Here is a 234472-nt window from a genome sequence, read left to right as displayed (position 1 = left end):
ATAGTTACAAACATTTGAAAATAGTTTCAGTGACACTTTCCTGTGCCCGTTATCCTTTTCTCTCACTGTGGACCTCAGAGTTAGGAGAAATTCCAGTTAGGTGCAAGATTGCACTGTGACAAAACCATTGTGCGCTATAAGTTAAATTAAGAACTGGATGACAATGACGCAGAGGGAAGTGGTGGAAACTAATAGCGTTGACTATTTTTGAGCTTGGATGAGTCATTTAGACTACTTATCTCCCTGTCTCCAATACCTTGCTCCCTAGACCAAGGTGAAAGTTCTGCTAGAAATGTGTTTTCCTGTCCAGCTCCTCCTATTGGCTAGTGCATCCTTCTGTCCCTCCGCAAATGCCATCTTGATCCGAATCCCAATCCAGGAATCTCAGAGCGACTCCGCATATTGAGGAGCATGGTGGAACCAAAGAGGATTTTGCATTACACATCAGCTGTTTGCATATTGTTACTGAGCCATGGTGTAAGGATCGGATATAGATTTGTGGTTTATGGCTGAGAATTCCACCAGATTGTATCACACAGCCCTCTAGTGCCGGGAAGTGACAATTCTACATCGTGACTCAAACACACAGGACAGTCACACACCTCTGAATAACGTCACAGGGTGGGACAGCCACAGATAATTTTGTTTTGTATTTGCATGGTAGTATTGTTTATGTGTATTTTATGCAGTACAGGGGGATGGTCTGAAAGTTACAAATGCTGAATACAAATATTTATTGCATTTGAAGGAAAAGCTTAGAGAAAGAGCGATTACAGCCCGAATACACACACGGCCTCTCTCCCATTGTAGCCGACAGAGAATCATCTTGGAGTCGGGTTTCCCCTTTGTTTTGAGTTTTCCATTGATGTGACCAGTACCTGTGTATCTCCCTGTGGGGACCAGGCCTCTCTGAGTTTATGGCTCATCGCTGCCCCCTGTCTGTGCATGTTTCATTTTTTTATAACAGCAGCCTACAATTAAATGCAGGTCTTTTCAAACAAGATATACAAAATATGTGAAAGTTATACAAGTATAATAATCAATAAATCAACTGAAGTTAAAATAAAGAGGTGAAAAAAAAGAGGGGGGTGAATCTGTGAATTATATTAAGGGGCAGCATTTGTGTTTTCTATCTGCATACCAGTATATATCATATCTGGGGGGTGCTGTTATTTTGGAGATAAAGTCCCGATTTTATTGAACTGTAAAAGGCTGGTGATGTGGAGGCTGCGGGACAGATACTGTTGACGACAGCATTCATGGATGGTTGGGAAGCAGCATCTTGGAGCTTGGCTTCGTTACATACAAGATGAACCAGTTTGTTAGCGGACTTATCAACTAATCTGATTGGATAGCAGAGAAGTATAATCAAAGGATCTTTGGCAGGTTTTATGTTAGTTGTCTAAATGATTAAATTTAATACGTTGTCCCAGAACTTGGATATTTTTGGACATTTCCACCATATATGCAAGAAGGTACCTTGTTCCCTGCAATTCCTCCAGCGTAAGGGTATATAGCTTGTAGCTTGGTGGGAACCATGTACCATGGGGGATACATCTTGTAAGCATTTTCTTGGAGAGTCGAGTTAATTGATGATTTTGCTAGCCTTGAACAAATAAGTGACCATCCTTCCTGGTCCAACAAGGCCACCAAGTCCTCTTCTCATGATTGTTCATGTGGTTCTGCAGACTGAGAGGGTAGAGTTATATAGTATAGAGATATTGACACATCTTGCAGGGTTGCACATGCAGTTGTGTTCAAATGGTGTTGGGAGGCTTAGCTTTGAGGATTGTATCTGGGCTCTGGGCTTATATGAAGCTTTTCATTTGGATATAATAGAACTGGAGAGTGTGGTCAGCAGCCCGGGCATCCAACTATGGAGTGATCTTCCACGACTACTCTGCAAAGCTTCCAGCGTGCCCTTAAGACTCATTTCTTTATTCAAGCCTATCAGCCTTCCTAACTAATTGGGAGGAGAAGAGCAAGTGCTTCAGACTCAGAGTTATTTACTTTATATCCTGATAGTGTGTCGTACTTTTCAAGTTCCACTAATAAATGGGGAAGATAAGTTTGAGGTGAGGACAAGGTTAAGAGGACATCGTCCGCAAATGACGAGAGTTTGTATTGAGTTTGAATCCCGTTTTAATCTGGAATTTGTCTGACCCTAGTGGGCAAAGAATTCAATACGTAGGGCGTATATTAAAGGGGATCGGGGACAGCCTTGCCGTGTCCTATTACTGAGTCTAAACATGGAAGAATTCAAGTCATTCAAAGAAACTGAAGATGATGGATTGTGGTAGAATGCCTGGATAGCTCAGAGAAAATTACCAAAAATCTAAAATGTCTCAGGGTCTAGAACATGAATAGCCATGAAAGCATGTCAAAGGTCTTCTCAGTGTACGAGGACAAAACCAATGAAGGGATCTTAGATTAGTTTAGGTAGGAGATCAATTTCACAGTTGTTCTGGTGTTGTCCACGGCATGTCTAGCAGGGACAAAATCACTTGATCTGGGCGAATAAACTGGGTCAAACCAGAGTTTAGTCTGATTGATGGGACTTTCGCAAATAGGTTGATATCCGTGTTTAGCAGAGAAATGGGGCAGTGATGGTGCATAAAGTAGCGTCCATGTTAGGGTTTGGGATGACAATTATATTGGAGCGTGTGGTGACTGGGTGGAATTTTCCACCACTTAGAATGTAGTTAAAAGTTGAGACTAAGTGTGGAATTTGGATATGTGAAGAGCATTTATAATAAGCCATGAGAAAGCCATCAGGGCCAGGGGCCTTAGGGGGTTTGGGGGCATTGAGAGCTTCCTTCACTTCCTCCTTTGTTATATCTGAATTTAATTTATTGGCTAGGACTCTGTAATTTGGGTAAATTGTAACTATTTAGTTACTGCTTCATAACAGAAGGAGTTTGAGGAGAGGAGGAGATCCTTTTATATAGGTTATAAAGGGCTTTATAGAGTTGGTGAAAAGATTTATTTATTACGACAGGGTTGTAGCTAATTTTCCCTTTTTTTTGTCCCTAACGGCCATGATGGCTTGTGCTGCTCTCTTAGCTCTTAATTTGTTGCCAAGCAGAGTGTCTGACTTGTTGCCTCTCTCATAGAATTTCTGGTATTTCCAGCGGAGGGCTTTTCAGTTTTTTATGCTAAACGCGTTGGAAGTTCTATCCTCTCACTCAAAATCTGTTTGTAAACAAATCTCGAATGGGTTTGTTTATGAGTTTGCTCAAGCTGTTGAGTCTAGTTTATGTGACTGGGCTTTTTACGGAATTAAGCATATTTAATTATGCTGCCTCTAAAAAAAATGTTGTGTGGGCTTCCCAGATCGGAGAACGTTGGGATCCCAAAGTAAATTCAGATCAAATGATTCTTGTAATTGAACAGATAGTTGTTTTTTTAAAAAATTCTGGGGTTTTGTATAACTTGAATCAGGTGAGTCCAGTGCCAGTATTTCTGTGAAGATATCAAAAACCTGAGTTGGGGGCGTTTAGATTATGGTACAGAATTGTGGATCATTATGGCTAGTCCACTCCTCTTGACAGACAAAGAGGCTCACTTAATTGAAACTAGCTTGAGAGACACATTACACTTTGGTTTAATGGGCTGGTGAGGTAACTAAACGAAAGGATTACAGGGGAATGGATAAAGAAGGGAAGGATAAAAGTAGGGAGAAAGGGAAAAGGAGTGATCAGACGGTCACAGGAATAGTGAAGAGCGACCACAGAGGTGAAGAAGATCCTATGTTGTTGGGGCTGGACTGGACAAGCGGACAAACTTTCTGCCCACCTGGAACTAAAAAATATTGGAAAAGCAATGAATGAAGGCAAGAGCGACAGAGGTGTCCGCAGCGACATCGGGCGCTATCTTAGGAGAAGGCGGGGAAGAGAGATGGTAATTGTCAGCTACTCTTGGAGTGACATATATTGTAGAGACCCAGGTTGGGTTCCTTTTTTGCTTCTCGAACTGGATTTTTTGCATGATGATCAAGATTTCTGTCACTGGGTGATGCGTTAACCCTTCTTTTGAGATAATATAGTACAGCTATAATAGGCCATCTGCAGCTATGTATTCCAAGCTCATCAATTGTAATGTGGAACAATTGTGGAGATAGAGTCCAGGAGCTGCCACCAGACATCCAAAGAAGGGACACCCACAATCCAGGAAGGGAGGGAAGCCACCTGTTGAGTGCCAGACGGTGATTCATCCGCAACGGGACCCTCCAGGCTGTCCCTAGATGTTAGGCAGATAGTCCTCCTGGCACTGGTAGCTCAGACGTTGACTGGTGCAAGGTTCTAAGGCACCAAGGAGCAGTCTAGGATGTTTAAAAGCTGGTAGATTCTTGTTTCAGGAGCAATCAAGGTGGAAATAAAACTGATATAAGGCTATAATATAGCGGGTTCAGAGTAACTCGTATGAGATGCGTCCTCCCAAAATTGCTGCCAGGCCACACCCTCTGCTATATAATTTTTTATAATGGTGGCTCTTACATTTCATACTAAATTAATACAATGAGACTTTCTCAATTGGTCCAGTCTTGGTGACGAAGGTGCTGACACCATTTCCCTGTGGGTATTTAAATCTCCCGTTCATCATTACAGGTCAGGTGATACGTGTATGACATGGTTATATATTATTCAGTCTTCAGTAATCCACGCAAAACCAGGTTGTTTTGTCCTTCTTGGGGACCAACATAGCACAGGCTGTCCATGGACTATGAGATGTGATCAACATAGCACAGGCGGTCCATGAACTATGAGATGTGATCAACATAGCACAGGCTGTCCATGGACTATGAGATGTGATGAACCATGTACAGTTCAGCCCAGGCTGTTTCTTTTTCTGATGTTTTGGCATCAGAAACAGCACTTTCTGCCCTACCTTAGTAGCTTTAGCATACCCCAGGTCATAGGTATGCTTGGCATGCTCTCTTACAAATTTTGCCTATACAAGCCCCATTACCCTCTAGTCAATCTCTGAGTCTTACCCCATATTCCACCACAGATGTATCCTGGGTGGCAAGCTCTCCTTCCCAAAATTCCAGGAACGTAGCAGATGTGCTGCTGGGTACACAGAGTAATTCCTATTCTGTGTTCTTAGCAGTGCAACCGGTACCTGTTCTGCAGTGATCGCGGATAGAGCTACAACCTTAGGATATTGTGAGACGTATTCCATGACAGTGTGGATGGCAAGCTGCATAGGACTCATAGAAAGTGCGGATGTCGTTGGACATCTGTGTCAGATACTTTAGTGTACATTCCCTTCCCTGCTGTTTGGCCAGAGGGATTGAGTGGGATAGTGAAGTTAGCAACTTGTACAACATATGGGAAATACAGTTGAATGTGCTCCATTACTAATCTATTCAATTATAGCTTTCTGAACAGTAGATACATTAGGACAGGTATGCCAGGTCACACTCCCCCGCCATCTTTACTCCTAATGCCTTGCAAAAAAGGATCTGAGAGCTGAGCTTCCCTGGACTCTCTCCTCACTCCCAATTACTTGGGGACATTCTATAGAGGATGACAGTCACAAGGTTGAGTCAGGGTGGGCCCAGAATCTGGCTTGCTACTAGTAATGAAACATTACCAGGCAATCCCACCAGATCCGTCTGGTTGTAAACAACATCTTCTGCACTGCTATGGGACGGTGCTGGATAATTTGGATCATCTGGCAGCTTGGATCCAGGCTGGGTAATGCTGTTGGAGCTCCTCCTGCAAACTCTAGTCTTGATTCTAAATGACGAGGGTGACAAAGTACATCAGCAAACCTTGGCCAAGATCGTTCCCCAGGACCACATCTGTTGTGAGGACTGACACATCTGTTGTCCATGACTGTCATCCCCATGACATAATTGACTAAGTTGAGTCATACCATAGCCGAGGGCACTTCTCATTAGACTCTATTTGCACTATAACTTTGGCAATACAACACTGCAATGCAGCAGCAAGATCAAGGAACTCCAGGGGGCAAAAGTGTGAGTTTCTGGTGGGTTTGAAAAGTGGAGATGTTGCCTATAGTATCCAATCAGATGCTAGCTATTGTTTTGTGGAATGTGCTAAATAAATGATAACTACAATCTGATTGGTTGCTATAGGCAACATCTCCACTTTTCAAACCCACAAGAAACTCTCCGCTTGATACATTTACCCCCAGATCTCTTAGTGCTCTACCCTGCAAAGATCTCATGTGAACCGGCTGGAGGTGGCCACATGTTTTGTGGCAGCCTATTTCCCACACAAGTGAATCTCTCCACTAAGCTATGTGGTAAACAAACCTCATGTCCCTTTACCCAGTTCAGGCTGGTCCTCCCATCATGTGCATCAGTCCACACAACGCTTTTTCTTTCCCATCCACATACAGCCAGAGCTGGGTGTAGCTCAGCTCCATTCCCAATCTTGATCCAGGGTTGTTGTCCCTGGGGTCCAAACTGCAATTGGCCCAAGTAGACACCGTTGTGCCAGTCCACTTGCTGCTGCTGCCAGAGCTCTCATAGCTTTGTTGTGGCACTCCAAGGTGGCAGAGTGACTCCCAGATTCATTATAATATGACTTGTGCTATTATAAGAAGCTCCAACACTGCTACTCTCCGATCAATGCAGAGTGCGGCACCCAAACACCATTAGACCCTTTTCCCATCACCCCCAGAGATCCCGCACTTGGGACAAAGGTCAGCAGCATCATACCACCCCTTCCTCTCTCGCTACTAAGCCACTGTGTAAGTGTAATTTTACTTAACATATCTTTAGACACATAGAAGACATAGCACATGTGATATGTACATTTATATAGTGGGGTAAGAGGGGGACCTGGCCACAGCTCCCATCCACTGGATGACAATCAATGGTCCTGTTCAACTGCACAGTAACTGGTCAGGATCTAGACAGACTTCCTTGGAAGATGTCCGTGGTCCCCCCACTATGAGCCTCTAAGCTCTGTGCTCAGTAACTTATTTATTAGCGTTTTCACAGTGGTTAGGAGCTGCCTAGAATAATAATGTAAAAGGAGAAACCTTATTTCAGTGGAAATGTGAAAACTGGTCTGGTGAGAAAGAGGCTGCAGCTCTCCGGTCAATAATGCTTAAACCAAAGACATTCTGCTGTTATGGAGGAAAAGTACTGATTAATGACATTATAGGTAAATCCAACTGGTTACTATAAATGTTTATATCCAGTATTGTACTATAATAAGGATTTAATGTGTATAAAAGAAAGTCATGGGCAACCTGATATACACTTCTAACCTTCAAAACTGCTGCACATCTCAGGAATGCATTAAAGAATACATCTAATGAGAGAGACATGTGCCCTCAGAAGAGATCCCACATGGGCTTCAAAACTCATGCCACATGCCAATCAAACCCTTCACTTGCCCCACAATACCTCTCACAATTCCCCCATATGCCCATTAGAACCCTATTTACCACCCCCCCCAAATGCCTCTCATTCCTCCAACTGGCCCTAAAACACCCCCTGAGCCTCTCCACTCACCCCAAGCCCCTTAGACTCCACGTAAAACTCTCCAGAAACCTACTAATCTTATAACTAATACAAGCCTACATAAAATGATTTCCCTTGCACTAATGAAGCAGGAGTCGCGCAGGAGGGAGGGAGTTCACGTGACATAGACCGCACATGCCTCTCATCCCAAATGTGATGCGCAGAGGAGGTCATGTGATGAGCAGAAGTCATGTGATGCTGAAGTTGGCTCCTTCAGACAAAGAACAATGTCAGGGTACCCTCTGATTTATGTCCAGCTGAGCTGGGGCTGTGGATGGAGCTCGGTGCAGTATAAAGCAGAAGACCAGAGCTGGGTCCGACCTGGCATAAAGTAGGAAGGAACTGGGGGGGGGCAGGTGAAGCCTCTGTGGGCCACAAATGGTCCCCGGGCCGTCTGTAGCCTATTACTGGTATATGTCTGTATTTTTATTTCAAAGAAAATAGACATTTGTATAGTCTTTCATGTAAGCATATTGTCCCGAGGGCCACAACCTATTAACAGGGGTCCCACCTCCATAATATGAGAGGTGTGGCCTACTGAAAAGGGGGCATGACATTTCCTGAAATGGGAGCAAACAGAGACTACAAAGTGACTATTTTCTTGAGAAGCATGGGGGATAGGGGGGGGGGGGGTGAGGAATAACAAAATGTTCTACATCCTAAGTGAAGAGTGTAACTAAATATGTTGTAGAATTGTACAGTCATTGTAAGAACTCTTTCACATTCTTCCACTTTCCTCTCGAGATTTCATGAGAACTGTTATTATAATTATTTCCAGCGTTTATAGTGACTCACATGAATATAAACGAGTCAAATGTTGGCGGCTCTGTACCTGAGTTACTGACTCTGCTCTGTGAGATGAAATTCATTCTACGACACCACTTATGTTTATTATTGTGGCCTTGACATCTGCACTACGTTTGTGTGAGGAGTTTACCACTGCCTTGATCACGATTGTGTCCTAGAAGCTGAGAAGTCAGCAATCATGACGATGTTGGACAGAGGTACAGTGCACCGATTCATGGCCTCAAACAACACAAAGCAGCATAAAACCCAACTTGCTGTAGCAGAAACTTAGATAGAGGTGTTTGTCAAATCCCATAGTGATCGATCAGCACATGGCCGGTTAGTATGAATAGTCTGCTCTCATTGCCCTCAGAGACGGATCTGACGATCAGCACAATGTCCTGCCCGCCATGTCATGAACACTTCTGCCAAGTGTCCTCTAGCAGAGATGTGCCAATGGGCATTTTCCTCTTAAAAAACAGATCCTGAAAGTGCCACATCTTCCAAGATGTATGCGGGCCAATGCAAACCATCCAAATGATCCCAGAGACCCATCAGCAGGCCACTCAAGCTGGTGTCACATATTGCTGGGTCTTCCTTGTCAATATAACAGTAGATAAGAAGCACGTTGGCTCAGTGGTTAGCACTTCTGCTTCATAGCACTGGGGTCATGAGTTCAATCCCCAACCATCAGATTATCTGTGTGGGTTTCATCGGGTGCTCTGGTTTCCCACTCCAAAAACATACTAGTAGGTTAATTGTCTGCTATTAAACTGCCCTTAGTCTCGCTCAGTTTGTGTGTGTGTATATTAGGGAATTTAGACTGTAAGCTCCAATGGGACAGGGACTGATATGAGTTCTCTGTACAGCTCCGTGGAATTAGTGGTGCTAAAAAAATAAATAGGAATGGGAAGACAATCCCACCAGTCTCCCAGAAACAGGATTAAAGACCCTCACCCAATAGACCATCTCACCAAGCCTCCAGGCCACCTGTCCTACCGATACAGAACATCAATATCCTGAAGTCAGGTGCTATGTTAGTAGTACTGTGTTTAAGATCTTATAAGTACATTACAGAAGTCCACAACCTCTTTTCCCATCCTCCTTCCTTCTAGCACCAGTAGAATCTGTCACCTATTGAGCTGAATCTCACCCTTCCTTCTACCATATCATTTCCTTGTCTCCCAGTATCACCCCAGTTCCAGATGCACCCTGGCTCTCTTGTCTTCCCTATCAGACTTGCTACCCCATTTTTAAGCATATGCTACCAGTTTTTACCTGAACCCAAATGTATTTCTTTATCCTGTCTGTTGGAGGTTTGTCTGTATACAAGTGTATTATTACCCTTCTAGTATAATGTGGGACTCTGGTCAGGTGACACTTTATGGTAACTTCCTTTATTACTCTGCCCCCAATGCAGAACAGGAGGCCCCCCAACCAAGACACCAAATAACCTGCCCACTTGTGAGAATGGCATTTTATAATTTGCCAAGGAAAGGGGGCTTTAGAGGTATGCACACTGTTGGCATTTGCCATCTATGGCTACAACCGAGATATTCCCCCTCACACAGGGCTGCACACTGTCCCTACGAGTCTGTCTCAGCAAAGGGCTTCCATAGCTAACAATTAGAATGTTCTCTGCCTTTAAAAAGAACCAAATCCAGATTGTGCTCTGTGGACAATGTTCTATATTCCGGAGGTTTCACTGACCGCCTTGCATGCTGTACTAGCAAAGACCAAAGCTCTGCCAATACCCTACAGAGCAAACACCCCTAAACCTGACAATCTAAAAGGATTTGATATTTGGGAATTGAAATATCCAATATCTATTCATTACATTTTGCCCCTCATAGAAACCAAATCAGTACTGAATTGATGGTGGGCTCACTGGGTCTCCCGGCAGTGAGAACATTAATTCTTCTACGACGAACACGTGTTTAGAACCATCCTTCATCTAAATGACTTTATTCAGAAGGTACAAGCCACTGTTTCTGAATGGGAGGGAATCCCTAAGAATGGTGGTCTATTTATATGTCTTACCAAGATAGATGGAGCCTAATGCCACCTTGCTATGTATTATGCAGATTTCATGCAAGATAAAGTCATAGCTGGCCTCTCACATCCAGTTTGGGTATTTTTGGCACAAATGGGTCAGCAGACCCCCATCCCTGACTGATTTACTGTTCTCTCCATAAGAACTTCTCTTCCTCCCTAATAAATGCCCATATATACCATTAAAGTCTGGGACAACCACCACCTGTACCATTCTACCAATACACCAGCCCAGCGTGTACTGATTGCAGATGATCAACCTCAACTCTTGGGTGTAAGAGCATTGCTGCACTAGGAGCCATGTTTAAGGTCAATATACCTTTGGTGTGGTGCAATTACTAGAGATTTAACCTCCCTAAATAGGTCCAGCATTGACTCTGAACCCTACCCCCAGTTAGTGTGTACAGCCCCCATCCAGCTAACCACTGACTCTGGTGTAAGGCCCCTAAATCAAAAAGAGTGTTATTACCATCCCGTAACAGCTTCCATTACCAAACCTCCGACAGTTAAGAGCTGGCATTTGATAAGCCAGACTTATTTTTGGGGGAGTACCCTATCAAGGCATAAATGCTTTATAAACCAATACATCTTATACCTAGTGCCTGATACCCATCACCAAATGGGTCCATATACCTCAAATGCCATGCTGGCACCAGTGTAGTGGGGAAGGAGACCACCAACTGCTGATAACATCTGTAGGTAAAAACAATGTTCATAAAGCAACTGTAATATGAGATTTTGTATTGCCTGTACCACTGCAACATCAAAACTGTACTGTGACCTGGTTGCCAGAGAAGACAGGTTAGTGTTGGGCTATAACCAACCCTGCAGGCTTGCCCATGTAAAGACAGTCACTTTGTTGGGGGTTATATGGGGATCCCACCCTTGAGCAAAATTTCCTTTCTCATCCTCTATCCACAATACAGCCTCACATCTTCAGTTCTACATTTTCTGCCTAAAGACTGATAGAAGGATGCTGAGATGCACTGGGGCCAAGTGACAGCTTTTTGGCAATTTCTTGATCACTATTTGAGATAATCCTTCAAGCAAATTGGCTACCTCCACAATGTTATTGTGTTGTGTTTAGAGCCACACTACCTCATCTAGCAGTTCCCACAGCCTAAACCTGCACCATTGCAGTCTTTCCCCAGTAACAAATCAACCACACACCATAAGGGAAACTAGAACACATTACCCAGAAGCCTCTAGCACTGAGGGCAACAGGTCACATGTACAGCTGATCTCCAGGAGACCCCTTCACCTACCAGGTCTTCTGAGATGTATGCAGCAGGCCTCACAGATCTCCATCACTGCCAGTCTCAGACAATGAATTACCCAGATATTTAATGGTCTTAGTATTGACCTGCAGTTAAGCCACGACAACATTAACCCATTTCCCACCAAAAACAGCACTAAAGGCAGGGAGAGGGGCAGCTAGTCGGGAAGGGCGGACATGGGGAAGGGCAGGGAAAGCAAGAGACAAACTATGTTGCAAAAAAAAAGTTTTTATTTAATAAATACTATACAGAAAGCAAATAAAAATTTAACAATTAAGCTTTTTTGGGGTGTTTTTTGTAAATAAAAAAAGTCAAAAAAATCCAAATTGATCTGTCTGATTTAGGGGAATTCTAGGAATTCTGTTTGGTCCACTGATTTGGTGGGAAAAGACGAAGGGAGAGGGATTAGTGTTCACTTTGTAGAAGAAAACACAAAACAAAACGAGTATTTACGGCCACAATACCTCAAAATAACATTTATTTGAAACAGAAAAAAACAAAAATCATTTATGTCATACAGGGAGTAGGGGGGCAAGCCCAAATGTTATGGGGCTTTATAAACAAAGCTGTGCAGGCCCTTTCTGCCCCCGCTGCACGGGGCGAGGGGGCAGAGAGGGTGTTTTTTGTATTTTCAGTTATACTGTTTTTTTCTGTTTTTCCATTTAAATATTTCCCCTTGTTGGGAAGCTTAGATTAGATCTGCCACATTCATTGGCATCTCCTCAATGGTTGTATTGTAAAAAGTCTCAATATCCTTGAGCGTACGCTTGTCTTCCTCAGTCACCATGTTGATCGCCACTCCTTTCCTACCGAAACGTCCGCCTCGGCCAATCCTGCAACAGAAGGGGAATGTTATGGGGGCCCATTCGTAGACAGGAAACGGCAATGTACCAGAACGGATCACCATAAACATGTAATAAAGGGAATACGAGGCTTCATGTGGGCCATGTTTAAGTTGCGGAACGCGACAGTACAGCATTAACCGCGGTGGAGCATGGTCACAATCACTCTTCCAAAAGCCTACGTTCTGCGATCAGCATGGAGGCTGTGCAGAGAGGGAATGCTCTTGGTAGGAATCTACGCTGTGCCACGACACTCACCTGTGAATGTAGTTCTCTCTGTTGGTTGGCAAGTCATAGTTAATGACCAGGGAGACCTGTTGCACATCAATACCTCGGGCCTGGGAGGAAATAGAGTATTAATACTGCACACAAGAGGCCGCTACTTGTGGGGTGAAGCAATGAATGGACAACAGAATACCAACAACTCACCAGAAGATCTGTGGTGATCAGGACACGACTGGAACCAGATCGGAACTCCCTCATAATGACATCTCTCTCCTTCTGGTCCATATCACCGTGCTGAGGAAGAAATTATATTATAGCAATATACAACACATGATGGTTGCATGTCCCCATAGCATGAACCAGTCGACAGTCACATGACAGCTGCGCTGGGATGAATATGGGGTGATTTTATATGCCCCTGTCAGATATAAGAATACACGCCACATGACGCGTCCTTGCCCAGTGACAGGGGGGACAAACAGAACAGGGAAACAAAACTTACCAGTGCAGACACGGTGAAGTCTCGTGCGTGCATTTTTTCCGTCAGCCAGTCGACCTTCCGACGGGTGTTTATAAAGATTACGGCTTGTGTGATTGTAAGGGTTTCATACAAGTCACAAAGTGTGTCCAGCTTCCACTCCTGAAAGACAGATATTGGTCGGTTGGAGGATAATCACACCACCCAGAACTACAACAGCACTCCATCCAGAAGGGACAAGGAGGGGTAGTATACAAGATTGTCTCCATAGCATGAACCAGATGACAGTCACATGACAGCTGCTCTGGGATGAATATGGGGTTTCCTCTGCCCCTGTCAGATATAAGAATACACGCCACGTGACGCGTCCTTGCCCAGTGACAGGGGGGACATGAACCAGACACTCACCTCGCGCTCTACATTGACGTAGAACTGCCGAATACCCTCCAGGGTCAGCTCCTCCTTCTTGACCAAGATGCGGATGGGCTCCCTCATGAACTTTTTGGTTACCTCGAGCACATCTGCCGGCATGGTGGCCGAGAGAAGCACCACCTAGCATGAACGGACAACCAGGAATTAAGACATTTTACTACAAACATGGTGCAGAAAGAAGCTTGAGAGAAAAGCTCACATGCAGCAGATAAAGCGTGAAAGTCACTCCATTATATACCAAGTACAGAGAGAAGCTGTTTTCAGATAATGTGGTGTGATCATTCCCCACAATCCTCTGCAACAGACTGTTCTAGCCAGCAAGACGCAGACTAGAGATCCGATGCAGAGAGATATGAGGGCGTCAGATGACACGCATGGGTTATCATCATTAAACAATGGCGAAGTGACTATATCCATGAGTCCCATTTATGTATTCTGTATGTAGAAACTGGATGTTACAAGAGTGCCACCTAGTGGCTGTAATAAAGATCAGAAGCAGACTGAACAACATTTCCGTGTATACAGAACATTCCTCTTACCTGAGCGTTGCTGCTCAGCTTCTGGAAAATATCATAGATTTGATCTTTGAATCCTCTACTCAACATTTCGTCAGCCTCATCCAGCACAAACATCTTTATGTATTTGGGTGCTGCAAAGAGAAAGCCCACCAGGTTAGTTGTTGAACAGCGCAGTCAGCCAGAAGGGCCATCAGTGTCCCCACAGCATGAACCAGCTGACAGTCACATGACAGCTGCGCTGGGATGAATATGGGGTTGTTTCCTCTGCCCCTGTCAGATATAAGAATAAACGCCACAGGACGCATCCTTGCCCAGTGACAGGGGTTGGGGGATATCCATGCGGCAGAGATACTTACAGAGATAGCGCCTGTTCAACATGTCGAAGACTCTGCCTGGCGTGCCCACGATTATGTGTGGAGCTTCTGACTGGAGTTTCTGTACTTCTGCCCGTACATTGGTGCCACCAATGCAAGCGTGGCAAGAGGCACCCATATAGTCTCCCAAGGCCATCACCACCTTCTGGATCTAGAAGAAGAAGTCCACACATCAGTATGGGGTGAAAGGAAACATGTGCTTCACATCCCCCTCACTGAAGGTCACTCACCTGCTGGGCCAACTCTCGGGTTGGGGCCAGTACCAGGGCCTGTGTGGCCTTCATGTCCAGCTCTACTTGCTGGAGGATGGAAATAGCAAAAGTGGCAGTTTTCCCAGTTCCAGACTGAGCCTGTGCAATCACATCGTAACCTGAAATAGAGATGTTAATGTTCAGAGAACAGACCAACATAAACCGGGGCAAGACTGAGACTGATTAGATGTCTTTAACATCTACTAAGTCTACATAGGGTCAAGCAAATCCAACTGGGAAAAAAGCACTATATAAATGTACATTATTCACCTGTTGGTATCTAGCACTAGAAATGACAGCACTCAGGTAGACAGATTCCGCCTACCCAGGGTGCAATGGGGGATCCACAACATACAGCCATCTATCCCAGGGCTCTGCTTCATCTTACAGCCCCAGCTGAACACTATGGCAGTACAAAGGCTAGTCAGAAGTCTTGCAGCTACCGCCCCCTGCTGCTTTAGTGGTGACCTTAAAAAGGATTGGTGGATTAGCATTAAAGTACCCTGAAACACTGTTAGAATGTATACATAACTACATGTCAATGATGTGAATAAAATGAATGATACAACTTCCACTGAACCCTGACACCATCTCCCTCTGATGGAAGAGGTCACAGACCACACGCACGCTTGATACAAGGTAGAAATTAAGTAATGTTACCACCAACATGGTGCAGAAGCACAAGAGAAATGCTCAGATCTGACAGAAAAGGGTGAAATAGCCTCTATGGGCTATATAATTTTGGCAGTCAGTTTTCAGATAATGTGACGTGATCATTCCCCACAATCCTCTGCAAAAAACTATTCTGGCCTGCAAAACGCAGACTAGAGAGCCAATGCAGACGATATGAGGGAGTCAGATGACACGCATGGGATATAATCATTAAACTGACTAGTGTCATACCCAAGGAGACAAACCCCCAATTATATAACTTCTGCTGAGCCCGACCCACACCACCAATCTATGTCCCACTGAAGCAGTCACAGACCACACTTACCCTTGATACAAGGTAGAATAGCGCGCTGCTGGATGGCAGACGGTTTCTCAAAACCATAGGCGTAAATTCCTCTCAGGAGAGACTCCGACAGATTCATATCATCGAAGCTATCCACAATTTCATTCCAGTTGCTCTCAATGATACCATCAGGCTCCATGCCTTCGGGTCCATTGTCTCTGGATCTAAAGACAAAAACCAAACCTGTTAAACACTGCTGTACATGTGATCCACAACACATAACGAACACAAGGTACAAGAATGAGGGTCAGCTATTACAATGGAAATACATTTATACGTCACATTGTTGGGAAACATGTCACCTTACAGGCTCCATGCAGTATGCAAATTGTGATGCAATAAAATGGTGGTAGAAAATAGTGACATTGAGGAAAAACTGGGCAAGTGACAGCCGTCGGCAAACCCACTGTGCCACCATCTTATGGCTACTGCTGAACCACACCAATGTGAGCTTGTCCTGGCAGAGTAACTGCACAGTAGTATGTTTATTATACAAGGAACCATGGGAGGTTCAGGCCTATGTCTACTGTAACAGTACATAGAGCCACCCCCCTCACGCGGAACTGCTGATCTCAGGGGTTAGTTTATCAATGAGTATAAAGCTGCTTAGTCAGTTACTGTGTAACCAGCCCCCACTACAGAACACCCAGTATGGGGATCTACTGATACTACAACACAAAGTACATTCACTAATAGGCAGAACATAACTTGTATATACAATGCATCTCAGATGGAGGCTGGGGATGGATTATACAGTGTATAATAGTGTATCAGAAATAGACGTGGTGATATCAGATGGTGAGTGATATAACAGTATATCCTACATGTATGTAGGACAGAGGGGGGTATTATGCAATGTATCTCAGATAGAGGGGCTTAGGATGTGGATATATCAGATGAGTGATATACATTGCATATTACACTACATTATGCAGAGGGGCTTGTGTAGGGATACAATACATTATAATATACAATGCATCACAAATATAGGGGCCTAGGCTGGGTATATGATACATGGGATCACTGGTATAATATACAATACATCATAGATACATGGGCCTAGACTGGGGATGATACACTGGATCACTAATATAACAGTATAATATAGTATCACAGATAAAGGGGTCTAAGCTGGGGATCAGCGATATAACAGTATATTATACAATGCATCATAGATACATGGGCCTAGACTGGGGATAAGTGTTTATAATACAGCATATTATACAATGTATTAAGAGAGATGGGATCAGTGTGTATAATACAGTATATTATACAGTGTATCACAGATAAAGGGGTCTACACTGGGGATCAGTGTGATATAATACGGTATAATATAGTGATATAATACAGGGACATAGGATGGGATCAGTGATATAATACAGTATAATATAGGGATATAATACAGGGACATAGGATGGGATCAGTGATATAATACAGTATAATATAGGGATATAATACAGGGACATAGGATGTGATCAGTGATATAACACGGTATATATATATATATTATAGAATGATAGAGGGTCTAGGCTGGGGATATGATAGATGGGATCAGTGATATAATACAGTATAATATAGGGATATAACACAGGGACAGAGGATGGGATCAGTGATATAATACAGTATAATATAGGGATATAATACAGGGACATAGGATGTGATCAGTGATATAACACGGTATATATATATATTATAGAATGATAGAGGGTCTAGGCTGGGGATATGATAGATGGGATCAGTGATATAATACAGTATAATATAGGGATATAACACAGGGACATAGGATGGGATCAGTGATATAATACAGTATAATATAGGGATATAACACAGGGACATAGGATGGGATCAGTGATATAATACAGTATAATATAGGGATATAACACAGGGACATAGGATGGGATCAGTGATATAATACAGTATAATATAGGGATATAACACAGGGACATAGGATGGGATCAGTGATATAACACGGTATATATATATAATATATAATGATAGAGGGTCTAGGCTGGGGATATGATAGATGGGATCAGTGGGATATAACACAGGGACAGAGGATGGGATCAGTGATATAACACGGTATATATATATAATATATAATGATAGAGGGTCTAGGCTGGGGATATGATAGATGGGATCAGTGATATAATACAGTATAATATAGGGATATAACACAGGGACACAGGATGGGATCAGTGATATAACACGATATATATAATATATAATGATAGAGGGTCTAGGCTGGGGATATGATAGATGGGATCAGTGATATAACACGGTATATAACATAATATAACCCGGTATCGGGGTCTCTCCTCCTCCCCCTCCCCCCGGGGCCACGTGCAGCACCGGAAGTGGCCGCCATCTTAGAGGGAAGCTCGGAGTCGCAGCTCTCAGCGCGGCCGCCATCTTGTCCTCTCCCCGCACCCTGAGCGGGGCCACGTGCTGCCGGGCGGGGGCCGGGAGGAGGGCGCAGCGGGTGTGAGGTGACCCGGGGAGGCCGGGTGAGGGGGCAGCGGGCGGTGAGGGAGCAGGATGGGGCGGCCGGGTGAGATCACCCCCCTCAGGTACACGTCATCAGGTGACCCAGCCCGGGTGTGAGGAGGAGGAGGACAGGTCCCCGGTCACACACACAGGACCAGGCCTCAGGCCGGGGCACTAGGCCGCACCAGGCCGCGGACACTTACCGGTTGTCGTAACTCGCAGACATTCTTCAGAGCGGAAGCTTTCTGGGAGCCGGTGAGCGCCTCTTATATAGTCCTCCCGTAGCTCCGCCCAGGCGCCTTCTCATTGGCCGACGTGGCGGGGCTGCAGTGACGTAGGGACGGCTGTGTAGAGCCAGTGGGCCGGACACGTGTTCATTGGATGAGGCCGATGTCAGTCCCGCGAGCTCGGAAAGCCATTGGACGCTGGAGCTGATAAGCCCCGCCCCAATCTATGTGGCTCACGTTTCTTCTTATCCTCCTCTAATCAGCCCCTTTGCTCTTACGCCGTCTGCTATTGGCCAACCGTAACACGTGATTTATTACCACATCGCAGAGCCCGCCAAATAGGTCGTCCTCCGTCATTGGTTCTCCCTGTCAGTCAGACTTTCTGAGTATCTGATTGGCTGACGTTGCCGTCTGTCCTATATTCCCAGCAGCTCATTGGCTGCGGCGCACGGCTCGAGCTCGCCCCGTCCAGGAAGTCATTTTGCTATCGCCGTCCTCACAGAAAACGTTACGTGATGAGGAGAATGTGTGAGGCGGTGACCGGGGCCCGGTGCCCCGTCCTACCCCCCGGGTGCTGGCCCATATATGTACCCATCCTCACCCAGTTATATAGATATACGTAGGTATAGGCCTCTGGCCGACTAATGGCGGCCATCCGTAAAGTGCTGCGGGGATGGGGGATTAATGTGATGGACGCCTCATGTAGAAAGTCATTATTTAATCTGTATTTGATGAGTGAAAATGAATGTATTCTAAGTGTGCTGCGACATTGAACATGGTAAACCAGGCCTGGGAGTGTAAACATGTATGTGTGATATGATGAACTGTATGTACATGTATGTGATATTATGTACATGTATGTGTGATATCATGAACTGTATGTACATGTATGGGCGCTGGGAGTGTGAATATATACAATATATGTGTAATCAGTACAATGATATATGTTCTTGCCCCCCATGGTGGTCCACTGGTGGCCCCAGGAGCCCCTCACCAGCAGCCTTCATACAGTGGCTGTCAGAGGGGCTTTCGATGGCACCTCCTGGGTCTACATGAAGCCATGAGATGCTGGAGAGCCCATCATGGTAAGTGTCATGGATCCCTGAGAGCCCCAGGAGCGTCAGCCTGGGGCCCGCTGCCCCGGGATCTGGCAGCGTACTCGCTGGAGCCAATTTTGGCTACAGGGTAACGCAAGACCCCAACAAAAGGACCCTGGAAGTATCTTTAGACATAGGGCAGCACAGTGGCCTAGTGGTTAGCACGTCTGCCTCACAGCACTGGGGTCATGAGTTCGATTCCCAACCATGGCCTTATCTGTGTGGAGTTTGTATGTTCTCCCTGTGTTTGCGTGGGTTTCCTCCGGGTGCTCCGGTTTCCTCCCACACTCCAAAAACATACTGGTAGGTTAATTGGCTGCAATCAAAAAAAAAAAAATTGACCCTAGTCTCTCCCTCTCTGTCTGTCTGTCTGTCTGTGTGTGAGTGTGTGTCTATAGTAGGGAATTTAGACTGTAAGCTCCAATGGGGCAGGGACTGATGTGAATGAGTTCTCTGTACAGCGCTGCGGAATTAGTGGCGCTATATAAATAAATGATGATGATGATGATAGTACCACCTGGATAGGGGGGGGGGAATTACACACCCCCTGCCACTAGCACAATGTTAAAGGTGTTGGAGTAAATAAGAAACAGGGTGGTACCCAATGTGTGGATGTGTGTGTGTGTAATATAAGGACTATGAGAGTGTGGTATTGAAATATCTAAAACTATTAAACATAAATTAGTATTATCATTTAGTTCTGAGGCGCCGTACATAGAGCTAGGGACAACAGTACAGGTTAACAGTACCTGGCTTACAGGCATTACAATGTGCAAAAAGTACTGCAATTACAAACTCCGCAGACAAGAGGTTTAAAGAGGTAAGAGTGACTACCGTTGCACAGAAAGAGTGGGAGAGGAGGCTGAGTCCATAAGTGTGGGTACCAGAAGAAGGATTGGGCAATGGTGAAGAGGCGGAGGCCAGGTAGAAGAGGAGAGACAGCGTCAGAAGACGAGCGACGACCAGAAAAGAGGGGGGTGAGCCGGGGCAGAGGTAAACAGGAGAAAGAGAACCTGAGGATGGAAGGCCCTGAGCAAGGGAGCTTACAATCTAAGGGGTGGGGGGAAGATAGGGTGAGGAGATGAGAACTATAGGGGAAGAGATGAACTTGAGATGTTACATGTTACAACCTCGATATCTAGGCTGACTGACTTCATGAGCCAGATACAGTGATGTTTCTAAAGTGAGCCCTTCACTGTATTGTAAGGTCCTTCGGTATGATTGATATAACTTTAATATTAATCCGTGTTGCAGCTGTTAAGTGGCTGTCTAAATTAATGTGCTGTGTCCATTGAAGTCCTTTGATGTAGTGCTGGTAGCTGTAGTTCCAGGACTTCTTTTACCTTCGAGATCGGGAGGTGGTGTCTATAGGCCCCACGGTCTGGTACAATATGTGCTGTAATAACTTGTTACACTTGAATTTATCTGCAACTACTCCAGCAGTAGGCAATCTTGGTGTTTTATTGACACGGTGTATCTGTGCACCTATTGAATATAGGAGCATTATTACCGCCATACATCAATATCAATACACCTATTTTCTACCCGTGCTATGAGTCCCTACTTAGGTCTTCATATTACAACATGGATAAATATTAAAGGACTATCTGTTATACCAAAGTAACCCTTAAATACAGTGAAGGGTTCACCATGGAAACCGCAGTATCTGGCCCACAGAGTCAGCACAGATATCAAAATTGTAAAACTGTATAAAAAAGCCCTGAAGTCCATGTAATGTATAATGTAGTACCATCATCATTTATTTATATAGCACCAACATATTCCGTAGCGCTTTACAATTGGGGACAAACACTAAACTAATAAACAAACCAGGTAAAACAGACAAAGAGGTGAGAAGGCTGCTCGCAAGCTTACAATCTATTGGACAATGGGAGTTTGATACATGAGGCTAAGGCTACATTTTGCATTTCGGCCCAGCCAGACTGCAAATGTAAAAGTGATTTATAAGCTAAATGTTACTGTCGCACAACAATGTTGGTCAGGGGGTAGTTGTCTTGTGTGAAATTGTGTAACGGATGGTAATAGGGTAATGTAGTGAGGGTAAGAGGGTGATTGAAGAATATTATAAGCTTATCTGAATAGGTGGGTTTTCAGAGAACGCTTGAAAGTTTGTAGACCAGAGGAGAGCCTTATTGTGCGAGGGAGAGAATTCCATAGAGTGGGTGCAGCCCGAAAAAAGTTCTGTAACTGGGAATGGGAGAATGTAATGAGGGTGGAAGAGAGAGACAGATCTTGTGCAGAACAGAGTTGCCGAGTTGGGAGATATTTTGAGACAAGAGAGGAGATGTATGTTGGTGCAGCTTTGTTGATGGCCTTGTAGGTTAGTAAAAGTATTTTATATTGGATTCGGTAGAAAACAGGCAACCAGTGTAGAGACATACAGAGTGATTCAGCAGAGGAATAACGATTTGCAAGGAAAATCAATTTTACCGCTGTGTGCAAAATAGATTGTAGGGGTTTGAGTCTGTTTTGGGGAAAACCAGTAAGGAGGGAATTGCAATAGTCAATGCGGAGGATTTTTGCACTGTCTTGTGTGAGATATGTGCAAATTCTGGAAATGTTCTTTAGATTTATATAACATGTTTTAGTTATAGAGTCAATGTGGGGAACAAAGGATATGTGTAATTCGAGGATTACACCTAGGCAGCGAGCTTGTGGGGTGGGATTTATGGTCATGTTATCAACAGAGCTAGTAATGTCAGGTATGCTCTTGTTGGTGGGTGTAAATATTATTAACTCCGTTTTATAAAGATTAAGTTTGAGTTGGCGAGAAGACATCCAAGATGAAATGGCAGAAAGACAGTCAGTTACACGGGACAACACAGATGTCGAGAGATCAGGAGAGGATAGATAAATTTGGGTATCATCCGCATAAAGATGATACTGAAATCCAAAAGGAACTTATTAGATTTCCAAGAGAAGCAGTATAGATAGAGAATAGTAGAGGACCTAGGACTGAGCCTTGTGGTCTCCAACTGATAAAGGAAGAAGAGCAGAGGTGTCCCCAGAGAAATTAACAGTGAAAAAGTGATTAGAAAGGTAGGATGAGAACCAGGATAGAACAGTGTCTTGAAGCCCTAGGGATTGTAGTGTTTGTATGAGAAGAGAGTGGTCAACAGTGTCAAATGCAGCCGAGAGATCCAGGAGCATTAGGAGAGAGTAATGGCGTTCAGTTTTAGCAGTGATCGGATCATTGACAACCGTAGTCAACGCAGTTTCCATGGATTGTTGAGGACAAAAGCCAGACTGAAGAGGATCCAACAGGTTGTTTGCGGAAAGGAAGCGTGTGAGGCGAGTATAGGAAAGTCTCTAGAAGCTTGGAGGGGCACGGTAGCTGAGAGATGGGACGGTAATTTGAGAGAGAGTTTGGGTCAGAAACTTGTTTTTTTTAGAATAGGAGTAATCGCTGCATGCTTGTATAGTGATGGAAAGATGCCAGTAGAGAGCGAGAGATTACAGATTTTAGTTAGAGGTGAAATGAGCACAGAAGACAGGGATCTACCAATTTGCAAGGGAATAGGATCACAAGGACAGGAGGTAGAGTAGGAAGATAAGAAGAGAGCTGTACTGCTGGATTATCACTTCTACCTCCAACTAGTGTGCAACGGTCCTTATACAGACCCTTGAGCAATAAACATCACAGCTTCAATTTTGCCTGCCACCTATTGCCTGCTTTATCCTATGACCAACAGATAAGAGCTTACACTCTAATCAGATCCCCAGCTGTCCTGCATTGAATCCAGCGTCTCTGTGTCAACACTCTGCCTGCTACCCAGTCCTAATCCATAGTAAGTGGTCAAGAGGTAGCAGCCAGTCCACAGCAAAGAGATGCTGCAGCAGCTATATCAGATACCCAGAAGTAAGCGGTTCTAGGTGCCGGTGAAGGATGCTAGAGATGGCAGCCCTATCATCCTACAACTATTACAGTTTGTATTCGCAAGTGTCTGGTGGCAGGTGACACCACTAGGCGTGATCAGTAACAGTTGGTTACTGACAGTGAGAAAGTAACCCTGATAAATTGTGAAAGATTCCTCCCAGAACAGGTAGCAAAGTAAGTCCACATAGTCACAGTTTATATCTGGTGGGATAATCCCAGGTGGTTTTCTGGAGACCAGTTTGGGAGAGTCGAGTTATTCAAGTGAAAAGTACCTACAGCACAGGGGCACAGGATGGCTAAATACAGCATAAAGTCCAAGGTGAACCTCACAATTCCGTCCCAAGCAAGGAACATTGAAATTCCGTATTCTGTGACAAAGAGCAAAACGAAAGGGGTGTTGATGGCCTGGAACGAGCAGCACAGGTTAATGGATGAGGAAGCTAGTTGCAACATTGACCAAGAGGAGAGGCCAACACCAAATATAGAGATATTTTCATTAATTTCCCAGAATCTAGTATCTCTTCCCAGCAACAGCCCTCTCCCACTGAATGAACCAGTGGCACAAGTTCAACGTCCTCATGGCAACTCTTCTTTACTAATGTGCCAGCTAGAGTCCATAAAAGACAGCCTCTGGGATGAAGCGCCTGCTCATTATCAAGTTGTGGGCAACCACCTCCTACAGTGTTCATCCATCTGTTGTGCCCAGTTTAGGATCCCTCCACTTTACCAAATTTGATAACATTGGAGATATTGATGGACATTTGCAGGTGTTGGAAAATGTTCTGTGGACTCCATGATTTGCTCAAAAGGGAGTGGGTCAAGAATTTGGTCCCTAGTCTAGAAGGCCATGCAATGAAGGTCTATAATGGACTGGCCCCATGATGGTAGTCAGTTTAACGATACTGACCATCCTGAGTACAATGACATGGCAATTCCGAAGACTACTACCCCGACCTAAAAAAAAACGACTTACCATGACACAGATGAAGTTATGCGACATCCCAATGTGTTCTGACTGGGGAAAATTATGTCGCGTCAAAACGTGACTCTTCTTAATACAGTATTCCCAGACAGACTGTGTGAGCAGTTGAATGGGACTCTAAAGCAGCTAACTTGGGCGGAGACTGAGAACGCTAACTGCCACACATCCATTTTGCTTATTAAGAGATACTGCAGAAGTTTACCGGTTTCTCACCCTTTGAGTTGCTATGTGGCCACAAAGTACCCCTCGACCTGTTTTTTATGTGAGATTTCTCCGCGCCACAGTAAGTGTGAAAGCTCAGAGATCAGTCAGAGCTTTTCATGGGGCTTGTACAAACTAACCTAGCAGAAGACCAAGTAGTAGACTTGGTATGAACAGGGCATGAGTGCCAGAGTTTTTGAGGCTGGGCAGAAGGTATTTGTTTTTGTGCTCATGCGTCAGAACAAGCTCCAGGCTGCCTGGGGTGGACCATACACAGTCTCAAAATGCCTAAGTGAAATCATCTACGTGGTGTCGTTTGATATGGATGGTAGGTGGCAGCCTAACCATCCATAACAATATGTAGAAGACATAACATGAGTGTGTGGAGTCGGTAGCTGCGGTTTGCTGCTTGCCAACTAAGGAATCAGGAAGTGATCCACAACCTACATCCTCGCAGATGCCTGAGGTGAAGGTGGCATAGAGGAAGTAGGATGATTTATTCTGCAGAACAGGATTAAATACCATACAGTAGCCTTAACAATAGCCGGTCCAACAAGTGAGGGCGCCAGGAGCGTGCATATACAAAATATATATTTAAACAAATGTGTAATTAATAAAATTAAACATGTTCCTACCTTCCATGGTGGTCCAGCGGGCAGCCCTGTCATTTTCTCTGCCAGCAGCCTCATTGCTGTGGCTTTCCAGGGACTTTCAGTGGCGCATCTTGGATTTGAATGAATGGGTAATCCAGCATGCCAAGAGTCATACTGTAGCTCAGAGAACTCCAGGAGCCGTACCCTGGAGACTGCTTCCCTGGGATCTGGCTGCCTACTTGCTGAAGCTAATTTCGACTACAGGGGGAGCCAGATCCGAGGTAAGGTCCCTGCAAGTATTTTTAGATGGGAGATTTAAAGATAAATCTTCTGCTCTAGACATAGTGGCACCAGGGGTGGAGAGGAGATTCCCACTATTAACAATGTTTAAGGTGTTAATTCACATGCAGGCTGCATGAATCAGCATGGATTGCTTAAAGGAACATGAGGATGGACTACCTACTGCAGGGGTGGGCAAACCTGTCCTCAAGGGCCATATCCAGTTCATGTTTTTAGGATTTCTTTAATCATGTACAGCTGAGTTAATCTATTTGGCTGGGTCAGTAATTATCCCACCTGTTTCTACAGACAGAAATCCTAAAAACATGAACTGGATATGGCCCTTGAGGACAGGTTTGCCCACCCCTGACCTACTGCCAGGTTATGTATGCAAAACTATAAAAAGAGCCCTGTTGTCCATGTAATGTATATACCATCTGTACTTCTAGATCATCTCTAGTACCTCTACCTAACGAGTAACGGTCCTTTATAAGAACCCTTGAGCAATATACATCACTGCCTCAAGACTCTGCCTATGGCCAGATGTGTCCTGTGACCAACAAATAAGATCTTACACTCTAATCCATTGCCCGGCTGTCCTGCATTGAACCCAGCATCTCTGTGTAAACGCCTGCTAATTACTCAGCAGTCCTGATCCATAGTAAACAGTCGGTAGGTACCAGTCAGCACACCGTAAAGAGGCACTGCAGGAGCTAGATCCGGAACCCAGAAGTAAGCAGTTGCAGGTGCTGTGAAGGAGCCTGGTGGTGGCAGTCCTGTCCTACAGCTATTGCGCAGTTGGCATTCGCAAGTCGGTCTGGTGGCAGATGACACCATTAGCAGTGGTCAGTAACAGTCTTACTGATGGTGAGAAAGCAACCCAAAAAAAGGTGTCCAGTTCTGGAACTCATGTGCCCATTGTAGGCGCTTTCGGTGGACAAGGGTCAAGATGGGCAATCTGACCGGTCTGCAGCTACACAGAAAGCTGCTATGCACTGTGAGTTCTGACACCTTTCTAGCATAGCCAGCATAAACTTTTTCAGAAATTTGTTCTTCAGTACCACTGCTGGGGAATTGGACCAGACGGGCTAGCCTTCGTTCCCCACATGCATCAATGCATTTTGTGAACTCATGGCCCTGTCGACAGTTCACCGGTTGTCTTTCCTTGGACAACTTCTGCTGGTACTAACAACTACATACTGGGAACACCCCACAAGAATCGGCCCTTTTGAAATTGTTCTAACCCAGTAATCTCACCATTACAATTTGGCCCTTGTCAAAGTCTCTCAGATCCTTATGCTTGCCCATTTTCCTGCTTCCAACAAATCAGCTTCAAAAACTGAGTGTTCACTTGCTGCCAAATGTATCCCATCCCTTGAAAGGTCCAATTGAAACAAAACAATCAATGTTACTGTGCTCCCTAAAACCATATTCCACCTGGTCACCCTGCTCTATGCAATCACATTACACCCAGTGACCCTGCCCTATATAAAGATATTATACCTGCCCCCTTGACCCTAATCCCTCCCAACGTCACCACTGCCTCTCCCCCACTGCATGCTGGTTCCAGCTCACCTCTTCACTGGCACTATCATCCTCTAAATACACATTCACCAATAAAAAAAAAATATTTTGACCCACCCTCTTTCTCTCCAAACTACTTGATAACCCTCTTCTCCTGCACACCCTTCACCTTTGTGACTTAAATTTCCTGCTCACTTCCTACCTAACCAACTGCTCCTTCAGTGTCTCAGTCTATGGCACATCTTCACCATTTTTTGGGGCTCCACAACGCTTTTCTGAGCCTCCCTGTACACCTCACCTCTTTGTGAACCTATTTTGCTGATTCCAGTAACCACTCTCTAGTATCTAGTAATGCCACAAGGCTCCCTAAAAGTTCAACATATCCCATCCATTTCCCTAGTCTCAGTCCTCACCTCCCTTGAAATCTCCCTCACCATCAACACAATAATTACCTCAATCTTCAAAGCCCACTGCTTTGGTGTCACACTTTATTCCACTAAATGGTTTATACCTCACATCTAATCTCTTTCCCCGTTCTGATGCCTTCACCTTTAAAATATTGCTAGAGTACTTCCTTTTCTTACCCAAGATGTACCCGCAACTGACCCCATATATTGTTAGCTTGCAAGCAGGGTCCTCTTACCTCTGTCTTTATTACCCAGTATTGTTTTATTACTGCATTTGTTCCCAATTGTAAAACACTACGGAATTTGCAGTTGCTATATAAATAAATGTTGATGATGATCCGTTCTTTTGCCTCCTATCTGGTATTCCCCTCACCCATCCCCACTACAATCCATCCTAAATGTCACAGTAAAACTGATCTTCCTCTCACTGCTCCACCACTCAAATCCCTACCCTGGCTCTCCCAATTCCTCCAGAATCCAAATCCAAAAGCTCAACAATACCACTTCATCTATCTCAAACCTCATTTAAAAAACCGTCCCTCATGCACTTCATCTCCTCTAACCACCTCTCACTTTCACCTACAAATTATGCCGTGGTGTTACACACCTATCGTCCCTATCACTCTCCCCCAGCCTACAAATCTTTAAACACTCTTTAAAAGCCACTGGTACAGCCTCACTGTCCCCTTCTCCATTCTTACCTGTGCCCCTTTCCCATGACATTGTAAGCTCTCTCACACGCAGGACCCTCTACCCTTTGTTTTCACATTGGCATTGAAGTTGTCTAATTTGTATGTCCCTGTTTTCCCCTAATAGAATTACATTACTACGTTCACCATATTCAATAAAATATCAACACTACTATCTATCATAACTATATAGACAACTAGCTAACACCTTATACTAAATGTATATAATCAATTACTGTAAAAACCTGTAAAATTATTAAATTTAAGGGTATCTACACATTTATTTTTGTGTGGGTAAAGGGGCTTTCTAAATATTTTATTTACCTTCCATGGCAGTCCTCTTCACTGGTTATTCCCTTTAATGCAGTATATTCCATATATGAATGCAATGAGGGAGTAATCATCTACCTTCTAAGACATAGTCCCAACAAATATTTTCACAAACAAGGAAATATTGTCAGTGTGAGCAGCAGTATGAACACATTATCTATAGAACTTTTTATTTGTTTTTCAATTTTCTTGTTTTTCTGCCAAAAAAACAAAACAAAACTACAATTTTCCCCCAGAAACCGTTTAAATAAACAAAAAATACAATTAAAATAATAAAAAAAAAAAAAAAAAATACAAGGCATGGGGGTTTTTTTTTTTTTTTTTATACGGGTGAGGAGGGCGTATTACAGAAACTCTGAAAAAGTCTAGCAAGACATCGACGTGTCTGCTGGAAAAAAAAGGGTGGAGACGGGGGTCCCTGGCTGGGTGTTTAAAAAACTCAAAGACTCCACAAATCAATTTACAAGTGAATGCTCCACACAAAGCCTTCTGGGGTGGGTCAGGGAGGACGTTCCTCAGTACAGACAAAGAGTGGGGCAGTAAAGCCATCACATAGAGCCCCTCTATGATGCGATAGAACCCTGGCTCAGTCCGGATGCTCCCTCCGCATCGCAGGTGGTTTCACACAGTCAGCTTGCAATGACACAGCTCTTTATACATCTGGCGCCTAAGTTTAGGCATGTCCTGCTGACCAAAGGTAAATGGGAGCTCCAAAGCAAGGAACTTGCAGTACTAAAAGAGAAAGAAAAACCAGGAAGATATTAAATGGTCTTTTCTCTTCGGTCTCATTGATATGCAGCCCGTAAAAGAGGGTGAGCGATCTCACCTGCAACACAAATGCTCCACAGTCACTGTCATTGTTCTGTCTTGCAACATTCTGAAAAGGACGAAATAAATGAGCAACAATGCACAGTTGATAAGAGCCCGAATACAGGGGAGCAGGAATATCCAGCACTCACCATTTTGAATAATCCTTTCCAGCCATTGACATACTCCAGTCGCTCTTTCTTTACTGCTTCAGCCTGGAGATATTTGGCTATATGCTAAGAGAGTAGAAATGTCCTGTTATTGGGAGCTGTAAAATAAGCTACTTCCAACGGATTCTTCCTAGAACACGCTTGAACATGATTGTTATTGTAGAGCTTTCCCAGTATGGATTCAGTTTTGGACAACAAACTTTTGAAAGGATATCGATAAATGTGAAGACCCAAACAAAGGCTACAAAATGGTTTACCTCATGAAAAGAAAAGGGCGACAGAATTAAAACATACAAGTACTTTTAATGGCTCAAAACAGCTCAGGATAATGTGTATCCCAGATGAAAAGAATGTCCTATGAAAGTGTGTCTGGATATTCCCTGAGCTCTATTCCCTAATAAGTATCACAGGAGCGCTTACAGTCCTTCTTTTGATAACCGTGCGGACCTCTTTATCACGCTGGTATATGCCACACATCTTCAGTAAATTAATATTTTCTATTACCTGAGCAGATATATTTAACTACTCCTGGAATTCCCCAAGGATGCACTCAATGCATTTCCTGTACCATAAACATCTACCCCATTTCCAGACCTCTACATTTAAGTCATACAGAAGTCGATAGAGAGCTCAAGCCAGACGTGCTTAGTGATCAGTTGGCTGTTCGTACACGTAGAGGACCTGAAGGAAGTAATATATAACAAGTTCTGCTAAGCGCAGACATTGTAGGTTTCTCAATAGGACATTGTTTGGTCCACTGCATCACATTCATTTCAAGGCTCTTCACAGAGATATTGTTACCTTTCAAGAGTTTTACTCCAATACAACCGCATCAGATAAGCCTCTCAGATTGAGGTAGAAAACATTAATTTGGAAAAATATTCCTACCACATGCGAGAGGAAATATTTATGGTAAAATACATTCGTACAGGAAGACTGGGTGAAATGTGTGGTCAGTTCCCATCCACAAATCATCTTACGCTCTAAAACATCATTATTCACCAACTTCCGTACATTCTCGTGTCTTCTAGCATTTATTGTAGCATGGTACTATAAAATCAGTAGTGCTATAATATATCCAATAAAACTAAACTCCTTAAATATGACATATATAGCAGTCATTGATAATATTTATCCAGGTAAAGGGAATTACTTATTTCATAAAGGCTTTACCTTGGGGCAGCGCCTGTTCAAAGTACGCTGGGAATCAAAGTAAGTAATGGTCCGTTTAAGAACGTCCACACAGATGAGAGACCAATGGACTTCCAGGTGTATTGGAATCAAGAGGAACTGCTTATTAAATATATCAACCTGAAACCGAGGAAATAGGGATCGTCAGTTTGAGAAGTTGTATAGACAGGTAATAACGTATATTGTAAGCGACATATCCTAATTTATGCTGGCCACACACAAAACGATCTTGCCTCAAGTTACAGTATCAACAGTGTAATTTGGCCACACACCTAAGTGGACAAGATTCAACTGAATGGGCCGAGAAGCTGGATATCTTCTTCCGTCATTCATGCCTACTAGGGAGGTTGGAGCATGTCACTATGGTCAATAGAGGTCATCTGCAATCATGCTCCCACCGCATCTAATTAGAAACATCTTCGATAATCATCCGATCATTGGACGTTGGAGCACAAGCTGTGATTTTGAGCCAAGAACTTGCTGCAGATATTGTAAAGTGTGTGGCCAGTATTAGCTGGAAAGTGGGAGTGGAATAAAACCCACGAAGTAAGAAGACCCTGTGCAGAAACGGACTATATCAAGGGATGAAACTGAGGCAGCACCATGAGAAGATGATGAAAGCTATATGAAGATAAATTGACCATTCACACGACAAGGTGTTAGGTGGAAACCCGGGCAACAAATTACATGATGTAACAGGCATTAGACCTTTGGAATAAAAGGCTACAAAGTATTAGGAGATAAGGGGGTTCACAAGACACATGGAAAGGAAAAAGCCACTTACATTTTTCGTCCACCGTTTCACTCCTTCATATCCTTTTGTTCTTAATTTGTCATAAAAAAAACTGTTGAAAAAATGCACCTGAGAAAAATAAAAGAATGAATATCACACTTGGTGAACATCAGTCAGGGTACGTGCATTTCAGACCCCAAGCCTTCAGGGCGCCACAACTTTTTAACTTTTTTACTATTTGGTGTGTGGAAGGTATCTCTTTGGGTTGGGTTACTCCTTAAAGGAAGGGGACTAAAGATACCAAATTAATTAACTCATAAAAATCCAGACTGGAAGATACTGACCTTTTCTGGCACGGCATCCATTACTAAATCTCCATACATGTTCATTATCTGGAAAAGGACACATACACCTGTGATGCCCATCACATAAATACTGCCGTTACCATACCTGTATTCTACACTGCCACTCATTCCATATACCTGTACTGACCTCACAGACACACAGCTCCGTCACTACACCTCCATCCTGTCCTGTATCTCTCTACTATTCCTGTACTGACCTCACACACACACAGCTCTGTCACTACACCTCCATCCTGTCCTGTATCTCTCTACTATTCTTGTACTGACCTCACACACACAGCTCCGTCACTACACCTCCATCCTGTCCTGTATCTCTCTACTATTCCTGTACTGACCTCACAGACACACAGCTCCGTCACTACACCTCCATCCTGTCCTGTATCTCTCTACTATTCCTGTACTGACCTCACAGACACACACAGCTCCGTCACTACACCTCCATCCTGTCCTGTATCTCTCTACTATTCCTGTACTGACCTCGCACACACACAGTTCTGTCACTACACCTCCATCCTGTCCTGTATCTCTCTACTATTCCTGTACTGATCCGCCACACACAGCTGTCACTACACCTCCATCCTGTATCTCTCTACTATTCCTGTTCAGACCCCACACACAGCTCTGTCACTATACCTCCTACAAACACACAATTTGTATTGTTTTGTACCTGGTCATTGAGCCAGTTCTGTCCATAGAGGGTGCCCAGGTCATCCATGCTTAGCACATGCCTCTTATAAGTAACACGGAAGGAGCGCAGCAGATTGTTGCCAGATAGACGCTGATACGACTGGATAACGTGCTGCACAACGGCTCTCCTGCAGAGTATTGCAATTATTACCCAATCTGGAACGTAAAGCTTCACTCATATTGTACAGTCTCCTCTCTGCAGACGCCTGCAGGCCAACATCTCCCTCCACCCATCTCACAGAAAGCGTACACCCAATGCTCTTACTACCAGGCCAAGCCATACCTTGCCGGGGTAGAAAACGGCTGCTGAAATACATCCTCCAGCTTGTCCAATACCTCTTCTGTTCCCAGCGGTATCAGGCTCCCATAAGACTGGAGAAACTGGTCCAGAATACCTAGGAGAAGAGCAGCGACACTGTCAGTCTGTCATAGTCCTGAAGGAATGCCGCCGGAGTACCAATAACACACTTGTATACAGAGACCGTCACTCTTTTCAGATAGAGTATAAAAATATTGTGGGAATTTATTTTAGTGCAATTTGACAGTATGGGGAGAGGGAGGGGAGATTGTGATTGACTCACTCTGTACACACGCCACATGCTCCTCCGTCAACGCAGGGGGCGAGACCTCCTTTTCTGGAGGCGGAGTAAAGCCATCTTGGCTGTGGGGTCCGTTTGGGGCAGGGCTTTCTTGGGTCCCAATGCTGCAGACATTGCTGATGAGAATGGTGTCTGATTCTGCAGGGAGAGGAGAGAATCCATTGGGAAGTCCGAGTGAGGGACCTGATGAGAAAACAAAGAGTTGGTAAGGATGGGAAATGGGGCATCAACAAGAGGAGGAGTGGGGGACTTCCTCACCTGTCTCCTCTTCAGCTAAATAATTGTCCAACGATGTTTCCTCGACAGATCCTCTGCGCTTTCCCAACTCTATGCCCACAGAGCCACCTCCTCCTTCCCTTCTCCTGCCCCCCAATTGTCTCCGCCTCCCCCCCAGGCTCCCCCATATTTTCCAGTAGAAGGGCAGCGTAATTGTCCGCTTGCAAAGACCCAGGTAAAGCGTGCGCATAATGCGCAGCCTCTGTCTCCTCCCTCTCCTCTGTCTGGGTGGTTGTCTACACGACTTCCTCAGCTGTGACTCCTCTTCCTCATCTCGCCCCCAGTATCCGTCTTCCTGGATCTGGAAGAGCTTCCCATGCTTTCCGGGGGGCAGTAGGTGGCTGGAGAAGGGAGGAAGATGACGCTGAACTGGGGTGTGCCTCATCGTGGGGATCTGAAAGGAAAAGGAAATGTGTTCCTAGACACCAACCTCGACCAACACATAGTTGTACAGAGCAGTCGCTGGTTTAGTCTAAAATATATACATACACACACAGATGGGTCACAACAAAACCACTAACAAGTGAATAACATTGATTATCTCATTACAATGGCCCCTGTCAAGGGGTGAGATATATTAGGCAACAAGTGAACAGTCAGTTCTTGAAATTGATGTGTTGGAAGCAAGAAAAGGGGAAAGAGGAAGCATCTAAGCAACTTTAACGTTGGCCAAATTATGATGGCTAGACTAGGTCAGAGCATCTATAAAACAGGAAGTCTTGTGGAGTGTTTCCGGTGTGCAGTGGTTCAAAGAAAGATAATCGGTGACAGAGTCATGGATGCTTAAGGCTCCTTGATGCGTGTGGGGAGCAAAGGCTAGCCCGCCTGATCCAATCCCACGAAAGAGCTACTGTAGCACAAATTGCTGAAAAAGTGAATGCTGCTTATGGGGCTGCGTAGCCGCAGAACGGTCAGAGTGCCCATGCTGACCCCTGTCCACCGCGGAAGTCATCTATAATGGGCATGTGATTGCCAGAACCAAACCATGGAACAATGGAAAAAGGTGGCCTGGTCTGATTTATTGGTTTTTTTTACATCACACGGACGTCTGGGTGCACGTGCGTCGTTTACCTGGGGAAGAGATGGTACCAGGATGCAGTATGGGAAGGAGGCAAGCCGTAGGGTTCAGTGTGATGCTCTGGGCAATGTTCTGCTGGGAAGCCTTGGGTCCTGGCATTCCTATGGATGTTACTTTGGCAGGTACAACCTACCTAAACATTGTTGCAGACCAAGTACACCGCTTCATGATAGCGGTATTACCTGATGCAGTGGCCTCTTTCAGCAGGATAATGCGCCCTGCAACATTACAGGAATTGTTCAGGAATGGTTTGAGGAACATGACAAAGACCTCAAGGTGTTGACTTGGCCTCCAAATTCCCCACATCTCAATCTGATCGAGCATCTGTGGGATGTGCTGGAAAAACAAGTCCAGGCCATGGAGGCCCCACCTCACAGCTTACAGGACTTAAGGATCTGCTGCTAACGTCTTGGTGCCAGATACCACAGGACACCTTCAGAGGTCTTGTAGAGTCCAGGCCTCGACGGGTCAGAGCTGTTTTGGTGGCACAAGGGGGACCTACACAATATTATGCAGGTGGTTTTAATGTTGTGGCTGATCACACACACATATATATATATATATATATATATATATATATATATATATATATATATATATATATATATATATATATATACATATATACACACACACAAACATACACAGAAGAAAGGGCCATTTCAGTGCTTCTTCGTCTACCTGAAGGATGTAAGGCAGAATAGAATATAATTGAAGGTGCAGTGATATAAAGCGCTACGGAATATGTTGGCGCTATATAAATAAATGATGATACAGACATGTTAAGAACGCATAGCACAACAGTTCCTGGCTCTATAAATGCTGAGTGTTGTCGCAGACATAAGGAGATTTGGGGTACTGATATGTAGCGAAGTATAATTGGTGCAATAAAATTGGCATTAACTGTGTAAATTGGGGTTTACTGATAAGATGGATCATCATCATCATCAACATTTATTTATATAGCGCCAGCAAATTCCGTAGCGCTTTACAATTGGGAACAAACATCAATAAGACAATACTGGGTAATACATACAGACAGAGAGGTAAGAGAACCCTGCTCCCACCTTACAATCTATAGGACAATGGGAGTTAGAAACACAAGGGCATGTGCTACATCATATTGCACAATGCACCAGCTAGAACGCAAAGGTAAAAGTATTGAGTGGGCTGTGTGTGTTGCAATGTTGGTCAGAGGGTTGTTGTCTTGTGTCAGCTGTGTAGAGGATGGCAATAGGGTAATCTAGGGAAATTAAGATGATGGTTGAGGAATATCATAACCTTGTCTGAAGAGGTGGGTTTTCAGTGAACGCTTGAAGGTTTGAAGACTAGAGGAAAGTTTTACTGTGCGAGGGAGGGAATTCCACAAAGTAGGTGCAGCCCGGAAAAAATCCTGTAACCGAGAATGGGAGGATGTGATGAGAGTGGAGGAGAGACGTAGATCTTGTGCAGAACGGAGGTGTCGAGTAGGGAGATATTTCGAGACAAGTGAGGAAATGTATGTCGGTGCAATTTTGTTGATTGCCTTGTATGTTAGTAGAAGAATTTTATATTGGATTCGTTGAAATACAGGCAGCCAATGTAGAGACTGACAGAGTGTCTCAGCAGAGGAATAACGGTTAGTAAGGAAAATCAGTCTTGCCGCTGCGTGCAAAATAGATTGTAGGGGTTCAAGTCTGCCTTTGGGAAGACCAGTAAGGAGGGAATTGCAATAGTCGATGCGGGAGATGATGAGTGCATGAATTAATGTTCTTACGGTGTCTTGTGTCAGATATGTGCGTATTCTGGAAATGTTCTTTAGGTGTATGTAACATGATTTAGATATAGAGTTGATGTGGGGAATAAATGACAGTTGTGAATCAAGGATTACACCTAGGCAACGAGCTTGCGGGGTGGGATTTATGGTCATGTTATCGACAGAAATAGAAATGTCAGGCAGGAAGCTTCTGTTCTTGGGTGGGAATATTATTAATTCAGTTTTTGAAAGATTGAGTTTGAGTTGGCGAGAGGACATCCAAGATGAAATGGCAGAAAGACAGTCAGTAACGCGAGACAACACAGATGGTGAGAGATCAGGAGAGGATAGATAAATTTGTGTATCATCCTCATAGAGATGATACTGAAATCCAAAGGAGCTTATTAGTTTTCCAAGAGAAGTGGTGTCGATAGAGAACAGCAGAGGACCTAGGACTGAGCCTTGTGGAACTCCAACTGATAAAGGAAGCGGAGCAGAGGTGGATCCAGAGAAATTAACACTGAAAGAGCGATTAGATAGGTAGGATGAGAACCAGGATAGGACAGTGCCTTCAAGACCTAGGGATTGCAGCGTTTGTATGAGGAGAGAGTGGTCAACAGTGTCAAATGCAGCAGAAAGATCCAGGAGAATTAGAAGAGAGTATTGGTTATTATTTTTTGCTGTGATCAAATCATTGACAACTTTGGTCAGCGCCGTCTCTGTGGAGTGTTGAGAGCGAAAGCCTGACTGAAGAGGATCCAATAGGTTGTTTGCTGTAAGAAAGTGTGTGAGGCGTGTGTAGGCAATTCTCTCGAGAAGCTTGGAGGGGCACGGGAGCTGGGAGATGGGGCGGTAATTTATGAGAGAGTTAGGGTCAGAATTCTGTTTTTTTAAAATGGGAGTAATCACTGCATGCTTGAATAGTGATGGAAAAATACCTGTAGAAAGAGATAGATTATAGATTTTAGTTAGAGGGGGAATGAGCACAGGAGACAGGGACATACCCATTTGTGAGGGAATTGGATCAAGAGGACAGGAGGTAGAGTAGGAAGATGAGAAGAGAGTAGAAACTTCCCCTTCATTTGTGGGATCAAATGAAGAGAGAGTGTCAGAGGGTGCTACAAAGGAATTGAGCAGATTGCTTGTCAAGGGAGATACCATTTCAAGCCTGATCTTATCTATTTTGTCCTTGAAATAGGAAGCAAGATCCTGTGCACTGATGGTAGTTGGAGGATTTGGGGCGGGAGGATTCAGAAGAGAGTTAAATGTGTTAAAGAGGCGTTTGGGGTTAGAAGCCTGAGCATAGATGAGAGATCGGTAGTATATTTGTTTAGCAGTGTCCAGAGCATTTCTGTAGGAGTGGTAGATATCAGTATATGTGATGAAATCATTAGAGGCACAAGATTTACGCCAGTGACGTTCTGCTTTACGAGAAAGTTTTTGTAGAGTTCGTGTTACTGTAGTGTGCCACGGTTGGCAACGAATTGTACGCGAAGTATGTAGTGTCGCTGGAGCCACTTGATCCAGAGCAGTTGCTAGGGTTTCATGAAAATGGGGTACTGCCCGATCAGGGGAGGAGAATGTAAAAATTGGGGAGAGAAGGTGTTGGAGAGAGGTGGAAAACTGTTGAAAATCAATAGCGTTGATATTCCTGCGGGTACGAGGAGGCTTGGAAGAGTTTGACACCAGGGAGGGTAAAGAACTGGGGGTGAGTGGATCATAATTGAGAGTGTAGTTGTACGCACAGATGTAAATGGCATAATTAAGAGAATACAAATGGACATGAAGAGTAGCATTGGGGTGCACTACTAAAAAATTAGGTTGCACAGACAGACATGCAGTGTATAATTGAGAGATTGCAGGGTATAATTGGGGGGTGCAATATATCATCAGGGGTTCCGGGGTATAACTGGTAAGGGATGCAGAGTATAATTGGGGGTAAACAGATGTAATGCAGGGTATAATTGGGGGAGTGCAAGATATAATCAGGGGGGCAGGGCATAATTGAGGGTGAACAGATGTAATACAGGGAATTGGGGGGTGTAGGATATAATCCGGGTATGATCTGGGGGATGGGGGATGCAGAGTATGACTGGAGTGCACATATGTCATGCAGAATTTAATCAGAGGGTGTAGGATATAATCAGAATATAATTGGGGGGTGCACAGATGTAATGCAGGGTATAATTGGGGCGTGCAGGGTATAACTGCTGGGGGGTACAGCCGGGGAAGGGGGTGCAGGGTTTATTTAAGGGGTGCAGCAGATGATTGTCGGTATAATGGGGGTGTAGGATATAAGTGGTGAGGGGTGCAGGGTATATATCAGGGGTGCAGCAGATGATTGTTGATATAATAGGGAGTGTAGGATATAAGTGGTGGGGGGTGCAGAGTATAATGGGGGGTGCAGGGTATATATCAGGGGTGCAGCAGATGATTGTCGGTATAATGGGGGTGTAGGATATAATTGGTGGGGGGGTGCAGGGTAAATATCAGGGGTGCAGCAGATGATTAGCGGTGTAATGGGGGTGCACAGATGTCATGCAGGATATAATTGGGGCGTGCAGGATATAACTGCTGGGGGGGTACAGCCGGGGAGGGGGGTGCAGAGTATAATGGGAGGTGCAGCAGATGATTGTCGGTATAATGGGAGTGTAGGATATAAGTGGGGGGGGTGCAGAGTATAATGGGGGGTGCAGGGTATATATCAGGGGTGCAGCAGATGATTGTCGGTATAATGGGGGTGTAGGATATAAGTGGTGGGGGGTGCAGGGTATAATGGGGGGTGCAGGGTATATATCAGGGGTGCAGCAGATGATTGTCGGTATAATGGGAGTGTAGGATATAAGTGGTGGGGGGTGCAGGGTATAATGGGGGGTGCGGGGTATATATCAGGGGTGCAGCAGATGATTGTCGGTATAATGGGAGTGTAGGATATAAGTGGTGGGGGGTGCAGAGTATAATGGGGGGTGCAGGGTATATATCAGGGGTGCAGCAGATGATTGTCGGTATAATGGGGGTGTAGGATATAAGTGGTGGGGGGTGCAGGGTATAATGGGGGGTGCAGGGTATATATCAGGGGTGCACAGATGTCATGCAGGATATAATCAGAATATAATTGGGGGTGCACAGATGTAATGCAGGGTATAATTGGGGCGTGCAGGATATAACTGCTGGGGGGTACAGCCGGGGAGGGGGGTGCAGCAGATGATTGTTGATATAATAGGGAGTGTAGGATATAAGTGGTGGGGGGTGCAGAGTATAATGGGGGGTGCAGGGTATATATCAGGGGTGCAGCAGATGATTAGCGGTGTAATGGGGGTGCACAGATGTCATGCAGGATATAGATCAGGGGTGCAGGATATAACTGTCGGTATAATGGGGGGTGCAGGATATAGATCGGGGTGCAGGGTATGACTGTCGGTATAATGGGGGGTGCAGGATATAGATCAGGGGTGCAGGGTATGACTGTCGGTATAATGGGGGGTGCAGGGTATGACTGTCGGTATAATGGGGGGTGCAGGATATAGATCAGGGGTGCAGGGTATGACTGTCGGTATAATGGGGGGTGCAGGGTATGACTGTCGGTATAACGGGGGTACAGCCGGGGAGAGGGGGGGGGGGATCTCCCAGCTCCCCCGGTCACACACACAGCCTCGGGGTCACGCACATGTCCGCAGATCCTCCGCACAGTCCCCCGGGTCCTCTCATCCCCTTCCCGGTCTCCGGGCCGCGCTCTTTTCTCTCTGGCGACGTCGGTGATGGCGGTCGCGGGAGAGTGACGTCACGGCGGGCGCACTGACGGGCTCCTACAGGGAGAGGGACCGGATCGCTATGGTAACACCTCCTCCGTCCCGGAAGCGCCGCCATCTTGGGACTCCCACAGCACCGCTCTGCTGCGACTCTCTGGACTCCGCCATCTTGGTACTCCGCCAGCGCCGCCATGTTGTTACACCCCCTTTGTAAACCTCAGATACGGGGGATTAGGGGTCAGAGGGTCAGTGGCTCCCCTCAGGCCGCCATCATAGTCCACCTGAACAGTGTTGGCGTCATCTTGGTACACCCAGAGTGCCCTGGCACGTGGTCATTGTTCCTCTCCTGGGGGGCTATGGGCACATACAGAGATAATCCCCAAGTTCTCCAGGGCAGACCCTGAGTAACTCCCCAGAGGGGCCTCCATGAGATACTGGTTTGGACCCTGTTCTCAGTTTGTCCAATAATCCCCCCATAAAACTTCCCAGGGACACAGGGCCCCAGGCAGGAGCCTGTACTGATTAATGGACGCTCTGGCTCTGCCCCAGTATCGCCTGCCCTGGTGCTGCCTCACATCGCTCAGCAACGCCCAACCTGCGCCAGTTCATAAATCACACAACGCTCACGTTTCATGCGTCGAAACGTAGCGACTAATATTTACTGCCGACCAAGTGACCAATAATCCCCTCTCCCTGCACCTCAGATGTCACACTTATCACCCAGTCCTATCGTCTAAGCTTCAGAGCTTATCTGTTATTTACAATTATTTACATAAATGCAGAATATTGAGGGAGATATGTTCATACATGGATATATATATATATATATATATGTGTCATAAAATGTATTATCCATGATCGGAGGCCACAGAAAGTTGAGATTTGGGACAATGGCAGCTTCTAGGTCACCACTAATAGGAACATTCGGAAACACCTTGACTGCAGCCTTGGTTCAGGTCTACGGAGCGGCCATTGTTCCCCTGTAAAGAAACCAATGATCCCTTACCCACAGTGGTAACATTCTGGCAGGCTGAGGTGCATCTGCTGACTTGGGTGATCATGTGACTGGCTGACATCACAACCAGCCTCTGTGATGTCACTCAGCTCTGGTATAAAAGTCACTGCTGGGTATAGAACACTTATCAGTTGAGTGTGAGCTGTATATTATACATATACACAAATTGTGCATTGCAGTGACCGCGTGTCTGGTGATCAGACATCTCACCGTGTAAGGTAAGATTATTTTAACCTAAATGTTCAATTAGAAATAACGTTGAAATAAATCTAGTATCGGCCACACATTTGCAAAATGTATGAAAATATAGTTTAAGACCTTTATCCTAAAGGGAAAATTCCCAACTTATTAGACTTTAACAATTCCATTAAATAAATTGCCACGGTCATCAGTGAGTATGCTAAAACCCTGACGAGATGACATTCAACTCAGTGGACAGTGCTATCAATGATGAATATTGAGTGCCACAACCTGGCACTGAAGATTGTACCCTTATTATCGTAGTAACCCTTAGTAATCACCACCTGCCCAGAGCCAGGAACTAGCACAGAGTCTGTAATCACCACCTGCCCAGAGCCAGGAACTAGCACAGAGTCTGTAATCACCACCTGCCCAGAGCCAGGAACTAGCACAGAGTCTGTAATCACCACCTGCCCAGAGCCAGGAACTAGCACAGTGCCTGTAATCACCACCTGCCCAGAGCCAGGAACTAGCACAGTGTCTGTAATCACCAACTGCCCAGATCCAGGAACTAGCACAGTCTCTGTAATCACCAACTGCCCAGAGCCAGGAACTAGCACATTGCCTGTAATCACCACCTGCCCAGAGCCAGGAACTAGTACAGTGTCTGTAATCACCACCTGCCCATAGCCAGGAACTAGCACAGTGTCTGTAATCACCACCTGCCCAGAGCCAGGAACTAGCACAGTGTCTGTAATCACCACCTGCCCAGAGCCAGGAACTGGCACAGTGTCTGTAATCACCACCTGCCCAGAGCCAGGAACTAGCACAGTGTCTGTAATAGCCACCTGCCCATAGCCAGGAACTAGCACAGTGCCTGTAATCACCAACTGCCCAGAGCCAGGAACTGGCACAGTGTCTGTAATCACCACCTGCCCAGAGCCAGGAACTAGCACAGTGTCTGTAATAGCCACCTGCCCATAGCCAGGAACTAGCACAGTGCCTGTAATCACCACCTGCCCAGAGCCAGGAACTAGCACAGAGTCTGTAATCACCACCTGCCCAGAGCCAGGAACTAGCACAGTGTCTGTAATCACCACCTGCCCATAGCCAGGAACTAGCACAGTGTCTGTAATCACCACCTGCCCATAGCCAGGAACTAGCACAGTGCCTGTAATCACCAACTGCCCAGAGCCAGGAACTAGCACAGTGTCTGTAATCACCACCTGCCCATAGCCAGGAACTAGCACAGTGTCTGTAATCACCACCTGCCCAGAGCCAGGAACTAGCACAGTGTCTGTAATAGCCACCTGCCCATAGCCAGGAACTAGCACAGTGCCTGTAATCACCAACTGCCCAGAGCCAGGAACTAGCACAGTGTCTGTAATCACCACCTGCCCATAGCCAGGAACTAGCACAGTGCCTGTAATCACCAACTGCCCAGAGCCAGGAACTAGCACAGTGCCTGTAATCACCAACTGCCCAGAGCCAGGAACTAGCACAGTGTCTGTAATCACCAACTGCCCAGAGCCAGGAACTAGCACAGTGTCTGTAATCGCCACCTGCCCATAGCCAGGAACTAGCACAGTGCCTGTAATCACCACCTGCCCAGAGCCAGGAACTAGCACAGTGTCTGTAATCACCACCTGCCCATAGCCAGGAACTAGCACAGTGCCTGTAATCACCAACTGCCCAGAGCCAGGAACTAGCACAGTGCCTGTAATCACCACCTGCCCAGAGCCAGGAACTAGCACATTGCCTGTAATCACCAACTGCCCAGAGCCAGGAACTAGCACAGTGTATGTAATCACCAACTGCCCAGAGCCAGGAACTGGCACAGTGTCTGTAATCACCAACTGCCCAGAGCCAGGAACTAGCACAGTGTCTGTAATCGCCACCTGCCCATAGCCAGGAACTAGCACAGTGCCTGTAATCACCACCTGCCCAGAGCTAGGAACTAGCACAGTGTCTGTAATCACCACCTGCCCATAGCCAGGAACTAGCACAGTGCCTGTAATCACCAACTGCCCAGAGCCAGGAACTAGCACAGTGTCTGTAATCGCCACCCGCCCAGAGCCAGGAACTAGCACAGTACCTGTAATCACCACCTGCCCAGAGCCAGGAACTAGCACAGTGTCTGTAATCACCACCTGCCCATAGACAGGAACTAGCACAGTGTCTGTAATAGCCACCTGCCCATAGCCAGGAACTAGCACAGTGCCTGTAATCACCACCTGCCCAGAGCCAGGAACTAGCACAGTGTCTGTAATCACCAACTGCCCAGAGCCAGGAACTAGCACAGTGTCTGTAATCACCACCTGCCCATAGACAGGAACTAGCACAGTGCCTGTAATCACCACCTGCCCAGAGCCAGGAACTAGCACATTGTCTGTAATCACCAACTGCCCAGAGCCAGGAACTAGCACAGTGTCTGTAATCACCAACTGCCCAGAGCCAGGAACTAGCACAGTGTCTGTAATCACCAACTGCCCAGAGCCAGGAACTAGCACAGTGTCTGTAATCACCACCTGCCCAGAGCCAGGAACTAGCACAGTGTCTGTAATCACCAACTGCCCAGAGCCAGGAACTAGCACAGTGTCTGTAATCACCACCTGCCCATAGCCAGGAACTAGCACAGTGCCTGTAATCACCAACTGCCCAGAGCCAGGAACTAGCACAGTGTCTGTAATCACCACCTGCCCATAGCCAGGAACTAGCACAGTGTCTGTAATCACCACCTGCCCATAGCCAGGAACTAGCACAGTGTCTGTAATCACCAACTGCCCATAGCCAGGAACTAGCACAGTGCCTGTAATCACCACCTGCCCAGAGCCAGGAACTAGCACAGTGTCTGTAATCACCACCTGCCCATAGCCAGGAACTAGCACAGTGCCTGTAATCACCACCTGCCCATAGCCAGGAACTAGCACAGTGTCTGTAATCACCAACTGCCCAGAGCCAGGAACTGGCACAGAGTCTGTAATCACCACCTGCCCAGAGCCAGGAACTAGCACAGTGTCTGTAATCACCACCTGCCCAGAGCCAGGAACTAGCACAGTGTCTGTAATCACCAACTGCCCAGAGCCAGGAACTAGCACAGTGTCTGTAATCACCAACTGCCCAGAGCCAGGAACTAGCACAGTGTCTGTAATCACCACCTGCCCAGAGCCAGGAACTAGCACATTGCCTGTAATCACCAACTGCCCAGAGCCAGGAACTAGCACAGTGTCTGTAATCACCACCTGCCCAGAGCCAGGAACTAGCACAGTGTCTGTAATCACCAACTGCCCAGAGCCAGGAACTAGCACAGTGTCTGTAATCACCACCTGCCCAGAGCCAGGAACTAGCACAGTGTCTGTAATCACCAACTGCCCAGAGCCAGGAACTAGCACAGTGTCTGTAATCACCAACTGCCCAGAGCCAGGAACTAGCACAGTGTCTGTAATCACCACCTGCCCAGAGCCAGGAACTAGCACAGTGTCTGTAATCACCAACTGCCCATGGCCAGGAACTAGCACAGTGTCTGTAATCACCACCTGCCCAGAGCCAGGAACTAGCACAGTGCCTGTAATCACCAACTGCCCAGAGCCAGGAACTAGCACAGTGTCTGTAATCACCACCTGCCCATAGCCAGGAACTAGCACAGTGTCTGTAATCACCAACTGCCCATAGCCAGGAACTAGCACAGTGCCTGTAATCACCACCTGCCCAGAGCCAGGAACTAGCACAGTGTCTGTAATCACCACCTGCCCATAGCCAGGAACTAGCACAGTGCCTGTAATCACCACCTGCCCATAGCCAGGAACTAGCACAGTGTCTGTAATCACCACCTGCCCAGAGCCAGGAACTAGCACAGTGTCTGTAATCACCAACTGCCCAGAGCCAGGAACTAGCACAGTGTCTGTAATCACCAACTGCCCAGAGCCAGGAACTAGCACAGTGTCTGTAATCACCACCTGCCCAGAGCCAGGAACTAGCACATTGCCTGTAATCACCAACTGCCCAGAGCCAGGAACTAGCACAGTGTCTGTAATCACCACCTGCCCAGAGCCAGGAACTAGCACAGTGTCTGTAATCACCAACTGCCCAGAGCCAGGAACTAGCACAGTGTCTGTAATCACCACCTGCCCAGAGCCAGGAACTAGCACAGTGTCTGTAATCACCAACTGCCCAGAGCCAGGAACTAGCACAGTATCTGTAATCACCAACTGCCCAGAGCCAGGAACTAGCACAGTGTCTGTAATCACCACCTGCCCAGAGCCAGGAACTAGCACAGAGTCTGTAATCACCAACTGCCCAGAGCCAGGAACTAGCACAGTGTTTGTAATCACCAACTGCCCAGAGCCAGGAACTAGCACAGTGTCTGTAATCACCACCTGCCCAGAGCCAGGAACTAGCACAGAGTCTGTAATCACCAACTGCCCAGAGCCAGGAACTAGCACAGTGTCTGTAATCACCAACTGCCCAGAGCCAGGAACTAGCACAGTGTCTGTAATCACCACCTGCCCAGAGCCAGGAACTAGCACAGAGTCTGTAATCACCAACTGCCCAGAGTCAGGAACTAGCACAGTGTCTGTAATCACCACCTGCCCAGAGCCAGGAACTAGCACAGTGTCTGTAATCACCAACTGCCCAGAGCCAGGAACTAGCACAGTGCCTGTAATCACCAACTGCCCATAGCCAGGAACTAGCACAGTGTCTGTAATCACCAACTGCCCAGAGCCAGGAACTAGCACAGTGTCTGTAATCACCAACTGCCCAGAGCCAGGAACTAGCACAGTGTCTGTAATCACCAACTGCCCAGAGCCAGGAACTAGCACATGGCTAGTTTAAAACAGGTTAAAACAACACATTTAATCTAGGAAAGAGACACCTATCTGTAATAACATGTCAGCAGGCATTTTGCAGTGTTACACGCAATAACAAACAAACCTGACAATACAGGAGGATGTATCTGTATGACCTAGGTGAAAGACCTGGAGGGCTGCATGCGGTACTAGGCCCGCTGGTTACCCATTACTCTCTTAGATTGTAAGCTCATTTGGGCAGTGCCATCTTTACCTTCTGTTTCATGTCATTCTATGTTACTTGTTACTGATGCCTAGTGCTGAGAACTCTGACTACCTCTCTCAGTGATAGGACCACATCCAGGTGTAAGTTGTACAAGCCATGTCCGGAGATATACACCTTCTATCTGGGTTTATTCCTGATTTTGCTGTCTCTGAACCATTCTCCCTAATCCTGCCCCTTTTATTTGTCACTTTTTCCTTTCTCTTATATACGTGTACTGATTGATTACTTCAATCCAAAAACTTTCTTCATCCTTCTCAAAACTTCTTACAACCCCTTCACTTTTACTATAAAATGTTAATAAGGAAAAAAAAACTTCTTGAACATCTGGTCTAGAAATAATTATTATTCCTTATAGTTTTTTTTATATACCACCATCATATTACCAGAACTGTCCAGAGATTGTGAAATCATTCGCATCAGCCCTGCCCCGATGGAGCTTACAGCCTAAATCCCCTAACACACAAACACTCTAGAGTGCATTTATTGTGAGAAGCCAATCAGCCTACCAGTAATTATTTTTTTTTTGGGAGTATGGAAGGAAGCCGGAATGCCCAGAGGAAGCCTATGCAGGAAAATACAAACAAACAAAAAATATTACTGGTAGGGTAATTGGCTGCTATCAAATTGACCCTAATTTGTATATGTGTGTGTGTGTTAGGGAATTTAGACTGTAAGCTTTCAGGCTAAAAAGAAGTGTTGGACACTCACACTTGAAAAGACCTAATTAACTTAGATGAGGATTTAATCTCGAAGTTACACAACAGATGTCCACAAACTTATTCTCCGAGAATGGAGCAACAAGGGGTGACCACAGTCTGTAGAACCCAAGGATCAGGTAGATAGATACCTGCCACTGTACCCAGTTTGGGGTTCTTGCACTTTCCTAAGAATTAGAGAATTGATGGTCACTTGTGTTTGAGAGTACCTGCAGACTCCATGACCTACCAAACACTGACTGGGGATGATGTACATGCAATGATGTGCAATAAAGGCCTATCCTACAGTGGCCCCAGAGGACTGTGCGGATTATGAACTTGTAGGGCAGGACCTGTTAAAACATTATGCATTCACCATAGAGCTACTGCAAAAGTTTTGGCATCTACCTGAGGGCAACCACATCACTTAAGTAGTTTGCGGACAAGCTGTGGCAGTTTATGGTGAGATGCATGGATGGAGTTGTCATCGACACCCAGAAAGAGGTTCTTGACCTGTTTTTCTGTTTCACCACTTGTGTGCATATGTTTAGGTCACTTCCAGTCAGTCCAAGTGAGACCTGTGCAGGTAGGATTAAGACTGCAATGGCTTTTAAAGGCAAGTCTTGCCTTTAAAAGCCATTGCCGCTTTAAATTTCCCCTGCAAAGTTTCATATATTTACCCCTTGGACTTCAATTAGTGTGATAAGAACCCAACTTGTTGATCCTGCTGTAATGCTGCAAGGTTGTGTAACCAAAATCACCACGTCAGACAGAGCCCAAAGAGAAGTGCTCATGGCTTTATTATCTCCCTATTATGAAGGCGACATAGATGTTGTAGTCAAGGATATCCTACCAAATGATGTGAAAAGATTTTGACCACAGGACACGGATTGGATTTGTTGCAGCCATCGACCAGTAGTTAAAATTAAGCTAAAGAACGTACCCATTGGGATTGTATTAGTTTTGAAATTTAACATACCCTGGAGACACTACATTAGGCATAAAATAACCAACAGCCCCATATTTGCGCTTTGTACCGATGACCTTAAGAGCACTAACTTGGCCTGCGGTAGACTGTATTCCATGTTTATGGAATCAATCTCTGTCCCCAAAAACTTTGTACATGAATTTTCTGTGTTCTGGCCTATCTGGCTCTAAAGGCGCCCCAAACCTCCCCTTCACGCTGGCTGGCCACCCAGGGGTGCCTTACTATGCCAGGGAAGCATGCCCAGTGCCTTCTAGGGTTCTTATAGTTACTTAGACAACTACAACAGTACACTTATTGTAATAAAAACAGTCACTAGAATTCTATATACAAACATAAAATAAATGCCAGGCAGATTCACCACATTCTCTGTCCCTTACCCCCAGGAGCTTCAGTCACCTGGATGTCCCAGCAGTATATTCTGTCCAGCAGAAGTCTAGACTTCAATGTTGGAGGTATTCCCAGGATGAATGGAAAAAGACAGGACAACCTCCTCTGATTCCCACTGTATCCTCCATACCCTGAAGATTTCCCACGCTCCAGGGGCTGGGTCAGAGGTGCCCTTAGATAATGGGATCCTCTCAGAATGGCTGATCAGGACTTCCTGTACAGAAAGGAGGGGGAAGGAATGCATCTACAGCCCCCTCGCCTGTATCCTGGAACTGGACCCACCTGATCCCTACCCATAGCCCACCTGGATTCAATGGCATAACAGCATCACTGCAATAACAAAACACATTTTAGAGCTATATTGGGGCATAAATTTGAGGTAATACCCGGTTGTACCTAAGAAGTCCCATACCTGCCTCCGATTGGTGGGCCTGGGCCACTGCAAGATAGCTTCCGCCTTGTCCTTCTCAGGGTAAATCTTGCCCCTTTCCACCCTGTGCCCCAAATACTGCACCTCCCCCATTCCCATCTGACACTTATCAGTCCTAATAGTCAACCCTGCCTGCTGGACGCATCTTAGAACTTGAGCAATATGGTCCAGATGTTCCTGATGATGGCTATGTCATCTACGTAGGCCCATAAACAACAAATAATCCAGGTAGGATATGAATGACTGCTTCCCAGTTTCCTCCCTTAGCACTCACTCTACGAAGGAGCTAAAGGCCACAGAAGGCACATGATGTAATAGGCAGACAGTTGTCCACATATTTTTCTCTTTCCACACACATCCCAACCGGATATACTCTATATCCATCGTCAGTAACAGAGCCAGCCTCCTGAACCACTGAATGGCCACATAAAATGAGGTGTGTGACATTTCATTGCTAACCCCATTATACACTGAAGCCCTTTTTGGATAGGACAAATGATGGACCAGCTAAAACTTCCATAGTATCTTCTTTTTGAGATTTGTATTATTATTTTAAAAACTTACAACATACACGTTATTTAATAACTTGTCAATTTTTGGAAAACTTAATTTTGAAAGGAGTCCGTGTATCATAAAAAGGTCATAAATGTTCTTAAAACAGAACCAAAAAATATAGGCACAAATAACAGGAAGCCCATCTCGCCAATTTAAAGACATAAATACAACTTTATTCAATATTTGTACAATAATATACCTACAGCGGACGAACAGACACTAAAGCTGTATGCAAAGCCTTTTTTTCAAAAGGAAAGATTCTGAGCAAAATCTGCAGAAAGTGTAAAGGGTAGAAAGACATAGAAGGAAAAGGTCTGAGTTGCAACATACCCCAACTCAAAAGGGATCTCTGAAGCTTCTCCACCACAAATGCCAAATTGATGCATCCACCTGAGACCTCTCCAAACCCTTAACCTTCCTTACCGCATGTAGGATGTCTAAAACCTGAAACCATACCATCCACGTCAAGTGCCCATCCCCTCACTAAGTTAAAGGTGCTCAACTCAAAGTTTCCACACCTTTTGAGTGCCTCGTATGCCCTCTCAGGGTACAGTGACCGGAGAGACAATGCGTACCCAATGGTGGCAGCATAAAGGGGCACCTCACCCTACCCATGCATCCTTTAGATTTTCCCCCGCAAAACTTTTTTTCAACAATAATGCCACCTCCCTGTCTTGCTATCTACTATGCCAGGGAGGCATTGCATCTATCTTCATTGCCTTCTTCTTTCTTCCTCTATTAAAACACCTGGTAAGTGGTTGGTCGCCTCCACCCTCTGAACATTCATGCCTCGATCTGAACAATGGGCATCATTAAACTGCCAGCAGTAAGCCGTCTTTGTTGACGTCAGTACTCCACTTGTCCCTCTAGCACCATAAGATCCTAGAAAGGCCCATTTCTGAGCCTGAATTGTTTATCATAGCGCAGCCAATCTTGTACCATATACCTGACAAGAGCCAAACAATTCTCTGGCTTCCTCTTCCTGCTCACACTTGCTGATATAGCAAATGATTGGTATCAATTCCTAAATTTTCTAGGGATTAATCAATAGCGTCTCTTCTCACCCCCTACCTTCTACTCTTGTTCCTTCTCAGTAGATCCAGGTTAAAACATTACAAAGGGAGAAATAAGACTATCTCCATTTATTCATCCGTCCAGATTTTTGTCTCAGCTAGGCTGTCTTTGCCAATCCCCGGTTCTCTAGACCTCCTCTTCTACAACCTCACAGGCCTAAAGGAGCTTCTTCCTCCTCACTTGCTCTCCCTGGGCGCCTGTATTCTAAGCACAACCTGCGTTCAGTATTATATGTATGTATTTAGGCTTTGCGTACTCCAGAACTCATCAAGGAACGGATCTGAAGATATGTGTGCTGATGAGTTCGGGTGTAGGTCTGCTGTGCTCTACTACACCAGACGCTGCAGGATACGTCCAATACCTATGTGGATCTCGGTGACTGATCACAACCCAGTAATGTGGTGGCTGCATGGGGGAGATTGACAGACTGTTTTGGTGGAGCTTTGAGCGAAATAAGTTTTATATTATCCACAAGGAGCTTTGTGGTATCTCCCAATAACCCCGGAGACAAACCATGCCATGGTGTCCTGCATGGACAACGGGGGGAGTGGGGGCGACAATGGCTGGGTACCCCTGTTCTGACTTACCACTCACAGTGCACATGCCAGGGAAAATGTTTTACGGTATAATGCACATGTAACATATGTGAAATGTAACTGCACAGGGGCCATCGGGTCTCGGAGAGTTTCCAGGTGCTCCAGGGTAGTAGCAGTATATGGGGAAAGAGCACATTGGTGTTTTGTCTATCGCACACCAGTTCCCCAGGTGCGGTTCAGAGGGCAGGAGGCAAGTCGCCAGCCTGGTACTTAGAGACTGCATCCTGGGATCTGGCTTCCAGCCTCCTGAAGCCTAATTTGGGTTGGAGTTGGTGTTAGGTGCCTGGGATCAAGTCTTGGAAGTAGGTCTGTGTGGTGACAGGCCAGAGAGGGCTGGATATACATGGGGGTATAGATGGGTGTTTGTGTGGGGGCTGGATATACATGGGGGGTATAGATGGGTGTTTGTGTGGGGGCTGGATATACATGGGGGTATAGATGGGTGTTTGTGTGGGGGCTGGATATACATGGGGGTATAGATGGGGGGGCTGAAGGCTGGATATACATGGGGGGTATAGATAGGTGTTTGTGTGGGGGCTGGATATACATGGGGTATAGATGGGTGTTTGTGTGGGGGCTGGATATACATGGGGGTATATATGGGTGTTTGTGTGGGGGCTGGATATACATGGGGGGTATAGATAGGTGTTTGTGTGGGGGCTGGATATACATGGGGGTATAGATTGGTGTTTGTGTGAGGGCTGGATATACATGGGGTATAGATGGTGTTTGTGTGGGGGTTGGATATACATGGGGGGTATAGATGGGTGTTTGTGTGGGGGTTGGATATACATGGGGGGTATAGATGGGTGTTTGTGTGGGAACTGGATATACATGGGGGGTATAGATTGGTGTTTGTGTGGGGGCTGAATATACATGGGGGTATAGATGGGGGGGCTGAGGGCTGTATATACATGGGGGGTATAGATTGGTGTTTGTGTGGGGGCTGGATATACATGGGGTATAGATGGGTTTTTATGTGGGGGCTGGATATACATGGGGTATAGATGGGTGTTTGTGTGAGGGCTGGATATACATGGGGGGTATAGATGGGTGTTTGTGTGGGGGCTGGGTATACATGGGGGGTATAGATGGTGTTTGTGTGGGGGCTGGATATACATGGGGGGTAGATGGGTGTTTGTGAGGGCTGGATATACATGGGGGGTATAGATGGGTGTTTGTGTGAGGGCTGGATATACATGGAGGTATAGATGGGTGTTTGTGTGAGGGCTGGATATACATGGGGGTATAGATGGTGTTTGTGTGAGGGCTGGATATATATGGGGGTATAGATGGTGTTTGTGTGGGGGCTGGATATACATGGGGGTATAGATGGGTGTTTGTGTGGGGGCTGGATATAAATGGGGGGTATAGATGGTGTTTGTGTGGGGGCTGGATATACATGGGGGGTATAGATGGGTGTTTGTGTGGGGGCTGGATATACATGGGGTATAGATGGTGTTTGTGTGGGGGCTGGATATACATGGGGTATAGATGGTGTTTGTGTGAGGGCTGGATATACATGGGGAGTATAGATGGTGTTTGTGTGAGGGCTGGATATACATGGGGGGTATAGATGGATGTTTGTGTGAGGGCTGACTATACATGGGGTATAGATGGGTATTTGTGTGGGGGTTGGATATACATGGGGGTGTAGATGGGTGTTTGTGTTGGGACTGGATATACATGGGGGTATAGATGGGTGTTTGTGTGAGGGCTGGATATACATGGGGTATAGATGGGTGTTTGTGTGGGGGCTGGATATACATGGGGGGTATAGATGGGTGTTTGTGTGAGGGCTGGATATACATGGGGGTATAGATGGGTGTTTGTGTGGGTGCTGGATATACATGGGGGTATAGATGGGTGTTTGTGTGGGGGCTGGATATACATGGTGGTATAGATGGGTGTTTGTGTGAGGGCTGGATATACATGGTGGTATAGATGGATGTTTGTGTGGGGGGTATAGATGGTGTTTGTGTGGGGGCTGGATATACATGGGGGGTATAGATGGTGTTTGTGTGAGGGCTGGATATACATGAGGGGTATAGATAGGTGTTTGTTTGGGGGCTGGATATATATATATGGGGGTATATATGGGTGTTTGTGTGAGGGCTGGATATACATGGGGTATAGATGGGTGTTTGTGTGAGGGCTGGATATACATGGTGGTATAGATGGATGTTTGTGTGGGGGGTATAGATGGTGTTTGTGTGGGGGCTGGATATACATGGGGGTATAGATGGTGTTTGTGTGAGGGCTGGATATACATGAGGGGTATAGATAGGTGTTTGTGTGGGGGCTGGATATATATATGGGGGTATATATGGGTGTTTGTGTGAGGGCTGGATATACATGGGGTTATAGATGGGTGTTTGTGTGAGGGCTGGATATACATTGGGTATATATGGGTGTTTGTGTGGGGGCTGGATAAACATGGGGTATAGATGGGTGTTTGTGTGAGGGCTGGATATACATGGTGGTATAGATGGATGTTTGTGTGGGGGCTGGATATACATGGGGGTATAGATGGGTGTTTGTGTGGGGGGTATAGATGGTGTTTGTGTGAGGGCTGGATATACATGGGGTATATATGGGTGTTTGTATGGGGGCTGGATATACATGGGGGGTATAGATGGGTGTTTGTGTGGGGGTATAGATGGTGTTTGTGTGGGGGCTGGATATACATGGGGAGTATAGATGGTGTTTGTGTGAGGGCTGGATATACATGGGGGGTATAGATGGATGTTTGTGTGAGGGCTGACTATACATGGGGTATAGATGGGTATTTGTGTTGGGGTTGGATATACATGGGGGTGTAGATGGGTGTTTGTGTTGGGACTGGATATACATGGGGGTATAGATGGGTGTTTGTGTGGGTGCTGGATATACATGGGGGTATAGATGGGTGTTTGTGTGGGGGCTGGATATACATGGTGGTATAGATGGGTGTTTGTGTGAGGGCTGGATATACATGGTGGTATAGATGGATGTTTGTGTGGGGGGTATAGATGGTGTTTGTGTGGGGGCTGGATATACATGGGGGGTATAGATGGTGTTTGTGTGAGGGCTGGATATACATGAGGGGTATAGATAGGTGTTTGTTTGGGGGCTGGATATATATATATGGGGGTATATATGGGTGTTTGTGTGAGGGCTGGATATACATGGGTTATAGATGGGTGTTTGTGTGAGGGCTGGATATACATGGTGGTATAGATGGATGTTTGTGTGGGGGGTATAGATGGTGTTTGTGTGGGGGCTGGATATACATTGGGTATATATGGGTGTTTGTGTGGGGGCTGGATATACATGGGGTTATAGATGGGTGTTTGTGTGAGGGCTGGATATACATTGGGTATATATGGGTGTTTGTGTGGGGGCTGGATAAACATGGGGTATAGATGGGTGTTTGTGTGAGGGCTGGATATACATGGTGGTATAGATGGATGTTTGTGTGGGGGCTGGATATACATGGGGGTATAGATGGGTGTTTGTGTGGGGGGTATAGATGGTGTTTGTGTGAGGGCTGGATATACATGGGGTATATATGGGTGTTTGTATGGGGGCTGGATATACATGGGGGGTATAGATGGGTGTTTGTGTGGGGGTATAGATGGTGTTTGTGTGGGGGCTGGATATACCTGGGGGGTATAGATGGTGTTTGTGTGAGGGCTGGATATACATGAGGGGTATAGATAGGTGTTTGTGTGGGGGCTGGATATACATGGGCGTATATATGGGTGTTTGTGTGAGGGCTGGATATATATGGTTGTATAGATGGGTGTTTGTGTGAGGGCTGGATATACATGGGGTATATATGGGTGTTTGGGTGGGGGCTGGATATACATGGGGGTATAGATGGATGTTTGTGTGGGGGCTGGATATAGATGGGTGTTTGTGTGGGGGCTGGATATACACAGGGGTATAGATGGATGTTTGTGTGGGGGCTGGATATACATGGAGGGGATAGATGGTGTTTGTGTGGGGGCTGGATATACATGGGGGGTATAGATGGGTGTTTGTGTGAGGGCTGGATATACATGGGGGTATAGATGGGTGTTTGTGTAAGGGCTGGATATACATGGGGGGTATAGATGGGTGTTTGTGTGGGGGCTGGGTATACATGGGGGTATAGATGGGTGTTTGTGTGGGGGCTGGATATACATGGGGTATAGATGGGTGTTTGTGTGAGGGCTGGATATACATGGGGGGTATAGATGGGTGTTTGTGTGAGGGCTGGATATACATGGGGGGTATAGATTGGTTTTTGTGTGAGGGCTGGATATACATGGGGGGTGTAGATGGGTGTTTGTGTGGGGGCTGGATATACATGGGGGGTATAGATGGGTGTTTGTGTGGGGGCTGGATATACATGGGGTATAGATGGGTGTTTGTGTGAGGGCTGGATATACATGGGGGTATAGATGGGTGTTTGTGTGAGGGCTGGATATACATGGGGGGTATAGATTGGTTTTTGTGTGAGGGCTGGATATACATGGGGGGTGTAGATGGGTGTTTGTGTGGGGGCTGGATATACATGGGGGGTATAGATGTGTGTATGTGTGTTGGCTGGATATACATCGAGGTATGGATGGTGTTTGTGTGAGGGCTGGATATACATGGGGTATAGATGGATGTTTGTGTGAGGGCTGGATATACATGGGGGGTATAGATGGGTGTTTGTGTGGGGGTTGGATATACATGGGGGGTATAGATGGGTGTTTGTGTGGGGTTTGGATATACATGGGGGGTATAGATGGGTGTTTGTGTGGGGTTTAGATATACATGGGGGTATAGATGGGTGTTTGTGTGAGGGCTGGATATACATGGGGGGTATATATGGGTGTTTGTGTGGGGGTGGATATACATGGAGGTATAGATGGGTGTTTGTGTGAGGGCTGGATATACATGGGGTATAGATGGGTGTTTGTGTGGGGCCTGGATATACATGGGGGGTATAGATGGGTGTTTGTTTGAGGGCTGGATATACATGAGGGGTATAGATGGGTGTTTGTGAGGGGGCTGGATATACATGGGGGGTATGGATGGGTGTTTGTGTGATGGCTGGATATACATGGGGGTATAGATGGGGGAGCTGGGAGCTGGATATACATGGGGGGTATAGATGGATGTTTGTGTGGGGGCTGGATATACATGGGGGGTATATATGGGTGTTTGTGAGGGGGCTGGATATACATGGGGGTATAGATGGGTGTTTGTGTGATGGCTGGATATACATGGGGGGTATAGATGGGGGGGCTGGGAGCTGGATATACATGGGGGGTATAGATGGGGGGGCTGGGAGCTGGATATACATGGGGTATAAATGGGTGTTTGTGAGGGGACTGCATATACCTGGGTGATATAGATGCTTTATGACATGTGAGTGTGTGTGGATATATACCACTAGTAAAATGGTGCTATCGTTGTGCCAGGTGATCAGTGTGTATTGTACACTCTTCCTGTGCCTATGAGGTGTGGGAATCTCTGGATGAGGAAGATGCTGTCCTTCTTTTTTTCCATGACAACAGAATATCTCATAGCAACCACATCTGTTCCCATGACAACCAGGAACTGCAGAGTGACACATATTGGTAGTATGCAGAAAAGCACACAGTTACACATGACACACTGTGACACACGTATGTAAAGAAAGACGCACATCGTGTATGCATAATTCATATCAGTCTGGTGTGTACACACAACACAAAGATGCCTGCTACGTCATTCACACTCTGTGGCCCCCCCACCTCTCTCCTGACCTTTGCCCCACCACTAATTAATATTCCCCCCAATTAATATCTTTTCTGCCTAATGAATGGGGGGTGTAGACAGGAAATTAGATGTATGCAAATCAACCTCATCAGCATTCATCCCACAATCCCTTAGGATGAGAGGAGAGAATGCCTTTTTCAGATCTGCATAGTGTTTCATTTTATCCCTAACCTTTCCCGAGCCTCATACAGTTCCCCAGATATCCCTCCTGTGTATCCCACAAATCATACCCCTGATCCCCTCCTGCACCTTATACTGTTCCCCAGGTATCCCTCCTTCTGTGTCTCTCCCCAATCATCCCACTGATTCCCTCCCGAGCCTCATATAGTTCCCCAGATATCCCTGTTTCATTGTCTCCCCTAAATCATCAACCTGATCCCCTTCTGAACCTCATACCATTCCCCAGGTATCCCTCCTTCTGTGTCTCCCCCCAGTCATCCCTCTGATTCCCTCTTGAGCCTCATATAGTTCCCCAGATATCCCTCCTTCTGTGTCTCTCCCCAATCATCCCACTGATTCCCTCCCGAGTCTCATATAGTTACCCAGATATCCCTGTTTCATTATCTCCCCTAAATCTTCAACCTGATCCCCTCCTGAACATCATACCGTTCCCCAGGTATCCCTCCTTCTGTGTCTCCCCCCAGTCATCCCTCTGATTGCCTCTTGAGCCTCATATAGTTCCCCAGATATCCCTCCTTCTGTGTATCCCACAAATCATACCCCTGATCCCTTCCTGAACCTCGTACAGCTCACCAGATATCCCTCCTTCTGTGTCTCCCTCCAATCATCCCTATGATCCCCTCCTGAGCCTCATACAATTCACAAGTTATCCCTCCTTCTGTGTTTCCCCAATATCCTCCCTCTGAACCCCTTCCGAGCCTCATACAGTTTCACAGATATCCCTCCTTTTGTGTCTCCCCAAATCATCCCTCTGATCTCCTTCTGGGCCTCATACAGCTCATCACATATTCCTTATCCAGGGTCTCTTCAAACTCATCCTCCTGATCTCACTCCTGAGAATCATATAGCTCTCCAGATATCTCTTGTTCAGTGTCTCCTCCATATTACCCCTCTGATCCCTCCTCCAAGCCTCATACAGGTCCCCTGATATACCTCTTAAAGTGTCAACCCCAAATCAACACTCTGATCCTTCCACAAGCCTCATACTATTCCCCTGAGATCCCTCCTTCAGTGTCTCCCTCATATCATCCCCCTGATCTTCCTCCCAAGCTTTATACAGCTCACAACATATGCCTTCTTCAGTATCTCCCCAAAATTATCCTCCTGGTCAACCTCCAAGCCTTTTACAGGTCCCCAGATATACCTCTTAAAGTGTAACCCCTAAATCATCACTCTGATTATCCCAAGCCTCATACAGTTTGCAAGATATGCCTCCTTCTGTGTTTTCCCCAAATCATCCCTTTGATCCCCTCCTGAACCTCATACTGTGTTCCAGATGTCCCTCTGTAATGAAACAAGCATGGGGTATGGAACCAGAGTGACAACTCCTTATTCTTATCTGTACCCAGGCTACACTTTTTAACCCTGTTGTTCTCAGGAAGTACCAGTGATGGAAATGTAACATTTCCTTGGAAAAGCACTTCAGGGGTTAAATTCAACCTCCACAGGGAACACTTAGTAGTGGAGTATATCATTGTTCCTTCTGTTTGCTACCTATTGTCCACTAGTGAGCTCTATAGACAGCCAGGAGCTGGACCCAGTGGGGTTCACCTGGGGAAAGATACCTGGGGGAGATTGGGGAGGGGGCTGGATAGTGTAAGCAGCCCACCAATCCAGACATTTTGCAACTCCCCTGGTCAGGCAGTTCCCAAGGTGGGATTAGGAGGTGATAACAGAGGCTACCCTGGGAGCTGGACATGTGTGTGACTGATTTGGGCAAAGAGGTGATGCTCTGTTAGAGATGCACTGTGGAACATATCTCACTAGATTTATTTGAACTAATTTCCTTACTTGTTGGACCTGGTATTGTTAAGGGTGCCATGTGGTAGTTAATCCTGTTCTACAGAATAAAGCATCATTCTATTTTTCCTCTAATACCGTGTCTGACTGATTTGGAAACCACGTATCTTCACACTCTCCTTCAGTGTCTCCCTCAAATCATCCCCCTGATCTTTCTCCAAAGCCTAATACAGTTCCCCAGATATCCCTCCTTCTGTCTTTCCCCCAAATCATCCCTCTGATCCCCTCCTCGAGCCTCATACAGTTCCCCAGATATCCCTCCTACAGTATCACCACCAAATCAATCCTCTGTTCCTCTCCTGAGATTCATACTGTTCCCCAGATATCACTTCTTCATTGTCTCCCACAAATCATGCCTCTGATCCTCTCCTGACCCTAACCCTAACCCCAGATATTCCTCCTACAGTGTCAACCCCAAATCATTCCTCTGATCCACTCCTAAGATAACCCTCCTGTGTCTCCCCATATCATCCTTCTGATACCCTCCTGAGCCTCATACAGTAAACCAAATATCCCTTTTTCTGTGTTTCCCCCAAATCATACCTCTGATACTCTCCCGATCCCCATACAGCTCCCCAAATATCCCTCCTTCTATGTCTCCCAAAAATCACAAATCTCCCACAAATCATCCCTCGGATGCTCCTTTTCTGTCTCACCCATATCATCCCTCTGATATCCTTCTGGGTCTCACACAGCTCCCCAAATATCCCTCCATCTGTGTCTCTCCCAAATGATCCCTGAGATGCTCTCCCGATCCTCATACAGCTCCCCAAATATTCCTCCTTCTGTGTCTCCCACAAATCATCCCTCGGATGCTCCTTTTGTGTCTCACCCATATCATCCTTCTGATCTCCTTCTGAGCCTCATACAGCTCACCACATATTCCTTCTCCAGGGTCTCCTCCAAATCATTCCTCTGTTCCTCTCCTGAGATTCATACAGTTCCCCAGATATCACTTCTTCTTCATTGTCTCTCACAAATCATGCCTCTGATCCCCCCTGACCCTTAAATAGTTCTCCAGATATTTCTCTTACAGTGTCATCCCCAAATTATTCCTCTGATCCTCTCCCAAGACACATACAGATCCCCAGATAACCCTCCTGTGTCTTCCCATATCATCCTTTTGATCCTCTGCTGAGTCTCAAACTGTTCCCAAGATATCCCTCCTTCAGTGTCTCCCCCAAATTATCCCTCTGATCCCCTCCTGAGCTCATACAGTTCCCCAGCTATCCCTCCTACAGTGTCACAATCAAATTTTCACTCTGATCCCCTCCTGTGCCTCAAACAGTTCCCTAGATATCCCTCCTTCAGTGCCTCCCCCAAATCAACCCTCAGATCCTCTCCCGATCCTCATACAGGTCTCCAAATATCCCCTCCTTCTGTGTCTCCTCCAAATCACCCTCTGATCCCCTCCCAAACCTCATACAGCTCCCCCATTTTCGCTTCTTCTTTGTCTCCCCTAAATCATCCCTTTTACCCCTTCCCAAGCCTCATACAGTTCCCCACAAAACCACCCTACAGTGTCACCCCAAATCATTCATTTGATCCTGATCCTCCTCAGGTATCCCTCCTTCTGTGTTTCCCCCAAATCATCCCTCTGATCCTCAGACAGTACCCCATAATATCCCTTCTCCAGTCTCTTACCCCCTCTATTATTTACCCCTCTTTCATACCCGCTCTATTGTTTACACCTCTCATTGCAGCTCTCTATTATTCTCCTCTCTTTCTTCCTCCCTCTATTATTTACCCTTCTCTCTTAAGGATGAGCTAATGTACTGTGTTAATCATTTCAGAATACAATAGCTTGGTTGTCTGCTCTTAAGGAATATGGGTAACATCATTGGGGTGCAGCATGATGTCACTGGGGTCATGACCTGGTCTAGACATGGCAGGAAAAGACGAAACAGACAAAGCCCCCTGAATGTGCTTATGATTTTCACAGGGTGATAACTATTGCTCACTCTAATTATTAACAAGTGTCAGTCAACAAAGCTCATTAAGACCATCAAAACCATAGTGTGTGATAAGGACAACACATATCGCTATGCTTGGCAGCTTCCCATGAAGTGGCTCTTCACTGGGCATGCTTCAGCGCACACCTGCACCTCTGTCCTACGTCAGGTTCAACAGTTCGTTCAGTACACAGCATTGTGCCCAAACAACGGGTCATCTCTGTCTGCTTGTGATCCTAACCTTTGGCTCCTGAGTCTGTGCTGCCTGCCCTAAGTTTAGGCTCCTTTCCTGACATTAAGTCTGTGCTGCCTGGACTGACATTTGGTCTGTCTTTGACAACTTGTGGGTCCCTCTTCTGGTCCTTCTTCTATCATCTGTTCCTTTGCAAGGAGAACCTGTCAGGCGCCGTCCGCACGGCCGCCTGACTGCCTGACCGCGCGTCTGGTTGCTATGCAACCAGACGCATCACTTCCGGATCCCCCCTGCCATCTGACCCCTTGCTGTATGACGCGCCCCGTTGCTAGGTAACGGGACGCTATGTAGGATTCCCGGCGGCAGGTATGACAGCGCTGCAGCGCTGATGCTGATTGGATCACCACACTATTTAAACCTCTTCCTGCCCTCTAATCAGTGCCAGAGTATCAGGTCTTCCTGTCTCCAGCGTTGTGTGTACCAGTTGCTGTATTTGTTCCTGACATTCCTCGTGCTGCTTGTGACCCTTTTGACCCGGACCGTTTGACCACCCCTATCTGGATTCTGCCTTGTACTGCACTCCCTGAAAGTTACCGACCCGGCTTGCCTCACCATTCTTCTGGATTTCCCTTTGTACCTCCTCTACCTGAACGTTGCTGAACCGGCCTGTCTGACACCCCCTTGTATCTCGCTGTGGACTCTAGGAAGGACCGCGACCTGCGTGTCCCTGCAGCGGAGTCCATACTTCCTTGCGGGGGTTCCTGGTGAATACCAGGGGCATGTTAGACTCCGCGCCTTCCTCTGAGTTGCGCCAACAACAGCAGGTACCCACTTCCAGTCATACACCCACTATCAGTCGTGACAGTATACTCTGGCCATGACAACGGAGGGGTCTGGTGAACCGTCTGCTCGTGACCTACTCCTGCATTTGGCTCAACGAGTGGAGCAACAAGAAGCAGCCCAAGCGCATCTTCTACAATGTGTCCAAGGGATTGCTTCCCGCTTCGATACATTTCAGAATGCTGCACCCGCTACACCAGCCATAACCTCTGCGGCATCCACAGCATCCAGTGTGGTTACGGTCTCTACAGCGGCCTCCGGTGTACGCATCCCGACACCCGAAAAGTTTGACGGTGATCCCAAGAAGTGCAGGGGCTTTCTGAACCAATGTGCCATTCAATTTGAGTGCAACCCAGGGGCCTTTTCTTCAGAACGCACCAAAGTAGCCTTTCTCATCTCCCTCCTCAGTGGTCAAGCCCTTGCCTGGGCCTCACCTTTATGGGAACAAGGGGGTCCACTTCTTAATAACTCCAACTCTTTCATTGAAGCTTTCAGGAAAGTCTTCGATGATCCCGGAAGAGTTGCTTCTGCAGCTACCAGCTTGTTAAACCTCCGCCAAGGTGACCTGTCCGTGGGGCAATACGCAGTTCAATTTCGAACCCTGGCTTCCGAGTTAAAATGGAATAACGAAGCACTGATGGCAACCTTTTGGCAAGGTCTGGTGGACCGGATTAAGGATGAGCTAATTTCCAGAGAACTCCCGGCTGAGTTAGATTCTCTCATCTCCATGTGCATCAAGGTGGATTTGCGCTACCAAGAGCGCACGCAAGAACGCTCTCCTGGCAAACGGTTCATACCACGGCTAGCACCCCAGTTCCAAAATCCCATCCTGCCAGTGGACGAGCCAATGCAAGTAGGACGCTCTAAATTATCCCTTGAAGAGAGGGAGAGACGCTTCAAACAACGCCTGTGTCTGTATTGTGGAGATCCGGGACACCTGCTAAGAGTTTGTCCCAAGAAACCGGGAAACTCTTCCTCCTAAACGGTGGCGGGGAGGCCGTTTTAGGAGAATCCACAGTTGCTCCCTATTCTAAAGAAAATTCCCCAGAATTTCAGATGGCTGTCATCCTGAGCACCCCCAAGGGTACCTTTTCCACCACGGCCTTTGTGGACTCCGGCTCCTCCGGGAACTTCATTTCGGCAGATCTAGCTTCGCAGCTCCAAATACCTCTAAACCCATTGCCCCAACCGTTATCTCTGACGGCAGTCGACGGAAGTCGTGTCACTCACGGCTCCATCTCCTCCGTGACGTCTCCTGTTCGGTTGATGGTAGGAGTACTTCATAGCGAAATGATCCAACTTTTGGTGTTGCCGAGGTCCATTAATCCCCTCATCTTGGGGCTACCGTGGCTGAGAAAACATTCTCCTCAGATGGATTGGGACCACGCTCAAGTTATGTCGTGGGGTTCAGGATGTCGCTTTGAATGTCTGTCTAGAGTCTTGCCTCCAAAATGTCAAGTAATGGCTCATTCCGAGCTAACCCACCTTCCTGAGGCCTATATAGAATTCCAAGATGTATTCAGTAAAGTGGAAGCGGAGATCTTGCCTCCTCATCGTCCCTGGGATTGTGCTATTGTTTTATCTCCTGACCAACCCATCCCCAAAGGGAGGACCTACCCTTTATCTCGTCCAGAGACGTCAGCCATGTCTCAATATATTTCAGAAAACCTGAAACGGGGATTTATCCGCAAATCCACTTCCCCAGCGGGTGCAGGGTTTTTTTTTTGTTAAGAAGAAGGATGGGTCTCTTCGGCCTTGTATTGATTATCGTCCTCTCAACCGCATCACTGTCAAAAATCGATATCCACTACCCCTCATCTCCGACCTCTTTGACAAACTCAGTGGATCTCAAATCTTTTCCAAACTAGATCTCCGTGGGGCCTATAATTTGATTCGCATCAAAGAAGGAGACGAATGGAAAACGGCCTTTAACACCAGAGATGGACATTTCGAGTACCTGGTGATGCCCTTCGGCCTCTGCAACGCCCCAGCCATCTTCCAAACCTTTGTTAACGATATCTTCCATGACCTGTTGTACACTTCTGTGGTAGTGTATTTAGACGATATATTAATATTTTCTAAAGATCTGAAGACTCATCGGGAACAAGTAAAGGAGGTCTTACGTAGACTCCGGAAACATCACCTCTACTGCAAGCTGGAGAAATGTGTGTTTGAGATTAGCCAGGTACCTTTTCTTGGTTTCATTGTGTCGGGTCAAGGTCTTTGTATGGATCCCACCAAGGTGTCAGCTATTCTGGACTGGCCTCAGCCACAAGGCCTTAAAGCTATTCAAAGGTTCATCGGCTTTGCAAACTATTATCGCCAATTTATTCAGGGATTCTCCACCATTATAGCCCCCATTACAGCTTTAACCAGGAAGACTGCCAACCCCAGGGTTTGGTCCTCGGAAGCCATGTCTGCCTTCATAACGTTAAAGAAAGCATTTTCTTCAGCCCCAGTTCTGTCCCAGCCAGATCAAGAACGACCTTTCTTCTTAGAGGTAGATGCATCCTCTGTAGGCATTGGGGCGGTGCTTTTTCAAGAGTCTCCGGCTGGCTCACACAACCCGTGTGGGTTTTTCTCCAGACGATTTCTTCCAAGTGAATGTAATTATGGAATAGGGGACAAGGAGTTACTGGCCATCAAGGCGGCTCTGGAGGAATGGCGACATCTGTTGGAGGGGGCTATATTTCCTGTTACTGTGTTTACCGACCATCGGAACCTAGTGTTCATTCAAGAGGCTCGTTGCCTTAATCCTCGGCAAGCCCGCTGGGCATCCTTCTTCGCTCGATTTAACATGAAGCTCACATTCTGCCCGGGAGCCAAGAACGGACGTGCCGATGCATTATCTCGCTCATTTGACGATTCCGATCGTTTAAGACCGTTGGTTCCTCAGCATATTATTGATCCTTCTAATATCGTAGCCCTTACTAGGACCAAAACGTCCTCTCCTCCTCCAGGCCGGTCATTCGTGGAACCCCATCTCCGGCTCAAGACCCTGCAGTGGGCTCATTCATCCCGCATTGCCGGCCATGCTGGAATAAAGAAGACAACATCGCTGCTTTGCCGACGCTTCTGGTGGCCTAATGTACGTGCCGATGTTGGTAAATGTATTGCTTCCTGTACCACTTGTGCTCAACACAAAACTTGTAGAAGAGTTCCGGCAGGCCTTCTTCGTCCACTCCCTATCCCCGATGCTCCTTGGGAAAGTGTGGCCATGGATTTTATCACGGACCTACCCCTCAGTGCAGGGTTTACCACTATCTGGGTGGTTATTGATCGATTTTCGAAGATGGCACATTTTATTCCTCTAACTGGACTGCCCACGGCCAGTCGTCTGGCAGATATCTTCATCAAAGAGATATTCAGACTACATGGTTGCCCGAAGGAGATCATTTCGGACCGTGGAGTCCAATTCACATCCCATTTCTGGAGAACCTTTTGTAAGAGATTGAACATAGAATTGAACTTCTCTTCGGGATACCATCCGCAAACCAACGGACAGACGGAGCGAATCAATCAAGATCTCGAGACATTCCTCCGCTGTTTTACCTCCGACAACCAGAATAAATGGTCTCAATTCCTTCCTTGGGCGGAGTTCTCCCATAATCAACACATTCATGAGTCTACCGGATTCTCCCCTTTCTTTATTGTATATGGAAGTCATCCTGTGTTTCCGGATCCTTTTCCAGTGTCCTCTTCACCGGTTCCAGCCGTAGATACTCTTTATCGGGAGTTTTCTCTCATTTGGGCTAAGACTAAGATGGCTTTACTCAAGGCTACTCAGCATCACAAAATCTTTGCAGATCGTCATCGGAGGGCCACTCCTCTCTTAAAGGTGGGAGACAAAGTATGGCTATCCACCCGGGACCTAAGACTAAAGGTTCCTTCTATGAAGATGGCTCCTCGATTTATTGGCCCGTACACCATCATGCAAGTCATTAATCCTGTATGCTTTAAATTGAAACTTCCTCCTTCTCTGAGATGTCATAATACTTTTCATGTCTCATTACTACGACCAGTGGTACTCAATAAATTCTATCGACCTCCCTGTCGTCCCCCACCAATACAAACCTCTTCTGGAACTGAATTCGAAGTCAATCGGATCTTGGCCTCTCGCATTCTTCGTGGCAAACAGCAATTTCTTGTCCATTGGAAAGGATTTGGCCCAGAGGAGAGATCATGGGTGGACAAGCAGGACCTTCACGCTCCTAGAATTCTCAAAAAGTTCCTTCAAACAGGAGGAAGAAGAGGAGGGTATACTGTCAGGCGCCGTCCGCACGGCCGCCTGACTGCCTGACCGCGCGTCTGGTTGCTATGCAACCAGACGCATCACTTCCGGATTCCCCCTGCCATCTGACCCCTTGCTGTATGACGCGCCCCGTTGCTAGGCAACGGGACGCTATGTAGGATTCCCGGCGGCAGGTATGACAGCGCTGCAGCGCTGATGCTGATTGGATCACCACACTATTTTAACCACTTCCTGCCCTCTAATCAGTGCCAGAGTATCAGGTCTTCCTGTCTCCAGCGTTTGTGTGTACCAGTTGCTGTATTTGTTCCTGACATTCCTCGTGCTGCTTGTGACCCTTTTGACCCGGACCGTTTGACCACCCCTATCTGGATTCTGCCTTTGTACTGCACTCCCTGAAAGTTACCGACCCGGCTTGCCTCACCATTCTTCTGGATTTCCCTTTGTACCTCCTCTACCTGAACGTTGCTGAACCGGCCTGTCTGACACCCCCTTGTATCTCGCTGTGGACTCTAGGAAGGACCGCGACCTGCGTGTCCCTGCAGCGGAGTCCATACTTCCTTGCGGGGGTTCCTGGTGAATACCAGGGGCACGTTAGACTCCGCGCCTTCCTCTGAGTTGCGCCAACAACAGCAGGTACCCACTACCAGTCATACACCCACTATCAGTCGTGACAGAACCTAGGTGCCACCAACTCTAGGTGTGCCACAGTGATGTCCATCAGCTCCTTCCAGTAGTCCCTACTACAGAATGGACAGTCTGTGTCTCAGGTGAGAAGCACAATAGAATTCTTGCAGCTCATAAAAGTTGTTGCCTACTCTCACAATTCTTATCTGAATGAGCAAGTTGGGTAGCAGTAGGCCAAAGTGAGACCACATTATCCATTTTCTTCAAGGTCTGTCTACCAACGTGGATCACAAGTCACTATCCTACACATTCCCTCATCACCTTGCTACAATAGGGTTCCTCAAGACAACAGTGTGCAATACAATTAGTGCTGCATCCTGGGAAGTCCACATTGTCGTATTTCTCTTTCTCTTTCATCTGGAGAAGCTCCATTCTAGGCATCACCTGTTTGGAATAAGAATGGTACTATTCTGCACAATGTAGCTGCTTTTATTCCAATGTTTTACAGAATTTTCATTGAGACATATTTCTTCTGCATGTCTTCTGTAACTTATGGTACTAGAGTATCATGCTATCTCATGCACCTCAGACTATGAATTCAAGTTGAATAATGAAGCTCTAGTAGCCATCTTCTGGCAAGGACTTTGTGACAAAATCAAGAATGAATTGGTAGGCCAGGATATTCCTGCGTACCTCAGCTCTGTTGTTTGTTGTGTTGCATTTTTGTCTATTTGAGATCTCATTGATCTCTTCTGCTGCAGATACTGTTCTACACTGGGTCTCTATTTTTGTATCATCTCTCCTTGCGCCAGGTCTTTGTTGTTGCTTTTTCATTGTTGATTAGTGTTCCAGGCAGCAGGAGACATGATTTTTAAAAACTATGATGAAAGATTACATAGGAGACAAAAATATTTGGAAAATGATATTGTCAATACTCACACTGATACGTTAGATGATGATACTAATGTATACCATTGTTTTTCAAAACTCAAACAATTATTGAAGGCAGAGACTAGACACTGGTGGGACAGTGTTTATCTTCAAAAATATATTGATGCCAAAATAGTACCTAGAGGTCTGAGACTGTTCAAAACTTTTGTATTTTCAGAAGATACGGGGCTTCTGGAAGAATGGAGTCAATCTCTAGAGAACTGTTCTTTAGAACTCATGAGAATTTTAATGAAATATAGAGAGAAAAAGATTAAGAATAAAGAACAAGAAATTGATTCCCTCAAATCAGAACTAGAAACATATAAGGATGAGGAGATATTTGAAGAGAAAGATAGGATCATCAATAAGAGACTAGAGGATTATGAACAAGATATCATTATGGTTAAGACTAAGAAACTGAATAGAGATAAAGAGGACTACAGATTGGATCGGGTAAGGAATTTCCGGAGATCACAGCAAATTCGTGATCCTGGTGTTTCCAATAAGAATAAATCTAGATCACGAAGTGGGTTCAGGAAACCAAACTCTTTTAGGAATTATCCCTACCAAAATAGGCGGGATTTTAGCCAAAGAAGAGAAGAGAGATTAGGTAGAGGTGATAGGAGATCTCCTCCTCATTCACCTTGGAGGGACAGGCCTCAGGAATTTCCTGTGGGCGCTAGACCTAAAAGAACTAGAAACAGTCCCCCTAACCAATATCAAGATTCAGATGTCTCCTCTTTTTTAGAGAAGAATCCAGATGTAAGAATCAGGAGTTTCACGCACCCAAATCCGTATCAACCATTGAGGGAAAGAACTCCAAAACGCACAAGGGAGTGGTCAGAGGTAAGAGAGGAGGAAAGAGATATAGGCAGAAGACCGAGACTGAGATAAACACTGAGGGGGTGTTTAATCTTTCCTCCAAAACATTGAGTAAGTCTGAACTATCCCTCTTAAGCAAGGGCCTTAATTTTGCTCCCTCAAAAGAACCCAATATGTTTGAACTTTTTGTTGAGTTAAATCGGTTTGTACGGACCTTATGCAGGAAAAAATATTTTGCTAATAAGAGCATAAAGAAAATTGATCCGGACCTGAGTCCCATTGTACTAGATAGTAGTGATCGTGAATGTCTCCATATACTAGAAGAGATTAGCTGTGAGGGTAGGGGACGTATGGGGGAAGAAACTTCTGATTTGATTTATGATATTACAAATCTCAACGGGAGGGATTTACCTTTGAAGAGATTCAAATTGAAGTCAGAATTCTTTCCCACTTCATGTAAAGGGCCGCAGATTGAATGTTTTTACCAGATAACTCTAAGAAATTTTAAGGAGTTGTGTAAAAAAACTTGTTATAGTCATCCTAACTTAACCCAACTTGAAAGAACAGCATTGCAGGAACTAAGAAAGGATTCCACAATTGTCATCAGGGCAGCGGATAAGGGAGGAGGGGTAGTTGTCCAGGACACTACAGACTATATTAGTGAAGGATATGAACAGCATTGCAGGAACTAAGAAAGGATTCCACAATTGTCATCAGGGCAGCGGATAAGGGAGGAGGGGTAGTTGTCCAGGACACTACAGACTATATTAGTGAAGGATATAGACAAGTGACTGATTTAGCTTTTTATAAGAAATTACATTCCAACCACACTTTGGATTTCCAAAGAAGTTTGAGGATGTTATTAGATGAAGCCCTAGAATCTGGGGTGATCGATCGAGATGAATTTAGATTTTTGTATCCGCTGTATCCTGTTACAGTGATCTACTATCATCTACCTAAGCTCCACAAAAATGCGGTCTCTCCTCCAGGGAGACCGATAATATCGGGGATAGGATCCCTTACCTCCTCTCTTTCTTTCTATGTAGACACAGTTCTACAACCCAGGGTGGTTCAACTCAAATCACATATCCGAGATTCCCTCCACTTATTGAACCATCTAAGAAATTTGGAATGGGAAGATAATTATGCGTTCCTCACTTTGGATGTAGAGGCCCTTTATAGTAACATACCGCATGATAAGGGTATTCAAGTGATTAAACAGCTGCTGGCAGAAGATTCTCTTGTAGATGACGCACATGGGAAGTTTATTGTTGATTCCATTGCATTTATTTTAACTCACAATTATTTTTTGTTTGATCACCATTATTATTTGCAAATCATGGGTACTGCCATGGGGACCAGGTTCGTGCCGAGCTATGCCAACCTGTACATGGGTTCCCTCGAGGAGGCCCATGTGTGGGGAGGCGGGTTCGGCGCGGACTTGGTCTTCTATGGACGGTACATCGATGACCTGTTCATCATATGGAGAGGGGGTGAATCACGTGCACTTTCATTTATTTCGGCTCTGAATAATAACGAATATAATTTAAAGTTTGTTGGTCGTTTTCATACATCTAGTATGGATTTTTTGGATATACAGATGAATATTGAGAATGGGAAGCTGGTGACTTCCACTTATAAGAAGAAAGTTGATGTTGTGAGTTATTTACATTACAAAAGCTCACACTATAAGAAATGGAGAGACAATATACCAAAAGGTCAGCTAATGCGACTTAAAAGAAATTGTTCTTCACTAGAAACATTTAATCTACAAGCAGAGTCAATGTTGGGGGACTTTAGAAAGAAAGGTTACCCCGGCTATATTCTGAATAAAGCTTTGAAAGAGGTGTCCGCACTAGATAGAAACACTTTGCTTCAGAAAGGTGAGACCCATAGGCCCAAGAATCAAAATGGGGAACAAGTCGATACAAAAGGGCTGGTTGCCTTTATATCCAAATATAACAATAAGTCGGGGGAAATTAGGAAGATTTTTACAAGGAATTATCCTATCCTCCAACAAGACGAGTCACTTCGACAAATATTACCACAAGATCCTAAGTGTTAGGAACTCCCAAGTCAGTACAGTGAAACTCGGGAACTACTCTGAAGGCCAGGTGTTCGCTGGAGCCCCTAGTGGTGGGGGACAGACTGGGCTGCGGGCCGACCGAGGGTCGAGTAACGTATACTGACTTAAAGGAGTTCCCAGAAGTGGAGTGATTGGTGGACTGTAGTATAAGGAGAATCCTAGGTCAAAAGGTCACAAGCACAGATGCAATATCCAAGGGCAAGCGAAGGGTCAAACTCACAGGCAGAGAAGCAAAATCCGAATTCCAGGTCAAGGTCAGAAGAGAAGGGTCACAGGTCCAATAACAAGCAGGGGTCAAAACACGGGTAGTCAAATCCAAGGTAGCAGGAACCAAAATGGATAGCACAAGCAGGCAGCAGGACTGAGGACAGAACGCTATAACCGGCAGTGAGGCTGCAGACCTCACTGCCTTAAATACCAGTAGTGGCCAATCAGAGCCTAGCTCTGACATCACATGGGCAGGCTCAATCCTGCCATATTAATCAGCCCACAGGCTTGTGGGCGCTTCTGCGCATGCGCCCGGCTGTTCCCAGCTGCCGGGACGCAGCGCCCCTGTAAATAGCGTCCGACCGTTGCCCTTGGCAACGGTCGGGTAAAAGCAGGAAGTGACGTCCCAGTTGCCATAGCGACGACCGGGACGCCTGCAGGAAATAGGTGAGAGTCGCGGCAGTGCCCGCGGCCGCCGCGACTGCTAACACTAAGATTATTTTTAAGAGGAACAACAATCTTAAAAACATATTAGCGCCCAGTTTGGTCCAGGATCCACTGACTAAGGTGGATTTGACATTCGCAAGAGGTAGTTGGCTTTCCAAACAAACAGAAGGCTGTTTCAAATGTGGTTCAAATAGATGTTTAACTTGTTCTTTTATCAGCAATAGGGTGACTGAGATCATCCATGCAGATAAAAACTTTAGAGTGAGGGGATTTATCAACTGTAGCACGTGTTATGTCATTTATTTATTAAAATGTAGTTGTGACCTCATCTATGTTGGAAGAACGACCAGATCCCTGAAATTGAGGTTTCTGGAACATAGGAGGAACATCCTAAACAGGAAGACCAATCATAGTGTTCCCCGTCACTTTAATGCGGTTCATAATGGGAGATTAGAAGGTTTATCCATATGTGGTCTAGAGCATGTTAAACAAACCACGAGAGGAGGGGATCGTTTCAAAAGACTATGTAAACAAGAGGTCTTTTGGATCCATCAATTGGATGCCTTGAGCCCTAGAGGATTGAATGAAGCACTTGAACTCAATGAGGTGTTGTCTTAATCCTGACTCTTCAAGCTATATTGTCCATCTATGAGTATTTATGAATTTATCTTGGGTGTACATATGTTATCTAAATCCTAGTGATGGGGTTAATGTGATTGTATAGATCTTTTTCTGTATATTTATGATCTCTACATATGATATTCATAGGGCTTACCAGTTTTCTTGATTGATATTTATACCTATACTCCTTTATGTGTATCCTGAGTACCCTGTATAGGTACTTGGGCGGTTACCTAAATTTAAAAAAAAAAAAAATATATTTTTTTTATATATTTGTATTTATTATTTTTGCCAGTTTTGACTAGGTCAATAGTGTTCTAGTATGTAGATTGACTTAGGTGTGTGTTTGTACATTATTGCATTCGCACCTATGTTTTTAGTTGAGGTATCAGTGTGAGAATTTAGGACTCTAAGGGGGGTATTCAATTGTTTCTTTTAACGCGCTAAAACAAAAAAAAACGAGCGCTCTAAAAATATTAGCGTTAATACAGTAATATGCGCGTAAATACCGTTAATACGGTAGTTTACTCGCTGAATTTCATCTCGCAGCTGAGCTGCGAGATGAAATTTAGCGAGTAATTACCGTATTAACGGTAATATTTTTAGAGCGCTCGTTTTTTTTTTGTTTTAGAGCGTTAAAAGAAACAATTGAATACCCCCCTAAGGTTTTTTCTATGAGTCCTGAATTAACCTATTATGTTCCGTGTTGGGAGGTCGGTACGATCATTATGACCACTATATATGTAATGTTTTTTATGTGTTACGTTTTTATAATAGTGTTCTGTTTTTGCTCAATATGAATTATAATTAATCGGTATTCCCTTGTATATAAGGAAATTTCAATATCTGCAATTGAGCCAACCGAATCTTTGTATCCCACTACAAGTATGATATAGGTATAAAGTGCCCGTTGTGAATCAGCTGTAGACTGATTAATTATATCAAGGATATTTAAAGAGGCACTGGAGTACAACAGAGCACTTCCTCTGAAGAAATCACCAGGCAGGTGATGAAACGCGTCAGGTGATTTGGATTCTCACTGAGCCGCTGGATATCACTGTTCCATGACCCAGTACACATCCCTAGTGGAGTTTTGGAGGTTGCCACTTCTGCAAGCCACATCATTGCTATTCATCTGGTGCCAAGATCGTGTCAGCCGCTACTCTATTCCCCACTTGGATTGCTATTTTCAGCTGCAGATTCAATACGGATGTCACGGAGTTTTCTCCTGGGTATGAGGTGCGTGCGCATACAGACTGTATTACGGGACTGAGTATCGGACCAGGTCTGTATTGCGCTTTCTGCTCAAGCAGTTAGCGACTTTGATTCCCATCCAAGAGTGGCTGTTTTTCATTGAGGCATTTATGGCATAATTACCTCCGCACTATATGTGTAAGAATTATTGAAGTGGTGTTCATCACCATCACGGTGCCAATCATCCTTCATCGATCGTGTGGCCACACTCATCTTACTACTCCACTTCATGTCCTTATACTGGGTCACTGGACGTTAGAATTGATTCCATGTGAGATTCACAGCTGGTTACCTCTCCAGGAGTGACCGATCAATTGGTTCATTTCTTTCGCTGTTGGTCTATGTAGTCGGTTTATCTGACCTTTTATATGATCAGCTGTATTTCACTGGCCAGTGTTTCATATTTTATGATTTATTTTAATAAATTGTTTTAAAAAATTGTTTGCGAACATCTGTACCACACGGACTGGTTATGTATTGATTGTGTATATCCGTTATCAGCGCTGTTGTTTGTTGTGGTACCTTGAAAACTGTTAGTGTGTAGGCACATGCTTGGTGGGGAAGAGGGTGGTGAGCAGTAGATGGTTGTTCTCTTCCTCGCACAGTCCTTTGGGGCTGGCTGATGGATTGGCACCTGCATCTGCTTACAATGTACCCGGTTCCTGATCCCATACCCATTTCTTCACTTCTGGTGTGCACCAGCCATGAAAACGAGTGTCCGTTCCTCAATAAGGACTACTGCAAGGAGTTGATGAACTTCACTGTGGGACACCTACAGTTGGTGGCACCTAGGTTCTCCTCGATAAGGAGCAGATGACTGTAGTTGCGAAATAGCTGCCTGTAGGCCTGGGGTACTACCATATCTTTTTAGGAAGGCCCCTTTTACTACATAGCTGCACTGTCCTCTGGGGCCATTCAATGACAGGCCTCCAGTGCAGGACCTTGCAGCTTGGTGACCAATAGTTTTACCCATTCCCTCATGGCCAAATCACAGAGTTTACAGGTCATTTCAAACCCCTACAAATGTCCAACAACATTGAAGCTAGATAGGTAAACATGTTCCCCAGCTGTTACTGTGCAGTGGGTCCCTCTTCTCATGAGAGGTCTTTCCAAGATCTCCCAATCCAATCACAGCAATAGAACTGAAATTAGCTTAGGCTCTAGTACGTTGGTGGAGTCAAATCAGCCAAAATGTCTACGAGCATTCCTTCATGAAATATTCATAATAGTGTATACCTGTATCTGGCATCAGTTTGAATAACCAGGAATAATGGGCGTTTTACTTGGACTCACCTTAAGACATCCTGCTAGTTTATCATGGACAGGTCAAAGCCACCTGGTGAAGAGAGAAGACCTCTTATTTCAACCAGGAAAAGCTGTTCTATAAAATTAACTGGTTGATGATATCCTATGATCTCCTGTATTAAATAAAAATCTAATGTCAACCTTCCCCTGATGGTAGTAGTAGGCTTAACTTTATGCTGGTCTCATGGTGAGATTACAGGTTAGTAGGTCTCTTCATCGGTGGTTTAGTGCTGGGATAAATTCCTGGACTCTGGAGGTTCAATGACTGATGGATGCTCTTTGTGTCCCATATATTGAGGAGGAAATATATCCTAAGTAATTAATATACTGACTTTATAGTCGATGAATGCAGATTATTATCTCCAGCTTCACACTCCGAGTGGTTTTAAAGCTCATCTGAGAGGAATTCATATAGCTAGAGCCATTGTCAGCTGGCTCATATGTGGCAGTTGCATTCTCTCGCTTCGGATCGTCAATCTTTGTGCTCTCGGAGGACTCTTCAGTTGGGTAATGAGACCCTTGATGGATTCCTTGACGGTAGAGCTACGGGGGGAGGGGGAGGTTGGCACTGTTTATTATTTATTGTTTACAAAGATTCCTAGAGCAGATTCCTTATAGATGAAATCTGACCAGTATAATATTACTTCAGATGGATTCTTCTCTTGTATAAACTTCATGTGATATTTTTGTTCTTCCCTCTATGACGGCAGTAATGCAGCTGATTCTGATCCAGCGCTTATCACTTCCGCTCACACAATGCCAGGAATCTGCTTCATTAAACCCTTTCTTGATGAAGAAATTCTGTGGCCTCCAAGTCTCCAGGCAAAGTTTTTACAACTGGTTTAAGGACTTGTCGTTTTTTACCTCCACAGAGGATTTAATGCAATATTGAAGGATAAAATTGTGCGAAATTCTGTATTTTGAGTTAATAAAAATTAATGAATTAAAATAACTGTAGAAACTATAGTTCCATATCCTTGGCTAATACCAAACGATATACCCCAGAATACAACTCTGCCTAACTCAGCTTCATGTATAGTTTTGGAAATTGAAAGAATCCGCATGTGGCCTTTAGCTGGGTGAGGAAATAGCCCTTATCTCCTGGATGTAGAGCTGTGGTAAATCTATGGTACATATGGCAACTTCATGTTTGGACATTTAGTCCCTGCGGGTGGTTTGCTTGAAAATGTTCTATCTGGGGCGAGATTGTTTTTGTCCTTCAGCTATTTTGTTGATACCTGACTGTAAATGTATGGAAACCTGAATTGTTTACATACAAGTCGCTTTTTTGTTTTACCTTTTCTTGTGTTGTAGTATCTGTCTCTTGGGCTTTATTTTACACAGGCAAAATACTCAATACCTTTGCAAATAAAAAAAAACCAAAACACAGCCAGTGCCAGGTCCATTAACAACACAATGTCCCACTCCTATTCTCTGACTTACTCCCAATACTTCAACTCACCTTAGATAAAGACCAGCTGAGACATCAACAATAGACAACTCCCAGGGGGATATTTACTAAACAGTTTGTTGGAATAGGCAACATCTCCACTTGTTCAAACCCTCAGTTTAGTAAATATACCCCCTGGACTCCATTTCTTATTCTCTGGGCCCTATTTATAATACAAGCAAAAAATGATTAACTTAACATCATGGGAATTGTGGTGCATCAGTGTTCACAGAGACTGAACCACAGGTGACCTATCCTGTATCATAATATAATATGCCGTGCAGTGGAAATATAATAATGGGTGGAGGATAGTATGGATAAAAGTTACATCCAAGCTCCCCCGCCGTGGCAGATACTGTCCTAGTTACAGCCCCCTAGGCTGCTTGTACAGGGTAGGGAAAAACGGATGCTGCACAATCTCACTAGTGGGTATATTTACTAAACGGCGGGTTTGAAAAAGTGGAGATGTTGCCTATAGCAACCAGTCAGGTTCTAGCTATCATTTTGCAGAATGCACTAAATAAATGATAACTACAATCTGATTGGTAGCTGTAGGCAACATCTCCACTTTATCAAACCCGCAGTTTAGTACATATATCCCCAGGAGTGGTGTGTCTGTGTGGACTAATAGAAAGCCCTTGGTCCACACACCCAACCTTTAATGTGGCTGAGCTGGAGTTGCAGGTGTTGTGAGAGCTGCAACCATCAGGTTTTGTACCCACCCCAGTTCTGTCTTGGCAGCCCTTGGTTTGTGGTCTCTGCAGACTGATTTCTGTGGTACCCTACAAATACTGGAGTTACTGACTCCCAGAACTCTCAGAAGATAAAATTAGTCCTACAGACCAACACCACTCATTGGATTATTGGATTATTCAAAATTTGACGTTGAAGAGTAGACCCACTAATGGCTGCAATGTACAGGAAGATGACTCTGGCCAGTAAAAGAGAATAACATGTTTGCATAAGAAACAAAATTGCTGACATTTAAATAAATAAGAAAAATAGAGATAAAGCATCGACATCCTTCAAGATCTGCCGTTAAAATCAGTCTGAAGTATCTGGACCGTGGCCTTTCCGTTTATTATATCTGTCTTTTTTCATACCCCCTCAAAATACCATAGTCCTCAGAGACGACAAGACCAAGGTAATCAGTGGCCTGGGAGAACCTCCGTTAGAATGGAGTAGGATGTGTTCTTAAGGCCTCCCCATCATCTTCTAAATCCAAGTTCAATATTTCAACACAATCTTTGCAAACTGGGCCTAGATCTTGGAAATATAATAATGTAGACCAGAGACCTCTTCCTGACTGCTCAGACCACGGATCTGGCATGATTTACATCAAATACCTATTACCCAGATTGTCCAAACTTTTATTTCTGGTCAAGGGCAGAACGTGTCATCTCTGGGCCAACCCTCCCAAGGCCCTTACCGGTCCCCAATCATGTTTAGATGAACACTGCAGAGTTCTTGGCATTACTGGTGACTCCCACCTCCAGACCACATGGCATCTGCACCCCTGCATTGGCGGTAATTCCGCCACTGGCTGAAACTGATTTCCTCCAAATAGGGCTAGAAAAATGTCTAAACTCAAGTACCCGGTGACCGTCCTTTCTGCTGTTTCAAACTGGGCTTAGACCAAATCCTCTCTGGTAAATTGTTTTCTACAAGTGCTGAAAAGTTTAAAGACACCACTTGATAAAGAATTCATCCTTGGGCTTTCGCTTTGGTTTTACAGACTGTTGCTAAACTTCTGCTGGTGGATGCGGGTCAGGAAAGATTTTCAGCAGCTCTTGACCAAATGGCAAACTGGAGGAATGGTTGGGGAGTAGCCAAAGAGTCAAAATTAAAGCAGGCACTTGTACACACCAAGGAGATAGCGACGGCACATGTCGATTGAGTCAGAAAGGCAGGAATGTAAAGGCACATAAGCAAAATAATCAGTTTATGCCCCAGAATTTAGGGAATTGGCTATGAACAAGAAGTGGATGGATGCCTGAACTGTGCATGCTCCAACAATATTTATGATGTCCAAGTTCTAAAAAATAAGAGCTACATTAAACAGCCACCATTAGACACATTGTTGTCTAAATTGTCCCGAGGAGTCCATATGCATTTTTCTTTCTTCTGTATCCGAAGAGTATTCACCGGTGTCCATACAAGTTTTGTAAATGTCAAAGATTCATATTTCCTGGCCGGACAGTGGTATTAATTTCTTTAATACAGTAGACAATTAGAAGGGGATTAACCATAGATCCAGAAGTCACAGTAGCAGCAGACCATGACGGTAACTAGAGATTTTGTAAATCCGAGCCCACCCGAACCTTTCCGATCCGAGTCGGATCCGAGACAGAACCGGGTATTGGCGCCAAATGAAAACTTGAAACCGAGGCTCTGAGTCATAATCCCGCTGTCGGATCTCGCGATACTCGGATCCTATAAATTCCCCGCTAGTCGCCGCCATCTTCACTCGGGCATTGATCAGGGTAGAGGGAGGGTGTGTTAGGTGGTCCTCTGTCCTGGTAGATCTCGTGCCGTGCTGTTTTGTTCTGTGCTGTGCTGTTTTAGTTCTGTGTTGTGCTGTGCTGTGCTGTGTTCTGCAGTATCAGTCCAGTGGTGCTGTGTGCTGTGCTCTGTCAATTTTGAGTTCAGTGGTGCTGCTGGGTCCTTTGCTGTGTCCTGTTCGGTCCAGTGGTCCAGTGGTCCTGTGTCCTGTGCTTCTAAGGGCATAGTTATTTTTCCCCATTATTCCCAAGTGTTTAAAAAATTAAAAAAAAGTTATAAAAAAAAATACAAAAAAATAATTAAAAAAAAAATTAATTACAACAAAATTTGCAAAACCAATCCTGCAGTATAAGTCCATTGGTACTGTCTGCAATATTACCAGGTTCACACATTCTGCAGTATCTTGTGCTACATATAATGGAGACCAAAATTTTGGAGGATAAAGTAGGGAAAGATCCAGACCCACTTCCTCCTAATGCTGAAGCTGCTGCCACTAGTCATGACATAGACGATGAAATGCCATCAACGTCGTCTTTTAAGCCCGATGCCCAATCTCCTAGTACAGGGCATTTAAAATCCAAAAAGCCCAAGTTCTCAAAAAAAAGCAAAAAGAGAAACTTAAAATCATCTGAGGAGAAACGTAAAGTTGGCAATATGCCATTTACGACACGTAGTGGCAAGGAACGGCTTAGGCCCTGGCCCGTGTTCATGACTAGTGGTCCATCTTCACCCAAGGATCTTAGCTCTCCTCCTCCTCCCCCCCCCTACAAAAAATTGAAGAGAGTTATGCTGTCAGCAACAAAACAGCAAACAACTCTGCCTTCTAAAGAGAAATTATCACAAATCCCCAAGGCGAGTCCAAGGGTGTTGGTGGTTGTCAAGCCTGACCTTCCCATCACTGTACGGGAAGAGGTGGCTCGGGAGGAGGCTATTGATGATGTAGCTGGCGCTGTGGAGGAACTTGATGATGAGGATGGTGATGTGGTTATTGTAAATGAGGCACCAGGGGGGGGAAACAGCTGATGTCCATGGGATGAAAAAGCCCATCGTCATGCCTGGTCAGAAGACCAAAAAATGCACCTCTTCGGTCTGGAGTTATTTTTATCCAAATCCGGACAACCAATGTATGGCCATATGTAGCTTATGTAAAGCTCAAATAAGCAGGGGTAAGGATCTTGCCCACCTAGGGACATCCTCCCTTATACGTCACCTGAATAACCTTCATAGTTCAGTGGTTAGTTCAGGAACTGGGGCTAGGACCGTCATCGGTACAGGGACACCTAAATCCCGTGGTCCAGTTGGATACACACCAGCAAGACCCTCCTCGTCAACTTCCTCCACGATCTCCATCAGATTGAGTCCTGCAGCCCAAGTCAGCAGCCAGACTGAGTCCTCTCCAATATGGGATTCATCCGAGGAATCCTGCAGCGGTACGCCTACTACTGCCACTGCTGCTGTTAGTCGGTCATCTTCCCAGAGGGGAAGTCCTAAGACCGCTAAGTCTTTCACAAAACAATTGACCGTCCAACAGTCATTTGCCATGACCACAAAATACGATAGTAGTCACCCTATTGCAAAGCGTATAACTGCGGCTGTAACTGCAATGTTGGTGTTAGACGTGCGCCCGGTGTCCGCCATCAGTGGAGTGGGATTTAGAGGGTTGATGGAGGTATTGTGTCCCCGGTACCAAATCCCATCGAGATTCCACTTCACTAGGCAGGCGATACCAAAAATGTACAGAGAAGTACGATCAAGTGTCCTCAGTGCTCTGAAAAATGCGGTTGTACCCACTGTCCACTTAATCACGGACATGTGGACAAGTGGTTCTGGGCAAACGAAGGACTATATGACTGTGACAGCCCACTTGGTAGATGCATCGCGTTCCGCAGCAACAGCAACAGCTGCATCAGTAGCAGCATCTACAAAATGGCTGCTCGTGCAAAGGCAGGCAACATTGTGTATTACAGGCTTTAATAAGAGGCACAATGCTGACAACATATTAGAGAAACTGAGGGAAATTATCTCCCAGTGGCTTACCCCACTTAGACTCTCATGGGGATTTGTGGTGTCAGACAATGCCAGTAACATTGTGCGGGCATTAAATATGGGCAATTTCCAGCACGTCCCATGTTTTGCACACACCATTATTTTGGTGGTGCAGCATTACCTCAAGAGTGACGGGTGTGCAGGAGATGCTTGCGGTTTTGCGCAAAATTGCTGGACACTTTCGGCATTCAGCCAGTGCCTACCGCAGACTAGAGGCACATCAAAAAAGCATGAACCTGCCCTGCCATCACCTCAAACAAGAGGTTGTGACGCGCTGGAACTCCACCCTCTATATGCTGCAGAGGATGGAGGAGCAGCAAAAGGCCATTCAGGCCTACACAGCCACCTACGACATAGGCAAAGGAGTGGGGATGCGCCTGAGTCAAGCGCACTGGAGAATGATTTCCGTGTTGTGCAAGGTTCTCCAGCCGTTTGAACTTGCCACACGAGAAGTCAGTTCCGACACTGCCAGCTTGAGTCAGGTCATTCCCCTGATCAGGCTGTTGCAGAAGCAGCTGGAGAAAGTGAGGGAGGAGCTGGTAAAGCATTGCGATCCAACAAAGCATGTAGCTCTTGTGGATGAAGCCCTCCGTACGCTTTGCCAGGATCCGAGGGTGGTCACTCTTTTAAAGTCAGAGGAATACATTCTGCCCACCGTGCTCGATCCTCGGTTTAAAGCGTATGTTGTTGTGTCTCTGTTTCCGGCGGACACAAGTCTACAGCGGTGCAAAGACCTTCTGGTCAGGAGATTGTCCTCTGAAGAGGACCGTGACATGCCAACAGCTCCACCCTCATTTTCTTCCACATCTATGGCTGCGAGGAAAAAGCTCAGTTTTCCTATAAGAGCCGCTGGCGGGGATGCTGATAACATCTGGTCCGGACTGAAGGACCTGCCAACCATTGCAGACATGTCTACTGTCGCTGCATTGGATGCTGTCACAATTGAAAAAATGGTGGAGGATTATTTTGCTGACACCATCCAAATAGACATGTCAGACAGTCCATATTGTTACTGGCAGGAAAGAAAGGCAGTTTGGAAGCCCCTGTACAAACTGGCTCTATTTTACCTGAGTTGTCCCCCCTCCAGTGTGTACTCGGAAAGAGTTTTTAGTGCAGCGGGGAACCTGGTCAGTGAGCGGCGAAGGAGGTTGCTTCCTCACAACGTTGAAAAAATGATGTTTATAAAAATGAATAATCAATTCCTCAATGAAGTACAGCACTGCTCTCCAGATAGTACAGAGGGACCTGTGGTTGTGGAGTCCAGCGGGGACGAATTGATAATGTGTGAGGAGGAGGAAGTACACACTGTAGGGGGAGAGGAATCAGAGGATGAGGATTAGGACGACATCTTGCCTCAGTAGAGCCTGTTTAGTTTGTACAGGGAGAGATGAATTGTTATTTTGGTGTGGGGGCCCAAACAAACCAATCATTTCAGCCACAGTTGTTTGGTAGGCCCTGTCGCTGAAATGATTGGTTTGTTAAAGTGTGCATGTCCTATTTCAACAACATAAGGGTGGGTGGGAGGGCCCAAGGACAATTCCATCTTGCAACTATTTTTTTGGCATTATGTGACCATTCAACAGTCGTTTTCCATGTTCAAAAAGTAAAAGAAAATGTCAACAAATTCAAAATATTTAATCAAAAGTTAAATGCCCTGTCATTATTTAAAACAAGAGGGTTTGACGTGCTAGAATTAGTGTAGTGTTAATATGTTATAAACACTACACTTGGAACTTGGAGGAGGTATTGTGGGCCAGGTATCAAATTTAGTACCGGGGCCACCCCACTACACAGCCCAGAATTTCTTTTTTTGGAAATTCAGACCCGTGGAGGGTTTTTTATTAATTATAGTGTGTGACCCACTCCTCTACGCAGTCCAGATACATTTATTGGTGCGATTCATACAAGTTCAGGGTTTTTAAATTATATTGTGGTGACCCACTCCTCTACGCAGTCCAGGTACATTTTTTGGTGCGATTAAGACCAGTTGATGGTTTTCTTATTATATTGTGGTGACCCACTCCTCTACGCAGTCCAGATACATTTATTGGTGCGATTCATACAAGTTCAGGGTTTTTAAATTATATTGTGGTGACCACTCCTCTACGCAGTCCAGGTACATTTTTTGGTGCGATTAAGACCAGTTGATGGTTTTCTTATTATATTGGGGGGACCACTCCACTACGCAGTCCAGAAAGATACCTCGTTGCAACGTTTTGGACTAATAACTATATTGTGAGGTGTTCAGAATACACAGTAAATTAGTGGAAATGATTGTTATTGAATGTTTTTGAGGTTAATAATAGCGTAGGAGTGAAAATAAGCCCAAAAACTTGATTTTTGAACTTTTTATGCTTTTTTCAAAAAAAATCCGAATCCAAAACCTTAAATCCGAACCAAAACCTTTCGGCAGGTGTTTTGCGAAACAAATCCGAACCCAAAACATCGCGGAAATCCGAATCCAAAACACAAAACACGAGACACCAAAAGTCGCCGGTGCACATCCCTAACAGTAACCCCCCTCATCGCAAGACGATTTACAGACGCTCCGGTTTAGGAGAATGCAAAAGCATGAAGGGCATCGATCAAGCTTGGATATTGGCAGTGGGATCCCATGAACCTGGGAACCCATAGCTTTTACACTTGACAAGGTACTGAAGGTGCCCATGAAGTATTATTATTATTATTATCATTTATTTGTTAGGCGCCACAAGGTATCCGCAGCGCCGCACACAGTACTAACAGTAGACTATACGGGGTGAAACCATACAGAACAATGAACAAAAAGTACCAATACTTCAGAAACTCCGGACAGTCATATGCAGTAAAGATGGAGCGGAAGAACAGGTATGGAGACAGGAGGGGAGGGGGCCCTGCTCATACGAGCTTACGCAAGTAAGCGTCAGTCTAATATTCTCTACAATGTATTCTTCATGTCTCCAAGCATTAATGGGTAGTGAAGCTGGGTTGCAAGAAGTGGGGTGTAGAGCTTGGAAACATTTAACATAGGATGTTAACATAATGAAGGAACCTGGCCGGGGAAGACTTGGTTTTCTCTTTTAGTTAGAATGGAGTGGGACGTCCTCTTCAGGGCCCTGCCACCCTTCAAGTCCAAGTTCAAAATTTCACTACAATTCTTGCAAGCAGGCTTTGATAGCCCTGATCTTGGAAATAAAACAATGTATTTTCTATGCATAATTGTAATACTATATACTGAGATGGTCTGGTGGTTATGTGGAATGGTCCATTGAACCAGTGTGACAATTTGCTAGATGGAAGCCCCTGACTAAGATTCTTAGTGGTCAGTCGGACTTGTATCCTGCTGTGTATGATTTAGCAAGCTGTCAATGTGTATCCACCTGAAACTTCTATTTCTCTTGGAGAGTTCAGATCTGCCCATATTTCTTGGCGTTTTCTGTGAAGCTCCGTTACATCGGTAGCTGGCAACTAGGAGTGGAGCACGGTATGGGTTAGGCTGGTAGCCGCAATCGTCATAAAATGGGCTTTTCTTTGTATGCAAAGTCCGCTTTGGTTAACAGGCCAGTTCAGTCATGTTGTTGAAAATTGACAAATTTCTTGAGATAACGCCTCAAACATTGGTTATTAGCACAGTCCTCCCATAGGACGGCAGATGATAGGGCAGAGATAGAGGCGGATGTGCAGATGTCCAGAAGCGGGCAGTAAAATGAGTATTAATGCTTATTATGGTAGTCTCTAGGGAACCATGAAGTGGATATGAGGTGCAAGGTCTCTAAAATAAGATATCATATTCTACTGTGCATCACCAGATGGCACTACTGTGCATCACCAGATGGGACTACTGCGCATCACCAGATGGGACTACTGTGCATCACCAGATGGCACTACACTCTCCAAACCTACAAGTCCAGGGATGGAGTCCACTTGCATTTATCTTTCTTCCGGATCCTAAGACCACCTCTTTCTATACGCTGGTGTTAATACCAGTTTAGCGAATATCAGAGAAGCATATTTGTGGTAAGCTAGTGGTATTTACTTGCTTTAACAACAGGCAGTTAGAAAGGGGTTTAAACATAGACCCAGAGGTCACTGTAGCAGCAGACCATGAAACTGACAGTGTGCCTTCGCATGTAGTCAGATGCATCACAGGCTTATTTCTCCGTTACAGACAGCTATAGATCTTTAGGACATACCCTGGTGGGATTTGATACAGATCATAAAGAAATTGAATTGCTCTGACATCAATGGGTCTTCCCCTGTGTAGGAATTAGCCTATGCTGTGCTTAGTCCTCCTCCTCCATGCTCCTATCACTCCTGCTGCTGCAGAGCAAAAGAGAGCAAGAGGACATGTGTATTTAAGTAAAAAAGCAAACACTACTACGTTATTTTCTGTATATTAATCACCTCATTAATTCCCCTTTTCTTCCAAATTACTTTAGAGGCTTCTGTACAACTTCCGGACTGACTTTCTCTCCTCTCACTGTCTTCTCAACCCTTTGCAATCAGCCTTCCACCCTCTACGTGCCACTGAGCCTGCCCTCACTAAAGTGATTGATCTTCTACCCATGACTAAGTCAAAGGGCTAGATTTACTAAGCTGCGGGTTTGAAAAAGTGGGGATGTTGCCTATAGCAACCAATCAGATTCTAGCTATCATTTATTTAGTACCTTCTACAAAATGACAGCTAGAATCTGATTGGTTGCTATAGACAACATCCCCACTTTTTCAAACCCGCAGCTTAGTAAATCTAGCCCAAAGAGTCACTTCTCATCCTCTTTGACCTTTCTGCCGCTTTTGATATAGTCGACCATCTTCTTCGCCCAAACACCTTTCACTGCCTTGGCCTTTGCAGCACTGTCCTGTCCTGGTTCACCTCCGACCTTTCTCTTTCAGTGTCTGTTCTGCTAACACTACAATACAAGTAGTGGTTCCTCAAGGCTCTGTTTTCAGACAGTTTTTATCCTTTTATACTGCTTTTATCAATAAATTTATATCTCTTTCAGCCTCAATTACTACTTCTGTGTCGACAACATACAAATCTACTCCTCTTCCCCTGACCTCTTCTTCTCTTCTATCACACGTCCAATGACATCTCTGCCATCTTCACCTGGCTGTCTCACTCTTACCTAAAGCGTAACATGTCCATGATGGAGCTGGAGCTGATCATCTGCTAGTGCCACTACCCCTCCTTTAATATCCGTTACTGTTGACAACATCACACTCTCCCCCCACTAATCTGCTGACTTGGTATCATTCTCATTTCCACCCTCTGCTTCACTCCACAGATCAAGACACCTGCGCTGTCTTTCGCCTCCTCCTTTTACACATTGGCAAAATTCACCCCTAACTCGACATTACCAAAATACTTATGTATTCTCTCATTATCTCCTGCCTTGACTACTACAACCTCCTGCTATCTGGTCCACCCCTCACCTGTCTTTTCTCTCTAAAATCCGTCCTAAATGCCATAGATTAAATACATCTCCTGTGGCTCAACATCACTACACCTCTCTGAAAATCCCTACACTGTCTCAGCATTGACTCCAGAATTCAATTCAAGCTACTGACCCTCAACTTCAAAGCCCTCACCAACTCCTCCGCTTGGTACATCTCTGACGTCATCATGAGATAGTCTCGCCCTCTTTGATCTACGCCTCTTCACACTGATAATCACTTCTTACTCGCCTCCAAAATTTCTCCTGTGCTGCTCCTCATTTATGTAACTTTTTCCTCCACCTGACCAGACTCTCCCCCAACCTTCTATTTTTCAATTTCTCTCGAAACCCATCTTTTTGCTATAACTTGTCCTATCCCCAACTGATACTATTCCCTCTGTGTTTGACATCTTCAGCCCCATGCCTGTGATGAAGGTTGTCTCTCAACAACTTGGCATACGGACTAAGCCAATGGAACCTCACCCCCGTCTATAACAATCCCAGGTGCCCCTGTGTTCCCCTCAGATGTTGCCCTGGTATATAACTTGGACTATCTGTGTGAACTTGATGAACACTGTGCTATTTAATCCTCTGTAATGTTTAGAATAACTGCATCCTTGTTGTAAGGGCATGCTGGAAGCAGTGCTGCACCACCCACGACCCACTCCCAATTGTTGACATATTCCAGGGCGGAGAACAGCAGCTTTTATTTTGTACAGAGATTGTAAACATGAGGCTAGGTACACACTATAGTAAAAATAAATAATTAGCGTTTTACAAACGGAAACAAAACTCCCTGTCAGCGTGCCGATTCATGTGTACACACTGAAGACAATTACTTTCAGATCTGTGTTCTTCATCTGTCATAACCATCGGCTGGTTGTTAGACCATCACTCAACAGGGATCCGCTCCCATGCTCTCAGCCTAAATTCCAAGGTATGTGTGCCTGTCTCCACCCTCATCTGTCGTTCCAGTTCTGTAGAGTGCATACACACTGCAGAATTGTAACAACATCGTTCCATCGCTGAACTAGATTTTCAAGTCGGTTTGAAAATCTCGATCAACGATTTCAGTGGCTTTAGGAACAACCATTGGTCATCGTTTCACTGTACACACTAAGGCGATATCGGGCAGAACGGTCGTTTATCGTCCAATTGACCCAATTATCAGCTGAAGGCACTGTATTGTGTACCTAGCATAACAGCATAAGTTATTACCTCTACAGAAACTATCAAATGAAGAGACTAGGAGGTGCCACCATAATGCATCAGGAATAGACTGTTGGAGGAAATTGCCGCATTCATCCTTCCTATAAATATATGGTAAGGCTCCCTCGTCTGTGTGGTAAGAGAGCCTGAGATGTTGAATTTTTATGTGATGTAGATTCTATGTGTGACCTTATTCAGAATAATCCAACATCTTAGTAGTAATAGGGGTGCATAAGAGCTTGTAACGTGGCAGTCTTGTGCTGGGGTGACTGGGGGTACTCTCTAGGGTCCTCCTAGTTTCTGCATGGTTGGTGAGACGAACTCTGCCCCATAGCTGTGACAATGCCCACTAGCTCCTATTGTCTCAACATTTCCCCCTCCCCCTACACTGCTCTCCTGAGCATGGCCCTCTTATTTTTAGTCTCACGTCTGCATCCCCTTTTGTCAGCCTTTTATGTACTTGTTCTGTTTTTATATAAGAACTCTAACTCTGAATGTCCGGAGCACCTTACAAATTAACAATGATGATGACAGCATGAAACTCAGAGGGATAAGATCATCAGCAAAGGGTAACAGTGGGTGGAATGAAGAGCGTACTCCAGGACCAAGATAGCTGTGCATTAATTCAAACCTCAAATCAGATCGGCAACTGCAGACCAGATGATGACAAATTTCTGCCTGTGGTGTGAGCAGCCAGTTTAATAAAAACCATCCAGCGAGGACGCCACAGTGTAGGATATTATAGTCAAAAAGTCACACATTTGTGAATTCAATTGTACAAAAAGCAATGGACTACTGAGCAACGGTGGAAAGTGATGTGGTCAGATGATTAATCCTTCAACATTATGGGAATGGTTGGAAGTTGGATCTCCTTCATTGGCCATCGTTGCATAAGCCCCAATGTAAATCCTACATTGCTGGAAGTAATAGCGGTAACCCTTTAACTGGACAACAGAGGTTTGTTATTCCACATTCTAAACCCAGCTTTGATGGCTATGATCAGTTTCAGTCTCACCGAAATAACTAGTAGAGTACCAGCTATGGCTGTGGCGGGAATGGAAGCCAGAGAGGATCATTTGGTTGAGATTTACCACTATTAAAAGGCACTTTCTGGAAAGCTTACTGCCTCCTCATATTGGATAATAACATTTGATATCTATGTATGTCTAACATATTGGTTCTCCATGTTCCTCACCATATTGGTTCTCCATGTTCCTCACCATATTGGTTCTCCATGTTCCTCACCATATTGGTTCTCCATGTTCCTCACCATATTGGTTATCCATGTTTCTCATCATATTGGTTCTCCATGTTCCTCACCATATTGGTTCTCCATGCTTTCCCCGTTAGATTGGCTAAACAGCCCTTGTTACATAATTAATCAGCTGTATCGCCCTTTAGTCAGAAACCGTATTACACTCTGGGAGGACAGAGGTGAGCAATGTAAGTCCTGATAGGGTGTCCCTGGTGAGTATGTTTTTTTTCCAAGGATAGTTGCCTACTGTCATGAAATGTCCAGATTACTCCCATATAAGGATGACACCTACGGGAATTTCAGGGGAGCAGGCAAGATGGGTGGGAACATGCAAATTATGCCATCAAGCCCCGCCCACTTCAGCTAACACCAAATGGGCATGACTGTGATAATAGGACTTTAACAGCTGTGCCATTCTTTGAGGCCCCTTAGGTTACATGTTGATTAGTCAATCCTAATCATTCAGTCCTGTTTCTCTATATTCCCAATTTCACCAAATGAATTGCAATGATTGTCCTAGTTGTCCTATGTCTCTGATATGTGTCTGGTCTCAGCTTTTCCAAATTTACATTTTATCCCAGATTCCCCAAATCTATGTCACTCTTATTATGCATTAACATATTTTCTTCAAATTGCTCCTGTCGGTTACGTTTCATGAGAATCCCCTTCATAGTCAGCAGCCGTAGAATTATATCCCAATAAAGAGTAACATGCACATATCTCAATCCTTGTCTTTAACACTTCATGTAGGGTCATGTCTTGTCCCTTCAAGAAACCCCAAATTATATATCACCGAATAAACAATCAACCAACCATTTTGTCACCAAAATTTGTCATTTTATTTCAGTCCAAGATCCCAAAAACAGAAGAAAATGAAAAAAAAAAGTGCCAGTATTTAACCAAATTTGCGCCAGAACCCGAAAAGGCAATAAGGCATCTCCCGTGCCTTCACTTAATGTATATTTACACACATATATTTATATATGTTGAACCGTGTCATTATACTGTTTGGTGATATTGGACTGCCAGCAGTTCTCTTGCTGAGATTTCCAATCTGACCAAAATAACTGGAATTAAACCAGAGGAAAACATAATGTTGCTTTCTAGTACAATGTCACGGACCACATCCTCATGTATATATATATTTATGTGTGTGTTTATATACACATATCTGTGTATGCACCATTCAGTGCATAAATATATATTTATATATTCCTTATTTCCCTTTAATTATAGAACAATCTATATCATATAAATCTTGTTAAGGTCAGTGGGAGGGGGGGAGGGGGAGGAGTTTCTGGTAAAACGTTCACATTAAACTGGACAGCAGCCAACAAATTTCTAGAAAAATGTTATTGTAAAACGCGTTGTTTCCACCCTGTTACACATGGTACACTAAGGATGTTTTACAAAATATAGGGTTAGTTTAAATCCCTTTCTGATGGGATAAGAGAGTATTTTCTTATATCCACTGACCCTATAACTTATAGGTATCCTGTGTGTGAGAAACTATTATCCCATCAAAGTAGGAGTCACTGAACCAATGGTGGAACTACCTTCACTGCAGGGGTGCGGCCTATATGGGGCTGGAGGCCCAGATGGGTCCTGGCAATGCTATGTTGCTCCACCCTCTAAGGCCCCCACTCTGCTTCCAAAAGAGCAGATTGGATGCCTCTTCTGAGCATGGGGTCCAACACATTCACAGCCAACCCCGCATGTTGAACCCACGCGTGCTCAGAAGAGGCCTCAACTCTGCTCTCTCGGAGGCTTGGAAAGCTAGAGCGCCATTGCCTGGTCCTTTCCGTAAGTTCTGCTATGGTGGAATCCACACTGATCCGTCCCTGCTCTGACCCAATAACATAGCGGTTCTGTTTGTTAGACACTCCGGGAACCCTTCAGGATGGATGTTGCTGATGACGTAATGTATGGACTTTTGTGTTTGGTTGAGGCCTTACCCTATAAATGTTAGGCTTTGCCAGGTTTAGTCCACTCGTTCCCATTTAATCTTCTTGTAAACAACCAAGACTGGCAATATGTGCCGGATTTTCCCTGTCTTTGCTTTGTAATTAATCAGCCCCATGTCCACAGCAGGATAGCGGGATCTCTATGTGCTTCTGATTGCTAACCCCTGTGGGAGGGGTGGGGCACAGCCAGCCTCTGAGAAGGAGGAATTGGTAAAAAGGGGGAAGGGAGGCGAACAGACAGAGAGACAGATGTTGGAACAGGGTCCAGGAAAGGATGATATTGAGGGGAAGCAATGACATGAAGAGGACTTTAAGGATCAGAAAGAAATAGGAGCACATACGTTTTGAGGGAAAATGATAAACCTAATATAGGAAAAATAAAGATTAAAGATCTGATGCATTAGAAACTCCCTCACTATTATTTTGGCACATTTACAGTTCCCATCCCCTCTTGTTCCACCCAGAGGGTTCGTGGGGACTATGGCAGTGGAGAGGCAAGACATTTTTAACCATTCGAACACCCCCTGTTACGTATGAGTCAGCCACCTTGTCAGAGAGGTGGTGGGGGATAATTGGCACTGTGTGTATGTGTTTAAGGGGGAGGGGCTTAGTTTGGCCTCTCATGCATTCACCCCCTCCCCTATACATTCACCCCCTGCCCCCTTCTCCATTTAAGGGGACAGCTCTTATGTCCCTTCTTACTGGGATGGTAATTTCAGCTGTTGGGGAGCAGTTTAGTCCTTGATGATTCAGTGCATTTAACACACCAGACTAAGGGTATCTGTGACGCCTCCACCCAGTGTAAAGTCCCCATCAAATGAACATTGTCCATGAATAAAAATAAAGCAGGTGTAGAAGTGAGTCGTTGGAGGCTTTGGCCTAATCAATTAGACCTCTCTTCCTCCTTTATCCACTCTCCCCCATCCCTTTCTAAAAAGAGAAACAGGGGGTATAATTTATTTGTTCAAAACACTTTAACTTCCCCTACATCCCATTAAATAACTGCCCTTCTTCCTTTTTTTTTGACCCTGTTTCCCCCATGACGTAGGCAGAAATTCCAGTTCAGGTTTCACGCACCTGAAAGTCGATCACTGGGAGCAGTTAAGAAGCCTGAGGAGGAGAAGGAGGGGCATGGGGAGCGTGGGTAGTTGTTTTCTGGCCCCCTCATTATAAACAAGTCATTTTATCTACCCCCATCCCCTGCCATAAGGCAAAATCCAGCTCAGGCTTTGTAGACCCAGAAAGCCAATGTTGCTGTCCATAAGAGGAAGGGGGAGATGGGGGCAATGTGTGTAGAGGGACAGATGGCTAGTACCACTATACCCTTGTGGTGGAGTGCGGGTGGGGAAGGGTATTGTTGTGGGCTGTGGTGGGGAATGTATTGAAAGGATGTAATGAGGGCAGGCCCGAAATGGTACTTGGAGCCATAACAGAGGCAGGAGGTGGAGGTGGTGGCGGAAGTGGAGCGTCCTCAGGGGCCCTTCTCAATGCCAATGTATAATCGGGAGGGCAAGCTGGTCGCAGTATATCATGTGGTCTCAGCGGTTCAAGATCCGGGGCCCCCCCACCTCTTTTGATCTGAAGGGACATAAGTTCTTCTTCTGGTCCATGATGTGCCAGGTCATTGCCGGGGGCACCTCCCCGCCCAGGACTGTGACGCCTCTGCCGCAGTTCATGACGTCTATCTCTTTTGTAGTAAAGAGCAGCAAAAGCCAAGATGTTGAGAAAGAGGAGTGAAGCCCCCACTGCTACTGTCACGCTTAGCTCAGTCGAGTAGTCACGGGAGTCCCCAGGAAAGGGAGAGAATCGAGGCCGATCCCCCATGTCATCTCCATCTTCCCCATCAGGAGGAAGGGTGGAATGCGGGCGGCGTGTGGTGCTCCCACTGTTTATCCTGGGACCACTTGGCCATCGGGTGCTGTAGGGGGGTAATCTGGTGGTGGTGGATGGGTGTTGGATAGTATTGAGGTTGTGAAGATGAGGGACTAATTCCAGCCAGAACGCAACCTTGTTTGCTCGATAGTTGTCCCTGACCCGAGGCTTTAGGCCAATATGTAGATACTGTTTCTCTTTAGGGTTAAACTTTGTCCATACCACCTCCTCAAAACGGTTGGGCTTAGTATGGATGAACTTGGTATCTTGGGGGACAGGCTGGTTGGGATCCCTGCAAAAAAAGATGAGAGGATAAAAGAGGGTGATATACAAGAGGTAGTATTGTCACACATAACAGGATAAAAACACTGTGAGGGGGATTGGACATTAAAGACGTGAAGAAAGTGAAATCTCTAGAAATATCAGGGGGTGACTGAAATTATTTAATTTAATGAGTAATTCATAACATTTTAGTTGAAATATATATATATACATACATAAAAGTATTGATATGGTAACAAGGTATATGGAGCACAGTATATTATTAGAAATAGAGCACATACTGGGCCTAATTCAATAAGGCACGCAAAACAAACGAACGTCTGGTGATGAATACGGGTCTAGGTGCGCTCTGCTATAACAGACACTGCAGGATACATCCAATACATATGTAGAACATAAAGTACCAAAAGAACGCACAGAAAAAATATGAAAGTATTAAATGATTGTCATCTGTTAATAATATAGGGCCTGATTCATTAAGGAAAGTTAAGTAAAAAATTGAGTAAGTAGTCTGTTTTTCATGTAGCATACAAATATCAGCTATAAATTTCAGGGTACAAATAAGCTATCAAGTATTTGTGTACTACAGATATGGCCGAAAGTTTTGAGAATGACACAAGTATCAGTTTTCACAAAGTTTGCTGCTTCGGTGTTCTTAGACCTTTCTGTCAGATGTTGCTATGGTATACTGAAGTATAATTACAAGTATTTCATAAGTGTCAAAGGCTTTTTTATTGACAATTACATTAAGTTTATACAAAGAGTCAATATTTGCAGTGTTGACCCGTCTTTTTGAAGACCTCTGCAGTTCACCCGGGCATGCTGTCAATCAACTTCTGGGCCACATACTGACTGATGCCCGCCCATTCTTACCTAATCAATGCTTGGAGTTTGTCAGAATTTGTGGGTTTTTGTTTGTCCACCCCCCACTTGAGGACTGATCACAAGTTCTCAATGGGATTAAGGTTTGGGGACTTTCCTGGCCATGGACCCAAAATTTCAAAGATCCCGGAGCCACTTTTCACTTTTGCCTAATGGCAAGGTGCTCCATCATGCTGGAAAATGCATTGTTCCTCACCAAACTGTTCTTGAATGGTTGGGAGAAGTTGCTCTTGGAGAATATTTTGGTATCATTCTTTATTCATGGCTGTGTTCTTAGGCAAAATTGTGTATAAAATTCAGTATACCATAGCAACGTCTGACAAAAAGGTCTAAAAACACTGAAGCAGCAAATTTTGTGAAAACCAATAGTTGTGTCATTCTCAAACCCTTTGGCCATGACTGTGCATGAAAAAACAGACATTATTTTACTAGCTATTTAACTAACTAATTTGCACCCCTTGCATTGTAACTTGGTTTTGTCCAGGATACTACTTACTCAGTTTTTTACTTAACTTTCCTTAATGAATCAGGCCCTTAGTCATTAATGACAAAATCGTTAATTGTAAAAAAAAAAAAAGAAAGTAAAGTTTTCACTCCAAAAACATTTATTATGATGTTATTAAGATCTACTATACATTAAATGCCTTTTTACAAGTTCCAGCATGTATACGCAGCCCTCATCATTATCGCTCGGCACTTACACCAGACCTGTAGCTGGTGCTAGTGATACGACAGAAACAATAGATGACAAAGTGACTACTGGAAGTGTGAGACGTTTCAGAGATAAAGATATGTAGTAATAGCTGTTATAGAGGAAACAGAAGTGATACTAGAAGTGTGACCAATGTGCAGTAATAAGGACAATATATGGGAAATGACAGATGGAAGCTATTAGGCTGGGTACACACTTCAGTGTTTTCAGCAAATTATCGGGCCAATCAGACGATAAACGACTGATTGGCCAGTAGTGTGTACCCTGGAACGATGAACGATTATCGTTCCAAAGCCAAGAAATCGTTGATCGAGAATTTTTAAACTGACTTGAAAATCTCGTTCAGTGATGGTACAATGTCGTTTCAATTCTGCAGTGCGTATGCACTCACGATCAGGATCTCCATAGAGTTTACAGAGTTACGAAACTTGCCCTTAAAGACGTGGCCATTTTAAGTTTAGCTGTCAATGTCACCGAATATCGGAGATTTGCAGATCGCAGTTTAATACATCTACCCCTTGATCTTTTCAGCAGATTGTTGTGACAGATGAAGAGCACAGATCTGAAGGTAAATCTTGTAAAACGTGTATGTATGAATGAATCGGCTGCTGATAGGGACTATTTTTCCTGTTGTTAGTAAATCGCTAATTGTTAGAATTTTTCTGTAGTATGTACCTAGCCTTAGAAGAGTGAGTTACTGGGGAGGTAAGGACGTGTAGAAATATGTATAATGTGGGATGACAGAGAAGGGATACTGGAAGTGTAAGGAGTTGAGATATGGAGTAATAGGGATGATAGACAATGGGGAACGACAGAGGGGTGCTATTAGAAGAGTGAGTTACTGGGTGGATGATATGTAGGAGTAGATGTGGTGGAGGATGACAGAGAATAGTAGACGGTAGAGTGTGTTGAGGAGATGAAGAGATTACGTTATAGATGGGGAGGGAGATAACATAACATTTTAATGTGTAGTTTTCCTGGGTATGCCTGGAAAGGTTACAAATAGCCTGTGACAGGCAAAAGATTATCTACTGTTTGTAAGTTGTAGGACAATGCTGGAAGACAGCAATACATCGTCATAACAAGCACAGTTCCCATATAGTACTCACCCAGTTTTAGCAAAGTTTGTCCAGTAAGTCATGACCACAGCGCTTAGCATAACATCATTTTTAGAGAAATTGCATGGGAAGAGGTCTGTGGCTCCCACCATGGGTACACCAAAGACATAGGGCACTTCATCCCCATGGGCAGCTTCTCCCCATTCAGGCCTTCCTTCTGCCTGGCAACGGTGGTAAAAAGCATAGAAGTATACAGGCGATTCATATTCAGCATGAAACCGAGCTGTTGCCACAGCTGGTGCCACCCATTGATGGTCCGTAAAAAGGGCCAGCAGAGTCTTCCTTCTCATGTCACCATTGTCACGGTCTGCCCAGTCTGTGTACATGAACTTGATGGTCTCACGAAGGACATCTTTTCCTTCTGGGTAGCCGTAGAGGTTGTCCACGAAGTTTGACACTGTAAAATCAAAGTAGCTGGCGGATATCCCATCCTCACTCTCTAGAGTGTCTTCTACAAACTTGAGGCCCTCGCCTTGATTCACTCCCATCAATATGTCATAGTTTAGAAACTCTCCCTGTTCCATTAAAATCTCAGGGTCATCTGGGACTACATCACCATCCACAACAGGTCCAAAAGCAATGTGGTATCTGGCGGGTTGGATATCCTGATCCACGAGATCTCTGTGGGGCTTTCTTCTGAGGCAGCTCACCATCTCTGAATTATCTGGGTAATCACAACCAACTTTAGCCGCTAAAAGACGGGTGTACTTTAGAGGTTCATAGTTTACAGACCAGCTGGAGATCGCAGTCCCACTTTGTGCGATGGCTTTCTGAAAAAGGCCTGAGGGTGTGATGAAAAGAGATTTTATATAACAGAGAGCATAGAGAGATTTACAAACAGGGAATTTGTAGATGTAACAATATTGACTACAAGGTAAAACAAGCTATTCTAGGTGCTGGTTTATTAAAGACAAGTTTGTGTAGAGTCAATCACTGAAATCTATGTGATAGGAAAGCGAACTAACGGGTTAATGAAAGTTTCTTCATGTCCTTTGTACATTATTAGCATAAAAACAAGTATGTGTCAGGAGCCGCGTCGGTACTCACAGCTGCCGCGGCTCGCTTACTGTGTTCCCCGGCCACTACCGCCCAGCACCCGACCATTGCCAAGGCAACGGCCGGACGCCTCACAGTGTAGCGCCGCGTCCCGGCAACAGGGGACAGCCGGGGCGCGTGCGCAGGGTTATCTAATAGCCTGGAGGCTATTTGGCTTTTATTAAATTAATTAACAGGGCCCTGTGGGTAATTACAGAGCTAGGCTCTGATTGGTCTAACCATGTATTTAAGGCAGTGAGGTCTGCAGCCTCACTGCCGGTTATAGCTTCTGTTGCCAGTCTGCTAACCTGCCCTGTGCCTTGTTCCTGCCCGTTGAATATTCTGATGCTTACCCACGTATGACCCTTTGCCTGGATTTGGACCTTGCCTGTGTATCTCGTGACCCTGACCTCTGGCGTGTTTAACGACCTTCCTATCTGCTCGTGACCCTTGACCTCGGCCTGTTTATTGGAATTGCTATCTGCTGCCGGCCCTTGACCTTTGCTTGGACTTCACTTCGTTTACCTGGGTTCTCCCCAGCCAGTACACACTTCACGACCCTCTGTCAGTCTGCAGCCCAGTCTGTCCCCACCACTAGGGGCTCCAGTGAACACCTGACTGGCAGAGTAGATTTCGGGTTGTGTTGTACCAACTGGAGGGGTTCCTAACATTATAACCGGCCAACACACGTACCGGAGACGAGGGTGTAATGGATGGAACAAATAAATGATAATAATAATAATAATAATGGAAGCGGAACCGCACCGTCTCCGGTGCAAGCCCTAGCGGGTCATATCGAGTCCCTATACCAAATGATCCAGGGATTGTCTGAGCGTTTGTCCGTTCAGGAAGAAGCTGCAAAACCTTCACACTCCACTCCAGATTCTACCTGTGAGCCTAAAATGAATCTGCCAGACCGGTTCTCCGGAAATAGATCCCTGTTCCGGAATTTCAGGGAGAGCTGCAAGCTCTATTTTTGGTTAAGACCCCGCTCCTCTGGTTCAGAACAACAAAAAGTCGGAATTATCATTTCCCTCTTTAGGGTGACCCCCAGTCCTGGGCCTTCTCCTTGCCGCAGACCAGTCCTGCCATGCAGTCAGTAGACGCTTTCTTCGAGGCATTAGGTCTACTATATGATGACCCGGATCGAATGGCCTCCGCTGAGGCTCATCTACGGGCCTTGAAACAAGGTCGGCGGTCGGCAAAGGAGTACTGCGCCGTATTCCGTAGATGGTCACCTGACAGTGGATGGAATGACCCTGCCTTACGCAGTCAGTTTCGCCTAGGCCTGTCGGAACAGATCAAAGATTCTTTGGTGCAATACCCGTCTCCTACCTCATTGGAGAATCTTATGCACCTCGCCATTAAAATCGACAGGAGAATTAAGGAGCGAAAGTCTGAGAAGGAGCAACTTCTCTTCCATCTGCCTTGATTCCTGTTCCCGCGGATGGTGAGGAGCCTATGCAGTTAGGAGCGTATCGTCTCTCCCCTGAGGAAAGAGACAGGAGGCGATCACAAGGCCTATGTCTCTATTGTGGCACTAAGGGCCACTTCTCCCGTTCCTGCCCTAATAAGCCAGGAAAAGAGCATGCCTAGGGAATGAGGGGAAAGTTCATCTAGGTCTGCAAATTGTTTCCCCAAAAAATGCTGTATTGATCCCTGCACAGCTCACGTCCAGTGCTGGTTCTGTGGACCTGTCGGCCTTCATTGACAGTGGAGCTGCAGGCAACGTCCTCAACATCGGGTTTGCCCGCTCTGCTGGAATTCCGATGGTAAAGCTCAAATCTGCCATTACTGTATGTGGCTTAGATGGGAGTCCATTGCCTGGCGGCAAGATTACCTGGGAGACCCCGCTACTACAGTTGAACATTGGAGCTCTCCATTCAGAGTCCATAATCTTCTTACTTATCGAATGTCCGTCGGTTCCTTTGATCCTGGGCCACCCTTGGCTTTCCCGTTATAACCCTGTCATGGATTGGATAAAAGGAGAAATTGTCCAGTGGAGCTCTTATTGTACACAGTCTTGCTTGACACTGCCTCTGCGTGTGATTCAGTTTATTCCGGAGCAGCTTCCCTCACAATATCATGAGTTCTGGGATGTGTTCTCCAAAAAGGCTGCTGATACTTTACCACCACACCGTGACTTCGACTGTGCCATCGAGCTTATTCCTCGGTCCAAGTTACGCAAGGGACGCTTGTACTCCCTCTCTGGTCCAGAGACCAAATCCATGCAGGAATACAATGATGAAAACCTGGAGAAAGGCTTCATCAGGCCATCTAAATCTCCAGTAGGAGCGGGATGCTTCTTTGTATCCAAAAAGGACGGAGGACTAAGACCTTGTATTGACTACCGGGGATTGAATATCATTACAATCAAGAACACCTATCCCCTTCCTCTCATCTCCGTATTATTTGATCAACTAAGAGGTGCTACAGTCTTCACCAAAATCGATCTTCGTGGAGCGTATAACCTCATCCGTATCAAAGAAGGAGATGAATGGAAGACGGCATTCAATACACACTCTGGCCACTACGAGTATCTGGTCATGCCGTTTGGTCTTAGCAATGCACCTGCAGTATTCCAGGACCTGATTAATGAAGTTCTTAGGGAGTTCCTTGATTGTTTCGTGGTCGTCCAATTAGATAATATCCTCATCTATTCTAAATCTTTATCCGTACATCAGGATCACGTCAAACAGGTTCTACGGAAATTGCGAGAAAACCACCTTTACGCCAAACTAGAAAAGTGTGAGTTCGAGGGGCAGAAGGTATCCTTTTTGGGTTACGTAATCTCTTCTGAGGGATTCTCCATGGATCCAACTAAGGTTCAGGCTATCTTGGATTGGGTGCAACCAAACAATCTTAAGGCGGTGCAGAGGTTCCTGGGCTTCGCCAACTACTACAGAAGGTTAATGTGTGGCTTTGCTGACATTGTGGCTCCCATTGTCGCCCTGACTTGCAAAGGAATGGATCCAACTAATTGGTCGCCCCAAGCAGTAGCCTCATTCGAAAGCTTGAAAAAAGCCTTTGTGTCCGCTCAGGTCCTTAGACACCCGGATCCAGCTAAGGAATTTGTTCTTGAGGTCGACGCCTCTGACGTCGATGCCAGTGCTATCCTATCAAGGAAGGATCTTCATACTCATCGTCTACACCCATGTGCCTATTTCTCCCGTAAGTTCTCTTCAGCAGAAGCCAACTACGATGTCGGTAATAGGGAACTATTGGCAATCAAATGGGCCTTCGAGGAGTGGCGGCATTGGCTGGAGGGTGCTTCACATCAGATCTCCGTTATTACAGACCACAAGAATTTACAATATATTCAATCGGCCAAACGCCTAAATCCCAGACAGGCCCGTTGGTTGTTATTCTTTAACCGTTTTAATTTCGTGATCACCTACCGACCAGGTTCCAAAAATGTCCGGGCAGATGCTCTGTCCAGAAGCTTCTTGGCACACCACATTCCAGTTACAAATCCAGAACCTATTATTCCACCTTCCATAATCCATGCTGGGTTAACCCAAGACCTGAGTATCACACTTCAGAGATTTCAGAGATTAGCCCCTGATATTACTCCGGAGCGATGTCTATTTGTTCCAGTCCATTTAAGGAAGACGGTTCTTGCAGAGGCGCATAATAGTAGGACTGCTGGACACCCTGGAATTCAGAAGACGCTAGAAATCTTTTCCCGTACGGTCTGGTGGCCATCACCATCTGCTGACGTCAAGAGTCATGTCCTCTCATGCGAGGTTTGTGCCAGGAATAAAATCCCCAGGATTCGTCCAGTAGGTCACTTGGTTCCATTGGCCATTCCTGCAAAACCTTGGACACACTTGTCCATGGACTTTATAGTCGATCTGCCACCCTCTGCAGGACACAATACCATTTGGGTCGTGGTAGACCGGTTCAGCAAAATGTCACACTTCATACCGCTAACCAGACTTCCTACTGCTTGAGATTTGGCCGTCTTATTCATCCAACATATTTTCCATCTCCATGGACTGCCTACCGACATCGTCTCCGATCGTGGTTCCCAGTTCATAGCACAATTCTGGAAATCCTTCTGTACCCTTCTCGGAATCAAGATCAGTTTGTCATCCGCATACCACCCTCAGTCAAATGGGCAAACTGAAAGAGTTAACCAATCCTTAGAACAATTTTAACGATGCTACACGTCGGAATTCCATGATAACTGGTCCTCCTTGTTACCCTGGGCAGAATTTGCTTATAATAATTCATGTCACTCATCTACAAAAACCTCTCCGTTTTACTGCAATTTTGGTTTTCACCCCAGATCTAATTCCTTGTACTCACTCAAGTCCGCTGGTATTCCGCAGATTCGCTCCACTGCCAGGGATCTCAGAGTTATCTGGAGAAAAGTGCAGTCATCATTGAGACAGGCCTCATTTGTTGCAAAAAAAAAATTCGGACCGCCACCGTACCACCTGCTCCCTCAAGGTGGGCCAGAAAGTATTGTTTTCTACAAAAAATATTAGGCTCAGACAGCCTTACAAGAAGTTGGGCCCTAAGTTCATCGGTCCGTTTCTTATTATCAAGCAGGTTAATTTCTGTTGCATTTAGGTTAAAAATTCCTGGGTCGTTGAGAATCCCCAACACATTTCATTGTTCTCTATTGAAGCCTGTACTATATCCTAATCAAACCCAGCCTTCAAGTTTGCCTGTGAGAACTACGAACAAACCACAAAAATACGTTATCCAGAAGATCCTTGATTCTAAAGAAGTGCAGGGTCAGGTGCACTTCCTAGTGCAGTGGAGGAATCACGGGTTAGAGGAGCAGTCCTGGGTCCCGCGAAAACGACTCCATGCTTCAAGACATTTGAAGGAATTCTTCAAGAAATTTCCGAAGAAACCTGGCTGTCGGGGTTCCTTAACCCCTCCTCAAGGGGGGGTGTACTGTCACGAGCCGCGGCGGTACTCACAGCCGCCACGGCTCACTTACTGTGTTCCCCGGCGTCCCGGCCGTCACCTTGACGACCGGGACGTCACTTCCACCCAGCACCCGACCGTTGCCAAGGCAACGGCCGGACGCCTCACAGTGTAGCGCTGCTTCCCGGCAACAGGGGACAGCCGGGCGCGTGCGCAGGGTTATCTAATAGACTGGAGGCTATTTGGCTTTTATTAAATTAATTAACATGGCCCTGTGGGTAATTACAGAGCTAGGCTCTGATTGGTCTAACCATGTATTTAAGGCAGTGAGGTCTGCAGCCTCACTGCCGGTTATAGCTTCTGTTGCCAGTCTGCTGACCTGCTCTGTGCCTTTTTCCTGCCCGTTGAATATTCTGCTGATTACCCGTGTATGACCCTTTGCCTGGATTTGGATCTTGCCTGTGTATCTCGTGACCCTGACCTCTGGCGTGTTTACCGACCTTCCTGTCTGCTCGTGACCCTTGACCTTGGCCTGTTTATTGGAATTGCTATCTGCTGCCGGCCCTTGACCTTTGCTTGGACTTCACTTCGTTTACCTGGGTTCTCCCCAGCCGGTACACACTTCACGACCCTCTGTCAGTCTGCAGCCCAGTCTGTCCCCACCACTAGGGGCTCCAGTGAACACCTGACTGGCAGAGTAGATTCCGGGTGGTGTTGTACCGACTGGAGGGGTTCCTAACAGTATGTTAATAGTACACCACAAATACATATACCTGATAGTCTCGTCGAAAGAAATGAAAGCAGTTATAGAGAAAGGTTACAGAAAAAGGGTAGGTGCAGGAACCATTTTAGAGGGACTACGTGGGGTAGATTTAGGTGCTGATGACTATTAAGGAGGGGTCTGACCTTCAGAGTGGTGGGAGAGAATGAGAAGGCTGACACACGATGCTCCGGCCCCTGACCCGAATATGGTGATTCTCTCGGGATCTCCTCCAAAGTGTCCAATGTTCTCCTCAAGCCAGCGTAAAGCTTGAATCTGGTCCAAAAGCCCGTAATTACCTTTTGCTGCTTGATCACCAGTACTCATGAAGCCTTAGAGATTAGAGACAAGAAATTAATTTTGTTAGAATGATACGGCTTCCATTTTCGGAACACTCCTCAAGATAGCATGAGCTCAACAACAGAGGTCAACGGCTTTAGTGTTGCAGTACATTGATTGATCAGATTGTCCATTGAAAGGACACAACAGTGCTCCCAGTAAGCTACCAGAACTGTTGTACGTGGCAGTCATACCATTGATTAAAATATACTTCAGTTTCCAAAATGCTCTCTAAGGAACAAGCTTGACATGCATTGAAAATGTTATGTTAATGTTAATTGTCCATTTTAAGCTTCAAACCTTCCACACTTTTTGCCACATTGAGAGTAGAATGCGGTTAAACACTGAACGAACATAGAAAAAGACGTACTAACGTGTATATGTTGAGTTGGATGTATCTCCAGATGCATACAACTCAAAAATACAACTTACATACAACTTTGCGCCAGGGGAAATGGTAAATTATAGAGAATAATGGAGAAGACTTCTACACACAACATTGACATACCAAGAACTCCCAGTCTGTAGTTCATAGTCACCACAATGACATTGCCATAGGCTGCCAGGACAGTACCATCAAACATATTCCCAGTACCCTCCATGTAAGATCCGCCATGGATAAACAGCATGACCGGCTTCTTCCCGCTGTCCCGGATATCTGCAAGGTGGGGGAAAACAAACTTCAGAGAGTCACAAACTCAATAGAAATTCATCAAACTTTGGTTGTACCTGTAGTAATAATATTCCCTCTCCTAACGGAGCACTATAGCAATATATTATTCCCTTTCCAGACGGAACTCTATAGTAATATATTATTCCTACTCCTGACAGAGCACTATAGTAATATATTACTCCCTCTCCTAACGGGGCTCTATTGTATTATATAATTCCTACTCCTGACGGGGCTCTATAGTATTATATTATTCCCTCTCCTGACGGAGCTCTATAGTAATATGTTATTCCCTCTCCAGATGGAACTCTATAGTAATATAATATTCCTACTCCTGATGGAGCTCTATAGTAATATATTATTCCCTCTCCTGACGGAGCTCTATAGTATTATATTATTCCCTCTCCTGACGGAGCTCTATAGTAATATATTATTCCTTCACCGGATGGAGCTCTATAGTAATATATTATTCCCTCTCCTGACGGGGCTCTATATTATTATATTATTCCCTCTCAAGACAGAACTATATAGTAATATATTATTCCTACTCCTGATGGAGCTCTATAGTAATATATTATTCCCTCCCCGGATGGAGCTCTATAGTAATATATTATTCCCTCCCTGGATGGAGCTTTACAGTATTATATTATTCCCTCTCCTGACAGAGCTCTTTAGTAAAATATTATTCCCTTTCCTGACGGAGCTCTATAGTAATATATTATTCCCTCCCCGGATGGAGGTCTATAGTAATATATTATTCCTACTCCTGTCGGAGCTCTATAGTAATATATTTTTCCCTCTGCTAACGGAGCTCTATAGTAATGTATTATTCCCTCTCCTGACGGAGCTCCATAGTAATATATTATTTCCTCTCCTGACGGAGCTCCATAGTAATATATTATTCCCTCCCCGGATGGAGCTCTATAGTAATATATTATTCCCTCTCCTGACGGAGCTCTATAGTAATATATTATTCCTACTCCTGACGGAGCTCTATAGTAAAATATTACTCCCTCTCCTGTCGGAGCTCTATATTATTATATTATTCCCTCTCCTGACGGAGTTCTGTAGTAATGTATTATTCCCTCTTCTGACAGAGCTCTGTAGTAATATATTATTCCCTTTCCTGATGGAGCTCTATAGTAATATGTTATTCCCTCTCCAGATGGAACTCTATAGTAATATATTATTCCCTCCCCGGATAGAGCTCTATAGTAATATATTATTCCCTTTCCTGACGAAGCTCTATAGTAATATATTACTCCCTCTCCTGACGGAGCTCCTTAGTAATATATTATTCCTACTGCTGATGGAGCTCTATAGTAAAATATTACTCCCTCTCCTGTCGGAGCTCTATAGTAATATATTATTCCCTCTGTTGACGGAGCTCTTTAGAAATATATTATTCCCTTCCCTGACGGAGCTCTATAGTAATATATTATTCCCTCTGCTGACGGAGCACTATAGTAATATATTATTCCCTCTGCTGCTGGAGCTCTATAGTAATATATTATTCCCTCTCTTGACGGAGCTCTATAGTATTATATAATTCCCTCTCCTGATGGAGCTCTATAGTATTATATTATTCCATCTGCTGACGGAGCTCTATAGTAATATATTACTCTCTCTCCTGATGGAGCTCTATAGTAATATATTATTCCCTCTCCTGACAGAGTTCTATAGTAATATATTATTCCCTCTCCTGACAAACCTCTAAAGTAATATATTATTCCCTCTGCTGACGAAGCGCTATAGAATTATATTATTCCCTCTCCTGACGGAGAACTGTAGTAATATATTATTCCTTCTCCTGACAGAGCTCTTTAGTAAAATATTATTCCCTTTCCTGACGGAGCTCTATAGTAATATATTATTCCCTCTGCTGACGGAGCTCTATAGTAATATATTATTCCCTCCCCGGATGGAGGTCTATAGTAATATATTATTCCTACTCCTGTCGGAGCTCTATAGTAATATATTTTTCCCTCTGCTAACGGAGCTCTATAGTAATGTATTATTCCCTCTCCTGACGGAGCTCCATAGTAATATATTATTTCCTCTCCTGACGGAGCTCCATAGTAATATATTATTCCCTCCCCGGATGGAGCTCTATAGTAATATATTATTCCCTCTCCTGACGGAGCTCTATTGTAATATATTTTTCCCTCTGCTGACGGAGCTCTATAGTAATGTATTGTTCCCTCTCCTGACAGAGCTCTATAGTAATATATTATTCCCTCCCCGGATGGAGCTCTATAGTAATATATTATTCCCTCTCCTGACGGAGCTCTATAGTAATATATTATTCCTACTCCTGACGGAGCTCTATAGTAAAATATTACTCCCTCTCCTGTCGGAGCTCTATAGTAATATATTATTCCCTCTGTTGACGGAGCTCTTTAGAAATATATTATTTCCTTCCCTGACGGAGCTCTATAGTAATATATTATTCCCTCTGCTGACGGAGCACTATAGTAATATATTATTCCCTCTGCTGCTGGAGCTCTATAGTAATATATTATTCCCTCTCTTGACGGAGCTCTATAGTATTATATAATTCCCTCTCCTGATGGAGCTCTATAGTATTATATTATTCCCTCTGCTGACGGAGCTCTATAGTAATATATTACTCTCTCTCCTGATGGAGCTCTATAGTAATATATTATTCCCTCTCCTGACAGAGTTCTATAGTAATATATTATTCCCTCTCCTGACAAACCTCTAAAGTAATATATTATTCCCTCTGCTGACGAAGCGCTATAGAATTATATTATTCCCTCTCCTGACGGAGAACTGTAGTAATATATTATTCCTTCTCCTGACGGAGCTCTTTAGTAATATATTATTCCCTCTCCAGATGGAGCTCTATAGTAATATATTATTCCCTCTTCTGACGGAGCTCTATAGTAAAATATTATTCTCTCCCCTGACGGAGCTCTATAGTAATATATTATTCCCTCTCCTGACAGAGCTCTATAGTAATATATTATTCCCTCTCCTGACGGAGCTCTATAGTATTATATTATTCCCTCTCCTGACGGAGAACTATAGTAATATATTATTTCCTCTCCTGTCAAAGCTCTATAGAATTATATTATTCCCTCTCTTGATGGAGCTCTATAGTAATATGTTATGCCCTCTCCTGACATAGCACTATAGTAATATATTATTCCCCTTCCTGACTGAGCTCTATAGTCATATAATACTCCCTCTCCTGTAAAAGCTCTATAGTAATATATTATTCCCTCTCCTGACGAAGCTCTATAGTAATATATTTTTCCCTGTCCTATCAAAGCTCTATAGTAATATAATACTCCCTGTACTGTCAAAACTCTATAGTAATATATTATTTCCTCTCCTGACAGAGCTCTATGGTAATATATTATCCCCCTTCCTGACTGAGCTCTATAGTAATATAATATTCCCTGTCCTGTCAAAGCTCTATAGTAATATGTTATTCCCTCTCCTGACATAGCACTATTGTAATATATTATTCCCCTTCCTGACTGAGCTCTATAGTAATATAATACTCCCTCTCCTGTCAAAGCTCTATAGTAATATATTATTCCCTCTCCTGACGGAGCTCTATAGTAATATATTATTCCCTCTCCTGACAGAGCTCTATAGTAATATATTATTCCCTCTCCTGACGAAGCTCTATAGAATTATATTATTCCCTCTCTTGACGGAGCTCTATAGTAATATGTTATTCCCTTTCCTGACATAGCACTATAGTACTATATTATTCCCCTTCCTGACTGAGCTCTATAGTAATATAATACTCCCTCTCCTGTCAAAGCTCTATAGTAATATATTATTCCCTCTGCTGACGAAGCTCTATAGTAATATATTATTTCCTCTCCTGACAGAACTCTATAGTAATATATTATTCCCTCTGCTGACAGAGCTCTATAGTAATATATTATTCCCTCTGCTGACAGAGCTCTATAGTAATATATTATTCCCCTTCCTGACTGAGCTCTATAGTAATATATTATTCCCTCTTCTAACAGAACTCTATAGTAATATATTATTCCCTCTCCTGACGGAGCTCTATAGTAATATATTATTCCCTCTCCTGACGGAGCTCTATAGTAATATATTATTCTTTCTCCTGTCGGAGCTCTATAATAATATATTATTCCCTCTGCTGACGGAGCTCTAAAGTAATATATTATTCCCTCTCCTGACATAGCACTATAGTAATATATAATTCCCCTTCCTGACTGAGCTCTATAGTAATATAATACTCCCTCTCCTGTCAAAGCTCTATAGTAATATATTATTCCCTCTGCTGACGGAGCTCTAAAGTAATATATTATTCCCTCTCCTGACATAGCACTATAGTAATATATAATTCCCCTTCCTGACTGAGCTCTATAGTAATATATTATTTCCTCTCCTGACGGAGCTCTATATTAATATATTATTCCCTCTCCTGACGGAGCTCTATAGTAATATATTATTTCCTCTTCTGGCTGGGCTCTATGTTGAGATATTAGTGCTCATCCTGATAGAGTTACTTTTAATATCTGTCTTTTTCCATTGCATTTAATGATAGGTCGGTGCCTATAGGCGTGAACAGTGCGATTGGTGAGCTATGGCATGTACGTTCCATCACATCAATTGCCTAAAAGAAATGGCCTTAATCTGTACCTTGTAGAATAAGCAATTCATAATATCTTCAAGGTTATGTACTAAAATAATATTTCACTTACTTGTAATAAGATATTATTATCTTCCCCGGCCGCTAGTATTATATCCTGTGCTGTAGAGAGCTGTTTCCAGAGGTTTACATGTGTATGTTTAGCTGCAGACAGTTCTAAGCTATCTCCATATTCTCAGGGTGTCTCCTGCTAAGGGCCTGACAATCCCTTCTCCCAGCAAAACTGATAGTTTCCGCCATATACATGACGCAGTAACGCTGGTATAGACCGCGATAATCACGCCTGCAATTATTTGCGCTACTGCTACTTCCGCAATGCCTGTTTTGTTGTCACCATCTCAGGGTGTCCGTAGCGGATTGAAATCAATAATGTCTAAAGGTCTTTGCATATTTAATTATTTTTTAAAATAAATGTTATCGTTATCTGTTTTTAACATTTTTAAAAATTCTTTCCCACTAATTAGAGGATCTGAAAGCACCAATCTCACCCCTGTGCATATCAGGAAGACTTACTGGCCTGCCCCGGTAACGCTGGTGGCAGCTGGGTATCTCTCGGCTGACCCGGGGATATTTTTGGGTTAAATTGTGGCAATTTCTTTTTCAAGCTCACCCATCTCTCTGCAGAATGTTTCACATTTCCGCCATCTATAAATCTGCAGAGTATCGCTCCCTTCAGAGTCACCCATTGCTTCCTATTGAAGGTAATTGCCCCCCAGCATCTCCAACTGCAGGGCATCTCTCCCGAGAGGGGGGGGTGCTCTTTTAACCCTTCCCCTTCCAGAGGCCTGAATTGCTCTGCTCATTTTTCCATGGTAACCAACGTCTAATTAATCATGCTGTAATTTGAGAAGATTAATTAGTCAGAAGCCTTAACGAGGATGAAGGGGGCGGGGGGGGGGGGGGGGGTGCAGCAGCTGTCAGTCTTGTGAAGACTCGTCTCTCATTATGATCATCATCCCAATTTTATTCCTGCACTTATTCTACCTTCATTTCCCCTCTCTAATGTTATCGTTTATATCTCATTTGTCGCTTGCCAAAAACCAAACAACTCCTGACTGATGCATAGTTCACAATCAGCCAATACACCCACTTTATATACTGTACAAACATTCTCCCAAACTAAACCTGTCATTATTTATGGGAAAATCATTTTACTGATGACTAGGGGGTATATGTTTAATGGAAATCTCCTCAAAACACACTCTTCACTTATCTGACACCCATGCCATTCCATTCACCTCAACTCTGTACCTGTCCAGTCATCTCACACTTCTGTACTTGTCCAATCATCTCACACTTCTATACCGATCCAGTTATCTCTAACTTCTGTACCTGTCCAATCATCTCACACTTCTGTACCTGTCCAATCATCTCACACTTCTGTACCTGTCCAATCATCTCACACTTCTGTACCTGTCCAATCATCTCACACTTCTGTACCTGTCCAGTTATCTCACACTTCTGTACCTGTCCAATCATCTCACACTTCTGTACCTGTCCAATCATCTCACAATTCTGTACCTGTCCAGTCATCTCACACTTCTGTACTTGTCCAATCATCTCACACTTCTGTACCTGTCCAATCATCTCAAGCTTCTGTACCTGTCCAATCATCTCACACTTCTGTACCGGTCCAGTTATCTTACACTTCTGTACCTGTCCAATCATCTCACACTTCTGTACCTGTCCAATCATCTCACACCTCTGTACTTGTCTAATCATCTCACACCTCTGTACCCGTCCAGTAATCTCACACCTCTGTACTTGTCCAATCATCTCACACCTCTGTACTTGTCCAATCATCTCACACTTCTGTACTGGTCCAGTTATCTCACACTTCTGTACCTGTCCAATCATCTCACACTTCTGTACCTGTCCAATCATCTCACACCTCTGTACTTGTCCAATCATCTCACACCTCTGTACCCGTCCAGTAATCTCACACCTCTGTACTTGTCCAATCATCTCACACCTCTGTACTTGTCCATTCATCTCACACTTCTGTACTTGTCAAGTTATCTCACACCTCTGTTCTTGTCCAATCATCTCACACTTCTGTACCTCTCCAGTTATCTCACACCTCTGTACCTGTCAAGTTATCTCCCACTTCTGTACCTTACATCTCCAGTTATCTTCCACTTCTGTACCGGTCTTTTCATCTTACACACTTATAACTCTCTATTTATATCATACCTGTACTATTACATTCATCTCATACCAGTAGCTCTCCATGCCTGTACCTGTCTCATACCATTCCTGTATCTCTCCATTCATACTATACTTGTAATTCTCTGTGTATTTCAAACCTATACTTCTCCATCTCACACTATTCATCTCATGTCTGTACCTGTCCATTTATCTTACACCTGTACCTTTCCATTCCGCTCATACGTGTACCTCTCCATTCTTCTCACATGTGTACCACAGAAGTATGTCTTTATACATTCACATATGTACCTCTTGATGTGGCACAAACTTTTACATCTCCCTCTATCTCACATACTTACCCCTCGTATGAGGGGTATAAGTGGAAGGCCATGACTGGACAGTCATGGCTCCACTTATACCTGTCCATTTATGTCTCACACTTGTATCTCTCCATTCACCAGACCTGTATCTCACTATTCACCACACCTGTATGTCTCCATTCACTACACAACTGTGCCTAAATTCTCCACATACCTGTATCTCTCCATTCACCACACACCTGTATGTCTCCATTCACCACACATCTGTATCTCTCCATTCACCACACATCTGTATCTCTCCATTCACTACACACCTGTATCTCTCCATTCACCACACCTGTATGTCTCAATTCTCCACATACCTGTATCTCTCCATTCACCACACACCTGTATCTCTCCATTCACCACACCTGTATGTCTCCATTCACTACACACCTGTATCTCTCCATTCTCCAGACCTGTATATCTCCATTCACCACACACCTGTATCTCTCCATTCACCAGACCTGTATCTCTCCATTCACCACACCTGTATGTCTCCATTCACTACACAACTGTGCCTAAATTCACCACACACCTGTATGTCTCAATTCTCCACATACCTGTATCTCTCCATTCACTACACACCTGTATCTCTCCATTCACCAGACCTGTATCTCTCCATTCACCACACACCTGTATCTCTCCATTCACCATAGACCTATATCTCGCCATTCACCATAGACCTGTATCTCGCCATTCACCACATACCTGTATCTCTCCATTCACCAGACCTGTATCTCTCCATTCACCACACCTGTATGTCTCCATTCACTACACAACTGTGCCTAAATTCACCACACACCTGTATGTCTCAATTCTCCACATACCTGTATCTCTCCATTCACCACACACCTGTATCTCTCCATTCACCAGACCTGTATGTCTCCATTCACCACACACCTGTATCTCTCCATTCACCACACCTGTATGTCTCCATTCACTACACAACTGTGCCTAAATTCACCACACACCTGTATGTCTCAATTCTCCACATACCTGTATCTCTCCATTCTCCACACACCTGTATCTCTCCATTCAACACACACCTGTATCTCTCCATTAACAACACACCAGTATCTCTCGATTCACCACACATCTGTATCTCTCCATTCACCAGACCTGTATCTCTCCATTCACCACACACCTGTATCTCTCCATTCACCACACATCTGTATCTCTCCATTCACCACATACCTGTATCTCTCCATTCACTACACACCTGTATCTCTCCATTCAACACACACATGTATCTCTCCATTCACCACACATCTGTATCTCTCCATTCACCAGAACTGTATCTCTCCATTCACCACACACCTGTATCTCTCCATTCACCACACACCTGTATCTCTCCATTCACCACACACCTGTATCTCTCCATTCACCTCACATCTGTATCTCTCCATTCACCACACACCTGTATATCTCCATTCACCAGACCTGTATGTCTCCATTCACCACACACCTGTATCTCTCCATTCACCAAACATCTGTATATCTCCATTCACCAGACCTGTATCTCTCCATTCACCACACATCTGTATCTCTCCATTCATCACACACCTGTATCTCTACACTCACCACACACCTGTATATCTCCATTCACCACACATCTGTATCTCTCCATTCACCAGACCTGTATCTCTCCATTCACCACACATCTGTATATCTCCATTCACCAGACCTGTATCTCTCCATTCACCACACATCTGTATCTCTCCATTCACCAGACCTGTATCTCTCCATTCACCACACACCTGTATCTCTCCATTCACCACACACCTGTATCTCTCCATTCACCAGACCTGTATCTCTCCATTCACCACACACCTGTATCTCTCCATTCACCACACATCTGTATCTCTCCATTCACCAGACCTGTATCTCTCCATTCACCACACACCTGTATCTCTCCATTCACCACATACCTGTATCTCTCCATTCACCACACACCTGTATCTCTCCATTCACTACACACCTGTATCTCTCCATTCACCACACACCTGTATCTCTCCATTCACCAGACCTGTATCTCTCCATTCACCACACATCTGTATCTCTCCATTCACCACACACCTGTATCTCTCCATTCACCACACACCTGTATATCTCCATTCACCAGACCTGTATCTCTCCATTCACCACACATCTGTATCTCTCCATTCACCACACACCTGTATCTCTCCATTCACCTCACATCTGTATCTCTCCATTCACCACACACCTGTATATCTCCATTCACCAGACCTGTATCTCTCCATTCACCACACATCTGTATATCTCCATTCACCAGACCTGTATCTCTCCATTCACCACACACCTGTATCTCTCCATTCACCAGACCTGTATCTCTCCATTCACCACACACCTGTATCTCTCCATTCACCACACATCTGTATCTCTCCATTCACCAGACCTGTATCTCTCCATTCACCACACACCTGTATCTCTCCATTCACTACACACCTGTATCTCTCCATTCACCACACACCTGTATCTCTACATTCACCACACACCTGTATCTCTCCATTCACCACACCTGTATGTCTCCATTCACTACACAACTGTGCCTAAATTCACCACACACCTGTATGTCTCAATTCTCCACATACCTGTATCTCTCCATTCTCCACACACCTGTATCTCTCCATTCAACACACACCTGTATCTCTCCATTAACAACACACCAGTATCTCTCGATTCACCACACATCTGTATCTCTCCATTCACCAGACCTGTATCTCTCCATTCACCACACACCTGTATCTCTCCATTCAACACACATCTGTATCTCTCCATTCACCACATACCTGTATCTCTCCATTCACTACACACCTGTATCTCTCCATTCAACACACACATGTATCTCTCCATTCACCACACATCTGTATCTCTCCATTCACCAGAACTGTATCTCTCCATTCACCACACACCTGTATCTCTCCATTCACCACACACCTGTATCTCTCCATTCACCACACACCTGTATCTCTCCATTCACCTCACATCTGTATCTCTCCATTCACCACACACCTGTATATCTCCATTCACCAGACCTGTATGTCTCCATTCACAACACACCTGTATCTCTCCATTCACCACACATCTGTATATCTCCATTCACCAGACCTGTATCTCTCCATTCACCACACATCTGTATCTCTCCATTCACCACACACCTGTATCTCTACATTCACCACACACCTGTATATCTCCATTCACCACACATCTGTATCTCTCCATTCACCAGACCTGTATCTCTCCATTCACCACACATCTGTATATCTCCATTCACCAGACCTGTATCTCTCCATTCACCACACATCTGTATCTCTCCATTCACCAGACCTGTATCTCTCCATTCACCACACACCTGTATCTCTCCATTCACCACACACCTGTATCTCTCCATTCACCAGACCTGTATCTCTCCATTCACCACACACCTGTATCTCTCCATTCACCACACATCTGTATCTCTCCATTCACCAGACCTGTATCTCTCCATTCACCACACACCTGTATCTCTCCATTCACCACATACCTGTATCTCTCCATTCACCACACACCTGTATCTCTCCATTCACTACACACCTGTATCTCTCCATTCACCACACACCTGTATCTCTCCATTCACCAGACCTGTATCTCTCCATTCACCACACATCTGTATCTCTCCATTCACCACACACCTGTATCTCTCCATTCACCACACACCTGTATATCTCCATTCACCAGACCTGTATCTCTCCATTCACCACACATCTGTATCTCTCCATTCACCACACACCTGTATCTCTCCATTCACCTCACATCTGTATCTCTCCATTCACCACACACCTGTATATCTCCATTCACCAGACCTGTATCTCTCCATTCACCACACACCTGTATCTCTCCATTCACCAGACCTGTATCTCTCCATTCACCACACACCTGTATCTCTCCATTCACCACACATCTGTATCTCTCCATTCACCAGACCTGTATCTCTCCATTCACCACACACCTGTATCTCTCCATTCACTACACACCTGTATCTCTCCATTCACCACACACCTGTATCTCTCCATTCACCACACACCTGTATATCTCCATTCACCAGACCTGTATCTCTCCATTCACCACACATCTGTATCTCTCCATTCACCACACACCTGTATCTCTCCATTCACCACACATCTGTATCTCTCCATTCACCACACACCTGTATCTCTCCATTCACCTCACATCTGTATCTCTCCATTCACCAGACCTGTATCTCTCCATTCACCACACACCTGTATCTCTCCATTCACCACACACCTGTATCTCTCCATTCACCACATACCTGTATCTCTCCATTCACCAGACCTTTATCTCTCCATTCACCACACACCTGTATCTCTCCATTCACCACACACCTGTATCTCTCCATTCACCAGATCTGTATCTCTCCATTCACCACATACCTGTATTTCTCCATTCACCACACACCTGTATCTCTCCATTCACCAGATCTGTATCTCTCCATTCACCACATACCTGTATCTCTCCATTCACAACACACCTGTATCTCTCCATTCACCAGATCTGTTTCTCTCCATTCACCACACACCTGTATCTCTCCATTTACCACACATCTGTATCTCTCCATTCACCACACACCTGTATCTCTCCATTCACCACACACCTGTATCTCTCCATTCACCAGATCTGTATCTCTCCATTCACCACACACCTGTATCTCTCCATTCACCACACATCTGTATCTCTCCATTCACCAGACCTGTATCTCTCCAATCACCACACACCTGTATCTCTCCATTCAACAGACACCTGTATCTCTCCATTCACCACATACCTGTATCTCTCCATTCACAACACACCTGTATCTCTCCATTCACCAGACCTGTATCTCTCCATTCACCACACATCTGTATCTCTCCATTCACCACACACCTGTATCTCTCCATTCACCACACACCTGTATCTCTCCATTCACCAGACCTGTATCTCTCCATTTACCACACACCTGTATTTCTACATTCACCAGATCTGTATCTCTCCATTCACCACACACCTGTATCTCTCCATTTACCACACATCTGTATCTCTCCATTCACCACATACCTGTATCTCTCCATTCACAACACATCTGTATCTCTCCATTTACCACACATCTGTATCTCTCCATTCACCACACATCTGTATCTCTCCATTCACCACACATCTGTATCTCTCCATTCACCACATACCTGTATCTCTCCATTCACCACACACCTGTATCTCTCCATTCACCAGATCTGTATCTCTCCATTCACCACACACCTGTATCTCTCCATTTACCACACATCTGTATCTCTCCATTCACCACATACCTGTATCTCTCCATTCACAACACACCTGTATCTCTCCATTCACCACACACCTGTATCTCTCCATTCACCAGACCTGTATCTCTCCATTCACCACACATCTGTATCTCTCCATTCACCAGACCTGTATCTCTCCATTCACTACACACCTGTATCTCTCCAGTCACCACACACCTGTATCTCTCCATTCAACAGACACCTGTATCTCTCCATTCACCAGACCTGTATCTCTCCATTCACCACATACCTGTATCTCTCCATTCACAACACACCTGTATCTCTCCAATCACCACACACCTGTATCTCTCCATTCAACAGACACCTGTATCTCTCCATTCACCACATACCTGTATCTCTCCATTCACAACACACCTGTATCTCTCCATTCACCAGACACCTGTATCTCTCCATTCACCAGACCTGTATCTCCCCATTCAACACACACCTGTGTCCTTACATTTACCACACATCTGTATCTCTCCATTCACCACACATCTGTATCTCTCCATTCACCACATACCTGTATCTCTCCATTCACCACACATCTGTATCTCTCCATTCACCACACATCTGTATCTCTCCATTCACCACATACCTGTATCTCTCTATTTACCACATACCTGTATCTCTCCATTCACCACACATCTGTATCTCTCCATTCACCAGACCTGTATCTCTCCATTCACCACATACCTGTATCTCTCCATTCACCACACACCTGTATCTCTCCATTCACCACACACCTGTATCTCTCCATTCACCACATACCTGTATCTCTCCATTCACCACATACCTGTATCTCTCCATTCACAACACACCTGTATCTCTCCATTCACCACATACCTGTATCTCTCCATTCACAACACACCTGTATCTCTCCATTCACCACATACCTGTATCTCTCCATTCACCACACATCTGTATCCCTCCATTCACCACACATCTGTATCTCTCCATTCACCACACACCTGTATCTCTCCATTCACCACACAACTGTATCTCTCCATTCACCACACACCTGTATCTCTCCATTCACCACACACCTGTATCTCTCCATTCACCAGACCTGTATCTCTCCATTCACCACACACCTGTATCTCTCCATTCACCACACATCTGTATCTCTCCATTCACCACACACCTGTATCTCTCCAATCACCACACATCTGTATCTCTTAATTCACCAGACCTGTATCTCTCCATTCACCACACACCTGTATCTCTCCATTCACCACACATCTGTATCTCTCCATTCACCACACACCTGTATCTCTCCATTCACCACACATCTGTATCTCTCCATTCACCACACACCTGTATCTCTCCATTCACCAGACCTGTATCTCTCCATTCACCACACACATGTATCTCTCCATTCACCACACATCTGTATCTCTCCATTCACCACACATCTGTATCTCTCCATTCACCACACACCTGTATCTCTCCATTCACCACACATCTGTATCTCTCCATTCACCACACACCTGTATCTCTCCATTCACCAGACCTGTATCTCTCCATTCACCACACACCTGTATCTCTCCATTCACCACACACCTGTATCTCTCCATTCACCACACACCTATATCTCTCCATTCACCACACACCTGTATCTCTCCATTCACCACACACCTGTATCTCCCCATTCAACACACACCTGTGTCCTTCCATTTACCACACACCTGTATCTCTGCATTCAACACACACCTGTATCTCTCCATTCACCAGACCTGTATCTCTCCATTCACAACACACCTGTATCTCTCCATTCACCACACCTGTATCTCTCCATTCACCACATACCTGTATCTCTCCATTCACCACACACCTGTATCTCTTCATTTACCACACACCTGTATCTCTCCATTCACCACATACCTGTATCTCTCCATTCACCACACACCTGTATCTCTCCTTTCACCACACACCTGTATCTCTCCATTCACCACACACCTGTATCTCTCCATTCACCACACACCTGTATCTCTCTATTCACCACACACCTGTATCTCTCCATTCACCACACATCTGTATCTCTCAATTCACCAGACCTGTATATCTCCATTCACCACATACCTGTATCTCTCCATTCACCACATACCTGTATCTCTCCATTCACCACATACCTGTATCTCTCCATTCACCACATACCTGTATCTCTCCATTCACCACACATCTGTATCTCTCCATTCACCACACATCTGTATCTCTCCATTCACCAGACCTGTATCTCTCCATTCACCACATACCTGTATCTCTCCATTCACCACATACCTGTATCTCTCCATTCACAACACACCTGTATCTCTCCATTCACCAGACCTGTATCTCTCCATTCACCACATACCTGTATCTCTCCATTCACCACACATCTGTATCTCTCCATTCACCACACATCTGTATCTCTCCATTCACCAGACCTGTATCTCTCCATTCACCACACACCTGTATCTCTCCATTCACCACACACCTGTATCTCTCCATTCACCACACACCTGTATCTCTCCATTCACCACACACCTGTATCTCTCCATTCACCACACACCTGTATCTCTCCATTCACCACACACCTGTATCTCCCCATTCAACACACACCTGTATCTCTCTTTATTCACCACACACCTGTATCTCTCCATTCACCACACACCTGTATCTCTCCATTCACCACACACCTGTATCTCTCCATTCACCACACACCTCTATCTCTCCATTCACCACACATCTGTATCTCTCCATTCACCACACACCTGTATCTCTCCATTCACCACACACCTGTATCACACCATTCACCACACACCTGTATCTCTCCATTCACCACACACCTGTATCTCCCATTCAACACACACCTGTATCTCTCCATTCACCACACACCTGTATCTCTCCATTCACCACACACCTGTATCTCTCCATTTACCACACTCCTGTATCTCTCCATTCACCACACACCTGTATCTCTCCATTCACCACACACCTGTATCTCTCCATTCACCACATACCTGTATCTCTCCATTCACCACACACCTGTATCTCTCCATTCACCACACACCTGTATCTCTCCATTCACCACACACCTGTATCTCTCCATTCACCACACACCTGTATCTCTCCATTCGCCACACACCTGTATCTCTCCATTCGCCACACACCTGTATCTCTCCATTCGCCACACACCTGTATCTCTCCATTCACCACACACCTGTATCTCTCCATTCACCACACACCTGTATCTCTCCATTCACCACACACCTGTATCTCTCCATTCACCACACACCTGTATCTCTCCATTCACCACACACCTGTATCACACCATTCACCATACACCTGTATCTCTCCATTTACCACACACCTGTATCTCTCCATTCACCACACCCCTGTATCTCTCCATTCACCACACACCTGTATCTCTCCATTCACCAGACCTGTATCTCTCCATTCACAACACACCTGTATCTCTCCATTCACCACACACCTGTATCTCTCCATTCACCACACACCTGTATCTCTCCATTCACCACACACCTGTATCTCTCCATTCACCAGACCTGTTTCTCTCCATTCACCACACACCTGTATCTCTCTATTCACCACACACCTGTATCTCTCCATTCACCACACACCTGTATCTCTCCATTCACCACACACCTGTATCTCTCCATTCACCACACACTTGTATCTCTCCATTCACCACACACCTGTATCTCTCCATTCACCACACACCTGTATCTCTCCATTCACCACACACCTGTATCTCTCCATTCACCACACACCTGTATCTCTCCATTCACCACACACCTGTATCACACCATTCACCATACACCTGTATCTCTCCATTTACCACACACCTGTATCTCTCCATTCACCACACACCTGTATCTCTCCATTCACCACACACCTGTATCTCTCCATTCACCACATACCTGTATCTCTCCATTCACAACACACCTGTATCTCTCCATTCACCAGACCTGTATCTCTCCATTCACCACACACCTGTATCTCTCCATTCACCACACACCTGTATCTCTCCATTCACCAGACCTGTATCTCTCCATTCACCACACACCTGTATCTCTCTATTCACCACACACCTGTATCTCTCCATTCACCACACACCTGTATCTCTCCATTCACCACAGACCTGAATCTCTCCATTCAGCACACACCTGTATCTCTCCATTCACCACACATCTGTATCTCTCCATTCACCACACACCTGTATCTCTCCATTCAACACACACCTGTATCACACCATTCACCATACACCTGTATCTCTCCATTTACCACACACCTGTATCTCTCCATTCACCACACACCTGTATCTCTCCATTCACCACACACCTGTATCTCTCCATTCACCAGACCTGTATCTCTCCATTCACCACACATCTGTATCTCTCCATTCAACACACACCTGTATCTCTCCATTCACTACACACCTGTATCTCTCCATTCACCACATACCTGTATCTCTCCATTCAACACACACCTGTATCTCTCCATTCAACAGACACCTGTATCTCTCCATTCACCACATACCTTTATCTCTCCATTCACAACACACCTGTATCTCTATATTCACCAGACCTGTATCTCTCCATTCACCACACCTGTATCTCCCCATTCAACACACACCTGTGTCCTTCCATTTACCACACACCTGTATCTCTACATTCACCACACACCTGTATCTCTCCATTAACCACACACCTCTATCTCTCCATTCACCACACACCTGTATCTCTCCATTTACCACACATCTGTATCTCTCCATTCACCACACATCTGTATCTCTCCATTCACCACATACCTGTATCTCTCTATTCACCACATACCTGTATCTCTCCATTCACCACACACCTGTATCTCTCTATTCACCACATACCTGTATCTCTCCATTCACCACACACCTGTATCTCTCCATTCACCACATACCTGTATCTCTCCATTCACAACATACCTGTATCTCTCCATTCACCACACACCTGTATCTCTCCATTCACCACATACCTGTATCTCTCCATTCACAACACACCTGTATCTCTCCATTCACCAGATCTGTATCTCTCCAGTCACCACACACCTGTATCACACCATTCACCATACACCTGTATCTCTCCATTTACCACACACCTGTATCTCTCCATTCACCACACACCTGTATCTCTCCATTCACCACACACCTGTATCTCTCCATTCACCAGACCTGTATCTCTCCATTCACCACACATCTGTATCTCTCCATTCAACACACACCTGTATCTCTCCATTCACTACACACCTGTATCTCTCCATTCAACACACACCTGTATCTCTCCATTCAACAGACACCTGTATCTCTCCATTCACCACATACCTGTATCTCTCCATTCACAACACACCTGTATCTCTCCATTCACCAGACCTGTATCTCTCCATTCACCACACATCTGTATCTCTCCATTCACCACACCTGTATCTCCCCATTCAACACACACCTGTGTCCTTCCATTTACCACACACCTGTATCTCTCCATTCACCACACACCTGTATCTCTCCATTCACCACACATCTGTATCTCTCCATTCACCACACACCTGTATCTCTCCATTCACCACACACCTGTATCACACCATTCACCATACACCTGTATCTCTCCATTTACCACACACCTGTATCTCCTTATTCACCACACACCTGTATCTCTCCATTCACCACACACCTGTATCTCTCCATTCACCAGACCTGTATCTCTCCATTCACCACACATCTGTATCTCTCCATTCAACACACACCTGTATCTCTCCATTCACTACACACCTGTATCTCTCCATTCACCACATACCTGTATCTCTCCATTCAACACACACCTGTATCTCTCCATTCAACAGACACCTGTATCTCTCCATTCACCACATACCTGTATCTCTCCATTCACAACACACCTGTATCTCTCCATTCACCAGACCTGTATCTCTCCATTCACCACACATCTGTATCTCTCCATTCACCACACCTGTATCTCCCCATTCAACACACACCTGTGTCCTTCCATTTACCACACACCTGTATCTCTACATTCACCACACACCTGTATCTCTCCATTAACCACACACCTGTATCTCTCCATTCACCACACACCTGTATCTCTCCATTTACCACACATCTGTATCTCTCCATTCACCACACATCTGTATCTCTCCATTCACCACATACCTGTATCTCTCTATTCACCACATACCTGTATCTCTCCATTCACCACACACCTGTATCTCTCCATTCACCACATACCTGTATCTCTCCATTCACAACACACCTGTATCTCTCCATTCACCAGATCTGTATCTCTCCAGTCACCAGACCTGTATCTCTCCATTCACCACATACCTGTATCTCTCCATTCACCACATACCTGTATCTCTCCATTCACAACACACCTGTATCTCTCCATTCACCACACACCTGTATCTCTCCATTCACCAGATCTGTATCTCTCCATTCACCACATACCTGTATCTCTCCATTCACCACATACCTGTATCTCTTCATTTACCATACATCTGTATCTCTCCATTCACCAGACCTGTATCTCTCCATTCACCACACACCTGTATCTCTCCATTCACCACACATCTGTATCTCTCCATTCACCACACACCTGTATCTCTCCATTCACAACATACCTGTATCTCTCCATTCACCACACACCTGTATCTCTCCATTCACCACATACCTGTATCTCTCCATTCACAACACACCTGTATCTCTCCATTCACCAGATCTGTATCTCTCCAGTCACCACATACCTGTATCTCTCCATTCACCACACATCTGTATCTCTCCATTCACAACACATCTGTATCTCTCCATTCACCACATACCTGTATCTCTCCATTCAGCACACACCTGTATCTCTCCATTCACCACATACCTGTATCTCGCCATTCACAACATACCTGTATCTCTCCATTCACCACACATCTGTATCTCTCCATTCACCACACACCTGTATCTCTCCATTCACAACATACCTGTATCTCTCCATTCACCACACACCTGTATCTCTCCATTCACCACATACCTGTATCTCTCCATTCACAACACACCTGTATCTCTCCATTCACCAGATCTGTATCTCTCCAGTCACCACATACCTGTATCTCTCCATTCACCACACATCTGTATCTCTCCATTCACAACACATCTGTATCTCTCCATTCACCACATACCTGTATCTCGCCATTCACCAGTCACCTGTATCTCTCCATTCACCACACATCTGTATCTCTCCATTCACCAGACCTGTATCTCTCCATTCACCACATACCTGTATCTCTCCATTCACAACACACCTGTATCTCTCCATTCACCACACATCTGTATCTCTCCATTCACCAGACCTGTATCTCTCCATTCACCACACACCTGTATCCCTCCATTCACCACACACCTGTATCTCTCCATTCACCACACACCTGTATCTCTCCATTCACCACACACCTGTATCTCTCTATTCACCACACACCTGTATCTCTCCATTCACCACACATCTGTATCTCTCCATTCACCACACATCTGTATCTCTCCATTCACCAGACCTGTATCTCTCCATTCACCACATACCTGTATCTCTCCATTCACCACATACCTGTATCTCTCCATTCACAACACACCTGTATCTCTCCATTCACCAGACCTGTATCTCTCCATTCACCACACACCTGTATCTCTCCATTCACCACACACCTGTATCTCTCCATTCACCAGACCTGTATCTCTCCATTCACCACACACCTGTATCTCTCCATTCACCACACACCTGTATCTCTCCATTAACCAGACCTGTATCTCTCCATTCACCACATACCTGTATCTCTCCATTTACCACACACCTGTATCTCTCCATTCACCACACACCTGTATCTCTCCATTCACCACACACCTGTATCTCTCCATTCACCACACACCTGTATCTCTCCATTCACCACACACCTGTATCTCTCCATTCAACACACACCTGTATCTCTCCATTCACCACACACCTGTATCTCTCCATTCACCACACACCTGTATCTCTCCATTCACCACACACCTGTATCTCTCCATTCACCACACACCTGTATCTCTCCATTCACCACACACCTGTATCTCTCCATTCACCACACACCTGTATCTCTCCATTAACCACACACCTGTATCTCTCCATTCACCACACACCTGTATCTCTCCATTCACCACACACCTGTATCTCTCCATTCACCACACACCTGTATCTCCCCATTCAACACACACCTGTATCCTTCCATTTACCACACACCTGTATCTCTGCATTCAACACACACCTGTATCTCTCCATTCACCACACACCTGTATCTCTCCATTCACCAGACCTGTATCTCTCCATTCACCACACACCTGTATCTCTCCATTCAACACACACCTGTATCTCTCCATTCACCACACACCTGTATCTCTCCATTCACCACACATCTGTATCTCTCCATTCACCAGACCTGTATCTCTCCATTCACCACACACCTGTATCTCTCCATTCACCACACACCTGTATCTCTCCATTCACCAGACCTGTATCTCTCCATTCACCACACACCTGTATCTCTCCATTCACCACATACCTGTATCTCTCCATTAACCACACACCTGTATCTCTCCATTCACCACACACCTGTATCTCTCCATTCACCACACACCTGTATCTCTCCATTCACCACACACCTGTATCTCCCCATTCAACACACACCTGTATCCTTCCATTTACCACACACCTGTATCTCTGCATTCAACACACACCTGTATCTCTCCATTCACCACACACCTGTATCTCTCCATTCACCAGACCTGTATCTCTCCATTCACCACACACCTGTATCTCTCCATTCAACACACACCTGTATCTCTCCATTCACCACACACCTGTATCTCTCCATTCACCACACACCTGTATCTCTCCATTCACCACACACCTGTATCTCTCCATTCACCACATACCTGTATCTCTCCATTCACCACACACCTGTATCTCTCCATTCACCACACACCTGTATCTCTCCATTAACCACACACCTGTATCTCTCCATTCACCACACACCTGTATCTCTCCATTCACCACACATGTATCTCTCCATTCACCACACACCTGTATCTCTCCATTCACCACATACCTGTATCTCTCCATTCACAACACACCTGTATCTCTCCATTCACCAGATCTGTATCTCTCCAGTCACCACACACCTGTATCACACCATTCACCATACACCTGTATCTCTCCATTTACCACACACCTGTATCTCTCCATTCACCACACACCTGTATCTCTCCATTCACCACACACCTGTATCTCTCCATTCACCAGACCTGTATCTCTCCATTCACCACACATCTGTATCTCTCCATTCAACACACACCTGTATCTCTCCATTCACTACACACCTGTATCTCTCCATTCAACACACACCTGTATCTCTCCATTCAACAGACACCTGTATCTCTCCATTCACCACATACCTGTATCTCTCCATTCACAACACACCTGTATCTCTCCATTCACCAGACCTGTATCTCTCCATTCACCACACATCTGTATCTCTCCATTCACCACACCTGTATCTCCCCATTCAACACACACCTGTGTCCTTCCATTTACCACACACCTGTATCTCTCCATTCACCACACACCTGTATCTCTCCATTCACCACACATCTGTATCTCTCCATTCACCACACACCTGTATCTCTCCATTCACCACACACCTGTATCACACCATTCACCATACACCTGTATCTCTCCATTTACCACACACCTGTATCTCCTTATTCACCACACACCTGTATCTCTCCATTCACCACACACCTGTATCTCTCCATTCACCAGACCTGTATCTCTCCATTCACCACACATCTGTATCTCTCCATTCAACACACACCTGTATCTCTCCATTCACTACACACCTGTATCTCTCCATTCACCACATACCTGTATCTCTCCATTCAACACACACCTGTATCTCTCCATTCAACAGACACCTGTATCTCTCCATTCACCACATACCTGTATCTCTCCATTCACAACACACCTGTATCTCTCCATTCACCAGACCTGTATCTCTCCATTCACCACACATCTGTATCTCTCCATTCACCACACCTGTATCTCCCCATTCAACACACACCTGTGTCCTTCCATTTACCACACACCTGTATCTCTACATTCACCACACACCTGTATCTCTCCATTAACCACACACCTGTATCTCTCCATTCACCACACACCTGTATCTCTCCATTTACCACACATCTGTATCTCTCCATTCACCACACATCTGTATCTCTCCATTCACCACATACCTGTATCTCTCTATTCACCACATACCTGTATCTCTCCATTCACCACACACCTGTATCTCTCCATTCACCACATACCTGTATCTCTCCATTCACAACACACCTGTATCTCTCCATTCACCAGATCTGTATCTCTCCAGTCACCAGACCTGTATCTCTCCATTCACCACATACCTGTATCTCTCCATTCACCACATACCTGTATCTCTCCATTCACAACACACCTGTATCTCTCCATTCACCACACACCTGTATCTCTCCATTCACCAGATCTGTATCTCTCCATTCACCACATACCTGTATCTCTCCATTCACCACATACCTGTATCTCTTCATTTACCATACATCTGTATCTCTCCATTCACCAGACCTGTATCTCTCCATTCACCACACACCTGTATCTCTCCATTCACCACACATCTGTATCTCTCCATTCACCACACACCTGTATCTCTCCATTCACAACATACCTGTATCTCTCCATTCACCACACACCTGTATCTCTCCATTCACCACATACCTGTATCTCTCCATTCACAACACACCTGTATCTCTCCATTCACCAGATCTGTATCTCTCCAGTCACCACATACCTGTATCTCTCCATTCACCACACATCTGTATCTCTCCATTCACAACACATCTGTATCTCTCCATTCACCACATACCTGTATCTCTCCATTCAGCACACACCTGTATCTCTCCATTCACCACATACCTGTATCTCGCCATTCACAACATACCTGTATCTCTCCATTCACCACACATCTGTATCTCTCCATTCACCACACACCTGTATCTCTCCATTCACAACATACCTGTATCTCTCCATTCACCACACACCTGTATCTCTCCATTCACCACATACCTGTATCTCTCCATTCACAACACACCTGTATCTCTCCATTCACCAGATCTGTATCTCTCCAGTCACCACATACCTGTATCTCTCCATTCACCACACATCTGTATCTCTCCATTCACAACACATCTGTATCTCTCCATTCACCACATACCTGTATCTCGCCATTCACCAGTCACCTGTATCTCTCCATTCACCACACATCTGTATCTCTCCATTCACCAGACCTGTATCTCTCCATTCACCACATACCTGTATCTCTCCATTCACAACACACCTGTATCTCTCCATTCACCACACATCTGTATCTCTCCATTCACCAGACCTGTATCTCTCCATTCACCACACACCTGTATCCCTCCATTCACCACACACCTGTATCTCTCCATGCACCACACACCTGTATCTCTCCATTCACCACACACCTGTATCTCTCTATTCACCACACACCTGTATCTCTCCATTCACCACACATCTGTATCTCTCCATTCACCACACATCTGTATCTCTCCATTCACCAGACCTGTATCTCTCCATTCACCACATACCTGTATCTCTCCATTCACCACATACCTGTATCTCTCCATTCACCACACACCTGTATCTCTCCATTCACCACACACCTGTATCTCTCCATTAACCACACACCTGTATCTCTCCATTCACCACACACCTGTATCTCTCCATTCACCACACACCTGTATCTCTCCATTCACCACACACCTGTATCTCCCCATTCAACACACACCTGTATCCTTCCATTTACCACACACCTGTATCTCTGCATTCAACACACACCTGTATCTCTCCATTCACCACACACCTGTATCTCTCCATTCACCAGACCTGTATCTCTCCATTCACCACACACCTGTATCTCTCCATTCAACACACACCTGTATCTCTCCATTCACCACACACCTGTATCTCTCCATTCACCACACATCTGTATCTCTCCATTCACCAGACCTGTATCTCTCCATTCACCACACACCTGTATCTCTCCATTCACCACACACCTGTATCTCTCCATTCACCAGACCTGTATCTCTCCATTCACCACACACCTGTATCTCTCCATTCACCACATACCTGTATCTCTCCATTAACCACACACCTGTATCTCTCCATTCACCACACACCTGTATCTCTCCATTCACCACACACCTGTATCTCTCCATTCACCACACACCTGTATCTCCCCATTCAACACACACCTGTATCCTTCCATTTACCACACACCTGTATCTCTGCATTCAACACACACCTGTATCTCTCCATTCACCACACACCTGTATCTCTCCATTCACCAGACCTGTATCTCTCCATTCACCACACACCTGTATCTCTCCATTCAACACACACCTGTATCTCTCCATTCACCACACACCTGTATCTCTCCATTCACCACACACCTGTATCTCTCCATTCACCACACACCTGTATCTCTCCATTCACCACATACCTGTATCTCTCCATTCACCACACACCTGTATCTCTCCATTCACCACACACCTGTATCTCTCCATTAACCACACACCTGTATCTCTCCATTCACCACACACCTGTATCTCTCCATTCACCACACATGTATCTCTCCATTCACCACACACCTGTATCTCCCCATTCAACACACACCTGTATCCTTCCATTTACCACACACCTGTATCTCTGCATTCAACACACACCTGTATCTCTCCATTCACCACACACCTGTATCTCTCCATTCACCAGACCTGTATCTCTCCATTCACCACACACCTGTATCTCTCCATTCAACACACACCTGTATCTCTCTATTCACCACACACCTGTATCTCTCCATTCACCACACATCTGTATCTCTCCATTCACCAGACCTGTATCTCTCCATTCACCACATACCTGTATCTCTCCATTCACCACAAACCTGTATCTCTCCATTCACAACACACCTGTATCTCTCCATTCACCAGACCTGTATCTCTCCATTCACCACACACCTGTATCTCTCCATTCACCACACACCTGTATCTCTCCATTCACCAGACCTGTATCTCTCCATTCACCACACACCTGTATCTCTCCATTCACCACACACCTGTATCTCTCCATTAACCACACACCTGTATCTCTCCATTCACCACACACCTGTATCTCTCCATTCACCACACACCTGTATCTCTCCATTCACCACACACCTGTATCTCCCCATTCAACACACACCTGTATCCTTCCATTTACCACACACCTGTATCTCTCCATTCATTACACATCTGTATCTCTCCATTCACCACACACCTGTATCTCTGCATTCAACACACACCTGTATCTCTCCATTCACTACACACCTGTATCTCTCCATTCACCAGACCTGTATCTCTCCATTCACCACACACCTGTATCTCTCCATTCAACACACACCTGTATCTCTCCATTCACCACACACCTGTATCTCTCCATTCACCACACACCTGTATCTCTCCATTCACCACACACCTGTATCTCTCCATTCACCACACACCTGTATCTCCCCATTCAACACACACCTGTATCCTTCCATTTACCACACACCTGTATCTCTGCATTCAACACACACCTGTATCTCTCCATTCACCACACGCCTGTATCTCTCCATTCACCAGACCTGTATCTCTCCATTCACCACACACCTGTATCTCTCCATTCACCACATACCTGTATCTCTCCATTTACTACACACCTGTATCTCTCCATTCACCACACACCTGTATCTCTCCATTCACTACACACCTGTATCTCTTAATTTACCATACATCTGTATCTCTCCATTCACCAGACCTGTATCTCCCCATTCAACACACACCTGTGTCCTTCCATTTACCACACACCTTTATCTCTGCATTCAACACACACCTGTATCTCTCCATTCACCACACACCTGTATCTCTCTATTCACCACACACCTGTATCTCTCCATTCACCACACACCTGTATCTCTCTATTCACAACACACCTGTATCTCTCCATTCACCACACACCTGTATCTCTCCATTCACCACACACCTGTATCTCTCTATTCACCACACACCTGTATCTCTCCATTCACCACACATCTGTATCTCTCCATTCACCACACACCTGTATCTCTCCATTCACCACACACCTGTATCACACCATTCACCATACACCTGTATCTCTCCATTCAACACACACCTGTATCTCTCCATTCACCAGACCTGTATCTCTCCATTCACCACATACCTGTATCTCTCCATTCACCACATACCTGTATCTCTCCATTCACCACACACCTGTATCTCTCCATTCACCAGACCTGTATCTCCCTATTCAACACACACCTGTGTCCTTCCATTTACCACACACCTGTATCTCTCCATTCACCACACACCTGTATCTCTACATTCACCACACACCTGTATCACACCATTCACCATACACCTGTATCTCTCCATTTACCATACACCTGTATCTCTCCATTCACACCTGTATCTCTCCATTCACTACACACCTGTATCTCCCCATTCACCACACACCTGTATCTCCCCATTCCCCACACACCTGTATCTTTCCATTCAACACACACTTGTATCTCTTTATTCAACACACACCTGTATCTCTCTATTCAACACACACCTGTATCTCTCCATTTACTACACACCTGTATCTCCCCATTCCCCACACACCTGTATCTTTCCATTCAACACAGACTTGTATCTCTCTATTCAACACACACCTGTATCTCTCCCTTCAACACACACTTGTATCTCTCTATTCAACACACACCTGTATCTCTGCATTCACCACACACCTGTATCTCTGCATTCACCACACACCTGTATCTCTGCATTCAACACACACCTGTATCTCTGCATTCACCACACACCTGTATCTCTCCATTCAACACACACCTGTATCTCTCCATTCACCATACACCTGTATCTCTCCATTCACCACACCTGTATCTCTCCATTCACTACACACCTGTATCTCCCCATTCACCATACACCTGTATCTCTCTATTCACCAAACCTGTATCTCTTTATTCAACAGACCTGTATCTCTCCGTTCACCACACACCTGTATCTCCCCATTCCCCACACACCTGTATCTCTCCATTCAATATACACCTGTATCTCTCCGTTCACCACACACCTGTATCTCCCCATTCCCCACACACCTGTATCTTTCCATTCAACACACACCTGTATCTATCCATTCAATATACACCTGTATCCTTCCATTTACCACACCCCTGTATCTCTCCATTCAACACACACTTGTATCTCTATTTAACACACACTTGTATCTCTCCATTCAACACACACTTGTATCTCTCCATTCACCACACACCTGTATCTCTCCATTCAACATACACCTGTATCTCCCCATTCACCAGACCTGTATCTCTCCATTCACCACACCTGTATCTCTCCATTCACCACACACCTGTATCACACCATTCACCATACACCTGTATCTCTCCATTCAACACACACCTGTATCTCTCCATTCACCAGACCTGTATCTCTCCATTCACCACATACCTGTATCTCTCCATTCACCACATACCTGTATCTCTCCATTCACCACACACCTGTATCTCTCCATTCACCAGACCTGTATCTCCCTATTCAACACACACCTGTGTCCTTCCATTTACCACACACCTGTATCTCTCCATTCACCACACACCTGTATCTCTACATTCACCACACACCTGTATCACACCATTCACCATACACCTGTATCTCTCCATTTACCATACACCTGTATCTCTCCATTCACACCTGTATCTCTCCATTCACTACACACCTGTATCTCCCCATTCACCACACACCTGTATCTCCCCATTCCCCACACACCTGTATCTTTCCATTCAACACACACTTGTATCTCTTTATTCAACACACACCTGTATCTCTCTATTCAACACACACCTGTATCTCTCCATTTACTACACACCTGTATCTCCCCATTCCCCACACACCTGTATCTTTCCATTCAACACAGACTTGTATCTCTCTATTCAACACACACCTGTATCTCTCCCTTCAACACACACTTGTATCTCTCTATTCAACACACACCTGTATCTCTGCATTCACCACACACCTGTATCTCTGCATTCACCACACACCTGTATCTCTGCATTCAACACACACCTGTATCTCTGCATTCACCACACACCTGTATCTCTCCATTCAACACACACCTGTATCTCTCCATTCACCATACACCTGTATCTCTCCATTCACCACACCTGTATCTCTCCATTCACTACACACCTGTATCTCCCCATTCACCATACACCTGTATCTCTCTATTCACCAAACCTGTATCTCTTTATTCAACAGACCTGTATCTCTCCGTTCACCACACACCTGTATCTCCCCATTCCCCACACACCTGTATCTCTCCATTCAATATACACCTGTATCTCTCCGTTCACCACACACCTGTATCTCCCCATTCCCCACACACCTGTATCTTTCCATTCAACACACACCTGTATCTATCCATTCAATATACACCTGTATCCTTCCATTTACCACACCCCTGTATCTCTCCATTCAACACACACTTGTATCTCTATTTAACACACACTTGTATCTCTCCATTCAACACACACTTGTATCTCTCCATTCACCACACACCTGTATCTCTCCATTCAACATACACCTGTATCTCCCCATTCACCAGACCTGTATCTCTCCATTCACCACACACCTGTATCTCCCCATTCACCAGACCTGTATCTCTCCATTCACCACACACCTGTATCTCTCCATTCATGTCACACCTCTATTTGTCCATTTATATTATACCTGTAATTTTCCATTCATCCTACAACTGTACTTTGACACACCTCACAACTGTACCTGTCCATTCATATCACCCCTGTAACTCGCCATTTAGCTTCCACCTGCATCTTTACATTCTTCTTTACCTGTATCTGCCCATTGATTCTACAACTGCACTTTGACATACATCTCACACCTCCACCTGTCAGTTTACCTTTCTCCTGCCTTACAAATGTTATTTCATAGTTTATCTTACAATTATATTTTTCTTGTCATTCCTATTTAATTCGTAATCCTTATATTCCCATTTTTAAACTGGCAGCTAAGGTCGATCCTGCCGTTTGACCTAGAGATTTGCTTACCCTTATGGCCACACATATGGGTGATCAAATATCTGGTAGTTCAGCTACTCAGCCAACCACCCGGGTTACTTCTAGCCTCATTCAGTTTGTTAGTGAGAGTAGAACGCACACAGAGGGTGATTATGGTCATTTTATAACTGTATATTCTGCCACCCCTGATCATCAACCTTTGACCTTATGATCGGGGATCTTGGATGTTTTTAGCACCCAAGTGCTGCAATATCGCGCCATAGGCAGCAATGCCACCACTTGTGTTAGATCCTTCATGACTTATACTCCCTTCTTCACCATCTCTCCAATTTAGAATATGTATGGGGGGTTTTTAGCTGTTGATTGAATTTCTTGGTCCTTCCTATCAATAGTGATAATGTATGTCTTCTATAGTTTATAAAGCACTCAAATAAATTCCTATTTTCTGATTGTTTATAAATACTGGCCTGGGCATCAGTTTAGATGTTGCTCCAGGCAAGAAACTGGTTATCTTCAATACAACCTTCCAATACTACACATTGCACATATGCCCTTACTCACTTCTCACTGCACCCATATGATAACCTCTCATTATAACTGTCCCTTCTTGAAGACCACATTCATACATCTCCCTTCATTATAGCCATTATGTATCCACCTAGAAGACCTATTCACCACCCTACTCCTGTAACCAACACATACCTCTACTGTTTTCCCTCTTCATCCTAGTGTCTTTCTTGTAGCACCTCACACCTCCATAAATCCACTTCACACCTCCATAAACCCACCTCACACCTCCATTAACCCACCTCACACCTCCATAAACACATCTCACACCTTCATCAACCCACCCAACACCTGTATCCTCTTCTATCCCTCTCTCCTACTTCCCCCAACTTCATTGTGTTATTTCACTCCTCCATAAACCCACCTCACACCTCCATTAACCTACGTCACACCTCCATTTATTCATCTCACACCTCCATAAACCCACCTCACACCTCCATAAACTCATCTCACATCTCCATAAACACTGCTCACACCTCCATAAACCCATCTCACACCTCCATTAACCCACCTCACACCTCCATTAACCCACCTCACACCTCCATAAACCCATCTCATACCTTTATCAACCCACCCAACACCTGTATGCTCTTCTATCCCTCTCTCCTACTTCCCCCAACTTCATTGTGTTATTTCACTCCTCCATAAACCCACCTCACACCTCCATTAACCTATTTCACACCTCCATTAACCTACGTCATACCTCCATTTATTCATCTCACACCTCCATAAACCCACCTCACACCTCCATAAACTCATCTCACACCTCCATAAACACTGCTCACACCTCCATTAACCAATCTCACACCTCTATAAACGCAACTCACACCTCTATAAACCCATCTCACACCTCCATTAACTCACCTTACACCTCCATAAACACATCTCACACCTCCATTTATTCATCTCACACCTCCATAAACCCACCTCACACCTCCATTACCCATCTCACACCTCCATTAACCAATCTCACACCTCTATAAACCGAACTCACACCTCCATAAACCCATCTCACACCTTCATAAACCGACCTCACACCTCCATAAACCCATCTCACACCTCCATTAACCCACCTCACACCTCCATTAACCCACTTCACACCTCCATAAACCCATCTCATACCTTTATCAACCCACCCAACACCTGTATGCTCTTCTATCCTTCTATCCTATTTCCTCCAACTTCATTGTGTTATTCCTCTAGCTGTGTCAGACACATTCGCTTCCAGAACCCCTCGGGTGTCCAAGCCCCCCCTCCCTCCCTTTGTCTTTCTCTTCCCCTCTCTTTGATGTAAACGTTCTTCTCTTTCAGCTCTCATTATTTTTAACAGGCACTAAAATTACTCCCTAATTAAGCTGTTATGAGGAAATTTCCATCACTGCCAACAGATTAATGATGGGTTAATTGAACAATGCTCTGCAGAGCTGTGGATGAGGTAGAGACGATCTGCAGATGACTGACAGAAAGGCGTTGATTATTGAGCTTGTATATTACAGAGTTATTAGGAATGAGGCAGGGAGCAGAGTTAATGATGTTCAAGTGTGGCCATCGCTCACGTACAGTGGAAGCAGCCATTTGTTGTGATGACATCACTGAGGCGTGTGGCACTTTGAGGCACACCTAATTGATGTCACGAGCAAACTGACAAGCGGCATTGCCTCCGCTGTGGGAGGGTGATGGATACAAGTGATAGGTGTCCTAGAGGGATGTTCTCCAGAACTGTCAAGCTGGAGGGAACGAACAAGAGTCTGTATATAGCGCTGAGCCGTAGGGGCAGAAAACTCTAAATAACCAACATTTCTGCCAATGTTTGTCTCCCCTCTCCCTCCTCTCACACTTACACCACAATACAACCCTCACTACACCCTCACAACACACTCGCACACTACAGCAAGAAATAGAGGCTCATTTATTTGAGAAACCAAAACATCATGCAAAACGCCCCAAAAAAAGAAGGAAGAAAAATCAAGAAAAGACTGTGAGATCTACCTTCGTCTGGAGTGTGCTGAGATTTTCTGGACTCCTCCCGAGATTTGGAAATGGGACCTGGAGGTCAAGGCGAAAAAAATATATATATAAAAAAAGAAAAAAAAAAGAAAAAAAATATATAATATAAAAAAAAAGAAAAGAAAAAGATTAAAAAAAAGAAAAAGAAAAAGACAAAAAAATAACCGAGGGAGAGAGAGAAAGGGGGAAAGAGAGAAAGAAAAAATAGATTCAAGAAAAGGTCATCAAAAACAAATCTTTTTTTCAACATCTTTTCTTAATATAAAAAAAGAAAAAGCAAGTTTAGAAAACACAATTACAAAGGGGGTTGGGAAATATTTTATTTTTCAAAACCTGTTTTGTAAAAACAAAACAAAAAATACCCCAACCTCATTGGCTGAGGAACGACATAAAAACGGATTGTTTCTCTCAACAAGAAAAGCTTTAGCAACAGTTTATCACACTGACAATCAGTTCCCAAAACTGTTCCCTTACATCTGTTTTTATCAGAGGTAAGTGTATGGTAAGAATATTGATCTCCTATTACTAAGAATACTCCTCCCTATAACCCCTTCCTCTTATAACTCCTCCACTAACTCCATATACCCCCTCACTATAGCCCCTCCTTCCGATTACTCCTCCACTAACTCCATATACCCCCTCACTATAGCCCCTCCTTCCGATTACTCCTCCACTAACTCCATATACCCCCTCACTATAGCCCCTCCTTTCTATAACTCCTCCAATATCTCCCTATACCCCCTCACTATAGCCCCTCCTTCCGATTACTCCTCCAATAACTCCCTATACCCCCTCACTATAGCCCCTCCTTCCTATAACTCCTCCACTAACTCCATATACCCCCTCACTATAGCCCCTCCTTTCTATAACTCCTCCAATAACTCCCTATACCCCCTCACTATAGCCCCTCCTTCCGATAACTCCTCCAATAACTCCCTATACCCCCTCACTATAGCCCCTCCTTCCGATTACTCCTCCAATAACTCCCTATACCCCCTCACTATAGCCCCTCCTTCCAATAACTCCTCCAATAACTCCCTATACCCCCTCACTATAGCCCCTCCTTCCGATTACTCCTCCAATAACTCCCTATACCCCCTCACTATAGCCCCTCCTTCCAATAACTCCTCTAAAAACTCACTATACCCCCTCACTATAGCCCCTCCTTCCAATAACTCCTCCAATAACTCACTATACCCCCTCACTATAGCCCCTCCTTTCCATAACTCCTCCAATAACTCCATATACCCCCTCACTATAGCCCCTCCTTCCGATTACTCCTCCAATAACTCCCTATACCCCCTCACTATAGCCCCTCCTTCCAATAACTCCTCCAAAAACTCACTATACCCCCTCACTATAGCCCCTCCTTCCGATTACTCCTCCAATAACTCCCTATACCCCCTCACTATAGCCCCTCCTTCCAATAACTCCTCCAATAACTCACTATACCCCCTCACTATAGCCCCTCCTTTCTATAACTCCTCCAATAACTCCATATACCCCCTCACTATAGCCCCTCCTATCTATAACTCCTCCAATAACTCCATATACCCCCTCACTATAGCCCCTCCTATCTATAACTCCTCCAATAACTTGATATAGCCCCTCACTATAGCCCCTCCTTTCTATAACTCCTCCAATAACTCCATATACCCCCTCCCTATAGCCCCTCCTTTCTATAACTCCTCCAATAGCTCCATATACCCCCTCACTATAGCCCCTTCTTCCTATTCCTCCCCCTATTTCTCCATATACCCCCTCAATATGCACCTTCTTTCTATAACTCCTCCAATAACTCCATATACCTTCTCCCTATAGCCTCTTTTTTCTTTAGCTCCTCCAATAACTCCATATACCCCCTCCCTATAACCGATTCTTCCTATAACTCCACCAAAAACTCCATATACCCCCCTCTAAAGCCCCTCCTTTCTATAACTCCTCCAATAACTCCAAATAGCCCATCCCAATAACCCCTTCTTCCTATAACTCCATATACCCCCTTCCCATAGCCTCTCTTTTCTTTAACTCCTCCAATAACTCCATATACCCCCTCCCTATAGCCCCTTCTTCCTATAACTCCAACAGTAACAATATATACCCCCCTCACTATAGCCCCTCCTTTCTATAACTCTGCCAATAACTCCAAATACCCCCTCCATATAACCCTTTTTTTCCTATAAATCCACCAATACCTCCATATACCCCCTCCCTCTAGCCCCTACTTTCTATAACTCCTCCAAAAACTCCACATACCACCTCCCTATAAACCCCTCTTATTATATCTCCCCCTATTTCTCCATATACCCCCTCCCTATAGCCCCTCCTTTCTTTAACTCCTCCAATATCTCCATATACCACCTCCCTATAACCCTTTTTTCCTATAACTCCACCAATACCTCCATATACCCCTCCCTATAGCCCCTCCTTTCTATAACTCCTCCAAAAACTCCATATACCACCTCACTATAGCCCCTCCTTTCTATAACTCCTCCAATAACTCCATATACCACATCCCTATAACCCCTTCTTCCTATAACTCTACCAATAACTCCAAATATCCCCTCACTATAGCCCCTCCTTTCTACAACTCCTCCAATAACTCCATATACCCCCTCCATATAACCCTTTCTTCCTATAGCTCCACCAATACCTCCATATAATCCCTCCCAATAGCCCCTCCTTTCTATAACTCCTCCAAAAACTGTATATACCACCTCCCTATAACCCCTTCTTATTATACCTCCCCCTATTTCTCCATATACCCCCTCACTATAGCCCCTCCATTCTTTAACTCCTCCAATAACTCTATATACCCCCTCCCTATAACCCCTCCTTCCGATAACTCCTCCAATAACTCAATATAGCCCCTCCTTTCTATAACTTCTATAACTCCATATACCACCTCCCTATAACCCCTTCTTCCTATTCCTCCCCCTTTTTCTCCATATACCCCCTCAATATAGCCCCTCCTTTCTATAGCTCCTCCAATAACTCCAAATAGCCCATCCCAATAACCCCTTCTTCCTATAACTCCATATACCCCCTCCCTATAGCCTCTCTTTTCTTTAACTCCTCCAATAACTCCATATACCCCCTCCCTATAGCCCCTTCTTCCTATAACTCCACCAGTAACTATATATATATACCCCCTCCCTATAGCCCCTCCTTTCTATAACTCCTCCAATAACTCCATATACCCCGTCACTATAACCCTTTCTTCCTATAACTCCACCAATACCTCCATATACCCCCTCCCTATAGCCCCTCCATTCTATAACTCCTCCAATAATTCCATATACCACCTCCCTATAACTCCTCCTATTACTCCGTATACTACCTCCCTTAGCTAATCCTACTTGTAACCAATTACTCCATATACCCCCTCCCTATAAATTCTCCTCCCTTTATCTCGCCCCTATTTCTCCATAAACTCCCTCCCTATAATTCCTCCTCCCTAATACTCCTCCAATAACTCCATATACCCCCTCCCTATAGCCCCTTCTTCCTATAACTCCACCAATACATCCATATACCCCCTCCCTATAACTCCTCCTATTACTCCGTATACTCCCTCCCTATAACCCCTCCTTTCTATAACTCAACCAATAACTTCATTAACCCGCTCACTATAACCCCTCCTTTCTAATACTCCTCCAATAACTCCATATACTCCCTCCCTATAGCCTCTCCTTTCAATAACTCCTCCAATAACTCCATATAGCTTTCTCCCTTTAACCCCTTCTTCCTATAACTCCATATACCCCTTCCCTATAGCCCCTCCTTTCTATAACTCCTCCAATAACTCCATATTCCCCCTCCCTATAACCCCTTCTTCCTATAACTCCACAAATACCTCCATATATCCCCTCCCTATACCTCCCCCTATATCTCCATATACCTCCTCCCTATAAATTCTCCATTTATCTCGCCCCTATTTCTCCATAAACTCCCTCCTTATAAATCCTCCTCCCTATATCTCCTCCTATTACTCCATTTACCCCCTCCCTATAATTTCTTCTATTACTCCATATACCCCATCCCTATATACTCCCTCCCTATAACCCCTTCTTCCTATAACTCCACCAATAGCTCCATATACCCCTTACTATAGCCCCTCCTTTCTATAACTCCTCCAATAACCCCATATAGCCCCTCCCTTTAAACCCTTCCTCCTATAACTCCACCAATAACTCCATATACCCCCTCACTATAGCCCCTCCTTTCAATAACTCCTCCAATAACTCCATATAGCCCCTCCCTATAACCCCTTCTTCCTATAACTACACAAATATCTCAATATACCCCCTTCCCTATAACCCCTTCCAATAAATCCACCAATACCTCCATTTACCCCCTCCCTATAACTCCTCCTATTACTCCGTATACCCCATCCCTATATACTCCCTCCCTATAACACCTCCTCCATATAACTCTTTCAATTGCTCCATATACTCCCTCCCTCTAACCCCTTCTTCCTATAACTCTTCCTGTTACTTCATTTACTCCCTCCCTATAAAGCCTCCTCCTTATATCTCCTCCCATTGCTCCATATACTCCCTCTCTATGTCTCCTCCTATTACCCTATATACCCCCTCCCTATTTACCCTCCACCCTATATCTCCTCCTATTACCCTCCCTATAAACCCTCCTCCTTATAGTTCCTCCTATTACTCAATATACTCCATTCCTATATTTCCTCCTCCTTATATCTCCTCCTATTGCTCTATATACTGCCTCTCTATAAACCCTCCTCCCTATATCTTCTCCTATTACTCCATATACTCCCTCCCTATTAACCCCTCCTCCCTATAACTCCTCCTATTAATCCATATACGCCATCCCTATAGATCCCCGTATTACTCCATTTACCCCCTCCTTATAACTCCTCCCTATAATTCCTTCTAGTACTGCATGTACCCCATCCCTATAAATTTTCCTCCCTATAACTCATGATATTAATCAATATGCTCCCTCCCAAATGCTCCTGTTCCCTATAACTCCTCCTATTACTCCATAGAGCCCTTCCCTATATTTCCTCCCAATACTCCATATGCTCCATCCCTATATATCTTCCTCCCTATAACTCCTCCTATTACTATAGTTCCTCTCTATAACTCCTCCTCCTACATATAGCTCTTCCCTATGATTCCTCCTATTACTCATTATACTCCCCCCCATAACTCCTGCTCCCTATAACTTCTCCTATTTCTCCACATATTCCCTCCCTATAACTCCTCCTATTACTATAGTTCCTCTCTATAACTCCTCCTCCTCCTACATATAGCTCTTCCCTATAACTCTTCCCTATGATTCCTCCTATTACTCATTATACTCCCCCCATCACTCCTGCTCCCTATAACTTCTCCTATTTCTCTACATATTCCCTCCCTATAACTCTAACTATTACTTCACAATCCCCTTCCCTATAATTCCTCCCAATACTCCATATACCCCATCCCTATAAATCTTCCTCCCTACAACTCCTCCTATTACTACATATAGTTCCTCACCTCCAAACTCTATTACTACGTATAGCTCCTCTCTATAACTCCTCCTCCTCCTGCATTTAACTCCTCCCTATAACTCCTCCTACATATAGGTCCTACCTATAACTCCTCCTAAATATAGCTCCTCCTTCTACATATAGCTCCTCTCTATAACTCCTCCTCCTGCATATAGCTCCTCCCTATATCTCCTCCTACATAAAGCTCCACCCTATAACTCCTCCTGCTACATATAGCTCCTCCCTATAACTCCTCCTCTTACATATAGCTCCTCCCTATAACAACTTCTCCTCCTACATATATCTCCTCCCTATAACAACTCCTCCTTCTACATATAGCTCCTCTATATAACTCCTCTCATTACTCCATATAATTCCTCTCAATAACTTCTCCTAATACATTTAGTTTCTACTTATAACTTCTTTTATTGGTATATATAACTCCTCCCACAAATTCCTCCTAATAATACACATAACCTTTTACTATAATCCTATAATGTTACATAATTGATTGGCCTAGTAATAATTTTAACACCTGACCATGTTTTATTTTTTGGCATTACTACATAGATGCAATCAACTAATGATTTGGATTTTTATATTAAAGTGGATCATTTACATACTGAAACCGATTACTCTTCACTGAAAATTAAGTTCACTTGTAAACTACAAGCTGCAGTTGAATATATTTTACATACTACCCCCTCTACCTGCCCCCCTTACCCAACTCCCATTCTATTTCCTGCAGATTATCCCTCCATGTGGGTCTTCTGTATCCCATTGTATCTACCTGTCCTTACCATCCTCCCTTCCTATTTCCTGCATCTCTTATCTACATGTCTGTCTTCTCTATCCCAACCTATCTACCGATCCTTCTTACCATCCTCTCTTTGTATCTTGTGCAACTTATCTCTCCATGTCTGTCTTCTCTATCCCAGTCCTCTAACTGTCCTTCTAATCCAATTATTTTTCTATCTTCTCCATCCCATCTCTCCAAGTCTGTCTTCTCTATACCACCCACTCTACCTGCCCTTCTTACCCATCCTTCTATCACCTGCAACTCACCAGTCCATGTCTGAGTTCTCTTTCCAAACCCCTCCACCATCCTTCCTTTCTTTATCCTGCATCTTATCTCTCCACATTTGTCTTCTCTATCTGTACAGAGCCTGCCCTTATTCCCATCCTCCCTTTCTATGTCTGGCATCTTATCTCTCCTTATATTTCTTCTCTGTCCCAAACCCTTCACCTGTTCTTACTCAATGGTTTTCTATCTCCTGCATCTCATCTCTCCGTATATGTATTCTCTATCCCACCAGTCCTACTTATCATCTTTCCTTTCTCTATCCTGTATGTCTTTTGTCCACATCTGTTTTTGCTATCCAATCCTCTACCTGTCCTTCTTTCCCAACCACCTATCTCCTCTATATAATCTCTCCATGTCTGTCTTCTGTATCCCACCCACACTACCTGCCCTTCTTATCCATCCTTCTATCCCTCCATCTCATCTCTCCATATCTGTCTTCTGTATCCCACCCCTCCACTTGTCCTTCTTACCATCCTCCCATTCTATCTACTCTGTCTCATCTCTCCACTTTTGTCTTCTCTATACAACTCACTCTACATGTTCTTCTTACCATCCTCCCTTTGTATCTAGTGCAACTTATCTCTCCATGTCTGTCTTCTCTATCCCAGTCCTCTAACTGTTCTTCTTATCCATCCTTCTAATACATGTATCTCACCTCTCTATGTCTAGGATCTCTATCCTCCACCTGTCCTATTTACCATCCTTCCTTTCTCTATCTTGAATCTCATCTCTCCACATCTGTCTTCTCTATCCCAACAGAGCCTGCCTTTATTACCATCTTCCCTTTCTATCTACTCTGTCTCATCTCTCCACGTTGGTCTTCTCTATACCACCCACCCTACCTGTCCTTTTTACCATCCTCCCTTTTTGTTTGCTGCATCTCATCTATCACAATCCCTCTACCTGTACTTATTATCATCCTTCCTTTCTCTATCCTGTATCTCATCTGTCCACATCAGTCTTTCTATCTTGACAGTACCTGCCCTTCTTACCATCCTTTCTTTCTATCTCCTGCATTTCACTGCTCCATTTCACCACCTGTCTTCTCTACTCCAACCCCTCCACCTGTCCTTCTTACAATATTCCCTTTCTATGTCCTGCATCGCATCTCCCAACATCTGTCTTCTCTATCCCAACCCCCCCACCTGTACTTTTACCATGCTTTCATTCTATCTCCTGCATCTTATCTGTCTGCATCTTCTCTATTCCAATAGTCCCTGTGCTTTCATTCTATCTCCTGCATCTCATCTCTCCCCATCTGTCTTCTCTATCCTACCCCCTCCACGAGTCCTTCTTATGTGACTCCCTTTCTATTTCCTCCATCCCACATCTCTGGGCTTCATTGATTAAGGAAAGTTAAGCTACACATTGAGTAAGTTTTCTTACTAAAGTTTTATGGACAAAACCATGTTACAATACAAGGTGTGCAAATTAGTTTATTATTTTGCACATAAGTTAAATACTGTCTGTTTTTTCATGTAGCACACAAATACTTGATAGCTTATTTGTATACTGAAATTTAAAGTTGATCTAGGACATGCCCTACCCCAAATATAAATCTGTCCTCACATTTTAAATTTACTCCCCCCTCCAATGCTACATGGTTTTGCTTTACTTACTTTTGCTTAACTTTTTTGAATGAATCAGGTCCTCTATGTCTGTCTTCTATAACCACTCTACCTGTCCTTCTTATCTATCCTTCAATCATCTGTCTCTAATCTCTCCATATCTGGGTTCTCTACCCCAACCCATCCACCTGTTCTACTTACCGTCCTTCCTTTCTCTATCCTGCATCTCATCTGTCCACAACTGTCTTCTCTATCCCATTCCTCTACCTGTCTTTCCTATCCAATATCCAACCACTTTCTATCTCCTCTGTCTAAATTCTGGCTTCTCTATACCAACTCCTCCATTTGTTCTTCTTTCCATCCTGCCTTTCTCCATCCTTCATCTCATCTCTCCACATCTGTCTTCTTTATTCCAACAGTAACTGTTCTTCTTACCATTTTCTTTTCTATCTCCTGAATTTCACCTCTTCATGTCTGTCTTTTTTATCTCAACCCCTCCACCTGTCCTTTTACCATCCTTTCATTCTATCTCCTGCATCTTATCTGTCTGCATCTGTGTTCTCTATTCCAACAGTGCCTGTCCGTCTTACCATATTCCTAATATGTCCTGCATATAACATCTCCACATTTGTAGTCTCTATCCCAATCCCTCAATCTCTCCTTACACAACTCCCTTTCTATCTCCAGCATCTCATCTCTCCATATCTGTCTTCTGTATCCCACCCCCTCCACTTCTCCTCCTTACCATTCTTCCTTTCTCTACCCTGCATGTCACCTGTCCACAACAGTTTTCTTTATTCCACCCCTCTACCTGTCCTTCTTATCCAATTCCCAACTCATTTCTATATCCTCCATCTCATGTCTGGATTCTCTATAACAACCCCTCCATTTGTCCTTCCTACCATGCTTCCTTTCTCCATCTCTGGCACCTTATCTCTCCATATCTGTCTTCTCTGTCCCTTCACCTGTTCTTACTCAATGGTTTTCTATCTCCTGTATCTCATCTTTCCATATATGTATTCTCTATCCCACCAGTCCTACTTATTATCTTTCCTTTCTCTATCCTGTATGTCATTTGTCCGCATCTGTCGTTGCCATCCAATCCTCTACCTGTCCTTCTTACCCAACCCCCTTATTATCACCTCCATCTCATCTCTCCATGTCTGTCTTCTCTATCCCACCCCATACACTTGTCCTTCTTACCATGCTCCCATTCTTTCTACTCTATCTCATCTCTACACTTTTGTCTTCTCTATACAACCCACTCTACATGTTCTTCTTACCATCCTCTCTTTGTATCTTGTGCAACTTATCTCTCCATGTCTGTCTTCTGTATCCCAGTCCTCTAACTGTCCTTCTTATCCAATTCCTTTTCTATTTATACCATCTCATTTCCCCATGTCTGTCTTCTCTACACCACCTACACTATCTGCCCTTCTTACCCATCCTTCTATCATCTGCATCTCATCTCTCCATGTCTGGGTTCTCTATCCCAACCCTTCCCCCTGTCCTACTTACCTTTTTCTATCCTGCATGTCATTTGTCCACATCTGTCTTCTCTATCTCACCCCTTTATCTATCTTTCTTATGCCATATCCAACCCCCTTTCTATCTCCTCTATCTCATCTCTCCATATCTGTCTTCTGTATCCCATCCCCTCCACCTCTCCTATCTCATGTCTCATGTCTGTCTTCTATACCCACTCTACCTGTCCTTCTTACCTAACCTTCTATCACTTGTCTCTAATCTCTTCATGTATGGGTTCTCTATCCCAACCTGTCCACCTGTCTTACTTACCGTCCTTCCTTTCTCTATCCTGCATCTCACCTGTCCACAACTGTCTTCCTTATCCCATCCCTCTACCTGTCCATTTTAACCTATATCCAACCCCTTTCTATCTCCTTCGTCTCAATTCTGGCTTCTCTATCCTAACTGTTCCATGTCTTCTTCTTACCATCCTTCCGTTGTCAATCCTGTATGTCATCTATCCACATCTGTCTTTTCTATCCCAATCCTCTACCTGTCCTTTGTACCCAACCCCCTTCCTACTGTTCCATCTCATCTTTACATGTCTGGACCCTCTATCCCACTCCTCCACTTGTTCTTACCATCCTCCCTTTCTATCTACTCCATCTCATCTCTCCACATTGGTCTTCTCTATCTGTACAGAGTCTGCCCTTTTTACCATCCTCCCTTTCTATGTCCTGCATCTCATCTCTCCAGATCTGTCAATTCGATCCCAACCCCTCCACCAGTCCATTTACTATCCTACCTTTCTAACTCTTGGTTCTCATCTCTCCTTGATGGCTTCTCTATTCCAACCCCTCCACCTGTCCTCCTTACCATCTTCCCTTTCTATCTCCTGCATATTATCTGTCCACATGTGTCTTCTCTATCACTACTGCTCCACCTGTTCTCCTTACCCAACTTCTGCATCTATACCTGCTACCTAACTTTCTTACAATCCTTCTTTTCTATCTCCAACATATCATCTGTCCACATCTTTCTTCTATATCCAAGACCCGCCACCTTTCCTACTTATCTAATGCCCCTTCTATATCCTGCATCTCATTTTTACTTTGTACCTTCACTATGTCCTTCTCCTTCCCTTGAACCCCTGAATCTCACCTTTACACTACTTTTTCTCTTATATCTAGACCCGTTAAGTTGTCCACTTCTGTCTTCATCATCCTGACTCCAGAAATTGTCTTTCTCCATCTTACCCATCTGGTCTACATGGTTCTGAGTTGCTTCTTGCCAAGTTTTAGTACTCTTTCTCTGCTGTCCCATTCAATCTAAACATCATCCACCCTGTCCCCTTTTACTTGTCCTTCTTCTAGTCTGTTATTTTACATTGTTTTCTTCCATCCAATCAACTGTGTGTGTCCTGCTCCTTATCTTCACTTCTTAGGCTCCTTGCGACTTCATTCTACTCATAGACTTCTGATTCCTCTTTTCTGGCCAACCACCTCCTTCAAGCTTGTCAATATGTCTCTCTCCTCTAGATAGCCATTCACTGTGACCCTATAACCTTAATCCCGCTCTTTAATCCCTCTCTGAGACATTGCTTCCATCGCTTTAATTCTGATTCCTTTCATATGTTGCTTGCTGTCCCTGTAGCTTCATAAAACATCTCATTGGTGGTCTAACAGACTGATGGAGGCCGTAACTTTAGGACTCCCAACATTCTTAAGGATCATTCACCTTAATTTATGTGTATTGCTGTGGGTGGGTGCTGAGCCATAGGGTAATTAGCTGCCACCATCCTGACTATTTGAGAAAAAAGACAATTGAAAAACTGTTTTCTGAGAATATTGAGTAGCTCAGAGGTGAAAGCCTCACTTTGTCAATGCTTCGGTATCCCCTGTACTTACTGTCTCCCTTCTACAGTTAGTGTCTTGTTCTGTTCTCTCTCCCCAATCCTAAAACCCTGGCTCAATGTTCTGCACCATCCATCCTGTCATGATACCACTATTGAGGGCATTAAACACTAATGATGTCTACTAACGGTACATTGGTCTAAACTGAAAAGTGTGCCCCCATGTTGGTAAAATAGTGACCCTGTCTTTCACCCTCAACTTTACTCAATGGCACAACCCAAGAAAATAGTGAACTTCTTTTTTTGCAAGTTTATATCTAGAATTGGGGAACATCCTCGGAGAATTCAGACCACCTTCAGGTACCCCAGCACCTTTCCGCCACCTCTGGTGTTGTCATGGATGTCTCAGAAGAGGACCAAACTCTCGATAAGTTTGCTTTCAGGAAAAATAAGCTGTTTCAGTAAGTAAAGGCTCCTATTTTATTGCTTGTATACCGACTAACTTAGATAAGAAAATTTTGACGTTTACAACAATATAAGTTTTCGGTAAATTCCATAAATAAGAAAATAGAAAGAAAAAAAAACACATGAATCCCCTCTCTCTCCCTTCGCAAGAAAATGGACTTTTAACTAAAAACTAAATAAGTCCCCAAAAATGGGGAGAAAAATGACTGAATCAGGGAGGAAAAATATTTTGCAAAGATAAAAAAAAATAAGAAAAATGTGATTATTTATGTGGTTAAAAGAAACCTCTTTTCAATGTTCCCCAAAGATCAAATAAAAAAAAAGAGCAAAAAATAAACAAGAGAAGAAAAGAAAATGTTTTGATGTGAATGCAACAAAAAGGAGCTTCACAGTGAAGAAGGGGCAGTTTTAGAGGCTTGAGGCCAACGATGGATAACACAGTGTCACAGAATGTGCATAGCCACCGTAGGAGAATAAGTCACACACAGACTGGCAATCCTGCAATCCTCACCATGATGATAAAGAGACCTCGTCCTTAGCACATAAATGTAGATATCATAAAGATCCTATCACCCCCCCTTGCTCACCCTCCATCAGTCACACGGTGTTAGCTGATAGCGGAGGAATACATATATTTAGACCGTGAACACGTAATAATGGTGTGAGAAAGGCAGGTGGGGATAGTAAGTGAATTGTGTTAATTGGGAGGAAATGTGCTAATTGTCAGCAAGCTCTTAACTCCCTATCGCCCGGAACTTACCCTCCATCAGCCCCAAACCTAACCCTGGTACCCACAGTCTGTCCACCATCACTCCGCGGGCTCTGTCAACGCAGCTGGAGAAAGCCACCAATGAGTGGATGTGGAAATGACAGAATAAATACAATATTACAAGACGTTACATGATGCCGTCCCTCTGTCTTGGCATCTACACTGCTGGGCACAGAAACTGGGCGACAAGATAATATATAGTGTCATTATTTGCTCCGGGGCGATGGTCAGACTGAGGTGATCTTACACAGAACTAATTAGTCACATTTCTGCGCACATTCGCATTCCCAGATTGCAGAACAAAACGAGATTTCTCTAGGCGCACAAAATAATAATATGAGCTGAGAGGCATACTTCATTTGGATGGAGTTAGGATTGGGTAAATGTATCAAGCTGAGAGTTTCCGGTGGGTCTGAAAAGTGGACATGTCGCTTGTACCAACCAATCAGATTCTAGCTGTCAGTTTTGCAGCATGTACTAAATAAATAACTTAAATATGATTGGTTGCTATAGGCAACATCTCCACTTTTCAGACCCGCCGGAAACTCTCAGCTTGATACATTTACCCCCCAGGAATCTCAGATAGAAGCCATCTGTTGGCAACAGGGCAAATGCCCCCAATGTATATTTTGATAATTTTTATAGTGAATTGTGTTACCCTTTCTTCCATAACAGAACAACTATGGATAAAACGAATGATTCATTGATCGTTATGTGCACTCTGCCACATTTTTGTGAACATGCATCCCACATGCGTTAGGTACTTGGATAAATAAATTGGCGTCACATTCGGCAGTAGGTTACAACACAACAGGCTTTCTCTGGCTTATATTACATATGACACTTTTTTTTACAATAGACAATAAGAGGATTTCCATCATCCATAGTACATCATACAGTATGGCTGGATTGTGTGCGGATATCGTTCAGTGTAGATCCCCCCAGTTACCACCCTTGTATGTATGAAAAGAAACTTCTTACACAGACTTCCAAACATGTGATTCAGTTGTCATTCCTGGGACCATGATATCAGTGAGTGATAATGAAGTAATATATAAGAAATGTTTTGGGTCGACTTAAAAGCAGATATGTAAAAAAGAGACTGAAGTAAGCACCTCATCAATATAACAGAGTCACATAGGAGACATCATAAAACATGTCTGCACTGGGCAAGACATAGTATACTGCCTTGTGTGACCTCATTCTGGGAGACAGGGACCTGGGGGAGAATAGTCTGCGACGTTTCTACATTTCAGCCTAGTATTTGTTATACGCAGAGCTGACACTCAGCGTCCTACGGGGAGAATACGAGGGCTCAGAGACAAGACTACAGAGCCAGTAATATCCTCCATCTCTTGATAATATAAGAGCACTGTATTGTCTTCAGCAGACATGAGCATATTGTTCCTGTTCTGAGGAACTCAGCTATGTAGCGATGGCCCCGTTCTGACGCAGAACTACAACTGCGTGAAATGTTGCTGCAACTTTGCACATCTCTATTTATAAACAGTGACTTTAACGGGGCGACAAGAAACAAAGAAACGTAGAATGTGACGGCAGATAAGAGCCGCTTGGCCCATCTAATCTGCCAATTGTATAACCTTTGGTAACCTCAAACCCTATTTGATCCTTATTCCTTTATAAGGATATCCTTATGTCTATCCCAAGCATGTTTAGATTTCTCTAATGTTTTAGCCTCTACCACCTCTGATGGGAGGCTATTCCACTTATCCACTACCCTTTCTGTGCAGTAGTTTTTCCTCAGACTTCCTCTGAACCTACTTCCCCCCAGTGTCAGTACATGTCCTCGTGTTCTAATACTTCTCTTCCCCCCCAGTGTCAGTACATGTCCTCGTGTTCTAATACTTCTCTTCCCCCCCAGTGTCAGTACATGTCCTCGTGTTCTAATACTTCTCTTCCCCCCCAGTGTCAGTACATGTCCTCGTGTTCTAATACTTCTCTTCCCCCCAGTGTCAGTACATGTCCTCGTGTTCTAATACTTCTCTTCCCCCCAGTGTCAGTACATGTCCTCGTGTTCTAATACTTCTCTCCCCCCAGTGTCAGTACATGTCCTCGTGTTCTAATACTTCTCTTCCTCCCAGTGTCAGTACATGTCCTCGTGTTCTAATACTTCTCTTCCCCCCCCAGTGTCAGTACATGTCCTCGTGTTCTAATACTTCTCTTCCCCCCCCAGTGTCAGTACATGTCCTCGTGTTCTAATACTTCTCTTCCCCCCCCAGTGTCAGTACATGTCCTCGTGTTCTAATACTTCTCTTCCCCCCAGTGTCAGTACATGTCCTCGTGTCCTAATACTTCTCTTCCCCCCAGTGTCAGTACATGTCCTCGTGTTCTAATACTTCTCTTCCCCCCCAGTGTCAGTACATGTCCTCGTGTTCTAATACTTCTCTTCCCCCCAGTGTCAGTACATGTCCTCGTGTTCTAATACTTCTCTTCCCCCCAGTGTCAGTACATGTCCTCGTGTTCTAATACTTCTCTTCCCCCAGTGTCAGTACATGTCCTCGTGTTCTAATACTTCTCTTCCCCCCAGTGTCAGTACATGTCCTCATGTTCTAATACTTCTCTTCCCCCCAGTGTCAGTACATGTCCTCGTGTTCTAATACTTCTCTTCCCCCCAGTGTCAGTACATGTCCTCGTGTTCTAATACTTCTCTTCCCCCCAGTGTCAGTACATGTCCTCGTGTTCTAATACTTCTCTTCCCCTCAGTGTCAGTACATGTCCTCGTGTTCTAATACTTCTCTTCCCCCCAGTGTCAGTACATGTCCTCGTGTTCTAATACTTCTCTTCCCCCAGTGTCAGTACATGTCCTCGTGTCCTAATACTTCTCTTCCCCTCAGTGTCAGTACATGTCCTCGTGTCCTAATACTTCTCTTCCCCCCAGTGTCAGTACATGTCCTCGTGTTCTAATACTTCTCTTCCCCTCAGTGTCAGTACATGTCCTCGTGTTCTAATACTTCTCTTCCCCCCAGTGTCAGTACATGTCCTCGTGTTTTAATACTTCTCTTCCCCCCAGTGTCAGTACATGTCCTCGTGTTCTAATACTTCTCTTCCCCCCAGTGTCAGTACATGTCCTCGTGTTCTAATACTTCTCTTCCCCCCAGTGTCAGTACATGTCCTCGTGTCCTAATACTTCTCTTCCCCCCAGTCTCAGTACATGTCCTCGTGTTCTAATACTTCTCTTCCCCCCCAGTGTCAGTACATGTCCTCGTGTTCTAATACTTCTCTTCCCCCCAGTGTCAGTACATGTCCTCGTGTTCTAATACTTCTCTTCCCCCCAGTGTCAGTACATGTCCTCGTGTTCTAATACTTCTCTTCCCCCAGTGTCAGTACATGTCCTCGTGTTCTAATACTTCTCTTCCCCCCAGTGTCAGTACATGTCCTCATGTTCTAATACTTCTCTTCCCCCCAGTGTCAGTACATGTCCTCGTGTTCTAATACTTCTCTTCCCCCCAGTGTCAGTACATGTCCTCGTGTTCTAATACTTCTCTTCCCCCCAGTGTCAGTACATGTCCTCGTGTTCTAATACTTCTCTTCCCCTCAGTGTCAGTACATGTCCTCGTGTTCTAATACTTCTCTTCCCCCCAGTGTCAGTACATGTCCTCGTGTTCTAATACTTCTCTTCCCCCAGTGTCAGTACATGTCCTCGTGTCCTAATACTTCTCTTCCCCTCAGTGTCAGTACATGTCCTCGTGTCCTAATACTTCTCTTCCCCCCAGTGTCAGTACATGTCCTCGTGTTCTAATACTTCTCTTCCCCTCAGTGTCAGTACATGTCCTCGTGTTCTAATACTTCTCTTCCCCCCAGTGTCAGTACATGTCCTCGTGTTCTAATACTTCTCTTCCCCTCAGTGTCAGTACATGTCCTCATGTCCTAATACTTCTCTTCCCCCCCCAGTGTCAGTACATGTCCTCGTGTTCTAATACTTCTCTTCCCCCCAGTGTCAGTACATGTCCTCGTGTTCTAATACTTCTCTTCCCCCAGTGTCAGTACATGTCCTCGTGTTCTAATACTTCTCTTCCCCCCAGTGTCAGTACATGTCCTCGTGTTCTAATACTTCTCTTCCCCCCAGTGTCAGTACATGTCCTCGTGTCCTAATACTTCTCTTCCCCCCAGTCTCAGTACATGTCCTCGTGTTCTAATACTTCTCTTCCTTTGCAGAATGTTTCCCTCCTGCACCTTGTTATAACCTTGAATATATATGAAAGTTTCTATAATGTCTCCCCTTTCCTTTCTCTGCTCCAAACTATACATAATAAGATCTTTAAGTCTTTCCAGGTAAGTGTTGTGCTGTAGACCATGTACCATCTTAGTTGCCCTTCTTTGTACAGTCTGTAATGTATTTATATCCTTCTGGAGATACGGCCTCCAGAACTGAACACAGTAATCTAGATGAGGCCGTACCAATGACCTATACAGTGGTATTATTACTTCTTTCTTTCTGCTATTGATTCCTCTCCCTATACAACCAAGCATCTGACTTGTCTTCCTCATTGCTTTGTTACATTACTTACCTGCCTTTATGTCACCTGAAATAGTGACTTCTAGATCCCTTTCCTCCTCAGTAGTTTCCATTATAGTGCCGTTAATACTATATTTAGCCTGGCATTAAACTGACAGTAATATGTCAGATGTAGCAGATGGGATAATGGTGGAGACTACACTAATTAAATACGTCCATATAAGACCATATCTCTGCTCCATAAGAGCACAAATCACATCTGATTCTGTATTACACCCCTTCCTGATAAAGAAGTGTCTCGCCATTGTAATGGGACCTTCCATTGATATGGACAGAACTGGAGCCCAGAAGACACGAGATGTGTCACCCCTACATGGGATAAATCTAGGTCCCGAGGGTAAAGACATCTAGCAGTTACAAAGTGAATTTGGTTTCTTTTATCTCTCTCTCTCTAACTATTGGGATATAGTGGTGAAGATAAGTGTACAGAATAATATTTGCAAAGTAATAGTTTCCTCCTCTTACTCCAGCAATGGTCTTCCTGAACTTAGGATTCCAAGCCCTAATGTTATTATCAATTCTACATTTTGTGCGCTAGGTTATAAAATAAGCAATAAGGTAACAGATGTGTTTACTGGAGTGTGCGGTTGTCCTCTATGTGATATTTCACCTCTGGACCTTTTCCAGCTCATGGACCACTAGTCTTCTCTATTAACTGTGGAAATACCTTGTCCCGATGGTGAAGATCCTCTCAGGGCTACAAACAAATTTCCTGGTGCATTTGTAGAATTATATAGGGATGAAGGTTAGTGAGAGGAAGACCAGAGGATATTAGGAACGTCTATGGGCTACAGATAAAGAGCCGACTGAGGCAGGGATGGGTTGTATTTGTTAAATACTGAGGTGCTGAAGGAGTTAAGGACAGGTGAAAGAATTGTGATTATGGACGTGAGGGGTAAAGGAGAGGATCAGGGCTGGTGAGGGTTTGGAGGGTGTACGGCATATTTGATAGGAAAAGATTAAATGATTATGGACAGGAGGAGTAACAGTATTATGCTACACACACACACTGCTGTTTCAAACGCGGTTTTTTAAAGGTAGGGGATGGGTTAAATAAAGTGTTACAGCAGGAAAGAGGCTGATAGAATATTACAGCTGGAAAGGGGTTAAATAGAATATTATAGGAGGCAAGGAGGTGGCTCAGTGGTTTGCACTTCTACCTTACAGCCCTGCGGTCATGAGTTCAAATCCCAACCATGACCTTATCTGTGAGGAGTTTGTATGTTCCCCCCGTGTTTGCGTGGGTTTCCTCCGGGTGCTCTGGTTTCCTCCTACACTCCAAAAACATACTGGTAGATTTATTGGCTGCTAACAGATTGACTTTAGTGTCTGTGTGTGTGTGTGTGTGTGTCTGTCTGTGTGTGTGTGTCTGTGTGTGTGTGTGTCTGTGTGTGTGTGTGTGTATATTAGGGAATTTAGACTGTAAGCCCCATTGGGGCAGAGACTGATGTAACTGAGATCTCTGTACAGTGCTGTGGAATTAGTGGTGCTATATAAATAGCTGATGCTGATGATGATGATATTATTTGAGGCAAGGAGTTGAATATTACGTCAGAGAAAGGTTAATTATAGTATGAGGAAAGGGAAACATTGAGGGTGTGAAATATAATTGCAGGGAAAGAGTAAAGTACAGTATTATTGAATGCACTAAGTTGAGGTTATGGAACATTATGAAAGGGGTTAAGTAGAGTATTATTGAAGGGAGGGGTTGATGTTGTAGAATGTTATGGCAGTGAAGGGGTTAAGTAGAGTATTATTGAAGGGAGGGGTTGATGTTGTAGAACATTATGGCAGGTAAGGGGTTAAGTAGAGTATTATTGAAGGGAAGGGTTGATGTTGTAGAATGTTATGGCAGTGAAGGGGTTAAGTAGAGTATTATTGAAGGGAAGGGGTTAATGTTATAGAACATTATGGCAGGTAAGGGGTTAAGTAGAGTATTATTGAAGGGAGGGGTTGATGTTGTAGAATGTTATGGCAGTGAAGGGGTTAAGTAGAGTATTATTGAAGGGAGGGGTTGATGTTGTAGAATGTTATGGCAGTGAAGGGGTTAAGTAGAGTCTTACTAAAGGGAAGGGGTTGTAGAATGTTATGGCAGTGAAGGGGTTAAGTAGAGTCTTACTAAAGGGAAGGGGTTGTAGAATATTATGGCAGTGAAGGGGTTAAGTAGAGTATTATTGAAGGGAGGGGTTGATGTTGTAGAACATTATGGCAGGTAAGGGGTTAAGTAGAGTATTGTTGAAGGGAAGGGGTTGATGTAGCATATTATGGCAGTGAAGGGGTTAAGTAGAGTATTATTGAAGGGAGGGGTTGATGTTGTAGAATGTTATGGCAGTGAAGGGGTTAAGTAGAGTATTATTGAAGGGAGGGGTTGATGTTGTAGAATGTCATGGCAGTGAAGGGGTTAAGTAGAGTATTGTTGAAGGGAGGGGTTGATGTAGAATATTATGGCAGTGAAGGGGTTAAGTAGAGTATTGTTGAAGGGAAGGGGTTGATATTGTAGAATGTTATATCAGGGAAGGGGTTAAGTAGAGTATTATTGAAGGGAGGGGTTGATGTTGTAGAATATTATGGCAGTGAAGGGGTTAAGTAGAGTATTATTGAAGGGAGGGGTTGATGTTGTAGAATATTATGGCAGTGAAGGGGTTAAGTAGAGTATTATTGAAGGGAGGGGTTGATGTAGAATATTATGGCAGTGAAGGGGTTAAGTAGAGTATTGTTGAAGGGAAGGGGTTGATGTAGCATATTATGGCAGTGAAGGGGTTAAGTAGAGTATTATTGAAGGGAGGGGTTGATGTTGTAGAATATTATGGCAGTGAAGGGGTTAAGTAGAGTATTATTGAAGGGAGGGGTTGATGTTGTAGAATGTTATGGCAGTGAAGGGGTTAAGTAGAGTATTATTGAAGGGAGGGGTTGATGTTGTAGAATGTTATGGCAGTGAAGGGGTTAAGTAGAGTATTATTGAAGGGAGGGGTTGATGTAGAATATTATGGCAGTGAAGGGGTTAAGTAGTGTATTGTTGAAGGGAAGGGGTTGATGTTGTAGAATGTTATATCAGGGAAGGGGTTAAGTAGAGTATTATTGAAGAGAGGGGTTGATGTTGTAGAATATTATGGCAGTGAAGGGGTTAAGTAGAGTATTATTGAAGGGAGGGGTTGATGTAGAATATTATGGCAGTGAAGGGGTTAAGTAGAGTATTATTGAAGGGAGGGGTTGATGTTGTAGATATTATATCAGGTAAGGGGTTAAGTAGAGTATTATTGAAGGGAAGGGTTGATGTTGTAGAATGTTATGGCAGTGAAGGGGTTAAGTAGAGTATTATTGAAGGGAAGGGTTGATGTTGTAGATATTATATCAGGTAAGGGGTTAAGTAGAGTATTATTGAAGGGAAGGGTTGATGTTGTAGCATATTATGGCAGGTAAGGGGTTAAGTAGAGTATTATTGAAGGGAAAGGTTGATGTTGTAGATATTATATCAGGTAAGGGGTTAAGTAGAGTATTATTGAAGGGAAGGGTTGATGTTGTAGAATGTTATGGCAGTGAAGGGGTTAAGTAGAGTATTATTGAAGAGAAGGGGTTGATGTTGTAGAATGTTATGGCAGTGAAGGGGTTAAGTAGAGTATTATTGAAGGGAGGGGTTGATGTAGAATATTATGGCAGTGAAGGGGTTAAGTAGAGTCTTACTGAAGGGAGGGGTTGATGTAGAATATTATGGCAGTGAAGGGGTTAAGTAGAGTATTATTGAAGGGAGGGGTTGATGTAGAATATTATGGCAGGGAAGGGGTTAAGTAGAGTATTATTGAAGGGAGGGGTTGATGTAGAATATTATGGCAGGGAAGGGGTTAAGTAGAGTATTACTGAAGGGAAGGGTTGATGTTGTAGAATGTTATATCAGGGAAAGGGTTAAGTAGAGTATTATTGAAGGGAGGGGTTGATGTTGTAGAATGTTATGGCAGTGAAGGGGTTAAGTAGAGTATTATTAAAGGGAGGGGTTGATGTAGAATATTATGGCAGTGAAGGGGTTAAGTAGAGTCTTACTGAAGGGAGGGGTTGATGTTGTAGAATATTATGGCAGTGAAGGGGTTAAGTAGAGTATTATTGAAGGGAGTGGTTGATGTAGAATATTATGGCAGTGAAGGGGTTAAGTAGAGTATTATTGAAGGGAGGGGTTGATGTAGAATATTATGGCAGTGAAGGGGTTAAGTAGAGTATTATTGAAGGGAGGGGTTGATGTTGTAGCATATTATGGCAGGTAAGGGGTTAAGTAGAGTATTATTGAAGGGAAGGGTTGATGTTGTAGATATTATATCAGGGAAGGGGTTAAGTAGAGTATTATTGAAGGGAAGGGGTTGATGTTGTAGAATGTTATGGCAGGGAAGGGGTTAAGTAGAGTATTATTGAAGGGAAGGGTTGATGTTGTAGAATATTATGGCAGGTAAGGGGTTAAGTAGAGTATTATTAAAGGGAAGGGTTGATGTTGTAGAATGTTATGGCAGTGAAGGGGTTAAGTAGAGTATTATTGAAGCGAGGGGTTGATGTTGTAGAATGTTATATCAGGGAAGGGGTTAAGTAGAGTATTATTGAAGGGAAGGATTGATGTTGTAGAATATTATGGCAGGTAAGGGGTTAAGTAGAGTATTATTAAAGGGAAGGGTTGATGTTGTAGAATGTTATGGCAGTGAAGGGGTTAAGTAGAGTCTTACTGAAGGGAAGGGGTTGTAGAATGTTATGGCAGGGAAGGGGTTAAGTAGAGTATTGTTGAAGGGAAGGGGTTGATGTAGAATATTATGGCAGGGAAGGGGTTAAGTAGAGTATTACTGAAGGGAAGGGTTGATGTTGTAGAATGTTATATCAGGGAAAGGGTTAAGTAGAGTATTATTGAAGGGAGGGGTTGATGTTGTAGAATGTTATGGCAGTGAAGGGGTTAAGTAGAGTATTATTAAAGGGAGGGGTTGATGTAGAATATTATGGCAGTGAAGGGGTTAAGTAGAAACTTACTGAAGGGAGGGGTTGATGTTGTAGAATATTATGGCAGTGAAGGGGTTAAGTAGAGTATTTTTTAAGGGAGGGGTTGATGTAGAATATTATGGCAGTGAAGGGGTTAAGTAGAGTATTATTGAAGGGAGGGGTTGATGTAGAATATTATGGCAGTGAAGGGGTTAAGTAGAGTATTATTGAAGGGAGGGGTTGATGTTGTAGCATATTATGGCAGGTAAGGGGTTAAGTAGAGTATTATTGAAGGGAAGGGTTGATGTTGTAGATATTATATCAGGGAAGGGGTTAAGTACAGTATTATTGAAGGGAAGGGGTTGATGTTGTAGAATGTTATGGCAGGGAAGGGGTTAAGTAGAGTATTATTGAAGGGAAGGGTTGATGTTGTAGAATATTATGGCAGGTAAGGGGTTAAGTAGAGTATTATTAAAGGGAAGGGTTGATGTTGTAGAATGTTATGGCAGGTAAGGGGTTAAGTAGAGTATTATTAAAGGGAAGGGTTGATGTTGTAGAATATTATGGCAGTGAAGGGGTTAAGTAGAGTATTATTGAAGGGAGGGGTTGATGTAGAATGTTATATCAGGGAAGGGGTTAAGTAGAGTATTATTGAAGGGAGGGGTTGATGTTGTAGAATGTTATATCAGGGAAGGGGTTAAGTAGAGTATTATTGAAGGGAAGGATTGATGTTGTAGAATATTATGGCAGGTAAGGGGTTAAGTAGAGTATTATTAAAGGGAAGGGTTGATGTTGTAGAATGTTATGGCAGTGAAGGGGTTAAGTAGAGTCTTACTGAAGGGAAGGGGTTGTAGAATATTATGGCAGGGAAGGGGTTAAGTAGAGTATTGTTGAAGGGAAGGGGTTGATGTTGTAGATATTATATCATGGAAGGGGTTAAGTAGAGTATTATTGAAGGGAAGGGTTGATGTTGTAGATATTATATCAGGGAAGGGGTTAAGTAGAGTATTATTGAAGGGAAGGGGTTGATGTTGTAGAATGTTATGGCAGGGAAGGGGTTAAGTAGAGTATTATTGAAGGGAAGGGTTGATGTTGTAGATATTATATCAGGTAAGGGGTTAAGTAGAGTATTATTGAAGGGAAGGGTTGATGTTGTAGAATGTTATGGCAGTGAAGGGGTTAAGTAGAGTATTATTGAAGAGAAAGGGTTGATGTTGTAGATATTATATCAGGTAAGGGGTTAAGTAGAGTATTATTGAAGGGAAGGGTTGATGTTGTAGAATATTATGGCAAGGAAGGGGTTAAGTAGAGTATTATTGAAGGGAAGGGTTGATGTTGTAGAATATTATGGCAAGGAAGGGGTTAAGTAGAGGATTATTGAAGGGAAGGGTTGATGTTGTAGAATGTTATGGCAGGGAAGGGGTTAAGTAGAGTATTATTGAAGGGAGGGGTTGATGTTGTAGATATTATATCAGGGAAGGGGTTAAGTAGAGTATTATATCAGGGAAGGGTTGATGTTGTAGAATATTATATCAGGGAAGGGGTTAAGTAGAGTATTATTGAAGGGAAGGGGTTGGGGTTGTAGAATGTTATGGCAGGGAAGGGGTTAAGTAGAGTATTATTGAAGAGAAGGGGTTGTAGAATGTTATATCAGGGAAGGGGTTAAGTAGAGTATTATATCAGGGAAGGGGTTAAGTAGAGTATTATTGAAGGGAAGGGGTTGATGTTGTAGAATGTTATGGCAGGGAAGGGGTTAAGTAGAGTATTATTGAAGGGAAGGGTTGATGTTGTAGATATTATATCAGGTAAGGGGTTAAGTAGAGTATTATTGAAGGGAAGGGTTGATGTTGTAGAATGTTATGGCAGTGAAGGGGTTAAGTAGAGTATTATTGAAGAGAAAGGGTTGATGTTGTAGATATTATATCAGGTAAGGGGTTAAGTAGAGTATTATTGAAGGGAAGGGTTGATGTTGTAGAATATTATGGCAAGGAAGGGGTTAAGTAGAGTATTATTGAAGGGAAGGGTTGATGTTGTAGAATATTATGGCAAGGAAGGGGTTAAGTAGAGGATTATTGAAGGGAAGGGTTGATGTTGTAGAATGTTATGGCAGGGAAGGGGTTAAGTAGAGTATTATTGAAGGGAGGGGTTGATGTTGTAGATATTATATCAGGGAAGGGGTTAAGTAGAGTATTATATCAGGGAAGGGTTGATGTTGTAGAATATTATATCAGGGAAGGGGTTAAGTAGAGTATTATTGAAGGGAAGGGGTTGGGGTTGTAGAATGTTATGGCAGGGAAGGGGTTAAGTAGAGTATTATTGAAGAGAAGGGGTTGTAGAATGTTATATCAGGGAAGGGGTTAAGTAGAGTATTATATCAGGGAAGGGGTTAAGTAGAGTATTATATCAGGGAAGGGGTTAAGTAGAGTATTCTTGAAGGGAAGGGGTTGTAGAATTTTCTGGCAGGGGAAGGGTTAATTACAGTATGCAGAAAGTAGAATACTCTGGCAGTGAAACAGAACATTGTAAGTCTCCCACATTAGACACATTCAGCAGGACAGACATGAAATAATTATTTCCGCAATGCTTATTCTTATATACACGTGTATCCCGCCATGAACTCCAAGGGTAATTACAGTGCTGAATATCAGTGGTGTAATAGCAGATAATCACTTTCACAATCATCATTCACTACGCTTTATATTTCATACATTATTATTTACATGTAGCCCTCACAGGGCCTCCTAGGCAGATGATTGGGGTGAGGACCTGCCCCCAAGGAGTGGGGTCTAGCGTCACAGGGCCTCTTGGTCAGATGATTGGGGTGAGGACCTGCCCCCAAGGAGTGGGGTCTAGCGTCACAGGGCCTCCTGGTCAGATGATTGGGGTGAGGACCTGCCCCCAAGGAGTGGGGTCTAGCGTCACAGGGCCTTCTGGTCAGATGATTGGGGTGAGGACCTGCCCCCAAGGAGTGGGGTCTAGCGTCACAGGGCCTTCTGGTCAGATGATTGGGGTGAGGACCTGCCCCCAAGGAGTGGGGTCTAGCGTTACAGGGACTCCTGGTCAGATGATTGGGGTGAGGACCTGCCCCCAAGGAGTGGGGTCTAGCGTCACAGGGACTCCTGGTCAGATGATTGGGGTGAGGACCTGCCCCCAAGGAGCGGGGTCCAGCGAGATGTAAGTGAAGACATTGTTATCGTGACTGTGACCTCAGTAATGAATTAGGATATTTGGGTTTCACGTAGAGTGTGCTGACGATTTACAAGAGATGGATGTAACCCCAAAATTCTGTTTGTGCCATTTGTGGAGATTTGGGCACAAAATATGTTATATTGACGAATCATCGAACTCGCTGGCCTGAGACGACGAATCACAATTCACATTGACCACTTTTGTAGAGACTGGGGATGTCTGTGGGCTCTTCCTCAAAGCCAATACCACCCCTGAAGAGGCGAATTCGTCACCCGTTTTGAAGGGGCCTCATTTATTATATCTCAGAATCGCAGAATGAAATGTCCGCAAGCCTCTGCTGACCCGGATTTATCAAGGACCAACTCCTCCCATAGATGGAGCCCGTAGACCGCCCAACATGAGACCGCTCTCAGTTTCAGACGCCTTGTAAATGAACGGCTAAAATCAAGTTATCTGCACGCGGTTTCGCTGCAAAACGAATCAATCATGCCAGAAAAATTGGATTTGCAGTTTAATATCTTATGGGATCTAGTTTCTACTTGTTGCAGAATTGTTTTGTTCCTGCTCAGTGTAATATTACACCTACAGTGTCACAGTCACAGCCTTTACCAAAGTAATCATTCCCATGGAAATGTGTTTTGTATTCTTAGAAAAATGTATTCATTCCCCGTAAACAGAAAGGTGGAAAAGTCCCAGAGACACCCTGAGCGCAGTCTGGCCTCCGACCACTTTTCTACCATTACTTTCATTACATAAAACGTTTCACATTTTCTCCTAACATACTGCTCTGTTTAATCTCCTTTACGGCTTAAATTAATCATGATAGTGGGGGGATATTAGAACTGTATTCATTATATATGACACTGTTGTGTGTGGAAGTGCATTTAGCTGCTAAGGTCCCACTAGCAGCGCAGTACAGCACTCACAGAGATCCTGCACCCACATGTGGGAAGTTTAGGCGTACTTGTCCAAAATCGTGGGGCGCGTTGGGTTCAAATCTGGGTTAACAGCAACGACAATTTGTGTTTTTGTAAATTACCTCAATTGACACATTGAGTTTTAACAAATACAATTATCATTATTATTATTTTTACTGAGATTACCCACATTTGCCTGGGTATTTCTACACCCCGGTAGCTGATGGTACTAACAATATGTACAGAAAACAGGCGTATATTGCAGCAGTCCCCTCTATGTAAAGTTATAGACATTCAATGCACCGTAAGTGGCTCAATTCTCCAGTGGGAGTCACATATCATCATCATCATCTATTTATATAGCGCCACTAATTCCGCAGCGCTGTACAGAGAACTCACTGACATCAGTCCCTGCCCCATTGGAGCTTACTATCTAAATTTCCTAAATACACAGACGGACAGAGAGAGAGAGAGAGAGAGAGAGACTAGGGTCAACTTTCATAGCAGCCAATTAACTTACTAATATGTTGTTGGAGTGTGAGAGGAAACCGGAGCACCCGGAGGAAACCCACGCAAACACGGGGAGAACATACAAACTCCACACAGATAAGGCCATGGTCGGCAACCGAACTCATGACCCCAGTGCTGTGAGGCAGAAGTGCTAACCACTGAGCCACCGTGCTGCTTTATTTATTCTCCAGATTGTTGGCGATTCGGCAGTGCTTCATGATTTAATTTACAGATGGCGAATCGTAATAAGAGCATATGTTGGCTGAGTATTAAGGAAAGGGAAGATGGATGGATGGATATGGAGAAGGGGATACAGAGAAACACGGTACAGTGGACTGATGAAGCTTGGTCACTGCAGCAATCTGTGGGCTGCTGAATCTTTCAAGAAGAACCTCGGGGTTTCTGATGCCCAAACTGAAACCAGCGCACCCACAGTGGATCTCCAGCCTTGAGGTCACCAGCCATCTAATGGTGTCTAGTCCAACTTTTAAATGAATAAAACTGAATCTGAGTCTCATGATCATTACTCTTTTCAAAGGTATCTTGGTACTCTTATTCAAAAGAGAATTGTTATGCCCACCAAATGCTGTATATCTAGCCAACATTCCAGATATAGTTGCAGTATTGACCCCTACCTTCGGGGAAAGACCAATGTAGAACTGTAGGACACCCGTACCAGTGTTATATGATTCTGTAGCTGGACTGTTGCGTTCTGGAGGCTACAGAACATTGATGGGTGAGGGCAAAACTCGTGCACCATCCGGTTATAGGTCTCTCTCCCATAATGAAGGCAAAGATCCATCTTCCATCTTAATAGGTATACGAGCAAGATGACATGGCGATAGGTGGAGGATTGGGCGATAGAGGCTCCGGGACAACTAAGAACAGATCAATCCTCCCAGCAGGTAGTTATGTGCAACAATCATAAATATTTAATAACAAGGGACTTGGTTGGAGGAGAGCCTGGCCTCATCACAGAGAATGGTTCTGTCTACAGTATCCTTAACCAGTGAACGCTCCAGGAGATCAGCATACATAGAATAAAGTTTGACATATAGGAACTAGATGAAAGATTTTTCTTCAAAAAGAAATCCCATGACTGGGACAAGATTGACTATCGAGAATAAAGAACACCATAGTTTATAGCAAATCAACCACCTAAGAAACTCTGCTGCTATATAATAAGGATGAAGATCTCGTTAAGACTTTTTCATGACTTCCGTTTAATGAGAACCTAATATTCAAGGTATCTTTTCCAGCCTTTACACACTTTAGATCTGGGTAGGTGTGACGTGACGTGGGTACCTGGGATCATTAAGAAAGGTTAAGACCTCGTCTTGCACACAAGATCTGTGAGTCCTTAATACCCATGTGGCTAAATCTCATTGATGGACTTTATGGGTCCGTATACAGCCTGGGTGATGTATATTTTTATGTGCAGATAACACGATTTTCCCCATGTACCCCAAACATTATTGACGTGACCATCGGAATGAATATGGAGCTGGCCAGTAAAAGAGAGGAGATAATAGAGGGGGCTTTCTGTGATTCAATAGGTGAGAGCAGTATTTATCAACAAGGGATAAAACTGGGGCTAGCAACCAATCCCTCTACTCCAGCACATATTATCTGTGTTTTATCTCCTGTTATTTTGTGCCCACGGAGTGCATAAGAACTGACACCTGACAACAAGAGGGGCTTGCTGGAGGTTGAATGGCTTGGGAATTCCTACTGGTCTGTAGCAACATGGAGCAGGATTAAAATATTGATAATTCAAGTGAAAGCACAGTCAGTTCTGGTCTGTAGGCTTTTGTATCAGTGTGGGCCCACCAAAAGCAGGATGACCTGTAGCCCATCGTCAGAAAGGATTGTAAACTTGAGCAGTGGTGGAGGTCACTGAGTGAAGTCTCTTACTGTATCATGTCTGTTAATTCAGCACCAGTAACGTGGTGTATTGTAAGTCTTATAATGATAAAATAGAGTGCAGTGATATTGGCTATCTGTCTAAGTGTGTATTCTTACCCAAGGACCTTAACTACACCCAATGGGTTAAAGGCACTGCTATCTCAAAGGATAGTCCAGGTTTAAGGGATATTGGTACACTAAGAAAAAGTCTAAGATCCTTCCCATCCCCCAAAAAATGCAGAAAGCCCACCAAGCTTGGTCTGTTATAGTTTCCGCGAGTAGGTTATGAAAATGTAGGTGGTGCAGATTAGTGAGCTCATACAGTATTATGAGTCCAGGTAAAGTGGAAATGATCACACAGTGTCTATTGTCTACCAAATCCGGGGCTTTCAGTCCCATTGTTGCCGTGTGGATCGTGTGTCCAACATCTGCAAAAACTGGTCCGGCCAAGTGACAAGTTCACCTCTAAGGCCCTGGGCGAGTATCACTCATTTGCCCGGGCAATTGTGCTTTTATATTGTTTTTCTTTTATATCATTGCAATAAGCTCCAATAAGAAAACTGTAGAAGTTTGATCCCATCTTTATTTTAATGGCTTTTAAGTGTCTTTTCTATCTACAAGGAGTGACTGCGTCTGCGCACCAGGCCTATGCGCATGTGTCTGACTGTAGTTTGTGGTGTCTCGTTGACTGGCATCCTCTTACACCTGGAAAGACGGACTGGGGGAGGGAAAGGGCAAAGTCGTCCACTTTCAAATGAGCACCTTGAAGTATTAAGTTTGTCCTGTAAAGTTTGGTGGGCAGAAGCCTCCCTATTGGTCAGCTTTCTCTCCACCTGGAGTCACAAGAATGCCAGAGATCCATCGCTTGGCACCTAGGGTCATGGCACCACCAGGACTACGATGCAGATACTAAAACCAGACAATATTTGCAAAACATTTAGAAACACAGTGATCGGTCTCTGCATAGGTGAGAGGGAGGTGTGGACCAGCAATGTGCAGTAAGGCATTGTTATATCTATATAAAGTGCTATATCAGTCACATCCATCCATCCATCTGGTCTCATGACAGGTCGGGAAGGACAGATATGGGTGACCCGGATATGGGTGAGGGTCTCTCAATGATAACGCTGCCAGCAGCCTCTTTGTTTCCTCTCTTCCATTTACCTGCGGCACCGTTCTGCCCTGCACAAAGCACAAGGACCCTCTTCACTAATATAAGGGTCCGTATATACCAAACGCCTATCTAGACTTCCTCAAAGCGAGCAAGTTTTTGAATGATTTAGGGGACAGAGAATGGGGCGATGGCGTGGTTACCATGACAACGGTAAGGTGTCCCTGCGCTGTGCGCAGCCCAGTCCGGTCATGTACTCCGTGTTTTTACTCTACTTCCTTTTTGCTGATGGCGAAGTGTTTCCAAATCACTTGGCAGACATGTGTGTGAGCGAAGTGGTGGCTGCTGGGAAATCTCTGGGGGGAAAACAATCACATACACATGATAACCCAGAATATTAACACTAACAGGACCAGACCGGCCCACTGTGGTAGTATTCAGCGCCCTGTCACCAGACTGACACCGACCCTCCTGCCCGGTACTGCCCTGCTCCCGAGACTAACGCGCCATCAAGCTCCTCACATAAATGGATAGAATTCATTGAACACCTATTACCTGAGGACAGGTAGCTGCAAAACTCAATTAACTGGAAAGCTGTAGTTATTATTTAAAATTCTGGTTGATGAAGGGTTTACTGCAAGCTCACAATAGATGTAATAATGACTTAATGATCAGAAGAGCTGTGGAAGGGTTAAAGTGCAATATTATCCTCACCCCCCAATCATAAAACTAGCCATAGAAGGTTTAAATGACAGCATTAGCCCACCAATCATCAGATCAGCTGTGAAAGGGTTAATGTGCTGTAGTTACCCCCAGTTATCGGAGACTGTGGAAGGGTTAATGTGCTGTAGTTACCCCCAGTTATCAGAGACTGTAGAAGGGTTAATGTGCTGTAGTTACCCCCAGTTATCGGAGACTGTGGAAGGGTTAATGTGCTGTAGTTACCCCCAGTTATCGGAGACTGTGGAAGGGTTAATGTGCTGTTGTTACCCCCAGTTATCGGAGACTGTGGAAGGGTTAATGTGCTGTAGTTACCCCCAGTTATCTGATGATGTGGAAGGGTTAATGTGCTGTAGTTACCCCCAGTTATCGGAGACTGTGGAAGGGTTAATGTGCTGTAGTTACCCCCAGTTATCTGATGATGTGGAAGGGTTAATGTGCTGTAGTTACCCCCAGTTATCTGATGATGTGGAAGGGTTAATGTGCTGTAGTTACCCCCAGTTATCAGAGACTGTAGAAGGGTTAATGTGCTGTAGTTACCCCCAGTTATCTGATGATGTGGAAGGGTTAATGTGCTGTAGTTACCCCCAGTTATCGGAGACTGTGGAAGGGTTAATGTGCTGTAGTTACCCCCAGTTATCTGATGATGTGGAAGGGTTAATGTGCTGTAGTTACCCCCAGTTATCTGATGATGTGGAAGGGTTAATGTGCTGTAGTTACCCCCAGTTATCAGAGGATGTGGAAGGGTTAATGTGCTGTAGTTACCCCCAGTTATCAGAGACTGTAGAAGGGTTAATGTGCTGTAGTTACCCCCAGTTATCTGATGATGTGGAAGGGTTAATGTGCTGTAGTTACCCCCAGTTATCGGAGACTGTGGAAGGGTTAATGTGCTGTAGTTACCCCCAGTTATCTGATGATGTGGAAGGGTTAACGTGCTGTAGTTACCTCCAGTTATCGGAGGCTGTGGAAGGGTTAAGGTGTAATTATTACTCATTACCTGGTACCCCATGTAATACACAGTCAGGTTGACACTGATCTGCAGATCTCTAGAGAGGTCAGTAATGTAATAATCTGTAGAATATATCACTATGTATCTGTCAGGGGGTAGATGGAGCAGAGCAATGTTCTGCAGATCTCTAGAGAGGTCAGTACTGTAATAATCTGTAGAATATATCACTATGTATTGGGGGGCGGAGGGGGGAGATGGAACAGAGCAATGTTCTGCAGATGTCAGTAACTAATACTCTCCTGACACCTCCCACACACATAAACCCCCCAGTTTCTGCCATCTCAGCTGGGATGAAAGTAACAGCAGTCAAAAACAATTGTTTAATTTCAGCAGGGAAAAAAACTAATGAAATTAAAATCTGCCCGCTGAGCGTATCTGGAGTGCAGAATAAATAAAACCTGCTTCATAGTTTGTATATTTTAGCTGTGGAAATCCAAACGGTAATTAAAAGAACCCCGTCATATCTTGTGGTGCTCGATGATAGCAACAAAGTAGGGAGATAGAATTAAGGACAATTCATCTGACAACACCCTATGAACAACCACACAAGCTTCTAAAATACAAAGGGGTATATTTACTAAACTGCGGGTTTGAAAAAGTTGAGATGTTGCCTATAGCAACCAATCAGATTCTAATTTTCACTTATGTACATTCAACAAAATGACAGCTAGAATCTGATTGGTTGCTATAAGCACTTTTTCAAACCCACAGTTTAGTAAATATAGTTTACCACCCTAGACTCAAAATGTGCACTTACAAGAGAACCATACCTGGACTCAAGGTAGAGATATAGACCACATGCTATCCCTGAAGGAGGAGACAGACATGTTTGGGAGAGATCCCAGGTCTCCATTCAGAGAAGAACTCCACCCAAATGATACACCAGATAAACACAAGCAGGGAGAACAAGAAGAGGAATGTAAGAGGAGCTACAACTAGGTCCAGCAGACATAGAACAGAGATATCTGGATCAGGATATACAGAGGACGTGTATATCCCAGTAACAGCTATTCCTGGTTCCAGCAGACATAGAACAGAGATGTCTGGATCAGGATATACAGAGGACGTGTATACCCCAGTAACAGCTATTCCTGGTTCCAGCAGACATAGAACAGAGATATCTGGATCAGGATATACAGAGGACATGTATACCCCAGTAACAGCTATTCCTGGTTCCAGTAGACATAGAACAGAGATGTCTGGATCAGGATATAGAGAGGACGTGTATATCCCAGTAACAGCTATTCCTGGTTCCAGCAGACATAGAACAGAGATATCTGGATCAGGATATAGAGAGGACGTGTATACCCCAGTAACAGCTATTCCTGGTTCCAGCAGACATAGAACAGAGATATGTGGATCAGGATATAGAGAGGACGTGTATACTCCAGTAACAGCTATTCCTGGTTCCAGCAGACGTAGAACAGAGATGTCTGGATCAGGATATACAGAGGACGTGTATACCCCGGTAACAGCTATTCCTGGTTCCAGCAGACATAGAACAGAGATGTCTGGATCAGGATATAGAGAGGACGTGTATACCCCAGTAACAGCTATTCCTGGTTCCAGCAGACATAGAACAGAGATGTCTGGATCAGGATATAGAGAGGACGTGTATATCCCAGTAACAGCTATTCCTGGTTCCAGCAGACATAGAACAGAGATATCTGGATCAGGATATAGAGAGGACGTGTATACCCCAGTAACAGCTATTCCTGGTTCCAGCAGACATAGAACAGAGATATGTGGATCAGGATATAGAGAGGACGTGTATACTCCAGTAACAGCTATTCCTTGTTCCAGCAGACGTAGAACAGAGATGTCTGGATCAGGATATACAGAGGACGTGTATACCCCGGTAACAGCTATTCCTGGTTCCAGCAGACATAGAACAGAGATGTCTGGATCAGGATATAGAGAGGACGTGTATACCTCAGTAACAGCTATTCCTGGTTCCAGCAGACGTAGAACAGAGATGTCTGGATCAGGATATACAGAGGACGTGTATACCCCGGTAACAGCTATTCCTGGTTCCAGCAGACATAGAACAGAGATGTCTGGATCAGGATATAGAGAGGACGTGTATACTCCAGTAACAGCTATTCCTGGTTCCAGCAGACATAGAACAGAGATATCTGGATCAGGATATACAGAGGACGTGTATACTCCAGTAACAGCTATTCCTGGTTCCAGCAGACATAGAACAGAGATGTCTGGATCAGGATATACAGAGGACGTGTATACCCCAGTAACAGCTATTCCTGGTTCCAGCAGACGTAGAACAGAGATATCTGGATCAGGATATACAGAGGACGTGTATACCTCAGTAACAGCTATTCCTGGTTCCAGCAGACGTAGAACAGAGATGTCTGGATCAGGATATACAGAGGACGTGTATACCCCAGTAACAGCTACTCCTGGTTCCAGCAGACGTAGAACAGAGATATCTGGATCAGGATATACAGAGGACGTGTATACCCCAGTAACAGCTATTCCTGGTTCCAGCAGACGTAGAACAGAGATATCTGGATCAGGATATAGAGAGGACGTGTATACTCCAGTAACAGCTATTCCTGGTTCCAGCAGACATAGAACAGAGATATGTGGATCAGGATATACAGAGGACGTGTATATTTCAGTAACAGCTATTCCTGGTTCCAGCAGACATAGAACAGAGATATCTGGATCAGTATATAGAGAGGACGTATATACTCCAGTAACAGCTTTTCCTGGTTCCAGCAAACATAGAACAGAGATATCTGGATCAGGATATAGAGAGGACGTATATACTCCAGTAACAGCTATTCCTGGTTCCAGCAGACATAGAACAGAGATGTCTGGATCAGCATATACAGAGGACGTGTATATCCCAGTAACAGCTATTCCTGGTTCCAGCAGACGTAGAACAGAGATATCTGGATCAGGATATACAGAGGACATGTATATTTCAGTAACAGCTATTCCTGGTTCCAGCAGACATAGAACAGAGATGTCTGGATCAGGATATAGAGAGGACGTGTATACCCCAGTAACAGCTATTCCTGGTTCCAGCAGACATAGAACAGAGATGTCTGGATCAGGATATACAGAGGACGTGTATACCCCAGTAACAGCTGTTCCTGGTTCCAGCAGACAAATAGCAGAGATATCTGGATCAGGATATACAGAGGACGTGTATATCCCAGTAACAGCTATTCCTGGTTCCAGCAGACGTAGAACAGAGATGTCTGGATCAGCATATACAGAGGACGTGTATACTCCAGTAACAGCTATTCCTGGTTCCAGCAGACATAAAACAGAGATGTCTGGATCAGGATATAGAGAGGACGTGTATACCCCAGTAACAGCTATTCCTGGTTCCAGCAGACGTAGAACAGAGATATCTGGATAAGGATATACAGAGGACGTGTATACCCCAGTAACAGCTATTCCTGGTTCCAGCAGAGGTAACATAGTTGATGAGGTTGAAAAAAGACACCAGTCCATCAAGTTCAACCTATTTTGGATCTCCTGCGATCCTGCACTTATATTTGTAATTAATCCAGAGTAGGCAACCGCCCATCTGTTTCAATTTTGAAAATCCCCCCAGACTCAATATTGCAATCCAATTTTTTACCCTATATCCACTACTATCTTTTATTTTAAATTAACGGTCGTATCCCTGGATACACCTTTCCGCTAAAAATTTGTCTAACCCTTTCTTAAACATATCTATTGAATCTGCCATCACAACCTTCCCTGGCAATGAATTCCATATCTTGACTGCCCTTACTGTAAAGAACCCTTCCTTTGCTGGTTGTGAAATTTCCTCTCCTCTAACCTTAGGGGATGACCACGTGTCCCGTGTATAGTCCTTGGGGTAAAAAGTTCCCATGAAAGCTCTCTGTATTGACCCCTAATGTATTTGTACATAGTAATCATATCACCCCTTAGACGCCTCTTTTCTAAAGTAAACATCCTAAACTGGCTAACCTTTCCTCATAACCTAATGACTCCATACCCTTTATCAATTTTGTCGCCCTTCTCTGAACCCTTTCTAGTTCCAAATTATTTTTTTTATAGAGTGGTGCCCAGAACTGTACTGCATATTCAAGATGAGGTCTTACCAACGATTTATACAGTGGCAAAATTACACTGTCTTCCCTTGTATCTATGCCCCTTTTTATGCATGCCAATACTTTGTTTGCCCTTGCAGCTGCTGCTTGACATTGAGCACTATTGCTAAGTCTACTGTCTACGAGCACTCCCAAATCCTTTTCCATTATAGATTCTCCCAAATTAATTCCATTTAATTTATAGATTGCGTTCTTGTAGAACAGAGATGTCTGGATTAGGATATAGAGAGGACGTGTAAATCCCAGTAACAGCTATTCCTGGTTCCAGCAGACATATAACAGAGATATCTGGATCAGGATATACAGAGGACGTGTATATCCCAGTAACAGCTATTCCTGGTTCCAGCAGACGTAGAACAGAGATGTCTGGATCAGCATATACAGAGGACGTGTATACTCCAGTAACAGCTATTCTGGTTCCAGCAGACATAGAACAGAGATGTCTGGATCAGGATATAGAGAGGACGTGTAAATCCCAGTAACAGCTACTCCTGGTTCCAGCAGACGTAGAACAGAGATATCTGGATCAGGATATACAGAGGACGTGTATACCCCAGTAACAGCTATTCCTGGTTCCAGCAGACATAGAACAGAGATGTCTGGATCAGGATATACAGAGGACGTGTATACTCTAGTAACAGCTATTCCTGGTTCCAGCAGACATAGAACAGAGATGTCTGGATCAGGATATACAGAGGACGTGTATACTCCAGTAACAGCTATTCCTGGTTCCAGCAGACATAGAACAGAGATGTCTGGATCAGGATATACAGAGGACTTGTATATCCCAGTAACAGCTATTCCTGGTTCCAGCAGACATAGAACAGAGATGTCTGGATCAGGATATACAGAGGACGTGTATACTCTAGTAACAGCTATTCCTGGTTCCAGCAGACGTAGAACAGAGATGTCTGGATCAGGATATACAGAGGACGTGTATACCCCAGTAACAGCTATTCTGGTTCCAGCAGACATAGAACAGAGATGTCTGGATCAGGATATACAGAGGACGTGTATACCCCAGTAACAGCTATTCCTGGTTCCAGCAGACATAGAACAGAGATGTCTGGATCAGGATATAGAGAGGATGTGTATACCCCAGTAACAGCTATTCCTGGTTCCAGCAGACATAGAACAGAGATGTCTGGATCAGGATATACAGAGGACGTGTATATCCCAGTAACAGCTATTCCTGGTGTTTTAGACACAGGGTTGGATTGATTTTCGGTGACTGTTACATTTTCGGAGCATAAAAAATATTTTCATTCTCTTTATTTATCCTTAAAGATCTCAAACATTTCCACAAATGATATATTTGGATACACTTATATAACAGAATGAGCCATTGAATTAGAAAAATGGTCTCCTGCTGACATGTTATTACCTTGTAAACTCTAAGCAAATACCACCCTGCCGAGCTGAAGAAGGGATAGAGATCCTGGAATTACAGAGTCACTCCGTGGTGCTGTCTGTAGGAGTCCGACCCCTTGGTTAATTACCCATTATAAGTGAATGACCCAAGATAAGTGTCTGACCATACTGGGTGATTATGGCAGATGATGTACAGAGGCTATAGAGTGGTCCACATTGACAGCAGCTGCTCTCGAACTGAGAAGCTCCTAATATATCATTATTATTATTATTAATAATTTTTATTAATAGGGTGCCACAAAGTATTCATAGCGCCGTACAAGGACAAACAATGGCACAGTACAAGGTGAAACAGCACAGTACAAGTAACAGTAAGCACTATAACTCTGGGGGCTCAGGCACAGCTAGAGAAAGAGGGTGGTGGATAGTCAGTACAGGCTGGTAACTAGAGCCCAAGAGGGTGGGTGCGGATGACAGGTTAAGAGCCACTAAGGGGAGTGGAAAGCGAGAGGAGACAGAGGGCAGAGGGGCCGAGAGGAGGTGAGCTGAGTAGCTGAAGAGCAAAGTTAAAAGTGATGGAAACAGGAGGTAGAAGAGCCCTGCTCAAAGGAGCGTACAATCTAAAAGGAAAGAAAGACAGAGACACAAGGATGAGACGGAAAGATGGGTGAAATGGAGACGGAGTCGAGGAGGGGGGGAGAAGGGAAGAAGGGATGAGAAAGAGAGGTAGCCGACAGGTGGGAGGTTAGGCATATGACTGGAAGGCTTTTAAGAAAACGTGGGTTTTTAATGTTCGTTTGAAAGAGGACAGATTAGGGGAAGTTCTGATGGAGCGGGGGAGCTTGTTCCAATGGAGGGGAGCGGCGCGGGAGAAGTTTTGCATACATGTGTGAGAAGAGGTAATCAGAGGGGAAGAGAGGCGACGATCGTTGGACGATCGCAGTGGGCGGGAGGGAGTGTGAATAGAGATGAGGTTAGAGATGTAGGGAGCAGTGGAGTTGGCGAGGGCCTTGTAAGTCAGAGTGAGGAGCTTGAAAATGATTCTGTAGGGGAAGGGGAGCCAGTGAAGGGCTTGGTAGAGTGGGGATACAGAGGTGGAATGGCGAGAGAGGAAAATAAGCCTAGCAGTACAGATCTAAGGGGAGCGAGATGAGAGAGGGGGAGGCCAATAAGGAGAAGGTTACAGTAGTCCAAGCGGGAGATAATCAGAGAGTGGATAAGAGATTTGGTGGCATCCTGGAAGAGGAAGGGCCAAATCCGAGCAATGTTGAGCAGTTGGAAGCGGCAGGTTTTGGCAAGAGAGTGAATGTGAGAGGCAAAGGAGAGAGAGGAGTTTAGGATGACAACCAGGCAGCGAAGTTGGGGAACAGGAGAGATAGAGGAGTTGTCGACAGTGATAGAGAGGTCAGAGGGGAAGGAGGTACGAGAGGGAGGAAAGACAATGAGTTTAGTTTTAGCAAGATTGAGTTTAAGAAATCTAGAGGACATCCAGGAGGAGATGGCAGAGAGACATGCGGATACCCTGGAGAGAAGAGAGGGAGAGAGATCAGGAGAAGAAAGGTAGAGTTGAGTGTCATTAGCATAAAGGTGGTACTTGAGGCCGAAGGAGCTGATGAGTTCACCCAGTCAAGAGATGTATAGTGAGAAGAGTAAGGGTCCAAGAACAGAGCCCTGAGGGACCCCAACTGGAAGGAATGGGTTAGTATGTTTTATACTTTATATTTCCTTTCCCACATAGTTGAAAGTGTCTCTAACTTCTAGCAGTACTTAGACCTCAGTGCAGGAACACTATGCACATCACTGTATGGTTTCCAATGGTGAGTCCAAGGGGAAATTTAATGGGACATTGGGATCTGAGTAGAAGATACCAACGCATTTGTCAGTTAGTTGAGAATTTTCCAAAATAAAAATGGTGTTAGTTATGGACCCCCTTTTCGGCCTCAGGGTCCTGGAGCGTCTGCACTGCGGAAAACTGTCCTTTTGGCTTCAACGCTTCATACCTGGTCTTTCGAAATGCATAAACCAGAATGTATAATATATAATATTCCTTTATGTAACTGTTTTATCATTGTAATGGGCCCAGCTGAAGCAGACGGGTCCCCTGCTGGAATCGGTCAGTAGACACACAGCGTTGGGAGATGACGCTGCAGAGTAGCAGCATATGAACCGGAGAGAGAGACAGTCAGGCGAGATAATGGAACAGATGAGCTACAAGAGTGTATCGAGGTCGGTGATCGCTGCTTTATATCTACAGAAGAGCAGCTGCTACAGTCTAGAGATGGAGGAATCCATTCGTCCCATTCTGAAATTTTACCGAATTTCAGAGACTCGGTTTAACAAATAGGTCCTAATTAATTAGCATATTTACAATAGAGAACACCCGCTAGATAATCAGACCAATCAAAGTGCATAAAACAGAAATAAACCAATCAGGAAGGATCAGCAAATGACACATGTCTATAACCTTGTAGATGAAGCTTACAGCCCTAAACTAAAGTGAATGGAGCAAGCAGAGCTGGGGAAAATGCAACGCACCCGGGCGCTAGTAATATGTTCAGCTCCATTTACACTGTGCTAGCATTAAAAACACTAATTAATATGTGTAATTCAATTCAAGCATGTATGAGGCCATAACGGCACAAAAATGGCCCCTATCGGGAGGACGTTGATCTAGAAGTCCCTCTTTCAGCAGATACTGTAACACTGATGCCAGGTTGTATAGGGAGAGGCCGAAGGAGAGAGGTGATGATATCGCTATGTAGGTCACTGATGAGACCTCACCTGATTACTGTGGTCAGCTCTGCAGGACAAAACTCCAGGAGGAAACTAGTGATTAGGAAGGAATAAGGTGCATGGTCTACATCACAGAACTAACTAAGTAATGGCTAAAGGACCTAACTGTGTATCACTCGGGACAGAGAGGGGTAGGGGGGATATGATAGAAACTTTCACATATCACAGGTTCTAGCTATGTACAGGAGGGGAGTGTTATACAGGGGAAGAGAGGTATTAGAGGACGGGAGGCTCTATACAGAGGAAAAGAGGTATTAGAGGACAGGAGGCTCTATACAAAGGAAAAGAGGTATTAGAGGACGGGAGGCTCTATACAAAGGAAAAGAGGTATTAGAGGACGGGAGGCTCTATACAAAGGAAAAGAGGTATTAGAGGACGGGAGGCTCTATACAGAGGAAGAGAGGTATTAGAGGATGGGAGGCTCTATACAGAGGAAGAGAGGTATTAGAGGACGGGAGGCTCTATACAGAGGAAGAGAGGTATTAGAGGATGGGAGGCTCTATACAGAGGAAGAGAGGTATTAGATGACAGGAGTCGTTATACAGAGGAAGAGAGGTATTAGAGGACGGGAGGCGCTATACAGAGGAAGAGAGGTATTAGAGGACAGGTGGCGCTATACAGGGGAAGAGAGATATTAGAGGACAGAAGGCGCTATACAGGGGAAAAGAGGTATTAGATGACAGGAGTCGTTATACAGAGGAAGAGAGGTATTAGAGGACGGGAGTCGTTATACAGAGGAAGAGAGGTATTAGAGGACAGGAGGCGCTATACAGGGGAAGAGAGGTATTAGAGGACAGGAGGCGCTATACAGGGGAAGAGAGGTATTAGAGGACAGGAGGCGTTATACAGAGGAAGAGAGGTATTAGAGGACGGGAGGCGGTATAAAGAGGAAAAGAGGTATTAGATTACAGGAGTCGTTATACAGAGGAAGAGAGGTATTAGAGGACAGGAGGCGCTATACAGGGGAAGAGAGGTATTAGAGGACAGGAGGCGCTATACAGGGGAAGAGAGGTATTAGAGGACGGGAGTCGTTATACAGAGATAGAGAGGTATTAGAGGACGGGAGTCCTTATACAAGGGAAGAGAGGTATTAGAGGACAGGAGGCGCTATACAGAGGAAGAGAGGTATTAGAGGACGGGAGGCTCTATACAGAGGAAAAGAGCTATTAGATGACAGGAGTCGTTATACAGAGGAAGAGAGGTATTAGAGGACAGGAGGCGCTATACAGAGGAAGAGAGGTATTAGAGGACAGGTGGAGCTATACAGGGGAAGAGAGATATTAGAGGACAGAAGGCGCTATACAGGGGAAAAGAGGTATTAGATGACGGGAGGCGCTATACAGAGGAAGAGAGGTATTAGAGGACGGGAGTCGTTATACAGGGGAAGAGAGGTATTAGAGGACAGGAGGCGCTATACAGAGGAAGAGAGGTATTAGAGGACGGGAGTCGTTATACAGAGGTAGATAGGTATTAGAGGACGGGAGTCGTTATACAGGGGAAGAGAGGTATTAGAGGACGGGAGTCGTTATACAGAGGAAGAGAGGTATTAGAGGACGGGAGTCGTTACACAGAGGAAGAGAGGTATTAGAGGACGGGAGTCGTAATACAGAGGAAGAGAGGTATTAGAGGACGGGAGTCGTTATACAGGGGAAGAGAGGTATTAGAGGACGGGAGTCGTTATACAGAGGAAGAGAGGTATTAGAGGACGGTAATCGTTACACAAGGTAAGAGAGGTATTTGAGGACGGGAGGCTCTATACAGAGGAAGAGAGGTATTAGAGGACGGGAGTCGTTATACAGTGGAAGAGAGGTATTAGAGGACGGGAGTCGTTATACAGTGGAAGAGAGGTATTAGAGGACGGGAGTCGTTATACAAGGGAAGAGAGGTATTAGAGGACAGGAGGCGCTATACAGAGGAAGAGAGGTATTAGAGGACGGGAGGCTCTATACAGAGGAAAAGAGGTATTAGATGACAGGAGGCGCTATACAGAGGAAAAGAGGTATTAGAGGACAGAAGGTGCTATACAGAGGTAGAGAGATATTAGAGGACGGGAGGCGCTATACAGAGGAAGAGAGGTATTAGAGGACAGGTGGCGCTATACAGGGGAAGAGAGATATTAGAGGACAGAAGGCGCTATACAGGGGAAAAGAGGTATTAGATGACAGGAGTCGTTATACAGAGGAAGAGAGATATTAGAGGACGGGAGGCGCTATACAGAGGAAGAGAGGTATTAGAGGACGGCAGTCGTTATACAGGGGAAGAGAGGTATTAGAGGACAGGAGGCGCTATACAGAGGAAGAGAGGTATTAGAGGACGGGAGGCTCTATACAGAGGAAAAGAGGTATTAGATGACAGGAGGCGCTATACAGAGGAAGAGAGGTATTAGAGGACAGAAGGTGCTATACAGAGGTAGAGATATATTAGAGGACGGGAGGCGCTATACAGAGGAAGAGAGGTATTAGAGGACAGGTGGCGCTATACAGAGGAAGAGAGGTATTAGAGGACGGGAGGCTCTATACAGAGGAAAAGAGGTATTAGATGACAGGAGGCGCTATACAGGGGAAGAGAGGTATTAGAGGACAGGTGGCGCTATACAGGGGAAGAGAGATATTAGAGGAAAGAAGGCGCTATACAGGGGAAAAGAGGTATTAGATGACAGGAGTCGGTATACAGAGGAAGAGAGATATTAGAGGACGGGAGGCGCTATACAGGGGGAGAGAGGTATTAGAGGACGGGAGTCGTTATACAGGGGAAGAGAGGTATTAGAGGACAGAAGGCGCTATACAGAGGAAGAGAGATATTAGAGGACAGAAGGCGCTATACAGGGGAAGAGAGGTATTAGAGGACAGAAGGCGCTATACAGAGGAAGAGAGATATTAGAGGACGGGAGTCGTTATACAGGGGAAGAGAGGTATTAGAGGACGGGAGTCGTTATACAAGGGAAGAGAGGTATTAGAGGACAGGAGGTGCTATACAGAGGAAGAGAGGTATTAGAGGACGGGAGTCGTTATACAGGGGAAGAGAGGTATTAGAGGACGGGAGTCGTTATACAGAGGAAAAGAGGTATTAGAGGACTGGAGTCGTTATACAGGGGAAGAGAGGTATTAGAGGAAGGGAGTCGTTATACAGAGATAAAGAGGTATTAGAGGACGGGAGTCGTTACACAAGGGAAGAGAGGTATTAGAGGACAGGAGGCGCAATACAGAGGAAGAGAGGTATTAGAGGACGGGAGGCTCTATACAGAGGAAGAGAGGTATTAGATGACAGGAGTCGTTATACAGTGGAAGAGAGGTATTAGAGGACGGCAGTCGTTATACAGAGGAAGAGAGGTATTAGAGGACAGGAGGCGCAATACAGAGGAAGAGAGGTATTAGAGGACGGGAGGCTCTATACAGAGGAAAAGAGGTATTAGATGACAGGAGTCGTTATACAGAGGAAGAGAGGTATTAGATGACAGGAGGAGCTATACAGAGGAAGAGAGGTATTAGAGGACAGAGGGCGCTATACAGAGGAAGAGAGATATTAGAGGACGGGAGGCGCTATACAGAGGAAGAGAGGTATTAGAGGACAGGTGGCGCTATACAGGGGAAAAGAGGTATTAGATGACAGGAGTCGTTATACAGAGGAAGAGAGATATTATAGGACGGGAGGCGCTATACAGAGGAAGAGAGGTATTAGAGGACGGGAGTCGTTATACAGAGGAAGAGAGGTATTAGAGGACAGAGGGCGCTATACAGAGGAAGAGAGATATTAGAGGACGGGAGGCGCTATACAGAGGAAGAGAGGTATTAGAGGACAGGTGGCGCTATACAGGGGAAAAGAGGTATTAGATGACAGGAGTCGTTATACAGAGGAAGAGAGGTATTAAAGGATAGGAGGCGCTATACAGAGGAAGAGAGGTATTAGAGGACGGGAGGCGCTATACAGAGGAAGAGAGGTATTAGAGGACGGGAGTCGTTATACAGAGGAAGAGAGGTATTAAAGGACGGGAGTCGTTATACAGGGGAAGAGAGGTATTAGAGGACGGGAGTCGTTATACAGAGGAAAAGAGGTATTAGAGGACGGGAGTCGTTACACAAGGGAAGAGAGGTATTAGAGGACGGGAGGCTCTATACAGAGGAAGAGAGGTATTAGATGACAGGAGTCGTTATACAGTGGAAGAGAGGTATTAGAGGACGGGAGTCGTTATACAGAGGAAGAGAGGTATTAGAGGACGGGAGTCGTTATACAGAGGAAGAGAGGTATTAGAGGACGGGAGGCGTTATACAAGGGAAGAGAGGTATTAGAGGACAGGAGGCGCTATACAGAGGAAGAGAGGTATTAGATGACAGGAGTCGTTATACAGAGGAAGAGAGGTATTAGATGATAGGAGGCGCTATACAGAGGAAGAGAGGTATTAGAGGACAGAGGGCGCTATACAGAGGAAGAGAGATATTAGAGGACGGGATGCGCTATACAGAGGAAGAAAGGTATTAGAGGACAGGTGGCGCTATACAGGGGAAGAGAGGTATTAGATGACAGGAGTCGTTATACAGAGGAAGAGAGATATTAGAGGACGGGAGGCGCTATACAGAGGAAGAGAGGTATTAGAGGACGGGAGTCGTTATACAGGGGAAGAGAGGTATTAGAGGACAGAAGGCGCTATACAGAGGAAGAGAGATATTAGAGGACAGAAGGCGCTATACAGGGGAAGAGAGGTATTAGAGGACAGAAGCCGCTATACAGAGGAAGAGAGATATTAGAGGACGGGAGGCGCTATACAGAGGAAGAGAGGTATTAGAGGACGGTAGTCGTTATACAGAGGAAGAGAGGTATTAGAGGACGGGAGTCGTTATACAGGGGAAGAGAGGTATTAGAGGACAGGAGGCGCTATACAGAGGAAGAGAGGTATTAGAGGATGGGAGTCGTTATACAGAGGAAGAGAGGTATTAGAGGACGGGAGTCGTTATACAGAGGAAGAGAGGTATTAGAGGATAGGAGGCGCTATACAGAGGAAGAGAGGTATTAGAGGACGGGAGGCGCTATACAGAGGAAGAGAGGTATTAGAGGACGGGAGTCGTTATACAGAGGAAGAGAGGTATTAGAGGACGGGAGTCGTTATACAGAGGAAGAGAGGTATTAGAGGACAGGAGGCGCTATACAGAGGAAGAGAGGTATTAGAGGACGGGAGGCGCTATACAGAGGAAGAGAGGTATTAGAGGACGGGAGTCGTTATACAGAGGAAGAGAGGTATTAGAGGACGGGAGGCGCTATACAGGGGAAGAGAGGTATTAGAGGACGGGAGGCGCTATACAGAGGAAGAGAGGTATTAGATGACAGGAGTCGTTATACAGAGGAAGAGAGGTATTAGAGGACAGGAGTCATTATACAGAGGAAGAGAGGTATTAGAGGACAGGAGGCGCTATACAGGGGAAGAGAGGTATTAGATGACAGGAGTCGTTATACAGAGGAAGAGAGGTATTAGAGGACGGGAGTCATTATACAGAGGAAGAGAGGTATTAGAGGACAGGAGGCGCTATACAGGGGAAGAGAGGTATTAGAGGACTGGGGTCGTTATACAGAGGAAGAGAGGTTTTAGAGGACAGGAGGCGCTATACAGAGGAAGAGAGGTATTAGAGGACAGGAGGCGCTATACAGGGGAAGAGAGGTATTAGAGGACGGGAGTCGTTATACAGAGGAAAAGAGATATTAGAGGACAGGAGGCTCTATACAGGGGAAGAGAGGTATTAGAGGACAGGAGGCGCTATACAGAGGAAGAGAGGTATTAGATGACAGGAGTCGTTATACAGAGGAAGAGAGGTATTAGAGGACGGGAGTCGTTATACAGAGGAAGAGAGGTATTAGAGGACAGGAGGCGCTATACAGGGGATGAGAGGTATTAGAGGACGGGAGGCTCTACACAGAGGAAGAGAGGTATTAGAGGACAGGAGGCGCTATACAGGGGAAGAGAGGTATTAGAGGACAGGAGGCGCTATACAGGGGATGAGAGGTATTAGAGGACGGGAGGCTCTACACAGAGGAAGAGAGGTATTAGAGGACAGGAGGCGCTATACAGGGGAAGAGAGGTATTAGAGGACAGGAGGCGCTATACAGGGGAAGAGAGGTATTAGAGGACGGGGGTCGTTATACAGAGGAAGAGAGGTATTAGAGGACAGGAGGTGCTATACAGGGGAAGAGAGGTATTAGAGGACGGGAGTCGTTATACAGGGGAAGAGAGGTTTTAGAGGACAACAGGCGCTATACAGGGGAAGAGAGGTATTAGAGGACGGGAGGCGCTATACAGAGGAAGAGAGGTATAGGAGGACGGGAGTCATTATACAGAGGAAGAGAGGTATTAGAGGACGGGAGTCGTTATACAGAGGAAGAGAGGTATTAGAGGACAGGAGGCGTTATACAGAGGAAAAGAGGTATTAGAGGACTAGAAGGCGCTATACAGAGGAAGAGAGGTATTAGAGGACAGGAGGCGCTATACAGGGGAAGAGAGGTATTAGAGGACGGGAGTCGTTATACAGTGGAAAAGAGATATTAGAGGACAGGAGGCTCTATACAGGGGAAGAGAGGTATTAGAGGACAGGAGGCGCTATACAGAGGAAGAGAGGTATTGGATGACAGGAGTCGTTATACAGAGGAAGAGAGGTATTAGAGGACGGGAGTCGTTATACAGAGGAAGAGAGGTATTAGAGGACAGGAGGCGCTATACAGGGGATGAGAGGTATTAGAGGACGGGAGGCTCTATACAGAGGAAGAGAGGTATTAGAGGACAGGAGGCGCTATACAGGGGAAGAGAGGTATTAGAGGACAGGAGGCGCTATACAGGGGAAGAGAGGTATTAGAGGACGGGAGTCGTTATACAGAGGAAGAGAGGTATTAGAGGACAGGAGGTGCTATACAGGGGAAGAGAGGTATTAGAGGACGGGAGTCGTTATACAGGGGAAGAGAGGTTTTAGAGGACAACAGGCGCTATACAGGGGAAGAGAGGTATTAGAGGACGGGAGGCGCTATACAGAGGAAGAGAGTTATAAGAGGACGGGAGTCATTATACAGAGGAAGAGAGGTATTAGAGGACGGGAGTCGTTATACAGAGGAAGAGAGGTATTAGAGGACAGGAGGCGTTATACAGAGGAAAAGAGGTATTAGAGGACTGGAGTCGTTATACAGAGGAAGAGAGGTATTAGAGGACGGGAGTCGTTATACAGAGGAAGAGAGGTATTAGAGGACTGGAGTCGTTATACAGAGGAAGAGAGGTATTAGAGGACGGGAGTCGTTATACAGGGGAAGAGAGGTTTTAGAGGACAACAGGCGCTGTACAGGGGAAGAGAGGTATTAGAGGACGGGAGGCGCTATACAGAGGAAGAGAGTTATAAGAGGACGGGAGTCATTATACAGAGGAAGAGAGGTATTAGAGGACGGGAGTCGTTATACAGAGGAAGAGAGGTATTAGAGGACAGGAGGCGTTATACAGAGGAAAAGAGGTATTAGAGGACTGGAGTCGTTATACAGAAGAAGAGAGGTATTAGAGGACGGGAGTCGTTATACAGAGGAAGAGAGGTATTAGAGGACTGGAGTCGTTATACAGAGGAAGAGAGGTATTAGAGGACGGGAGTCGTTATACAGAGGAAGAGAGGTATTAGAGGACGGGAGTCATTATACAGGGGAAGAGAGGTATTAGAGGACAGGAGGCGCTATACAGAGGAAGAGAGGTATTAGAGGACAGGAGGCGCTATACAGAGGAAGAGAGGTATTAGAGGACGGGAGTCATTATACAGGGGAAGAGAGGTATTAGAGGACAGGAGGCGCTATACAGAGGAAGAGAGGTATTAGAGGACAGGAGGCGCTATACAGAGGAAGAGAGGTATTAGAGGACTGGAGTCGTTATACAGAGGAAGAGAGGTATTAGAGGACAGGAGTCGTTATACAGAGGAAGAGAGGTATTAGAGGACGGGAGTCATTATACAGGGGAAGAGAGGTATTAGAGGACAGGAGGCGTTATACAGAGGAAAAGAGGTATTAGAGGACGGGAGTCGTTATACAGAGGAAGAGAGGTATTAGAGGACGGGAGTCATTATATAGAGGAAGAGAGGTATTAGAGGACAGGAGTCATTATACAGGGGAAGAGAGGTATTAGAGGACAGGAGGCGTTATACAGAGGAAGAGAGGTATTAGAGGACTGGAGTCGTTATACAGAGGAAGAGAGGTATTAGAGGACGGGAGTCGTTATACAGAGGAAGAGAGGTATTAGAGGACGGGAGTCATTATACAGGGGAAGAGAGGTATTAGAGGACAGGAGGCGCTATACAGAGGAAGAGAGGTATTAGAGGACAGGAGGCGCTATACAGAGTAATAGAAATATTAGAGGACAGGAGGCGCTATACAGAGGAAGAGAGGTATTAGAGGACAGGAGGCGCTATACAGAGGAAGAGAGGTATTAGAGGACAGGAGGCACTATACAGAGTAATAGAGATATTAGAGGACGGGAGTCGTTATACAGAGGAAGAGAGGTATTAGATGACAGGAGGCGCTATACAGGGGAAGAGAGGTATTAGAGGACGGGAGGCGCTATACAGGGGAAGAGAGGTATTAGAGGACAGGAGGCGCTATACAGAGGAAGAGAGGTATTAGAGGACAGGAGGCGCTATACAGGGGGAGAAAGGTATTAGAGGACATGAGGCGCTATACAGGGGAAGAGAGGTATTAGATGACAGGAGGCGCTATACAGGGGAAGAGAGGTATTAGAGGACAGGAGGCGCTATACAGAGGAAGAGAGGTATTAGAGGACGGGAGTCGTTATACAGTGGAAGAGAGATATTAGAGGACGGGAGGCACTATACAGGAGAAGAGAGGTATTAGAGGACAGGCGGCGCTATACAGAGGAAGAGAGGTATTAGAGGACAGGTGACGCTATACAGGGGAAGAGAGGTATTAGAGGACAGGAGGCGCTATACAGAGGAAGAGAGGTATTAGAGGACAGGAGGCGCTATACAGGGGAAGAGAGGTATTAGAGGACAGGAGGCACTATACAGGGGAAGAGAGGTATTAGAGGACAGGAGGCGCTATACAGGGGAGAAAGGTATTAGAGGACGGGAGGTGCTATACAGGGGAAGAGAGGTATTAGAGGACAGGGGGCGCTATACAGGGGAAGAGAGGTATTAGAGGACATGAGGTGCTATACAGAGGAAAAGAGGTATTAGAGGACAGGAGGCGCTTTACAGAGGAAGAGAGGTATTAGAGGACAGGAGGCGGTATACAGGGGAAGAGAGGTATTAGAGGACAGGAGGCGGTATATAGGGGAAGAGAGGTATTAGAGGACAGGAGGCGCTATACAGGGGGAGAAAGGTATTAGAGTACAGCAGGCGCTTTACAGGGGAAGAGAGGTATTAGAGGACAGGAGGCGCTATACAGGGGAAGAGAGGTATTAGAGGACGGGAGTCGTTATACAGTGGAAGAGAGATATTAGAGGACGGGAGACACTATACAGGAGAAGAGAGGTATTAGAGGACAGGCAGCGCTATACAGAGGAAGAGAGGTATTAGAGGATAGGTGACGCTATACAGGGGAAGAGAGGTATTAGAGGACAGGAGGCGCTATACAGAGGAAGAGAGGTATTAGAGGACAGGAGGCGCTATACAGGGGAAGAGAGGTATTAGAGGACGGGAGGCGCTATACAGGGGAAGAGAGGTATTAGAGGACAGGAGGCGCTATACAGGGGAGAAAGGTATTAGAGGACGGGAGGTGCTATACAGGGGAAGAGAGGTATTAGAGGACAGGAGGCGCTATACAGGGGAAGAGAGGTATTAGAGGACATGAGGTGCTATACAGAGGAAAAGAGGTATTAGAGGACAGGAGGCGCTTTACAGAGGAAGAGAGGTATTAGAGGACAGGAGGCGGTATACAGGGGAAGAGAGGTATTAGAGGACAGGAGGCGGTATATAGGGGAAGAGAGGTATTAGAGGACAGGAGGCGCTATACAGGGGAAGAGAGGTATTAGAGGACGGGAGGCGCTATACAGGGGAAGAGAGGTATTAGAGGACAGGAGGCGCTATACAGGGGAAGAGAGGTATTAGAGGACGGGAGGCGCTATACAGGGGAAGAGAGGTATTAGAGGACAGGAGGCGCTATACAGGGGGAGAGAGGTATTAGAGGACAGGAGGCGCTATACAGAGGAAGAGAGGTATTAGAGGACAGGAGGCGCTATACAGGGGAAGAGAGGTATTAGAGGACAGGAGGCGCTATACAGAGGAAGAGAGGTATTAGAGGACAGGAGGCGCTATACAGGGGGAGAGAGGTATTAGAGGACAGGGTGTGCTATACAGGGGGAGAGAGGTATTAGAGGACGGGGTGTGCTATACAGGGGAAGAGAGGTATTAGAGGACAGGAGGCGCTATACAGAGGAAGAGAGGTATTAGAGGACAGGAGGCGCTATACAGGGGAAGAGAGGTATTAGAGGATAGGAGGTGCTATACAGGGGAAGAGAGGTATTAGAGGACAGGAGGCGCTATACAGAGGAAGAGAGGTATTAGAGGACAGGAGGCGCTATACAGAGGAAGAGAGGTATTAGAGGACGGGAGTCATTATACAGGGGAAGAGAGGTATTAGAGGACAGGAGGCGCTATACAGAGGAAGAGAGGTATTAGAGGACAGGAGGCGCTATACAGAGGAAGAGAGGTATTAGATGACTGGAGTCGTTATACAGAGGAAGAGAGGTATTAGAGGACAGGAGTCGTTATACAGAGGAAGAGAGGTATTAGAGGACGGGAGTCATTATACAGGGGAAGAGAGGTATTAGAGGACAGGAGGCGTTATACAGAGGAAAAGAGGTATTAGAGGACGGGAGTCGTTATACAGAGGAAGAGAGGTATTAGAGGACGGGAGTCATTATATAGAGGAAGAGAGGTATTAGAGGACAGGAGTCATTATACAGGGGAAGAGAGGTATTAGAGGACAGGAGGCGTTATACAGAGGAAGAGAGGTATTAGAGGACTGGAGTCGTTATACAGAGGAAGAGAGGTATTAGAGGACGGGAGTCGTTATACAGAGGAAGAGAGGTATTAGAGGACGGGAGTCATTATACAGGGGAAGAGAGGTATTAGAGGACAGGAGTCATTATACAGGGGAAGAGAGGTATTAGAGGACAGGAGGCGCTATACAGAGTAATAGAAATATTAGAGGACAGGAGGCGCTATACAGAGGAAGAGAGGTATTAGAGGACAGGAGGCGCTATACAGAGGAAGAGAGGTATTAGAGGACAGGAGGCACTATACAGAGTAATAGAGATATTAGAGGACGGGAGTCGTTATACAGAGGAAGAGAGGTATTAGATGACAGGAGGCGCTATACAGGGGAAGAGAGGTATTAGAGGACGGGAGGCGCTATACAGGGGAAGAGAGGTATTAGAGGACAGGAGGCGCTATACAGAGGAAGAGAGGTATTAGAGGACAGGAGGCGCTATACAGGGGGAGAAAGGTATTAGAGGACATGAGGCGCTATACAGGGGAAGAGAGGTATTAGATGACAGGAGGCGCTATACAGGGGAAGAGAGGTATTAGAGGACAGGAGGCGCTATGCAGAGGAAGAGAGGTATTAGAGGACGGGAGTCGTTATACAGTGGAAGAGAGATATTAGAGGACGGGAGGCACTATACAGGAGAAGAGAGGTATTAGAGGACAGGCGGCGCTATACAGAGGAAGAGAGGTATTAGAGGACAGGTGACGCTATACAGGGGAAGAGAGGTATTAGAGGACAGGAGGCGCTATACAGAGGAAGAGAGGTATTAGAGGACAGGAGGCGCTATACAGGGGAAGAGAGGTATTAGAGGACGGGAGGCACTATACAGGGGAAGAGAGGTATTAGAGGACAGGAGGCGCTATACAGGGGAGAAAGGTATTAGAGGACGGGAGGTGCTATACAGGGGAAGAGAGGTATTAGAGGACAGGGGGCGCTATACAGGGGAAGAGAGGTATTAGAGGACATGAGGTGCTATACAGAGGAAAAGAGGTATTAGAGGACAGGAGGCGCTTTACAGAGGAAGAGAGGTATTAGAGGACAGGAGGCGGTATACAGGGGAAGAGAGGTATTAGAGGACAGGAGGCGGTATATAGGGGAAGAGAGGTATTAGAGGACAGGAGGCGCTATACAGGGGGAGAAAGGTATTAGAGTACAGCAGGCGCTTTACAGGGGAAGAGAGGTATTAGAGGACAGGAGGCGCTATACAGGGGAAGAGAGGTATTAGAGGACGGGAGTCGTTATACAGTGGAAGAGAGATATTAGAGGACGGGAGGCACTATACAGGAGAAGAGAGGTATTAGAGGACAGGCAGCGCTATACAGAGGAAGAGAGGTATTAGAGGATAGGTGACGCTATACAGGGGAAGAGAGGTATTAGAGGACAGGAGGCGCTATACAGAGGAAGAGAGGTATTAGAGGACAGGAGGCGCTATACAGGGGAAGAGAGGTATTAGAGGACGGGAGGCGCTATACAGGGGAAGAGAGGTATTAGAGGACAGGAGGCGCTATACAGGGGAGAAAGGTATTAGAGGACGGGAGGTGCTATACAGGGGAAGAGAGGTATTAGAGGACAGGAGGCGCTATACAGGGGAAGAGAGGTATTAGAGGACATGAGGTGCTATACAGAGGAAAAGAGGTATTAGAGAACAGGAGGCGCTTCACAGAGGAAGAGAGGTATTAGAGGACAGGAGGCGGTATACAGGGGAAGAGAGGTATTAGAGGACAGGAGGCGGTATAGAGGGGAAGAGAGGTATTAGAGGACAGGAGGCGCTATACAGGGGAAGAGAGGTATTAGAGGACGGGAGGCGCTATACAGGGGAAGAGAGGTATTAGAGGACGGGAGGCGCTATACAGGGGAAGAGAGGTATTAGAGGACAGGAGGCGCTATACAGGGGAAGAGAGGTATTAGAGGACAGGAGGCGCTATACAGGGGGAGAGAGGTATTAGAGGACAGGAGGCGCTATACAGAGGAAGAGAGGTATTAGAGGACAGGAGGCGCTATACAGGGGAAGAGAGGTATTAGAGGACAGGAGGCGCTATACAGAGGAAGAGAGGTATTAGAGGACAGGAGGCGCTATACAGGGGGAGAGAGGTATTAGAGGACAGGGTGTGCTATACAGGGGGAGAGAGGTATTAGAGGACGGGGTGTGCTATACAGGGGAAGAGAGGTATTAGAGGACAGGAGGCGCTATACAGAGGAAGAGAGGTATTAGAGGACAGGAGGCGCTATACAGGGGAAGAGAGGTATTAGAGGATAGGAGGTGCTATACAGGGGAAGAGAGGTATTAGAGGACAGGAGGCGCTATACAGAGGAAGAGAGGTATTAGAGGACAGGGTGTGCTATACAGGGGGAGAAAGGTATTAGAGGACAGGGTGTGCTATACAGGGGAAGAGAGGTATTAGAGGACAGGAGGCGCTATACAGAGGAAGAGAGGTATTAGAGGACAGGAGGCTCTATACAGGGGAAGAGAGGTATTAGAGGACAGGAGGCGCTTTACAGAGGAAGAGAGGTATTAGAGGACAGGAGGCGCTATACAGGGGAAGAGAGGTATTAGAGGACAGGAGGCGCTATACAGGGGAAGAGAGGTATTAGAGGACGGGAGGCGCTATACAGGGGAAGAGAGGTATTAGAGGACAGGAGGCGCTATACAGGGGAGAAAGGTATTAGAGGACGGGAGGTGCTATACAGGGGAAGAGAGGTATTAGAGGACAGGAGGCGCTATACAGGGGAAGAGAGGTATTAGAGGACATGAGGTGCTATACAGAGGAAAAGAGGTATTAGAGGACAGGAGGCGCTTTACAGAGGAAGAGAGGTATTAGAGGACAGGAGGCGGTATACAGGGGAAGAGAGGTATTAGAGGACAGGAGGCGGTATATAGGGGAAGAGAGGTATTAGAGGACAGGAGGCGCTATACAGGGGAAGAGAGGTATTAGAGGACGGGAGGCGCTATACAGGGGAAGAGAGGTATTAGAGGACGGGAGGCGCTATACAGGGGAAGAGAGGTATTAGAGGACAGGAGGCGCTATACAGGGGAAGAGAGGTATTAGAGGACAGGAGGCGCTATACAGGGGGAGAGAGGTATTAGAGGACAGGAGGCGCTATACAGAGGAAGAGAGGTATTAGAGGACAGGAGGCGCTATACAGGGGAAGAGAGGTATTAGAGGACAGGAGGCGCTATACAGAGGAAGAGAGGTATTAGAGGACAGGAGGCGCTATACAGGGGGAGAGAGGTATTAGAGGACAGGGTGTGCTATACAGGGGGAGAGAGGTATTAGAGGACGGGGTGTGCTATACAGGGGAAGAGAGGTATTAGAGGATAGGAGGCGCTATACAGAGGAAGAGAGGTATTAGAGGACAGGAGGCGCTATACAAGGGAAGAGAGGTATTAGAGGATAGGAGGTGCTATACAGGGGAAGAGAGGTATTAGAGGACAGGAGGCGCTATACAGAGGAAGAGAGGTATTAGAGGACAGGGTGTGCTATACAGGGGGAGAAAGGTATTAGAGGACAGGGTGTGCTATACAGGGGAAGAGAGGTATTAGAGGACAGGAGGCGCTATACAGGGGAAGAGAGGTATTAGAGGACAGGAGGCTCTATACAGGGGAAGAGAGGTATTAGAGGACAGGAGGCGCTTTACAGAGGAAGAGAGGTATTAGAGGACAGGAGGCGCTATACAGGGGAAGAGAGGTATTAGAGGACAGGAGGCGCTATACAGGGGAAGAGAGGTATTAGAGGACAGGAGGCGCTATACAGGGGAAGAGAGGTATTAGAGGACAGGAGGCGCTATACAGAGGAAAAGAGGTATTAGATGACAGGGTGTGCTATACAGGGGGAGAAAGGTAGTGCACTAGGGCCAGGTACAAGGCACCCTATGAAGTCCCATTAATTGTAAGAGGAATAATTTTCCCAATATCTAGGAATTAGTGATATGACTGAGGTATGAGGCACCTTATTTCTAGAAACTAGCCATATGTGATTTGAGGCACCCTTTTCTAAGGAACAAGCGACATGACAGAGGTATGAGACACCATCATCCTTTAAAATAGTGATATGACTGAGGCATGAGGCACCATATTACTAGGAACTAGCTCCATTGCTAAAGTACAAGGTAACCAATAAGTTCCCAGTAGCTAATGGGGGGGGGAGGGTTTACAATCTCCTGTTTATTTACCATTCACAGCCTGAAATGGGTCCTGAAAATAACTGTTTATGTTTCAGATGTCTGTGTGTCTGGGGACGTATGCACTCCATTAATCCATGAGATCATGATAATATCCTCTTATTATTGATGGGTGATATAAACTGACACATGACATGTGACATACAGACCTCACCAGCTATATCAATACAGCGTAGGTCACCAAAACTGGATATAGCGCAGGTCACATGTCTCACCAGAGACAGAATACAGCGCAGATGTGATCATTATCAGTGTATACTCAGTATTATTATACAGAGCAGTGTGATCATTATCAGTGTATACTCAGTATTATTATACAGTGTGATCATTATCAGTGTATACTCAGTATTATTATACAGTGTGATCATTATCAGTGTATACTCAGTATTATTATACAGTGTGATCATTATCAGTGTATACCCAGTATTATTATACAGTGTGATCATTATCAGTGTATACTCAGTATTATTATACAGTGTGATCATTATCAGTGTATACTCAGTATTATTATACAGTGTGATCATTATCAGTGTATACCCAGTATTATTATACAGTGTGATCATTATCAGTGTATACTCAGTATTATTATACAGTGTGATCATTATCAGTGTATACTCAGTATTATTATACAGTGTGATCATTATCAGTGTATACTCAGTATTATTATACAGTGTGATCACTATCAGTGTATACTCAGTATTATTATACAGTGTGATCATTATCAGTGTATACTCAGTATTATTATACAGTGTGATCATTATCAGTGTATACTCAGTATTATTATACAGAGCAGTGTGATCATTATCAGTGTATACTCAGTATTATTATACAGTGTGATCATGATCAGTGTATACTCAGTATTATTATACAGTGTGATCATTATCAGTGTATACTCAGTATTATTATACAGTGTGATCATTATCAGTGTATACTCAGTATTATTATACAGTGTGATCACTATCAGTGTATACTCAGTATTATTATACAGTGTGATCACTATCAGTGTATACTCAGTATTATTATACAGTGTGATCACTATCAGTGTATACTCAGTATTATTATACAGTGTGATCATTATCAGTGTATACTCTGTATTATTATACAGTGTGATCATTATCAGTGTATACTCAGTATTATTATACAGTGTGATCACTATCAGTGTATACTCAGTATTATTATACAGTGTGATCACTATCAGTGTGCAGACACTCCATATTATTACTAGAAGAGGTAATGCATTTACTATGAGAGCACAGACACACAACATCACCTCGATCAGAAGTGGATTTTCTATCAGTGTGCAGACAGTGTTATCACTATAAACGGTAGTGAGTTCACTATCAGTGTGCAGACATTTTTATCACTATAGCCAGTAGTGAGTTAACTACCAGTGTGCAGACAATGTTATCACTATAAGCAGCAGTGAGTTCACTATCAGTGTGTAGAAAATGTTATCAATATAAACAGTAATGATTTCACTATCAGTGTGTAGACAATGTTATCACTACAAACAGTTGTGAGTTCACTATCAGTGTACAGAAATGATATCACTATAAACAGTAGTGAGTTCACTATCAGTGTGCAGACAATGTTATCACCATAAACAGAAGTGAGTGCACTATCAGTGTGCAGACAATGTTATCACTATAAACAGTAGTGAGATCACTATCAGTTTGCAGACAATGTTATTACTATTATCAGTAGTGTGATCACTATCCCTGTGCATACAATGATATCACTATAAACAATTGTGAGTTCACTATCAGTGTGCAGAAAATGTTATCAGTATAAACAGTAGTGAGTTCACTCTCAGTGAGCAGACAATGTTATCCCTATACACAGTTGTGAGTTCACTATCAGTGTGTAGAAAATGTTATCAGTATAAACAGTAGTGAGTTCACTCTCAGTGAGCAGACAATGTTACCCCTATAAACAGCAGTGAGTTCACTGTCAGTGTGCAGACAATATTATCACTAAAAACAGTAGTGAGTTCACTATCAGTGTGAAGAAAATTATATCACTATAAACAGTAGTGAGTTCACTATCAGTGTGCAGACAATGTTATCACTATAAACAGTAGTGAGTTCACTACCAGTGTGCAGACAATGTTATCACTATAAACGGTAGTGTGATCACTACCAGTGTGCAGTCAGTGTTATCACTATAAACAGCAGTGAGTTAACTACCAGTGTGCAGACAGTGTTATCACTATAAACAGTAGTGAGTTCATTATCAGTGTGCAGACAATGTTATCATTATAAACAGTAGTGAGTTCATTATAAGTGTGCAGACAATGTTATCACTATAAACAGAAGTGAGTTCACTATCAGTGTGCAGACAATGATATCACTATAAACAGCAGTGTGATCACTATCAGTAAGCAGACAATGTTATCACTATAAACAGGTGTGAGTTCACTATCAGTGTGCAGAAAATGTTATCACTATAAACTGTAGTGAGCTCACTATCAGTGAGCAGACAATGTTATCCCTATAAACAGCAGTGAGTTCACTAACAGTGTGCAGACAATATTATCACTACAAACAGTAGTGAGTTAACTACCAGTGTGCAGACAATGTTATTACTATAAACAGTTGTGAGTTCACTATCAGTGTGCAGAAAATGTTATTACTATTAACAGTAGTGAGTGCACTATCAGTGTGCAGACAATATTATTACTAGAAACAGTAATGCGTTAACTACCAGTGTTCAGTCAGTGTTATAACTATAAACAGCAGTGAGTTCACTATCATAGTGCAGTCAGTGTTATTACTATAAACAGTAGTGAGTTAACTATCAGTGTGCAGACAGTGTTATCGCTATAAACAGTAGTGAGTTCACTATCAGTGTGCAGACAATGTTATCACTATAAACAGTAGTGAGTTCACTATCAGTGTGCAGACAATGTTATCACTATAAGCAGCAGTGAGTTAGCTACCAGTGTGCAGACAATGTTATCACTATAAACAGCAGTGTGATCACTATCAGTGTGCAGACACTCAGTACCATCATTATTTATTGGAGAGTGTTCACTAACAGTGTGCAGTCAGTGTTATTACTATAAGCAGCAGCATGTTCACTATCAGTGTGCAGACAATATTATTACTAGAAACAGTAATGCGTTAACTACCAGTGTGCAGTCAGTGTTATCACTATAAACAGCAGTGAGTTCACTATCATAGTGCAGTCAGTGTTATTACTATAAACAGTAGTGAGTTAACCACCAGTGTGCACACAATGTTTTCACTATAAACAGCAGTGTGATCACTATCAGTGTGCAGACAGTGTTATCACTATAAACAGTAGTGAGTTCACTATCAGTGTGCAGACAGTGTTATCACTATAAACAGTAGTGAGTTCACTATCAGTGTGCAGACAAAGTTATCACTATAAACAGCAGTGAGTTCACTATCAGTGTGCAGACACTCAGTACCATCATTATTTATTGGAGAGTGTTCACTAACAGTGTGCAGTCAGTGTTATTACTATAAGCAGCAGCATGTTCACTGTCAGTGTGCAGACACTCAGTATCATCACAATAAACAACAGTGAGTTCACTAACAGTGTGCAGAGAATGTTATCACTATAAACAGTATTGAGTTCACTATCAGTGTGCAGACACTCAGTACCATCATTATTTATTGGAGAGTATTCACTAACAGTGTGCAGTCAGTGTTATTACTATAAGCAGCGGCATGTTCACTATCAGTGTGCAGACACTCAGTATCATCACAATAAACAACAGTGAGTTAACTACCAGTGTGCATTGTTATCTCTATAAAAAGTTGCGAGTTCACTATCAGTGTGCAGACAATGTTATCACTATAAACAGCAGTGTGTTCACTATCAGTGTGCAGACACTCAGTATCATCACAATAAACAGCAGTGTGTTCACTAACAGTGTGCAGACACCCAGTATCATCACTATAAACAGCAGTGTGTTTACTATCAGTGTGCAGACACCCAGTGTTATCACTATAAACAGCAGTGTGTTCACTATCAGTGTGCAGACACCCAGTGTTATCACTATAAACAGCAGTGTGTTCACTATCAGTGTGCAGACACTCAGTATCATCACAATAAACAGCAGTGTGTTCACTATCAGTGTGCAGACACCCAGTGTTATCACTATAAACAGCAGTGTGTTCACTATCAGTGTGCAGACACTCAGTATCATCACAATAAACTGCAGTATGTTCACTATCAGTGTGCAGACACCCAGTATCATCACTATAAACAGCAGTGTGTTTACTATCAGTGTGCAGACACCCAGTGTTATCACTATAAACAGCAGTGTGTTCACTATCAGTGTGCAGACACCCAGTGTCATCTCTATAAACAGTAGTGTGTTCACTATCAGTGTGCAGACACCCAGTGTCATCTCTATAAACAGTAGTGTGTTCACTATCAGTGTGCAGACACCCAGTGATATCACTATTAAGTGCAGAGTGTTCACTAGCAGTGTGCATAGTGTTATCACTATAAATAGCAGTGTGTTCACTATCAGTGTGCAGACACCCAGTGTTATCACTATTAAGTGCAGAGTGTTCACTAGCAGTGTGCATACAGTGTTATCACTATAAATAGCAGTGTGTTCACTATCAGTGTGCAGACACCCAGTGTTATCACTATTAAGTGCAGAGTGTTCACTAGCAGTGTGCACATCACTGCTACACAGTCTCACCATTTTCCAGGGGGACGTAGATGTTGAGGTACAGACAATCTTCACTCTGGTTTTGTACGTATCCTGCCACCACCTCCATGTTCTCAGTGAACCATAAAGGGAGCATGATCCCAGGTAACATTCCATGTAGGTTTTGTGGACAAACAGGAGCAAAAGTTGTGGCATTCCTCGTCTCTGTCCAAGAAGCCGGCGCCTCCGGAGGCTGAAACCTGCGCTCTCCTATAGGAGGGGTGGCATAGGGCACCCCCAAATAGTGTACAACAGGGCCCAGGATGTCATTGTTCAGATCTTTCTTCACGCCACGCAGTTTTCCATAGTTGGTGTTCACTACGGGATACTTCTCATCGCCTTTCTGTCCGGCCGCAGGGCACGCGGCCAGGAGCCAGAGCATAAATGGGGCTCGAAGATCTGGCGCCATGGGGGAGAATGCAGGTCAGAGGCGATGGGCTCTTGGGATATCCTGGGGCCACAAGCGGAGCTTACAATGTACAAGAAAGGAGTGGGAGTGCGTGGATGTGACGGGGAAAAAATAAAACAGCGGGAAACAAAATGGGAATTAAATAGAAAAAAATAATTTTATGCAAAGGGTTGAATTTAAGGATGAAGGGCATTGAAATGAAAACTACAAAAAAGTTATATAATCCGGAAGGGAGAAAAATAGAATTAAAAAATATATTTTGGGTCATAAATGTAATTTGTTTATTAAACAGACGGGGAAATGTTTTTGGGTTGTAGTGTTAAGAAAAACATGATATACATGACTGGAGGATGGAGCTGATCCCCCAGTCCTAGAATCTGAACTAGGTCTAGGCCCAGAAAACAGCGGACATGGAAGATGCAGCGACTAGAGACAGTTGTGTGACGGGAGAAATTGCCGCTCTGTTACGTTCCATCTCTGACCCGGACACAGGGCTGGGAGCCGTGACCGCCTCTCCTGGAGACTGACATCGAGAAACCTGCGAGAGATAGAAGACAGAGGTAAGACGAGGCTGAGTGCACCCAGCTACCTAGCTGCCCCAGACTACCGCCTACAGACCTCCGTTCCACTCCGCTTCCCGTCATCATAATGAAAAGGATCATTTATTTAATTAAACTGTTCCTTCTGTTTATAGTACGGAATCCGACAATTATAGTAGCAAACTTATAATTAGTGAATGTGAGGGAGATTGAGGGGGATAGAGGGAACAGGAGAGAACGAGGAACTGCTGGGAATAGAGGCGGTGATGGAAGAAAGATTTGGGAGGTGGAAGAGAGACGGCTGAGAGAATGGGAAATATGTATTGGGCTGGAAATGTCACCATGATTAGACAATGAGAGGGCCACACAACATCATGAAAGGGGAAACCAGTGGATGTATGATCTGCCTGCTGCTCAGCACGCTATAAGTGAAGGTGCCTGAAAATTCACCCAGCCCCATGCAGTCATAGGATAATGGGTATAATGGTAAAGGCGAAGCAGGATATAAGCAAAAAATTACAAATGAGAGTACATTGGAGAGAAGAGGGGTTGTTGGGATAAGGGGCCATATTTAAGAACTGAAGAATGCAAAATTGCACTGGTGCAAGCAATTTTTACCTGCCTTGTATCACGGAAAATGCTCGCTGCTTTTCCATGTAGTGCAATGCTGAGCAGAGTTATTTGTGACATACAATTGAACTAGAGAGCCCACTCCCTCAACAGCTAATTCTAAAATTATCCCCACATTTTATATTCCTCCCCGACCCCCTGAAACACATCATGGCTCGCCGATGTGGGGAATAGCATCCAAAACCTGGATTTACTCCTAACTTTAAATACAGTAGACGGTGTATAGGGATCAAAAAATGAAGAGTCTATTAGTAGGGGAGAGAGTATATTAGGCTGGAGAGAGGAGGGAGAGAGATATGATAGTCAATATGGGGATTATAGAAGGTGTATAGGGATCAGGAAGTGGAGACAGGTAGTAGAGAGAGAGAATGGAAAGCGTAGGGAGCGATGGAGCGAGTAGTCAATATGGGGATTATAGAAGGTGTATAGGGATCAGGAAGTGGAGACAGGTAGTAGAGAGAGAGAATGGAAAGCGTAGGGAGCGATGGAGCGAGTAGTCAATATGGGGATTATAGAAGGTGTATAGGGATCAGGAAGTGGAGACAGGTAGTAGAGAGAGAGGATGGAAAGCGTAGGGAGCGATGGAGCGAGTAGTCAATATGGGGATTATAGAAGGTGTATAGGGATCAGGAAGTGGAGACAGCTAGTAGAGAGAGAGGATGGAAAGCGTAGGGAGCGATGGAGCGAGTAGTCAATATGGGGATTATAGAAGGTGTATAGGGATCAGGAATTGGAGGCAGGTAGTAGAGAGACAGTGTATTATTCTGGAGAGAGGAGGGAGTGATGGAGATATGATAGTAAATACGGGGGAGGTAGAAGGTGTATGGGGATGTGGAAGTGAAGTGGAAGAGACTGGTAGTAGTGAGTGAGTGTGGCTGGATCACTTATAAATAACTTTATATTATTGCAAATGTACTGATTTCGATAATGTGTTATACTTGTGTATTGGGAATGTATTGTAGCCATGGTGGAGGGAATGTTTTTGCGTAAGAAAGGAGGAGAGGAAATCCTAAATGGGCCTCCTATGCCACCCTGTTTGTTGTGCAGTTTCCCAATCTCAGAACAGCCGGATAACGGAGTAGATTTGGTCTAGTCTGTGATCATAGGAATTACAGCAGGTAAGAAGGCATCAAAGCAGGTTCCTTAAGCAGTGATGTTTATTAGCTCAGGAAGTCCTAAAAAGGACAGTTACATGCACTAGTTTAAGGTACTAGTGGTCTCCAGAAGTACAGATGGAGTAATGTTACATACATGGTCAAACAGTCTGCTTTTTATACAGATTTACACAGATACCCTGGCAGGAGGTAATCCAGCCTCCTGCCCCTCTAGCTTACCCAGGTGCTTCATGCAGCCTGCCCATAAAGCAGCCTGGAGGCGTTTAACACATTTTTACATTGCTGCTAGTGGCACCACACCGTCTGAGGTTTTAAATTGAATGTTTACCATCAGGATATAACATTGCTATAATCTTGCTTTGAACACAATTTAACTTGCAAAACTCACATTCATCTGTGATCACTTGCATAGGTAGTCTACCAGCAAGTATAATTACCTCCTTCTGTCTTTCAGGATCAACAGACGTTTAGGTAACTCAGCGATGAAAATGTCTAATAAACATGAAATTACCTGACTCTATACTGTTGCAAAACCCAAACATGACATACTGTCTCAGAAATCAATACATTTCCCCACATTCCAATATGAAAAGACAAGTACATTTGCACTTATATAAATTGGCACCTGCACCACTAATTGAAATAAATTTCTACCATAAATTATTTCTATGTGATCCAGCCACAAATAAATTATTTATAAGTGATCCAGCCACACTACTCCCCCTCTTGTCCATGCGGGCAACCAGTTGGTCATGTCACCACGATTTAGCCCCAAGTCCTGCAGTATCCTAGGGTTATCAGAGGTGACCTGGAGGATCCGGCGCTTCCTGCTGCGATAGTCCATCCGTATTGCTGTGAGCCTTTCCTTGCTTGTGAATGATATAAAAATCATAAATTTGAGGTGCAAGGATCCACCTCAAAACTATGCCATTCTCCTCTTAGGTGTGTTGTAGCCACTTTAAAGGATTTTAGTCAGTCACCACAGTAAAGTGTCGTCTGTACAAATAAGGGTGAAGTTTCTTCACTGCCCAAACAATTGGCAAACATTCTTTATTGATCGTGGCATACCCCACCTCCGTGTTCAGCAGTTTTCTTTTTAAATAGGCCACAGTTTGCTCCTGCCCATCTTGCCCCACCTAGCTAAGTACTGCTCCCAACCCATACTGTGCCACATCAGTTTGCACAATAAAGTCCTTTTCATAGTTGCGCGCCAACAGTACTGGAGCACGAACCAGGGCTTCCTTTAACGACTGAAATGCCAGCTCACAAGCAGGGAGTTTCTTTTTAGTGAGATCAGTCAGGGGCTTCGCTACAGTACTAAATTCTGGGCCAAAATGTCTGTAGTACCCTGTGGTCCCTAAGAAGGCCAGTACTGGTTTTTGGGTCGTGGGCCAGGGCTAGCCTCTAGTTTAGCTGGTTCTGGCTTAAACGTACCTCCCCCTACATGATGCCCCAGGTACTGTACCTCAGACATCCTCATTTGACACTTGTCTGCTCTGATGGTCAGACCGGCCCACTGAATTTTCTCCAACACTTGCCCTACAAGTTTCAGATGGTCCTCCTAGGATTTACTGAAAATGGCAATGTCATCCAAGTAAGTTTGAGCAATGTTTTTACACCTTTTCAGCAGGTAATCAACCAAGCATTGGAAGCTGGCTGGCGCGTTCTTCATCCCAAATGGCATGAACTTAAACTCAAACAAGCCAAATGAGGTGATGAACACCAACCGTTCTTCAGCCTCTGGGATCTATGATATCTGCCAATACGCCTTGCTCCAGTCAAAGGTGGAAATATACTTTGCCCCAGCTAACTCATCTAACAGAGTGTTAATGCAGGGCAGGGGATGACATCAGACACGGTCACCTCGTTCAACCAGCAGTAATCTACGCAAAACAGAGTTGTCTTAGACCAGTTGTACTTGTTCCCGGACTGGTCTATCCCCATCTACCTTCCCAGCTATATGGAAAAACAACCTTTTATGCCAAGTCACACTCCCTACATCCATCCTTGGAAGGCTGCTGCCAGCATGGCGCCTTATGCATTCCAGCGAGGGATCAGAGATCTGAGCTGCCCTGAACTCTTTCCTGCGGCCATAACTATCGTCTAAGTCGGGGCACTCTGCAGGGGGATCTATGTTGGGGTTACTAGGGTCAGTCAAAGTAGGGCCAGTCAAAGGGAGGTCACTGTCATCAGTTATACTCACCGAAGAAGCTTACATACTGCTAGGGGCAAGAGCATCACCGGGCACCCCTACAAAATCAGATTGGCCAGAGACAACATCCTCTGCATTGGTAGTGTACGTAGTCTTTCCAGAGGCAAAGAGCTGGCTGCTTCCTGAAGACATAGCAGTCTGAGTCTTTTCCTCTGGGCTGGCTGAAGCTGTGGTTGCTGATGATGGCTGTGGTCTAGCAGCTGTGGTCTGTTCCTCTGGGCTGGGTTGTGCTGGTGTACATCCTGAAGACTGTAGATTAGCAGGTTGGCTCCGGGTAATAGAGTTGAGAAATGTGGTCACAATTCCACGCCTAACATTGTTGCCCAAAATCACATCGGTTTGGAGGCCATTGATAACGACAACATCTTGCATCTCCTGGTCATCTCCCCAGTCCAGATACACCCTTGCTACAGGCACTTCCTTCTCTAGTCAATCTACTACAGTAACTTTGACAGTGTGACCCTGCAATACTGCAGCAGGATCAATTAAATGGGGGCTCACTATATAATTGAGGCCCCTGAGTCTCTAAGTCCTTCTCCCTCCAGGGGTCCCACTTGGACCGGCTGCAGGTTTCTCCACATATTTTTGGGGGGTCTTTTCAACATACAGATGACTCGCTCTGCTGAGTCACCGTCAGACATGCCACAGTCCATTGGTTTGGCAGGGGTGAATACACTCTCTACTGGCTCACCTTCGCCAGTTAAGCAAGTCATCCGGGCCCCCGGACTCAGATTAGGGGCACGAGACTGGGGTGCTGGGGCTTTGGGACCGTCCATCCTTGGGTGATCGGTTCTCTCGCAGCTGTAGCACTTCTTCTCCAGCCTGGGCTTCGGTGGCCTCTGATACTTCCCAAGGACAGGGCGGGGCGGTGGCTGGTGAATAGTACCCGGAGGGTTAAATATTGGCTTTTAGGGTTGAGTAGAAGGGGGGTGTCCCCCTGATTGTACAGTACTTTGGGGCTGGCTGTTAACCAGGCACTTCTGCCAGTGTGGCCTAACAGTCACATACTCATCCACCAGCTGGACAGCTGCTCCCAAGGTGGCTGGTTTCCTGTCCAGCACCTATTCTTTCACCTCCGGTGCGCACCTGCAGTGAAACTGCTCTTGGCACATTAAGTATATTACCTCCTCCAAGGTCTGGGCACCAGTCCACGCACCCACTTCCTGGCCGACTCCCGCAGCAGGTTGGCAAACTCCTCATGGGTGGTGTGGAGGTTCTAGGCAAGGTCCTGGAACTTCTGATGATAAGTCTCTGGGGTATTAGTGTACCGTTTAAGGTGTGCCCTTTTTACTATATCATAGTCTGCACAGTCCTCTTAGGGCACCCCACGGTAGGACTCCACTGCACGTCTTTTCCGGTGTGAGCACGAAATGCTTAACCCATTCCTCTCTGAGTACAGCATGTAGCCTCCAGGTCCTTTCAAATACCTGCAGGTGCTCATCAATATTCCCAACACTGTCCTCAAATTTAGGGCAAGGCAAAGACCTCACATGCTATCCTGTCTGTTGTTTTGCTGGGGACAGGCTGGGCATGCCTTGCCACAATCCCCATTCTTTATACCAAATGCGCCCTCTAACCATAGTAGGAGGGACTTTTTGCTCCTGCCACCTGAGTGGCACCTAGAACACTTCCTTCTGGGTAACTTTTGCTGCTACCACTGGTCTCCTTATCGGCATCCAGTACCGGGTTTCTTCTGGGTAACTGACGCTACGAGTGTATCCCCTTTCTGGTACAACTGGGCTGGTACCCCTGGTCTCTTATCTTCAGATCATGGTTGCTGTGGATGGTTTCCCCCCTGGCCTATCACATTGGCCAGAGCTGCAGGTAGTGGGCAAAGCGTTGGTACTGGATGCTGGATACAAACCTCCGAATTGCCGGATAACCAATTAGATTGGTCTAATCTGAGGTCACAGGAATTACAGCAAGAAAGCAGTTGTCAAAGCAGGTTCTTGAAGCAGTGTTGTTTATTACCTCAGGAAGTAAGTCCTAATAAGGACAGCCACATACACTAGTTTAAGGTACTAGTGATCTCCAGAAGAACAGATGGAATAATGATATATACATGGTCAAACAGTGAACTTTTTATACAGATTTACAGATACCCTGGCAGGAGATAATCCAGCCTTTGGCACCTCTAACCAATCCCGTCGCCTGCACCACTAATTGAAACAAATTTCTACAATAAATAATTTTTACGTGATCCTGACAAAAATAAGTTATTTATAAGTGATCCAGCCACAGTTTCATTATTACTATTATTTTGCTGTTAATTTGAGTTATGGTAAAATATGCCAATTATTTCAATGTGGCAACAACAGTTTATTCCAACTGATATTATGCTTAGGCAGACTGTATCATCTGCATAACCTGTACTGTCGAATTCTTAAATAAAGCTGAATTTGGTTGCACAGTTTGCCTAGGTGATTCCCAAGAAGCCACTAGGACACTGTGTCCTAACTATTGCTGCCAGCAATGGGATCACCTAGTTCGGGCCAAGCCTAGAAGAAGGCAATGGGAATGAATATGAAATCGGGGCACAGACACCTGTGGCCAACAATGTTACTAAGGAATGGCACATGGGAGATAGCTGGCCTGGAACAGGATTACAAAAAGAGGTACTAAGGAGGTGTTGGTGGGCAAGTTGCTTCACTGGGAGCGAGGGCACCTGGAAAATCAATCCGAGGAGAAGGCTGAGGATATTTTGGAGATGGTGAATGGGTGTTGGAAGGTGTCTGGGAGCAGGGCAAATTCAGGGCAATCTCTCATGATTCAAATCGAACAGATGGAAACTATGTTTATGATCCTGGGACCTAATCCTAAGGTTCAAGAAAGGAAATGATAAAAGGTAGATCTGCAGATGCCATTGTGGTTGTCTGTGAGGAATTCAGATTCGGTGAAGCTAGTTTACAAGTGACCCCATATGGGATAATGTGATGTGCCAACTCTTAATGAAAGTCCTAGGGTCCAAGCCTAACTGGATGGGCCCTGGAAGCAAAACAGGTGCAATGTCCAGCAGCATACTAGCAATAGAGGAGGTATGGTATGTTTTATTAGCCCAATCTGCAGTTACGCTGGAGACCTATAGGTTGAAGCTCTGGGTGCTTAGCAAAATGGGAGGCAGCTCCCACAAGAAATTCAATAGCCAGTTACGGACCCAATGGCTGGAGGGGAAATGGATTCCCTCCATAGAAGAGATTCAGGACTTATTCATATTGGAACAACTATTCTTAAAATTGGCTCCTGAAATAAGGGAATGAGTGACTGATAGGACACTGGCATCCCCAAGCAAGCCGTAGGTCTTGCCGATGAGTATGCCGTTAATCGGCCATGTAGGAGACCAAATGTGCCAAGAGAGTTACTCCCACATTGACCACAGAGAAAGGATTCTTTTAGGCAGAGGAAGAATGCCACATGGAAATGGGAGAATCAACCACAGGTGTCACAGCCAAAGTAGCCAAGTGGATCAGTCTGATCCCGCTCTATGGAGTTACAACAGCCGAGGAAGTGTTATCGATGTGACCATTTACATCACATTCAGCGGGACTGTCCTATCAGTCATGGTCTAGTCACAATGGTGGCTTATTGAGTGGAGGAAAAATGTATATACAGTTCTGAGCGCTGGTAGTGGTGTCCACGGCACTGACAATGCCGACAGAGTGTAGAACTACAAAATAACCCTGAAACCATAATAATGGCAAGATGACAATATGGACTTACCATATAGCAGGCACTTGTTATGTCCGGCAGCTTTAATGATGTACACATGGATAATGCCACTGTTATAAATATCTACATAAAGAAATCACATCATTTCTAATATACACAGTGCAAATATTATTCACTCAGAAACGGGAAAGGACTGCCTTGACATGTTTTCGATGTGAGGAAAGGTCTTGAGAAAAGATCAAGATGTCGTCGAGGTAGACAACCACTGATGAATATAACAAGTCTCGGAAGATTTCATTAATAAATTCCTGGAAGATCGCCGGGGCATTGCAGAGTCCAAAGGGCATGACAAGGTACTTGTAGTGCCCATCCCTGGTATTGAAGGCAGTTTTCCATTCGTCACCTTGGCGAATCCGAATCAAGTTGTAGGCTCCCCTGAGGTCTAATTTAGTGAAACTTTGGGCGCCACGGATACAGTCGAAAAGCTCCGTTATAAGAGGAAGGGGATAGCGATTCTTAATAGTAATGGCGGTCAATTTACGGTAATCACTACAAGACAATAAGACAAATCCAGGAGCGGTGAGATGGCAAAGACTCAGCGGCTGCTTTGCTAAAGACATCCAGGAATTCTGTGTAGGCCTCTGAAAGACTAAGGTGAGGAGTGGATCGAGGCAAGAGATCAAAGCTTTAGCAGAAAGTACCAAATATAGACATTGAGGTTTGTAGGTAGGTCCCCAGGAGATGACTTGAGCTCGGAGCCAGTTGAACTGCGGTGAATGTGCCCTAAGTCAAGGTAGACCCAAAATCAGCAGGTTGATGGACTGAGGAATAATTAGGAAACTTATCCATTCAGAGTGGAGGGCTCCTACCGACAGCCGCAAGGGACTGGTAATGCGATTGATGGAGCCATTGGCGACACAGTTACCATCTATCGCAGTCAGGACCAAAGGCTGTGGCAATGGGTGGATGGAGAGATGGAGCTTGGAAGCCAGCTCGATGGATATGAATTTCCCAGCTGATCCAGAGTCCACGAAGGCTGACAGTAGCTGAGGGCCACCCAGAGAAAAAAGAACTACTGGCATAAGAAATTCGGAATCATTAGAGAAGTAGGAGATAATGAACAAATCCTAGGATCCTAGGACGACCCTCCTAACATCGCCTATGGTGGGATGTTTCCCGGCCTCTTGGCAGCACAGTGGTGTAGTGGTTAGCACTTCTGCCTTACAGCACTGGGGTCATGAGTTCAATTCCCGACCACGGCCTTATCTGTGAGGAGTTTGTATGTTCTCCCCGTGTTTGCGTGGGTTTCCTCCGGGTGCTCCGGTTTCCTCCCACACTCGAAAAAATATACTGGTAGGTTAAGTGGCTTCTAAAAAATTGACCCTATTCTGTGTCTGTGTGTATGTGTGTGCGTGTGTGTGTGTTAGGGATTTTAGACTGGACGCCCCAATGGGGCAGGCACTGATGTGAGTGAGCTACAGTACTCTGTACAGCGCTGTGGAATTAGTGGCGCTATATAAATAAATGATGATGATGATGATGATGATGATGAAGAGAGAAGGTGAGAGGGTTCTCCACAATAAAGACAGAGGCGGTTTCTGATACGTCTGTCACGTTCCTCCTGAGAAAGGCGAGAGCAACCTAGTTGCATGGGTTCCTCAGAGGGTGTAACTGGTGACTGAAACTGAGGAGCCAGATGAGGAAAGGGGCGACAAGAGTGATTCTTCTCCTGGGAGCGCTCCTGGTGACGAATATCCACCTTAATGCACAGGGAGATCCATGCTGGTTGGAAAGTCACTGGAAGCAAGAAATTAAGCCCCTGCCAAAAGCTGGCCACTAGAGCCTCATTATTCCAGCGAAGCTTGGAGGCAAGAGTTTGAAACTGTACCGCAAATTGACCTGCGGTCAAGGGGCCTTGGCGAAGAGCTAGTAAACCAGAGGCTGCAGTAGAGACTCGGCCCGGCTGATTGAAAACCTTCCGGAATTTCTCGATAAAGAGAGGAGTTCTGCAATATAGAATCATCCCTTTCCCAGAGAGGAGAAGCCCAGGCTAGAGCTTGGCCTGTGAGAAGGGAAATAATGTACACCACCTTGATGCATTCAAAACTGAAATTCTCGGGAGCCAGTTGGAATTGGATGGCGCACTGGTTAAGAAACCCTCAGCATTTTTTGGGGTAAACGTCTAATTTCTCAGATGAGGGAATGCGCTGACCCCTGGAGGTAGAGATACTGACCGTAGAAGCAGCGGCAGTAGTGGAGACTGTGACCGCCACAGCTGCTGGACTTGCTGGCAAGGATCCTTGAAGGGTGTCTAAGCAAGATACGACCCCCTGGAGGCACTGTAGTAGCTGAGCCTGATTAGACTCTTGCTGGTCCACACGTTGAGCAAGATGGAGCAGAAGATCTTGAGTGGAGGGTTCTTTCTGTGCGCTCATCTTTTGGCCAGAGTATACTGTCACAGGCTGTAGGATAGCTACTAGCTGATATCTGCGCTGCTGAGCAGGGAGGTGAAGAGTCTAACGCACCCCCGGTGTTCACCAGAGACCCCCGCTAGGGAGTTTGGGCTTTGCTGCAGGAGGGTGCGCAGGCCGCGGTTCTCCGACTCAGCCACCTGCGCAATAACTGAGTGGATGGAGCGTAGTCAATTAATCTGGGTCGACACCAGACAGCAAAGTACAAGGGGAGATCCGAAGAATGGTCAGAGGCAAGCCAGAAGTCAGGAAACCAGAACAAGCAGCAAGGTACACAAACGGAATCCAAAATGGAGGTCAGAGGAGAAAAGCCAGATCACAACAGGAGCAGTATCTGGAAACAACAAGAAGCTGGGTGGAACCAATACTCTGGCACCTTAGTAGTTCCAGAGGCAGCCTTAAATAGATCCTCTAGGATTCTAATTGGTGCTGGGAAGCCTGCAGTCAGAGATGCTGACCGCCGATAGGTGAGGCGTCCAGTTGCCTAGCAACGGGACGTGAAGCCTCATTGCGCATGCGCATGCCGCGTGACCCCTAATGTGAACCTGGAAGCGAAGGGTTCGGAGCAAGTCAGGTGGCCGTCTCCGCCACTTAGTGACAGTGCGGAGACAGGGCCTGACAGGTCCTAGTTACTGGCTATTTAGGGTAAATAAAACCAGGGCCCAGTTATTGCGCAGCTTTTACAGAAGAGGCCTGTCCCCGGATGTGATTAAATACTGCAACTCATGCAAGGTGTATCACAGACTTGGTGGAGCACCCAGTAAAGCCCGGTTAATGTCCATGCATGTCATCGGGGAGGCTTTCTAACAAGTAGCCATGGACATTGTAGGTCCCCTTCCAAAACCTAGCTACTCAGGAAAGCAATTCATTCTCACTGATTATGTGACCTGGTACCAGGAGTCAGAGGCTCTGACAACCACTGATGCAGAACATATAGCTCAGCCGGGGGTAGGGGGTGTTCCCGCAGAAGGTTGTCAATGACCAAGGAGAGGTGAGCTGATGCAAACCATGTGGTGGACCTTTGGAGTGAGACCTATGCACAGGATTCCATACCACCCCGAGACAAACAGATTTTGTGAGAAGTTCAATGGTACCCTCAAGAAACTATTGAGAACATATGTCCACTCGGAAGGAGGAGACTGGTAGAAAGCTTTTCAGCAATTACTGTTTGCTTATCGCAAGGCTTCTACCGGGTTTTTCCCATTTGAATTGATATATGGTCACAGGATACGGACAGCCTTAGATTTGATCTGGGAGAACTGGGAAGGTACATTCCAGGAACCTCAACCTCAATAGCCGATGCTTGAGTATGTACCCAAGTTGTGGGACAGACTCAAAAGGCTCATGATCCTTACCAGAACTAACATGGAGGTAATGCAAGTTCACCAGCAACAGGCATGCAAGACCCCAAGAATGAACTGTATGTAGGGCAACAGGTTACGTTGTTAGTACCAGCACAGAAAAATAAACTGCAAGCCAATTGGGCTAGTGCATTCAAAGTAATGCAGTGACAGGGGGAGGTGGATTATGTTGTGGCTTTAGATGAATCAGGCCTATGTCACCAGGAGGTATGGGCCTGTCACGCGCCGGACTTTTGGGTTTCCGCCTGGGGTCCGACATGCCTCCTCCGATCATCTCATCAGCGGCCAACTTCCCGGGTGGTCTGCGCATGAAGTGGACTATATCTAGCACCTCCTCTCTCCCTCTGGTGTCGGTTCTTTGAGTCAGTACCTGTTGCAGTTTGGATGTGGCTTCCTGTGTCCTGTACCTCATGTGTATCGGTCCACAGACTATTGCACCCTGTGTGCCATCTATACTCTCTAGTGTTAACGCTACGCAGACCATCGCATCCTGAATCCTGAACCTCCTGTGTATCGGTCCGCAGAGTATTGCACACTTTGTGTCATCTCCACTATCTGGTGATAAAAGCTCCGCAGACCATCGCTTCCTGTTTCCAGTATCTCCTGAGTATTGGCCCTCAGACTTTTGTACCTAGTGTATACTATTCCTCATTCCTGTGCTATAATTTCACTGAGTTACTCCTCTGCCAATTCCTGTTGTTGCAACTCCACACTCTTAGCTACAGCATTCTCCCATGTCTCGTTGGGTGCTCCCCCTAAACTGCGAAGTCCAAATCTCCTTGAGGGGATCCCTGGCGAAGTCCATCTGCAATGTTAGACTCTGTGCCACGGGGAGGAGTAACACCAATTATAACAGACCGAGACAGGGTCTTGGCCATATGCTGTCCTCCTCTGGATGAGCCCACAACTGACAATATCACTGACATGAGAGGAGAGGCCCAGAAAGACGTAGGGGTAGAGCCTGTACAGTTTGGAAAGCAGCTGTAGTAACTACAGATGACACAGATGAGGAAGGTGTTGGAGATGCAGCGACCCCAATTTAATACAAGGTCTGCACTCATTTAGTCTCTCTCCATGTCAATGCCGGAGATGCGTGGTTACCATAGCAATCCACCTATCCAGTACCAGTGGAGGTGCTTAATATGATACGGACTGAGCTAAATGATAGGCCAGCCAGGGGCATCATTGTCTCATTCCACAGCCTCTGGGCCATAGGAGTAATCATAGTGCCCAAAATTGAGGGTACCACACATTTTTGTGTAGACGACAGGCGAATGAATAACAGTGACTGAAGTATTCCCCATGCCTAGAGAAGATGAGCCCTCGGACAAACTGGGAGGGGCTCTCTATGTGACCACTTTTGATCTTAGCAAGGGGTACTGGCAAATTCCCTTTACCAAAGAGGCATAGGAGTGATCTGCATTCATCACGCCGTTTGGGCAATTTGAATTTAAAGTGATGCCATTTTGAAAAGTTCTCCAGCTTCCTGTCAACAGGCAGTGGATGACCGGCTAGATGGGTGCCAGGAATTTGTGCAAGTTTACTTAGATGACATCTCTATATTCAGTAAGTTTTGGGAGGATCACTTAGTACATGTTGTTTAGGTGTTTAGTTGTATCAGATACGCAAGACTGACCATAAGATCTGACAAATGCCAAGTGGAAGCAAAGTGCAACCAGAACAAGCCAAGGTAGACTTTATTTTGTCATATCCTCAACCCTCCAATCAAAAATAGGTGTGAGCTTTCGTCTACATTATGGGGCACTATTGCAAGTTCGTGCCCCAGCATGGTGCCATTACCAAACCTCAGACAGATCTGACTACAAAGAAATTAATTTAAAAGATGTGGAAAGATGAGTGTGAACAGGCCTTCTGCTAGCTCAAGGACATACCTAAATCACCTGTGTAAGCTACCCCTGACTTCCAATGGCAGTTCATTGTGCAAACTGATCATGCTGTGAATTAGGAGCAGTGTTGAGTGAGGTCGGGGAGGATGGTAAATGTTCCTGGTAGAGTATTTGTCCCAGAAACAGCTGGTTAGGGAAATTACCTACGCCACCTATGAGAAAGAGTGCTTAGCCATAGTATGCGCACACAAAAAGTTGCAGCTCTATTTGTAGGGTAGGTTCTCTGTTGTAACTGACCATAATCCCCTCAACCCCACGGACCACAGGAGACAATGGACGGCTGTTGTGTCGGAGTCTGGCTCTGCTATTGTATTACTTTTCCATTTCTCATAAAAATGGCAGCCAACATAGAAATACAGATGGGCTAGCTCATCAGGATGAGCCAAATGCTATTAGTACTACCCACCCGGCCCGGTCACAGTTGTTTGCCCGGCAGTAGGACAATCGCACTCCTTTACCATATTTAAGAAGGAATGAGGAATGTAAGGCCACACAACGCTGTTATTGGACTTTCACCACTTAACTGCAGCGGCACTCGCGATCCGATTCCAATTGTATGTCATGGACTTTGCTTTCTTGATGTCTTACATCTTTTATTGCTATTATGCTTTTTAATGTGCGTTATGTTTAAATGTGCCAATTTTTACTATGTCGCAGTTACTGTATGTTCTTATTGATATTATGCTTTAATTATGCCATTATAATGCCCTAGATTATTATGCTGACCACTAGGCTATTATGCGATCTATGCAGGTTATTCTTAACTTAATTCTTAGTAAAGTAAAGTTATGGGTACACAGCCACAGCCATCTTACTCCCTAAGACCAAACAACATAGCTGCCAGTCTTTAACAAAGGAATGATACCAGGCCATGAGGAGAGACAGACATATGGGATAAATGACCAGTGTATACATTATGCTTATCATGTTCTGCCAACAGTCTGTCATTGTTTCACCAGTACCTGAGATTAGACTCAGTGGCACTTTATCCACAGGGAACCAATGCCCCCCAACCATGGGGAAGGACACCCAGAGAATAGGTCTTATCACCTGTCCACCTATCATAGCCTGCATGCCGCCCTCTAGTCTGTCCTCGTTTAACCCCACCACTGTGGGAATATTGAGGTGTATAAACTTGCAATTGAGGATATGAGAGGGTGCTCATGGCTTGGTGACAAGGAACTGTGCTCCTGTCCCAAGCATAGTCTGTGACTGTGATTTGATAGGACTCCGTGACTTTGTGACACTGTGGACCTGCCAAAGGCGGAAAGGCATTGCACTTGATCCTACAATGCGGCAGAGGCGTTGCTATAAGGCCGAGTGGCTGGGATCTTAGAAAATCATGGGAAGACCCAGCAACTGTGTCCTTAGTTCAACGGGAAGATTAGCATCCAACTAGCAACCTGTGTTGGGCAGATGGAAAGAGGGATTCATCGAGTTAAGGTACAAAATGTGGGAGAGGTAGAAGGTTTATTGGTATCTGGACGGGGAGACAGGTAGCAGCAAAGACAGTGTATTGGGCTGAAGAGAAGAAGGACTGATGGATATAAGATAGTTAATATCTGGGATGTTAGAAGGTTTATAGGGTTATGAAAGTGAAGACAGGTAATAAAGGAGAGATTATACTGAGAAGAAAGAGGAGATAAAACCTCATAGAAAAGGATAATGGTAAATATATTAGACATGGATTTAATTGCTGGAGAAGACACGTGTGCCCTCTTATCTCTCTGTCTGTCTGTATAACCCAGTATTATTTATTAATATGTTTATTAATGTGGCGCTAGCTGGCACTATATAAATAAATGTTGATGATAATGAGTTGGAAGAGAAGAGAAGATGATCATTATATAAGAATTTGGGAGGGAATAGAGATCGATTGAGATGTGTGAAAATAGAGAAACGATAAGATATTTAGATAAGAGCCAGTGCTGAACAGATTTTCATTATTGGATGATGGGAAAGATGCAGAAGGCCGAATGGGTGATGGGTGAGGAAGGATACTGAACAAAGGTAGAAAGATGAGGCACATAGAATATAACTATTATAAATAAATAAGAAATGTAAATGAGTGCTAGAGAAGACACTTGTGAGAAGAAAGAGAAGATGAGACCTCAGCTCAGAAAGATGATCATGATATGAGAATGGGGGAGAGAAGAGAGAGCTATTGACATGTGTGAAAAAAGAGTGACTATGAGGTATGTAGAGAAAGAGGCAGTGATTAACAGTTTTCCATCATTAGATGAAGGGAAAGGTGGGGAGAGTTGAATGGGGGATGAGAAAGGGAAGAGACTGTACCGAGGTTGAAAGAGTGAATGATAGAAACAAAAGCTGAGAGAAGATGTAATGATGAAGATAAAATAGTAGATATGGGAGAGGTAGAATGTATATAGGAATCTGGAAGTGAATACAGGTACCAGGGAGGAAGACTGTATTGGGCTGGAGAGAAGAGGGACTGATGGAGAGTAAATATCGGAGAGTTAGAAGGTGTATAAGGATCGAGAAGTGGAGACATTATAAGGAATAGAGTACAATGAGATAGAAAGTGGAGAGAACACACATTGAAGATGATCACAATAGATAAATAAATAAGAGATAGAAATGAGTTGTGACAGGATGGACTGCCAATGCCAGCTGTTGCTGGGAACCGGCTGGGCTTACTTTGACACCGTTCCCTTTCGGTATCCCAAATGCGCACTCTAACCGCAGTAGGAGAGGCTTACAAATGCTTCCACCACTGGACTCCTTACCGGCATCCAGGACCGGGTTTCTTCTGGGTAACTGAAGCTGCTAGTGTTCCCCATTACTGGTGTACCTGGGCTGGTACCCCTGACCCCTTCCTATGGATCAGGGTTGCTGTGGATGGATCTCCCTGGCCTATCACACTGGCCAGAGCCGCTGGGTAGCGGCCAGAGCGTTGGCACTGGAAGGCCGGGTCCAAACTTCAAAACTGCCGAGAACGGATTAGACTTGGGTCTAATCTATAGGTCACAGGGATAGAGAAGTTTCCAAGCAGGTCTTTGAAGCAAGTGATGTTTATTTGCTCACGCTGGTTGAAGGTACCAGTGAGCAGGTCAGATGAAACAAAAAGATCAACTTTCACTACAAGACAGTGCTTTTTATATAGCTTTTGGACACAGCCTCAAAGGGTAAGCCAGCTCCCTGAGGTCTGAGCTATTTTTAGATTCAGGATGCAATGTGTTTACCCAAACATGGATTTACATGCAATGCAAAGCTAACAATATTTACAGTTATCTGTGATATCCTGAAACTTGCTGTGATTTACTGCATCTTGTTTTAGATACAGAGGAAATCTAACAGTAAGTCTAATTAAAACTTCCTGTGCGTTCAGGTGCTGGACCCTCATGCATGAAAGGGTCTAATTAACATGATGTTAACATGGGTCCTTTCTTCAGACAGCTGCAGAATACACATTCTCATAGGAAAGTTACAAACCCCAAACAAGTCAATTCCCTACCAAAATGCACAAAAGACTTCCTCAACAAAGGCTTATTGTATCAGGTATATACCTCAGAAATAACGCATTTCCTCTAGCAAAGTTAAAACAAAAATAAGAAAAGAAATGCTGTCAGAAATAAAGATATTTCCTTTACTAAACTACACACAATTTCAAAAATAAGTACATTTGCAATTATATAAAAAGGCGCCCTGCGCCATTTCATTTAAATAAGTTTATACCATAAGTTATTTATAAGTGATCCAGTCACATGAGTGCTGAAGAAGAAACTTGTGAGAAGAAAGAAGACATATGACCTAAGAGAAAATCACCATGATGTAAAAATGGGGGATGAAATGTAGAGAAGATCTAGTGATGAACAGATTTTCATCACTGAGTGATGGAAAAGATGGGGAAAGATGAGGAAAGTCGAATTGGGAATGGGTGAGGAAGGATATCCTCTGGGAGAAGAAAAGTGAAGTGATGGAGAGAACAGGGACTGATGGAGATATGACATTATATATGGGAGAGTTAGAAGATTTAAAGAGATCTGGAAGTGGAGACAAGACAGAAAGATAATATATTGGGCTAAAGGGAAGAGGGATTAATGGAGATAAGATTGAAAATATGGGAGAGGTGGAAGGATTAGAGGAATCTTTGAGTGGATGCAGGTAGTAGGGGAGATAATGTATTGGGCTTGAGAGAATAGGGTCTAATGGTGATAAGATAAATGGGAGAGGACAAAGGTTTACAAAGATATGAATGTGAAGACAGCTTGTTGGAGAGAAAGTGTATTGGGCTGGAGAAAAGAGCCTCTGATAAAGATAAATACGGGGGCGGTACTAGATTAAAAGGGAGATGAAAGTGAACATAGGAAATAAGGAAAAAAGTATACTGGATTGTAGAGAAGAAGGACTAATAGACATGTGATAGTAAATATGGGGAAGGTAGAAGGTTTCTAGAGATCTGGATGTAGAGACAGGCAGTAGGGAAGAGAGCGTATTGGTTTGAAGAATGATTGTTTACTGGAGCCGAGAGAAAAATATGGGAAGAGTAGAAGGTGTAAAAGGATCTGGTAATGGAGACAGATAGTACTGTCAAGAGTACATTGGGTTGGAGAGAAGAGGTAATGGTCAAGAAGTGATAGTAAAAATGGGAAAGGCAGAAGGTGTTTCGAGATGTGGAAGTGAAGACAGGGAGTAGGGAGAGCGTATTTGGCTGGAGAGAAGAGTGACTGATGGAGAGAAGATAGTAAATATCTGGGAGGTAGAAGACAGGTATTAGGGGAGAGTTTATTGGGCTACTAAAGTGAGGGACAAATGGACATAATATAGTATATAAGGGAGAGGTAGAAGGTTTATAGCGATCTGGAAGAGGAGACAAGTTGCAGGGTAGAAGGTATTGGACTGGAGAGAAGAGGGACTGATAGAGATAATACAGTAAATATGGGAGAGGTAGAAGGTATATAGACATCAGTTAGTTGAGACAGGGTTTAGGGAAACAGTTTATGGGGCTGTAGAGAAGAGGGACTGATAGAGATACAAAAGTAAATATTGGAGAGGTAGAAGGGTTAGTGGGATCTAGGAGTGGTGGAGATAAGATCATAAATATGGGAGAGGTAGAAAGGTTAGGGGGATCTAGGAGTGATGGAGATAAGATAGTAAATATGGGAAAGGTAGAAGGGTTAGGGGGATCTTGGAATGGTGGAGATAAGATAGTAAATATGTGAGAGGTAGAAGGGTTAGGGGGATCTTGGAATGGTGGATATAAGATAGTAAATATGGGAGAGATAGAAGGGTTAGGGGGATCTTGGAGTGGTGGAGATAAGATAGTAAATATGTGAGAGGTAGAAGGGTTAGGGGGATCTTGGAGTGGTGGAGATAAGATAGTAAATATGGGAGAGGTAGAAGGGTTAGGGGGATCTTGGAATGGTGAAGATAAGATAGTAAATATGGGAGAGGTAGAAAGGTTAGGGGGATCTTGGAGTGGTGGAGATAAGATAGTGAATATGGGAGAGGTAGAAGGGTTAGGGGGTTCTAAGAGTGGTGAAGATAAGATAGTGAATATGGGAGAGGTAGAAGGGTTAGTGGGATCTTGGAGTGGTGGAGATAAGATAATAAATATGGGAGAGGTAGAAGGGTTAGGGGGATCTAGGAGTGGGGAAGATAAGATAGTAAATATGGGAGAGGTAGAAGGGTTAGGGGGATCTTGGAGTGGTGGAGATCAGATCATAAATATTGGAGAAGTAGAAGGGTTAGGGGGATCTTGGAGTGGTGGAGATATGATAGTAAATATGGGAGAGATAGAAGGGTTAGGGGGATCTTGGAGTGGTGGAGATAAGATAGTAAATATGGGAGAGGCAGAAGGGTTAGGGGGATCTTGGAGTGGTGGAGATAAGATAGTAAATATGGGAGAGGTAGAAGGGTTAGGGGATCCTGAAGTGGATTCTTTCAGCGGATGGATGATTTAAACTGCAGAGGAAAGGGAGTGATGGTGATAAGATAAATGTGGGGACTGGTAATAGGAAAGACTGTATTGGGCTGGAGAAAACAAGGACTGGTGGATATATCATAGTAAAAATATGAGAGGTAGAGGGTTTATAAGGATATAAAAGTGAAGACAGGTAATAAAGGAGAGATAACACTGAGAAGAAAGATCAGATAAGGTAAACCGACGATAATAAAGTGGAGATTGGACTTCAGAGAAGATGATTATTATTCAAGAATTTTAGAGGGAATTGAGATCTATTGAGATGTGGGAAAAAAATAGTGAATATGAGGTATGTAGAGAAAGGGGCAGTGATGAGCAGTTTTCCACCATTGGATGATTTGAAAAGTTGGGAGAGCTGAATGGGGGATGGGTGAGGAAGGAGATTGTACAGAAGAATAAAGAGAAGAGAATAATAGAAACAAAAGCTGGAGAGAAGATGGAATGATGGGGATAAGGTAAATTACACGTGGAATTGAGTACTGATGAAGACACTTGTGTTGAGATAGGACTTCAGTGAAGGTGATCATTATATAAGAATTTGGAAGAGAACTGAGATCTATTGAGATGTGTGAAAAAGAGTGATGATAAGTTTTTTAGAGGAAAGGCAGAGCTGAACAGATTTTCATCATTGGATGACGGGAAAAATACAGAGGGCTAAATGAGGGATGGGTGAGGAAGGATATCCAATATAGTGCAGGGTTTAAGAGGAGGAGAAAAAGTAGAGCACTGTAGAGAAGAGAGAGTGATGGACATAAGATAGCAAATATGTGAAAGGTAGCAGTTGTATAGAAATCTGTAAGTGGAGACAGGTAATAGGGAGAGAGTGTAATGGGCTGGAGGCAAGAGATACTTATGGAGATAAAATAATAAATATGTGAGATATAGAAGGTGTTTAGGGATCTGGGATCGGAGACAGGTAGTAGGAGTGAGTAGTTGAATGATTGGAGAGAAGACAGAGTGGTGGAGATAAGATTGTAAGTAGTTAGTAGGTTTGCACGGGTCTGGGAATGGAGCTAGGTAGTAAGGGAGAGTTTTTAGAATGTTGGAGAGAAGAGGAATTGATTGAGAAAATATTATTCTGATGTCATAAATAAAGAGCTGAGCTCTATCTGCAATAACATTTGATAGCAAACAATACAATACACAGAAGCCTAGTATCAATCAGGAAATGTCACAACCCTGAAAATGAAACGTTACATGTGACACATGACCTGTTAGAGGACAATGATGCCAGTGCACTTTGCTGTACTAAGGATATCTGGCTCCAGTCATAGCTGACTCTCATCGCTCCTGCAGGAAAGAATCTGGGGATTCTTCATGGCTGGTACATCTTCTTTACTCTACCAAACCTCAACAAGAGTACTCTAAGCTCCATACCATCATGCATCTCTAAAATCTGAGCTGTACAAGTCCAAACTGAGGTCTCAATCTGCACAATGAGATAGATGACACCATGTAACCCACCGACATAGAGATCTAATCATGGAGAGAACCTACAATCTCATGTTCTGCTCCAGGATGAAAACACTGTACAGTCCAAGCTGGTAACAAGATGAGGCAGTCTCTTAGTCAGCAGTCTCTTTAAGGAACAATAGTGAGCCCACATATCGGGGTACATTTTGAAAAATGACCTCACGGATCCAACTGTGAAATGGTCAAAACCATGAGAAATTAATCATCTTCACAACTGTGAAGGTTTCATTTGGAAATAGATTTCCTTTGAATTGACATTCGGCTTTCTACAAATTCAGTTTATAATTGTTAATAACTTGGGACTTAGGACAGACTATATATTAGTTGCGTATTAGTAGACAGTATACAGGCTTAAAGTAAGCAGATTATGAAGTCCCACTATAAATCTCATGGGAACCCAGCATGTGGGTACTGATTTTTAAACTAAAAATTCCTTCAGAAAACCCTTTAACCAAGACAAATTCTCCACCACACTTTCACGAAATGCTGAAGGTCCAAGTATTGTATTGTCCACAATGTAGCATAAATCACGTGAATATTCATATGTGATCACAGGCAGTGTTATCAAACCCTACACAGACATTACAATGTCATTATTTATTTATGGGGGTAGAGAGTAGGACCTGGGAGGAACGAGGAAAGACATTCATAATTGGAGAATGACAGAAGATATAGGCAGTTAGAAGGGATGGTGAGAGGACATTAATATTTAGGAAGTTATGGGAAGAGTATAGTGGTGATTGGAGATTAGAGCAGGCAAAACGATCACCTGTGTAAGGACATAATAACATCCTAAAGTGTATTTAAACAAATAATGGTGCCATTAAAGAACAACCAGAGAGCAATGTTCCATATTTACATTTCCAAATTCTCCTCCTCCCCCACCTGCCTCACCTTAATCACTCTTGAATCACACAGTTTGCAGAGCGCACCAAATTTTTACTGGGGGTCTTTCCATGTGGAATATGGGACTAATTTCTACCTACGTTCTTTATCTATGGTACCACACAAATTTCCCTTTTATTGCACTGTGTACATTTATGTGTATGGTACCCACAATGTGGTTCCACAGTGGCATCGGTCACTCGGAAGACCCTTTGTTGAAATGGGCGGGCAGGGGAGATCGAATATTGCTGAAGAAATCCAATCATCCCGTGGCACTATGAATGTTCCCACCTCTTAAATAAGGTTCCACCGCAGCACAGAGTATATCAGGAGGTTAGTGATGTGTTAGTGAGGACAGGGCTGCATGTGACAGGGGAGGTGACATGATGTGAGGAGGGGAATGGAGGCAGCAGGAAGCCACAGACTGAGAGTTATATAATGGAAGGAGCAGGGTCCTCCAGCAGCACAGAGTATATGAGGAGATGAGTGATGTGTTAGTGAGGACAGGGCTGCATGTGACAGGGGCAGTGATATGATGTGAGGAGCGGAATGCAGGCAGCAGGAAGTCACAGACTGAGAGTTATATAGTGGAAGGAGCAGGGTCCTCCAGCAGCACAGAGTATATGAGGAGATGAGTGATGTGTTAGTGAGGACAGGGCTGCATGTGACAGGGGCAGTGACATGATGTGAGGAAGGGAATGGAGGCAGCAGGAAGTCACAGACTGAGAGTTATATAGTGGAAGTAGCAGGGTCCCCAGCAGCACAGAGTATATCAGGAGATGAGTGATGTGTTAGTGAGGACAGGGCTGCATGTGACAGGGGAGGTGACATGATGTGAGGAGGGGAATCTAGGCAGCAGGAAGTCATAGACTGAGAGTAATATAGTGAAAGGAGCAGGTTCCCCCAGCAGCACAGAGTATATCAGGAGATGGGTGATGTGTTAGTGAGGACAGGGCTGCATGTTACAGGGGCAGTGACATGATGTGAGGAGGGGAATGGAGGCAGCAGGAAGCCACAGACTGAGAGTTATATAGTGGAACAAGCAGGGTCCCCAGCAGCACAGAGTATATCAGGAGATGAGTGATGTGTTAGTGAGGACAGGGCTGCATGTGACAGGGGCAGTGACATGATGTGAGGAGGGGGATGGAGGCAGCAGGAAGCCACAGACTGAGAGTTATACAGTGGAAGGAGCAGTGTCCTCCAGCAGCACAGAGTATATCAGGAGATGAGTGATGTGTTAGTGAGGACAGGGCTGCATGTGAAAGGGGCAGTGACATGATGTGAGGAGGGGAATGGAGGCAGCAGGAAGCCACAGACTGAGAGTTATATAGTGGAAGGAGCAGGTTCCCCCAGCAGCACAGAGTATATCAGGAGATGGGTGATGTGTTAGTGAGGACAGGGCTGCATGTGACAGGGGCAGTGACATGATGTGAGGAGGGGAATGGAGGCAGCAGGAAGTCACAGACTGAGAGTTATATAGTGGAAGGAGCAGGTTCCCCCGGCAGTACAGAGTATATCAGGAGATGGGTGATGTGTTAGTGAGGACAGGGCTACATGTGACAGTCTCCAATAGCTAATAAACAGGCTGCATAGATGCTACCGCATGTTTGGGGTGTTTGGGGGATTTGCAACTCATATTTTGCATTGATTACACCTGACCTCACAATATAAAGAAAGTGGACACTTGCTGCCTCCCACAAACTCACTTCTTTAAATACTCTGTGCTGCTGTGAACATTCTGATGATCCAATGAGAGGATATATTTCAAATCTGGGTGCCTACAAACAAACATGGATGCACTATGGTAAGAGTAAGCGATCAGACCCCAAATACCTGAAAAATTTGGGTGGCTAATGAAGCCACCAAGCCCATCCTTCCCCTCTTTCACTACAACACTGCCTCTTAATATAAATATCCAAATATATCAAGATACATTTTAGATATTTTAACATGTGTCCTTTATTATGTTTCACACTTACCTACCCTCCTGGAACACCCAGGAGACTCTCAACTTTCGGAGGGGTCCTTGTGGACTCCTAGGAGAGAAGGCCACCCTCTGACATCCCACCCACTTCCCTAGTGAAGTATATGGGGGCCAGGAAAGACGCGATTCGCTACATGCGCCACAATGCGGAATGACGCAACAAAAGCAGGATTGTACAATGGTATCACCGGAACATCCTACAGATTATTGGGCACATTTGTTTTCTATTTTGATTGGTTTTCTGTTCTCGTTCATGAAAATATTGCCCCTTGTTTGTACGGAAATAAAGGATGAAGGTCTCCGTTGATGTCATAGCGTCCTCAACCGGACTAAGAAATTACGTAATAATAAAGGTCACTATCAAAATTAGATATTCGTGGATGGACCATGGTTTTTCGTAAGAAGCCCCCACTTGCCCACCTACGAATTGTCACGTGGCAACCACACTTCACCCCCATAAAATCATTCTGTGCCTAGTTTACCAGATTGGTGGATGCTCATGAAATGCCTTGAATAAGGCATGAAATCGGGGTGTTCTTAATTACATGGATCAATGCTTTGTGTTTGAATATTATAATTACTTTGGTTGAAGTACTCCTAAGGGGGTATATTTACTAAACTGCAGGTTTGGAAAAAAAATGGAGATGTTGCCTATAGCAACCAATCATATTCTATCTGTCATTTTGTAGAATGTACTAAATAAATAATAACTAGAATCTGATTGGTTGCTATAGGCAACATCTCCACTTTTTCAAACCCGCAGTTTAGTAACTATACCCGTTACAAGAATGGCGCTGTGTCGCAGATGTGCAACCGGGAGGTATAACTTTTGTTTTGTCCGTCTTGAAACTGGCGCAAGTCTGAATTACAGTAAACAAAACGCCTGTTTTTCGCCAGGCAATCATCCAGACGTAATATGCCAGGACCACCGGAGCGGGTATACACTGACAAGAGTCAGCGTCCTTTTATCGCCAAGAGGGGGACTGTGCGGAGGTGGCCCTCTACGTCATGGTTTGTGGGCCCCCTGACACAGAATTAGGGGGTACCAGGCATGCGTTACATCTATAATACATCCAATCCTCTTTGTAATATATATACCATCAGATCATTGTTCACATGTAGCTACAGGTTACTTAACCAGGGCCTGCCACAACACCGCCACCGTGTATCCGCCATATTACACCGCTGATACCTCCGCCTAGTAGACGGAATTGCTGCAGTTGCAAAGCCTCTGTACATTAAAGATCTGATCATGATCGGGGGCCCCTGGGTCTATCATGTGAAGGATACGACAGGAACGAATCCACAAAGCCTCCGCCACTACCCTGCACTGGTGTGCTGCTATTGGTGACCCCCCAATTTACAGGCATCCTGCCATTATGGACGGTGTGCTGGCTGCGTCTGACGTGTACGCTGTACATATACACAACGTGGAGTGCCAGGCATATACCTATCAGCAGTCTTCATGGAGAAATAAACCCCCCACATTGTAATGCTAAACATAGATGTACCGTGTTATAAGGCCGTCTGGATGTCACGTATGTTGTAGTGTAGTGTGTGGACAGAAGATGTGTCCATTATATATGATCTGCATTATATAATTCAATTAAAATGAATTGTAAAAGGTCTGCGGTATCTTTCCACTCTCTCCCCCTCCCTTGTTCTCCCATCACCCCGATTTCTTTCTTTCACACCAATCCATCCTCTCTCTCTCTCCCACCATCCACCCTCCCTCTCCGGTACTCACCATCTTTCCCTGTCTCCTTCTTATCCATTCTCCATCCCTTTATTCCCACCATCCATCGTTCCCTCGACCCATCTCTCCAACTAAACCCCCCTCCGCCTTCTTTCCTCCCGTCATCTGTCTTCCTCGACCCCCGCCACTTACCAATTTTACTCTCCCAAACCATCCCTCCCTCCGTCTCATCCGTACTTTCTCACCAAAGATGTCTCAGTCCGTCTCCTCTCTCCCACCTCCATCTCGCCAAACATCCCTCAATCTCCCCCCTCCATCTCACCAAGCACTCTCCCCCCCTCCCCTCGTTTCACCAAGGCTCTCTCACCCCCCTCTATCTCACACTCAGCTGGTGCAGATGCAGAACCGTCTCTCTGGGGACCTTATGTATTTTTATTTTTGCCTGCAGGTACAGAAATGGCAAAGCAGAACCTATAACAGAGAGTTTGCTGGCCCCTACGTGTAAGTCAAGCGTATGGGTTAGGAGTCATGCTGGGGGGGGGGGAGTATTCTGGGGACACTGAGCCCCCCTCCCTCCGTGAAAGAATAATTGCATGAATGAGACCTCAGTCCTGACATCTTCTCCTGCTGCCCCTGTCCACACACACTGCAGCCCCCCGAAGGGTTTCCATCACCCACACAGGATGAGCCATCCTCCTCTTCCCCAGTGATAAATAAAAGGGACATTTGTGCTGCCCCCACTTCTCCCAGCATGCAGAGGGTTAAACCACCGAGTAAGTCAGCAGCCTCAATACACCCCCCCATGCTGAAAATCTCCCCTATATTCTCTCACTGTACCTCCAAAACCCTCCCGTACGTCCACATCGAGGCGATACCACAACTGATTTTATTTGGCATTTGCTAATCAGAGGTTTCATTTCATTCTTTCTGTGAATCTAGGTCAGAAGTAAACACGGTTTGGTGTAAATACAAAGAATTTGGGGTGGATTTGCTGATGAGAAGGGGCAGATGGAGCCATGGATAAGGGATGCTGGTGACATTTAGGAAAAGATCTTACCTCGTACAGCAGGTAGAGATCCGGGAGACAGGGAGATGGAGGAGGCAGGAGCCCAGAAAGATGTAGGGACAATCCTTCTAGAACGATGCCCTCCTGAGTCTCTGCTGGCTGTCAGCTCATCTCCGGGCAGGAATAGTCCTGTAATCCGGGAGGAAGAGGAGCAGCTTCAGCAGTCTGTGTTTCTTGCTTGTGCCAGAAGAAAAACCATTTTGTTGAGGAGGAGGAGGAGGAGGGAGCAGGGAGAGAGGAAGAATGCAGATTGTCTATAGGGGGGGGGGATGAGAAGGGAGCTTTGTCAGTGCTCCGGAGCAGGGGGGGGAAGCAGGGAAATCCCGGGCTCCTACTTGTTATTGGGGTGTCAGCATTTCTGGGGGGGTCTATTAGTAATGATGTCATTCCCATCAATACACAAATCATTTCTGGGGGGTCCGTCAATACGGATGTCATTTCTTGGTGGCTTTATCTTTCCCAATAGGGGGTCCGAGACCCAGGGTGTCATTTCTGGGGGGTCCATGTTTATGTCAGCTCTGGGCGGTCCGTTTGTATTGGTTTTACTTCTGGGGGGTCCAATTGCAGTGATGTCATTTCTGGGGGGTCCATTTCTATAAATGTTTATTTTTATGGGGGTCCATTATTAAGGATGTCAGGTCTGGAAGGGTCATTACTATGGATGTAATATTGGGGGGTCAGTCATTTTAAAGGACAATTCTGTGGCACTAATTACTGTGACAGTGATTTTGCGGGCTAATAATTATGTAAATAATTTCAGGGGTGAATTATGGATGTCACTTATGTAGTAAAAAAATTTCAGTGGTGGGGAATTATAGCGACATCTGTAATATCCGGGGTGATCTGCGGTATAGATGTGATATCTGGGGGTGATCTGCGGTATAGATGTGATATCTGGGTGATCTGCGGTATAGATGTGATATCTGGGTGATCTGCGGTATAGATGTGATATCTGGGTGATCTGCGGTATAGATGGAGATATCTGGGGTGATCTGCGGTATAGATGTGATATCTGGGTGATCTGCGGTATAGATGTGATATCTGGGTGATCTGCGGTATAGATGTGATATCTGGGTGATCTGCGGTATAGATGGAGATATCTGGGGTGATCTGCGGTATAGATGTGATATCTGGGTGATCTGCGGTATAGATGTGATATCTGGAGTGATCTGCGGTATAGATGTGATATCTGGGTGATCTGCGGTATAGATGTGATATCTGGGTGATCTGCGGTATAGATGGAGATATCTGGGGTGATCTGCGGTATAGATGGAGATATCTGGGGTGATCTGCGGTATAGATGTGATATCTGGGTGATCTGCGGTATAGATGTGATATCTGGGTGATCTGCGGTATAGATGTGATATCTGGGTGATCTGCGGTATAGATGTGATATCTGGAGTGATCTGCGGTATAGATGTGATATCTGGGTGATCTGCGGTATAGATGTGATATCTGGGTGATCTGCGGTATAGATGGAGATATCTGGGGTGATCTGCGGTATAGATGGAGATATCTGGGGTGATCTGCGGTATAGATGTGATATCTGGGTGATCTGCGGTATAGATGTGATATCTGGGTGATCTGCGGTATAGATGTGATATCTGGGTGATCTGCGGTATAGATGTGATATCTGGGTGATCTGCGGTATAGATGTGATATCTGGGTGATCTGCGGTATAGATGTGATATCTGGAGTGATCTGCGGTATAGATGTGATATCTGGGTGATCTGCGGTATAGATGTGATATCTGGGTGATCTGCGGTATAGATGGAGATATCTGGGGTGATCTGCGGTATAGATGGAGATATCTGGGGTGATCTGCGGTATAGATGTGATATCTGGGGTGATCTGCGGTATAGGTGTGATATCTGGGTGATCTGCGGTATAGATGTGATATCTGGGTGATCTGCGGTATAGATGTGATATCTGGGTGATCTGCGGTATAGATGTGATATCTGGGTGATCTGCGGTATAGATGTGATATCTGGAGTGATCTGCGGTATAGATGTGATATCTGGGTGATCTGCGGTATAGATGTGATATCTGGGTGATCTGCGGTATAGATGTGATATCTGGGTGATCTGCGGTATAGATGTGATATCTGGGGTGATCTGCGGTATAGATGTGATATCTGGGTGATCTGCGGTATAGATGTGATATCTGGGGTGATCTGCGGTATAGATGTGATATCTGGGTGATCTGCGGTATAGATGTGATATCTGGGTGATCTGCGGTATAGATGTGATATCTGGGTGATCTGCGGTATAGATGTGATATCTGGGTGATCTGCGGTATAGATGTGATATCTGGGTGATCTGCGGTATAGATGTGATATCTGGGTGATCTGCGGTATAGATGTGATATCTGGGGTGATCTGCGGTATAGATGTGATATCCGGGTGATCTGCGGTATATATGTGATATCTGGGTGATCTGCGGTATAGATGTGATATCTGGGTGATCTGCGGTATAGATGTGATATCTGGGTGATCTGCGGTATAGATGTGATATCTGGGTGATCTGCGGTATAGATGTGATATCTGGGTGATCTGCGGTATAGATGTGATATCTGGGTGATCTGCGGTATAGATGTGATATCTGGGTGATCTGCGGTATAGATGTGATATCTGGGTGATCTGCGGTATAGATGTGATATCTGGGTGATCTGCGGTATAGAAGTGATATCTGGGTGATCTGCGGTATAGATGTGATATCTGGGTGATCTGCGGTACAGATGTGATATCAGGGGTGATCTGCGGTATAGATGTGATATCTGGGGTGATCTGCGGTATAGATGTGATATCTGGGGTGATCTGCGGTATAGATGTGATATCTGGGTGATCTGCGGTATAGATGTGATATCTAGGTGATCTGCGGTTTAGATGTGATATCTGGGTGATCTGCGGTATAGATGTGATATCTGGGTGATCTGCGGTATAGATGTGATATCTGGGTGATCTGCGGTATAGATGTGATATCTGGGTGATCTGCGGTATAGATGTGATATCTGGGTGATCTGCGGTATAGATGTGATATCTGGGTGATCTGCGGTATAGATGTGATATCTGGGTGATCTGCGGTATAGATGTGATATCTGGGTGATCTGCGGTATAGATGTGATATCTGGGTGATCTGCGGTATAGATGTGATATCTGGGTGATCTGCGGTATAGATGTGATATCTGGGTGATCTGCGGTATAGAAGTGATATCTGGGTGATCTGCGGTACAGATGTGATATCTGGGTGATCTGCGGTACAGATGTGATATCAGGGGTGATCTGCGGTATAGATGTGATATCTGGGGTGATCTGCGGTATAGATGTGATATCTGGGGTGATCTGCGGTATAGATGTGATATCTGGGGTGATCTGCGGTATAGATGTGATATCTGGGTGATCTGCGGTATAGATGTGATATCTGGGTGATCTGCGGTATAGATGTGATATCTGGGTGATCTGCGGTATAGATGTGATATCTGGGTGATCTGCGGTATAGATGTGATATCAGGGGTGATCTGCGGTATAGATGTGATATCTGGAGTGATCTGCGGTATAGATGTGATATCTGGGTGATCTGCGGTATAGATGTGATATCTGGGTGATCTGCGGTATAGATGTGATATCTGGGTGATCTGCGGTATAGATGTGATATCTGGGGTGATCTGCGGTATAGATGTGATATCTGGGTGATCTGCGGTATAGATGTGATATCCGGGTGATCTGCGGTATAGATGTGATATCTGGGGTGATCTGCGGTATAGATGTGCTATCTGGGGTGATCTGCCGTATAGATGTGATATCCGGATGATCTGCGGTATAGATGTGATATCTGGGTGATCTGCGGTATAGATGTGATATCTAGGTGATCTGCGGTATAGATGTGATATCTGGGTGATCTGCGGTATAGATGTGATATCTGGGGTGATCTGCGGTATAGATGTGATATCTGGGTGATCTGCGGTATAGATGTGATATCAGGGTGATCTGCGGTATAGATGTGATATCTGGGGTGATCTGCGGTATAGATGTGATATCTGGGTGATCTGCGGTATAGATGTGATATCTTAGGTGATCTGCGATATAGATGTGATATCTGGGGTGATCTGCGGTATAGATGTGATATCTGGGTGATCTGCGGTATAGAAGTGATATCTGGGGTGATCTACGGTATAGATGTGATATCTGGGTGATCTGCGGTATAGATGTGATATCTGGGGTGATCTGCGGTATAGATGTGATATCTGGGTGATCTGCGGTATAGAAGTGATATCTGGGTGATCTGCGGTATAGATGTGATATCTGGGGTGATCTGCGGTATAGATGTGATATCTGGGTGATCTGCGGTATAGAAGTGATATCTGGGTGATCTGCGGTATAGATGTGATATCTGGGTGATCTGCGGTATAGATGTGATATCTGGGTGATCTGCGGTATAGATGTGATATCTGGGGGTGATCTGCGGTATAGATGTGATATCTGGGTGATCTGCGGTATAGATGTGATATCTGGGGTGATCTGCGGTATAGATGGAGATATCTGGGGTGATCTGCGGTATAGATGGAGATATCTAGGGTGATCTGCGGTATAGATGTGATATCTGGGTGATCTGCGGTATAGATGTGATATCTGGGGGTGATCTGAGGTATAGATGTGATATCTGGGTGATCTGAGGTATAGATGTGATATCTGGGGGTGATCTGCGGTATAGATGTGATATCTGGGTGATCTGCGGTATAGATGTGATATCTGGGTGATCTGCGGTATAGATGTGATATCTGGGTGATCTGCGGTTTAGATATGATATCTGGGTGATCTGCGGTATAGATGTGATATCTGGGTGATCTGCGGTATAGATGTGATATCTGGGTGATCTGCGGTATAGATGGAATATCTGGGTGATCTGCGGTATAGATGTGATATCTGGGTGATCTGCGGTATAGAAGTGATATCTGGGGTGATCTACGATATAGATGTGATATCTGGGTGATCTGCGGTATAGATGTGATATCTGGGGTGATCTGCGGTATAGATGTGCTATCTGGGGTGATCTGCCGTATAGATGTGATATCCGGATGATCTGCGGTATAGATGTGATATCCGGGTGATCTGCGGTATAGATGTGATATCTAGGTGATCTGCGGTTTAGATGTGATATCTGGGTGATCTGCGGTATAGATGTGATATCTGGGTGATCTGCGGTATAGATGTGATATCTGGGTGATCTGCGGTATAGATGTGATATCTGGGTGATCTGCGGTATAGATGTGATATCTGGGTGATCTGCGGTATAGATGTGATATCTGGGGTGATCTGCGGTATAGATGTGATATCTGGGTGATCTGCGGTATAGATGTGATATCAGGGTGATCTGCGGTATAGATGTGATATCTGGGGTGATCTGCGGTATAGATGTGATATCTGGGTGATCTGCGGTATAGATGTGATATCTTAGGTGATCTGCGATATAGATGTGATATCTGGGGTGATCTGCGGTATAGATGTGATATCTGGGTGATCTGCGGTATAGAAGTGATATCTGGGGTGATCTACGGTATAGATGTGATATCTGGGTGATCTGCGGTATAGATGTGATATCTGGGGTGATCTGCGGTATAGATGTGATATCTGGGTGATCTGCGGTATAGAAGTGATATCTGGGTGATCTGCGGTATAGATGTGATATCTGGGGTGATCTGCGGTATAGATGTGATATCTGGGTGATCTGCGGTATAGAAGTGATATCTGGGTGATCTGCGGTATAGATGTGATATCTGGGTGATCTGCGGTATAGATGTGATATCTGGGTGATCTGCGGTATAGATGTGATATCTGGGGGTGATCTGCGGTATAGATGTGATATCTGGGTGATCTGCGGTATAGATGTGATATCTGGGGTGATCTGCGGTATAGATGGAGATATCTGGGGTGATCTGCGGTATAGATGGAGATATCTAGGGTGATCTGCGGTATAGATGTGATATCTGGGTGATCTGCGGTATAGATGTGATATCTGGGGGTGATCTGAGGTATAGATGTGATATCTGGGTGATCTGAGGTATAGATGTGATATCTGGGGGTGATCTGCGGTATAGATGTGATATCTGGGTGATCTGCGGTATAGATGTGATATCTGGGTGATCTGCGGTATAGATGTGATATCTGGGTGATCTGCGGTTTAGATATGATATCTGGGTGATCTGCGGTATAGATGTGATATCTGGGTGATCTGCGGTATAGATGTGATATCTGGGTGATCTGCGGTATAGATGGAATATCTGGGTGATCTGCGGTATAGATGTGATATCTGGGTGATCTGCGGTATAGAAGTGATATCTGGGGTGATCTACGATATAGATGTGATATCTGGGTGATCTGCGGTATAGATGTGATATCTGGGGTGATCTGCGGTATAGATGTGATATCTGGGTGATCTGCGGTATAGAAGTGATATCTGGGTGATCTGCGGTATAGATGTGATATCTGGGGTGATCTGCGGTATAGATGTGATATCTGGGTGATCTGCGGTATAGATGTGATATCTGGGGTGATCTGCGGTATAGATGTGATATCTGGGTGATCTGCGGTATAGATGTGATATCTGGGTGATCTGTGGTATAGATGTGATATCTGGGGGTGATCTGCAGTATAGATGTGATATCTGGGTGATCTGCGGTATAGATGTGATATCTGGGGTGATCTGCGGTATAGATGGAGATATCTGGGGTGATCTGCGGTATAGATGGAGATATCTGGGGTGATCTGCGGTATAGATGTGATATCTGGGTGATCTGCGGTATAGATGTGATATCTGGGGGTGATCTGAGGTATAGATGTGATATCTGGGTGATCTGAGGTATAGATGTGATATCTGGGGTGATCTGCGGTATAGATGTGATATCTGGGTGATCTGCGGTATAGAAGTGATATCTGGGTGATCTGTGGTATAGATGTGATATCTGGGTGATCTGCGGTATAGATGTGATATCTGGGTGATCTGCGGTATAGATGTGATATCTGGGGGTGATCTGCAGTATAGATGTGATATCTGGGTGATCTGCGGTATAGATGTGATATCTGGGGTGATCTGCGGTATAGATGGAGATATCTGGGGTGATCTGCGGTATAGATGGAGATATCTGGGGTGATCTGCGGTATAGATGTGATATCTGGGTGATCTGCGGTATAGATGTGATATCTGGGGGTGATCTGAGGTATAGATGTGATATCTGGGTGATCTGAGGTATAGATGTGATATCTGGGTGATCTGCGGTATAGATGTGATATCTGGGTGATCTGCGGTATAGATGTGATATCTGGGTGATCTGCGGTATAGATGTGATATCTGGGGTGATCTGCGGTATAGATGTGATATCCGGGTGATCTGCAGTATAGATGTGATATCTGGGTGATCTGCGGTATAGATGTGATATCCGGGTGATCTGCGGTATAGATGTGATATCCGGGTGATCTGCGGTATAGATGTGATATCTGGGTGATCTGCGGTATAGATGTGATATCTTAGGTGATCTGCGATATAGATGTGATATCTGGGGTGATCTGCGGTATAGATGTGATATCTGGGTGATCTGCGGTATAGAAGTGATATCTGGGGTGATCTACGGTATAGATGTGATATCTGGGGGTGATCTGCGGTATAGATGTGATATCTGGGTGATCTGCGGTATAGAAGTGATATCTGGGTGATCTGCGGTATAGATGTGATATCTGGGTGATCTGCGGTATAGATGTGATATCTGGGTGATCTGCGGTATAGATGTGATATCTGGATGATCTGCGGTATAGATGTGATATCTTAGGTGATCTGCGATATAGATGTGATATCTGGGGGTGATCTGTGGTATAGATGTGATATCTGGGTGATCTGCGGTATAGATGTGATATCTGGGTGATCTGCGGTATAGATGTGATATCTGGGTGATCTGCGGTATAGATGTGATATCTGGGTGATCTGCGGTATAGATGTGATATCTGGGTGATCTGCGGTATATATGTGATATCTTAGGTGATCTGCGATATAGATGTGATATCTGGGGTGATCTGTGGTATAGATGTGATATCTGGGGTGATCTGTGGTATAGGTGTGATATCTGGGGTGATCTGCGGTATAGATGTGATGTCTGGGTGATCTGCGGTATAGATGTGATATCTGTGGTGATCTGCGGTATAGATGTGATATCTGGGGTGATCTGCGGTATAGGTGTGATATCTGGAGTGATCTGCGGTATAGATGTGATATCTGGGTAATCTGCGGTATAGATGTGATATCTGGGTGATCTGCGGTATAGATGTGATATCTGGGTGATCTGCGGTATAGATGTGATATCTGAGTGATCTGCTGTATAGATGTGATATCTGGGTGATCTGCGGTATAGATGTGATATCTGGGTGATCTGCGGTATAGATGGAGATATCTGGGGTGATCTGCGGTATAGATGTGATATCTGGGTGATCTGCGGTATAGAAGTGATATCTGGGTGATCTGAGGTATAGATGTGATATCTGGGTGATCTGCGGTATAGATGTGATATCTGGGTGATCTGCGGTATAGATGTGATATCTGGGTGATCTGCGGTATAGATGTGATATCTGGGTGATCTGCGGTATAGATGTGATATCTGGGGTGATCTGCGGTATAGATGTGATATCTGGGTGATCTGCGGTATAGATGTGATATCTGGGTGATCTGCGGTATAGGTGTGATATCTGGGTGACCTGCGGTATAGATGTGATATCTGGGTGATCTGTGGTATAGATGTGATATCTGGGTGATCTGCGGTATAGATGGAGATATCTGGGGTGATCTTCGGTACAGATGTGATATCCGGGTGATCTGCGGTATAGATGTGATATCTGGGTGATCTGCGGTATAGATGTGATATCTGGGTGATCTGCGGTATAGATGTGATATCTGGGTGATCTGCGGTATAGATGTGATATCTGGGTGATCTGCGGTATAGATGTGATAACTGGGTGATCTGTGGTATAGATGTGATATCTGGGTGATCTGAGCTATAGATGTGATTTCTGGGTGATCTGCGGTATAGATGTGATATCTGGGTGATCTGCGGTATAGATGTGATATCTGGGGTGATCTGCGGTATAGATGTGATATCTGGGTAATCTGCGGTATAGACGTGATATCCTTGTGTCTCTGTCCGTCCTACCCTCCCCTTAGATTGTACGCTCCTTCGAGCAGGGCCTCCTCTCCTCCTGTTCTCCACCACCTTAACTCTGCTCTCCAGCTCCTTGTCTCCTCTGTGAGGTCCTCCTGCCCTTCTGCCCCTCTAGCCACACCGCTGGGGGCTCTCACCTCTCATCTAGCTACATTGAGCTTCCGAGTTACTGTGCTTTTTTGTTAACTGTTCCGTGCTGTCTCTCCCTGTATCGTGTTTCTGTCTGTCCCTGTACGGCGCTACAGATACCTAGTGGCGCCTTATAAATAAAAATTAATAATAATAATAACAATAATCAGGGGTGTTCTGCGGTATAGATGTGATATCTGGGTGATCTGCGGTATAGATGTGATATCTGGGTGATCTGCGGTATAGATGTGATATCTGGGTGATCTGCGGTATAGATGTGATATCAGAGGTGATCTGCGGTATAGGTGTGATATCTGGGTGATCTGCGGTATAGGTGTGATATCTGGGTGATCTGCGGTATAGATGTGATATCTGGGGTGATCTGCGGTATAGATGTGATATCTGGGGTGATCTGCGGTATAGGTGTGATATCTGGGGTGATCTGCGGTATAGATGTGATATCTGGGTGATCTGCGGTATAGATGTGATATCTGTGGTGATCTGCGGTATAGATGTGATATCTGGGGTGATCTGCGGTATAGGTGTGATATCTGGAGTGATCTGCGGTATAGATGTGATATCTGGGTAATCTGCGGTATAGATGTGATATCTGGGTGATCTGAGGTATAGATGTGATATCTGGGTGATCTGCGGTATAGATGTGATATCTGGGTGATCTGCGGTATAGATGTGATATCTGGGGGTGATCTGAGGTATAGATGTGATTTCTGGGTGATCTGCGGTATAGATGTGATATCTGGGTGATCTGCGGTATAGATGTGATATCTGGGTGATCTGCGGTATAGATGTGATATCCAGGGTGATCTGCGGTATAGATGTGATATCTGGGTGATCTGCGGTATAGATGTGATATCTGGGTGATCTGCGGTATAGATGTGATATTAGGGTGATCTGCGGTATAGATGTGATATCTGGGGTGATCTGCGGTATAGATGTGATATCTGGGGTGATCTGCGGTATAGATGTGATATCAGGGTGATTTGCGGTATAGATGTGATATCAGGGTGATCTGCGGTATAGATGTGATATCTGGGTGATCTGCGGTATAGATGTGATATCTGGGTGATCTGCGGTATAGATGTGATATCTGGGTGATCTGCGGTATAGATGTGATATTAGGGTGATCTGCGGTATAGATGTGATATCTGGGGTGATCTGCGGTATAGATGTGATATCTGGGGTGATCTGCGGTATAGATGTGATATCAGGGTGATTTGCGGTATAGATGTGATATCAGGGTGATCTGCGGTATAGATGTGATATCTGGGTGATCTGCGGTATAGATGTGATATCTGGGTGATCTGCGGTATAGATGTGATATCTGGGTGATCTGCGGTATAGATGTGATATCTGGGTGATCTGCGGTATAGAAGTGATATCTGGGTGATCTGCGGTATAGATGTGATATCTGGGTGATCTGCGGTATAGATGTGATATCTGGGTGATCTGCGGTATAGATGTGATATCTGGGTGATCTGCGGTATATATGTGATATCTGGGTGATCTGCGGTATAGATGTGATATCTGGGTGATCTGCGGTATAGATGTGATATCTGGGTGATCTGCGGTATAGATGTGATATCTGGGTGATCTGCGGTATAGATGTGATATCTGGGTGATCTGCGGTATAGATGTGATATCTGGGTGATCTGCGGTATAGATGTGATATCTGGGTGATCTGCGGTATATATGTGATATCTGGGTGATCTGCGGTATGGATGTGATATCTGGGTGATCTGCGGTATAGAAGTGATATCTGGGTGATCTGCGGTATAGATGTGATATCTGGGTGATCTGCGGTATAGATGTGATATCTGGGTGATCTGCGGTATAGATGTGATATTAGGGTAATCTGCGGTATAGATGTGATATCTGGGTGATCTGCAGTATAGATGTGATATATGGGTGATCTGCGGTATAGATGTGATATCTGGGTGATCTGCGGTATAGATGTGATATCTGGGTGATCTGCGGTATAGATGTGATATTAGGGTGATCTGCGGTATAGATGTGATATCTGGGTGATCTGCGGTATGGATGTGATATCTGGGTGATCTGCGGTATAGATGTGATATCTGGGTAATCTGCGGTATAGATGTGATATCAGGGTGATTTGCGGTATAGATGTGATATTAGGGTGATCTGCGGTATAGATGTGATATCTGGGTGATCTGCGGTATAGATGTGATTTTAGGGTGATTTGCGGTATTGATGTGATATCAGGGTGATCTGCGGAATAGATGTGATATCTGGGTAATCTGCGGTACGGATGTGATTGATGGTAATTGTATCAGCAACGGTTCCATCAACCTCATTACCAGTCCTTTGCGGCTGGCGGTAGGAGCGCTTCACTCTGAGTGGATAAGTTTCCTGATTCTTCCTCAGTCCATCACTCCTGTTATTCTGGGCCTTCCCTGGCTTAAAGCTCACAATCCGCAGTTCGATTGGTGTCCTGCCAAAGATATTTCTTGGGGGTCCACCTGCAAACAACATTGTTTGACTGCTGTACATCCTCCTAAGACGTCGATCTCCTGTATAGCCTCTACTCCGCAGCCTGCTCTTCCTGAGGCCTATGCCGAGTTTGTAGATGTATTCAGCAAAGCTGCAGCCGAGTTCATGCCTCCTCATTGACTCTGGAATTACCCCATTGACCTCGTACCCAACAAGTGCATCCCTAGGGGCAGAGTTTTTCCCCTATCTCTCCCTGAGACTCAAGCCATGTCTGAATACGTATCTGAGAATCTTGAACGTGGTTTTATCCGCAAGTCTTCTTGACCGGCGGTTGCAGGGTTCTTTTTGTCAAAAAGAAAGACGGTACCCTTGGACCCTGTATTGACTACCGGAAGCTGAATGCTATTACGGTGAAAAATCATTACCCATTACCTCTCATATAAGAAATCTTTGATCTGATCCGTGGAGCACAGACTTTCATCAAGCTGGATCTTAGAGGAGCCTATAACCTTATCCGCATTTGCCAAGGTGACGATTGGAAAACTGCCTTTAATACGAGAAACGGGCACTATGAGTACCTTGTGATGTCCTTTGGGCTTTATAATGCCCCTGCGGTTTTTCAAGAATTCATGAACGAAATCAGAGATCTTT

General features: G+C 44.8%; 3 protein-coding genes, 1 long non-coding RNA gene and 2 other non-coding genes across 10 annotated transcripts; all 6 read right to left on the bottom strand.

The window, feature by feature from the left end:
* Positions 1-11827: 11827 nt before the first annotated feature.
* On the bottom strand, positions 11828-18550 carry EIF4A1 (eukaryotic translation initiation factor 4A1). Its single transcript, XM_075206157.1, has 10 exons — positions 18442-18550; positions 15737-15918; positions 14719-14858; positions 14471-14639; positions 14136-14245; positions 13573-13716; positions 13189-13326; positions 12891-12980; positions 12720-12799; positions 11828-12452 (listed from the first exon to the last, which is right to left on the bottom strand). Exons 1-10 carry the CDS (start codon positions 18462-18464, stop codon positions 12308-12310), a joined length of 1221 nt encoding a protein of 406 aa, XP_075062258.1. The 5' UTR covers positions 18465-18550; the 3' UTR covers positions 11828-12307.
* Positions 13853-13990, bottom strand: LOC142156294 (small nucleolar RNA SNORD10). The gene has a single exon (XR_012692359.1). It is a non-coding gene; the product is annotated as a small nucleolar RNA SNORD10 (small nucleolar RNA).
* On the bottom strand, positions 15491-15627 carry LOC142156295 (small nucleolar RNA SNORD10). The gene has a single exon (XR_012692360.1). It is a non-coding gene; the product is annotated as a small nucleolar RNA SNORD10 (small nucleolar RNA).
* Positions 18551-28603: 10053 nt separating the features above from the next.
* SENP3 (SUMO specific peptidase 3) lies at positions 28604-39972 on the bottom strand. The gene is made up of 11 exons (XM_075206155.1): positions 39774-39972; positions 33276-33687; positions 33000-33200; positions 32702-32813; positions 32399-32546; positions 31711-31758; positions 31418-31495; positions 30616-30753; positions 29425-29508; positions 29292-29342; positions 28604-29197 (listed from the first exon to the last, which is right to left on the bottom strand). The coding sequence occupies exons 2-11, from the start codon at positions 33676-33678 to the stop codon at positions 29087-29089; spliced, it is 1374 nt and encodes a 457-aa protein (XP_075062256.1). The 5' UTR covers positions 33679-33687; positions 39774-39972; the 3' UTR covers positions 28604-29086.
* Positions 39973-88830: 48858 nt separating this feature from the next.
* Positions 88831-222535, bottom strand: NLGN2 (neuroligin 2). 5 transcript variants are annotated; one of them, XM_075206149.1, is made up of 7 exons: positions 222017-222534; positions 194659-195614; positions 134945-135001; positions 102372-102521; positions 101671-101856; positions 94837-95626; positions 88831-92143 (listed from the first exon to the last, which is right to left on the bottom strand). In XM_075206149.1, exons 2-7 carry the CDS (start codon positions 195074-195076, stop codon positions 91297-91299), a joined length of 2448 nt encoding a protein of 815 aa, XP_075062250.1. In that variant the 5' UTR covers positions 195077-195614; positions 222017-222534; the 3' UTR covers positions 88831-91296. The 5 variants fall into 5 exon arrangements, with proteins under 5 accessions (XP_075062250.1, XP_075062254.1, XP_075062253.1 ...); XM_075206153.1 differs by lacking the exon at positions 222017-222534 and adding an exon at positions 221205-221268; XM_075206152.1 differs by lacking the exon at positions 222017-222534 and adding an exon at positions 221152-221221.
* LOC142150949 (uncharacterized) lies at positions 143096-146381 on the bottom strand. The gene is made up of 3 exons (XR_012691113.1): positions 146184-146381; positions 144086-145797; positions 143096-144049 (listed from the first exon to the last, which is right to left on the bottom strand). It is a non-coding gene; the product is annotated as an uncharacterized LOC142150949 (long non-coding RNA).
* Positions 222536-234472: the final 11937 nt, after the last annotated feature.

The sequence above is a fragment of the Mixophyes fleayi genome, chromosome 4 (assembly GCF_038048845.1).
Source record: "Mixophyes fleayi isolate aMixFle1 chromosome 4, aMixFle1.hap1, whole genome shotgun sequence".
In the NCBI taxonomy this organism is placed as follows: Eukaryota; Metazoa; Chordata; class Amphibia; order Anura; family Limnodynastidae; genus Mixophyes; species Mixophyes fleayi.
The sequence above is the reverse complement of the archived record's forward strand: the minus strand, read 5'-3'. Positions and strand labels throughout refer to the sequence as shown.

What these genes read in the sequence shown, in the direction of transcription:
- EIF4A1 (XM_075206157.1), bottom strand. Translation starts at nt 18,464, where the DNA reads ATGTCTGCGAGTTACGACAACCG. An exon ending in CCCGAGAGTTGGCCCAGCAG is followed by an intron (nt 14,640 to 14,718) that starts GTGAGTGACCTT and finishes TTCTTCTTCTAG; the next exon opens with ATCCAGAAGGTGGTGATGGC. An exon ending in GTTGAACAGGCGCTATCTCT is followed by an intron (nt 14,246 to 14,470) that starts GTAAGTATCTCT and finishes TTCTCTTTGCAG; the next exon opens with CACCCAAATACATAAAGATG.
- SENP3 (XM_075206155.1), bottom strand. Translation starts at nt 33,678, where the DNA reads ATGAGGCACACCCCAGTTCAGCGTCATCTTCCTCCCTTCTCCAGCCAC. An exon ending in GCATGTGGCGTGTGTACAGA is followed by an intron (nt 32,814 to 32,999) that starts GTGAGTCAATCA and finishes CTCTTCTCCTAG; the next exon opens with GTATTCTGGACCAGTTTCTC. An exon ending in GGAAAGGATTATTCAAAATG is followed by an intron (nt 29,343 to 29,424) that starts GTGAGTGCTGGA and finishes CGTCCTTTTCAG; the next exon opens with AATGTTGCAAGACAGAACAA.
- NLGN2 (XM_075206149.1), bottom strand. Translation starts at nt 195,076, where the DNA reads ATGGCGCCAGATCTTCGAGCCCCATTTATGCTCTGGCTCCTGGCCGCG. An exon ending in CTACGTCCCCCTGGAAAATG is followed by an intron (nt 135,002 to 194,658) that starts GTGAGACTGTGT and finishes CTTGACCTCCAG; the next exon opens with GTCCCATTTCCAAATCTCGG. An exon ending in TCTCTCCCACCACTCTGAAG is followed by an intron (nt 95,627 to 101,670) that starts GTCAGACCCCTC and finishes TCACACCCTCAG; the next exon opens with GCCTTTTTCAGAAAGCCATC.